Source organism: Sceloporus occidentalis, unplaced genomic scaffold (assembly GCF_023333645.1).
Source record: "Sceloporus occidentalis isolate IW3139 unplaced genomic scaffold, rSceOcc1.0.p SCAF_36, whole genome shotgun sequence".
Classification (NCBI taxonomy): Eukaryota; Metazoa; Chordata; class Lepidosauria; order Squamata; family Phrynosomatidae; genus Sceloporus; species Sceloporus occidentalis.
The window spans coordinates 6,675,473-6,963,830 of NW_028317016.1; the positions used below are offsets into that span (position 1 = coordinate 6,675,473).

Consider the following 288,358-nt stretch of genomic DNA (forward strand, 5'->3'; position numbering starts at 1 on the left):
AGGCATCTCAAACAGATTTACCAAACAACGCATACATAGTGAATACGTCAAGGATGCTACATTGATGTTCAAAGGCACGCCGGCTTGAGGGCTATCCTGACAGTGGCTCATTAATTGTTAGATATCTATGTAGGGTGAAACTAAGTCCCATTTATGTTATGTATGTTTCCAAAATACCAAGCCTTCAGTAGCCTGCCCAGTTAGAGGTTGATCTCGTTGGCACTTAGAGGGTGAAATACATTATCATAGACCTGCAGCTTAGTCGTGCTTTTGATTTTCAGAGTTCCTTGCATTATCACACGATACATAATTTACAATAATGGTCTCTTCTAAATGATAGGTACAAACATAAAGCATTTCCACAGAGCAGTAAAAGGCACTGATGGCTCCCTTACCCTTAGCCAATATAACCGTTTGTTTTTATACCTGACGGTCAATATCCGCTTACCATCTGCCAAAAAGAATGCATAACAATGACCCCCCCACACACCTTTAGATACTACAAAGCTAGATTACATCAAATTCAATACAAAGGGATTATGATGTCCCCGTGTTATTTTTTATGGTTTACTTTTGTTAACGCTACATAGAAATATGAAATTAAGGCGTGTCAATTAATAGTCAATAGTGTCAATTAATAGTGTCAATGGCTAATATGATTAAAGCCCTCGGTTTATTTGAGGAATAGCTCATATTTTGTAAATTCTTAGTAGGGTATTGCAGACAAAATAAAGGACACATCTGATAATGTTTATAGAATATTTACATTTTTCCAGTTCTTGTTCATACCTTATGTGTCATAGGCTAGAAGGCCAAATCATTTCAAGCCAAAGCTATAATTTCATCCAAACACAATTTCTGATTTATGGAACAGTCAACTTTTTATGTCCTCTAAAGGAAACATTTGCAATAAAGGCTTTTTTGCAGAATACCGGCAAAAAGTGAAGTCTTTTTTGCATACTTATTTTAATACACATAAAACATACATACAATGTTATTTGTTAACTTTAGTTTGCAGGTTACTGCATGTTTGTAACAAATATACACATTATTTATGCAGGCATTGACTTGAACAGCATGACCGGCGCTTACTTGTCAATAGAAATAAATATTTAACATAGCATAATGGACAGTTTATGAACTCAGAACAAAGAATCACTTTCTTCCATGTGTATGATTTCAATATACATTATGCTTTGGCCACTGAGACAATTACTGGTAACCCACTAAACCGCAAGCCACAGAACAGGATGCTTGCATAGGCCATGTCATATTAAGGCACTGGAGCATGTCAGTGGTTTTGCAAGCTGTCAGCAATCCATTTCTGTGTTTGCTCGGTAAAATACATTATACTGTGTGCTCTTTCATGTTAGCGTGGTTTCCACTGCTTAAGGCTCCTGCATGCTGTTTTTAGATGCCTTTAACCCTTAGAGTGAGGGATACACTGTCAAAAACTGGCAAAACAGTGAAATCCAAAAGGGATGCTTTATCAAATGGCAATACAATGCTTCTCTCAAGCATGTTTTCAAAGGGAGCCCATTGCCAGCAATAATTTTAGGTTTGTTGGTGAGACAACTGCCTCAATTTCCCACTTGAGGAATGCACAGTGCTTTATTTAGGAGGCTACACTTTTTAGTAATAATTCATTTGTGACACTCGAAAAAGAGACAGTTAACTATCCATGACATCCCTTTTAAAAACAATGCATATTAAAGTACTCTTTGAGTACTTAAATATGTATTGTTCAAAATTGGGGGGGAAATAATGAGGTACTAAACTGAGTTGGAATCTGCAGCCCTGTATCTGTCCTCTTCTTCTGTGGTCCAAGAACGATTGCCACTCAATGGTGTCTTGAAGCAGCCAATCAGTGATGGGGAAACACTATTGCAATTTCCTGCAGCATTTAATGCAATTAAGAATGTGGCTGAACACATTTCCCACATGGAAACTACCTGGGGGTGGGGAAGGGATAAATGTGAATGGGGGATTCTTCAGAACCCCCTTGGGCATTTGTAAGGGGGACATAAAGGAAATGTAAAGGTACCTTTAATGTTTAATTAACCAAGGGAAGGTAAGAGTGCCCAATATTAAAAGCTCTAGCCAGAGCCCAGCACTGCCGTAAAGCATTTATGGTATCTCTAAACCTTAATTTATCAAATATCCTACATACTCATCAAATCTGAAAATAGATAAAATTATTAAATAAATTATTAAAATTATTTCTAGAAGCTGGTCAATAAAACTTAACCGACATCTGACACTTCAGGAACCTTAATAGGGATTTGGAAAATCAACTGACCAACAATAAGTTGCTCCTTCTTTTTCCTTTAACTGTTGTTGTCACCGATGGTTAATGTACTGGAGATGGTTGGATTTATATGTTGTTTAGAATCACTGATTACAAGAACTGGGAACTTGTCAGGTCCCACTAGAGCCCTTCCTCTCCTTGTAGATGCCTTGTAGATGGAAGAGGACTCCAGTGGCAACCAGTGAAGCTCTGGTGAACTCCATGCCCAAGAGGGTTAAGGTAGTGCTGGAAAATAATGGTGGCCACACAAAATATTGACACTTTGGGCCCAATTTGTACTCACTTTTGTTGCCAAGGTTCAGACATTAATGGCTGTGTGTTGAGTTATTTTGAGGGGACAGAAAATGTACACTGTTATACAGGCTGTACACTACTAGCAGAGTGTCATTTCTTCAGTGTTGTCACATGAAAAGATATTATAAACTATTTACAAAAATGTGAGGGTGTACTCACTTTTGTGAGATACTGTATATATTTGCCAAAGCATACACTCACCATCAGCACCCTCATTAAGGGGATGTAGACACTCAACCTTAGTTGAACTTTTAGTGGGAACTGTAAGACTGATACTTAGTTTTAATCACTGTGAGTCCATGGTCTGTCTTGGCATTGAGTTGGGCCAACTGGCCCACTTTTGCTTATATGGGAAGGACTGCCTGCTTCCAGTAAATCTTCTGCAGGTGGTGCCTGGTCATTTAATATGATAGCATGTGAAACTGATGCCAACATCAGCCTAATGGTGGGATTTAGGTGCAAAGCATAGAAACACTATGGGACTTTTTCACTAAGGCTGGAGTCAACAGAAGAGTTTGCCAGAAAGTTGTGGGTTCAACTTGAATTCACTATGTGTTATAAAGGGCTATCCCTGGCTAAGTTCTCTGTAAGAAAAAGTGAGCTGGCCTTGTATAATGTAATCAATAGTTAAATTGGTCACACGAATTCTAAGGAATATCAGATGTCAATATGCTTTGTACAGTGCCAGTCAAGTTATTATTCACGCTCAAACTCCCTGGGGAAGGCACTTCTTAACATAAAGTGAAGTCAGGGAGATGACGCCACAAACTATCTCATGAGTAAACACACCCTTACAATATCTTGCTAAATGGAACAATGGGAACTTTATACACACAGGTGTGAACAAGTGTAGTCCTGTGTTATTTGTATGCACTGTAAAGCAAGAACATAGTGAGGTCCAGCTGGGGGCTACTTGGTGAGTGGGGTCCTTTTCTATGATCAGTGACAGCAGAAGCTTCTCCTTTTGTCACATGACAGGGTCAACCAGTAAGAAGCTCCTATTGTTACCATTACCAATATGAACATTAGGCTTGGCTGAAGCACCATGTGATGGTCTAGTTCATAACGTACTATGAACAATTCACTCTTCAGCCTTGCAAAACATCAATGTTATGGCAGATCAATGGGTTTAGTAGACATTTCATATGTTGATTAGTAGACATTTCATGTTTTAATCATATTTACTATAATAATAAATAACTTGTTGGCTCTTGAAAGCACAGTTAATGTTTGTTTTCTTCACGTTCTATCACTGTTCCTTCTTTGAAACACTCAAACGTCGTTCTTTGTTTATGTTGTGCTAGCTCTTACTCTTCTCTTCATTTCCACCCTATGTCTTTTTTATTATTATATTTTATTTATATAGCTCCAGTAGATATTACAACTGATAAAGATACAGACAATACAAAAAACAGACAATCTTGTGCATGGAACCAACTAAGCTCCTAAATTATTATCTTCTGAATATAACATTTTTGCTTTTAATGTGTGCTCTATAATGTGACATTGTAATAAGTAACAGTTACCAGTGAGAACATTAATAATTAGGGTGTGAAAAAATTGATTTAATTCAGTCCAGCTGTTAAAGTTACTCCTGGGACGTTAAGAAAATGAATTAAAAAGGCGCACATTTTGACCCCCTTATAACCTGATTTTTGCACCAGTACCATAGAAGGCAGATACAAATATTTAAAGGACTGTGAAATAATTAAATTATCATACATAAGTGTTTCATACTAGCATATATTTATAATGGTAATGAAAATCTATATTAAAAAAATATTTAGTAAGTGTTAAAATTGTATCTGCAGCTTTGCTTAATTAGAACATAGACATAATAGGTTAAAAAAATGAAGACCAAGTAACAATAAAAATAACAGCGTGAAAGTACTGTGTTAATCTTTTAATGCAAGTCATTATCCTATTATGGATTATGTTAACATGTACTAAAATTATATTAAGGCTGTATGTCATTTTTTTTAAATGTTATTTTGCTAATAAAATGAAATGTACTTCCCTTGGGATCTATCACTTAAAATAATCACTATCCTAAACTAGACTTTTTTTGATGTTTCATTGATTAGATAACGACTACACTTTGAAAAAAACTGTTATATGAAAACAGGAAGATTTACAAGGAATAGAATTAAATGCTAAAGTGGATATTAGTTTTTTGCAGCCATTGCTTTCCTCCAGGGACCTGCGATGCCAATCCTTGACCATTATTGTCCCATAATGTGCTACCAATAAAACACTTTCCGTGTTTCCGTAGGGTGATTCATTGCCAGTGTTGCTGACCTCTGGCCCATCTGTGTTCCTGGGCATAGTTGCAGACATGGTTAAGGCCAATTGCCTTAAAAAAAAGAATGAGGGCTTGTTAAGCCAGGCAAATTAGCTTTAGAAACATCAATGTAATTGCTTTGCTATCCAAGTTTTTTGGGCTTGTCCATTGCTTCGTACAATAGATGCGAATGCGCTGGACCGTATTCAATTGAGTTACATAATATACCTGTATTCAAGTACACAATTCACGTTCTGCCAGCTTTGATGAAACTCTTATGTGGGGTGGCGCCAGAAGTATACAAATAAAATACATTGAGCACACCCCTATTAGTAAGGTACCATTTGAGCTAGGTAGGGATAAATAAGCCCTGACGACAACATGCATTTAGCTTATGATGCCACATTTAAGTACTATGTGACATTAGTAAACAATTGATTTTGTTTACTACTAGGAATGTTCTCAGTATACTTTACTTTTTACATGCCAATGTTTATGAGAGGTTTTGCAGGCTGATGTGTTATTGGTTTCACCTCCACTTATTGTTTATTGTAAATTTGAGCTATATATATATATATATATAATTTGCTCTCCAGGCATTTTATATGGGTTGAAATAGAGGGTGAATAATATGCTGTAATTCCACGTATCCAACACTACTACTTTCACAGCATTCAGCTGTTCAGCACTACTGCTAGTTCCACTAAAGCAGGTTGCTATGATTTTTATAGTATTACAATATGCTTTTGTGATTTTCCACATTAAAATTAGATCTTAGAGTCATCTGGCACTAAATGGATTAAATGTATGGAGACTTTCAGCTGCAGAAAATAATTATATATGCTGCAAAGCAACACAATAGATGCTGAGAAATATTGTATCTTGATAAGGCGCCTCCTTCCTATGATGATCCTTTAAATTAAAGCTAGGTTACAACAGGGACAAGTATGTTTAGGTTTCCGTGGATGGGATGGGTGCATACAAAAGTGGGCCACCAATGTTAGTTTGCATTGATAAATCAAGAAGAATAAGAGGAAGCGACAATCCAAATTGCTATAATCTGCAACAAACACAAGCAATTAGAATCAATGTTTGATGTGATCATTTAAATTGAGGTTAATAGGTTAAACTACCCAGGGGAAAAGCAAAACTAAAGCTGGCTTGCACATCACATTTTCTAGCAATTGATAAACTGCTTAAAGCAAACCTACAATTACATATGCAGCGACTTGCAAATGCAATTTCTGCCACTTGTCTGTGTGAGATTTTTTTCACAGCTATATTCCTTTAAGATGATGTAATAGTTATTTCCCTGGTTGGTTTCTTCCCTGCACTGCTGAAACAACAGCATCTCTGAACAGCTCTGGGATCTGTGGATCCACCCAGCGCAAAAGCCAGTGTAGGTTTAGCAACCAAGCAGTAAGGCAACAAGAGCTGCTCATCAGCTGCTGCTGCTCTTGCCCTGCTCTCATGTCCTTTTTTTATCTGCCTTCCTCTTACTATGATAGCCTTTCTGTTTCTCTTAGTAATTGGAGTACCAAATGTTCATGCTGTTCCATGTATCCTGGTTGCTGTGATTGAGAGTTATTTTTAAGGCATTTAAAAAGCCAGCATCCCATCTGTAGCATTTTTTCCCATCTTACTCATAACCAGCCTGTCTTCTTCTAGAGGGCTTTTTGCTGACCATTCCACCTGGAAATTCATCTCAACAGCTGTTTTGCTAAAGCTGCTAAGTTTCTCCAGACTTCATAACAATATTATTTTAAGAAACTATTTAAACATTTTTGTTTCCTTTTCTACAAAACTGGACTTCTGTGGCACACAAAAATGGATTATGCAACTCAGGTACAGTAAGTTTATTTTTAATACTAATTTATTATTATTGCCTTTTATTTATTAAGTGCCAACAAATTAATATTATAGCATTTATTTTACATTTTTGTAGTCACCATGAATGCTTCGCATATTTATCTACTTTTTACAAGTAGCCTGTTTTACTTTACATGTTGAGCTTCCATATAAACTGTACAATTTATACAAAGGATAGTATTTTAGTGTAAACGTATATTGGCTTTTATGTGTTTTTTATGTTAACTGTATTATTTATCTCTTAACTTTTGTATTCCCAACAGATCACAGAATATATGTGAACTGAGTGTGACCTTGTATTTAGGGGCTTCTGTATACACATCTTTTTAAATTGACATTTGTAGCAAATCATTTTTCAGTCGGCATTGACCTGGAAACTAGAAAGACTAATTTGCTTGTGCATAAGCCTAGTTAATGATTACAGAGCCTCTAGTAAGAAGACAATCTTTGAACTTTTTGCTTTTATATTGAAAATTTGGATTTTTTTAAGGAAAATATTTCATGAGCGGTGTGCAGTTGCTTTTATTTGTCTAAAGGTACAATGGCTCTCAGTGGTAACTGCAGAACTTACGCCCCACCCAGGGATCAAGGGACCATTTTGCAATCCTTTCCCGAGGTGGTTGAATTGAATGTTGGCGGACAAGTTTACTTCACGCGCCATGCAACTTTGACCAGTATACCACATTCCCTGCTATGGAAAATGTTTACTGCAAAAAGGGACTCTGTGAATGACCTGGCTAAAGATGCCAAGGGAAGATTCTTTATCGATAGAGATGGTTTTCTTTTCCGTTATGTTCTCGATTATCTCAGGGACAGGCAAGTGGTCTTACCAGATCACTTTCCAGAAAAAGGAAGGTTGAAACGTGAAGCTGAATACTTTATGCTCCCAGACTTGGTGAAACTCCTAGCACCTGATGAAGTTAAGCAGAGCCCAGATGATTACTGCCACAGTGACTTTGAGGATGTCTCCCAAGGCAGCGAAACCAGAATATGCCCTTCTTCATCCTTGATGCCTTTAGATAGAAAATGGGGTTTCATCACTATTGGCTATCGAGGATCTTGCACAATGGGTAGAGAAAGTCAAGCGGATGCCAAGTTCCGAAGAGTTCCAAGAATTCTAGTTTGTGGGAGAATATCCCTAGCCAAAGAGGTCTTTGGGGAAACACTAAATGAAAGCAGGGACCCAGACAGAGCTCCAGAAAAGTACACTTCTCGTTTTTATCTTAAGTTCAAACATCTAGAAAGAGCATTTGACATGCTATCAGAGTGTGGATTCCACATGGTAGCCTGCAATTCTTCAGTGACCGCCTCATTTGTTAATCAATACACTGATGACAAGATATGGTCCAGCTACACTGAATATGTTTTCTACAGTAAGTACCAACAAATCTCAAAGTAGCTTTGGCAGACGGTACAGAGAATGTATTGTATTACCCCCCCCCCCCAAAAGATGATGTTATAAGTGACATAGTAAGAAAAAAGTGCATGGGCTATTTAAAAGTGATGCGAAAAGCGATCTAGATAATATAAACTGCACCTTCAGGTTATGATCTACATATAGCTACAAACTAAAATACGCAATCACTGCTTTTAAAAAGGAATAATATTTTAAAAGGCACAGTTTACGATGTCTGCTTACTATCTTGATAATGATGTCAAAACTGCTTTGGCTAGGTGGCACTAGAGACCAGTATACTACCATCTGGAAATTGTGAAATTGTGAGTCTGGCAATAGATATCCACAGGATGTAATTCTGACACAGTAGCTAAGCATTTAAAGCTAAAAGAAAGGGAATGCTGGGATGGGATTAAAGCAGCTGTGACTCTTTTGATTTGCTCTCGTTTTCCATGTATGGCCCCCTAGAATTGAACACATAGTTGTTGCTTTTCAACTATTCCAAATGGCTGCTAACATGCATCTGTCAAATACATACTCTGCCAGCACTGTGATTTTGCTTTTTTTGTATCGTACAGGGTGGCTGATGGTGTTAATCTTAAAATATAATTTTTTAAACAGGCGATAGTTGGTTTTAATCACCTCCCAAATGTGATTTAATTTGAATGGCTAAAATCTCTGTTCTAGGCAAATTTGATGATTCATGGCAGCTATTTATAAAATCATCGGCATTCAGATACAGGCTTGTAGCTGGAAAGACTTATATAATATAGGAAACTGCACGTTGCCTTGACCGTACAAGCTCCCTCTGGACCTTATTCTAATAGTGAAGCACATAGCATATTAATAGGTAATTCATTCCTATGAGCTTACTCTAGTGAGCTTTCTTCTTCCTTCCTTTTTTAAGATGCACCTATGTGTGAAGAGCTGGATTTAAAATTTAAGATCTCCTGTGAGTCTCTTTTTTTTCACAATGTACGTTTGTTACTACAAGATTAAGTGACATTCCCAAGGTCAGAAGTAGAAAGATTTGATAAAGTTGTATTTCTTTTGAATGGTAGGAGAGGGAGAGCTATACCCGTGTGCGATATAGATATAGCTGAGACTTCTACAAGATTCTGTATGGCTAGCATGGGATGAAGGGAGGTGTTCATACACAGCCATTCAAATGAACGTTTATAGAAAATATATACAGAACAGTTTGTGCTCTGAAGGTTGGCCATGTCAGCATTATAGTTTTGTACTTATGTTTAGGGGAGAGCTTGGAAGGGGAGAGAGGTGCAATTCCCCCCTGGGCTTACTGATTTAAAGCTTTTGGGCAACTACTTGAAGCCTAAGTGTTTTATGGCGGTTCAACATAAAGCCACTAAGATGTCTAGAGGAAGGAGAACTTACATGATGGTTGGATCCCTTTTTCTGCACATTCTATAAGTTTTCTATATATTCTCTTTTCTTAATTGTGTTTTGGACATAACTGGATAGTGCACATGGAGCATGCTCTCCGACAAATATGTTTGGGCTGCTTTAATACTGGGACACTGGGCTGATTATCACCAGCTCTCACTTGCTCTTCAAATAACCACAACCAGGGGAAGTTTTCTAATGGGGCTGAACCTGAAGGGTGTCTACAGCACAAAGCATCATCGGTACCATATCAAGCACAGCCTCACATGGGAGGATGGTGAGAAGGGGAAGTGTATTCACCACTTGTCTTTTTTAATTGATTAGTTCATTATGTAAGAGGGCTTTTTTCATCTGTGCATTTTATAGTGGATAGTCATCATACCTGGGAACTTTTAGGCTTCGGCTACCTAGAGCCCTCTCCTTGTGGGATGCAAGTAAGCAGTGCTTTGGACAGCGGCGGGTAGTCACGCCCATGTGGGTGATCCCGCTGACGCCAGTGTCGGTGGGTGATCCTCCAAGAATATGAACTTACATAACAGATAAGTTTAAAATTTTACATACGTGTTTGGTATATAGCATCCATTGCACACAGTTTTTTTTAAGAGTAACTCTTGGTTGGAGCTTGTATGCAGTTTGAGGTTCATATTTTATGGATGTAAAAGCTGACATTTAATACGACAGGAAAAGTGTTGATGAATTAATATTTTTGTATTCATATAAAAGAAAGTAACATTAAAATGAGTGTATTAGATGGAATACTATTTCAACTAAAAGTGATACTGGACAAATGCACTACAAGACATGTTGCAGCTGCTGCGCAATATAAGCTGATATTGGAGTTCAGGGATTTCTGGATATTTCTTGTTTGTTTTTTTTTAAGCTTGAATCAATGGCTCCCCAATGTGCTTGCCAGTCAGGGTAGGATTTAAAGATGTCCTTACATGAGGACAAGTGGATCAATCAGTTATCCAAGAGCCATTAACTTCAAATGGAATAGCTTTTAAATGTAAAACCTCAGTCACACATTCCTAAAGATATGAAAACTTTTTAGCCATACAATCCATTTGTGCTGGTCTGTCATTTCTCATTAATATCTTCAATGAGCCCATTATATTTGAAAATGTGAATGCAATGGATTTTTGCTTTTTCGTATGGACAGAGATATAGATCAATAGATGTTCCAGCTTATATATGCATCATATAACATAGCACCTACATATATACTCTGGGAATCACAACTGATTCTGGGGTAGGCTTTGGTCTATAGATGTGGGTGATTGATGTTATCTCCCCTGTGTGCCCCCCTTTATTGACATTTAGGAGTGAGCTCTAGCCCTGTGTGTGGGTAGCCTCACCTCCATAACCTTGCTCAGCTATGGTATCTTCCACATCTCTGGGGAATTCTCTGGTATCCACATCTAGTCAGTTTACATACCAAGGTATCTGTATACATTTTATTTATGAAAACATGGTAATTTTACTTTTTGACATGACGTTACATGATTTCCCTATTAAGCCCTCATAGAATTCACTGGGAATACCTCTCATAACAGAATTTGTTTGGAAAATAAAACAGCTAATCATGCAACGTGATCTATATGAAAATTCTATAATCAGCATTAGTCTTAGCTATTGATAGCATGTGCTGCTAATAGTCTTTGGTTTACTGTGTTGTCTCAGAGGATTTAACTCATATTCTGTTACTTGTAATCAATTACGGATGCCTTTTGTCTCTTACATGCAAAATAAGTGCTTTCATTAAGTTTTCAGGAGTGTTGTTCATTTAAGCCCACTGACCTCACTGTGCATTATGAATCGTTAACGTGAGTTCCCCTATAAGAAGTACTCAGCTGGCCATAATGTATTATAATATCTCTCTCTCTCTCTCTCTCTCTCACACACTGTATCATGATTTATTCTACAAAAATAAAGCCAAAATGGAGATGTGTTAAAAACTAAATACACCTTATAATTCAATCACTTGTAGAGCCACCTTTAGCAGCAATAACTTAGAGTAATTGTTTTCTGTATGACTTTATCAGTCTCTCAGATTGTTGTGGAGGAATTTTGAGGAACACTTTACAAAAGTGCTTCAGTTCATTGAGATTTGCAGGCATTTGTTTAGGCATAGCTTTATGAAGGTCCTGCCACATTTCTGGCCCTGAACTTTGACTGGGCCATTGCAACCTTAATTATTTTCTTTTTCAGGCATTCTGTTGTAGATTTGCTGCTGTGCTTGGGATCATTGTCCTGTTGCAAGACCGAATTTCGGCCAAACTTTAGCTGCCGGACGGATACTTTGGTATATGGTTTACTCAATGACTGCAATGTTCCTAGGTCCCGTGGCTGCAAAACAAGCCCAAATCATCACCCCTCCACCTCTGTGCTTCAAAGTTGGTATGAGGTGTTTCTGCTAATATGCTGTATTTGGTTTTCGCCAAACACGGCGCTGTGCATTATGGCCAAACATCTCAACTATCGAAAGGACATTCTTCAAGTTTGGTGGTTTGTTCTGATGCAACTTATACTTATTCAATCTTTCAACATACTTATTCAATCTTTTTCTAATTGTACTGTCATGAACTTTAACATTTAACATGCTAACGGAGGCTTGTAGAGTCTGAGATGGAATTTTTTTGCAATTTCCCTGAGCATTGCATGGTCACACTTTCTGATGATCAATTAATCAAGGGCATATGATTAGCAGCACCTGTCTACTACTTAGCATCTTAGTTCTGATGGAAGCAGTAAGCATGTACTTTGTTTTTCACACACCGCTTCTCCATTTTGGCTTTATTTTTGTTGAATAAATCCTGACACGGTTTAATATTTCATGTGTTGTTGTTCATCTCAGGTTGTATTTACCTAATTTTTACCTGCTATGAAACAGTTGACTGTTATTATGCCCTGATATATACACATACTAATCTCCATATTTTGTGCATATCACATTATCTGATTTAACAAACTTAAATGAACCTGGTGAACTTGAGAGTATGTTCTAGATTGCATGTCATCTGTGAAGGATAAACATTTCATGTGGTGCCAGTTTAGCATGGATGCCTTTTTTAATTGGTTACTTTACAATAGTGTTGCCATATTGTGGCAACAGTTAGCCTCATAATTCCATCATAGCAATGTATATATAGTTTGTCGTGTTTTTCCCTTAGTGAGCTGTGTTCAGTGTGAAGCTGTATGATAAATTGCATGGAGCTTGCCTTTTAAGTCTAACACGGAAATATGACTTATATCATGAAATAAACATTAATGTGTCAGTGACAGTGAAACTGGTTGAGTGCTTCCATTTTATTGAAATTCCAATATACTGTTGCTACCCGAGCAGTATTTCATGAGATGGATAGAACAGTGATGCTTAGTTACTGGTGCATATTACCTCTTGCTTATTATAGCAATGTTTTCAGCGATTACTGGCAGGAATAAAGATAATCTCTATCAGTGCTATCTTTCTTGTTGTGGGTTTAGTAGCAAGTCTTTTGGATTCATTTAGATATGTGGGATCTTTTGAAAATAAAGTAACATGTAGGACCATAATAAAAATTATAATAAGAATGGAACAAATCTGTTGCAAAATTGAATATATGATCCAGACTAATTTCCGGCAGCCCAGGGGTTCTACTTATGTAGTCATAAAAATCTGTAAAAAGAATATTTCATTCTATAGGGTTTTGCTATTCTTTATAATTATTGTTACATTATTTTTACTTCTGTATTACTATTGTCATAATATCACATTAACTGAAGGGGTTAAACCAAATATATTTAAAAAAAAGAAGCTCCAATTCCATTGATGGCTGCTGCATTACTAATCACATTTTAGGCTTTCCATTACAGCTTTCTGTAAAGTTAATGCAGCCCTGGGCAAGCCTCTGGGTGTGGACATTCACATGTTTCCCATGTACCACCATGTTTTTGGTTGCTTTCTTTCTCTCCCTACTGTATTTGTACCACTTTCCCAATCACATAATACCTTCTTTTTCCCTCCCCTCTGAGTCCCCTTTGCATTTTCTTCTTAACTTAGGAACAAGAGTATACTGCTGTGTACCCCTGCAGAATGAATGAGCTCTGAGCAGTTGCCTTTTTGTAACCCCGTTGTATAGGTGGGCTGCTGTGGCCTGTGGAGGAGCACTTTTCAGGGTGCCTTAGGCGGTTACCTATTTCATTGACCATCATTGTTTCACAGAAGCACCACTAGTTTATTTGCTGCTCTTTTCAGCAGAGTCCACCGAACACGCACAGTCATGTGCAATAGTCGAATGTTGGGAAAATATTTTTGACACTATATCTCATTTAGCAAGGAAACAGATAGAAAAGTTACCTACCAGAGCATTCTTACTCCAAGATTGGGAGCTTATCTCGACAAAGCAAAAAACTATAGTAGATCATGTGATTCTAGCAATGTTAGTAGTTATTGCCAGGAATTGGAGGCAGAAAAAAAGATAATCTCTTGGAAACATGTTAAAAATCAGATTCTCAGAAAAAATATGGAATATGGCTATTATAGAGCCAATGGACTCATGTACAAATATTGGGAAATATGGGGAAGATTCACCCTGTAATCATTCATAGTAGAGGAGATAGGGATCAACCCACTTCGGAAGAATATATTTATGAATAATCTTATACTTTATATGTTGTCTGTAATATTGCCTTTGTTATTAGTATTTGTTAAAGTGTATATATAGATATTTTGTAGCTAGACTCAGATTAAGAAGAGTCTTAAAGATTATTATATACAAAATAGAACTATAGTCGTACAGCAATATGCAAAAGATCCCATAATTGTCTTGTAAATTGTCTTTTTATGTTTTTATGTATTATATTTAAAATAATAAAAATAAATGCATTAAAAAAAAAATTAAACCCATATGCTGATGGTAAGGACTTAAAAAGTTTGAGACAAGTCGTTCGTTACATAGATATACTCAACAGATCATGGGCAGACTGGGGGAACTATTGTGTCAACATAAACAGGTTTATATTGCTACATTTAATCATAGGCATTAACTGTACATCAATATCTTCCTTTCATTCCCTAACTATGATTCCTATTTTAAGGTTACATGAATAATGTTGTTTTCCCTACACACAAGATACATTATTTTTTATTGTCTATATAATATTATAAGATCCTGGCATAATTTCTATGAGTGTGGACATATTGAGATCATGGCATATCATTAGATATTTGTAATGAATATTCTTTTTTTGTTAAATACAAAATGTGTATTTTAAACAAAACCCATATAAGTCTTAAAACTTGGTTTGTTAAATGCAGTGTTTTGGTATAGGTTTGTAGGCATATTAACTCTGGTTGAAACAGACCTCTGCATTATCTTATATAGTGGGCAAGCCAGCAAAAGCAAGACACCAGCCAAATGATAGCCTGGCTATAAAACAATATGATATGATACCATATAATTGAAGTCTGGCCCTTCCCTTAGGAGAGACACATTTGAAACTTAACACAAATTCCCCCCAAAAATAGGATTTTGTAATACAAAAACAACAAAGTAATTATGCAATCCATGAGTAGCATCAGACTAGTATTATATAGAGCAACATCTGCACTGCGAGCAAGGGTTTTATTTGATTTTACATTACATATAGAAATCTCTAGTTATAATTCAACTATTTCATATGAAATTGTAATAGACTGACTGATCCTAATGTAACTTTTATATTTCTTAGTTGCTATGGCAGCAAAATGTAGATCATTATGTAGTTAACTATTAATTTGATTGCTAAGAGAGTCAGATTACTAACACAGCCATAAACAAGAAACATTTATATTATTTGAAAATGTTTTGCTTTATAAACACAAATGCAGTTTTTGTCCATGGTGGGGCATTAATAAAATATGAACATGTTTCTGTTTAGGGGAACAACAAAAGGAATAATCTGTACCGTTTGGCAAGGGGTACAGCAAAGCTCAACTTACATCATGAGTGACAAATAAGTCACAAAGAAATCGATCAACCAAAAGGAGAGATAGCAAGAGAGTTTGCAGGAGAGTTGTGTTTCAACGTCTTGACTTACGTTATTGGTCCCCCTTCCCACCAGCCCCATCCTATTGTTGTGACATTTTAACACATACTTTCCTGCAGAATATAGTCAGTAAAGTTGATTTTTTAAGAACCTGATCAGATGTGCTCGGAGTAATTAAGTTGTTAAAAATCACATTTTGGAAAAGAAAGAGGCATGAGTCCAAAATATCTCTGCTAGGAAGCTCACTGCCCCACTATTGTGCAACCTCGGTCACCACAAGAAATGCTCCCATGCCTTATGTTGGGTGCTGTAGTCATATTCTCCTTTTGCTCAGACCTCCTTGCTGCATATGTATGGGTTAATTAATAGTGCCTCAATTGCTGAGCATTGGAAATGGACATCATAACCTGGTATTAGGCTGTGCAGAGAGGCAGGGTGTGTGATATGCAGATTAAGGTTTCCACTTGGGTTTTTGTCCTGCGTTTTTTTCTTGATGAAAAACGCCAGGAAAAACGCCAAGAAAACTGCCACTGCATTCTCCTGCGTGTTGGCATTTTTTCTGGTGTTTTAGCCTTTCTGTGGAAATTGCTTTTTTGACCTTAGGCAGTTTTTCCAGCCTTTACACGTTGGAATTTTCACCCAGCTAAAAGGGATTAGGATAAATGGCAAGTATCTGCCCCCGCCTGATGTCATTTACTTGGTAGAGTTCTACTTAAACACGCCCCGGCGGGCCCTTTTGTCTCTTTTCTGTGGTTTGTAAGGCATGCTTTATTCCGAATGTCTGCTCCTCTAAGAAGATTGGCCCCAAATGATGGTGCAAATTGTTTGCTGTTGCTTTTGGCACGCAGGATCCAGTTGGGTATGTTTGTTTGTAATGGCATGTTTGTTTCAAATGGTGTAAAATTCAATATGAACTTTGTTTGGTGTGAAACTGTTTGTTTCCAGCCTATTTCTCGTAGGACACACAGATACTGGGTCCATCCTCTGCATTGTAACTGTGGAAAAAAACGCCATAAAAAACGCCAAGGCAAAACCCACATGGCTTTTTCATGGCGTTTTTTCTCTCCCATAGACTTCTATTGGAGAAAAACACCAAGATTTCCTTGCAAAAAACGCCAGTGTCAACATGCTGCGATTTTGAAAAACTGCCACAGAGCCCAAAAAAGCATAAAAACGCCAAAGAGGACTGAAAAAACGCCAAACAGAAAAACGCCGAGTGGATATGGCATTGTGCGATTTCCTATTGAAGAACAGCTAACATCTGGCCGCAGCGTTTTTTTCTATAAAAAAACGCCGTGTGGCTGAATTGGCGTTTTTAGCAAAAAAAAAACAAGTGGAAACCTAGCCTAAGAAGTACAGTGTCCTGAAATGACCTGCCAAATATTGATGCTTCACCCTGTGAGCTTATGCCATTGAGCCCCTGATCCTGATTCATTTCTGGGCAATTAACAAGGTCAGTAAGAGCCCTGAGTTAAAAAAAAAATACAGGCAGTTAAGGAATCCTTACTAGCTAAACCAGGAGTTCAGTCACCAGTTAGTCCAGTCTGTGTAAAACACCTTTAGAGTGTGTAGTAGGCATGTGACCTAGCTTATGATGTATTTTCTTAATTCTGCCTGTATATAATTCCACCTATTTCCTTGTCATGTTATTCTTTTTAGACTGATTGGGATTGGTCTTTAGCTTCCATGCCAACCATAGGGTTTCTAAATCACATGATATAGATATCATGTAGTATAAATGTTTGACATTTTGAAAAATGCTGGATCTTAAGAATGCAGAAAATATACTGAATACACTGATAAGGCATTGTTAATTACCTTCCTTTAACATGTTTTATTTAATAATTTTTAGAAGTATGGAACCATTTAACCGAAGGTTGTTCATATAGAACCTTGGCACACCCACCTTTTTAATTATACGCAAAGCCAAATCAATCTTACTTTAATTTGCAACAAGGATACTTTGCAGTCTTCACATCTTTTCATGCAGCCTTAATTTTTTCCTTCAGAAGGAAGTGTTATATTAGTGTATTAAGCCAGTGTTTGAATGTTCTTGGTGCCAAGATAATAAATGGGGCTACTAAATACTTTTTAAGGGAAAATAAAAACATATTTTTATGTTCTTCAACATATTTTTTTGTTCTTCTTTAAGTTTTTCTGTAGCCTGAATTTTTAAATCTTTCCAGCTGACAGCTTGTTTTTTATTAGGTATCTAGTGGGATATTACATCTTATGTGCTATTATAATTATTTAATTAGTAACTGCCAACTGTGTTTATATAAGCAGTAATTCATCAAGCTGTTGCATGTATGTTAATGAATTATAACCAATGGAGGTTCTAAAAACCAATCGACTATCTTCATCATTGTACATCCTTAGCTGAATTGGCATTGAAACCCCCCTCCCCACAAATGTTAATTAAAATCACCCTCTTTATTGGTCATCGGTACCTGTTTAGACCTCAAAAGCTGTATATTTTTGGGTGTTGGATGTGTATTACTCATGCCTGTTGCTTTATTGGCAAATTATGATTTTGGTATAATACACAAGCTTTGATGAATGTTGATAAATTTACATATTTGCATTAAGAATATTTTTTATGGACTACACAAAAGTAATAGAGATATTTTGAAAGCTACTTAGAGTTAAACAATGTCTCCAAATCTGAATAATATGATAAAGTGCAGGATTAAATAGGTATGTTGCAATAAATCTAATTGTATTGATGCCAAACAGGCTTCTATCTTATGCTATTTGTTACAAATTAAGAAACAAAAACACATCATGTCAATACATCATGGGCCATATTAGCATTCTGCTCTTATGATTTCCCATGGGTGTCAGTGGGTTTCGCTCTACCACTTAATCAGTCAGGCATTTGTTCTTATAGTAGTTAAAGTCATTGTTACATTCAACAATACTTTCTGTACATCACAGAAGCAGAAAATTATTCATAAAGCATTCAGCAGATTCTTAGGATCTAGTAAACTGCAATCTCTGAGTTTAGATCCCAATGTTGTTGAATGGATTAGGCAGTGGCTGAGTGACAGACAACATTGTAGTCAATGGAGTATATTCAGAGCAAGGTCTTGTTAGCAGTGTGGTACCTCAGGGATCTGTACTTGGACAGTACATTCTTTTCTTAGTATTTCTATTAGTGATATTGCAGAAGGTAAGGTATGTCTTTTTGCTGATGACACAAAGATGCAATAGAGCAGCGGGAAATGCTAGCACAATGCTTGGTTGTATATGGAGAGGTATTTGCAGTAGAAAGAGGGAAGCACTCAAGCCGTTGTACAGAGCACTGGTGAGAACTCACTTGGAGTATTGTGTACAGTACTGGAGACCGTATCTCCAGAAGGATATAGATATGCTGGAGATAATTCAGAGAAGGGCTACTAAAACGGTTCACGGATGGCAGGATAAACCTTACCAGGAAAAGTTAAACGATCTTGACATATATAGCTTGGAAGAAATATGAGACAGTGGGATGTGATAGAAACATTTTAACTACGTAATGGGAATCAACACGGTAAATGAGTATATTTAAAAGAAGAAAAACTACCACAGCAAAAGGACTTAAAAAGGTCTTAAATTAGACGGTCAAAGCATTAAAAGTAATATCAGGGATATCACTTTTATGATGGGTAATGGACACATGGACTGTCTTTCCAGTGGTAGGGATTAATACAGTGAATGAGTTCAAGTATGCATGGGATAGGCATACGTCTATCCTAGATATAAGATAAGGCCAGGGACTTAGGAAGGTATTTAGAAATTGGGCCCACTGGATAGTCTGAATGGTTCCTATCAGGGGCGTGCCCAGAGTATTTGGCACCTGGGGCAGATCTTGTATGTGGCACCCCACCCAAACACTTTAAAACTGCATAGCTTCTATCGTTATATACTGGCGCAGACATTGAAGGTGGTACAGCATTACTGTTATCATTATATACTGAGGCAGACATTGATGGTGGTACAGCATAACACCTACCACTATATACTGAGGCAGACATTGACGGTGGTACAGCATAACACCTACCACTATATACTGAGGCAGACATTGACGGTGGTACAGCATAAAACCTACCACTATATACTGAGGCAGACATTGACAGTGGTACAGCATAACACCTACCACTATATACTGAGGCAGACATTGACGGTGGTACAGCATAACACCTATCACCATATACTGAGGCAGATATTGACGGTTGTACAGCATAACACCTATCACTATATACTGAGGCAGACATTGACAGTGGTACAGCATAACACCTATCACTATATACTGAGGCAGACAATGATGGTGGTACAGCAAAACACCTATAACTATATACTGAGGCAGACATTGACGGGGTACAGCATTACACCTAACACTATATACTGAGGCAGACAATGACGGGGTACAGCATAACACCTAACACTATATACTGAGGCAGACATTGACAATAGTGCAGCATGACACCTAACACTATATACTGAGGCAGACAATGACGGTGGTGCAGCATAACACCTAACACTATATACTGAGGCAGAGATTGACGGTGGTACAGTGTAATCCCTATCACTATACATTGAGCCAGACATTGACAATAGTGCAGCATAACGCCTATCACTATCTACTAAACCAAACATTGATGTGGTGTAGGCCTACCACTTCATTGTCTGGTTTAGGGATGCACCGAAACGAAAATTCTGGACTGAAACCGAAAATGCAGCATTTAACTGTCCGAAACCGTATATGACCCCCCACCATAAAAAAAAGTCACACTTTTATTTAAAGTAAGTAACACACCAAAATAGGACAAAAAAAATCAATGACAATATTAAGATATATATATATATATGATTGTTAACAGCAATCACGCTCCTATCATGCCCAGGCATACCCAGATTCCAGCATGTACTGGCTCACTTGGCATGATATGAGTGTGATTGCTAACAGCAATCACACTCCTATCATGTCCAGGTTCTAGCATGTACTGGTTGCCTGGGCATGATAGGAGTGTGATTGCTGTTAGCAATCATATATATATATTAATATTGTTATTATTATTGTTCACATGTGAACTTAGCACTGGAGGCATAGAATCAGACATACAAATCCCGTATTTGCAGGTATACAATAATAATGTATGGAAACATAGCAAGAGATACAACTACAGGCATAGATGATAGGTTGCACAACCCAAAGCCAGCCCTGGCATCCACACTGCCCACATAGAACCTGACCAGCACCCAGATTACACACATAGGACTTACCATCTATGTTCCCAAACAGCCCAGCATGAGTCAACTTTGTCCCCAAACAGCCCGGCCTCTGCCATCTCTGTCCCATAAACACCCTGCCTGTGTCATCTTGGTCCCCAAGGCTCAAACATCCTGCTTGTGCCATCTTTGCCTTTCCACAAATCGATTATACATCTAATTCACACTTTCATTCCAATAATTCACACAATCATTTATTCTCTCACTCAAATTCACACAAATTTACTCACTATCTACGCCCTCCACCTCCCTTCTCACTATCTACCCCCTCCACCTCCCTTCTCACTATCTACCCCTTCTCACTATCTACCGCCTCCACCTCCCTTCTCACTATCTACCCCTTTCTCACTATATACCCCTTTCTCACTATCTACGCCTCTCCCTTCTCACTATCTACTCCCTCTCCCTCCCTTCTCACTATCTACCCCCTCTCCCTCCTCATTATCTACCCCCTCTCCCTTGTTTCGCACTATCTACCCTCTCCCCCTTTGTAGTTAAAGGTTTTGGACTTACCAACAAGAAGTCCTGGGGTGGGAGCGCAACGCCTCCATCTTCCTGCTCTGCCGCTGCTTCACTGCTGAGCACTGGAATATGACGTCATATTCCGGCGCTCAGCATGACATGCCGGCGCCGCAATGGAGTTAGAGGCCTCACGAAGGAGACTGAGGGGCGCCGAGCGGTTCCTAGGGGCCCCTCTCCTCCGCGTAAAAAAAAAAAAAGTGAGGAGGCTACCAGGGATCCGGGCAATCCGGGACATGTGGTCACCCGAGCCCATGGCAACCCCCTGATGAGCAGCACCCGGGGCGGACCCGCCCCCCCCCCCCCCCCCCAGGTACACTACTGGTTCCTAAATACCTATACATTATGTTTGCAGTGGTTTGAAGCTGAATATATGCAAATAATGCACTGATTTGAAAGTACATTTTTTGCTAACTACATCTAGTAGGCTAGAAAGCCTGTGGGTGCCACTACATTGCTGGATCCAGCTGTGAGTGGGGAATACATTGGGACCATGTTTAAGTACTCCAAATATCTGTAATAGTGTCCAGGAGTACTTGCACATACGGAGAGATCCAGTAACTAGGGAGTTTATTAGAGCACAGCTAACCAACTATCCCCTTACAAGGCTTTCCAGACACACACATACTGTTCAGTCATACACTTGATTTATGGGGGTCCAAATTCCCTTTAGGCTTATACATTCATTTAATATAAACACTGAATAAGTAATTCATACATTTGAAAAAATATAATTTATAATCAAGTAAGCTACAGAAATGTGGAAGAAATAAATGAATTTAATGAGAAAGGAATAAGAGGCGTAAGTAATCCTTCAGAGGTCACTAGGATTGCATTATTTGAAGTTGAATTGTGATTATAAATTATTTATATGTTAAATACATTTTAAAATACATTTTAAAATGTACATGGTTTAGTATAAGAGGTATGACTGGCAGTGCAGAGGTAATATTCTGACAAAGGTCTTCTTCCGCAGCCACCCAATCCTTCAAAGTGTGATCTCCAGATTCTGTAAGGCTACTAGGACTTTGTTGAGTTCACAGTCTTATAGAGTGGGTAATTCGAATACTTGGTTTATACCAGGCATGCAAATGAAAGGGCATGGAAATGTGCTACCGCATATGTTGATACAACTGTGCACACTTACATCTCCACAACTAAACAATAATGCAAATAGCATTGCAATTATGAGTTGTTGACTACATTCAGCAGCATCTGCCCAAGAGAAGGCATGCCAACGAGTAGATGCCACTTACAGGCACACAAACAGATGATAACCCAAACGGCAAATTTGACTACTCAGAAATTTAGAAGTAGTATGTATATACATATATATATATATATATACATATATATATATATATATATATATACACACACACACACACTCACACATACATAAGCTGTTCTCATGCATAATTTTTTCCTTTTTAATGAAATTCAATCTCTTTGCTGCAGATATAACATTTGTTACTATGGAAAATTGCTATATTTACTGAAATACAATAAGTAATTTAGCAGGCATCATTTTTATGTGCGACCAATTTCACACAGCCACCTTTAAATCATTCTTTAATTTAAAGATATTGATTTTGAAATATCTTGGGAATGAATTGATCAGCATAAATGTAATGCACCATAAAAAATCCATACATATATCTATACACACATATGCATAGAAAGTACTCTCACCAACACATTCTTTTTATTTATTAACTTCAATTAAACCAAAATATGCGTACAATGGAGTAGCAACTCTACCTTTAAATGGGCAGGTAGAGGATTAGACAAACATTTGAACTATACGTAAATCACACTACGAGATGATTCTGGGGGCTAGTTTCCTTCAGTAATGAAACCAAGGACACAATTAAAGGTCTTGTTAAAAAATGCAAAACTCTGTTTTCTAATTATATTACACACACATATATGTAAAGCAAAAAATGAATATATATATATATATATATAATACCAACATTTAGTGCCTGGTAAGTTTAAAGGGATCTGTCACTTCAGTTCTAACTAAACTTATACAATCATGTTATAGAATAAATTAAGCAATATATGTATGTATTAAAACCCACATAATAAGTATACCATTGGGAAAGATTTGTAAACTACCTGTTTTTAAAATCTGTATGATTATTCCTGCCAGTTGTATTAGTTTTTACCTGTAGTTCCTGATTGCTGTTGATTTGCCCAGGCAGCCTTTGTATAGAGGTGAAGATAAGGACAAGAATTTCAAGGCAGATAATTGATTTGATAATGCTGGCTGTGCTACTGGCTGCGCTACTGGCTGCAAGCGATCTCTGCTTCCATGTGGCTAAATTTTAAATATGTCGAAAATAGTTAGACTAATTGAAACTTTATAGATTGTTTTATCTAATACATTTTCTTATGCTAATCTTATGTGATGGGGCAGCAACCCTTAAATGGTGGAATGGTGATGCTAACAGGTTATTATGACTTTAATTGTCAGGCTGCCAGTAGCCAAAATGATATAACACGCACTAAGTAGAACATATGGGAGGTCTGCTGTACATTTATAGACAGAGACTGATAAATGGGAATGTTAGTCTCACTGAGATGAGGCACAGCATGGTTTGTCTTTACAGGCTTACAAAGGATCACTCTCCTAAATATTTAGTTTGTGCTAAAAACCTCCAGCTGTGGGAAATCAAATGATTGAAAGGTGCGCATAGCCGTTTCCACATACAAATTAGTACTGAGAACAGTGCAGTCAAGTACACGTTCAGTTGTTTATTCATAGGACAGATTTGCTAAGCTTCTATTATTCTCCATTCTTGCCGTAATAATACTAATAAGTAGTAACATGGTTATTTGAAAATCTGCAGTGATGCCACCGTGACGTGAAAAAATGATTAGTAATAATGTGTTTTGAAGATAAAAAACAGTGTAAAAAGTGTATTGAAGGTGCGGTTATAAAAAAAAAACATAACGCTTCCCATTGTACTAAAGAGTGATATAATTTACATATTTGAAGCTATTTCTCAATAAACAATACTTTAATTCATAGCAACATTTTCTTTTGTTCTGTAACACCAACACGAAACATTAAACCTTCTTCTACCTTAGCCAGAGGCCATTTTGTGGTACACCGCATTCGAAAATTACACCTAACACCTCTGCCCTTGCAGCACCTTCGAACAATTTAATATCCTGATTGTTTACTTCCCAAGACATCTACAAGGTTTGTCGATTATAGTGTACGTCCCATGGAAGTCTTATAATATTGCTAGAACATTAATCATGTAATTTGTCAAATGATGGCAAGGGGTGGAGGTGGTTAAGAAAGCTCACAACATTGACAAAACCACATTACATGGAGAGAATTGGGATCAGCATCCAGCTCAGAGAGTACATAGAATTATTCTACCTAAATAAAATGTTTAGAAAGAAAGAAAATAAAAACACACTTTCAATGTGGGAATACCTATTAATTTATTTTACACAACGCATGAGGGTAATACTAGAAGTCTAGAACTGCTACACGTATATTAGCTCATAGCTTTATGGGTATAGTTTATAGATGTTAACCATTAAATGATTGATTATGAAACAGGCAGAGTATATTTGCAAGTACATTCTCTGCATTTGATATGACAGAGCTTTAGAACAAGAATATTGACGTCATTTCAGACAGTATTTCCATATTGTTTTAGTCTCAGTACAACAAACACAGTGCTGGAGCGTAGCTGCAAACATATGCCGTGTAAGAATATGGAAACAAAGAAAATTGGAAGAAGATACACTAAATACATTTAATTTGGGTAAAATTCTGGAGATACTTTTTAACTGCAGTGGTTTCTACAGTTTAGCCAATGGACAATGATCCTGCGAGACTTCTGTTACAGAACTAATGGCATTCATAAATGGCACCAAACCTAAAACGCAGTTATTTCTACTAATCATTAATGTTGACTTTCTTTAAAAGGAAGTAAGTAGTACGGGATAAAAGACAGCAAAGTATTACACTTTGGTAGTAAATACCTTGCACTGCTAATATTTAAGTGAATACCGGCAAGTAAGGAGAAGGAGAAACAAATGTACTAGCACTTTACTTTCTGAAGTCAGAAATTAAACAAAAAAGTTTACAAAACACAATGTGGACTTTTAACAGGTACCATTTTAATATCTAAACAGAATCCATGTTTCATTCACTTAACCACAACACCTTGGTGGTCATTTACATTTATAAACAAAGTTGAGGCAAAACGGCCTGGGCAGAGAACATACTAAAAAGAAGAGTTACACATAAGCCCTTAGTATAAATGGCTGTTGTTTATTTGGATGCTATTGTCTCATCTGGCAAATACACCAAACATCAAGTACCCAATTAATTTTTTTAAAGGGATGTGAAGGGATTTACCATGTTCTAAACCGTTCTTACCTCCCTTATTTACATAGACCAGTGCCTCATTAAATGTGTGTTCTTAATAATAAATGTTCTTTTTCCCCAAGATGAACTATCATAGACTAGAGCAGAATATATCATCTGATTTTTTTTCATAAATTAGTGCCTTCCGTTGCATAAATAACACCTGCTTAATATGATGTAATTCTCTAGTTGTTGTTTTGTGAAAATCTAAATATAATTTTTCCCAGACACCTTTTTTTTAGTAGACAATCTGAGTGCACAATCTGCAGCTCATATTTGCTTTTTATTTTCATGAGATTTTCATGAGATTTTTAAGTTGTATGCAAGTTTTGCAGTTTCCTACTAAGACATTCAAATGATATCTACATAATTATTTCTAGTTTTACCAATTTTAACTTTCTTTATTTTAATAATATGTATTGCAGTTTTAGCTGTCTGTAGCCCAGGAGTCTGTTTGAGATAAGTGAAGGAGAAAAGGTTTTATGGAAATGTATCAGACAAAACAAATGACAAGTGTTTTAATCACTAGAATAATACACTCTCGCTCCCATTGGAATGAGACAAATGACTCTACACTCACATTTTTAATACTCAACTACTATAGTATCCCTCAATGATAAAATACATAATACTCAACTACTGTAGTATCCGTCATATCCCATCTAAGTCAAATGTTTGCTCTGGCCCCAAATCATGCCCATTCTCCACCTGCCACGTTCTCAAGTCTGAATCTAGAAATAGGGGTTCCCTGAAATGAATAAGGATAGAAAAACTGAACAACCATGGATTATGCAACACGGCAAGTTGTAAAATAAATGTTAAAATCTTTTCCAGGATTTTGGTAAGAACTAAGTAACTGGTTTTAAAAACTGCTTGAAAATAAACATATACATACCCCACTTGTACAATTAAACTAATCAAAATAAATGAGGAATAAGCATCATCAGGTTTTATGGATACATTTTCCAGAGAACGTCGGTGCTGAACTATAGTGAACATAGCAAGGTCTCTGTTTGCTCTAAAAAGACCTGAAAGAGAACCTACATCAAACAAGAAAAACCTGCTAAAAATCAATATTAAAAATCATTAGACATAAATAAATATATTTTTATAAAGCAGGAGATAACACCTTTAACATGAAAGCTACCCAAAGTCAATTCTACGTATTCTACTCCTAGATATAAAACATATGCATAAATAAATAGCAAATGGATAAATCTCCAGTATTACCTTAACCCCTTCAATCCCAGGGGTTTTTGGTACCTCAAAGCCCAGAGTAATTTTGCCATTTTTGGGGTATGTTGGTTTAGCGTTGATTCTCTTTTCTTGTGAATAATGTACCCATGTAAACTATATATTGTTTTTTCAAGGAGAGATAGAGCTTTCGTTTGATACCATAGTTGGATGATTAGCTGAAAATTTAGAATGAGAAATTTAGTAAAAACTAGCGAAGATTTGAAAAATAAACAAATTTTTTTTTACATTTTCCCTCTGAATCCTCACAAAATTAGGTAAAGTGATGGAAAATCCCTTCCAAATGTATTCATTCGGGTGTCCTGATTTCAGAAATACCTAATTTATATAGATTTTCCAGACTTTCCCAGCACCAGGGAGCATACTATAAAGTGTACAATTTTGTATAATTTTTATGCCTATGGCTTAACGGGTTTGGGGGTTGTGAATGGGGGCAGAAGGGTTATACTGGCTAGATGTAATGCTAGGGCAATGGGAAGTAAGGGTTTTTAATAATTTTTTTATTATCTTTTTTTATATATTTTTTATATAAATTTTCATTTTTTTTTATTTTTTATATATTATTTTTACACAGAAATGGTTAGAGGTCCTCCTAGGGACCTCCTGAGATCACAGCTCACATTATAATTTAATATTATTTTTTAAATGAATTAACTTTTTTTTTTCTGCTTTTCTCTTTCAGGACGGGAGGGGGAGTGAGAGACATGGTTTCTCACTCCCCTTCCCGCGATCCCCCTGCACCGATCACACTGTGATCTCTATGCAGGTCCTCACAGACCTGCATAGAGATCGCAGCGTTGCAACCCAGAAGGGAATGCCCGATCGCGCGTTTGCAACTGCGCGATCGCGCACTTTCAACTGTAACAGCTTACCGGCTTTCATGCCGGAAGCTGTTACGGCGATCGGGCAGCAGAAAGCCGGCAATGCCGGCTTCTGCTGCCAGGGGGGATTCCAGGCTGTCAAACGACAGCCTGGTCTCCCGTGCAGCGGCAGGGATGTGTCCCTGACGCTGCACGAAGGGCTGGACGTACCGGGACGTCCATAGGGGTTTCTTTGTGGGCGTTTTTTGGACGTCCCGGTGCGTCTATAGGGGAATGAAGGGGTTAAGGTAGTAAATGCACAACATGTTCACTCCAAAACAAGACGTTAATTTGTACAACACATATAGTTTTTTGTATATAGGTTGTGAGATCAAACCTACAGGGTTCAAATAATGAGACTCTCATCTTGTAGAGGATAAATGGTAAATAGATATGTCATTATTACATGAACTTTACTTGATGACAAATTCTTTATAAAAATTGGATATCCCTTATCAGAATCCATCTTTCTGCAGGGAAGATCAGATACTTATGACTAAAGAGGGGCAGGAAAGATGTGTATTACCTGTCCTGTAGTCAGAAGATTATTTTCCCCCTTGCTTTCAGCTCCTCCCTGCTGTCCTCACCATAGTTAAGGTTTTTCTTGCTGTCCCATGGAACAGCAAGTTGTTTAGACTTCCCATCTGTGCTGTGGGGCAGCCTGAACAACAGACCGGAAGAGCAATGAGATTGCTCCCTTTCCAATTATCAAACTAATTTTAATATAAGAGAAAGTTAACCCGAGTAAATACAAAATGCAGTTCATAAATGAGGATTCATCTATAGAAGGAAAAACACTATCCAACCCTACTTGGCCCTATGTGAAAAAAGTAATTGCCCTCTTAGTAACCAAATCAACCAATTAACCATTTTATTGATAATTGGGTTCCATTTCACTAGACACACCCAGGCATCGTTACTGTTGAATCTAAACATCAATTAAATAGAACCTGTCTTGTGAGGCAGGCTAAAAAGGTCCAATAAAGCAGCACATGATGCTACATCTAAATAAATTCAATGACAGGTTAGAAAGTCATTGACATCTATCAGTCTGGAAAGGTTTACAAAGCCATTTCTAAGGCTTTAGAGAAAACCTGGAGCAATAATGAATTTTTTCAGGAGTGGCCTCCAACTTATCTAGGAGGTCACAAATTAACCCAGACTAACATGCCAATAACTTCAGGCCTCATTTTCCTTAGTTAAGGTCAGTGTTCACAATTTTACTATAAGAAAGAGACCGTGCAAAAATGGCATTGATGTGCAAAGCGAAAATCACTGCTGACCAAAAAGAATGCAAAGGCTTGTCTCCCATTTGCCAAAAAGCAAAACTTTTAGGATAATGTTCTGTGGACTGATGAGTCGAAAGTGGAATGTTTTGGAAGACATGGTCAGATGACATCAGCTAACACAGCATTAAACATTAGAAACAAAATACCAATGGTAGAACATGGTGGTAGTGTGATGTTATGGAGGCTGATTTGCTGCTTCAGGACCTGGGTGATATGCTGTAATTGATGGAACCATAAATTCTGCTTTCTGACAGACAATCCTGAAGGAGAATGTCCGGCCATGAGTGACCTACAGCTCAAGCCCAGTTGGGTTATACAGCAGGACAATGATTTTAAGTACACAAGCAAGTCGCCTCTGAATGACTTAAAAGAAACAAAATTAATGTTTTGGAGAAACCTAATCAAAGTGGCATAGCCCTAGAAGGCCAGTTTATGCTCAAAAACCCTCCAACGTGGCTGAAATAAAATGATTATGCCAATAAGGGTGGGTCAAATTTTCCCCGCAGAGATATAAAAGACTCATTACCAATTGATTGCAGTTGTTGCCGCCAAGGGTGGCACAACCAGTTGCTAGGTTTAAGGAGGCAAATTAGTTGGATGATCTGAAACAATTAAATGCGACAAATAAGCAAAAAAAAGAAATCGAGAAGAAGGCAAACCTGTTTTAACTGCACTGTTAATACTGTATATATCTTCATTCTTGTTTTAAGGTTTTACTTAGTAAAAAGCCTATCTTCTTTTTTGGTTTTATCAAGTGCTACAAATGGAAATGTCTCAAGAAATGAGACCCCCCCATTCATGTATTTTTTTTCTAAATATATACAGTATATAATTTTCAAAAGTGCTCAGAAAGAAAATTATTAAAACAACCTGTAATTCTAAATAGTATAAGCATTTAATTTCATATAATTTGGGCCATCACATGAAAGATGGCAAATTTAGTCATCCAAACATACATTTGGGAGTTTGGATTATCTATATTCAGCTTAGTATCTAGAATGAATATGTTTTTGTGTTTTTCTTTCCTCATTATTTATCTTAACATAAAAAATAAGGTAGACAGCAGTAATAGAAAGTGTTAAGGTGAGCATACAGTGAACTTTTTAGTGCAGACTGATTTTTTATGTCGGAACAAATTCCTGTGCTAATTTTTTATATTCTTCCCTTAATTAACTACGCATTATCATTCTTAAATTAAGTCAATATCTCTTATTTTATTGCTTCAGACATTTTTTTCCACAAAGAAAGTTGATAATTAAATTTTGCAGTTCTTATTAATAAGCTACGGTTTTGGAAATATATAATCTTCTGCATAAACTCATTCTCACTTGTTACGAGGGTGGGTATTGACATAGTCTTAGAGAATGTACCGGGAACTGAAAAGGACATGTTTAGTTTTAGCAACAATATACACAGAATAAAAATGAGCAGCATAATTCCTAAGCAGCAGGATTTATGACATTATAGGAGGCTTGTCATGTCCATGTACAGACACCTTGCCCTGCTCCCATGAGTACATATTTTCAACCCTGCCTACACATGCTACACATATATACTAGCATACACTCATACACATTATAGACTCCTCTCACTCTCCTCTCTCTCTCACTCTTTTTCTCACTCCTGTATCCTCTTTCTGAGACCTTCCATCCTCCTCCCTCCCCTCAACCCTTTAACCTCAACGGAACCTTCAACACATTACAAGACCCCACTGGGTTCCTTTTTGTAAGGAAATTTGGAGCGACCCGGGGCAGCTCACTCTTGTACACAACTGTACAATGAATGCGTGATTCAAATTGAATTTGTCTGAGAAAAAAAACACATTATCCTTGTTTTAACGTCCTTTTCCAACCACACCAAGAGGTTATTGAATCTCTTAAAAGTGTTGGTGGTAAATTCCTGCCCCCTGTAACAGTGACTCCAGTCTACTGAAAGCAATGTTGGCTGCAAGCCAAACATTATATTCCGTATGTTGTAATTTTAAATGCATGATATTCTCTGGCACATCAGAAATAAGCCTTTTTTTTGTAACTATTTCATTATAATTTCTATTTTAGTTAACTTCTACTTTATGTCACAAATATAATCTTAACATTTTAGATAACCAGAAAGTTGTGGCACCCAGTGGTTTGACAGAACAGTGAAACTTGATGACGACATCTTTGCCTTTTCATACCACAGATGGGATTCTGTGACATTGTCACATGAAAGACTATTTTATAAAATAATGACCCAGTTTTCCAAGCAAATAAAAGTGTTTTTTCCTTCTTTTCCTTGTATTTCACTTAAAGATAGGATGCTTGCTTAGCACTTTGCCAGAGGTGTAGAATTTCTAGATATGTATGCATTACAGTCAATTGCTCCTGGGAAGAAGGAAGCACTTGGTAATGATTCTGTTGGCTTTGAATGTAAAGCCTAATTGCTGCTAGAGTGTGTGGAAAAACAGTTTCTTAGCTGAGTTATGCATTTTGAGGCAGTAATTCATCTTTAATATTTATACTTATTGTACCATACATATTTTTTATATTTTCGTATGAATCGTTAATTTCAAAAGTAGCCTAAATGACCAGGTCTTTTTCTCACCAACACCTGTAAAATGTATGTGGAGATCACACTGCTCATTATATGGTGTGGAAAGAGGATACTTATGCTAAATGTGCAAAATACAACCTAAATTGTGAGTACAATGCAGTAGGGCTGAAACAACGAATCGATAAAATCGATAATAATCGATAACGGAAATCGTTGTCGACGATTTCCGTTATCGATTAATCGAGTGATCGATTCGTTGTTGGAGCACTCGGCTCCTTTTACTTACCTCCGCGAGCGTTCCCCGCTTCCGCTACACGCTCTGCACTCTCCGCCTTCTTTTAGTTGCGTGTGGCTCCGTTCGCACAGAGCGGTTCGCGGGGGTGGGGGTGGGGTTTCAGGGGATGCAGGGCAGAGTGGGGGGGCAGGCCAGGGTAGGAGACTGAGTGCAGGGCAGAGTGGGGGTGGGGATGCAGGGCAGGGGGTAAGTGTGGGGGCAGGGCAGGAGACTGGGTGCAGGGCAGAGTGTGAGTGTGGGTGCAGGGCAGAGTGGGTGCAGGGTGTGAGTGTGGGGGCAGGGCTGGGTGCAGGGCAGAGTTGGAGACTGGGTGCAGGGGCACAGTGCAAAGTGCTGGGTGCAAAGTGCCAGGGCTGGGTGCAAAGTTCTGGGTGCAAAGTGCCAGGGCTGGGTGCAAAGTGCTGGGTGCAAAGTGCCAGGGCTGGGGCAAAGTGCTGGGTGCAAAGTGCCAGGTGCAAAGTGCTGGGTGCAAAGTGCCAGGGCTGGGTGAAAAGTTCTGGGTGCAAAGTGCTGGGTGCAAAGTGCCAGGGCTGGGGCAAAGTGCTGAGTGCTGGGTGCAAAGTGCCGGGTGCAAAGTGCCAGGGGTGGGGCAAAGTGCTGGGTGCAAAGTGCTGGGTGCAAAGTGCCAGGGCTGGGGCAAAGTTTCTTGAACAGTAATAGTCCACCTCTTTTCAGAATGTTTGGGGTTATTTTGTTTCATAAATATTGTGTTTGGGTTCTTGTACTTTGAAAATATTGTTTTTTTATTACATCATAACAAAATAAGAATGTTAATGTAAATTTTAAGTTGTTTTTTAACATCCAGTTCATTAAATTATTTTAAATAAACAAAAAATTTGCATATTGTTTTTTTTTATCCGATTAATCGATTAATCGAAAAAATAATCGGCCAACTAATCGATTATTAAAATAATCGTTAGTTGCAGCCCTACAATGCAGTATTAGTCATTAAAATAATCTAAAATATAATATTATAGTGTACATCTATAGATATAGAAGATCAAAAAGTTTCTCTTTCTCTATAATGCCCTATAAATATACTACATATTAAAGTAAAATGTACAGATTACTAGGGCCACACAAAATAAAATCGATATTTTTAATTTACAGCCCCAAAAATGTTTTACTAGCATGACACAATTTAAATAAAAAAAACACTTTAGATATGTATTTACTTAAAATAAGTGAAAAGATCTGCCAAAGGAATAAGACAAATTCCACTTTTATTTAATGTATATTTTTCTATATCTGTATGTTTCTCAGTTGATCCATACCTGCAATGCAGGGTTTGTATATGATATTCAGTTTATCTGTTTTCACGTGGTTTAGTTGATCTCTGTGCCTATGTGTTTCTTATTAGGTCAGCAGCAGCGTCATCTGTTTTAATACAAAAGTTTGTCTTGAATTTGTACCATGCAGTTAAATTTGGTTTTTTTTTCATAATCAATACCGATAATTTATCAAAATACATACGGCCATTCACCAAAGCTAGCTATTTGAAACCATTGTATTATCAAATAGTATAAGATTTATGTAAATATATATTTTTTGTGGAGAAGCTAGTTGACCTTTTCAGCCTGGTAAGTAAGTTATATGGAAGCCAATATGCCTAAGGGCATGAAACCTGTATTATGCTTCCAACAGCAAGTGGCAACCACGTAGTGCATGGCACACAGGTATTTTTGCAAAAATAATTTTCCTAGTAACCTATTCTAAAAAGAGTCGACACTAAATATGCAAATGAAAATATTTTTCTATCATAAAATGGTGCTCCCTGTGTCCCCTTTAATATAATCCAACTGAATCACTTATAGTTTTATATAATGCTAACTTAGAACACTAATTAAAAGTTATCCACACAAACAGTTCCAGACGCCTGATTAAATTATAGACATGCAACTGCACACTACACTTTTATAGTATATGGTTTCCCTCTAAAGGTGTGTTGAAGGGGCTGCCTGGTGCGCTTGATGGCCAGCACTGGCCTGCACACGGATAAACAGCCATATCTCCTCTCTTGTCTGCCTGTCTGCGCTGATCTCCTTCAAGGCCATATCTCCCCCTTCCCTTAATAGCTTGAGCTCAATCTTAGGGCTGAAAGAGGGTAAGAGGAAGAAATAAAGAAAGAGAAAAGAAGAAAGAAAATAGCAGGCTTATACACTAGTTACCTAATACAGGGTGGTGTTCGGTGCTTATTAGTGAGCCTTACCCAGAGGCTTTTAGAGTGAAAGAAGGAGAGAGATGATCAACTGTTTATTCCACCAAGACATTGCAGAGTATCTGCAACTGATGTGCTAATGCATCAGAGGTGGAAATCTCTCCACTTCAAGCATAACACCTTTTACAGGTTCCCAGAGATATATTTATATAGGAACAATACTACTTTAAAAATAAAAAAAATTGCATGACTAGTTATTGTACTATATAAATCATTAATTATAATATTTCTTTCTCGTTGGTACAAGTATTAAATGTCACAGATGCAAAAAAGGAAAGTTCAAATCTAATCAGTAAAGATATGTAATACATTGTAAAAGTGAAAATCATGAAAGTGATACAGTGGAAAATCAAGCAGAAAACCTCATGAATTATTGAATTTATGATATATTGTATATGTGTATATATATATATATATATATACTGTACAACATTGATGCCCCGCAGCAAGTTAAAGATTGATTTTATTAAAACATATCAACTGTGAGCACATCAAAATAATCTTGTAACAGCAAAGATATCTTATCTGTAAAAATAATTAGGCATGAATAATGTTTATGTAAAACCTCACTAAATGATTCATATAAGATGGTTATTCAGTAGCAATGTGAATAATACATAAAATATGCATACCTTTTCACAACTCAAACATGAAAACCCTGGTTATGCTGCACCAATAGCCTCTTAAAAGCACAAAAGCAAAAAAAAAAACCTTTCAGTTCGATTTTTAGATTGATTTCTAAACAAAAAATTGTTCATGTGGGATGAAATGGCAGATTAGGTGGGATTTTTATAATGGCTTCAATAGCCTATTCATTTTAAATATTATTTATTTGTGTAGAATGTTTGAGAAATAATGAACATGCAAAAAGAAAGGATTCAAATTGTGGATATTAATATGTGAAACATTAAATACACAAAGCCAGACCTTAGCAGCAATTAAGCAAATTATTTTTTTTAATTTTCAAGACTCGATAAATACCTCAGCAAAGTAAGCATGGGTTAGGACTGGGACAGATCCACCAGAAAAGGTTCCTTGACTCTTAGACACAGTTTTCTAAAGAAATTAGAGGGACAAACAAAATGTTGGAGGGGTTTATTTTAAAAGGCGCAAAACATTTGGCCATGTTGCCAAGTTAAAATTTAGACATTCATTTTATATAATTATTTTATATGTTGGTCATCTCTCATTCTCCACCCCCCTCCCTCTGGCCAACCACAGTGGCTATCCCCATCCCTTTCCACTTTCCAGAATGGCCATCTCTCCTCTCACACCTGCCACAACAGTCATCTCTCCTGTCTACCTCAGTTGGAATCTCTGCCACCTTGGTTCCCTTTGGATCTCCTGCCAGGCCATCTCTCCTTCCTCCATCAATAGCCGTCTTAGTAACTGAAGTAACTGAAGTATAATTGAACGTGTACACATGGATAAATCATCAGGAAAATTATTTTAAAAATCTAGAATATTCAGTATATTATCAAGCACCAAGTTATATTTATAAACTGTGCAAGCATAGGTAAATATACTTTTATATATGACAAGTGTAGATATTTAATAATTTATCTAGTAAATATATTAAATGTGTATGTTATAGGAAAACCTCTGGAAATGTAATTCACTACTATAACTTTCACTTAATATAAAGAAGAGCAGATTTTGACTAAATTGCCTCTAGCTTGTAATTGTTTTAGACATATTTTATTAAAAGTAAGAGGGCTCCTAATTAAAGTTGAATTCTGTCAAATAAAAAACATATTTATTTGATTTTTTGTTTATTTTTGTTTACTGGATTTATCTCCTTTCTTACCCTACTCAGAAAAAAATGGGTTTACTTACTAAACAGTGAATTTAGACAGGAGTGTGTGCATTAGCGTTTTGCATGAGACGTTTTGCTCCCTTAATTTACTATTCATTATTAAAATCTAATTGAAGTTGAATTATGTCAAATAAAAAACATATTTATTTAATTTTTTATTTTTTTTCTTTACTGGATTTATCTCCTTTCTTACCCTACCCATAAAAAATAGGTTTACTTACTAAACAGTGAAATTAGACAAGAGTGTGTGCATCAGACGTTTTGCTCCCTTACTTTACTACTCATTATTAAAGGCCAACACTAGTAAGTTTCCCAGCAAGAAACACCGATTAGTGTATAATTATACGGGGCCAACTAAGGTCTATTTGCAAAAAAAAACCTCACAGGGGTTAGACTATTATGGTGCCTCCTTTAGTGAATAGATCCTAAAGGCTGGTTGAAAAGGGACGGCTGTTATGCAAATCCAGAGAACAGGTTAGTGGCGTAACTACAGGGGTGGCAGAGGTTGCAACTCTAGGGGGCCTGTCACGTGACCCTACGAGTAAACCAAGACTGCTTGCACAGCATTTGCAAAGGCACTCACAAGTTGTTTGGGGCAAAGGTGGCACTCACAAGCTGTTTGGGGCAAAGGTTGCATTCACAAGCTGTTTAGGGCAAAGGTGGCATTGTGAGACATGTTGCTTGGTGAAACTGTGGTGGTGGGACAACTTTTGCATTAGGTTCCTGTGGTTTCTAGTTACGCCCCTGGAGCAGGTGTAGAGTGCTGCTCCTAGTTGTATACACATTAATTAGTTACTCATATGGATAGAGTCTTGGAGTTGATACAGGAGTTCAGATGTCTCTTCTACATTTCATCTGAAGAATAGAGCCCCGAGGTCCTCAAAAGCTTATGTAACTTTGCATCTCTTTCTACCTTGGACCAAAAAAGAATGCATCCATTTTCTATTGGGGTAATACTGCTATATAAAGAAGTAAAATATTATGGAGTTTCTATGTGCTATTAATCAGACTTACTATCAAACTGGGCAAATACGGGATCTTGCAGTCCATGTGGTTATTTAGGGAAACGTCCCAAAGATATAACAATTGCCGGCTCACCGTCATGATGTGGTATTTATTGTAGATAAAGTAATTTATGTAAATCTACTGCAGGTATCCTGTGGGTTATAAATAATGAGTTTTGTGCATCCTAGCATAGGAATTATACTGTAATATTCAATGCCATGAATTGGGATTTTATAAAACATTGGGAACGTAAGCATTTGCATATATAAAATCAATGGGCAGGATGTTGACTATGCCTTATTTAACAATCTTTGGTTGTAATTTTTGCCTAGACAAAAACTCCAGTTTATCTATTACAGAACTTCTGAAAAGGTTGTTGTAAACATGTTAATTGTAATGACAGTTGTATGTGGCTTGAACCTCCCTTAACAATGTGCAATATCCTGATGTCTGTTCTGTGCCTATCCATATAACAGCTTGTTACCAGGCATTGGGGCAACATTGTTTTAGCTTTAGCTTTGGGAGCTGTATTAAAGTCCTCCCAGTGCCTGCTTGCTTTCATCCGTTCATTCTTCCTAACTGCCTAATGGGTAGAACTCATAGGCAACATCCTGAGAAGGTTCCCAGATATGACAAAATGCCTCTAGTATCATCCAAAATGCTAATGTAGTTCATAAGTCAATAAAGATGGAACTGAATTGCAAAGTCATGCATACTATGATACTGCATTATCACAAATATCAAAGACTGGTACTAACAGCTCTATTCTAAATGTAGATTGACTAAACAAGAACAGCATCGTTAATGTCACCTAGAAGGAAACTCTCCTAGAGAGATTGAGCTGTTTTGTAACCTTATCCTGGATACTTACTCCCAGTAAGGGATTTTGAAAAGCAAAGTGCTGAGAATGAAGTCTTGAAATGGATCGGCAAGTCATTCTTTGCAACATTATCATTTTATAGTCGCTGGAGCGGGATTAAAATAAGCATAATGTTCTAGGAAGTGCCATAAATACAACCATTATCCCATGCGAGTAAAACTATTAGGAAAATAAACAAACTGACAGACTAGTTTAACGAAAACAATTTATTTTAGCTTTCTTTAATCAATTAAAAATGTTCACCTGGAGTGTCCAATTGTAACAAACTCATGCTCATCATTGCATGGTATTGGTGTTTGTACAGATTTAAAGTGGGAAGCTAGATACAGGTCAAAATGTATGTTCCAGGAGCTCCAAGACTTGTTAGGCCTTTTCAGGACAAGGTTTGTTGTTTGTTCAGTTAACACAGCCATAAGCCAAATGTAAAATGTACAAAGTGGCTGAAGTCTCCTTACTTTTTTACCTGTCTGTTCCATTTCCATGCTCGTCATAGGCAAATGGACTATTTGCAGAATGTATATATTAACATGCTGTTGGTACTTTGTAGGCAAAGTCTATAGATATTAGTGAAACCTTGTATGTTGCCCATCACTTCCATAGAATAAGATGTAGGCCCGGGCTGCAAGATCTCAAAAGTCCCTTTAGAATTAAACTCATAAAAGGACTGGTGGAGACAACACCAGGGATATACAAAGTGCTTCTGTCTTTTATACTGTATCTAAATTCTAGTTTTATGTATATGATCTACTGTATGATCTACTGTATGATCTACTGTAAGGCAGTGGTGTATTTAAAGGGGTGTCTGACTTTTCCCTAGCCTAGTGCAACTTCTCCATGTACCCACTCCTTTCTACATCAAGCTAAACATCTTGTTTTGTGGGTGCTACAACATGGTTTGGTGACTACAGTGCTACAGTGGCTGTGCTGGCAAGGCACAGACTTCTTTATTATTTCAATTATCACCCTTTGCCTCTATATCTACTTTATACATGGATCCCTTGAAAGCAATTGCCCGCTTTACAGGACAGCCTTTAGACAAAACTCAGGCAGAGGTGCAAGAGCGAGATTACCACTCATGGACAGCTGTTTCATCCTTATTGGGACTCGTCAGCATGAGGTTGTAATACTCGCTTAATACTTGGGGCTTGGGGTAACCAAGAAATACCATTACATAAGCCTCAAGTATTGCGTTATTTCCTAGCCGCCTGATCTACTGTAAATTGTGATTAGTGGGCACAATGCCCAAAACACACGTCTTGTATAAATATCTGAAGATTTAGGTTGCCCTTTCTGAATGAGTAGATTAAACATGTATGAAATATTCACCTCCGAGCTTTAAACTGCAGTACACAGTTTACTTGCAGAACTAGTGACTCATTGTATATTTTTCATTCTTAGATCTCTGTGGGGTTTTTAAAGAGGATACAGAAACATACATAAAATATAAAAAATTTGGGAATGATGTGCCTTTGTTTGGGGGCAAACATGCAAAGTAATGCTTAAAAAAGGACATTTCCACACACGCCTGAAAAGTACATTACTGTCCCTTTAATTATGCGTCTAATTGTTACAGAACTGTATTTTTCACATTCCTCAATATGTAATTTGTAATGCCATTTTTCTAGCATAATAGTCTAGACTATATATATATATATATATATGCTCACAACAGCAGATGTTCGGTCCTCCTTGTGCCTACATAAGATTACATTAATATTAAAATAATATTGATGAAAATAAATATTTTGCAGTTATGATTTAAAAAAAGAATCTGTAAAGAAAAATGTTACGCTTAAAGGAAGACTAGAACAAGAAAGTATGATCTGAGGTTGATCAGGGTGAAATGTACCTTACTTTACATTGACCTCTTTGATATATGAAGTGACTCAATTTTTTTAAGACTTCACAGCAGAACTGACAACATTTAGGGCATGTCTTTTCAAAATTAATGCTATGGCTCCCTTTTTCAGAGATTAGTGACCAAATGGTTGCATGATAAGTGTCCAAATGCACCTAGTGAAATACCCTGGATTGTTTTTTCTCCAAAACATATATACTTTTGTTGGTTATTTTGAACTGTCTGGCTGCTAAAGAGTCCCAAATAAGACATAGCCCTCAAAATACAATTTCAAAATTTCAAGTTTGGAAAAGGGCATGTTGTGCCCCACACCTTCCAAAACCCATGAAGAACAAATGCACATGGGGTATTTCAGTAATGCAAAGATGCAGCTGAATAATCTGGAGATGCAGCTGAATACATTTTGATACATTTCTCTGCAGTTGCACCTAATTTGCCCAAACCATCCTAAGAAACATAATAAGGTTGGTGAAAAAAAACAAAAGAAGAGAATGGGCATGTTCCAATTTTTGCCCTGTAAAACCATAAAGAAATTAAAAAAAAATCAAAATCAGGACACTTACATTAATATATTTTGTCAGGGTCATAGGAAGGATAAGGCGAAAGAAGCACTCGCCTCCGGCGCAGCTGCGAGGGGGCGCACAGCCTCCTGATCAGCGGCTGCAGCCTGCAGGACTGGTTGAGGAGATCACAATCCCTCTCTAACCAGCCCAACATTAGGGAGCCAGTGCCCTGTGACTTTAGACCATGGCTTCCGTGCTCCCTGATCACTACGCACTGGCAAATGATGCCAAGCACCAGGATATGCATCAGTAGCCGGCAAAGTGATTAGGGCACACTAAAGCAGAGGTCTGAAATGACAGAGCTCGCGCTCCCACAACAGGATGCAGGAGGGAAGATTATAAAAGTAAGAGATGGGGAGCATTGGTGTAAGGGCAGTGTTTCTATATATGTGTGTGTGTGTATGTGCAGATGTGTGTAAAGGCAGGGGTGTGTGAGGGCAGTTTATGTGTATATGCGTGTTAATGGACAGGTGTGTGTGACGGCAGCGTATATGTTCGGGTGTGTGTAAGGGCAGTGTATGTGTAGATGTGTGTTAATCGGCAGGGTTGTGTAAAGACATTGTATTGGCAGTCGTGTAAAAAGGCAGTGTATGTGTGTTTATGGGCAGGTGTGTGTAAGGGTAGTGTATGTGTATATGTGTGTTTATGGGCAGGTATGTGTAAAGGCAGCGTGTATGCATAGGTGTGTGTATGGGCAGTGTATGTGTGTGTTTTAGGGCAGTCATGTGTAAGGGCAGTGTATGTGTATATGTGTGTTTATGGGCAGGTTTGTGTAAAGGCAGTGTGTATGCACAGGCTTGTGTAAAGGCAGTATTTGTGTGTTTATGGGCAGGTATGTGTAAAGGCAGCATGTATTGGCAGTTGTGTGAAAAGGCAGTGTATATGTGTGTTTATGGGCAGGTATGTGTAAAGGCAGCATGTATCGGCAGGCGTGTGTAAGGGCAGTGTATGTGTCTATGTGTGTTTATGGGCGTGTGTGTGTTTAAAGGCAGTGTGTAAGGGCAGGTAATTAAAAAAAAAATTCCGTTCTTGCCTCGGGGGGAAAAAGGAGCTAGCTACGGCTCTGTATTTTGTGGTATTTCGGTCAACTGAACTAGTTTGGGGACAGTTACCAAAGGAAAATAGTACATTTTTTTGTTAAATATTGTATTATTCATACTAAATGTTAAGACTATACATCTACAAAAGAAAGCTCAATCTGTCCTTAAAAAATTAATTAATGAAAAAAAAAATAATATATATATATAATTGGTATGGGTGCATGTAAAATTAAAAAGTAGAATCATGGTTAAAGAAGCAAATTTCAAATGCTACACAATCATACTGAGTTCTGATGGGCAAGGATCGCCACATAATAAAAGATAACTGAAATTATGTATATTCTAATGAGACTGAAGACAGTACACAATATAAAATCTAGTGACCCATAGAATCCTTGCAGTATCTGTCATATTGGGTAGAGCTTAGCTATGCATGGGCAAAGCTAAAATCAAGTCTTTTTCAGACTGATCGCTGCTAAATACATGGTGCTCTAAAGGCTAGGCATATGCCTATTGTGACTGGTAGGACACCTCTGATTGCATATGTATTCCATTCCGCATTGGTGCAACAGTGTTATCACAGTTTGCGAGTTGTTGATTGTGCTGGGCACTGCTTGATGTAAGGGCTAATCTGAGTGCATGTGCTGCATGTAAACCTTCACAGTTCATAAACAAATGTAATTGCATATGTATTTCTACATAGTTCTGCAAAATAACAAATATCTCAAAATTGTATCATCTGCAATATGTTAAAGGGCTATGTGTTCCATGTATACACAGAAACAAAGGTTGGAATACAGCACTCAGTTGTGAGATGGTGCACGAGCCAGGGTACCACCAAGTCCTTCAATAAATCCAAAACTAAAGAAGCAGAGGCTCAGCACTCAAATGGTAAGGTGAGTTTATTTTATTTTGAAATAAACTTAACTTACCATTTGAGTGCTGAGCCTCTGCTTCTTTAGTTTAGGATGTGTCCCATGTAGTCTCACCAACAAAGATCAGTTTTTGTGCATGCATGCAGGGATCCTTGTTGGACTCCCGGAATCCTTGTTGAGTTAACACTGGAGCTGGCTGGTAGTATGTGGGTGCAGGCAGCAGAAGATGTGTTTGGCCAAACATATGTCTTGCATTCAAGGTAGCTGGGGGCAAGGGAAAGTATCAAATGCATATGGAGAAAGTCTGCAAAATGCATTTGCAACAGGCGCCACACAAAAATTTAAAAGGACCACTCAGCTATCATGAATTCAAGGGCATATTATGGTAGCAGTGTCCCTTTAATTTGCATTGAACTTAAATATTTAGCAACGGTTTTCCAAAATCATGCTATGAATGCACAGCAACAGTATTTTGTAAGTAGATTCCTAATTGTTCATAAATACTTAAGGAGAGCAGCAACAAACACCCCTAAGGATAACTATTAGTTCTACCCCCAGAAGCATCATATCCAGCAAACAGTGTTTGCACAGAACAATGTATGTATCAAGAATATTTTCACCCCAAGGATTGTAGTATGTGCTTATGCGTGAAAAAAAATCTCAATTGCTAATCAAGTTTCCTTACATCAATTTCCCTGTAGTTTAACAGAGCTAAAGAACAGAATATACTTTTTTTTAAATTACATTTGCAATCTGGGAATTTTGATGTCTTTTTCCCATACTCATGAATGGATTACATCCATGGATTAAAAGCAGCTCCTATTATAATATAAAGTTTGTTTTAAAGGATGCTCTCTGATGCACTCAGCTCTTACTGTATGAAATCATTATTTACCAAATATGTATGAATATATGTATGAAGGGCCCACTCCCTGCTTGCCTTTTCCATTCGTTTATTGCATTGTTTGCTTACCTTTAAGTCCTTAAATAATGACTCCCAAATCTCTCTCCTGTTGTCACTGATGTAAAAAGTGCTCCCTATGCTATATATATTTGCCATAGGATTTTAATGGATTATTTTTACATTTATCAACATTAAACTGCAGCTGCCACACTCTTTACCATTCTTCTAATTTCTTAACTATTGCCATTCAACTATTTTTACATCAAAACCCAAATGCTGCAATTTATCTATCAGTCTTCTATGAAGGACAATCGCAAATATCTTACTGAAATCTAAATATGCTATATCTTGTAGTCTACAAGATCACCTTGCAGTACACCCATGCTTTTTTGAACCCTACAAAGCCATCAACATTAAGATATTTAACAATCATTTCCTTTAGCATTTTCCATTAAATTCCCAACTTTCACCAATTTGCACTACAATTGCTCTTTCCCATTTTATTAAAAAAAATGTTTTATTGAGTTTTTTTTTTATTGAGTATAAAAAGGAAAGAGCCCATGTACTCAGTCTTTAGCATTAAAACAGTTTGAATGGTCACTGTTACTTTCATGCTTCAAGGGCGAGGATCATGGGAACTGCAGTTAACCACAGCCAAATAATTTGTTACAACATGTTTGCATATTACAAACAATTCTAACTTCAGCTCCTAATTTATCTGTCAAAAATAAGAATAGTCAGTGCTACTAGAAGGCCTGTTATTTTTAACAACTTTTTATGCTGTATTGAAAACAGTATTAGAGAGCTCAAACATTTTGTCATCTATCATGCACTTAGCGAGAAGAGTCATTTGCGATGCTGTGAGTACAGTGTGTGCAGTAAGACATCAATTATCTTGAAATGACTGCACACTTTTCCTAAATGGCTCTGCTTTAAATAAAGCAGAATCATTTTTTACAGCTTTAAAACTCTTATCACTCAATGCAGGCACATGCGATACACACTGTTACCTCATGCCAGTGGCATTATTAAAAAGGTTCCATTTTAAATCATCTAAACATTCATGAGAAAGGAACAATGTGGAATGTTCTCTTCTTGACATGTTTGTACCAGGGGCACATGGCCAAGATGTCTAAAAATGCAAACTTTTATATAGAATATAAAATTTGTCTAGTATAAGCATTTCCAGGAATACCCCCTTATAGTTCCCTACCTCTTCCCTGATAAAGGATTGCAAGGTTTGGATAAATGTGTTCAGGGGGTAAGCCTGGGTGCAAATTGATCCAGATGGGGCTAGTTGAAGAACACAACAGTCCCCACCTACCTAGAAAAGGGCTGATCTGTAGGCCCAATGAATACCTCAGATACCTGGGACCTCCAAGGAGAAAGAAGTAGGCAAAATGGATGCCCTTTATAGCATTATTATTGTTTATAATTCAATTGAAATTGTTACAATTTATAGTATTACATACGTGCAGGAATTATATTATATACGTAGTGACCTCCACAAATATTGGCACCCTTGGTAAATATGAGCAAAGAAGGCAGTGTCTTTTTTGTTTATCCTTTTGATATTTTCTTCAAACAGTACACAACATACTCTGCTCTGATGGATTACAAACAATGATGATGGATTGCAAACACAACACAGGTTTAGCCACAAAAAAAGATAAAAATATATATATATGGCACAATTATTAGCACTACTATGAATTCATATGAGAAAAATATAGTTGAAGTATATTGATATTTTACATTTTTTAATACACCTTGTCACTAGCGACATGACATTGTTCCACCATGACTACCTGTTTAACAGGGTTATAAATATTAGCTAACACATAGGCCAAATTCCCTTAGTCATTCATCACAATGGGCAAGACCAAGGACTATAGATGTGATGTGCGGCAAAAGGTTGTTGAGCTTCACATAATGGGAAGAGGCTATAAGAAAATAGCAAAGGCATTAAAATGCATATTTCCACCACCAGTGCAATAATTAAGTTCCAGTCAACTAGAAAAGTTCTGAATCACCCTGGAAGAGGACGTGTGCCTATATTGTTTCAACACACTGTGAAAAGGATGGTTCGAGTGGCCAAAAAATCTCCAAGGATCACAGCTGGAGAATTGCATAAATTAGTTGCGTCTTGGGGTCAGAAAGTCTCCAAACCTATTGTTATGATACATTGCATCTGTTGATATTTCATAAACATCTGACTGCCTCTGCCAGGAATCAGCCAAAATCTAAATTGAAATCAACACAAAAATCGTCTACCATGGCCATCCCAGTCCCCTGACTTGAAACCCACAGAAAACCTGTGGGGTGAACTGGGCCATGTATACTCCAACCTCATCAGGCGTCATAGGAGAAAATTCAGAGTTGTAATCTTGGTAAATGGGTTCCAATAATTGTGCCACACATATATTTATTTATTTTGTTTCTTTTATATCAACCTGTGTTGTGTTTGCAATTGTTTGATATCCATGAAAGCAGAGAATATTGTTAAAGAAAAAAAATCAAAAGGTGCCAATACTTGTAGAGGGCATTATATCTTCTAAAAATTAGCATACACAATTTTTTTCCTGTTTCTGAATTCCAACCATTCTGACTGTAATACCCTTCATTTTTTTGAGGTCCAGCCGGTGACCCATGGGTAATATGTAGCCTCTGAAAGCTTTATCCTGTTTTGAATAACGTTTGCATTATTTTACACAAGTAAAGTAATAGCATTAACTGCACCAGGACCGGACTGGCAATGACATGATGGCCCTGGTAATTTAAGGCTGGCCTTTACTCACTTAGCCATAAGCAATTACCGACCACACCAATCCCCCCCTAACACACTGGGGTTATTATGTATATACCTATGCGTATGTGTGTATATAATCTGCCATTGAAAAGAACATGACAAATCCTCTTTTTCACATTTTGTTGTTAATGAAAGCAATTTTTCTTCGAAGTGCTGTGATAGCCACTAACCTGTTTTAAGTGATTTGATAAAGTGCTGCTTTTAGCTGAACATAGTTCTCTTGTGCAGCCTCTTCCAACAAGTATGCTGTGAAAGCTTTCGAATCGACTGAGTCGGCGTGAACCTCCTGGGATTGACTATTATGTGCTTCACATCATTCTGTCTTTTACTGCTAATCACCTGGCTAGAAAATACAAAATTTTAAGGTTCAAAAGTTCTTTCCTTAAATAACTATGAATTAAGCTCATTTCCCCAGCTGCAGTCTTTTAGTTTAATTTGTATAAGGCGAGACGATCTGTTGAAATTGCTTAAAAAAACAAAAGAAAACAAAAAACTATTCCTTTTTCGTGACATGGTGGACAAAGCCATGTAGTCTTATAGAGAAATAATACATATGCAGCTCCTTAAAAAAAAAGTATGTTCTACATGCATTAGGTTGATTAAATCTTAAATGTGGATGTTTATGGAAAATCAAAAATAAAAGCAGAAAATACAAGTGAATAACGCATTCCTGTATAAAAGCACTAAAATGAAGTTGTTGTTATTTTCCTTTGTTGCATATACATATATACAGTGATTCTTTAATTCACCTTCTTTAGGAATAGGGGATCAGCAATAAAGGAACCACTGAAATTCTAAAAGATATTTTTATTTTTTAGGTGGGGATTTGTGTGCTGGCTAGATATTTGCTGTCATAAAAAATACTTAAGCAGCATGCTACAAATACCAGTTACATATACACTAAAAGCACTGTGTACTTTTCTGTGTTACAGTCTCACTAAAAGCATTGTGTACAGTTAAAGCTTCATACTACACTTTAAAAGCATTTGTGCCAATAAGAGCTTTATACTACACAACTAAAAGCATTTGTTTACAAAGTTCTGTATAGCACACTAAAACCAGTGTGCACTATACTTTACAAGTACCGTGCAGCGTTATATACTACACACAAATTGCTTTAAAATTAGAGTAATTTATATCTTTGCTGATATCACATTGGATTTAGGCAGTTTTGTATTGATCTTACCTAAAGACATCCTGATGACCAGAAGTTAATATGTGTTCCTGTGTTGATCCCAAATACCTTACATCAGCTGTTCTTAATACTTTTCTTGGAGCTTTTCCTGTCAATGCCGTCTTATAATTTCCTTTCCAGGTAATTTCATTAATGGTATTGCTTATATTGCCAGATGAATTGATTTTTGAAGAATAAAATAGAAAATATCTGACAGAGGTCACTCAAGATAAGTGAAGATTGCATTATCTAACCCTGTTAATGACACTGGATGTCAGAACTGCATACCCATATGAAACATAAGTTATTAGATGGGCAGATGTGATCTTGATTGGCATTAAGTATTAATGGATTTAATTTCCAGTGTAGAAATTGGCAAACTATTTACAGAGTGCAGCTATAAAACAGAAACATTTAACAGAAGTCATCTCAGGTGTGTCAGCTGCAATATTTCCAGTAGATGCATGCAATTGAATGCTTTTCAGCTGACATTAGTTGAGAACATTGCACTAAAATTAAACATTAAGAACATATTATCCAACCGCATGCATCCACTTTCAGGAAACTAATAATGTGTTCTGCTTCTTAGAGGAAGCAAAATGGTAGGTGGCTTTTAAATTTTATGTTTTAAAATTGTTTTAAGGATAAATCAAAACAAAAGTACACATTAAGAATAACATTGAGCAAATCTGTTTACCTAATTTATGAGTAACAAATGAAATGTTGGGAAAAGCATCTGTTGTGCATAAGCTATTCTAAAAATATATAAGCTATAGTAACTTATCATCCTGCTTTCTCTCCCTGGAGTTCACTGCTAAATGAGGCCTAGATGAAAAGAAATGCACCTATGCTTCTAGACTCTAGAGGGTTCAAAATCACAGTACAAATGGAAAGAGTTTAAAATACAGGACATTGGTCTCTAAGGACCAGGGCTGCTGGGCCATACTGGATTTGTGGTGCAGGAATGGTAAGACTCTGTCTGACACCTGAGTCTCCAACTCTCGGTGGCTCTCTTACTCTTGGTGGCTCTCTTTTAGAAGCCATAGGCCTTCTCTTTGGCACCATCTGCGGGAGACATTTGAGCTCTGTTATGATCACATACCACAATCGTACCCTTTATGCAAAGATTGAGCAGTTCACGCTTTTGAAGTGCTCTTAAAACAAACTGGGTCAGAATACCAGAATTCAACATAAACAGGAAGAAGCTGGGTCAGGATACCAAAAATCATATACGTGAGAATATGTCTGGAACAATGCACAGATGCAATACCACCGTAAGCAGGAAATTAAGACAAGTGTTAAAATAAGCTAGCTGAGTGATTAATGGATTCATGGAGGAGTCAAAAGCTGCATGGTTCTGATATTTGCAGCGTGATGACATACACACAAGCATGCAATGTTATGCGTGGGCTGGCAAAGGAATAAAAGCTATTGTGGTTCTTCGAGGAAAACCCTATATCTGGCTTCTCATAGTGGTAGGCTTAGAAAGCTAGGAAGGAGAGAAGGATTGTGAAGGACGGCTGTAATCACCAGGGTAAATTCTAACACTACCTAGTCCATTGGAAGAAGCTGGTAGATGAGTATCTGGCAGATGAGTCTCTGGCAGGTAAATCTTAAAGATAAGGATAAGCACCACAGTCCACATGCAAGCTGGTGTCATACATGGAAGGATGCATAGTAGGGCTGCAACTAACGATTATTTTCATAATCGATTAGTTGGCCGATTATTTTTTCGATTAATCGATTAATCGGATAAAAAAATGAATGTACATTTTTCATTTATTTAAAATAATTTAATAAACAAATGATGTTAAATACAAACGCAGAATAAAAAAAAAAAACTGATAAAATGCATTTCTTGTCTTTATTTCCCAACCAGCCCCCCCAATTTATGCACGTTTGAGCACAGGCTTGCCATGCTTACCACTCCACGCTGCCTCCCACATATACCACACTGCCTCCCACATATACCACACTGCCTCCCACATATACCACTCCACGCTGCCTCTCACATATTCCACTCCACTCTACCCCCACATATGCCACTGTGCCTGATACGCCTTATACCCCCTGATACACCACTCCATCCTCCCCAGACATGCCACACTGCCTCCCAGACATGCCACGCTGCCCTCCCCACATATGCCTTATATATCGTATATGCCTTATACCCCCAGATATGTCTCTCCATCCTCCCCAGATATGCCTTATACCCCCAGATATCTCATAGTCCCCTCAGAGTCACAGACCTGTTCGCATCACACTGACACCATACTTTTATAAATAAGTACTGGGTTAATCTTCACTGCCCCCAGGATTTAGATTCCCTTTAGTCTGCCCCCCTTTACCTCTAACTGCGCCTTAAGTTAACTTTATTAAATTAACCCTCAGTCCTCATCATTAAATTAACACTAAACACCCCATTAACCATAACTACCCCTAAATTAACTCTAAATACCCCATCAAACACAACTACCCTAAATTAACCCTAAACACCCCATTAACCACAACTGCCTCAAATTAACCCCAAACACCCCATTAACCACAGCTGCCCCTAAATTAACCCTAAACACCCCATTAACCATAGCTGCCCCTAAACACCCCATTAACCATAGCTGCCCCTAAACACCCCATTAACCATAACTTCCCCTAAATTAACCCTAAACACCCCATTAACCATAACTGCCCCTAAATTAAACCCCACCTCCCCTAACTTTCAGCAGCCCAAATATTAATTTTATACTTACAGTTAAATGAGTGTCACAGCCATGTGGTTCTGGCCTTCTGGGAGAAGGAAGGGGCGGGGCCAGTTGTCACAGTGATTACAGGGAGGGGCTGGTAAGTAGGAGCTGCTGCTGTGAGTCACTGAAACAGTTTATATAATGAGGGGTATTTTTCGGAGCGTTTGCTCTGAAAAAACCCTCATTTTATAATCGATAAAAATCGATTCAACTAATCGATAATGAAATTCGTTGGCAACGATTTTCATTATCGATTATTATCGATTTTATCAATTAGTTGTTGCAGCCCTAATGCATAGCACAGCAATGAGACACTCAATTGTCATCAGTTAAAAAGGGATAAGGTTGTTGCTGCTGCATATGGCTATTAAGACACAACAAATCCCTAGAGCAATACCTGCAATTATGCACAATACAGTGTATGGGGCAACCCTGAATAAGTATCCTCCTAACAACGGAGATTGTTTTGAAATGCTTCATTGATGAAATCTCTCTCTGAAGAGTAGTGAGATGTCTCTAGGGCCCACCATATGCCTGTACTGACTTCCCGTTCAGAGAATGAGCACTACAATAAACTATTATCTGCTTAGAAGCGGCACTATTCCACATCCAAGTACAATGGGAAATCTTTACGAGTTTCATTTAAATCTTGGACCGCAATCTCTTTTGCTGCCTGGAAATGCTTGTGAAATACATTCTGTGTATTAGAATAGCCTTTTGATTAGAAAAATAATCATTTTTCTAGAACTGCAAAATATATTGTTTTTGTTTCCGTTGTATATCGTCAACAAATCTTCTGCTTAAAAATGTTCTATTCCAATAAGCCATTCATTCCCATCAATAAAGGGATTGTGTGCATATGGATAGATTTGTTTTTTCATAATGCCACCATAATATATACGATTTCTATGCCATGTCATGAAGGCAGTCGATATTTCTGGATTCTGCCATCTCCCAAAGCACTCTTTTAATTGGGGAGGCTGAATAGAACATTTCAAAGTTTCAACATTTATATTTATGATGCAAGTTAATTACAGATTTATGTGAATATTCTTGCCAAGTGACAGCTCCATCTGCGGTGGTGGATTTTAAGCTTTTTGTCAACAGATGACAATAAGCATTCACAGTGAGAAGAAAAACAGAAATGATCATTATCCGAAATCTGAATTTGCTAAGAGAGGTGTGGGAGCATCTTGTAATACAAATCCCCCTCTGTTTACACAGCATCTCATTCCTAGACAAATGAATGGTGAATGCACTGAAATGTGGATTTTTTAAAATACTTTTTACATAACAAATCTGCTGTACAAATGTAGTTGTTTTTTTGTGAATTTGTTGTCACTCTACAAGATGCTACATGTAACAGTTAAGCATATTAGCTAAACCCATATAATGGTGTCTCATATATAGTGTATACACATACACATTAGAGGTTGCTAAGCGGAAGGTGATCATGAGGACCCGTTACCAGAGGGATTGAAAGCAGTTGTTTTTTGTTCACATTGGCTTCCCCAGCCTTACTTAAAATAATAGCAGTGTTACTTGTTAACAGTTTTTATGCACAGGCCTAATATCACAGATGCTGGCACTGAATCCCAATCTCCTTGCAGTAGACCAGAGGTATATTATACCTTTAACTGCTATAGCTCAATAAAAAAAACATAGAATAAATATTGACAGTGACACTGTGGATAATCCTCTGGTTTTTCTCTGCCTGCCCTGCTGTAAGACCTGAAACCTTTCATGGTCCTTCGCCTTATCTTGTGTTCATAGGATATGCCTATTTAGTGCATACTTAAATCACTTAGCTATAAAAACCTCTACGACTTCTGCTGGGTGACTATTTTATTTATCCGCCAGTAAGAAAAAGTCTTAATGAAATCTTAACCTAGTGTCTTTTTGGCTTTTCTCTCTATTTTTATAATTCTATTTTGTATATTGTTTAACCACTTTATATATTTGATTTTTTTGTTTTATCCCATTTTATACCTCTTTAATCTTTCCTCTAATAAATAAAAAATATAACAGATGGGATCTCCAGTGACGTATCCTGGCCTTGACTGATTAGGCCTAGGGTGGCAGATCCTGGGGGGCAGCAGTCTCCCTGGTATGAAACCACGGTGGGGGGGCAGATTGCTCTCTTGGGCGATCAAACCCCCTGGTGTCCATCTGCGCAATGGGCCGGTTCCAAGGGAACTATGCTGGCGTAGCACAGCTTCCACAGACTTTATTAAAAAGCACTGTGCATCTTTAAGACACAGCGTGCCAGGATATGATGTAAAATCCTGGCGCTACATTTCTTTAACTATTAGCTTTTTTATGCATTATAATTACATTGGTATTTTTTTCACCATTATGGCAATAGCCAAACATGTGTTCTATAAACAGTCATAGTCATCTTGAGGTATGCAAATTCATTAGTGATTTACTTTTTTTACCTATATCAATATATATATATATATATATATATATATATATGTTGTTCTGTTTATGTGCGTTATAGCACTGAATGGACTGTAAGAATCCCGTGGCTTTCTATTGCATTGGTCAAACACAGAAAGGATGTTCATCAATAATTTAAAAAGTGAAATCCAGAATTGTTATTATTTATTTAGAACGTGTCAGTATACGGTGCAGGCACAAAATAGCAAGCAGAGTACCATGTCAGGTCAGGCCAATGTGTATAGGAAGTAATAATTTAAAAAAAAAATCTGTAAGAAGGAGCCATGCAAACACTGTCCATAAATAAAGAAGGACTGAGTATCTAACATCCGTTTTAGTAGATCATTGTCATAATAACAATCCAAGCAAAGAAGCTTTGTATGTGCCATGAGTTAGTGTAATAGCATCTGAGGAGCTAAACAACTTTGCCATTGATAATAAGTTTATAAAATTTTTGATAAACACAGGTTTTTTTTTAAAACAAGTGTATTTCGATATCATTTACAAGTGTAGCCGCATATGCCATTCAAAAGTATAACAAAGAACTAATCAGAATTATTTTAATACTAAAAACTGTTTATGTTGCCAAATAGTGTTGTACCAGCTTCAACAACTGGTGCATTAACCCCTTCGTGACAAAGGCTGATTTTACTTTTTGTACCCTTCGTGACAATGGCCGTTTTAACATTTCTGCGCTGCTCGTGTTTAGCTGTAATTTTCTTCTTTCCCAATTACTGAACCCACACACATTAGATATTGTTTTTTTCAGGACAAGAAGGGCTTTCTTTAGATGACATTGTTTTGATTGTATCGTATTATTTACTATTAAAAAAAGTATAAAATATGGTGAAAAATTTAGAAAAAAATGACTGTTTCTAACTTTTAGTTGAAAAATCTTTTACTCATCTATAAAAGGTAATAAAAAAACCTGCTAAATAGATTCTACTATTTGTCCTGAGTTTAGAAATACCCAATGTTTTTATGTTTTTTTGCTTTTTTCTGCACGTTATGGAGCAATAAGTACAGGTACCGTTTTGCTATTTCAAAGCCATTTTTTCCAAATCTGGTAATTCTTCCCCCCATGTGCCATTTCGGGTATCTTTGAAGCCGGCCAATGCAATTTACCCCATCAAGTCATATATTTTTGAAAACTAGACAGCCCAGGGTATTCCAAATGCTGGTATTTTAACCCTTTCCAAGCACTTATTCTACCATCAGCCTTTGTCAAACTTTATGGTAGTAATTTTTTTGCATTTGTTTTTTCACACACATTTTACTTTAGGTATAAATAAACAGGTTCTGGTATATGTCACTATCAAAAAACACCCCAATATGTGTTTAGCAACATCTCCTGAGTACAGCGATACCTCACATGAATGATTTTGCCTGGCTGTTTGGGGGCAAAAGGGCCACATTTGGGGCATGCACATTTTTCAATGTTGCACTTTGGCATTTGGGGATCCACTGCCCATGCCCTATTTGGTACATCTTTGAGCCAGGCCATTTCAGTGTGCCCAATAAAGCTATATATTTTTGAAAACTAGACACCCCAGGGTATTTCAAATGCTAGTATTTTAACTCTTTCCATGCACCATATCTACCACCAGTCTTTGTCAAACTTTGTGATAGTCATTTTTTTCCATTTGTTTTGTCACACACATTTTACTTCAGGTATGAATTAAAAAGTTCTCGTATATGTCACTATCACAAAACACCCCAATATGTGTTCAGCAACATCTCCTGAGCGCAGTGATACCCCACATGAATGATTTTGCCTGGCTGTTCGGGGGCAAAAGAGCCACATTTGGGGCATGCACATTTTTCAATGTTGAACTTTGGCATTTGGGGATCCACTGCCCGTGCCCTATTTGGTACATCTTTGAGCCGGGCCATTTCAGTATGCCCAACAAAACCATATATTTTTGAAAACTAGACACCCCAGGGTATTTTAAATGCTGGTATTTTAACTCTTTGCATGCACACATTTTACCACCAGCATTTTTTTAAAGTTTGCAGTAGTATTTTTGTGTGTGTATTTTTCCCCCACACACCTACTTTATGTATGAATTTACAGCTCCTGGTATATGCCGCTGTCACACGACACCCCAATATGTGTTCAGCAACATCTCCTGAGTACAGTGATACCCCACATGCATGGGTTTGTCATTTTTGGGGGGAACTAAAAGGCCACATTTGGTACGTGTGCATTTTTCTAATTGGAAATTAGATGTGTGGCCATCCTTCCCCCCGTGTTAATTGGGACCTTGTTGAACCCGGCCAATTCAATTTACCCCATCAAATCATACATTTTTTAAAAGTAGACACCCCATGGGCATTTAATATGCCAGTATTTTAACTCTTTCCATGCGAGAATTGTTTTAAGCTAATATGCTAATTTTAGGACTTGCTCACAAAAATATATGTTTTATATATATATATTTTTTTTTGCCTTTTTTTTTTATTTTTTTAACATTTTTTTTCAACTTGAAGGTTCCCCTGATAGTGACATCAGTGGGAAATTATTTTTACATTTTACTGTTTTTTTACTATTTTTTTTCTAATTATTATTAATTTTATTTTATTTTTAATTTATTTTTTCTAATCACACTGTGATTAGAAAGCTGAGCTCCATTGACTTGCATGGTTGAATGCAGTACCTATATTCAACCTGCAAGTGGAGCCAGAGTTCTCTAGAGGGTCTGGAGACCGTCTAGCGAACTTTTTAGACTTTATTGTTTCTTTATTGAATTTTCCCGGACCGCCGCCATCTTGCAGATGGCGAAGATCACCGGCAGCTGCGGCTGTGACCGCTCTCCGGAGCGGTCACAGCCCATCCAAAGGTAAGTGTTTGGTGTCACCATTTAAGTTTAGGAGGCGATCGTTGATCGCCTCCTAAACGCTTTTAAAACGGGCGTCCGCCGCCATACAAAGTATGGCGGATGTTGACGCCCCGGGGAGGGGCCAGAGATGGCCCCTTTGTGCCGATAATGGCGTTGCTGAATGCCTCGAGGTCGAGGCATTACAGCAACGCCGTTTCGGTGCAGAAAGCGAAAATAGATCGCTTTCTGCACCCGTTTAATGACGTGCCGGTCCTGGCACGTCATTTGTCGTTATCGACATGAATTTCCGTGACGTGCCCGGACCGGCAATTGTCATCAAGGGGTTAAAATAAGCTTTTACATTATTTATTTGTACTGTCAAGGTAAATTCATAGTGTGTCAGGTCAGCCAAAAAATATTGAAAAAAAATGATACTGGCCATTCTAAGGGACTGTGAAAAGTAGAGATGTTGGGGGTATAGTGATGATCAGGGGCATCTCTACACTAACACATACATTTATATAGCCACTCCAACACCAAAAACATACATACATTCATATACACATACCCACCAACACTTTACACACCATACATATACAATTACACATACATACACAGCCACTCTAACATCATATACTTCCATATACATACAGACACCATTCTAACATATTGTATGCATACATACTCACACAGTCCCTCCAACACCGTTCACTTATACATACATACACATAGCCACTCTAACATCATCCATGTGCACATATAAACTTACATTCACACAATCTAAAACCATACACTGGCATGTAGAAACAGCCACTCCAATAATATACAAGTGTATATATATATATATATATATATATATATATATATATATACATACATACACACATTCACTCTCTTTGATATTCCATGCAGCTCACACACCATCCTTCAGCCACCCTCTTACATTTTAAACTCTAATTTTTTTAGGAGAGCTACAACTTTATTTGCACTGTTTATTTACCTACTGTGAAAGTGATTTTCCCATTTGTATTAACTCTGTTTCAGTCGTTTATTCAAATAAATTTGAAAACTGTTAATTTCATATTTGTATGGATGTTGTTTTGTTTTTTAACCATGTTAAATTTTCATATGTATCATATTTATGTATAATGTTTTTTTTTTAAATATATACTTTAAAATGCAGGGCTTGTGCCTATTCTAAAAAAAATATATTGAGTCCATAGCCTGACAAGTATGGTATGCCCAAAACTGGCACCATGAAATATGGGGCTTGTATTCAACTATTTCCAGGGCTGGTTTTAATTCCAAGTCCGTCCATCCCCTCTACTACTTAATAGAAATAGATTGTAAATTGGCAAGAATTTTCCTTCTTTACCAGTTTGTTTTTAACGTGTGGTTATATTATGATCATTTTAAATAATTAATTAAATATATTCAGTGTCCCCTATTTTAACAGAATCTGCTGATGATGTAATCTGTATATGTAATCTAGTCGTTTCTACACTTAACTACAGGAAATATCTGTTCCAGCAATAAAGTAAACATTAACAGAACTACACATCCAAAATATTTATAAATTACCTGTATCTCATTCTTAAGAGCTCCTGGCTGCTTAACTTTCTACTGGATGTTTCTACTGACTCCTCTTGTTTAAGTATATAATGCAAATTCTAAAGTGAATGATACCCAACATGATTAAACTATTAATGAATAAAGGAGATAATTGCAAGCATTTAAAAGACCAGACTGGATTATCAATGAAACAGACTCATGCAATTAGCCTACAAATGGTACTATAAACACGGATGAAGAATCTTTAATGCCTTCAAAGCAAAAATAAACATTGTGAAGTAATGTCCATTATATAGTGATTCTGCAGATTAAACATAGAGTTCAACTGAACCATTACAAAAGAAGGATATCTTAATTAAGCGCAAATATACTCTATTAGTCCAAAGTAATATGAACTGTCACTGGGTAGGTTAATACATTTTTTTTAAATTAGTATTTGGCTTCAATTTAACATTTAAGCAAGTACTGACCCAAGGAACTATATAATGTATCTGAAAAGGTCACGTCAATGTTATTTATGCTCCTACACGCGCTCTGCAATACAATTATATCAGGTTTGCCTTTGATAGGGCTATTATTTACTGTAGTTATTTAGCAAAGGTTAAGCTTAAGTAGTAGAGGGAAAAAATATTTTTGGCGCAACTTGTGCTTGAATTAAGGGCACTTACGTTAAGGCTTGCTGTGCTAATGCACTTGTTTGCTTAAATCTTGTATGACTCCTACAGGAATCTTTGTTGAGTAATTTAATTTCTAGGCAACAATCCACACACACACACACACAAAAATTATAAACAAACTTAGGCAATTCATTTTGGCATGTGGCCAAGTGCTGTCATCTGAGTGCTTCTGGTGGAAATGAAAGCTTCTCACAGCTTGGCTCCAACTTCTTTCCACACTGCCCGTACCAAGTCAATTTGTCTTGCTTTGACTAAAAAATCAGATTGCAGAATCGCCAGGGAGGTCATTGTATTTCTTGCCTTTTAAGATGATCGGAACTGTACAAACAGCAGAAAATAAATCTAGCTTTGGAACAAGTTTTGTAGCCAGAGCTGAGGTAACTTATAACATATTCTCCTATAGTCTGAGTAAAACCGTGTTAACTCTTTCAGTACCAGCATGGTGCATAACATAACGCCTGTCCCTATGTAAATCACAAATATTTTTTTCAGATGCCCTGATCCTATGTATGACATATGTAGAAATGCCCTTCAGCGAAAAGATAGTCTATGATGGAACAAGGGAAATATTTAACATGGTTGTTTACTATATAAATCAATATTTAAAATAAAGAGTATCAACCAAGTACCACATACATATTTTAGAGGCATCTAATGGTATTTGCAGTTCTATTTGCATATTTTTTGACATATATGGGCTCCTCAACCCTCCAGATATAACAATGGATCTATACTAACTGATATACTGCTTCTTCCTGGACAAGTCTCCATTCGCAACACTTTATGGTTTATTTACTTAACATAGAATTATATAATTCACTAGATCTTATGACAAAAAAAGTTGCATCCTTAATGATCTGTCCCAGGCAATTCGGGAGATGTGGCCACCCTACTGTTATGGGATCTTTAATGACCATGTCAGATGATCACAGGCATTGTAATCAGGAATTAAGAGCTAAAGAGCCCAGTTTCCTATACACTTTGTGGTGAGCTGTAGACTGTAGTAAGGTCCAAAGTGAGAGGATGGATAAAAAGTTGCTCCCTCTGAAGAAGAAAAAAAAAATAGTAAAACAATTAAAACAATTACAGTGGAATTTTAAAATAAATAAAATAGAAGTGATATTGCCATGACATCATGAGGAGCATTATGTCTCTTCAAAATATAAAGGCCCATGTATGTGGGGTATTACTGTTTTTTGTATATTTTTTGCAGTAGCACTTACCTTTTGAAAACCTATGTAAAATTGCAAGAACAAGGTTTTTATTTGATTATTTAGTATATTACTAATACTAAAGGATTGTATAAAAAAGCCTCAATGTATAATATCTCCTGTGCCTCTAGACAGTTGTTTTTATGAGAAACTGTATGCAAAGGGCCTAAACCCATTTTCTAAAGTTGGCTTAGTCTTGCCAACAACACGCAAAGCTTAATGGTGGTCTCATTGGTGATCCCTGCTGGGATGGGGTAACACATCTATGCATGTCTATCCATGTCAAGAAGCTTCCTGACTATACTGAAACATTACTCATGTTGATATGCCTTTTGCATTGATGGATTACTAAGGAAGATGGAAGATAGTGAAAGACATTTGCAATCTGAACACGTATCCACCATTAATAATCTTAATAAGGCTAAGGCCAGGGGTTCTTGTGGGGTAAGCCTCCCCTGGGAAGGTTTGGGCAGACTCCAGGGGAAATGTGAGTAGCTTCTAAACTCTAAATTGTTTTATGCAAAGTCATCCTGCCTAAGCCTAAAGGGGTTCTTCCCAAGTGTTATAGCAGGGCCAGATGTGGACCTCCTTGCTCACTTGTTCCTTGAGGAAAACCAACTGCGTCGCAATGACCCACAAAGGCCAAAACATACATCTGTAAGTTAATTTTTGCAGAGGAAATTTACCTTGCATTTCTTTTATGGACTGCAGCTGTGGGCTGAATTAGATTTACCATATTTTTCGCTCCATAAGACGCAGTTTTTTTCCTCCCAAAGTAGGATGAAAAATCAGCCGCGTCTTATGGAGCGAAGATGCAGGCAGGGAGGGGGGGGAGGGGGGGGGGCAACGATATACCGTATTTATCGGCGTATAACACGCACTTTTTTAACTAAAATCCGGAGCTTAAACCCTACCTGCGTGTTATACGCCGATAAATCCGGGGTCGCAACTGAGGCAGGCGGCGGCGGCGGCGGCCGCCAGCAGAGGAGTCCTGGATTTCTGCCAGTCAGGGGGGCCCAAGGGGTGCCGAGCGGTTGCTAAAGACAACCGCTCGGCAACTCTCGGGCCCCCCTGCCTGACAGATATACAGGAATCCTTTGCTGGCGGCGGCCGCCGCCACTGCCGCCTGCCTCAGCGCTTCAACTCCTGTGTTGGAAGCGTTTGTCTCGGGTGCCGGCGCTTTACGCTGGGCGCCGGCATATGACGTCAGACGCCGGCGCTCAGCAGTGAAGCGCCGGCACCCGAGACAAACGCCTCACGCTTCCAACACAGGAGTTTAAGGTAAGTGACCGGGGCGGGGGGGGGAGATCCTGAGAAGGGGGGGTTAGGGAGTTAGAGGGGAGATCCTGAGAAGGGGGGGTTAGGGAGTTAGAGGGGAGATACTGAGAAGGGGGGTTAGGGAGGGAGGTCTTACTGTGTGTGTCTTACTGTGTGTGTGTGTGTGTCTTACTGTATGTGTGTGTGTGTGTGTCTCACTGTGTCTGTGTGTGTCTTACTGTGTCTGTGTGTGTCTTACTGTGTGTGTCTTACTGTGTTCATAGCTTATTCAGTTATTGTAATAAATATTTTAGCCCATTTTTTAGCTCAAAATATTTTTTCCTTTTTTTTCTCCTCTAAAATCTAGGTGCGTCTTATCAGCAGGTGCGTCTTATAGAGCGAAAAATACGGTATATGCCAGTGAAGATTTTTCATTTAGAATGGCAAAACTGAGCTAAAATTAAAGGCCCTCCTGTCTGTTCTTGGTTAGGCTAGTCTTATATAATTGTGTGCACAAATGTTTTATTAACTAGTCTTCAGTATAACACCCCCAAAAATATGAACTGTAATAATTTTAGCACATATTGATTTTTTGTTGCATGATTTTGAAAACCTTTATTATAGATTTTAAAGTTTGACACTGTCGCCTATAATCTCAGAGGTTATGCTGAAATATGTAGGAAACATGGGTTAATTTTCCTCCATCTTGGGTAAGATTTGGCTTTTTTAACATGTCAAGTTGCCAGGGTAATGCAGAGGCTCCTTGCCCAGCTCGGCTAAGAAACACATGTGTCAGTTTGTCAGTTGGGAGGAAGCATGTGGGAGGAAATTATTGAAAGTGCAATTGTTTCCATGGTAACAGAAGGAGTTTGTGTTTTTTTATGGCATGTTTTTACAGTGTATGCGATATGCTAAATAATAACAATAATGACAGAGTAATAGTAAAAAAAAACAAAAAAAACTGTCAATAAAAAATATAAAAAATAAAGAAAAAATATAAACAGGTATTTTATTTTTTTTATTTTTAGAATTTTTACTTTAGGTTGCTACATTGAAGAAAGAAGAGTCCTTTTCATTAAAAGAGTAATTTTCATCTTGTAAACTTGTCATAGTCTTGGCACCATAGCTTATACAGTAGTCATTGTTAGGGAGTTCTCTGGCAGGAGTTTGTCAAGATAACAAATTACTCCGGGTAGTGAATGCACATTCTTATTCCTTGGTGAATTTTCAATGCCGACAGCTAATACATTGCATAAATGATGCAATTTTTGTGTGTCAAAAGACTTCTAAAAGAGCACATTTTTCCATTTACACGAACATTTGTCATCATTCTAGAAAATGGCAAATACTCATGTGCAATGGATATGATTGACAGATTTGTTTTTCGGAGTGGAGTGAAGAATATGAACACCCTTCTCCTTTCAATTCTTTTTAATGTATACGTTTATTATCTTAATGGTTTTCCTCAGGAATAATTGGTATTTGATTTCTTTGCTCCATTTTAATTTGCATAGTTTTTTAATTTCAGACTCTCAGTTGAGGCCCTCAAGGAAGATCTATACTGTGTTTCATAGTACTTTGGGGTTTATTCACTAAATGAAGAGTTGTAAGAGTGTTTTGCAGGAAAATTGTGCTTTCAACTCCTTAACCTCACAATGCTTTATACTGTAGAGGGCTAACCCCAGTGAGCTTATTCCGCTGGAAGAACTTGGTCAGAGCTATATAATAAATAGTTAAATCAGTGAGCTTTTGATGAGTTTTCCATTAAATTATGCATTATGCTGGGTCAGTTTAGCCCTTATTGCTGGAGAAGCACTTGCCCGTTATAATGAAAAGTGACATAAGAAGTTGAAAACAAAACTTCTCTAGTGAGTTTATTCACTAAAATGAGAGTTGACAAGAGAGTTTGGACCTACCACCACTTTTTGTTAATAAAACATTGTATGGAATTTGCATTAAGGTTTTGCCATGTCTCCCAGTTGGAGCTCAGATGTTGTGAAATGAACTGTAAACCAGAAATAAGTAAAACATTTTGCTTACTACAATACAAACATACTATACTGTAACCTATTCTAAAATGGGAACATTGCATTGTAGGTACCTATGCACGTACATACAGCCCACTCACAGTATGGCATGTGTGTGCGTTATACAAAGAAAACAGAATATCATCCAGCCTGAGACACCCAGTAAATATATTTCTTAAAATAATATTTCTGGGGAGAAATTTTGGTGACAAGTAAAGTCCCAGGCGCTGATTCACATTAAATCCCTTATTGTATGGGTTGCAATTATCGGAGCAGACTCTAGAAGCTATGATAACTGCCCTGACCGGAAAAAAGATCCAATTCAGTGTGGCAACTATAGGTCAATCTCACTTTTTAACAATAATATAAAACTGTTTTCCAAAACATGTGTTTTCTGTATTTGATTGGATAGGACCAGGCTGGCTTAATTTCTGAATGAGAGGACAATGACACCACCCCCAAAATTCTTAATATGATATACTTTGCCTGCAGCATCTGAATAGCGTCACAGCTCCTCTGCTCCCTGTTCTAGATGCTTAAAAGTTTCAACGGGGTGAATTGGAGCTTTTTGTTTGAAACTGTGCACTAAATTGGGCTACAACCTAATATATATACTTTTAATAAGGCCCCATATGTAAACCCAACAACCCTAATTTAGGTTAAAGGGACCATTTCTACTTCACTTACCATGTAAAATGAGAGGAAACAGGACTGCCCACGCTCTCCATTATTATCTGATCCCACTCTGGGACCTCTTTCAAACATGATCAGGGTTGAAATAATGTTTGGAGGTGATGGTTGAATGTTACCACCACAAATCTCCTGTATACGCAAAACTCCTGAACTCTGATATTTATAAATGTAACCATGTTCCTCTACTGATCCAGATTACAAAGTATCTTTCTATCTGGAGTAAAAACACTGAGTTTCCATAATCTTAAAAGGCACTTGTAGGTTACTAGATCATGGATTTAACTGCTTCTTACTAAATGGGGACTTTCGGTCACCCACTCTCACTTACATACATGGTTAATGCCATTGGATTGCTAGACTTGTTTTGCGAAACCAGCATTTTTTATGAAATGGAAATTATGCAAATTCAATAATACATTTTATCCAAATGTCCAAATGTTAATTTCTGATCCAATTTTTTTACATTTTCAGCAGCTACTGATTTTCTTTACTTCTTACCTCACCTTCTTTCATTAATAGATAAGATGAGCTCTACTTCCACGGCAGGAAAAGGGACCTTTACAACAACAGCCATGGGGAAAAATGGTGGGTATTGTACATCATTGTTCTGTAGACAGGAAAAATCATGTTAATTACTTACACAATGGAGTCCCCTTTGTTCTGGCTCACTTCTCACAGTGAATGGGTGCTGGAGGTGTCAAGGTACAATTTGAGATATTATTTTCATACGGTGGGAGTGCTTACAGAGCTTTTAGTCAGCTATTACCAAGGTTAACCAGTAGATGATCACAACCAGATCCCCTACTTTCTGGGAGTTGATATGTAGTGTGTAGTTTATCCATGGGGACCTGGACTAGAGAGTTACCAGCCAGAGCTACCAGGTGGCTTTGCCTTGGTATCCTTGGACACAATTCATGACCTTTTAATATTACTATTCTTTGTTAGTTTATGTTAATTGTATATATTACCCTCTTTAATTATACTAGAGGGTGAATGGTCCAGTGGAGGTGGTGAAACAAACAGACCTTTGCGATAAGCCCCAACAAGTCTAAGCGCTAATTGCCAGTGGTGATAGCTATAAAGAGGGATATGTAGGGGTGTAGATGGTGATGGTAGATAGTGTAGATGGTGTAGATGGTGATAGAGGGATGTAGTGGACCGATAGGGTGGTAGGTGATGATTCTGAGGAAGAAGCAGGGGCATAGCAGTAATGCACATTTGGAGGTGCTGATAGACGTAATGTGTTTACAAGGAGGAAGAGACAGCAAAAGGAAAGCAGAAATAGATATGAAAAGGAGGGTGAGGGACTGAGGGGATGTTGAGGGTTATTTAAGGGAAACCTGCAGCTTGTTAATGTTCCTTTACACATAAAACAAAGTTATGCGCAATGGCATTGTATGTTTTGCTTGCTGATGCAGCAAACAATAATAAAGCACAGAGGAGGAAATACCTTTGAAAGCTTTTGTGTAGCGTTTATTGGGATTAAGTGGAACATTGTAATGATCCAGGAAGGTGATATATGGCTTAAGTGATCATTTCAAAGGATCGTTTAATTGTTTTGTTTGTCAAAATAAGCAAAGAAGAAAAATACAGAAATCATTTCCATTGTGTAATATGAGAGTTTAAAATTCAGGGTACAGGTAATTACATTGCAACCTAAGGTCATATTTATAAAAAAACACTCCAGTACTTATAGTGGATTATTTAAAAGCAATATTGTGTGGGTTTGCATAGCATTTTTTTTTACATTTAGAACTTTGACCTACAAATGTTGTTTATAAATATGTTTGTTCATGATAATTATTATCCAACTTGTAAACTGCTGATAAACAAAGCCCTCAAATGTAGTTTGTAAGCAATCAGGATTTTGTTTAAAAAATGTATTAATGAAAAAAAAATAGGTTTCATTTATTATCTTTTGGGGTTATGGCTTTTAGTTTGCCCCATGCCTTTGCTCACACCTTTGTGAAATCTAGAAACAGATTCTGAAATCTGGTTTTTTTTTTATTTTAAATTCAGTTCATGACGTGTGATGAAATTACACGCAGCACAGCATTCTTTATGTGAAATGGCTGATGTGCTGCGTTGCATGGGTAGTTAAGTAATCCATTTACGTATTAATTTCTGAAAAAGCAAACACAACATTAACTATAACAATTTTAACAAGTGTATAATTATGCCTCATGCATTTCATAATAACAGAGATCAGATAGATGGGATATGCAGATTTCAATACACGAGTTTCTACTATGTTAGAAGGACATTTTAATGATATTATCTAGTAAATATGTTCCACAATCTACTAACATCTAATACCCAAATGGAGTACTTTTTAAACAATGTACCTAAAGGCCGTAATTAAATTTTCTACTTAAATGGTTGTGATAACAAAACTGTGGAACAGTGATACACTCGCTATTGTGACCTACTAGAAAAGAGACACCAGGGGGAAAAAAGAGGGATAGAAACTTTTTGATTCCAGAGGGTGATATATAGCTATATACTGTACTAGTATGTGTAAAGCACTGCAAAGGATATATATACAAATTAATCTAGTGCTTAAAAGCATTAGTCCTCAGTGTTGATTTTCAAAATTCACACCAGGACAGTGATAGTGTTCCTTTAACTCACAAAATGAAGAAAATGTGCACCCTAAAAAAATGACAATAAAAATATGAAGACATTATTCAATCGGTCGATATTTTTAAGGTTTTCAACTGAGCCAGCTGAAAACTATAGACCTTTTGCATTTCCTTTAAGTATGACTAACCTCACAGCCCATAAGACATGAGTTACATCATACATAACACATATCCATTCCAACTAGAGCCAGGCATTGCTGTGCACATTCTTTAAAAAAAAAGCATAACTGAAATAAGTAAATATTAATCTTTCATAATCTAAGAAGCTCACCCCAGGCAGTGATTTACAAAGTTGTTGTTGGCTAAGACATTCTATTTATTCTAATACAAATACTTACAATATGTCAGTTCCTATGGCGATTCACTTCCACTACGTCAATGAAATTCACCAAACCAAAAGTACGTAAACCCTGGAGAACTGGAGTGTCCCTGTACATATACCAGTAACTCCTATTCTAAACTTTAGGGAAAATGAGATAGAAAGTGTTTGGGAGTAGCGGTCATATGAACAGAGAAGATAATTAAGTTGTCAATGGTCAGTGATTACAAAATAATAAGATATTCTCCTTTTGCCTCCTAATACTCCCTTAATAAAAAAGTGCTCTATTCATGTGTCAAGTCTTAATTATATAAAAAAATACTTTTAGGGCTGCAGCTATATTTATGAGTCTGTTTTTCAAGAAAGATGGGTTATTAAACTCATCTTTATTTTATGGGATTTTAAACCTTTTCTTAAGATAGATGCAAAAATACACTAGAAACTGATTTTCATATAAGGATTTAAATCCCATTGGCTGCATATCATTTTCACAAGTGTAATCACAAAGTTCTGCACAAAAATAACCTGCCAATAAATCAGCTTTAGTAAATCAACCATATTAAATCTAATTTAATGGTTAAATGTTGCATTAAGTTATCATGGACAAGCAATAGGAAATTAAATCTGAAGTGTATGTGGAGCTGAAACACACGAGCCAGGGACAAAATGTCTTCAATGTCAGAAGAATGTTTTAGCATATACACTGTGAATGTGGGCAATGAAAATTGGATGTCCATTTCACATCAAAATTTGAGCTAAAATGTTTAAAGTTGTTCATCCATTTTTGTTGAATGTTTTATGTTTGCATTTAAGGTTTCATGTTTTGTATATTGTCACATATTTTTATTTTCTACGTATTATGGACAAGAAAGGGAAAAGTTAAAAAAATTCTTTGACTCCATCTCTTATTAAATATATTTTTATATTTGATTACACTTCTACTTTAATTGACATTACACTTTTGAATATAATATATATATATATAAATAGTTCTCATTGTAGTCATAAGTACTACACACTGTTAAGGATGGTAAGTATGACTTTACGAGAACCAAGCATATTCCAACTAGTCTTGGTTTCTTCTGTAGAAACATTTATTTGGCAGTTACGGTTAAACTTCGATCCAACAAACTGCTCATTAATTTGCTCTACATTTTGAATAAACTTGTTTTTTAAATATCATCACATGTTTTAGACCCATATTTCTTTAGAACACAAACTACAGAAAGTAGCATTTTTTATACATAAACAATCCCCCAAGTCTCTGATTTTTGTTCATCAGATTTTTTTATATATATAAAATTTTATATATAAAATGCATATATACTTATTAAGTGTCTAAATGATCACGTTATCCAAAAATGCAGCCATTTCATCCTTTTACAAATTATCAGATTTTTTAGATTTTGTTTGTGGTGGAATAATGGGTGTTATGCCTCAAATCCTGTCACTTTTGTCTTCTTTGGGGTCAATATGGAAATTTGATGCCCAGGTTAGTATACAGATGTGAGGGTTCTGTAAAAGACTGTTGCATTGTACAAACTGTCTAAAAAGTAACCTTCTTGTGACCTTCAATCCTAATGTAGAATCCTGATGTAGTTGCTAGACTTGTGCATTCAGATTCATACAAATAGATAATTTACAGAATTTTAATAAATTCTGTGATTTCTATGAAGCCCCCAAAACAAGGCCAGATCACCTCATGAGGAAATTCATGGGTCCACATTCACTGACATTCACCCATTTACTCTCTCACTCTCCCTAAATGTTACCATACCTTCTCTACGGACCACTTCCGCTTCTGCCAAACATTTCTGCATCTTCTTCATATCTCCTTCCGTTTTCTCCATTCTATCTTCAAGCTGCTATTTTCTTTCTTTGCCCGCATCTCCGCAGACATAACCTGACGAGAACCTCTGCCAAAATGGAGGCGCTTGCAGTGACGTCCTCCACTCGGGGAAGAGGACGTCACAAAATTGCCAACTGAGGGCAATATAGTGGCGCTTGTGGTGATGTCCTCTCCTCCAGAGTGGAGAGACATTATAAACACCGCCATATACAGTATATATTGCCCTCAGTTGGCACTTTTGGTGGCCTCCTATATACATTGGTCCTATAGTGTGGTAAAGCGCTCTACAGTTGACAATTACTTTTCCGTATTGGATCTTTCAACTCATACTGTAAAAGGCATCTTTGACTAAGGTCTTAAGTATGTTTGCTTGGTTTACTAATGTAATGTTAAGAGAAAAATCTTGTTGTCTTTCTTCTCACTGTAATATGCCTTAAGCATCAGGAAGTCAATTTTTTCTAAACAAGCAAATTAGATCAATAGGTTTTGTGTCCACAGTATTGGAAAACTGACAGTTGTAAACTAATTAGGGAAATCCTGAAAGCTGTCTGGACATGCTAGATTTTTATATCCAGTAAACGGGCCGGCAGCACAACAGTGCTCATGTCTTTAAAAGATATTCTGTAAAATCTCATCTTTTTGTACTTTGTGACTAATTAGCGTGAACCCTATGAAAAGTTTGCTTGAAAAGTATTTTCTATATTAAATTCCACTTATTTTTATACAAACATTTCTATTCAAATAATTGTATTCCTCTCAAGTTTGCATGGTAAATGGGCTTACTGTTGCTTTAAAAGACATGCAAATAATTTCCTGTGAGAAAATTTAAATCTAAAATGGAACTGATCTGCTATGCTCCCCCAAAGAATAGATTCTGAATGATGTTGACCCTGATGGCCATACATTAGCTGATGAGCACTGTTTACTCATATCAATACCAACTGATCAAAAGTTGTAATATCAAAGTTGCATTAGAGGTCAGTGAGTTGGCCCAAGTCTTCTTCCCTGGTCCTATTTCTAAAGTTGTCTTGCGCGGCAATAAGGTAAATGTCTATTTTCCAAGCTTTATACAATATTTTTTTTCAGTACAAACAAGACTATGTCATCACAATAATCATAATAAAACCGCAGCACAGCACATTTCTTTTCCCACTTGAGTTGCTATAAGGATCTCATGTAAATTCCTTATCCTAACATCTTTGTCCATTTTTACAACTGTTCAAGCCTGTCTACAGATAACACAAATAGCATTTCTCTAGGAAATCTTCAATGGATTATAAAATAAATGTGCATATTGTCTCAGTGTGTGTCTGGTGTGTCCAGATAAATACAGTTTCATTATGAATTTGAACCACAAAATATAAAAAAGATAAATAAGCTAAACGTAGCTCCACTGTGATCACATATCATCTTAATGCACTATTTGTGGATTACAATATTTTTTACATCATCTTGAGGTTTAAACTATCAGATAAGAATGAAATGTAATTTATCAGTTTTAGTTTCCACTGTATTTGCCACACACTGAATATATTATGTAGCATTTTCTGTAGTTTGGCTTTAGGTATCAATGTTTTGAGACATTGAAAGAGGAAGGCAAAGATTCAGTTCAATTAGCTTTTTATTGAAATGTCCTTTTATTTCATTGGAGACACGGTGACATGTTTTGATCTGATTAGACTCGCATTTGGTTTTGACTTGGAATCAGCAATGTGCCTACTAAATGTGGATTTGCGTGATTAGGCATAGAAGCGCTGAGGTTGGTGCCTGGGAAGCGCGATGTCTAGGTACTTGCCTTATTTGCCAAGTTTAAAAACGTGTTTGATGCATGAGAATTTGTGGAAATGATTGTTCCCTGATTAACTCTGTGTGGGTGCTCTTATCTGCATAATGATAGAGTTTGCCACTGTAATGTAGTTCTTTGCAGTGTTATATGGCTTACCTACTCTACAGACCCAGGGAAGGATCCCTCTGAACATCATGAAGGTAATAGTGTCTTATATCTCAAACATAAAAAAGGGTTTGGGCTGCAACAGGTTTTTAGAACTAAGGTTCAAGATAAGGAGGGTGAAGGCCAATTGGTTAATAAAAAAGGGTTAAAAGAGATGATGGAGAAATAAGCGACAAAGAAAATAAATAAGGAGGATATGAAATGGAAAGTCCTGGAGGAAAGGAAAATAGGACTATGGGAAGGGAAACAGATGTGAGGTGAAAAGGTGAACAAAAAAGAAAGTGTAAAACAAGTTTTAGCGATAGCTGATGCAGAAGAAAGAGGATATTTGCCCTTCAGCATATCTCCCTATCATTATGAAAATGATAGGGAGATATGCTGAAGGGCAAATATCCTCTTTCTTCTGCATCATGCTAAGAAGAGAAAGACTGATACAGCGTTAAACAATATAATTGACAGGAGTCAGAGTAATGACAGACGTGCATTCAAAAATGATAGCTTTCAGTTAGCCATTAGGTGTTCTGTTTTCAACAGAAAAAAACAGTTATAGACATGTATCTGGGATTGGCTTCATGTACCATGATATTGTTTTTTTTTTATTTTTTTGCATAACTAACAATTCTCAGACTTTCTTTGTTCTCACACGAAACACCACTTAGATTACATCAAATATCCAGGCCTTTTGTTGCATTAGTTAACCCCCCTGTGCATTGCACTCACTGTAGCCTATTTTTATTTTTTCATACACTGTGTGCATATATTTGTCATGTTGTTCTCACTTCATTTGCTAAACTATGCCTGAAGAGGGGACCTAAAGGTCCTGAAAGATTGTGTGCTATAAACTTAGATAATAAAGCTATCATTTTTACTTCATTCTTGTGATTTGTTACAAAAGTATCCTGACTCCTGAAATAGGATAAAAGGTAAACAAGAAATAGAAGGTGTTATGTGATGGGGGAGAGGATGCTGAAATAATTTAGAGAATCAGTGGATTTGCAATGAATTGAATACGGTTGTAAAAGCGGTTTAAATTAAAATTAACAATATACATTTTTACAATAAGATTAAGACATACTGGTACAAAGGGGAAGGCCCTGCTTTTGTCAGCTAACCCAAACCAAAATATGATGAATAGAAGACTATATAAAGAAATCATAGTGGCCTTGATTCAATGGACTTGACTAAATCTAGTCATAGTAAAAAATGTACTGTAGAATGGTCATTCGGTATACACTATGATTGTAGCAATTCTGTGCCCCTGACTAAGAGCAAATGAAGAACCGCACATGAGCAGTAAGCAACTGTAACACCTAATCAAAACACAATGTGCACCCGTGAGAGTGGCCAATCCACTAATTAGATGCAAAAACATTTCCATAGAAGCAATGTAAACTGCAAAACCTTTGTTGAACTACGACACATGTCTAAGTGGAGGATATCTATAGAGAGAAAGAGACAGAGCGAATTCACACCGGATGTGTTTGACAGTGGGTATAAGAGGAGAGTAGAACACTGTAAATTACATATAATACATTTTTGCACATACACTATATGGACAAACGTATTGGGACATCTGGTATGCTGCAGATGACATACCAAGGCACCTTGGGCAATGCTTCCATCTTGTGATGGAACTTGTAAGTGAGGTTTGAGCACAATGTGTAAGTAGTGCAGGAGTAGCAGTGTAGTTGATATCATATATGGTACAGAACATGTGTCAGCATTGAAAGGGTTAAACATCCTTTCAATATCCTTAATATTTTTAGCAATTAAGTAAAAAATGTAGTGCAGACATCTTGTTAATAGCACTATTCTATAGGTCGGTCTAATCACTACTATTTGTTACATAAGTTTCAGACCCATCACATTATTATGTGTCCACTGTTCCTTGATAAAAGAAAAAATGCATGATGGATTACCTCCTGTGTGTATATTACAAGTGGAAATCTGAAAGAGAGCAATTACCTGCTGGGATTGCAGTGTGATTTTGAGTACATCTAAATGGATAGATACTCATATGAGATCTTTTGTTTGAGTTAAATATGATCACCTTTTTTGACAAAGCAAAGCTAAAGGGTTTCTCTATTAAATAACAAAATTGCTACTGGGTTAGCAGATCAAGATTCAAAAATGACCATTACCACAGTGGCTAAAATAACTATGGACTGAGAAATTCTCTAAGAAGCTGAACCTATGAAGTTTGCAACACTATGTTCTGGACTTGGAACAGGGCCCAATCTAAAGGGCCTGTCTTATGACAGCTTATTAGGAGGATACCACCCAAAACACCACCTCCATCAAATGGTTCTTCATGTATTAAGAAGGATCCAAAGTTCTAATATGCTTGTAAACTGTGCCGTAGTAAGCTTGTCCACTTATGCTGGCTTGACCACCACAAAGTATACCAGCATTCAACAAACTTTCAGTATAAAATTCCCAGAGAGAGAACATAGAATTCCATGAAATTATAATAACTGCCTAAAGACCCACACCTTACTCAAGAGATAGAATTGCATTCAAGATCAGAAACAAAAATATGACCAAAATGAAATTCTCTAAAGGGCAACACATTTTTATATAGAACACAGTAAAAAACAGGAATGGCTCTCGTGACAGCAGCCTTGATACAGCCAGTAGCAGACTATCACGAACAAATAAATGCACACTTTGCTTTTTGTTGTTTAAAATTTAAAACCTTGATATGAAAATGACAACATCCACATATTCACCATTTGCTTATCTCTGCCAAGAGTTTCTGGCACTGGAAATGAAGAAACTGAAACATCTTGAAGTACCAATGCACACATATATAATTGGCTCATTAATCTGTAATGTATTTGTGCTTGATAGATATTTTATTAACCTTTTCTCACTACAACTGAAAGGGACAGTTTAATATCCCTGAACCCTGTCAAAGGAGAATGCATATTAAAGTTCTCTTTGAGTTTTTGTAGCTGCACATTTATTAATTTGTAACTAATGTAAGAATCTTTCCTCCCTTTTTATCCCAAACAAAATGCCAATTTCTCAGGAATGGTATATATCAGAGATACTATAGCTAATAACAACTAGAAAGTTACCTGTTAGGGGCTTGGCAACAACAAAGGGGTCTTTACCCTCTACGCTGCCATAATAACCCAAAGAAGAATAACCAAAAATATATATATTGTATATACTTTCCCAGTTGTGACAGCCTCATCCTAACTTTTAATTGCTGCAGACATTCCTGAATTTACATACACAAAATGCTGAGACAAGCCCAGCCAAGAGCAAGTAGCCTTTAAGTGGCCTACTTTCCAGAAAACCTGACAGAAGAGTCACACATTTTATTTCACCTGTGTCATTACACTAAGTAGCCTCTTCTGAGCCTTGTCAGTGATTGGTATCTCTCTAAGGACATAGATCATGCAGTCCACATTATCACTGGCCTTTGCACTTGGGGAGAACCTCAACAGATTCATAGACAAAAGGGTAAGAATAAATCAGTTGCACCTCACTGGTAAGGCACAGAAAAGTGCTTAAATGTACATTTGTGGTTGTCAGTTATATGAACCGGAGGTAATTTGACAAACGTTTCATTTCTAGACTGCTCTTGTGGATGGTGATCTTTCCTTTGCAATATCTCAAGTGAGCTAATATTTGAGACTCACTAAAACAGGAATCCACCTGGCCACTAAAGCTCCCATTTGAGCTAGTCTTGCATGTTTTACCTTGGGAATATTTTATTATCTTATTTTTTATTTAGTAATTACACCTAAGTGATAAGGTTTGGGTGTTAACAGCCATAACCAAAATATAAAAGCCCACAAAAGATGGTGCACTCACCGGGCTTTTTTTTATAAAGATGGAAAATCCGGTCAATGGTCAATTAAAAATGTTGATATATATATATATTAGCACTTATATTCATTAGCTTTATGTTTATAGAGCAACAGCAGATGCGGTTGTGCTATTACAATAGGGGGACAGCGAAAATTAACAAAAACATTAAAATTCATAATGTACAACTTGACGATAAGATTAACACACGTTAAGAGATACTGGTTCAGAGGAAGAGGATGCTGCTGCTCTTGCAGGATTACAAGATATTTTACTAAATTGGTGATAAAATGGTATGCCTGTTTTAAATAACCAACTGAGCTAGTTTAAGATCAAAAAGTAATGATCAAAGGCACCATTCAGTTTCATTCACTTACCGGGAGTTTTAATAGACACAGTGGAGCATAATAAATACAGATACAGGTTTATTTTATCTTTGTTTGTTTTATTTAAATACAAAAATAAACTCTTAAAATATTAAGCTTCATTGCAGGAGTCTCCATTTCTCCTATTCTTTTGATGTGCACAAATACAATTCGCAAAGGTATTACTCTAGGGCCTCATATGATTATCCTCAAACTAAAATGTTGAAATACATTATTTTCCAATGGATTTTGTATTCATATTATTTACAGTATCATTTACCACTTTCTGTATTTCCATGGGTGGCTTTAGAGTAGGGTTGAACAAGTTGCTCATGAGCTGCTGAGTAGCTCTTAAGCTGCTAGCAAACTCTATGCTTCCATACAAAATCATTTGAAACAATAAGTAATACAATACAGTGGGCTTTGTTTACATGCTAACATTCGCAAAACAACTTGCATATTCAATAAAATGGAAGTTGTTTGCGACTGTCTGTGGCTTAAAATCCTGGCTCTTTCAGGCAAGTTCAATGACAAATCACATGACCTCTCCTGAAACTCACAAAATGATGCCCCATCCCCATGCAATTAATTAATTAAATGACAAACAAACAAGGGTCTCAAAGGGGCAGGGGCGAAGATTGTCCTCTGCATCCCCTACTCTGTGGGCTGTGGGGTTGCAAGTAAATAAACCCTGAGCAGAGGATGGGGTCAATGGCTCCCCCACACTTGGAGTCCATGCCCCCCATTGGGTCATTTTAATTATAGTTATACCTCTTAGTAAAACAGCATGCAAGCAAGCACATACACTACTGTTTGTATTATTGTGATTCAACTTTATGATGAATCTCTGTCACAGTAGGAAGTACTGTGCTCTCCACCTACCAGTAGGAGCCCGTTAACTCTTTAAAAAGCAATCCCTGCCACTTAGACACAGCTATGACACGCTGTCTGTACTAAAGAACATTTGGAGTGAATGAGTTACTCATGCATATCTCCTGGATTGTTGTGTGCCAAATACTACAAAAGCGAGCTTCATCAATTACTACACAAATCTATTCTTGAGTACAGTTGTCAAAGGCAAATGAGTACATAAATCTTAGAAATTTATGCGTGTCAATCTTAATATGCTGGGATGATTGCCCAATGGTGATCTATTGCATTAGGATAATTGGAGAACAGGGCTATAAGCATTTACGGCAGTGTTCTGTGTCAAATATTTTCCTGTTCAGTCAGAACACATGGGGTTTACTTTTGTTCTTGGATGTTAAATTAGCCCTTTACCAGATGGACGCTTTTTCACTTACTGGAATTATTCTTAAATTATTAATTCAAACTCTCCAAAGTTTTTCTTTTCTTGCATCCACAGCTTTATTGGCATTGTAATTAGTATTTTCAAAGGTGCGTAGCTGCACTGATACTAATTAAGCCCTGGTATCACATTCCTAATTAGAAGACAGTAAGGGTAACGACGCAATAGATAAATTCCTAATCAAATACAGGATTGTGAAAGCATCACATTCATGACTATGCATTTTTAAAGAAATATTAAATCGATGAAATAAAAAATATTTTTTTCTTCAGTGCCCAGTACTGCTATTTTCAACCGTGTAGTAAGATTGCTATATACTTCTCCTGAAATCCCTGTAAGTGTATGTATTTATAAACTTTACTTTAATATAATTAGTTTCATGCACTCCCTATGAACATGGAACAATTTATTTTCTATTACTGTTCAAAGGCTGTTCAGACTTATGTATTATCCTCTTTGTAGTGCTGTCACAGTTTTAATATTAATATTAATAATTTGCAGGGAACCAATCAAGGCTTATGTTGTGCTTAACATACAAACAATGTTTGAAATCAACTAAACCAAGGACAGCAACTGTGGTCATTCTTAGCCAATGCAAACATTAACACGTGTTAATAGTCTGTGTTCCTAATGTGGATGACTGGGAACATCTCAGACTAGGTTGAAGAGGTATAGGTAGCAGGGACTTGCTTGCTAGTCATGCCCATGTGATCTGGGTATCCTGCACTCACCTGCGAGAGGACACCAGGTTTGAGTATGACATCTTTGAAGCCATATATGCGCCTTTTCCTCCAGACTGACCTTAGATGAACCTGATCGAATCCTATCAAATGCTGGGTTTCTGCCACAATCTCTGCCCTTTGTTTCGTATAAAGGATTATTTCCCCTCTATGTCATTTGATGTTTTTGTGGTTTTGACCCGTCTTTACTGTTGACATTGATTTGGTTCTACACTCCTGATTTATGGCTTGTTGACCTAGCTTGATTCTGATTTCTGCTCCACAGTTTTGGTTTCTGGCTATTGACCCCTTCCAATTTCCTCTATGGTCCAATCACTGTTCCTGGCATCTTATCCTACTATCCGTTACAGGATGCTTGTCTTCAGATATACTTGGTGCCTGCAGGACACAACAGTAGAGTGTCCAAGTATGCATTACCTGGCCTATTCCTTGAGTTTACACATCAAATAGGCAAACAGCTTATCTCATACATCCATACATTTCCTGGGTGAAAGAGATATCACAGGAATGAGTTTTTCTTTTACCTAAACGTTTTGTTTTGCAAAAAACATGTGCAAAGCACCACAAAGAAATAATCCACAAAACAAAGGATTTTTTTGTTTCTCGTAATTATTTTAATTGGTTTAATTTAGTGTGTCAAAATGTCAAAAACACCCATTTGGAAGACTGATGTACAGTGACTGTGCATGTACAGTGAACTGCAATTCCTTAAGAAATGAATAAATTGAGATTGATTTCCAAGCATTTGCCTGGAGGACGAGAGTCCCAAGTTTTTACATAGTTTGACACTAAATCCTTATACAACTCTTCAGAACTCTGACGTCTTTGTGTTAGCACAGAAAGTTTCATTTTATGCTCCAGTTGCAGGAAGGTAATCAATATTTAAACAGATAACAATTGCTCATTTCTTGTATAGCGAGAGAGTAATAAAACAACCCAGGATGATGCATGCAGTTTCACTCTGAACGCTGTAACAATTTCATTGACTAATATTCATCTTGGTGATGGACTTTTCTCAAGCATTGCACATTATGTTGAATATATTGTAGGGCAGAAAACAGGCCTCCTGGAAGCTTTAACTGATGAGAGAAACATAAATGGAGAACAAATTACTTAATTAGCAAAGCTGTCACCCAAATCTATATTTAAGGCAGAAATCTGAAAAAAAAGTATTTTTTCATGTTAGTTACAACCTTGCAAGGCAATAAGATTTATTTTATTTGCTTAAACTAAAGTCATGCTTCAATGGTTGCCCACTGTACTTATCAAATTGTCCTTTCACATTTTAGCATCTTAGCCTGTTTTAGTGCAAGAGATTGAGTTAAGAATAAAATAGAATATTATATTGGGACTCAAATACCTACTATGATTGCAAGCTAACTAGAGCAGACTATGATTGCAAGCTAACTAGAGCGGTTGTTAAGACAAAAGCTCATAGTGGGTCAGGGACTTGGATATAATATAACAACATTTTACATAACAGAGAGGGTGGTAGATAAGCCTCACAGCAGAAATGGAAGATTTTGATAAAATCAGTGAGTTTAATTACGCATGGGATAGGCATTAGTCTAATGTGAAATTTAAAACAAGACAAAAGGGCAGGAGATAATTCGCACATCATGAACTTGTTGTTAGTAAAACAACATAGGGATACACACTATATTATTATTATGATTATTATCCTTTATTTATATAGCAGGTAAACAATTTATGCAGCGCTTTTGGTCATGAATCATCCCATTCCAGACCCATGGAGATTAATATGGAGCCCCCCCCTGCAGCTAAAACAGCCTCCACTCTTATGGGAAGGCTTCCCACAACATTTTGCAGTATGTTTCTGGAATTTGTGCCCATTCAGCCAAAAGAGCATTTGTGTAGTTGTGAGGTTTGTCAAGTGATATCGAACAAGATGGCCTTGCTCACAATTGCATTTACATTTCGTCCCAAATGTGTTCAATCGGGTTAAAGTCAGGCCTCCACATCAAACTCATTAAGCCATGTCTTTGTGGATCTTGCTTTGTGCACACGGGCATAGTCATACAGGAACACGAAAGGGCCTTTCCCAAACTGGTGCTACAAAGTCTTTGTATGCTGTAGCATTAACATTACCCTTCAGTTGAATGAAGTTGAATGAAGGGGCATACCCCAAACCCTGGAAAACTATCTGCTAGATAGCATTCTCCTGTTGTCTACCAAACCCAGATTCGTCCATCAGACTTCAAGATGAAGTGTGAGTCATCACTCCCGAGAGCAGGTTTCCACTGCTCCATAGTCCAGTAGTGGTGTGTCTAACATCTAATGCTTGGCATTGTGCATAGTTGTCTTAGGCTTGTGTGCAGCTGCTCAGGCATGGAACCCCATTTCAGTGTTGTGCTGATGTTGCTTCCAGATACAGTTTGGAACTCTCTAATGAGCTCTCTAATAGTCTGCTACAGAAGACAGGCAATTTTTATGTGTTACGCACTCCACTCAGCAGCCCCGCTTTGTGTGTGCGTATGGTCTACCATTTTGTGGCGGAGCTGTTGTTACTCCTAGATGAAATCTAGCTTTATGAATGAAAAGTTATATTTTATTATCTCATTTATATCTGGGTTTTGCTCAGAAATCCTTTTTTAATCTTTGGTATCTAGTTAAACAGGTTATCCTCATATTCAATACTCTGTTTATTATCTAGCACGTCTTCCTTTTTACAAACTGACTATTGACAAAGGTGGAATCCTATGACATTGCCACTTTTGAAGTTAACAAGTTGTTTACTGCCAGTGTTTGTCTATGGAGATGGCATCCCTACGTGCTTGTTTTTATACACCTGTTGGCAATAGGTGTGGCTGAAACACATAATCTCAATAATTAGGAGGGGTATCCACATACTTTTAGTCATATAGTGCATCGAGGACACCCAGTTATCTCGCCATCATGCCAAGCAGAACAATACCAAATAAACAATTTAATGGATGCAGTGTTCAGGTTGCCAAATATATTGCTCCCATTGTGCATCAAGCTACCCTGTGCAGTTCTGTGCTTTATTACCAGCATAATCATAGGATTACATAGAAGGCAAGCCCTGTGATCAAATCATAGTGACTGTACTGGAAACTATGTCTCGCAAGTCATTTTAGTGGAGTAGATTTGCTTTAAATTTAGGTAAGCTTTAAAACAACAATTGCATAATGTGTTGCATAATTTATATAGCCTCACTTTTATTCTGAAAAGAAACACTTTAGGTTTTAGAATGGTGTTTTGTTCTTACATCTAAAAAAGAAAATCATAGGCATCCTGGATACTGTGAATAAACATGCTGCAGAAAATAAGACCAAGACAATGGGGGACATCAAATAAAATTTAGCTCTCTATGATAGTTCCTGCTGCTCTACTGTGTGGTCATGTAGCATGTGCTATGTGGCCCCGCTGGGTGCTTCAGTTACTGGGGCGCCTGGTTGCAGATGGGATGATGGGAGACCCAAAAGTAGGCTGGGGTACACTAAAGGAAGCAGTAGGCAGTCCCAGAGACCCAGGGCATAAGTATATTTCAGCCTCAGAGTCCCCCATTCAGGGTTGCAGGACTGGCTTGTGCGAGAGTTCCAGGAGGTCTAAAGAGACCCTCAGCTGTAGTATTTTTTCTAATAGTAAGTTGTTTTCTTTCTGATAAAGAGAACAATTACACATTAATATGGATTATGTATGGGACACTGGAATGTCTAAAATGAATTGCTTTAAAATGAACTGGGATCCATTTAAAACATGTTTTACTCATCTTAAGCACTGTGATCACTAAACAAGTACGTATCAGGCACTGTAGCAGGATTGATTATTCTGTTGAAACACTAACTGTACCTATCACATGGATCTATGTGTGAGTACTTTAAATATTTCTTCAGAGCTGCAAACCTGTATCAACCAATTGTCACCTGTCAAGTGGTAATGAAATAGTTGGCAAGAACTGTAGGTAATGACACATAAACAACAGACATGTAACACGTAACTTGATATTTTGAAGTATAGTAATTTCTCAAGAGGCTTTTTTGTAGCACTGACATGCTACTTGTGCTGACAAAACCATGAAAGGCTTTCTCCTCATTTGGTCAGAGATGTCACCTTGAACCTGATACTATAATGTTAAGGTAACAGTAGTTGCAAATGATACATACATGGAGGAAAAAATAGTTCTCATAGAAAATTGTTTTTTAAGGTTTTGACAAGAGAAGACATATAACGCCAGCACAGCAGGGACAGATGCATGAACAAATTTGAATACCAGGATTTTTGCTTTAAGACCTGATACTATATTGTAAAGGTAACAGTAGTTGCAAGTGATACAGAGATGATGGAGGAAAAAGGAAACATTTATATGAAATCACATACGGTAGGTATTTTTCAGTAGAAAATACTTCTCATTGAAAATGATATTTTAAGGTTTTGACAACAGAAGACATATAATGACAACACAGCAGGGACAAACGCATGAACAACTTTAAATAGCATGATTTTTGCTTTAAGGCCTTGCAACTCTTGACACTTCCTATTCATTACTCTTCCCAAAGTGTTGAATACTAGCGTGAGTTCTCTAATGTAAAAATAATATGATACAGTGGGGGATGTATAACTAATGACAGGAAGTCTTACACCAAGCTTTAACCATTTTTGCCTCTGCATTTCAAAAGATATATATAATAGAAAGAAGAATAAATTTGAGATTTTTCTCTGCAGCCACAATGACACTTTTTTCATTATAATACATTTCAGATGTATGTATACACACATACAAATTGCTGCAAAACACTTGCATTCATTAGAAAACCTACAGATAAAATACATATTTATGAGACTTTATATAACAGACCCAAATTACCCCTTCAATGTGTATCTTAGAACTAAAACGGAGGTACTTTTAACCTTCTTGCTAACATTTTGGGATCTTAAATAATAATCTGGTAGTTGCTATACGTTTACAACATTCTAAACAGATGTACATTTTTATCTGCGCTCAGTACTATTGCTAATGGGTACAAAAATTAAATTGCCATTAATTAATTTACCTTGGGCACTGCCTCCGTGGCCGGCATCTCACTGGGGAGCAGTGAGATATGACATTATATCCCAGTGCTCAGTCTTAAAGGCATGCAGTGCCTTTTGAGATGGTATTTTCTTGATGACTGCATCTTTTTATGGATTTTCCATAATTGTGTTTTAAAGAGGAATGGGTAGTTCACAAACAGCATGTTCTCTGCCAGCTGTATTTTGGTCTACTTTATTACTGTGACACTTGGTTTGATTTGCCCCTAAGTTTGAATGTTACCCCCCCTCCATTGATTTGTGAAGAACAGAGAGCTCATATAAGCAAACCTAGTTTTAAACAAATTCATCGTATCATGGACAGCTTGATGGGAGAATAAGGAAACAACTTTCTAGAGCTGACATTTGCAGAAAATGTGTTTGTCAGATAAAGGGAATGCATTTTAAGACTATCCATACTACTTATTGCGTTTACACAATAGGTGAATAAAATGAATTTAACTTATGACTGTAACACCAGTACTTTTCCTGAACTTGTGTTATGCTCCTGTCAATGCAAATAATGAAATATACGTACAGAAGTATGTACTATGTATGTTATAACAACATTTAATATACTAAAATACCCATAACTTGTGCTTTTTCATAGTGTAAACAATATTTAACTTTGTTATATAAATCAAATTCTGTGGCAGACACAGGGGAAAAACTGAATGCCCTGATATCCCTTCTAATGTCCAGAAATGGACAGACTGGCTCACAAGTCAAACCGATCTCTGCCAACTCACCAGTTACTAACAGGGGTCCTTTTGTCTACCCTGTGTAATAAAGAACACACAGCAAGGTCTCCACCCGCCATTCTGTTGACCAAATCCTGATAAGTTTCCAAGGCTCCTTTGCCAGATCTAACTTTATGCCCCTTAGAAGAGACTGTATTTACCAGTTTTCAAGAAAAGGGGCAGAGAATATACAAAGTCTATCTGATCTGGCGATCAAGGTTACCCCAGCAGCTGAGTAATAAAGTGGGATTTTCTTCCCCTCTAAACCAAGTCCGGTTTGCTGGTGGTGTTGTTAATATAGCCTCATGGGGATGCTTGTGTGAATTGAAGAATAACAAGACACTAGTAAAGCTTGTTTCAAACTAAACAAGGTTGCTTTTTGACATCTGTTCCTTGAGTCTGTTTTGGCTTGATTTGCAGTTTCGAAGACTAAGATTATTTTGCATATCTATGACTATTACTTACAATCTTGAAAACTGGGCACATAATGACAGCTCTGAATACTAGCCGAGTGTTAACAGCCTGACGAAGGGTCATTGATAAAATACATCATTCATTTTACATTAATTTTTATGTCTTTTCCTTGCCAATCGGTGACAGCTTGTTCCTGAGACCTACATTTGTTTAATATTCTTCACAGACTGATGCTTTTTTTTCTGCTGGTTTTTAACTAGGAGAAATATGGCTTGCACGTGGTCTAAAAAAAGGATAACCTTTTTTTTCTGTAAAAAATGATGATTGCCAGTTTTCCCCATGGTGCAGATGTGAGAGAGGGAAGGCTTATTTTCCAATCTGCCTTCTAACTCCTATTTATATCTGTCATTTCACACTGCCAACCATTAGGCCATCACCTTGCCAGTTGGAAATGGGCCTACTTACAAGAGATCTATTTTCTGTCAGTCATGGATCAGGACAATCCACAGCAATGTCAGTAAACTCCGTTATATGATTTGCTTTTTTACTTTAGAAAGAAAGAAGCCTTCACACTGTGGCCTGCAAGTGTAAATCAAATTCAGATACGATGATGCATCACACAAAGGCTTTAAGAGTGAAGGGTAAAAGATTTAAGCCTCAAAGTCATATTTTTATATTCCCAGTGCCTGTAAGTGCATAATAATGCACAATAATAATGCATAATATTATCGTTATTATTATTATTATTATTTTATATATATATTGTCAACAAGTTATATTTACATATATCGAGGGTTTATGACACGACTAGAATTGACAGACTAAGACAAACCAATACATTAGGGAGAGAAGGCTCTGCTAGCAAGCTTACAATCTCCCCCTAACTCTCTCTATACTGTGTGTGTGTATATATATATATATATATATATATATATATATATATATATATATATATATATATATATATATACAGTTTCTCACAAAAGTGAGTACATCCCTCACATTTTTGTAAATATTTTATTATATCTTTTCATGTGACAACATTGAAGAAATGACACTCTGCTACAATGTAAGGTAGTGAGTGTACAGCCTGTATAACAGTGTAAATTTGCTGTCCCCTCAAAATAACTCAACACACAGCCATTAATGTCTATACCTTGGCAACAAAAGTCAGTACACCCCTAAGTGGAAATGTCCAAACTGGGTCCAAAGTGTCATTATTTTGTGTGGCCACCATTATTTCCAGCACTGCCTTAACCCTCCTGGGCATGGAGTTCACCAGAGCTTCACAGGTTGCCACCGGAGTCCTCTTCCATTCCTTCATGACGACATCACGGAGCTGGTGGATGTTAGAGACCTTGCGCTCCCCCACCTTCCATTTGAAAATGCTCCACAGTTGCTCAAACATGCTTGGCCAGTCCATCACCCTCTGCCCTACCCTCAGCTTCTTTAGCTGTTTGGGGTCGTTATCATGTTGGAATACTTCCCTACGGCCCAGTCTCCGATGGGAGGGGATCATGCTCTGCTTCAGTATGTCACAGTACGTGTTGGCATTCATGGTTCCTTCAAAGAACTGTAACTCCCCAGTGCTGACAGCACTCATGCAGGCCCAGACCATGACACTCCCAAGCTCATGAATAAATTGAGGCATTTCAGCGACACCGTTTAAGCTTAGGAGGTGATGTTGATTTTTAAATCTTTTAAATCAGACATCCTTTCCCATACAATACATGGCGGATATTCACATCTGGGGGAGGGGCCACATATTGTGTACACTGTTTGGGTGAAGAAAGCTATCATAGATCACTTTCTACACCCATTTAAAGTCATCACATACCTGGCACGTCAAGGGGTTAAAACCTTCTTTAAAGTTTCATAGTTTTCACATTTATGAGCACATGGGAAGAGAGTAAGTTATCATCACTGTACAGGTACCAAACATCCCTTCTCAGACATTTTTTTAATACACCCTTGTCATGTTTACTATGCTTAGGAAGAGCACACTTGCACCTTTAGCTAACCCTAGACAGGCTTTTAGTGGGCAGTATTAAAAGGGGTGTTCATGGTCAAATGCTACTCCCCTGTCCAGGGAAAGAATAAACAGACGTGGAGACCAAGCGAAGCAAGAGACTCCAGGCCAAGCCCAGAGGGTTTCCGGCTGTGTCCCTATGTGACCCCAGTGCCTGTTCCCATTGTGTAGTTTTATGGTGCACCAAACCAGATATCTGTCACTTTTATTTGGATGCCTTTCTTGCACAATTATGTCAGGATCTGCTACTTGTAAGATTTTAGATATCTAGATGGACAAGAACATTATTTAGTTAACCTTCCTGTACAAAAAAAAAAACAGTTTAACTCATTCCTGTCCCATGGTCTGCTCATTTCCTGCAGAAATAAATGATGTATGGGATTTTTGTGAGATTATATTTGAAGATACAACTTTCATCTGAAAGAACTGTGATGTTCACATTTCAAAAGGAAGCACTGCCTTTGTTGTTGTTGTTCATGTTTTGGCTAATTAGCATGTATACAGAAATGAAACTCTAATGAACCATCCCACAATCAAAGCTGATCTCGGCAAAGTGGACAGGAATAGCTAATGACCCATTAGTGCAGCCTAAAAGCCTTTAAGTATTAAAATGGAACACAAATGAATATAAATTGTTTGCTAAAGTGTTGTTAATATTGCAATAACAGAGAACCATCATTTTTATCTTATGTCATGTGTTGACAGAATAAATTGATAATCAAAAAAAGATGCTCTATCAATAATGCTTTGAAAGTAAACCAGTTGAAAAGCTGTAGAAATATGACAGACTTTTACTCCAATACATATCTCACAAAAGTGAGTACACCCCTCACATTTTTGTAAATATTTTATTATATCTTTTCAAGAGTGTACAGCCTGTATAACAGTGTAAATTTGCTGTCCCCTCAAAATAACTCAACACGCAGCCATTAATGTCTAAACCTTGGCAACAAAAGTGAGTATACGCCTAAGTGGAAATGTCCAAATTTGGCTAAATTAGCCATTCTCCCTCCCTGGTGTCATGTGACTCATTGGTGCCATGAGGTCTCAGGTGTGCATGGGGAGAAGGTGTGTTAAATTTGGTGTTATCTCTCTCACACCCTCTCATAATAATGGTCACTAGAAGTTCAACATGGTACCTCATGGCAAAGAACTCTGTGAGGATCTGAAAAAAAAGAATTGTTGCTCTACATGTAGATGACCTAGGCTATAAGAAGATTGCCAAAACCCTGAAACTGAGCTGCAGCATGGTGGGAAAGACCATACAGCGGTTTCACAGGACAGGTTTCACTCAGAACAGGCTTTTCCATGGTCGACCAAAGAAGTTGAGTGCACATACTCAGCGTCATATCCAGAGGTTGTCTTTGGGAAATAGACGTATGAGGGCTGCCTGCATTGCTGCAGAGGTTGAAGGGGTGAGGGGTCAGCCTGTCAGTGCTCAGACCATACGCTGCACACTGCATCAAATTGGTCTGCATGGCTGTCGTCCCAGAAGGAAGCCTTTTCTAAAGATGATGCACAAGAAAGCCCCCAAACAGTTTGCTGAAGACAAGCAGACTAATGACATGGATTACTGGAACCATATCCTGTGGTCCGATGAGACCAAGATAAACTTATTTGGTTCAGATGGTGTCAAGCGTGTGTGGCAGCAACCGGTGAGGAGTACAAAGACACGAGACAAGTTTATCTTGCCTACATTCAAGCATGGTGGTGGGAGTGTCTTTGTGCACTCACTACTTTACATTGTAGCAAAGTGTAATTTCTTCAGTGTTGTCACATGAAAAGATATAATAAAATATTTACAAAAATGTGAGGGGCAAACTCACTTTTGTGGGATTCTGTATTTTGTTATCATTGGTTTGGCCTCTATGTATTCCCTATTTATGACACTCTGTAAGGAAATATTCCTAAAATGTCACCTATGTTATGATGTGAGTGGTCTAAATGAGGTTTTGGTGAATGTGTGTTGTACAGGCCTGGACCATGGTGTTTTAAAAAAAATGTGGTTTAGGCTGCTATATTATTGAACCCTTTCCTGGACATAAACCTTAGGTTGAAACTTGCCAACATTTCTCTGGCTCTATCCCAGTTGTTTCACCAGCCTCATCAAAGATCAGCTAGAAAGTTTTAATGCATTCCATCAATGTCACTGGCCTCAAGTGACATCTTTGGTTATTTCAAATGATGGGCCATCAAAAATAATTACAAAAATAAATGTTTGGAGGATAAATTGCTTTTTTATTTGTGGCATGCAAGTGCATGTATCTTAAGTCACCTTAACTCAACGTTTAAACAAATAAACCCCACTGAGAGTTTGGAAAAAAAAGAAACAAGAAAACAATAAAGAGCAGCTAACGCAAAGTGCTTACAAAGCATGTCTAGCAAAATAATTACAATCATTATGAACCCAAACCTTAGTACAGACTATTGTTTTTCTATAATATATTCACTTTACTTTCAAGCAGTACCTCGAGGCAGCTCAAAGTCATTTCATGCTTATGTTCCTGGAGATGTAGAATGGAGCTGACCTCCAAGGTCTATAGAGTTTTAAGGGGAAAAAATCACATCAAAGCTGACCATCTAAAAAGTAAAAATGTAGTAAAATTAAAATGTTAGCAAACACTCAATGAAGCCAATTTATTAAAAAAATATGTGTATAATCTGTCCATACTCAATACAGGAATAGGGAGTATGCTTATACTCATTGATTATCTAATATTTGGAAGTTGAACAAACATTATTTTATAGTAATATTTTTCACAATTGGATTAGACCCTTTTCAGCTTTTGTTACCTGGGTAATTAATATTGGTTACCTTAAAGGTTACGGGAACATTGAATCTAATGATAATGATAGGAAAAGGTTAAAGATGATTTAAATTCAGCTTGGTTTATTACAAGAATCACATGAACAAAGCATTTCTTAGGTAATTGAGGATATTTTGTATAAGGACAATAAAACAAACAGTATACAAATATGAATCACCATACATACAAATGTACATTACATTTACGTGGTTACATTTAAATATGTATTTCCAATGGTTTTTTTTAAAGTAATTGATAAGTCTGAGCCATTCAAGGCGGTGTGGCTAGGACTAAAGCGCATGAAGCTGAGCAGTAAAAACATGAATTAACATTAGATGTATGTTCTTGTATTTTTTTTTTAATACTAAGCACAAATCACCACAAAAATATATGTACATATCAGTGTAAAAAATCAAAGACATCACGAGCAGGCAAAAACAGTTTGTGATTCCCTTTCCCTGATAGCACTTTCATAATTTAGGAGGTCTGTTACAGTAAAGCGCAAGATTAGTTAAGAAAACTTATCAAGCAAACAGATAAAAAAGCATTTCCAATAATCTCAAATTTGTGTTGCACTGCATATACCTTGTACCCATACTGGTAGAAATTTAAAACCATCACTGCTTACCAATCTAAATGTATTTGCAAAAACCACTGTTTTTTGTTAAAGTAATATTGTTTGCTGCGTTTTGAGTTGGTATGGAAAATGTTTCTTTATGTTACTCTAACACACTGACACCCACATCTGGACGGGCTAAGCTACACCAGGACAGGCTCTGCCACACCAACAACTAGACACACACACACCAGGTCAGGCTCTGCCACACCAACGACTAGACACACACACCAGGTCAGGCTCTGCCACACCGACACCCAAACACACACACCAGGACAGGCTCTGCCACACAAACGACTAGACACACACACACACCAGGTCAGGCTCTGCCACACCGACACCCAAACACATACATCAGGACAGGCCCTACCACACTGACACCCAGACACACACCAAGACAGGCTTTGCCACACCAACACCCAAACACATACATCAGGACAGGCTCTGCCACACTGACACCCAAACACATACACCAGGACAGGCTCTACCATACTGACACCCAGATACACACCAGGACAGGCTCCGCCACACCAACACCCAAACACATACATCAGGACAGGCTCTGCCACACTGACACCCAAACACACACCAGGACAGGCTCTGCCACACCGACACCCAGACACACACGCCAGGACATGCTCTGCCACACCGACACCCAAACACACACACACCAGGACAGGCTCTGACACACTGACACCCAAACACACACACCAGGACATGCTCTACCACACTGACACCTAGACACACACACCAGGACAGGCTCTGCCACACCGAAACCCAGACACAAACACCAGGACATGCTCTGCCACAACCACTTCCAAACACACACACCAGGACAGGCTCTGCCACACCAACACCCAGACACATACACCAGGACAGGCTTTGCCATACTGACACCCACATCCGGACAGGCTAAGCTACAACAATAAAGAAAAAGTATTTTCCACACTGTCCCCTTTAGTATTGATTTACATGATTTACATGATGCCCCCAGCCAGCACCCCCTTTGTAATGCCCCCCCCTCATATCAGCCCTGGCACCCAGTTTGCATCTACAGGACCTGCTCAAGCATAGGACTTGCCATATTTGCCCCCAAACATCCTGCCTGTGGCATCCTAGGCTCAAACAGCCTCCCTGTACAATGCTATCACACACTTATTTATTCATTTACAAACTTTCATTCAATCATTCATATACACATTTGAAGATATTCATTCACTCATCCACAGATTCACTCATTTATTCAATTATACTTCATTAATAAAGAATGAAAAAGCCCTGGTGGTCCTGCGGCCAGCCCTGCCCTGGCTGGGCCTATTTTCAGGTAGGGGCCTGGAGCTGCAGCTCCTTTCGCCACAACATTAATGCGGCCCTTTCGGTCAGCTACAGCGCCAGCTCGGTTCCATTCCGACAAAGTCCCGCTTCATCTCTCTAGCACTAGTTCTGTCTAGCGCTGAGAGGGTTAGTCGCCGAAATCATGAGAAGGAAGCAATGATCTTGAGTACCCAGTCGCAGTACAGGACCTCCCGTCACACCATCTATCTGCTGCTGTATAACCTCCTTGCCTAGCAGTTACCAAGTACATTGAAATGTGTAAGAGAGTGCTATCATTAGATAAACATTCTTTAGCACTAGGGGATATAACAGTTTCAATATTCATTAAAATAGTGGTGGTGCTTTCAAAATCTTGTTCTTTTTAAAATGCAAGGAGTCGTTATAACCTAATTGCTCACGCAATTTGAAGTATCTTCATCTCCTTGCCATTACCAAACTATTAGCAGTATAACACAAAAATGTTAAATTGTAGCTGACAGATTACAACACTTTTTTATTAGAATAAGCTGAAATTTTAATGACTGTGAATGATGTATATGTGTTAAATACTTTTACATTCTTAGAGAGCTCTAAATTCACACATTTCTTCAGTTGGTTGCTGCTAGTCATGCAATTCAGTTTAAAAATTTGCTAAGCAACATACATTATGTTTAAATAACAGAATATGACACCTATACAATACTTTGTATTTTCCATGCAGATGATTATTATTAGTATTTATTGTTTTATATAGCGCCATTAAATTCTGTAGCGCTGTACAATGAGTAGACAGGACATAACAAGTAGTATGTAACATAACAAATTGACCAACAGAGACAACAGGTGAGGAGGGCCCGGCTCAAACGAGCTTGCAGTCTACCTTATATAAAATATTATTTTATATAAACAGAAGACTGGGTTCTCCTGCTGTACTCAGACTACTTCAGTATTGTATTTCCTTAGGGGGCAGTTTGAACATTATTACTGCTAATGTCCAAAAACAAATGAGGGGCCAAGGTTGTCTGCCGTAGGTAGAGCACATTGAATGGTGTTTAAATTAATTCTCCATCTTAAATTTATAACGTCTATCAAAAAGCCTGCTGATTTTCTTGTTGTGAACCTTTTATTATTGTTATCCAGCATGATTTGATAATAAAGGATGAGTAAAATAATTTGTAAAATGTTAATTCCCACCTAGCTGTCCTGTTTCAAGTTAGTTAAGAGAAGTTAAACATATACATTATACAGACTTCATTTAAGAAATGTCTGTAATTTTGCAGTTTATATGGGACAAAAATGGGAACAGCATCAAATAAATAAAATATATTACTCTATTAACCCTTGAGTGACAAGGTGCTAGATAACACCAAACAATATATAAGTCAAGCAAATTATTCTGCCTTTATCTGCCCCTCTGTTAGGCTTAAGCGGTAAGGAAATATATGAAAATACAGAGCTTGCAGACAGGCATAGATACATTAGTTACACAGCCATGTTCATTGTTACAATTCAGTATTATCATATCATTGTGTTTTTTTAGTTATTATCTTATACTGAATTAAACAAAACATTTGTAGACTGTATTAATGCTGCACATGAGTTAATTGTGAACCCTCGTGGTAGCTCAGTGGTGTGACCCCTGTCTCCAACTTTTAACATATGCATAGAATTATTGTGGTGCAGATAAGGACACTGGCTATCCGGGATGGCCAGCAGCATAGACTTAAGCCTAGTTGTCAGAAATGTGTGACTATTGGCAGTTTTGCATTTGGTTTCATGTTTATGCCTCCTGCACCCTGCAAGGCTGAATATAATGCTTTCTACAGCTGTTTAGGAGTAGCTCTACCGACCTATAAGAAACACAATAGGTGTTACCTGCTAAAATATAGCAGATCAATCATATAAGATACATAATACATAAATGGTTGTGTATTAACATAAGGAATAATTACCCAATACTTTCTTTTTAAACCAATGGCTAACCACAAGGTTGAATAACTTCAGTATAAGTTTGAATTGCCAGAGGGATCACAGCATATTTTCTGGAACTCAAAATTGGTAAAAATAGATGCACAGATAATTGCTGGAGGCACAGATGTAATGCCAGGTTCACTCCAAAACTATATATATACACACATACTGCTGTTTGTGATGTTTGTCTTGGGTGACTGGCCTGCTTTTATCACAGCTGCATCCCTTGACACCCTTGTAGTTAAGTCACTGAGTCACTGCTCAGTTAGCATTCTTTATTTCAGAACAACCCAATCATCCTTTCTGCAGCAGATTGACACCTGGACTCACGATTCTGGGTTATTATCTTCATTTATAAGGTTACCTTCAGTAGGTATTCATGTGAGACATTATCAAAGCTCTTGGCATATTGTACTAGAATGTTAACGGATTTCCTTCAGTCTAGAATTCTTGCTTTCTCGTATCATTACAGATGACGCCAGATGCAGAGTCCATGGTTCATGTAATTTCATAATAACAACATACATCACTGTGGTATAATGAAGAAAACACCTGTTTAATACAGAGCTGATAATTTTCTCACTAAGGACACTGGAGATTGTGTGGATTATAGCTTTAGAATAATAAACATAACTTGCTATAATGATTTCATTATTCTAATGCAAAAGTGGAGGCAGAATTGTCAAAAAAACAAACGGAAGAAAACATTACATGTACAATTCTCTCTGTTTAATATTCACTGGGAGGGCGGTTTTTTTAGAGATATTTATTTTATACTTGGGGAGTGTCACCTACCTGACCGATCTGCTGCTGCCACGGAGGAGAGACCCCTCTCTGTCAGCCAGCAGCCGCCCTGAGGAGAGCGAGACCCCTTTCAGTCAGCCAGCAGCCGTAGTAGCCACTACGGAGGAGAGGGTGACCCCCTTTTGTCAGCCAGCTACCACTCTAGAGAGGAAGACTTTCATTCACCTCCATGTGCCCTCTGGTGGTAAATCCGGAAACTACCGGAGCCTATACTTATAGGTTACTGTCATGCCACACACAAGATGGCCGCCGTAATCCACCAAACGAGGGGAAGTCAGACTATTTCATATTTGGGCGCCAAAACCTCTAACTGGTGCCTAGTCACTTCCCACCCTTTATAAACCCTCACTTGACATTAGACTTTGCCCTCTGTGCTTATGTTTCAGTGCTACTCCTCAGTGTGCGTTCTGGTCTTCAGTGTTTGACATTGGCTTGACCCTGTTTACTCTGAACTGGGCTCGTTTATCATTGTTGCCTGACCTCTAGCACCCTGCCCTTGGCTTGACTTTGATCTTGAACCCGTTTGCTCCTTGTGTCCTACCTGCATCAGTGTCTCCAACCTTGCTGTGCGTGACAGTGAGTTTACCAAATTGTTGTATTACCTCCATTAGTTCTGGCAGTGAGGTTTTAGGATGTTAAATATTCAAGAGGATCGTCAAGTCGTTGCATTTTAAATTATTTATTTCCTACTTGGAGACCGGATATTCTACTATTCTCCCTAATCTCAGAGGTTCTATTGTATTGCTAACATATAAAGCAGGAGTGATAGAGGACACCCCTGCCTAGTGCCATTGTGAATTCTGAAATTATCCCGTGTCCAAAAGTTCTTGCTCATGGGGCTGTATATAATAAGCATAATCATAATTGCTTTTAGTGTGCAGCCCTCTAGGCCTTGAGTGAATGTTCCATAAAACAAACATTTTAATTATATATAAAACCAGAAATATTTTCATTTTTTTACATATTAAAAACATTTATTTGAATTTTCATTTATATTAATGCTGTGTCACATTATAGGTCTCCACCATCATCTGATTTTAATGATCTCCATTAAGTTTTGAGGAAACAATTCTATATTGGTCAGGTGAGTGCTGACATGAGGGAAGGGGTGTAATTTTGCTCTAGGCTGCTCACATTTCAGTTTTTGGCCATCAATCATCAGTGTGTCGACAGTAATAAAGACAGTATTAGCAGACCAATAAGAACCTTTCTTTGGTCCGTTTATGTGCTTTCTATGCATTCTTTTTCTTTGAATGTATTTTAGACAGGACTAAAAATGCACTTTCAGTCTGTTGCAGATGTCTGATTTATAAGAAATATCAGGATATACAGTAAGTAATCTCAAGTAATTGCCTACAATTTGGTAATGGTCAGCAGATCCTCTTAAATAAGCACAGATTTGAACACTTAATAAGCCTTGTACTGTATACTGTTCAATGCCAGCTGTCATGACCAAATTACCTCATTGGGTTAATGAGTACATGTTTTTCTATAGCCCTATTGTATAGATCATTCAGAGTATTCTGTCTTTCAACAAGCCAAGCTATGTATGCCTCTTACAAACGAATGCTTAAATTGCATATGTGTCAGGGACAAAAATAGTTAAACCACCATTTTATATGAAGTACCCATGATTTCATGTAGCTTTTTAACTAAATCTGTATTTTTCCTTAGCTGCTAATGTGAAAGTCACCTAGTGATGGATACTAATGCTTGGCCTATGCTTGAATGATTTACTTAGGGATCAGTGCAGATGGCAAATGATTGTTTAGTAGTCTGTTGGGATTTCTCTGCTTATAGAACATTGCCTCTAACAATGTGGGATATTTCTTTTTTTTAACTTTAATGATTGCAATACGATGTTTATTGTTATAAGACTGATAATACCACATAGGCTAAACAGTCCATGCTGGAAATTGACAAAGCTTGGGAAAACTGCAGTATTTTCTTTTAATGTTGTTAATAGCCTTGTTGCATACTGCTGACATAACTGCACTTTTCTAGATTTCGGTTTAACTGATGTTTGGCTCTTGGACCAATATTATGTCTGGGTTTCTGTAATTAAAATTGTAAAATAATTGATTTATATATAAAAAGAACTTAACAAATGGATGAATTCAAAGTTTAGGTCAGTTTTGCCTAAGTAAAATATTTTTGTTTAGTTACACTTTTTAAAATGAAAATAATTCCGTGTATGTATGTGTATGTGTAAAATTATAGCAATGTGGCAGATAAGAAACACTAATTATGCAACTCATTGTTTAGTTGTTTCGCATTATATAGTATGTTAAACTTTTATTTTAGCTTATTTGCTATTGGGTATACATATCAGGCTTGGTACAACCTACAGGTCTTTGGCACACCATGGTCCATTCACCTTGTCATAGTTAGCAGATACAGCTGGTACATTCCGTTTCTTTCAGATGAGCCTTAATGTCTAAAAGAAACGATAACTTGGCACATATTTGTCTTTACTAATTACAGCTATAGCTTTGAAACATACTATTTCTTGAATAATGAACCAGATCCTTATTTTGTTAACTGTTATTTTGCCATTAAGGATACCACAAGGAATCTAAAAGGAAAGAGTGTTCAAAAAAGTTAATGTACTTTGAACTGGAGTATAATTTACACATACAAAATCATCATTGTGATTACATAGCAACCTATAAATGGATTAACTCAATTATCAGTTTGTTAGTACAAATATCAAACATCTGTTTAATGGTTGATCTGAATCATTTTATCTGTATTACAAAATCCCCAGAGTTCAATCAAGATTTTCTCTGTCATAGTGTAACTTGTAGAGGAAAGTAACCCCTTTTCCACTTGCTGGCTTCTCAGCAGAGTATAATGTCACTCAGGCCACCAGACTTTACTGAGGTGGCATGGCACTGTGGTCTAACACTGGCAAAACAGCTTGTTTATTCACTGATATGTAAGTTGTAAGTTGTTTACAAGTGCCTTGTAAGTTGCATGTGAAGGAATGCAAGTTGAATGGAAAACCTCCTGAGAACACCATTAACTACAACCCTCTGTTTCTGACAACCTCTTTACAACCATGTATTTAAGAACCCCTTACCTTGAATTTCATTAATTTCCCAACTGACATAAGACTTACTGATCTGTAGCTAGCCAAGTCTTCTCTACTACCTGTGTTGTGGTTCTACAACAGCCAACTTCTAGACAATCTTCTAGAACTACTCTTGTCAATAGTGACATGATAGCCTTCTAATGGTTTTGTCAGGACACTCCAAATTTCTTTTAATAACTTTTAATGCATCCCATTTGGCCTCATGGATTTGTCTGTTTTTGCTTTTGAGAGATCAATTAGAACTTCATATGTAAACACACATCTTTTTCATGTTTCTTCATATTTCTCTTTTTTAGCTGAAGTCCCTTCCCTTCACCTTTATCTGTGTAAAAAAAAGTATTTCTTTGGCAGTCAGCTAGATCTTTATCCTCATTTATAGATACTGGTATATATCTTAAAGGGAATAATTGTAGCAGTGTGAAAGTGTGACTCACATTTCTTTAGATCTTGCTCCACCTTGTGCTAGAAACCACCATAAATGGCATGTGGCACTAAGCAGCCTTATCATTTGCTTGTATGGCAGTAAAGTTAAGAGGTAAAGCTAAGATTCCTCATGGAGCAATAAAATAAGTCTGCCTCCCATGGCTAAGTGAATAGGGATTAATGTACAGAAATATACACTATGGCTGGGATGGGGCCTTGCGGGAATGTTTGCCACCAGGTGAGGGGGCGGGTCAAAGGTCTTTAAAACTTTGGGAGGCACACAGACCATATCTCATTCTTCTTTGCGTCCCTCGATAACTGCCTTGTGGGATAGAGGTGTAGTGTCATTAAAAATGGCTAAATAAATAGTCCACCAGGCAAGGGGAATAAAGTCCATCTTGTGATAGGGCCATAACTTGCTGCTATGGTAGTGAAGTTAACAGACAAAGCTAGGATTTGTTAATGAGTAATAACAGATATGTGCTTCCCTACAAATCTTTAAAGCTGAGTTGTTACTATCACAATAATGTTACCAATTACATCTGAACATTAGTGTTCCGTGAGTTCACCCCACTAATGTCATAAGGGATTTCACACAGCACTGATAAATCAAATGCCAGAATATATATGTGATTTATAACACTACAGTTGACAAGTAAAGGGGAAGTAGTTGAATTGAGTAGAAAATATGTTCCTCGAGGCATTCTTTGTATTATACAAGGAAGGATTTCCTTTTAAATGGTGTTTAAAAACAATTATTGAAGACAAGTAGGATCAAGAGACTTTTCTGAATTATACATTCATTTTAAAATTATTTGGTATTGAAATGTTAAGAAAGACTGTAGTAGTAAAAATAAAATCAGAAATACTAATTCGAAATGTGAAGAAAATTCAAAAACAGTAGGCTCTGTCACTCATAATTTTCAGTCATAATTTTTAGGACAAAAGTTTGGAAACAAAAGCCTCTGACACTGAAGATTAATGCTTCAGTTAAGACAAATAAGCACTAAATTAGACACAAATATTCACTTTGTTTAATAAAGATGTAGATATATGGACAGAAATTGTCTTAAATGGAGCAGAGCATACACCTAAGCTGCTCCTTAGAATGCCTCATACCAAAAAAATCCCATTATTAAAGGTGGTATTAATCATATAACCAGGATGATCTATGTAAACATTTTGTAATTGTAGCATTACATAGTCTAATGGAGTGCATTGCCAAATGGTGTAGTTGTCAACAGTTAAATTACAATTCACTTTGAAAAACCTTGTTTTTAGTTTCTTCATAGGGGATACAAATTTAGTACATTAAATAATTCTTGAAGTCAGTTTCACAAGAAGGCAAATGTAATAATGGTAGTTTAAGAGCAAAATGTACAGCTAACTTTAAGACAGATATGACTATAATAAATAATACCCACCAAGTTAGCTAAGTGTCTAGTTTTTTTTTTTTACTTGATACTTTTTTAATAGAAACATGACTGATAGTAGTACAACAGTAAATACAAGGTGCCATGTAGGTCGGGTAGCTCTTGTCTTGAAATTCTAACTCTGAGAACACTGTGAGGAAGCAGAATTCTTCTAACAGATTTGATCTAAAATTGCAAGCTCGCGAGCAGGGCCCTCTTTACCTTAGCCTTAGTCTGTTAGTTCTAGTTTTGTCATAGCCTTTGAATGTATGTACTGTAAGAAGCGTTGCATAAATTGTTAGTTCGATATAAATAAAAGATAATATATAAAACATGATATATGTTTACAATTACATGTGGATATGACAAAAACCACACATCTTGGTCTTTAATCCATCTTTTTCTTAAATATATATATATTTATATTTTACAATCCATGATCAAACTAGTTTACGTAATTCTACCGTAAATACTAATTTAAAGAACGTTATTCTTCGGGTCATGTAAAGTAATGTTACTTGACCGTGTGATAAAAGCAAGGCTGCTAGAACAATGTAGCCAGAGAAAGCTGCAGGTAAGAGTGAGGAAAGATAAGAAATTGATCATGTATATATATGTACAGTATGTATAACTGTATGTACGTTAGAGTGAGTGTATGTACAAGTGTTTGTATATGACCATAAATGTATATATGTTAACATGACGGTGTAAGTGTGTGTAAGCGTGAATGTGTGTTAGTCTGTAGGTATGTGCAAATGTGCACCAGTATGTGTGTTACAGAAGCCGGACAAGAGGCAGATGGGCCCACTTGGCTTTACCAGTTCCCTGGGCCATAGGGTGCCAGCCCTCCAACATAGTTGGAGAAAATACATTAAATGAGGAAATAATTTAGCAAAATACAACTTTGTGGTTAGTGTCTTATCTTTATCTGGTTTGTTACTTATCTTCAGCATTTCATCTTCAAATATATTCATGGAAGGTTTAATTGGAGACATGTACTGATACTTTATAAGTTGTATAATTGAGAACATTACTTTTAATTACTGCTTTTTAAATATATATATTTCTATTTATGATATTATGCTAGTCTGGGGTTAATAAAGAAAGCTATGTTCCCTGCTAACCAAGGAGAAATTTGATACTGTATCAGAACTTTTGTTAGGTAATCATTAAAGGGAACATACTTCAAACAGTCCCACATGTAAGCACATTTGCTATTACAGATTCTCTACAGAGAAAACACTAAAGCTAAATATGTTATCTAATTATTAGTATATTTCTGCCTTGTGGCTATGCCTGCATGGTGCGATTCTGTATCCAGGGTATATACTGTACATTTATACTTTTGTTAACACTTTTCCACCTGAAACGACTTCATATAACTTAAGGTTTTATGATTTACCTATTTTAGTATTATCATTATTATCTAGTTCCCCAAGGATCCCTTATATTAGAAATTTGGTAGCACTATATATGAAATTTGAAGATAATTATTTTTTAAGAATACAATTCCAACAATAATAGTTAAGTAAGCAGTAAAAAAAGCAACATACATTAGGACATTCAAACATTTTAAATTTAGCTGGTCAAATGTGTAGTTTAACTAGGTGGCACTATCATATGGGCACAACTGTTAACTCCTTAGGTTTGACTCATAGTCTCCAGACGAAGCTCCGAATTCTTAAATCTCCTGGTCAGTTCTCTTTGGAGTTGGAAAGTGGTGTCAGCAATGTTCCCTCACCACAATGTTCCCTTTTTCCAACTTTCTGCTAATTCCTATTCAAGGGGCAAGCACGGCTCCATGCACAGCTGGCTGTGCCCCTTCACAAAGCCATTCTTTTAGAAGAGGGAGAGCTCTGGGTAGTCTATCCTCGGAAGTTACCAGGTATGCATATGGGAATGCGTCCTATGTGGTAACACCCAAACTATTTAATTTAAAACAAAAAATAATAAGTGTTCTTCATTTTTAAAAACATCTGTGAAACACCTATTATATCAGGTAAACCAACTACTACTATATTACTATATTAGCATTTTAATCCTTAAACTCCAACTCCCAATATTAAGTGTAAAACAAAATATATTACCTTTTCAAGTAGTGATCTACATATTTTTCTCTCCGCAGTTTTAACTTTTGTACAAGCAATGAACCAAAAGAAAACCATTAGATTCTCACTTATTGCCTCTGTGTGCTGCAGGAGAAGTAAAACCAATAAATTCTGCAGACTATTAAGAGACGGCATACACCTAAAGCATAACCTGAACATTTGAAGATCAATATAGATATAAAATTTCATAAGACTATAACTTTTTGAAAATAGTTCCTTTTGTGTACTTTTCCGTCTTCTTAAAAGTAACATTTAACTGTTTACTAAAACTCCTATAAACAACAAAACATGTTGGGAAGAATATCTGTGCAGTGATAAATTAAGGTCTTTTGGTCCATCAGCCAACTTAATTTCCAAGGCAACTGTAATGCCTTGATCAAAATAGCAGCATTTTACAAAGGCATATGTCAAGAACGCTAGGGAAGAGTTGGAGTGTAAGCAAAATTAAAAAAAAACCTCTCCATTCCTTTGCTGTAATTGGGGGCAGCTATAAAAATAATGATAAATACTCTTTTGAAGGCTCCACCAAAAGAATAATGACTGTGTATTAATAAAAGAAAAGTAGTTATTATAGATGAAGTCTGCAGTGTAAAGTCTCTGTAATCAAACTCAGAGAATTTATTTTAAGCTATTAACTACATTTTTTATGATTTGCATTAAAAAATAAATGTTATCTACATGATTTAAAACTACTTTGGGAAAACTAATTTATGTAATATCAGCTGTAGTTGTCAGTTCAGCAGTGGCCTTTATGTTTAAAAGTAGCGCTTATTTTCCTACCAAAGGACATATTATGTACACACTATTAAAAAAAGGCAAATGGCAACAAAGCAGCAGTTTTCAGATGACATGTTGCTCGTATTGAACTGAGCACTTAATAGAGAGTATACAGTAGAAACAACTTGTATGAAGTGGATTAACATACAGAAAAATCTCTAGAAATCAAATGAGCTAGATCCGTATGTAACACCCTACAAAAGAAACCTCTCAGCAGTCACAAAACCTGTACGGCATGTGTTGCTGACAAGGTTCTGAGAAGTGTGATGTGTACATGAGTGATTGATCCAGGAGCTGCTTTTGCCCTGACATTCCCAGGCACATTTCTATGTACCTGCTGTATTGTCATTTAGGTCAGAGTTGGGGCTAGCATAATATCAGACTTAAGGTATGCTTGTTTGGGCCCGCTTTACAAAGTCAAGCTCATTATTTTTTTCCTTAGAAATAATTATTTTATACCCTCTCCTCCAGCCCCCAGGCTTTCAGTTGGCAGAGCAGCTGTTCAGCAACCCCACCTGTTTAGAGAAGGAGGTCTATAATTCATCTTGACACACAGCAGAGACTGTACAGAGCTGGCTTTACTAGCTAGGGTTGATTGATTTTTCAGATTCAGATCAGTGCAGCCCCTGCGCTACGTACGTCAGGATGAAAGACAGACACTTCTGCCTAGAGGCGGGATGACTGAAGCACCCTCGATCTCCGGGCCAGGCCCCCCACCCAATTTACTCTAACCTAATAACGACAGACACATGACACTTGGGTTGAATTTTATTTATTAACCAAGTCAATGCCATGCACCCTTAGGCCCAACACCTTGTTGCGTTAACAGGGCAAAGACTACCAAATGAACACATAAATATAATAAATAACATCCATAAATATAAATAATTAACAAAGACCATAAAGCCTACCAGGCAAACTACCACCACATAGGGACGGACATATCAAGATGCCCAAACCCAAACCTGAGGCTCCCAGCACCACATACCGTGAACCTCCCATCTAATGCTCTCCCCCAGAGCATTCACACCCCCTAGATGCCTGGTAAGCTACCCACCCGGCTGTGACAGCATAAGTACCCCAACATAATACAAATACTCCAATAAACAGGGAGGGAAGGCGGGACAAACAACACAAGGTAAGGTGACTACAAAATGTCCCTAAAACTCGTGTCACAACCCCTTAAGTAAATTTTAAGTTTTTTATTCTGCTGTTTGTTTTTAACACCCAATTTGTTCTTTAAATTATTTTAAATGAAAAATGTGCATATTGTTTTTTATCCGACTAAACGAAAAAATAATCGGCAAACTAATTGATTATGATAATAATCGTTAGTTGCAGCCCTATGGATATCCTCCAATTAGTGGCAGGTCACCACTGAAGCCTCTTCCCCCACACTGTGTTGTGGCTGCACCCAATATGATGTAATTTCATATCTGGCGCGATGTCCAAGCCCTCACGCAGCCCTGTTTGTTTCTGGCTGCGGGCACCAGAGCTTGGAGGAGGAAGTAGGCCAGGGAGCAGATCTTCTGCATTTTAGTGGATGTGAGGAGAAACTCATGGGGTGAAGTCCCCCGGATGATGGGCTCTGTATGAGGAGTTCTGCTATGCTGGTTTACATCTGCTGACATGGTGTTATTAATAAAACATTAATATAACATTATTTAGCTGTTTATACAAATACCTTATTTAATTAATTTATGGAACACATAGACCTTATTCAAATACAGTTTTGATTAACATTATTTTTTGTGTCAGGACAAATAGATTGTCATGAGGTACAAGTAGTCTAGCTTAATTGCATTTGTTAGCCAAGGTGGGAAAAATATGCCTCCTGTATGCAATCACCTTATCTGACGAGGAAGCCCTATATATTCCTAGACCTCACTTCGAAACAAGCTTGCTTGGAAATGTAGCTGCTGTGGCCTCTCCCCCAGTGACCTCCTTACAAGTGGCTATGTAAGAGTTACACTGGAGTTAAACGGGAGGGAAACGACATACCAAGTACCACTGTAGAAAGCGGCTACAACACCATCGAAACCAGATCAACTCATCCCCATCCAAGCAGTCCTCTCCTATTGTCTCACTTCCCCCTCAACCACTAGATTGTAAGCTCGGAAGAGCAGGGCCCTCTTCTCCTTTTGTACCAGTTTGTTATTGTGTGTGTTTTTGTATGTGAAAGTGTTCTACTGACTGTAACAGCGCTGCGGAATCTGCCGGCGCTTTATAAATAAATGTAATGTAATGTAGATTGGGATACCATTTTAGTCCCTTGATCAGGTAGATTTAAAAAAAAAAAATCCACACCCCTCTATTAATGCTTATTTACTTATAGAATTTACAATAGATTGTATCACTTGTATAGTAATTTGTGCCACATTCTGGCCCATTAAACATCTGAGCCTTTCTTTATGGAATTATATAATTTGAACTTTTTAAACAAAGTTAATGTTTCTCTTATTTCTGCTGGGCAACTGGCCAGCTTTATGTGCGAAGCTGAAATCATGCAAGTATGATGTGCATTTCGGCCTAAAAGAGAGTCAAATGTGACATTATGTGTGTGAAATCAAGACCTTGGTAGATGACCAAGGGTGCATAAACCCTATTACCACCGTTCAGGGCATATGAATTTGCATATACTACAAGAATCATTAATGTTTGAATTGCAAAACTAAATAACTTTACCATTTGGTTGAATATATGTTAATTTTATCAACAAACTACATGAATAGATACAGTTAGACATGAAATGTGTACACACATACTGTATTAGGTAATTTTTTTGCCAGTGGCAGATTTGGGTGTATGTACTGTATTGGCTCGAATATAGGCCGCACCCGATTATAGGCTGCACCCTAAAAGTTTGGTGCTATTTTAAAGAAAAAAATATTTTGAAAGAAAAAATACACATTAGTGGAATGATAAAACAGTATTTCACCCAATACACAGGATGCACCCACAGACTCCCTGATGTCTCGCAGACAACCTCCACTGCCGGCACTTGCGCCGGGGCTTCTATGGTGGAGTGTCAGGAACCAATTTTTCGCTGCCTGAACCATGGGTTTTTTATACCTGTGGTGTTTACATCTGCAACCACTAGTGGCCACTCTCCACCCTCTGGAGCACTCAGAACTCAGGTGTGCCTTGTTACCTGGATTGCCCTGCCTTTATGAACCTGCCCTGCTCTTCAGTGAGGGCCTTTGTATTGAAGTCTATGGACCTTCCTGCTGTGGCTCTGCACCTGTACTGTTCCTGGTTCCCTGCTTTGTGTCCTTCCAAGTGGACTCCCTGCTTTGTGTCCTTCCAAGTGGACTCCCTGCTTTGTGTCCTTCCAAGCGGGCTGTGTGCCTTTCGTACCCTTCCAAGCGGGCTGTGTGCCTTTCGTACCCTTCCAAGCGGGCTGTGTGCCTTTCGTACCCTTCCAAGCGGGCTGTGTGCCTTTCGTGCCCTTCCAAGCGGGCTGTGTGCCTGTCGTGCCCTTCCAAGCGGGCTCTCTGTCTGTCGTGCCCTTCCAAGCGGGCTCTCTGTCTGTCGTGCCCTTCCAAGCGGGCTGTGTGCCTGTCGTGCCCTTCCAAGCGGGCTCTCTGTCTGTCACGCCCTTCCAAGCGGGCTCCCTGCCAAAAGACTTATTACCTGTATTTTATTTTGCCATACGTCCGGTTACTTGCTTAGACTAGATTACCCTTATTTGCTGGTCCTGTTATATACATGAAATACACTGCATTGCCTGGATTTCTGTTTGTGGTGTCTTTGTTTGCATAATCATGCACCGTGGGTTACATACTGAACCCCAAGTATCCCCTGCGCATGGGCTCCTACCCGACCTGATCACCCGGGTCCTGACATGGAGCACGGGATGGTTATGTCACGCCGGTGCTCCAGCATAGAAGCCTTGGCGGAAGTGCCAGCAGCAGAGGTTGTCTACGTGCATCGTGCAGACGTCCCCCAGCTGCCAAAGAGGAGGATCCAGGTCCCCTGCAGCGCTGCGGGGAATCTGGTTCCTTACCCTGCTGCTTGCCATCAGCAGGGCTAAATGAAAAAGAATACGGTATTTTAAATCTTGTTAGCATCAGCTGCCACCCTTTGATCAGTATAGGATTTCTGAAAATAATATCCAATAAAATGAATGTTAAAATTAAATGCTGGAGTCCAGCAGTGAAAGCAATGAACTTCATCGGTTAGACTATGTGAGCCTGGGGACCATGTCTTTTTCCCATAGATCAGGTCATCAAGTGCTAGTTGTGTTACCTTGGAGATGGTCACCATCTCCTAGAGAGAGGACACAGCTTGGTTGCATTTGATATTGCAAATGTCTCTCCTTGTTCATCAGTGGATACACAGAAAGCTGCAGTTCACCTGCTGTACCACATCTGTAAGGAGAGATCAAAAAGACAATTTAAATGGTGAATGTAAAAAGAAAAAGAGCAGACAGAAAGTGATACTCTTTGATTATCTGAAAGGCATATAAACAAAGTAGTTATTGACTATATTATGCATTTCGATTTAGACCTATTTGATAATGTCACTTGGGAACCTTGATGTCAGATTCTGATTATATTAATGCCTTAACTATTTCTGTGCCAGTGGGATTATGCAATATATTAACTACATCTGAATGAAACTCTGCTAATAAACAAATCACAGAAATTTCAAAGTGCATATAATATACACATTTGTTTGATGACTTTCTAATTTCCAAGCATAAATACACAGGGATATCCTGAACATCAGCAGGTTTTTGGGCCATTAAGAAATTAATAATTTACCAAATGATAATTCTTTTACGTAAACTATTTATATGTTAAGTCATCAAAAAAAAGCTTTTGTCAAAATTATGTGAATAAATTAAGTAAAATATTTTTCATAAGGACAATAATGAACCTTACAAAAGGGTTTTTGGTGTCGCTAACTTAAGTTATTAAAGTATCTGTAGAAAAGCCTTCCAAAAAACACCGATTTCATTCTGACATTTTTTTCATGGATTAATGTCGCACGGTGGTCGGTGGTCGAATCGCTAATATTTTTCCCCAGGGCCAGTCCAAAATTCTTAAAGGGCCAGTTCAAGTCAGAAGCAGAAACAAGCCTGGCTCACGTAATGTGATGTTTGTGTAAGTGTGATAATATATGTGTGCAAGTGCATATGTTAGTTACTGGTGGGGGCACGGGGCTGATTGAAACATAAAAGGGTTGTGATTGTGGGACAGTGTGCCCTGTTCAAGGACATACATTGACATAACATTGTACATGAGAGAATATGTTCTGAAAGTTCGAGTTTGGGGAATGCAATATAAGATGTGATATATGACATGATATCATATAAACTGGCATTAAGAATTGTTAAGCCAGGCTATACTTCACTTCAGTGTGTTTACCTCCAATGCATTCCCTGCTTCTGAACACAGAGTCAACAGTAGGCAGAAGAAATGCAGAGCAGGTTATCTCTTTGTATCTCCCAGCAGCTGTACAATCTGCGACAACTATTGCTATGCCTCTAGGCCAGGCTATATGTGTATATTTTTCCATGCCTGATGTGATAATTCCTAACATTTTATCACAACAATATATCCACTTGGGAAAACGCAGGGGTTTAGTAAATGTACCCCCAGCGCCTTGAAAACTAGGACAGACTTGTAAAATGAAGACAACAAGAAAAGAATATGTAAAGGATCAAGGTTGTCCATGCCTCCAACTGCATAGATGACCCATCCACTTTTCCTTCCCTCGCTCTTAGTCACAGTTCCTCAATGTATATTATGCATTTATCATTATAAGTATTTTTATTAGTTTTATTATTATTTAATATAATAATACATATCATTGTTATTCATATTATTGAATATTTATTTTACAAGTGCATTATCAGGAATTAAAATGTTTCTAGCTGTGTTATTTTAGACAAAATACTTATGGATTTGTATGTTTCTATTTTCCATCAACATGGTTAATATGCATTAGAATGACTAAGTAATATTAAATCCTGATTCCGACAGAGGTAGGAAGTTTATGTTGCATGTTACATATAAGCAACTTATCCGTGGCTTATTGTAGGATACAAGACTTACCTGGTGTGCCCAATTTCCGCACAAACAATGTGGTTTGACAACCTAGGAATATTTAGCATCGCTGTCATTATCCAGCCTCAAGGCAAGCAGAGTGATAACAGTATATCGAAATCTCCAGAGAGGAAATCCAAGAAGCAATATATCATTGTTCAAGGAACTTCTCATCCATTATAAATTAACTGCTTGTGGACAGTGGCTTTGAAGCATATGAAGAAAAGCCAATTCTAGAATTAACTGAATAAAGTAATTCATAACATGAGGAATTCTTAAGGTCAGGTATTCAGAACATGAGGAATTTAAGTTTCAGGCTGCCGTAATGATTGGATTCTATGTAGTAAAATGGTCTTCTTCTTAAAGGAAGTGGCAGGGTTATCAGTAAGGTTACCTTCATCATCACCAGAGGGCTTTAACAATTTATTTTGGGAGAATGTTGCTTTCAAACATTTGGTCCTGTTCATATGTAGTAGTAATCAGCCAGAGCTGACAACAAAAATAATTATTACTTGTTAAGAGTATCATAAGATGAAGACGTGCAGTAAATAGGTTACGCCTTTAGCTTTAATAAATACAAAAATGGACCATATTAGTTTTACCCAAAATAGACTGATCATTTAATTAGTTAAATCTGTAATTTTCATTGTTGAGAACTCATTTCTAAAAGGGACATTTTATGATTAAGTGCAGATATATATATATATATTAACACTTTTGCGGTGCTTGTGTACCAACACAAGTTATATAGTGTTTTTTTTCAGGACCATTTTTTCCAAAATCTGGTCATTCTGCACCCCTGTGCTATTTAGGACATCTTTGAAGCCATATTTTTTTGGAAAACTAAACACCCCAGGGTATTTCAAATAGTGGTATTATAACTCTGTCCAGGCACTAATTCTACTTACCCTCATTTGTCAAACTTAATGGTAGTAATTTATTTTGTGTTTTTTCCCAACACAAACTGCACTTCACATATGAATGTATAGCTTCTGGTATATGTCACTGCCAAGCTACACTCCAATATGTGTTCAGCAACATTTCCCGAGTATAGTGATACCCCTGTGCATAGGTTTGTCGGGTTGTTTGGAAGGTAAAACACCACATTTGGTGTGCATTTTGTTGACTTGGAACTATGACATCATGTCCTATTTGGGACATCTTTGAAGCTGGCTAATTCAGTTTACCCAATCAAACATATATATTTTTAAATCTGGATACTCAAGTGTATTTCAAATGGTGGTATTTTATCACTTTACATGCAGTAATTCTACCACTAACCTTTGTCAAAGTTTGTGAAAGTAATTTTTGTGTGTTCATTTTCACACACATTGTACTTTAAGTTTGAATTTACAGCCACTCCAATTTACCTCATCAAACCAATATTTTTTTTTTTAGAAGTAGACACCCCTTGGGTATTTGAAGTGGTAGTCTTTTAACTTGTTCAATGTCAGGATTTATGGGAAGATAAAGCTCTTATTTTAACACATTGTGATTAGAAATCTGGGCTCAATTGACTTGGAAGCCATCAACTTGCGAGAGGCAAAATCTCACAGTGGCACATGTGATCGCTCTCCGGAGCGGTCACAGTGCGTCCATTGGATTTCGGTGTCGCCAAATGCCTCGCTATTGGGGCATTTCAGTGTATGGCAGACTTTGAGGCCTGGGTGTGAGGCTGTGTGGCTGGTACAATGGTGGAGTCCGGTATGCAGATACGTAACCCCAGGAATCAGCAAATAGGGCAGGTGAGAGTAAGCCAAAGTCAGGAACGAAACCGTGGTCATGGAAATAGCGAGCCGCGAGGTCAAAATCCAAAGCCAAAGTCAGGAAACCAAAAATATCAGGAACGCCATTTAGTATCCAAGGGTCGGGATATAGAGAGCAGCAGAGTCGAGGGCAAGCCATGGTCGGTACACAGAAATCGCAAGGAGAAAGCATAAATGCACTGGAGCTCAATAGGAGGAACAATCACTGAGCACTGAGCTGGTTGCAGCTTCGCGCCGGAAGCTGTTACAGGAGATCGGGCAGCAGAAAGCTGGCTTCTGCTGCCAGTGGGGAGTCCAGGCTGTCAAACGACACGGTATGTGTCCCTGACGCTGCACGAAGGGCTAGCCGTACCGGTACGTCCATAGGGGTTTCTTAGTGGGCGTTTTTTGGACGTCCCGGTACATCTATAGGGGATTAAAGGGGTTAATGCCCATGGTTTTGCAATGATGGGTCCAACAAGCTCATCTAGGTATGGTGATCATTGGTTATGTAGTGTATATTTAAAACCTCTTTTATATTTAAAACATAGCATAATTGGATCCATTCAGAAGTACTGCTAGAAAGATAAGCAAAATCTCTGAATAGGTTAAAAGAAAACCCTGGAAGCAAAGGGTCATGCGTTTCATAATTCGCTGGAAAGAAGGCAGGAAGAGCATGTTCTTATATGTAGAGAGACATTTCCATATTTAAAACATTAACTACTACTGTTTGGTAAACAAGGTTTTAACTTGCTTTTGCTTGATAACGCATCCATATATATATGTATATTTTATATTAATCCATAAATCAGTTATGGTTCATTCATCTCTATTACTAGTGTGTAATACCCTGGGGTTTTTGAAGACGTTTTGTTCAAGAAAAACAATAAATCATTTTAGTCACAAGAAACAGCAGATTACCTTTTTCCATGTCATCTGGCTCATGTTATGACACAAATTCCCTTTTGTATAGTTTATACTAATAGTTATCAGCTTATCACAACAAAGAGGTCAGGACCTTTATGACTATCTGATTGTTTTTTGTATGTAAAACATGTAAATAGGACACATGACTAAAAATGCTTCTATATTATTGGGGTAAGCCTACCATCACTGGTGCATTTTGGAGCCTCCTGTACATGTAAATTATTTCCCTGGCCTTGTCTATTCTAACCCTAATCCTGGAATCCACATAAAGTATGTTATTCTTCAGTCTTTCCTAGTTGTCTCTGCAGACTTTTTCTTTCTCAGTTTAACCTTCTTATACCAGAGCATTCCCCTTCTTCCACCAAAACTTCACATGTAAAGCTTTACCATCCTTCTGAGAGTAGGCAAAATATTTTTTCAGGATCTCTCCCACACACTTACCTTTCTTCTTAGAGTAGCCTTCTACCAAGCTGCCATTTGGTCAGCCTTGTTGCCTGCATCAAAATGGTGCCTGGGAGTGGTGCACACTATGTGTACCCTTGCACTTTTCTAAATAATAAATATTTACCAGTTTCCCGTAGGTTAAAACATACACAGGATTGAGAATTGTGTACATTAATTTGAAATGCCTTGTAGCAAAATGTTGCCACTCCAGGGTACTTCCATTTGGTCAAAATACTCAGCTACAATTTGGATTTTGGAAAGTATTTAGCACAATGTCCGTTAAACTATGCTTCTTTGAAAGTATTGCAAAAGGTATTTCATTGATTTAACAAAGATGTAAAAATGGATTTGTGTGTGTTTAAATAAGGTATTCCTGAATTATAAGGATTAGGTGAATACACTATTTGAAGGCTTTTAAATAAATTAATTAACGAAACATGTTAGTGATGGTGTGATGTAGTATTTACTAATATATATATATATATATATATATATATATATATATATATATATAGTATAGTAAATATACTGAACTAATTCATTCCTCACTTTCAGAATTGGGGGAAAATTCTTAGGACCTGGATGTATAAGTGTCTCTCCCAGTATTCAAGGATAACTAGTATAGTGTTCTCACACCACCAACTAACAAGATCCTACTGGGAACTTCCTGAAAGCTGGAATGTATAATAATGCCATAATTCCATTGATCCAGTGCCAAAGCTAGTCATAGATGAATTTATAATTAGTAAAGTGAAATTGATATTGGAAAAACTTCTTTTATTTCCTATGAAAAATTAAAGTAGCTTTTAGTCTAGACTAACAGCCAAGTCAGTACAAATGTGTCTACGGTCAATTGTAATGAATAAGAATAGAGTTACATACTGCAAGTGGACATAATGTAACATTGGGCTGCAATTCAAGGAATAAAACCATTCAAATGTTGGCTATGGTGTCCACCTAGTGAGAGAGAAGGGAGCAGTATGTTAAGGGAGAAACAAGGTACAGTATGTTAAGGGAGAAATAAGCTACAACAAATCTATTTTTGTCCTTATTTCCATTTCATTTCTATGCTTGACTTGAGTGCACTGAATACCCAATAAAATATAAACCACATAGACACCAATGACTGGGAGAAAGACTGATTCCCAGGCATTTGCCAGGTGTTTGCACCTGACATTGATTCACCAACTGAACGTGACTTTTCAGGTGTGCAAATGCCTGGTAGTCAGTCTCTCTCCTATTCATTGGAAAATAAATTATAATGTGTTTTTCTTGGGTAAACAATCTATACAAAGGTGTATATAACATCTAGTAATCAAACTGAATAATGCTACACAGTTATGCTATTCTGTGTAATAGTGTAAACTATTCTGTTCCAGATCTTTCATGTTTTCCTCTTGCTTTGCTCATGTTATGAACCTGTTTAATCTAGCTCTCCATTTGTATTGATTATTTCCCCCTTTATAAATTAAGAACTAATTTTTTTCTGTAACGCCATCTAAACATCCACCACTTAAAAGAAGCTTACCGTTAAATAATTAATGCCTGTCTGACTCCAGACAACATTGTAGCCTTCAAGATTAATTTACTTCAGTTGTGTTTTGCTATTCCATTCCATCATATGATTTCAAGTTTCTCAATGCACCACCTCTCTATAACTGTAGTAGAATCAACAATGTTTGTCTTCAATGCTGGCAGCGTAGTGTTCATTATACAGTTTTTATATTTTGCTCTTTATATAAAATAAATTTGAAATGCCAAAACTAAGTGTTGCTAGTGTCCGGTGAACTGTTACATATATATATATATATATATATATATATATATATATAACAGTTCACCGGACACTAGCAACACTTACTTTAACTCTTTTAATCAAATCATAATACAAACGATGTTTGCATTACATGGACAATAAACATCTAATTTTTTAAAGAAACAAACAAAAAATACCACTAGCATATTAAGAATTTCCCATTACCTTCACTAACATGTGAATAGTAAAGCCACTTCCAGGTGGAGCGTACCACCCCTCTGCATGATCGTGTGGGCAGGGCCGGCCCTATAATGGGGCAGACTGGGGCAATTGCCCCAGGCGGCACTTTAGAAGGGGCGGCACTTTGCCGCCCCAAGCGCTTTTTTTTTTTTTTTTTTTGAAGCGGAGGAGAGAGAGAGGGGCACCGAGTGGTTTTCGCTTACCCGCTCGGCGCCCCTCTCTCTCTCTCCTCTGCGGCGAGTCTCCCTGTTCGGTCCCGGTGCCGGCTTGTAATGCAGAGCGCCGGAAGTGACGTCAATTTCCGGCGCTCAGCATTACAAGCCGGCACCGTGGCAGAGCAGGGAGACTCGCCGCAGGACTGTTTAAAGGTAAGTACCGGGGGGGGATCGTAGATTATGGCGTCGGCGAAGTTTAAAATGCCGCCCCCCCCCCGGCGTCGGCGGGGGGGGGCGGCGTTTTAAACTTCGCCCCAGGCGGCGTTAAGTCTTCGGCCGGCCCTGCGTGTGGGTATGACTTTTTACCAACAACATATAATCTATATACTTAAAACTGAGTGACAAGTAGACTTGTGCATTCGTCTTCAGGCGAATGCGAAAACGAACACGAAGAGTGCGTTTTCGTGTTCGTTCCGAAGACACGCCGAAGAGAAGACAGCGGCGGTAAAACGTAGGCGAAGACGAAGACACACACCATGAAGATCTTCGTGATCGCCTTCGTCTACCATTCCCCCCCCCTTCTAACTTACCTTGTCTTCGCGGCATTGTGGCAGTTCACGGAAGTGGAAATCCGCAGGTTCGCCGTCACGGGTTATAGGGCAGTGCGAATGAGCCTATTGGTCGCCTACAGGGACCTCCTCTGGCATCAACCAATTGCAGATGCCACTGGTCTCCCTCCCTGTTCAATTAGTTAAATGTCCGTACGAACAGGGAGGGAGACCAGTTGGTCTTTATTGGTCGCTCGTTCGGACATTTAACTAACTGAACGGGGAAGAAGACCAGTGGGATGAATTTTTATAATCCACCATTGCTGTAGGGGTACATAATCAAGCTGGGTGAAGTAAAAACATTAGTGTGTACGTCTGACAACTCCTGCTATGGTCGATGTGAAAAACAAGGCCAACAACATGGCCTTTAACTGTTTAAGGACCATGTTAAAATGCAACACCCTACAAAGATAAGCTGGTTTTATCGGCTACATGCAGTTCATAGCTTCAGAATATAATTGAATTCAATGGTGTATTGGTGCATTTCATTACAGTACCCCTTATTTGTGCTACCTAAATGTACTCATAAGGTGGGAGAGTACTGTGCTCTTCTTTAAATGTTACAAGCTACTACTGTACACTACATTCATAGCGCTACTTAATGAGGGATGACAGGAGTGACACATATCCATGTAAATACACACTCACGTTTAAACACTTCCACCATCCATTAACGCTAAAGCAAGTGGAATCCATCCACAATAGACTAAACTGAATCATGAATACTACAGGTATTAATAAATATTAAATCGACAAAGTGGCTCGCGATATGTAAAACAAAATATCATATAGTCAAAGAAATGGATTTATACATTTCAGATAATAGCTTTACACTGACCACAACTAAAAAAAAAGGAACAAAAAAACATACAACATTAAATAATAAGCATTCGCATGAACTTATCCTACCACTGAGTAATATACTGTAAGCAAATCTTAATTATTTTATAAAAAGAAAGAGGGGAAAAAAATATTTAAAGGAAATGTGTTAATTCAGGCCTCTGAGCCAAATGATGTCTATCGTTTTAGTCCAGTTTATCGCTCTCTGTAGCAATAAACTACTGCATTCCTCTCTTGTCCTAAGTGCGGATATATAATCGATGGCCAAAAATTTAAGTGTTGACTTCTGCTGACCCACTTTTAAGAAATGCTTAGCTACCAGTTTATCTGATCGGGAATCCCGGATAGCCATATGAATGGCAGACCATAATCCCAGAATGCAATGCGAGCTCAGTCTAACCCATGTAGGATAGACTACATGGGCACATTATTTTATACATCACACACATAGTTTATGTAATAAAACAATCTTTTACCTATATGTAGGTTTGTGAAGCATTTTGCAGGCTGCAAATGGCAGTTCTCACCTGTTAACTCTCAGAGTTATTAAGCATAACTCTCAATAACTGCGTTGTATTCGCAGGATGAAAACTTGGGTATTTTAATAACGTATTGTGAACCCTTGGTTTATAAATAATTATAGAATAATATTATCACCATCAAAAGGAGGTAAGTGTCTTAGTCATACATGAAACAATTTATGTATGCTGGGGCCATACTGTCATTGCACATAATATCTTATTTCTATCTTGTACTCACATGCTAAGAAGTTCTAATACATAGTCCATCAGGGCACCCTCATATACTGATCTCACTGCCTCAATACCCCATAAATGCAGTATCATTTTGTACAGGCTGGAAACATCAGCTGTTGCTAGGAGCAGCTCTTTTGATGGCAGCTCCAATGCATGTATCTTCATTCTTCAGTGAGGAGTCTATTCTAACATTTGCACAGAAGGTTGAAGAAAAAGGGTGAAGCCACAAGCCTGGAGGTACCAAAAAGCACCCATTTTCAGAAACTATTGGTCGTCCAGGTGGAGATTAAGCATTTTTGTATACTTTAGGAATAGTGTATAATACTGGTATTCTGGGATGTTGACTGGCCCTCACAGAGCCCTGACCTCCACCCCATTAAACACCTATGGGATGAGCTGGAATGGAAATTGCGAGCCAGGTCTTCTCGTCCAACATCAGTGGCTGACCTCATAAATGCTCTACTGGATGAATGAGCAAATATTCCCACAGAAACACTCCAAAATATTGTGGAAAGCCTTCCCAGAAGAGTAGAAGCTGTTATGACTGCAAAGGGGGGACCAACTACATATTAATGTCTATGTATTTCTAATGAAATGTCAAAAAAGTTCCTGTGGGTGTAATGGTCAAGTGTCCCAATACTTTTGTCCATATGGTATATATATTTATAAAAAACGTTCTGCATTCAGCTATTATTCTATATTTATATCAGATTTAAAACTTAAGCATTAAATAGTCCAGATATGTTTAGTGTCAAAGGTCAGTTCCAGACCTTCCATTTCAAATAGCCTGTAGAATATTTTGTAATGAACATGAACCTTGTACATGAATAATAAATAGCATCAGGAAACTGAATAAAACTAATAGTGAATCCCACATGAAATGAAAATATAGACACCAAAGTTTAAGATCATTTGTTTTCAAGCAGATGGTAAAAGCCATTGAGATTCCCATTTCAAGCTATAAACAGACTAGACTATCACAATTGAATTTTAGCATTGATTTGGAATATACATAATGTTTTTTTGATAATGGGATGCGGATGTGAGCCTCTTGGCACCTGATCTATACTTCCATTATGTACGCGTGCATTCCAGGAAATAATTTTTCTAGTGGCCTGTAATTTGTTGGTTACACATTTAGAATCCTATTCTGTTAGAAACAAAAAAAACCCAGAAGATAAAAGCAAGCAGAAACTGGCAATGTTCAGCCCAGGGGCAAGTCTAGCTTAGTGGCCTAATACCATAGAGGTCATGGTGTAATTTCTGCCTATTGTTGTTACTGTGCTAGGAACCCAGTGGCCATATGTGAAATTGCAAGTAAAACTCATAAAAAGGCTTAAGGCAATGGCCCAAAATCTTCATGTAAAACAGTACATAGGGAAGTAGTCCCACTACCCTCAGCATCCGTCCCTGGCAAAGATAATGCCTGTAACGCAAAGCGGGTGGTAAGCAGAAGCCACAAGGATTAAGGGCAATGAAATCCAAAGATCGAGCCAATAGTAAAGAACCAGATAGTAGCACAAGACAAAGGGACAATATAGATGCCTGGGCTCCTAAAGGAGATTAGGGTTATTATATGGCCGTTACAATATCTGCCATAACTTCAGAAGAAACTGCCTAGCCCCTTCTATGTGATTGTGACCCAAATTGTATATGCGAGTGTTATTGTATTGTACAGATTACATGCACAAAGATGATTAAATGTACGGATAGCAAGCCTGTAATACAGATGAATGCTTTGCATATGTGAACTGCTAGTGAGGGCATCTACTTCAAAACAGACACAGTGGTGTAGAGCAGAGATAGTGGTTCTGTTCAGCATCGGATATTGCGAGTGGTTCTGTTCAGCACTGGACATCTATGGGAAACTCAACATATATGTTGTTCCTGGAGTTTGCGACCATTGGCTGGATATGCCCAGCCTCACGCTGTGTAAGCGTAAAAGCGTAGTGTCCGCAGCCCCACTTACTTCATCAGACATAAAGTGCCAGAGCTACCCCATCATTGCCAATCTTGCCCTGTTTTTATCCCACATTATATCATATCCTTTGTCTGTTGCTTTGACATTTTATTTCACATTGACAAGGTATTTTCTGTTTACAAAGTTTAAAGAAACAATACCAACAATAATTAACTTTACTCTTATGGCAATAAGGTTAAATGGGCTTAGAATTCTCAATTAAAAAAACATTTAAAAGAAAGTGAAATAAATGATTTGTTTTTAAATCTAATAAAAGTAATAATAAAAGAAACTTCTGCTGTCTTCATGACCCACTGACATTGTTTTTGACTGTGTGGTATAATTTATTTATTTTGCCCTAATAGCCCTTTTGTATGGTGTGTAAGTTTCTACCATGTGGTATAAAAAGAAAATGTTGATATTTGCTGTAGAAGAAAATTGGATTTTTTAACATAATGAATTAACTGTGAATGATGAATCATTTCATTTTATTGTTTGACTGCAGAAGAAAAGACTTTAAAAATCACTATAGTGCAGCATTAAACTCTGTTAATCTGTGAAAGTGCTTTCCGGTACACTGGAAGCTAATTGCTTCTATACAATGTGACAGGCTATCAAATGATCCAAGCCTGCGTGCAGTGAAATTACTCACCTGCTGGCCAAACAGTTCATTTTTTAACTTCTAAAAAATGTATGGTTCCATAAGTTAGTTACATTATTTAGGCATAATTTGAAAATATGTGATCGGCTTAAGCAGTTTCCAACAAAAGAAATAATCAATTTTCTTATGAAGAAAATGTTTTGTTCAGTTTCATTTGTTAGATGCATGCACAAATATATTATATATATATATATATATATACGATGTCAAAAAATAGAGTATTGCAGAGTATGCGGTGATACCTTTTTTATTGGACTAACATAATATTAAAAAGACAAGCTTTCGAGAGTTATCCTCCCTTCATCAGGTCTGAAGCTTCAGACCTGATGAAGGGAGGATAACTCTCGAAAGCTTGTCTTTTTAATATTATTCAGACCTGATGAAGGGAGGATAACTCTCGAAAGCTTGTCTTTTTAATATTATGTTAGTCCAATAAAAAAGGTATCACCGCATACTCTGCAATACTCTATTTTTTAACATCGTGTCTACTGGACTAATACGGCTTCACCCTTTTACATATATATATATATATATATATATATAATATATATATATGCCAACTGGTGCCCCAAATTCCAATAATCTGTAATCAGATTTATGAACCTTTACATAATTTAGCTGTAGACGTGATATTGACACTGGCAGTGGCAGTTAATATTGTTTTATATTTAAACACAGAATGTGCCATTGTATATAGTGTAATTGTGTAGCTTTTCCTTAGAACTACTTTTTGTCACACAAATGTCCCATTACAGAATAAAATGTTGTTGTTGTGTTGTTCCTGGTTTAAGGTTCATTTGTAATTCCCTGATCTGGTGTCCTGAGCTTCCTATTTCTCAGTGTGCTAACTTAGATTTCTACTGAGCTCTTTTGAGTTTGTTTTCCATTATGGACACTTCCAAGACCCAATGGTCCCATAAAGCTTAGGCTCAAAGGGGCTGAGGTGAAGACCTGTCTGGAAATAAAACATTACAGAAACCATTTTCCTAATAATTTGGAGACCTGATTCCCAATCAGATGATCTTTTTACTGAGCATTTATCAACAATGTTATCCATGCTATGAAAATTGCACAGTAATACAGATATAATATAACTACTACTATAGTTATATTATACAACTACTTTTGGTCTTGCTAGCAGGTGGATTTATTTAAAGGTGGATTTATAATTTACAGCAAGAAAAAAACACTGCATTCTCCAAAGAAATATTACAACAATTACATGTCCCTCCCGCTCGCAGAACTCCTTTTATTGAGTTATCTGTCTTGTTAACAAATACCTGGTTTAGAAGTGATGCAGCTTTCTCCTTGAGTTTAATAAAAAGCCATCTGAATTCTAGAGAAAGCAGATGTGTATTGTATGAAAATAAGTTTTACAGATGCGGCTCTAGCTTCCTTGTGTGATGTATCTGCAAATAATCCATGTTTTACATTTGAAAATAAGACAGGACAGATGGTGAAATTTGTGTAAACATGATGTTCTATTTTCTAATGATTTTTTATTGGTTTCTTAATATTTTATTAAAGCTCAAAACCACAAAGTGGGGAACATTTTGCTTTGAACTGATTTACAAGAAAGAATGCCGTTTCATTGCACAAATTATTCCATAAGAAATCCCTGCTGAGCCCCTGTCAGAAAAGACAGTTGCTGGGATCTCCAGCATCCAAACATAGAGGTTTATTCACTTAACTAAAGTTGTAGAGACCAGCAGCCTACAATGCATCGCCACTACCTGCTTCCAACCATATAACATGTAAGCATATGGTTGCAGGCCCAGGGATGTGGCAGCAAAACCTTCAGCAGATCTCTAGGATGATCAGGCCCCCTGTTGTCCTGTTGCTCAATTCTGTTGCTTCAGAGGAAATCTCTTATATCCCCAACTGGCCCATTTATACTGAGCTAGACCGCTTCACAGACCGCTTTAAAAGACGCTGTGTACTTTTAAGTCACCAAAAGCGGCATATGACATTATGTCCCTGCAGTCCCGCAGTGAGGACAGCAGCCATGGAGGAGACAGCTGGAAGCGTTCCCCTGGTTGAGGTCTATAGCATGACATGAGATAAACACGACGCTAAGTGTTACTAACAGGAATCAGGGCTGGATTTCCATCTCAACTAAAAACAGGTGAACTATGAGCAGTAGTGGTGGGAGCTGACATAAAGTCCCATTCCCTTATTCTCCCTACTGTGCCTTCTGTGGATTTCTGTCAATATTTACAACATAAAACAGAATACATATTGGGGTTTATATATGTTTCTGGTGTTCCAGCAGAAACACTCCTTTAGCTACTATGGTAATAAGATTGTTTTTTAAATTTTGCACCTGGGTCCCTTTTACGCATAACCTCCACCTAGTATTGTGACCATATGTATAGGTGGTAATTCAGTATAAGCAGATGCTTTGGGCTTGTTGATATACAGATGATCCTTAAGAATCTCAGGGTAGATGCCTTTACAATGGTATGCAGATTTATTATAATGTTTCGTAGATGTTTTATAATTTAGAAATTGTACAATAAAAGAGTTGGGTTTCTTTATAGATATGTTATTTTAGAAATATGTCATAATATAGGATTACAGGCTAATATTAACAGTTACATTCAGGGCATGTTCTATGCAGTAGATGCTGCAAGGCTAACATCTTGTTCATTGTGAATTTATTTTTTTAGATCTAACGATTACAAATATCTTTGCTAATTGTTCTAGAGCTTAAGCAGATAGAAGCTGATACAGCGTATATAAGTACAAAAATCTGTATTTCAGTTTAGCTACCACTTAGTTTAAATATCTGATTCTGTTACACTTGAATAATGTTATCGGTCATTTTAATTTAATTGTAGTAGTATTTAAATGCCTAATAAACTACACAAATTTAAAATGTTAATGTGATAATATCTATTACATATCTTTTGTGCTCATGCATGAGTTATCAGTATTCTGCATTTACTGAGCAAATTCATCAGATATGCTTTTTAAATTAACGTCATTTTAATTTAACCGACCTGCTATAGGTATCAGGTAGATAATGTATCGTAAGCTAAACTACATAGCATTTATATTCTGTAAGAGACCTAATGAAATGTAAGGATCTAAGTGACAATATAGAAACATTAAATTGGTTCTGTATGTGAATTAATAAATATATGGGATAATATCTGCTCATAAATGTAACTGGTACTGCCTGGTGGCAGAGGATGACCCTTTAAAGAAAGAGATGCACAAAGGCCTGTCTTCATTATTCCCTCTAAGCTGTGCATGTGTGTGCACACACGTTTTGCAACGCACACATAAAGAAATTTTATGTGCGCACAAAAGGTTACAAACATATTTCTGCTCTCACTTCCTCGCCTTGAAATTTGTTTTTCCTCTGCTCGTCTGCCAGTCAGTGCTGCACCATAGATGATGGTATGGAGATGGTGAGAAGTTATGGTTGGGCGCATGAAGATGAAGAGGGGTGGTTGTGATGCAATATGGGGTGATGATGGTAGGGGATGGGAATTATGGTGGTTGGGGAATGATTGTGGTGAGGGAGGGAAATTATTATGGGGGGGTGTTGATGATCAGGGGATCACTCTAACACCTTACACGTACATAATACACACACAGCCATTCTTACACTATACACATAACCATATATACTTACACACCTGCATTACACCTTACAGATACATTCACACAGTCTTATAACATATAATTACACATGCATGCATACATACACACACAGCCGCTCTAACACCATACACTTACAAATACATACATACACCCACTCTAATGCCTCTAACACATAAATATATGCACAAGTTGATGGATATTTGGATAATCTTCCTTATTTTATTTAAAGGAAACACCAACTGAACAAAGTAGTTCAAGCTTTTAAGTATATAGCATTTTAACTAAATAAGAAAGTAAGATTTTATTTATATGTCTATTATATTAAATATGACAATATAGTTTTATTAGCCATGAGAGAGAGTCTGTGCCAAAATGATCCTGAAACAATTTCAGGTTGACATTATGTATTTGTTTTTTGCTGGTAAAAATATACTTTTTCCTATGACGTGTAACTGTTGTAAAAATATAGTTTTGAATAAGATTAGCTTTACCTGAACAGTACACTTTGACCCTCTACTTTTTGTTAAGGCAACTTTGGTCTCATTAAATCCAGTTTGATGATTTTGCTCTGTCCTCAGTGATAGTATAATATATGGTTACTTATTATATCACACACTTAAGGCTTTGCAAAAGCCATTAGTGAGTTTACTACATATGAAAAGTAAAAGCTCGTCCTGAACGCGTGGATGCTTTCCTCATATCCTTATATCTGCCCCTGTTACTAGATTATAATAAATAACCTGGTTTATGTTTTTAGCTTGCAAAATATAAACCCAGTTTTCCCTATGAGAAACAACAAATAAGATTATAAAGACCAAGTTTACCTTAAAGATGCAACCAGTGAATTATCTGTAATATCAAAAGGTGTTATCCTATTATTTTTACTCTTGTGACAGCTACTTTCATTTAAACCACAAAAGAGCAACTTACTATGAATTGAGTTGTGCTTTTTTATTAAATGACTTTTGTATTGTTGCCAAAAGCAAAGGGAAAGTAGATATTAAATGATGAAAAAATGGTAAAGAATCTCACAATTACAAAAAAATGCACATTTAGCATAATAATCAGAAAAAACCTTTTAAATAATTGAAGTTTTGTTAACTAATACTCCTGGTGCCTGCTCTATGAGCAATGGCTAATGAAGTCAGTGGAGCACAGCTTTCAGACACAGTAATACGGTTATTCTAATGATAATATCCATGGGTGATGGGAGGAAGGAGATGAATACAAATGGAAAGCAAACGCTTAGGGTCTCATTTCAAGTGTGATGGTTCGCATATTCTGCCTCTATTAGAATGAGAAATACCATTGGAAATCACAGAAATATTCTTATGACAACTTGTGTACACTGTAATTTTTATATTTTTAAATTGTAGATTTTATATAGTATGATCTATAATATGATGTAATTGTCCATGTCCAAGGGCACACATATTTATTCAGTAATGCATTGAGCTGGTTATCAGTTAAGTTATCAATGATGAGTTTAACATAAAATGATTCCAATGAAATATATTTCAGGTTTGACTTCTCTATAAATTGTGAACATTTTCCTCCATTAAGCTTAAGAGAAACATACTCCTGATTTTAGTTGTGGTGAATTCAAGTGAAATATCCCAATTTAAGATCAACCCAGTTAACATTAGCAAAACAACAGATACTGAGTAGTGCTAACAGGCAAGATAAGGATTGCAATAAACGGGAGCTTTAGTTTTAATATAACCAAACCTTACGTGCTAGTAAATAAACAACACTGAGAATTTATCTTGTTATAGGTAAGTTCTGATTGTTTCTCAGTATTTATTACCTATGGGAATACCATATGTATGAAAAAATGCTAATGTAGGTAAGGAAGTAGGTAAGAAAATGCTATAGGCCAATTAAATATGAGTTTAAGCTGTGAGTATTAAATCCAGAGTGGTGCAGCTTCCTCCTATGATGCTACACACTCACAATAAGTCCAATATAATCACAGATTCATATGGAAATCAGGAAGGTAGTTAAATTTAGGTATAATAAAGATTTGGTGTTATATAAGTCTACTTGAAAGAGACGTGTGTTTGTTCTAGAGGAGAGTATACTGTAGTAGAGATTTAGCTCATTTGGTTACTTTATAACCAAAATGAGTTTTTATATGGATATTTTTACATTTAAGCAGATTATTATTATTGTTATTTTATTAGTGACAAAAAAAAGGCCCGTGGCCACTCAATTTGTGATTATGATTGGTGCAAAAAAAAAACAATGGTAGGGATGTAATAACCTTTTTTGGTCATTGTTACACTATCCTTGTTATACTACCACATTTTCCATAAAAAAAACCTTACTTTTGTAGCAACTCTTGAGTAGTCCATCATTCATCTTCAGATTGTCCTAGCAACAATTTTAACCTCTAACACCTGATAACAGTAATGGGATGTAATAATCCAAAACTGTCCGATCACATTTTTTTGCCTCATATAGGGTAAAGCCCAGCATGCATTTCACTGCTGGAGATTTAAATTCATATCACTTTTTAAGAGAGCAACAAGAAAAATGGTTTCCTCTTGCACAACACCCTAATGCATTCATTATATTTGTTATTTAATTTTTCAATCAGTATTTTTTTAAAGCTAAGGTGTCTTGCAAAACTTAAACTTTTCTTTTTTTCTGTATGATGGCTTGATAAAAACTTGCAATCTTTTTTCTGTTCAACAAATGTAAAAGTTAAAGGCAATTTACACTTTCTTTTTTTATTGTTTTTCTGTGCTTCTAGACTATAGAATTCTCCCTAATGGATTCATCATGCAGGCATGATGTTTCCTTTATAATGATGATGATGCAGAGGGAGTTCAGTATTTCACGCTGCTTGGGCTCTTAAAATGGTTGAAGTTACTTAAGAGAAATTTCCTTCCACCTGGAGACTTAATCATAAAGCTTTTTCTTGGTAGGCTGTCACACCTTTACGATGTGTCAAAAGTAACAAAAATGTTTACACTTTTTTTCTTTCTAATGCCATTTGCAGTTTGAGTTGTGTGTTGACAGTTAATACGTCTAATGTTCTATGTTACATATTTTTTACTGATCTGATGCTGGTGGCCCTTCTCAGAGGGAGTATATTGCATACTTGATTTCTGAAATTTGTTGTTTTGTTATGTCATCTATGATTAATGAAAATGATATAGAAAAAAACCCTTTTTGTTGTGGAAGTAATTATAACTCTGAAAGTGTTGCTAAAATTCAGTTTAATAACACATTACTTAAAAAAAAATTGCATATGTGTTAATAAACATTTCAAAATATGTAGATCTTGGCCCTCTACTCTTGTCCAAAAACAAGCTCAACCTTCTTTAGTTTGCGAGACACTACTGGAACTTCAAATAAAATAGAGTCAGATGAAATCAAAATAAAGCTTTTTGGTACACACAGAGAGGAAGCCATTTGAATAGGTCATGGTTGGATTTCCCAGCAGGACAATGATCCAAAACACAAAAACAGTTTACTGACCACAAAATTAAGGCCATCCCAGTCCCCTGATTTGAACCCTTTAGAAAATCTGTGGAGTAAATTGAAGAAGAGAATCCTCAAAATTTGAATGAGCTGGAGAGATTCTGTATGGAGGAATGGTCTCTTATCCTTTGCCATGTATTCTTTAACCTCATCAAGCATCGTAGGAGAAGATTCAGAGCTGTTATCTTGGCAAAGGGAGGTAGCACAAATCATTGAGAAAAAGGGTGCCAATAATTGTGCCACACATATATGTCTCAATTTTCTAGAATAAACTTGTGTTGTGTTTGTAATTGGTTGCTATTCAGTGTATTTTTTTTTAAGAAAACATCTTAAAAAAATCATTATTTGCTCATATTTACCAAGGATGCCAATTTTAGGATATATATATATAAATATTGTGAAAACCTTGTTAGCTGAGGGAAGGATCTTAAGCACAATCCTTAAACAAGGGCAACAAGGTTTAAACTTGTGAACAAATCAAATACCCCAAAACAAAAGCATAAAAGAAAAGCCTAGCTCTTGCTTTGCTGGCCAAGACTGACTCGTCTAACTACTAGACTTGGGCACCAGGGGGCTCTTCTTGTTCGTCTTCGTGCTCGTCTTCGGGGGGGAAAAAACCTTCGTATTCCGCGAATATTCGCCCGTTCCTGTCTTCTCTTCGGGCGAATATTCGCGGACATTCTTCGTGCTCGTTTAATCTTCGTTTCCTTCCCGGTTGCCTTGCAGGGGTTAATACGGGGTTAACAACACATCGGAGCAGCAGCAGCTGCCGTGAAGGAACGTGTGTGCAACTCTATTGGTCGTTTCGGCAGGGGGCTGGTCTGGCATCAACTAGTGAATTGCAGAACGCACTTCATTCGTTGATGGCAGGCCAGCCCCCTGCCGAAACGACCAATAGAGTTGCACACACGTACTGAGGTGTACTGTACACAAAATGACCTAGAGACAAATGCTCCAAGGAACTTGGCCTCCGTTTATCATACACAATCACACATCCATAGATGTTTAATAAAAGAATAGGGATTATTTTACATTTTTAAATTGATTTTGGACCACTTGTAATACATGCCTAACATTTGCTACCTATTTACAATGGCATACTTTGCAACAACCCAACTTTTACTGGACAGGACTGGAAAAAAGCAGGACTGTCCACCAAAATCTTGGGTGTGTTGGCAGGTATGCGGATGGAAAAATGTTGGACAAGAACTAAAAAATAGCTTAGGGTTAATGTACGGTTATGTTTAAGATTAGTAGCAGTGCACTGCTTTGGTTAAAGATGTATTATGTCTAAATAATAATTTAATTTTAATGGGTTTTAAAAAAAAATTAGGGGTTTATTTAAATGTATTTTAAAGTTAGATTTATTATTTAGTACTTTATTATATTTATTTAATGTTTATACTAGTGCTACCTACCGAGCTATAACTACCAACGTGTATTTGCATACCTAGTTTAGCTAAATTAGATGGGACAGGACTGGAAAAAAGCAGGACTGTCCCTGAAAAAGTTGGGTCTGTTGGCAGGTATGTGGATGGAAAAATGTTATAGTATGAAGTGTGAGTTATAGCGTTAATGCTAGTGAGTGTAGAAATGAAGGCCAGGACAAATAACAAGAGGAAAGGTCCTTGTGATTTTTGCATTGTACGTGTTATGTCACTGTGTTATTTGTGTTATTGTGTGTGTTATGTTTGGTTGGTTGTGTATCAGAAGGAAAATAATGAAATGGAAATGGAAAAGGAAATGGGAAAGGCGAATGAGTGGGCAATTGGCGACCCACTCACCTGTTTCACCCCAGAGCAAAGCATCCAAACACTGTCAGTCCTAGACGTTTGGCAGCGGACTTCCAGAGCTCAGACACAAGGCCCTAGCGTAAGCTGGCCACTCCGGCGGAGGTAGCAGGCGTTGCCACACCGCAAACAGACGCAGCCAGGGGGGAGAAACTGCCCTTACCATTAGGGACATTTGAGGCATGACACTAGCCAGGAAGCGAACTGGCATCGAAGAGACGCTGGCATCACCACCAGCAGCAGCAGCAGAATTGGGAAAGGCGAATGAGTGGGCAATTGGCGACCCACTCACCTGTTTCACCCCAGGGCAAAGCACCCAAACACTGTCAGTCCTAGACGTTTGGCAGCGGACTTCCAGAGCTCAGACACAAGGCCCTAGCGTAAGCTGGCCACTCCGGCGGAGGTAGTAGGCGTTGCCACACCGCAAACAGACGCAGCCAGAGGGGAGAAACTGCCCTTACCACTAGGGACATTTTGGGCATGACTCTAGCCAGGAAGCGAACTGGCAGAGAAGAGATGCTGGCACCACCACCACCAGCAGCAGCATTGAAAAATGGGAAAGGCGAATGAGTGGGCAATTGGCGACCCACTCACCTGTTTCACCCCAGGGCAAAGCACCCAAACACTGTCAGTCCTAGACGTTTGGCAGCGGACTTCCAGAGCTCAGACACAAGGCCCTAGCGTAAGCTGGCCACTCCGGCGGAGGTAGCAGGCGTTGCCACACCGCAGACAGAGGCAGCCAGGGGGGAGAAACTGCCCTTACCATTAGGGACATTTGAGGCATGACACTAGCCAGGAAGCGAACTGGCATCGAAGAGACGCTGGCACCACCACCAGCAGCAGCAGCAACAGCAGAATTGGGAAAGGCGAATGAGTGGGCAATTGGCGACCCACTCACCTGTTTCACCCCAGGGCAAAGCACCCAAACACTGTCAGTCCTAGACGTTTGGCAGCAGACTTCCAGAGCTCAGACACTAGGCCCTAGCGTAAGCTGGCCACTCCGGCGGAGGTAGCAGGCGTTGCCACACCGCAAACAGACGCAGCCAGGGGGGAGAAACTGCCCTTACCATTAGGGACATTTAAGGCATGACACTAGCCAGGAAGCGAACTGGCAGAGAAGAGACGCTGGCACCACCACCAGCAGCAGCAGCAGCAGCAGAATTGGGTAAGGCGAATGAGTGGGCAATTGGCGACCCGCTCACCTGTTCCACCCCAGAGCAAAGCATCCAAACACTGTCAGTCCTAGACGTTTGGCAGCAGACTTCCAGAGCTCAGACACTAGGCCCTAGCGTAAGCTGGCTACATTGGCGGAGGTAGCAGGCGTTGCCACACCGCAGCAAGTGCAACCAGGGGGGGAGAAACTACCCTCTCCATTAGGGACATTTAAGGCATGACACTAGCCAGGAAGCGAACTGGCAGAGAAGAGACGCTGGCACCACCAGCAGCAGCAGCAGCAGCATTGGAAAAGGCAAATGAGTGGGCAATTGACGACCCGCTCACCTGTTTCACCCCAGGGCAAAGCATCCAAAGACTGTCAGTCCTTGGCGTTTGGGAGCAGACTTCCAGAACTCAGACACTAGGCCCTAGCGTAAATTGGCTACACCGGCGGAGGTAGCAGGCATTGCCACACCGCAGCAAGTGCAACCAGGGGGAGAAACTACCCTCTCCATTAGGGACATTTGAGGCATGATTTCAGCCAGGAAGCGAACTGGCAAAAGATGCTGGCACCACCACCAGCAGCACCGTTGGAAAAGAAAAAAGGTGAATGAGTGGGCAATTGACGACCCGCTCACCTGTTTCACCCCAGGGCAAAGCATGAAAGTCTGTCAGTCCATGGCGTTTGGGAGCGGACTTCCAGAACTCAGACACTAGGCCCTAGCGTAAATTGGCTACACCGGCGGAGGTAGCAGACGTTGCCACACCGCAAACACGTGCAACCAGGGGGAGAAACTACCTTAAACATTACAGATAAAAAAAATTAACTTTCCAAGCTAAGAGCTGGGTAACCCAACTTGGGCAGATTGAATTTAAGGAAGGCAATCTGCTCCATCAGATGAGGTGCCATGCGTGAGCGCTGTGGACTCAGTATGTTTCCAGTCATAGAAAACACGCGCTCACTTTGAACAGTGGTTGGCGGACATGATAGTAGCTGCTGCGCAACCCATGAGAGTGCAGGCCACACACTCTTCTTTTCATCCCAGTAGCTAAGAGGATCAACATTAGGCGCAGAAGGAACTTCACAGAGGTAAAGTTTGACCATTTCAGCAGCACTACTCTCCTTTCTGCTGCTAGCTCTGTCAGATGGTCCAACTATACTCCCAAGTGCCTCTTCCCAAAACGCAGCTGCTCCACTCAGCTGTGTTGTGCTGCTTGTGGCACTGCTGCTGATGCTGCTGCTAGGAGTAGCAGACCACATCATCTCTTCCTCCTCCTGCACCTCTCCCTCCTCGGACAGCATTCCCATTTTACGCTGCCAGTCACGCACCTTGTTGACCAATTGCTCCCGGTAGCTACTGAGAACATTAAATTTCAAAGCTAGCTTTCCCTTAATTCTTGGATCACAAAGGCACGCTAGCATCATTTCGGGACTCTCTTCCATTCGTTTGCGAAGGTGTACTTTTAGCAGATCCTTCAGCTTCCTGACTATGGCTGCTATGTCAGGATGTAGAGTGCCACCTTGAACAGCCTCACGGTTTCCAAGGAACACATCCATCTTGCTGCCTAGATGGGAGAACACTGGGATTACCTGGGCCAGACTGGCAGTGTTTGAGCTTAAATTTTCTGTGGCATCCCTGAATGGTTTAAGGACTGCCACTAGCTGGGCGATCACTGTCCAATCCTCCCTATTCAATGGAGAGGTAATCCCAATATTGTGCTCTGAGGCAAGATTATGGATTGCCCTCTGCTGCTCCAAAATCCTCTTGAGCATGTCTAACGTGGAGTTCCACCGTGTACTGACATCCTGACGTAGGCAGTGTACGGGAAGACCTGACCTCTCTTGCTCTTCCCTCAAAAGTTGGCTAGCCTTAACACTATGGTGAAAGTGCCCAGCGATCTTTCTGCAGCGGGACAGAACTACTGCTGCCACATTAGTTCCTTCTGACATTGCTGCCTTCACTACAAGATGGATGATGTGGGCTGCACAGCGCACACCAACAATATGACCATCTCGCAGCGCTTTCACCATATTGGCACCTCCGTCAGTTACCACAAAACCAACTTCAACATTGGTGCCCGCCTCTGCTCCCACCCAAAGGCTAAACATTTTCCTCATCGCATGCAGAATGTTTTGGGAAGTGTGCTTTTCATCCATCACTTCTGCATGGAGAAGGAAAGATCGGTAGCCTGCTGCAGCAGCTTCCTTAGACACACCGGGCTGCCACCAGTGTGCTGTCAAAGAAAGAAAGGCATGCTGGCCGCTAGGTGCACTCCACAAATCTGTAGTGAAATGAACAGACTGACCAGAAGCCTTGGAAAGCTCCTCTTTCACTGCTGCAACACAGGACCGATACAATGAGGGGACAATGTTCCTGCTGAAAGTGGAACGTGACGGAACTGTATATTGTGGAGCCACAGCCGCCATCAATTGTTTGAAAGGCTCCCCTTCGATCATAGAGAAGGATGCCCCTCCAACAGCAATGAACTGACCAATCAGTCGCGTTACTTTATTGGCCTGCTGTTTGGGCATTGACCTTTTGGATTGGAATGCCACAAATTGTTCCAGGGTGGGCTGGACATGCAGTGCTCCAACCTGCCTTGGTCTCTGGCTGCCAGCACTAGTTGCTGCTGCTGCTGCTGCTGCTATTGGCTCAGAAGAAGAAGCTGTTGGGGTTTTTCCACGGCCACCAGCTATGCTGCCTGCACTAAGTTTTCCCTCTGCATCTTTCCCCAATAGCACAGCGTTGTGTTGAGTGCTGAGGTGATGCTTCATGCTAGCACTGGTAAAATGGCCAGACACTTTCCCTCTGCTTATTAGCTTCCCACAATGTTTGCACTTTCCATAGCGCCCTTCTTCAACATTTTCAAAGTGCTCCCAAATTGGGGCGCGCATAGCCTTGGAGTGTGCCTTGGGTGCTGCTCCTACTGCTCGGGGTGGATGAACAGAGGCAGAACTAGTGGTGGTGGGACTGGTGGTAACAGTACTGGCCATAGTGGGACTGCTAATTGCTTTAGATTTGCTAGGTTTTGCTGCTGCTGCTGGTGGTGGTGATGATCGTAGCGGAGAAGGTGGAGGCTCAGGGGAAAATTGTGCACTAGTCATTTGGACACTGCTCCCTCAGGAATCTGATTCCTGACCACTCATCTCCTCTACTTCCTCTGGCTCATAGTCTAGCTCTTCATTAGCCAGATCGAATGGAATTCCTGCTAGGCTGGAGCTAAGACTGATATCGTCGTGAGACTCGTGACTAGTAGTAGTGCGAGCAGGAAGAATAGACTCTGCACTTGGCCTCTCAGTCTCAGGCTCCTCTGCTACCTCGCTAGGTGGAGTTCCACTATGTGTAGCCCTCTCTCTAACTGTCTTTACAAAAATTTTGTAAGGACTTGGTGGCTTGCTAGAGGTACTAGGAGGACATGGCGTGGCGGTACCAGTGGGAACAGTAGGCGCAGCACTAGTGGCGGTAGAGGTGGGGGTGGTGGTGGTGGTGGTTTTCCCTACAAAGGAATGAGATCGCTTTGGTTTGGGACCCCAAAATAAAAAAAAAGGAAAAACGAATTAAAGACAAAAAATTAGAGGAAGTTCTCTTCAGTGCTACTGCTTAAAAAGTAAAACTATGCACTACTGCACTGTGCTGTGTGCAATCTGCCAAAGTGCTAAAGTTATTTAAATTATTAACTCAAGATTAACTATTTAATAACTAGCAGTATTTTATTTTTAATTTGAATTTACACGGGCCTAAGAGCTTAGCCTACTACTATGCTAGCCTAAAGCTATATTTCCTTACTATAAGTCTACCTCTAGGCAGACGCTCTCAAACCCACTATGCTAAAGTGAGGTTAAATCAGATTCAGTATATGATTTATTAATTAATATTAAGTTATATAATATTAATAGATTAGAAATAATTTACTTATATATTATGTATTATAGATAGAAGAATATAGATTATGAATTAGAATTTAGAATTAGAATTACTTATATTATAGATTATGAATTAGAATTTATATTGTTATATATTATTTATAATATATTATAGATTAAGATTAAAGAAGATTAGAATTATTTTAGTACTACAGCTAGTAGCTTGAAGCTTTGCTTAGTACAGCTCGTCACAGTCAATTTTTCTTGAAAAGAATTAGAAATAAAATAAAATGTCACAGCAAAACAGTTAGCTTCACTGCTGGCTGCACTCACTAGCCCAACAAGTTCACTTCACTGATGGACTGAGGTGAGCAAAACACTAAGGGTACTTTTAATAAAATTGAAATAAAATGTAAAATAAATGAGAAAATCTTTGCAAAACAGTTAACGTCACTGCTTGCTGATCAAAAAAAAACACAGCACTTATGCGGCTGCACTCACTAGCCCAACAAGTTCACTTCACTGATGGACTGAGGTGAGCAAAACAAATGAAATAAAATGAAAGATTAATTAAGAAAAATTGACTTGGTCTCTTGCTGTTGCTAAAACAAAGCACAAACTATAGAGCTGCAGCACCAGTACTAATAAGATTAGCTGAACTATACGCTAGTAGTAATTATTTAATATTATTACTTTTATTTATAGCTAATTTAATTAACTATTAAGACAAGAAAGAATTATAGAATTATTGATATTACTGATTTTAGATTAGACACTAGTAGATGTCTTGAATGTCTACAGTACACTCTACACTAGTATACTATTACTAACTATAACTGACAAGTATATATATAATTTTATAATGAATTCAATTATTAATTATATTAATTAATATTACTGATTTTAAATTAGACACTAGTAGATGAATGTCTACAGTACACTCTACACTAGTATACTATAGAATATATATATATATATATGACTGACAAATATATATAATAATGAACTATTAAATTATAGATTCTATTAAATTATTATTTATAAATTCTATTTAATTTATTTAAGCAGGACAGGCAATAGGCACTAGTGCCAGCCCAGGGCAAGGGCACCCCAGTGCCACTGAGGCACTGGGTGCACTGTCAACTCAACAGCACTTACACTACAGTTGATGACAAATTAAATAAAAAAAATTAAATTAATCAAATTATTATTATTAATTATATTAAGTAGCACTGAAGTGAGGATGAAGTACACTGTGAGAAATGGCAGGCTAAGGCTTACCAGTCTCACACAGAACAGAACAATCTCTCTCTGTAACGCTCGGATGCAGCACAGCAGTGTTGCCAAAGCAGTCACAGCGAAAAATGAATGGATCTCTCAGGCAAGCTCTGGTCTTATAAAGGCGCCTTCAGAATTCAAAAAACAGCAGCACAGGCATTGGACGAGACCCTTAGCGTGACGTCACAAGAGTGAGCTGATTGGACAGACGAGATCAGCTCACTCCTGTTTGAAATTTTGGCGGCTGCGCGGCAAAAACGAAGACGATCACGAAGAATCTTCGATTCTTCGTGGTTGTGAGTCTTCGTCTTCTCCTACGTTTTGCCGGCACTGTATTCTCTTCGGCGTGTCTTCGGAACGAACAAAAAAACGGCCTCTTCGTGCTCGTTTTCATGTTCGCCCGAAGACGAATGCGCAAGTCTACTAACTACTCACATAACTTCCCTGCAGATCCAGCTAAGCCAGGCTCTGGAAACCTCCCTCAAGCAGTAAAAATGGGCCCAGGCAGGTAGTGCCACATTTGGCTCGAAGATCTTCTTCATGGCCTGTCACTGATTGTCAGGCTCAAGGGGGTTTGTGCCTGATATAGAATTCATCAGTGGATTGGATCCTGAAACCCGGCTTCAGCATCCAGTCTGCTACAATATTGGAGTTGGAGCCTTGGCCTACCCTGCTCTCCAAATGCTTCACCTCAGAGACCTATATACAAGATTTGTATATCATATGTGCACAAAATATGCATACAACATCTCCCTGGGGCTTACAGTGTCACTATATATACAGTATCTCACAAAAGTGAGTACACCCCTCCCTTTTTTTTAAATATTTTATTAGATCTTTTCATGTCACTACACTGAAGAAATTACATTGTAGCAGAGTGTCAAGTAGTGAGTGTACAGCCTGTAGCCCCATACGCAACAAACTGCAATGCACTGTGTGTTCTGTCCCCTTTCCATCAGAACCAGCATTAACTGTTTAAGGAATTTAAGCTACATTAGCTGGTCTTTTTGATTTGACCATATAGGCCAGCCTTCTCCTCCCATGTGCATCAATGAGCCTTGGTCACCCATAACCCTGTCACCATTGTTGCTGCAGAATTAAGAAAATTAGCAGCAGTGTATGAACAAAACAAAATCCTTGCTCTATTGAGCATTAACTAAGCAATATGAAATGCTGACTGAGTTGGATCACTTCTCCATGTCCCAACCAAATTATCAGCTTTTTCTGGTCTGACTACAAGACTAAGGTCTAGATCCCCTGTAGCGTAGCGCTGCAGGGGACCTGGATCCTCCTCTCTGGAGCGATGCGTGCAGACATCCCCTGCTACTGCCAGCACATCCTCTGAGGCTTCTATGACGGAGTGCCGGCATCACATGACCTTCTGGTGCTCATTAATAGAAGCCCTGGCGGAAGTCGCGGCAGTGGAGGTTGTCTGCGCGGATCGTGCAGACCTCCACCGGCTGCCCCACTAGACCAAGGAATCTGAAGCACAGGAGACAAGTCTAGGGAAGCACTGGTAAGTTGGGGGAGGGTAAGAGTGGCATATGGGGGGTATAATGGCTTTCTGGAGACAGAGTGGCATATAGGGGGTTAAAAGGAATATCAGGGAGGCAGAGTGGCATATAGGGGATCAAGAGGCATATCAGGGAGGCAGAGTGGCGTATAAGGAGGTATAAGAGATATCTGAGGGGCAGATGTGCATAACTGGGGGCAGGTTGGCAAATAAACGGAAATAAAATAAAAAAATTTATTTTTCTAACTCATAATTTTAAGTAAATATGAGAAAATAGCTTACATATGAATTAATAGGCTTTTTCTTTTTTCCCTAAATTAATATTCAAATTTTGGGGGGTCGTCTTATAATCGGGGTCATCTTTTAATTTAGCAAATACGGTAATTAGCTATTGCAGGTGAGATAAAACACGGTGCTGGAACTCTGGAATCAGAATCCTCACTTGCAGTCTACCAGCAACCTCCAAAATATAGAATGGAGCACTGGCCCACCCTGCACTTCAAGTGCTCAATATATAAAGTAAAATATCTGCATTACAGTAATACATATATAAATGTAACATGCCATAGTATTCAAGTATTTAAAAAGCATTGAGTTTTTTGTGGTATTTCTAGGTAGAAGTATTTTTATTTATTCTAGTTTATCCCTAAGGAATACATCATCTTATAGTAACAATTTACTTATTTTTGTTATTGATGCTGATGTAATTGATGTGGCTATGACAATGGCGATGGTGTTGGCTTTTTTCAAGTGAAATGTAAACTAAATAAAATAAAGAAGCTAATCAATAAATGACATATGTGTGCTTAAAATTCACACATCCAGTTTTACCAGGTTTCACTTACTGGACTTTCCTTAGGCAATAATTAAATAACTTTAAATTTAGCTAATATTGATTTCTTTCTTACTTTATTTAGAACATGGTTAACACTGGATCGTTTCCTGTCCCTGGCTTGAATACTTTGCAGAATTCTAGGCTCCCAAATGTATCCTAATGTGATATAGTATTTAATAAATAGAAATACTACCTTTTTCAAAGGGTGTTTTTTTCCCCTAAAAAACATGTTATTAAAACAAAGAACTCAATAAGTTTGGAATGATTGCAATTGTCATGGACTTAGTTTTGTGGATGTTCTGTTTTTTTTGTTTGTTTTATTTAACATTGTTATTTTAGTGAAACAAATAATACATTGAATAGTCCCATGTACATGGCAGGACCCAACCTGTTGCTGGAGCAGTAGTATGGGCACTATTAGAAAGACAGAATTTGACTGCGGATAAGAACCATTTGTCCCAAACCACTTTTTCCTGATGTAAGGGGCTTAGCTTAAACCCCTATAAGTGCTTGGTTGGGTCCTTTGTGTGAAGATAGCTTTATGTCTATCCCGTGCCTGTTTAAATTCCCTCACTGTATTAGCCTCCACCACTTCTGCTGGGAGACTATTCCATTTATCTATTACCCTCTCAGTAAAATATAACTTCCTTCTTACATTGCTCCTTCTTTCAAAAAATTGGATTTAAAAGTACAGGAGATGAGTTTAAGTACTTAAATGTTTCTATTGCATCTATTGGTCATCAATCCACAGGATATTTACCAGATGACCAGGCCTAGTTTTGGGGGTTACATTTGTTAGTCTTCTGCCTTAATTATATTTTTTACATTTTTGTACCCCGCTTGTTTTCCCTGGTTAGTTTGTTTTGTTGAATAAGATTTATTTTTAAGCCTCTAATATGGACCTTTGGCCAAAATGGAACAAGTTCACCAAATTGCTCATTACAGCAGTATAACCTCTCATTAGCAAATAAGCAAAAACATTAACCTCTTCGTGACTAGATGTATCTATGTCCAAGCATGATTCTCTTTTTTTTCCCCTCAATATTTTTTGAAGAGAGAAATACTCTCCCTCATTTCACTCCAATCCTCACTGCTGTTTACCACAGAGTGATCATTACCTACATTGTTGATCACAGTTCCTGTAATCATCTGCAGGGGAGCTCATCAGAGGTCTCAGGGAGTCTGGATAGACCATCTTGGAACCCTTTTACTTTTAACATTGTTTTCAGTAGCGTCAGCACTGAAGTTTAGCATTCTCTGTTATTCCAACGTAACAGACGCTCACGCTGAGCACCATTACAGCAGAACACTCAGCAGGAAGCCAGCTCCTGCTGATACGGGAGACCTCAAGTTTTCTAATGATAGCCTGATCTCCTGTGTGCCAGCAGGAAACATCCCATAGGGCAAACTATTATGTCCTTGGTCATCTAGATGTCCATGTGTAACAATACATCCTATGGTTGTAAAGCCATTAAGATCCTAGCTTGGGATGCTTACAGAATAACTCCTCCAAGTCCAGCAACACAAAACAGTCTGGCTATTCTACGTTTATTGTTGCTTTTCTCATCAAGGTCATATGATAGTAATGAGGAAATAAAACCCAGCACAATTAAATCTACTGGAATTAACATTTTTAGTATAGAATGCAGTTGTAAGCTGTCAAACTGTACACAACGGTTCATTGTTCAGCATTTTGTTTTTGTTTTGGCTGACACAGAGTGACACTTAGCAGCATATTGTGAGATGCAATATATGCTTCCATTACTATCCATTATGGTAACACTTGACACATACTGGGAACCTCACCATGGAAGCTGATAGAATGTTCCTGTCCAAATAGTTAGCACTTTGCTCCAGATCTTGTTCAGTCTCCGCCTGATAAAAACAAATGAAACCCAGAATATAAAATTATATTTCATTGTATTGTGTCATCTCTAAACACCAATGGTTTCACTTTATTCTTTGTTATAAAATAGATAGAGGTTACATTTAACAATCAAATAATTACATGGATTTTGTATAAGCAACTAGATTCTCATCTCACTATATTTGGCTGCCATAAAGATCCTTAAAAAAACTTACACTCTAAATAATACAGCCTGGGTGCCAACTATATGAATAACAAAGTAAGGACAGTAAAATAAACTCTTGTCCACATGGGCACTTTTTGATTCCTTACCCATAGTGACATACCTTGGATCTTTCTAAAGGATGCTTACTTAGACATGCCTATGTTGTGCTTTGTACAGTGGTGGGATTTTGTCACACTTGGCTTATCATAAGCATACAGATTCAGTTGCGTATCCTGTACTGAAGAGATCTAAAAAGATCCTACGTACAAAGAGCTGTATGTTGGCTCATGCATCTCTAACCCTATGTTGTGCTTAAACAGCAGTGAGCCCATGTAAACATGGGTAAGGAATGAAAAAGTGACATATTTACATATTTTCTGTCATTGTGACATGTCAAAGGTTGCAATAGTGTATTTTATTGTACTATGTGCAGAAGAGGGCTACATGTGTATGCTACAGTGTATATAGTAACTAGCATTATTTATTATTAAAGTGATAACACTATGGTGGCCCACTCTTGCTCAAACAGCTTAATTAATAAAATTAATTATTTATCAGCTGACTATGTGAATAGGAAATGTGATTCTAAGTTTGCACCATTAAAGATGTTAGAAAGAAATCATGCTAAAACCTTGCATTGCTGTGGTTAATGAATTGCATGCAGCAGAATAGTCTTTTTGGCTCCTTTAACTTAAGTGTTTCAGTTGGAAATACTCCTTTAGGTGTTTATCCTCTTTATATTATATAATCAGAAATAGACATTTCAAGTATACTTTTATTACTGGTTTCAGATAAAAAATATATTTTCAAAAATCTTGTGCTGTCATATTCTTTAATAATATAATTAGGGCTGCAACTAACAATAATTTTTCGATTAATCGGATAAAAAAATGCAATTTTTTTTCAATTTTACATAATGAAATAAAAAACGTACAATTTACACTTTCATCTCTTTATTGCAATGGCCTCTCTCTCTCTATATTCACCTTCTTGTTTTACTGACATAATAATAAAAGCTACAAGAACCCAAACACTGTGTTTCTCAAACTAGGTTTTAATGCAAAGTTATTAGTAAATATTAATTTATATGTTAACTATTTTTCATATTTAATAAAAACTATGAGAAGAAAGCCTTGTTTAACTGCCCCCGGTTATGCACATCTGACCCCCAGCTTGCCACTCTGCCCCCATATATGCCTTATACCTCTTATATGCCAGATTCCACTGTGCCCCCTGATATGCCACTGTGCCCCTGATATGCCTTATACTCCTTATATGCCAGTGATATGCAACTGAGCACCCTGATATACCTTTTACCCCCAGATATGTTTTATGCCCCCCCTGATATTCCTAAAATCGATATGCCTTATACCCCCTATATGCCACTGAGCCCCCTGATATACCTTTTACCCCCAGATATGTTTTATGCCCCCATGATATGCCTAATATCGATATGCCTTATACCCCCTGAAATTCATAATACCCCCCATACACAACTATAACTCACCCATACACCACTCTGGCTCCTCCCCCTCCCATACACCACTATGGCTCCTCCCCCTCCCATACACCACTCTGCCTCCTCCCCCCTCCCATACTCCACTCTGCCTCCTCCCCCCTCCCATACTCCACTCTGCCTCCTCCCCCCTCCCATACACCACTTTGCCTCCTCCCCCTCCCATATACCACTTTGCCTCCTCCCCCCTCCCATACTCCACTCTGCCTCCTCCCCCCTCCCATACTCCACTCTGCCTCCTCCCCCTCCCATACTCCACTCTGCCTCCTGTCAGCAACGGAGGTTCACAACACACCAGGGAGCCGGGTAGAGAGGCAGAGTGGCGTATGGGAGGGGGAGGAGCCAGAGTGGTGTGTGGGAGGGTGGCTCCCATACACCCCTCTGACTCCTCCCCCCTCCCATACACCACTCTGCCTCTCTACCCGGCTCCGTTACTGACAGGCACTTTCACTGCAGCTTCATAGAATCCTCAGCGTAAGTGAAGGTGAGTAAAGGAGGCTGTCTGTGCGATGCAGACCCCCACCGACTGACAGAGAGGATGATTCTCTGTCCGGTGGGGGTCTGCACGATGCGCACAGCCAGCCTCCCTTACTGCCCTTCACTTACGCTGAGGCTGCAGTGAAAGTGCCTGTCAGTAACGAGTCTGGAGAGAGGCAGAGTGACGTATGCGAGGGGGGAGGAGTCAGAGGGGTGTATGGGAGGGGGGAGAGAGACGGAAGTGAGAGACCGGCCGACAGTGAGGGGAATCCAGGTCCCCTGCAGCGTTGCGGGGGATCTGGATTCTAGTGTTATAATCCGATTTCTGTTTGAGGTCGGATTATATAAGGAGAGGAGTTTTTCAGAGCATTTGCTCTGAAAAAAACCTCTTTTTATAATCGATAAAAATCGATTCGATTAATTGATAATGAAAATCGTTTTTCATTATCGATTATTATCGATTTTATCGATTAGTTGTTTCAGCCCTAAATATAATATAGTTTTTTCAGACCGCTGCATATTAGCATTTGTATGTTTTTAGCTCTGTTGTCTTACAAACATAATGTCTCCTTGTTATACTGCCTATGGAAAACAATACAGTGTCTCAATTTCATTCAACCAGCAGGAGATACAAACCAGTAAAAGTCTATGGAGGAATGGATTTCAAGTCACCCATAATATATCTTGACTAAAAACCATACCTAGGAATATCCATTTATCTACCCGGAGCGCTTCCTTTTTGGAATGCACATACAGAAAAATGGAAAAGTGGTAGGAGGGGAGGTAGGGTGTTGCTTCACCCAGAGTCTGCAGGTGATAGCCAGAGAGTTCCTAGGTATGCTCATAACAATGGCAGACTAATGCAGATGAAAGACATTTAATGGAACAAAATGAGATAAAACCAGGGTTTTGTAAATGCTACACAAGACAAAGAAATAATTAATTTTGTAAATGCTAACTTACATCACTATATTCAGTACTGTATTTTATGCTCAATGAGGATTTTTTTTTCTGTTCATAGTTAGGTCACATTGCCCTTGGCCTTTAATGGCAAAGATATTCTATATCCTGTAGTTTATACCTGTAGATTAAAAATAAAATAAAGAAAAATGCAAACATGTTAAATTCAATAAAGCCCGTACATGTACGGGCTCAAAATGCATTGTTTTCTATGGGTTTAGGGACTGCCCATTGTCCTTAAGGGGTTACAAATGTGTTCCTACTGAATATTACATCTTAATCAGTGTAATGCAATTATTCTCTTCTGTTCTGCAGCTGGGAACATGAATACTACTTTAATAACAATATACATGCAAAGTAATAACTTGGTAAATATAAATATGGTTCATATACATATATTTACAGTGTACTTTTGTTTATTTCAGGGGGACCATCGAGATGGCCATCTACACATTGTGACTGCTGCTGTAAAAATACAAAAGGGGATAAAGAAGGGGAAAGTGGTACTTCTTGCAATGAACTCTCCACTTCTAGCTGCGACAGCCAATCTGAAGCCAGTTCTCCACAAGAAACAGTCATCTGTGGTCCAGTAACACGCCAACCCAATATACAGACTCTGGACCGACCAGCCAAGAAGGGACCAGTGCAGATTGTCCAACAGTCTGAAATTCGACGGAAAAGTGACCTTTTAAGAACTCTGACCTCTGGTTCACGGGAGTCCAACACAAGCAAAAAAAAAGTGGTGAAAGAGAAGCTTTCTATTGAAGAAGAGCTTGAAAAATGTATCCAAGATTTCATGAAGATAAAAATACCAGACAGGTTCCCAGAGAGAAAATATTCATGGCAATCAGACCTGTTGAGAAAATATCATCTATAGAAATAAAACAAAACACATTATTATATGAATAACAGTTGTATGGTACATGAAACTTATTGTTCATTTGGTAGATGACCATGCCCACTAATGTACTGCCTAACATACCATATCCATCTTAACTTCATTGCTGCTGGGCACAGAACAGTTTTATGCACCAGACCAGCTGCAAAGAAGTTAGCCTCTTTAGGTACAGGGTATTCAATTTTTCTCTTTGTGGAAGCACAATGTATTATGTTCCTTTGTAATTTAAGTTGGTTTCTACAGATACCAATAGCACAAACATACTAGAGACATGGTTAAAAAGTAGCTACTGTTACGTTTTGGGGTTTTTTGCTTTTTTTTCCCATTTATCCAGGTGTCAATGTGTTCAGAAAGCATTTGAAAGGTTGTGTGATTTCAAAAATGCATGTTTCCTTACTGTAGGATGGTAAGCACATGAGACAAAATAGCATAATTATGCTATGACGGTTTACATAAATATATTATGACATAAATTATTGGTCTTATAGTATGCTTATAACTCTGCACTTTCTTTCAAGGACAGCTGCTTTGTGGGTCATATTATCTGTGGCTGCTTGATTATCTATTTTTTTAGAATTATGAGATGTGTGAATGGTGTTCCAACTTAAAAGCCTCTCTGCCCCCTTATTTTGGTCTCTAGCAAAGTCATCTCTATGGACTCCAAGTAGGGAAACATTTTCATTCTTATGGACACTCAGCTTTGGAAAGCATATAGACTGTGACCAAAGTTTGTGATTTACAGGGCTTTTGTGGAGACAAATGATGTGTAAAATGTCATAGATGTACAAGTGCATAATAAAGTCTTACGTGCTCATTCACACAGTAAACATTGTTTTTGTTTTTTATAAACCTGTGTATTTATATAGTGACAACAATTTACCCATAACTCAGGGGCATCCAAGTTTTTTCTGCAGTGGGCCACTTCATCAGAATTGTATACGTGCGCGGGCCGCACTCATTTTTCACTGTGAGAAAATATGGCCTTTAATAAAATATGCAGATTAAAATAAATTAAATGACACAAAACCTTTACTTTTCCTCTCACTGATTTTTGGGCCTAGAAAGTTTTGTGACTACAAATGCAGGATTCTGGATAAGTAAAAATAAAATAGTAATAGTAATAGGGATGCACTAAAATTAAAATTCTGGACCAAAACCGAAAATTCAGGGTTCACTTAGCTGAAACTGAAAATGACCCCCCACACACTTTTAATAAAAGTAAGTTACACACCAAAATTGTACAACAAATTATATATTATGATTGTTAACAGCAATCTCAGACATACCTAGATTCCAGCATGTACTGGTTGGCTGGGCATTGTACCAGTATTTTTTGTCCAATTTTAGTGTGTAACCATGCTTTTATTAAAATTAACACACCACAATTGGACAAAAAAAAATCAACAATATGACTTGGCATGATAGGAGTGTGATTGCTAACAGCAAACACACTCTTTTTATACCCAGGCAACCAGTAAATGCTGGAACCTAGGCATGATGGGACTGTGGTTGCTGTTAGCTGTTAGCAATCACACTCCTATCATCCCAAGTCAGCCAGTACATGCTGGTACAGGGTGGCTGTAAGTGCAGACCCCATACTGCTGGCAGCATCAATACACAAGGGGGCAGCTAGCCAGGTTTCAGCATATACTGGCTGACTTGGCATGATAGGAATGGGATTGTTAACAGCAATCACAGTCCCATCATGCCTAGCTTCCAGCACTTACACATCCATGCTATCACACACACATTCATTCACAGATTCATTCCCTCAATCAGGTATACTCATTCAAACACACTCCCCCACCCCCTTACCTGCACTACAGCTCTCTCAATGCCGATCACAGACTTCAGCAGGGGGCGCGGCCTCCCTCGTTCTCCCCACAGAGGAGGCAGGACTGGAGCAGAGAATAGACCCTCCCACAAGTAAGCAGCAGGGCTCTTGTGCTGCCGATCGCACACGGGCCGCACCTCGAGGTCCCGCGGGCCGCATTTGGCTTCCCGCTTTACTGGTTACCAGACCTGATTCTCGGTTCCAGCTCTCCTGGCTACTCCTGGTTCCTGTTTGCCTGGCTCACTCCGCCATCCGGGGTCCTCCTCATCCATTCGTTACAGATGATTCTGATCACTCTAAGGAGCCCTGGTTGCTTTCTGTGTGTGTTGCTGAATGCCTCGATGTGAAAGCATTTCAGCAACACTGGCTGAGCTTAGGAGGGCAATCGTTAATCATTTCTTAAACTAATTACTGCAGACGGGCACCGCCATATTGAAAATGGCTAATGTGACTGCTCTTGAGAGAGATCAAACAGGGTCCCAAAATCTTTTTTGGTGTTGCTGAATGCCTTGATGTTGAGGCATTGCAGAAAAAACAGCTGATCGCTTTCTAAGCTTGTTTAACCACATGACTTGCCAGGCACATCAATTGTTAGGGGAATGCATTTCCTTGTCATACCTTGCAGGCCAATCGTTGTCAAGGGGTTATTATGCATTCTTCCAAAACAACAATAAATAAAAATTTACCTGACAGAATCTCCAGCTATGCTCCTTTAATTCTCCATGATCCTAAGCTGTCAATCAGTGGCAGTAAAGTATTTCCATTGAATGGATTTGGGTCTAAATCCACTGCACACATCGTTCAGCAGAGCCAGTGCTAGAGATGACTGGAGGTGAGTACATCACATGCAGGGAGGTGCAATCAGCTGACTGTAGATCCTGCAGGGCATTAATAAGTGAGCCAGAAGGAGGAAAATGCATTTGAAAGGACTCTGTAGAAAAAGAGGAGCTGCGGAGATGGAGACATGGCAGCAGTTGTTGGATAAGGTAGGGAGACACAAAGAGAGTTAGTGAATGAAAAAAAAATGGAGTTTTCCCCTGGTTGGGGGCCCCAGAGAATGAAAGAGAGCAAGTGACAATTTTGTTTGCAAATCAAAAAAGCCCTTCTAATTGGACCAAAAACAAAACAAAAAGTTGGAATTGTTTTTTATCTATGCTTGAGTTTTTTGCACTCAAGTTATCAAGTCATTAGTGTGAAGATACTATCATGAAAGAATGAGCTATATCCATACATAAAATATAGACTACTTTAATCCTATCATCATGTATGCCAAGAAAGTCAATAATATATGTAATGCTACATTTAATCCTTCTGCAGATCAGGCTTCCCACATATTCATGATCAATTACATTAAAAGTACATAATATGTACTGTCTTTTAGAATTGAAAATACAATGAAACTGAGGGCTTTTTATTTAGGAATAATAGTTGGAAGCAGATTATTTTAAATTATTTTTTTAATAAGATACTAACCTTAAAACAGCCAAAGATCAATTATGATGGGTCAGTTGGCCACAGAGACAATGACAAGTGTGCCTTAAATGTCAAACATGATTAAAAATGATGTTGATTAATTCATGGTGTCAAGTTGCTGGTTTGTTTATTGTATGATGCCCTATGGGAATTTAAGAAATCTTGAAACTTTTCATTTATTGAAAATTGTAATTGTATTTATTACAATGATTAAACATGTATCTTTCACAGAAAGGCATGGGATTCTTCAGTGAATTAAGTTTTAGCAAAGAATCTAGAAAGGATCAAAGATATGTATAAAGCAATGCTTTAGCCTGCTGATTTTAAGAAATTTTTTGATTGGACCTTGTGGTTATGCACATAAATAGGAGCTATTTTGTCTGAATAGCTGAATAAAAAAAGATATTGTAACACACCCCTTGTACAATAGGAACCATGCCCTGAAACCTTGGGTCCATGACAGGGCTCCCCCAGTCCTTAGTCTGGCAGGCCCAGCAAGATCCTCTCGGGTTCGCCTTGGGCTGTCTGGAAAGAAACACAAAATTCATTAGGTCTCCAGTTCAATCCATCTGTATTCCCATTCTGTTGGCCGGGCCTATATTGGATGGTAAAATTAAAGGGTTGCAGGGCCAAGCTACACTGTTATCTGCTCAATACCATTGCATTGGTTAATGCAGTTTTTAAATTGTTAAAGGCAGAATCACCCTCAAGGGACCACAGGACCTGCCGGGGAACATTTTTCTTAGTGAAGTCAGTCAGGGGTTTAACCAGGGTGCTGTTGTTGGGTATTAACTTCCTGTAGGACCCCGCAGTACCCAGGAAATCAAGGACCTGTGTGGGGTACTGGCCAGTTAGTCATTGCCTCTATCTGTCACATCTGCGCACACCAGATCCACTTACTGTGGAAGTTCCTCTGCCCGGAATGCGTTCAACAAGGGGTTGAGCCCCCTGTTGGAGAAAACAGGCCTTGGAGGAGCCCAGCAACAGAGGCCTGGTGAAAGCAGGTAAGTATAGGTACTGAGTCGTGAATATAAGTTTCGGGATAGGTGAAAAAACTAGGATACGGGAAACCAAGGGTTAAAGCATTCTGGAAGGTCAGAATAGCTGGGTTAGTATACGTAGGAGACAGACGTAAAAGCCAAGGGTTAGCACAAAGGTCAGGTAGTCAGAAAAGCCTAACTGGTACATGTGGAGGACAGGTAGAAGCATAAATTCGCTAGGCAAAGGGATGGTAAGGCAAGCAAAGGCTCAACCAACAAGGTACCAGCAGAGAGCATTTCCAGACCTTTAAACCCGGCGCCAACCAAAGCCCCATCTCCAGGCACCTCCAGTCACCATCAGAACTGGCCCCTACCTAAAAATAGGCCAAGTCAGGACAGGACTGACTGGGCCTATGCAGCCTCTATGGCCGACCTTAACGCAGGGCAAAAGGGGCACCTGCCCCTTAAGCCCGCCGTAACTGCGACCGGGCCCGCCACTCTAGGGGGCCCGGGCAACCCCCACGATCAATTCCACAGGGGTCGGCTACTTACTTGTTACTCACGCACGTCTACCGTCTCTTCTACCGCCAGGAGAACGCAGGAATCCAACGGAGTCACGTTACGTACATCACGTACGTCACATAACCCTGCTGTGCGTCTGCTTCCCCTGTGCAGTAAAACAGGTGTGAGCAACCCAGAATGAAGCAGCGAAGCAGCGGGCCCCTGCGGAAGTCTGCGAGCAGCACATACATCTTCAGTTCAGGTAAGGGATTGGGGGAGGCTGTATGAAGGAGTATGTGAGATTGAGTGAGTGAGTGAGTGAGTGAATCAATGAGTATCTGTGAAGAAGTGAATGAATGAATGTTTGTGAATGAGTATATGTAAATGAGTATCTGACTGAGGGAATTAATGGGTATCAATGTATGAATGAATATCTGAAAGAGTGAATGATTATCTGTGAATTAGTGAATAAATATTTGTGAACGAGTGAATGAACATGTGTGTGATAGCATGGATGTGTAAGGGGGCAAAGATGCCACAGGCAGGCTGCTTTGGTGGCAAAGATGCCACAGGCAGGGTGTTTTGGTGGCAAAGATGCCACAGACAAGCTGTTTTGGGGGCAAAGATGCCACAGGCAGGCTGTTTTGGGGGCAAAGATGCCACAGGCAGGCTGTTTTGGGGGAAAAGATGGCGAGTTCTATTCTTCCAATCTGGGTCCTAGGCAGGTCTGGGTACCAGATCTGATTTGATACTAAAGGGGGATGGCTGGCATAAATACACAATTTGGGGCTGGCTGGGGGCAATACGCAAGGGTGTGGGGGCATTAATTCACAACCGGGCCGGGCCAGTTGAGCTGTAATTGAGAAAAAAAAATCCATACGGAAAAGACAGCCATCTCGCTATTTGCATATTGCAGTCCTGTGAGGCTGGTCATGGGGCTGCATACTTACCCGATGTCACAATGCTCCGCCTAGAGGATTGGCTGAGCGCGATGTGACAGGCTCAGTTGGGCTGATCTGAGGTCTGGCCCAAATGAATGCCGCAATCGTGCAGCGGGATCGCATATGTGGCAGGCTCAGTTGGGTTGGTCTGAGTTTTCTCCCTGCAATGCTGTAACTCACAGCACTGTAGGGAGTTAACTCAGACTTCAGATCAGATCCACGATTGGGGCGCTCAGTTGCGCTCAGTTGGGCCAGCCAAACTGTAATTGGCAAAAAAATAAATCCATAACTAGTTTTGGCCGTCTTTCATTTTGAAAGACGTCCATCTCTCTATTCCCATATTGCAGTCCTGGGAGGCTGGTCATGGGTTATACTCAGGGCCGGCCTTAGGGGTGTGCGACCTGTGCGGCCGCACAGGGCACCATGGCAGCAGGGGCGCCTGCCCGAGACTTAAATTAAAACATCGGGGTTTTTTTAAACTTTATTTAACATCCTTCATGTTAAATAAAGTTAAAAAACAAAACAAAAAAAACGATGCTTTCATTTAAGTCCCGGGCAGGGGCGCCGAGTGGTTGCTCGTGAAGTTTTCAGCAGAGGAGTAGTCCGCACAGGGCGCCAGAACACTTAAGGCCGGCTCTGGTTATACTTACCCGACGTCACATTGCTCAGCCTAGAGGATTGGCTGAGCACCGCAATTCAGTTGGGGTGGTCTGAGGTCTGAGTTTCTTCCCTGCCGTGCTGTGAGTCTGTGACTGGCAGACTCACTCATCGATTTGACCAGCCAAGGCCCAAGGAGTGCCACACTGCCACTAGTTTTTTTTTCTAAGTACTAACTAAATGGTCACAGATTAGTTACTGTTTTGAATCTTTCATTAAAGATATAGCACTTCATAAATTACATGACGTTACGATTCATTGATTATATATTTATGTATTGCTAATTGATTACACTGACAAAAGTATTCTGAACTATAACTAATAGACAACAACAAATGGTATATTAAATTTGTCAGAATTTGGTTTAACAAAAAAATCAATAAAAATGGGCTGCTCAGTCTTAAATGCCCGGGCCTATTTTTTGTCCCAGTCTGGGCCTGCCTGTTACTTAGGCTGAGCACCTCTGTGCCAAACCATGGAGTTGTCCGAAACATTTAGACGCCAGCCTTGAGATGATCCGATTAGTATTCAAAGTTATAGGCAGTGATCATAGCAGTGAATATGGCAAATTATTATAACCGTCACCCTGCACCATGAGCCGTGACTACATGAAGGGGTCCAAACCAAAAAAACAAGAACCCTTTATTACAGCCAGGCAGGGATATTTATCAACATACAATAGCACATTCAGCAGTGCATACAGTTCCCCATTGAGTCATCCTTCCATAACACCCTGCAGTCCTGCTGAAACAGACCTCAGCCTCTTCAAACCAAAAAAAGCCCCTGGGACTTCCCGACACCGATGCCACCTCGTCACCCCATGGTAAACACTACTAACTGCTGCAAAAGTGTCTTAATCTCCTTACCCTAACCAGATGCCCCCAAACCAGGGTGTCAACAGAAAGGTCAAACCCCCAGATATCTATGTAACAAATTTTGCTGCCCTAGCTCCATGTAGTGGTGGGCAATCACCCTGGAAAGAGTTTTCTGATCAGTGTATAGTTCAAATACAACTTAATACACACTTTATAGTGCCATAACATATGCCCTGTAAAAAAACCCACCCAAACAATAGAAACCCTTGCACTGCAATCCTGGGTCTGTGGCAGAAATAATTTGGTTTTTCACTGCCCATAAACATATCTAAGAAATATGATGCATGAATACATTGGAAACACAAATATACAATGTAGGTGGGCCATAGTAAATGAACATACAGGGCATTTAGAAACTCTGCCTGGATATTGTGTTCGTATATTGCTGTGCAAGAGCACCAGAGCTAAAACTGTCACAACGCACATTCAGTCAGCCTTGTTGTATGATTTCTGAAGTGTTGGCTGAGTACCACATCATGTATTAATAATGCTATCATAAAGCTATATTAATTTAATATTCACTCTGATTACGTGATTTTTCAGGTCAATACACATTTTAGTTTAGGGAATACTGAGTAAATTATATAATCCGATCATGATAATTCAGTTGTTGACCCTCCCTTAATTTTACATTAACTGTTATTAATGAATAAAAAAAATAAATAAATGTAATATAAGAGCTAATAAATAATTATGGTATTGGCTTTTGATTTGGAGATTTTCATCCTCTCACATATGTCCTTCAGTATGGTAAAATAATCCTTTTATTCTAAAGTGGTAAATGCATTGTCTTAAATATAGTCAATAGATTAAATGTCAATAATCCCATCAAAAAGACAATACTAATAGTTATGAAAACTGTTTATATATTTATTTTAATATGAAAGTATTAGAAATAGCAATGTTTTGTATATGTATACAAATACGAAATGTATATATATTAGACTTGTTAGGATTCGTACGAATTGCAAATTTACTGAAGCAAAAAGCTCTGAAATTTGAGGGCCCTTCCACTCATAATCTCTCACACGCTCATTCTTGTTCAAGCTCTTTAAATGTTTCCCTACCTTCTCTGCTGACCAATCCTGCTTTTGCATCTTCTTCATCTTCTCCCTTTCATCTTATCTCTTTTATCTTCTCTTTTCTATCCTCATCAACATCTCTGCAGATATAACCTGGGGCAAACTTCCACCAAAATGGCAGTGCTTCCAGTCATGTTTCCTGCATGGGGGGGAGGATGTAACCAAATGGGTCACTTTTTTGACAGAAGTATATGTATATATATATATTTTTTTTTCATTAATACATTGTTATAGGTTTTCTAAATCTATTTATATGTAAAACTTCTTTGTTACATATTTTTTAGATATATATTTTTGTAAATAAACTTAATATATAATATATTTTTATTAATAAATCTACAATAAAATATATTTACACTTACATATATATTATATATTTATATAATTTAAAAAAATATATTTATACTTATATATATTTTATACATCTATTTTTAAAGAAAAATGTATAGGGTACTATTTATATATATTTATAAATTACTAATAAATTATTTATTCATTATAATTTACAATTTATATTATTTAGAATAATTATCCCTGATTTGTATTGGGAGCTTGTAATACATATCTCCGATTCACCATTTCTATATAGGCCTCCTTTTTTGCCTTTCATTCATTAATTTTTTGCCCTTCATTTTTTGCCTTTTATTTTCATTCTCCCCGTTTTTTTTCTCATATATATCTATTATATATGGGAATGATACACACGGACAATATGTTTTTAAATATTTTTATTAACTTTATTTGTCTTTATCCGGAGCGCTTCTCCTTGAAATATCCGAGTCCGAGATGCTATAAGTCCTCCAATGAAAAAGGTCTTTGAGTTCAAGACGTCTTGTTTTGACTCTCCGCCCATTTGAATAAACTTTATTGGACATTTTTAACTGTGCAACCATGAAGGAAACTCCGACGTGATTACACCAAGCGTGGGGCCACGCGAGGACGTAATCACGCCGTATGTAATCACGCCGACACGTAACTATGTGAGGACGCTATCGGGAGCTTTAAAACGAAGCCCAAGGGGTGAGGACGTACAGACTGCAGCCATATTATATAAATCGGCATTTAAATACTTTTTCTCCTGAGGAAGCCAACAGAGTTTGGCGAAACGCGTTGAGATCGAGAGTCTGCAATTTTACCACGCGGACATTCCATACCTATTGGACTTTTCATCTTCATACTGCGCTTTTGCATAACATTAATCGTTATGCCTACTTGTTTGCAAGTTCATCTGCATTTCTAATTAAATATTTGTTCGATCATACTGCACCATTTGTGGTCTTCTGATTTGCATTACAGACCCTATGAAGCAAAGTTCGTTTCTGATGAGCCTCTTTATCCAGTTATTTTTGTGAGTGCAATATATCATTCACCACATTCATTTTTGTGAATTTATTACACTAATGTGTAACACTTTTTTCCCACATGTTCATGAGCCCCTTTTGCTGATATAATAATGAAATTATGTAATAACGTGTTCATTCTTATACTACTGCTATAGGAACATATTTTAACTTTAGAATATATCCTGGCATATTAAAAATCTATTATTTCTTTTTCATTTTAATAATTTTTTCATTCATAGGCTAAATTTGTACAACATTACTATATAGACTTTAAATTACCTCTGCCATTTTCTCTATCTTCAGTTTCCAACACACATCCACATCAGTACAGAATAGGATGGTTGTAGTAATGGAGAAAGCACATGGATGTTTGCACAGTTTTAATTACCATAACCTAGCAGTATAGAGGTAATCTATATTGAAATCTGAAAGGAGAATATTTTTTGAAACTGGAGACACCAGAGCCACTTGAATTAAATCTTATAATTGTGTACCTTATTTTATGTTTTGAAATGATGGTCCAAAGAGAAGATATAAACAGGGTTTTTTAGATTGTGAAGTTAGTGTAGAAAGGGGGGAATAATAATTTCTGTCCATTGATAATGCAGTATTTTTATACACATTTACTAAACACTGCAGCATGCTTTAATGATGTTCCTTCTAATTTTTATAGGGATTAACACAGTGTCAGTTTACTGTGTGCCAGTTTTTGAGTAAACAAATACCAGTATGTGTTTTTTGGGGCTTGACTATTTACAGATCTGCATCCAAGTGTTTTAATTTAAAATGAAGCCACTTCCATCAGGAGTATTGTGATGACTCTGATGTCTTGTGGCAGTTGTGCAGATAAAAAAAACCCTTTTGTAATTCTGACTAAATTTCAAATTATTTTCTGAAATATAAAGGTCAGTCTGCTGAGATTTATTTTGGCTGTCTCTTTCTATGGAATACTATTTGATAATAGAAATAATTTTCAAACAATTATGCTTATCACATTTATTTTCTATAATAATTTATTGTATGTATGTTCTTAAGTACTGAGTTGCATAAAATTGATTAAGGATAAATCAAAATAGTCAATGAACTGGCCATTTACTTTAAAATATTTAATATTTCTGCTTTGTAATTCAGCATCATAGTTATTGTTTTAACCAAATATACTGTTTTGTTATGTGGAATTCACTATCCATAGATGTTGTGTTATCGAATTCGATACATGCATTTAATTATGGACTAGATGATTTGTTTTACAAAGTAAGAACATACATGAATATAATTGGTTGGAATGACATGATTAGTTATAGCTTGCTGATCCAGTGGAAATTAGACTGGCACTTGAAGTAAAAATAGTTTCCCCCCTTTTTTGGAACAATTGAAAATTGATGGACTTCTATCCAAAAAAAGCCAAAATGGAAAAGCCATGTGTGAAAAGCTAAATATACCCTATGATTCAATAGCTTGTAGAACCATCTTTAGCAGCAATAACTTGAAGTAATCGTTTTCTGTATGACTTTATCAGCCTCTCACGCACTGGAGGAATTTTGGCGCACTCTTTTTTACAATGTTGCTTCAGTTCATTTTGGTTTATGGGCATTTGTTTATGCACAACTCTCTTAATGTCCCACCACATCATTTCTATTAGGTTGAGATCTGAACTTTGAGTGGGCCATTGCAACACCTTGATTCTTTTATTTTTCAGCCTTTCTGTTGTAGATTTGCTGGTGTGTATGTTGGGATCATTGTCCTGTTGCATGACACAATTTCAGCCAGATAACCTCACATTTGACTCTAGAATACATTGGTATACAGTGGAGTTCATGGTCAACTCAATGACTGCAAGGTTTCCAGGTCCTGTAGCTGCAAAACAAGCCCAAATCATCACCCCTCCACCAACGTGCTTGACAGTTGGTATAAGGTGTTTGGTTTTCGTCAAATAGGTTGCTGTACATTATGGCCAAACGTCTCTTCTTTAGTCTCTTCTGTCCAAAGGACATTGTTCCAGATGTCTTGTGGTTGTTCGGATGCATCTTTGGAAACCTAAGCCATGCTGCCATGTTCTTTATAAAGAGAAGAGGCTTTCGTCTGGCAACCCTTCCAAACAAACCATACTTGTTCAGTAATTTTCTAATTGTACTGTCATGAACTTCAACCACAACGGTGTAACTCCTATCATTATATAGTGATCCAGACACTGAGGGTGGTACAGTGTATCTCTTATCATTATAGCAAGACAGACATAGACTGTGGTACAGGATCTCCCATCACCATATACTGTGCAAGACGTTGACAGTTATACACCATAACTCCCATAACTGTATATTGAGCCAGACACTGACGATGGTACAATATAACTCCCAATATCACATCAGTATATTAATATCACTTTTTAATTATATGTGCTGAGCCATTGGTAGAAGCTTTCCTAGTTTTTACACCAAGTAGCTGTAGGTGAGATGTGTCCAATAATGATACATTATTAAGGACCAGTTTAAATATATCAGCTAGAAGAAACTATGAAAGGTTCGCCCATCAGAATGCATATTTAAAAATATAATCATAGATTCATGACAGATCAACAAAGTACATTTTTAACAAAGTTAGAATAAAAAAACAAACAGAAATCTATGATAAAAATGTGAAAAATGCACATTAGTATTCATTGACCCACATAGCAGGCATAGCTCACAGGCCGCACACCCAAAAGGCCATCCCTGGCACCCAGATTGCATCCACAGAACATGCTCTGCCACCAAGATTATACTCACGGGATTTACATGGCACTCAGATTGCACTCATGGGACTTGCCCAGCACCAAGGTTGCAAACATATGGCTTGCCAGCACCCAGGTTGCACACATAAGACTTGCCCAGCACTCAGGTTGCATACACAGGACTTGACACAGCACCAAGGTTACATAAACAGAACTTGACGCTGCACCCAGGTTGCACACAAAGGACTTGCCCAGCACCCAGGTTGCACACATAGGACTTGCTGCAGTACACAGATTGCACTCATAGGACTTGCCCTGCACCCAGATTGCACTCATAGGACTTGTCCAGCACCCGGATTGCACTCGTAAGACTTGCCCAGCACCCAAGTTGCATACACAGGACTTGACACAGCATCCAGGTTACATAACCAGAACTTGACGCAGCAACCAGGTTACCCTCATAGGACTTGGCCAGCACACAGATTGCACTCAAAAGTCTTGCCCCAGCACCCAGATTGTGCTGAAAGGACTTGTCCCAGCATCCAGGTTGCACTCAGAGGACTTGCCCTAGTACTGCGATTGCACTCAGAGGACTTGCCCTAGTACCGCGATTGCACTCAGAGGACTTGCCCCAACACCTAGATTGCCCTCAGAGGACTTGCCCCAGCATCTAGGTTGCCCTCAGAGGACTTGCCCCAACACCCAGGTTGCACTCAGAGGAACTGCCACCTTCTTTTCATCTCCTCATTATCTTTATTGTGTTACTACACACCTGAATGCTCCAGACCACCAAACAGCTAAAACATTGGCTTTTATAGAGGTGATCACACTTGCTGATGATCAATTAATGGAGGGTATTTGATTAGCAGCACCTGTCTGCTACTTAGCATCTTAATTCTTATGGTAGCAGTAAGAGTGTACTATGTTTTTAACACATGGCTTCTCCATTTTGGTTTTATTTGTTGTTGAATAAATCATGACAATGTGTAATATGTCATGTGTTGTTGTTTATCTGAGGTTCTATTTATCTAACTTTTAGACCAGATGATTGTTATTATGTCCAGATATGTAAAACCACATAATTTAAAGAGGGTTTACTTTCATTTTTACATGACTGGACATGCTCTCTCACCCCCTCACCCCTTACCTTGCTTGCAGCTATCTTTCTGGCTCCAGACTCAATTTTACCGCTGGGTCACGTAACACTAATGAGTTCATATACATGTTTCAGTATATATCACATATCACAACAATTTATCAAATCAATACATTTTTCTCTTGACATTGATTACTATAAACAAATCTGATTCTATCTACTACTGGGAAATATAAGAGAATTTACAGTTTTGTCCAAAAAGACCATGAACTAATTATAGCAGAACCAACAGCCGTGATCTAAAAGTGCCCAAAGCTATTACAATTATGTCGAAAAAGAGGAGCAATTATCTTAAACTGACAATATTCTACTATTATTGTAGAGCTGTGTTGCACAATGTTTAACATATCTGGTTCATAGATTTTTGCTTGAATGAAGTTATTACAAAGCTAAATAATTCACAATTTAGCATACTGATTATGTACTTTCAATCTATTTATAAACAAACGAGTTAACAGCTTGAATACCTGGCAAGCAACAATATAAAAGCCAAAGAACAAAGAATCTAAAGAGTTAATCTGGCAATCTGGAAATTACGTTTGAGCATGACAATGTTTAATATGGTAATAAACTATAGTACAATGATGTACAATAATTAGCATCATTTTAACAAGCCTTTTTTCTTTATTAGAATAACAGAACACTCTCAATATCTGCTTCTCTCACTTTTAATGGGCTTGGAGTCTTTTGTGGAAAGTGATACCTGATACTGAGAAAAGCCCCTATAGGCAAACTTGGAGGGGCTCCGGCAGCCGCACAGCCTGCAGCCAGGGCTGGAAATTTCCCGGTGGGCCGGTTGGTCTGTCGGCCGGCAGACCAACATTCCAAACGAAGAGCGGAGGCACGGCCATTGGGCAGCGCGGTGCGTGCTTCCTCAATGCACAATGTTTCTATCGTCGACTACAAAGACACACTATATTGCTCACTCGTGTTAACAGGTGTCCACTATTACTACTGTTACATTTTGTTTTATGTACTGAATGGAGATACCTCCTGGATACTGTGTGTTATTTCCTTGTACCCCCCCTTTTTTCTTCTGTTCCCTTTTCCTTGAATTATCAAGAATAAAAAAATAGATTTACCCTAAAATTCTTCTCTTCCATTTAAATCAACCATTTTACAAGAGTTGGTTTCCCCCACATCTGTTTTGGGTCTGCCCAGGTTGAATAGAAAAAAACACAAATTGTTGCTTATGATTTCTTCTACACAGTAGGTGTCACTGCTGGACAATGACCCAATATATGTTAGGCAACATTCCTTCATTACAGTATTACCCCGTATACATATTTTAGTTTTAGAGGGTCATACCTATCCCTTACATATTACCCATATTACCTTATATATTTTTTTTAATACTACTGGCTTAAGGAGTTTAGGGGTAGTGAAATATTTGTGTTTTGGGGATTTTTAAAAAATATTTCACCTGTATTTTTTATTTTTTAAATTTTACTTTTCCCCCCCCTTTCTTTTGCATTCTTCCCATTGCAATATGGCTAGACCCTTTAGGTGATTTCTCTCATATTTTAAGGACATCATTGGGCTCTTGCGCTTTTTTCCATTTTTCAAAAATATTTACAATATATTTATATATAAACAGTATGGGGAAAATAGGGTATGGTGTTAAAGCGTCCCGATGTGGAGGTCTCTGTGCACAAGAGCTAATCAGAGCACAAAGCTATGTATGTTCCACATACATTTATACATATATAGTCACCTCTTCCTTTGATCGCTCCTGTACTGATCACTCTGTGATCATCAAGCAGGGCTTAATTGCAATGTGTGTTCAACCAGCTGGAGGAGTAATCAGAGATTCAGCAGGGTCTGAACCGACCTTCTTGGGTCTCTTCTCTCCTCTCAAGCCCTGGTGGGAGTGAACGCTGATACCTACTGGAAGAAAATACCTTAACATTTAATTGTACCAATGTGAGCTCCAAGCACCTTTACACCCAAGCTGTCGGCAGTAAGCCAAAAAAAAATTAAAACATGGGCATCCTATTACCTTTTTTGTGCATGCACTCTTCATAGAAATGTAAAGGGGTTAACCGTGCATGGTATAGGCACATGGCTATCCTCAGTCTAAGAAAAGATCAATGACTCATTGAAGTTTTTACAACAGGGAAATTAGGTAGATTAGATATTTCATTCTTTTTAGCAATGCGTTTTTTATTATTTAATTAAATGTAAAGGATTTGGTCACGAGGGGAATTTTTAGGAACTGGCCTCTGCTTTTCTTTTGGTCAGACCAACAGGAAACCTAGTAATCCAGTCATCTCCGGCTTGCTTATGTCACAAATTGATCATTAGACTTGTAGATGAGGCCCAAAATCATTTCAGATAAATTGTTTACGTTTTATCTTGGGCTCATTCATTTTCAGACAAAAATTTGTTTTCTTGTTCTTTCAGTTCAGGTGGAATTTGAAGAGATTATTTTCTTCAGAAAACATAATGTGTTGCCCAAAAACAAGTCTCTCTCTCTTCCTGTGTCCCCTGCCCCCTTCCCCAGTCCTGCCTGTTCCCTCTGGTTTTCTCCCTAGATCTCTCTATGCCCCCTGCCCTTATGCCTCCTAGTTTTCTTTGTACCCATTCCCCACAACCGTCTCTGCTCTCTTTGGCTTGTCTGTACCCTTGCCCTCTACTCCTGCCTTGTATTGTACCCAGGGCCACCATCGGGGGGTATGTCTGATATTGGTGTACCGGGCCTGGGCGAGATGAGGGCAGAGTGGCCTAGTATCCCTATTCTTTTAGAAACCCTGGCACAGAGCTACTGCCTGCTAAGTTAACATAGTCATTTTGTTTGTGTGTGTAAGTATAGATAAGTATATCTGTGCGTGTAATTATGTTACTGTATGTGTGTAAGTAAGTAAGAATGTTAGTCTGTGTGTGTGAGTAAGTATGTTATGTTACTCTGTATGTGTATCTTAGTACATATATGTAAGCATGCTACTGTGGGTGTGCACGTATAATACTCTGTGTGTAGGTGTATGTAATGGAAGCCTCCGTGCCATGGGCTAGTGGAGGGGTCTGAGGCCAGCCTCCTTCCTATAAACTAAGGCCCTTTCCTCGGAAGGAGTTCTGTTTTGGGGGAGGTGGGTACAGGGGGTCCATTGGGACTACTTCTAACCCCTGGTAAAAAGTGCCAAGTTTCCCCAAGTACCAGAGAAGGACACAGATTTGGGGCACTTGCATTTTGGGAGGGGGGTTATGTGTGGTATTTTACAGTCCATCGGGTCAGGACTTACAGGACAGAGACCTCCATGGCCAGTATTTGCTAGACTTGGGCACCAGGGGGCTCTTCGTGTTCGTCTTCGTGCTCGTCTTCGGGGGGAAAAAAACCTTCGTATTCCGCGAATATTCGCCCGTTCCTGTCTTCTCTTCGGGTGAATATTCGCGGACATTCTTCGTGCTCGTTTAATCTTCGTTTCCTTCCCGGTTGCCTAGCAGGGGTTAATACGGGGGTTAACAACACATTGGAGCAGCAGCAGCTGCCGTGAAGGAACGTGTGTGCAACTCTATTGGTCGTTTCGGCAGGGGGCTGGTCTGGCATCAACGAGCGAATTGCAGAACGCACTTCATTCGTTGATGGCAGGCCAGCCCCCTGCCGAAACGACCAATAGAGTTGCACACACGTACTGAGGTGTACTGTACACAAAATGACCCAGAGACAAATGCTCCAAGGAACTTGGCCTCCGTTTATCATACACAATCATACATCCATAGATGTTTAATAAAAGAATAGGGATTATTTTACATTTTTAAATTGATTTTGTAATACATGCCTAACATTTGCTACCTATTCACAATGGCATACTTTGCAACAACCAAACTTTTACTGGACCACCAAAATCTTGGGTGTGTTGGCAGGTATGCGGATGGAAAAATGTTGGACAAGAACTAAAAAATAGCTTAGGGTTAATGTACGGTTATGTTTAAGATAAGTAGCAGTGCACTGGTTTGGTTAAAGATGTATTATGTCTAAATAATAATTTAATTTTCATTTTAATGGGTTTTAAAAAAAAATGAGGGGTTTATTTAAATGTATTTTAAAGTTAGATTTATTATTTAGTACTTTATTATATTTATTTAATGTTTATACTAGTGCTACCTACCGAGCTATAACTACCAACGTGTATTTGCATACCTAGATAGCTAAATTAGATGGGACAGGACTGTAAAAAAGCAGGACTGTCCCTGAAAAAGTTGGGTCTGTTGGCAGGTATGTGGATGGAAAAATGTTATAGTATGAAGTGTGAGTTATAGCGTTAATGCTAGTGAATGTAGAAGTGAAGGCCAGGACAAATAACAAGAGGAAAGGTCCTTGTGATTTGTGCATTGTACGTGTATGTGTTGTCCGGCGGAGGTAGCAGGCGTTGCCACACCGCAGACAGAGGCAGCCAGGGGGGGAGAAACTGTCCTTACCATTAGGGACATTTTGAGCATGACTCTAGCCAGGAAGCGAACTGGCACAGAAGAGATGCTGGCACCACCACCACAACCGCCACCACCAGCAGCAGCATTGAAAAATGGGAAAGGCGAATGAGTGGGCAATTGGCGACCCACTCACCTGTTTCACCCCAGGGCAAAGCACCCAAACACTGTCAGTCTTAGACGTTTGGCAGCAGACTTCCAGAGCTCAGACACTAGGCCCTAGCGTAAGCTGGCCACTCCGGCAGAGGTAGCAGGCATTGCCACACCGCAGACAGAGGCAGCCAGGGGGGAGAAACTGCCCTTACCATTAGGGACATTTTGGGCATGACTCTAGCCAGGAAGCGAACTGGCACAGAAGAGATGCTGGCACCACCACCACAACCACCACCACCACCACCAGCAGCAGCATTGAAAAATGGGAAAGGCAAATGAGTGGGCAATTGGCGACCCACTCACCTGTTTCACCCCAGGGCAAAGCACCCAAACACTGTCAGTCTTAGACATGTGGCAGCAGACTTCCAGAGCTCAGACACAAGGCCCTGGCGTAAGCTGGCTACATTGGCGGAGGTAGCAGGCGTTGCCACACCGCAGCAAGTGCAACCAGGGGGGAGAAACTGCCCTTACCATTAGGGACATTTGAGGCATGACACTAGCCAGGAAGCGAACTGGCATTGAAGAGACGCTGGCACCACCAGCAGCAGCAGCAGCAGAATTGGGAAAGGCGAATGAGTGGGCAATTGGCGACCCACTCACCTGTTTCACCCCAGGGCAAAGCACCCAAACACTGTCAGTCTTAGACGTTTGGCACCAGACTTCCAGAGATCAGACACAAGGCCCTAACGTAAGCTGACTACACCGGCGGAGGTAGCAGGCGTTGCCACACCGCAGCAAGTGCAACCAGGGGGGAGAAACTGCCCTTACCATTAGGGACATTTGAGGCATGACACTAGCCAGGAAGCGAACTGGCAGAGAAGAGACGCTGGCACCACCAGCAGCAGCAGCAGAAGCAGCAGCAGCAGAATTGGGAAAGGCGAATGAGTGGGCAATTGACGACCCGCTCACCTGTTCCACCCCAGAGCAAAGCATCCAAACACTGTCAGTCCTTGGCGTTTGGGAGCAGACTTCCAGAGCTCAGACACAAGGCCCTAGCGTAAGCTGGCTACATTGGTGGAGGTAGCAGGCGTTGCCACACCGCAGCAAGTGCAACCAGGGGGGAGAAACTACCCTCTCCATTAGGGACATTTGAGGCATGACACTAGCCAGGAAGCGAACTGGCAGAGAAGAGACGCTGGCACCACCAGCAGCAGCAGCAGCAGCAGCATTGGAAAAAGGGAATGAGGGGGCAATTGACGACCCGCTCACCTGTTTCACCCCAGGGCAAAGCATCCAAACACTGTCAGTCCTTGGCGTTTGGGAGCGGACTTCCAGAACTCAGACACAAGGCCCTAGCGTAAGCTGGCTACATTGGCGGAGGTAGCAGGCATAGCCACACCGCAGCAAGTGCAACCAGGGGGAGAAACTACCCTCTCCATTAGGGACATTTGAGGCATGATTTCAGCCAGGAAGCGAACTGGCAAAAGATACTGGCACCACCACCAGCAGCAGCGTTGGAAACGGAAAAAGGTGAATGAGTGGGCAATTGACGACCCGCTCACCTGTTTCACCCCAGGGCAAAGCATCCGAAGACTGTCAGTCCTTGGCGTTTGGGAGCGGACTTCCAGAGCTCAGACACTAGGCCCTAGCGTAAATTGGCTACACCAGCGGAGGTAGCAGGCATTGCCACACCGCAGCAAGTGCAACCAGGGGGAGAAACTACCCTCTCCATTAGGGACATTTGAGGCATGATTTCAGCCAGGAAGCGAACTGGCAAAAGATGCTGGCACCACCACCAGCAGCAGCGTTGGAAAAGGAAAAAGGTGAATGAGTGGGCAATTGACGACCCGCTCACCTGTTTCACCCCAGGGCAAAGCGTGAAAGTCTGTCAGTCCATGGCGTTTGGGAGCGGACTTCCAGAACTCAGACACTAAGCCCTAGCATAAATTGGCTACACCGGCGGAGGTAGCAGACATTGCCACACCACAAACACGTGCAACCAGGGGGAGAAACTACCTTAAACATTACAGAGAAAAAAAATTAACTTTCCAAGCTAAGAGCTGGGTAACCCAACTTGGGCAGATTGAATTTAAGAAAGACAATTTGCTCCATCAGATGAGGTGCCATGCGTGAACGCTGTGGACTCAGTATGTTTCCAGTCATAGAAAACACGCGCTCACTTTGAACAGTGGTTGGCGGACATGATAGTAGCTGCTACGCAACCCATGAGAGTGCAGGCCACACACTCTTCTTTTCATCCCAGTAGCTAAGAGGATCAACATTAGGCGCAGAAGGAACTTCACAGAGGTAAAGTTTGACCATTTCAGCAGCACTACTCTCCTTTCTGCTGCTAGCTCTGTCAGATGGTCCAACTATACTCCCAAGTGCCTCTTCCCAAAACGCAGCTGCTCCACTCAGCTGTGTTGTGCTGCTTGTGGCACTGCTGCTGATGCTGCTGCTAGGAGTAGCAGACCACATCATCTCTTCCTGCTCCTGCACCTCTCCCTCCTCGGACAGCATTCCCATTTTACACTGCCAGTCACGCACCTTGTTGACCAATTGCTCCCGGTAGCTACTGAGAACATTAAATTTCAAAGCTAGCTTTCCCTTAATTCTTGGATCGCAAAGGCACGCTAGCATCATTTCGGGACTCTCTTCCATTCGTTTGCGAAGGTGTACTTTTAGCAGATCCATTAGCTTCCTGACTATGGCTGCTACGTCAGGATGTAGAGTGCCACCTTGAACAGCCTCACGGTTTCCAAGGAACACATCCATCTTGCTGCCTAGATGGGAGAACACTGGGATTACCTGGGCCAGACTGGCAGTGTTTGAGCTTAAATTTTCTGTGGCATCCCTGAATGGTTAAGGACATCCTCCCTATTCAATGGAGAGGTAATCCCAATATTGTGCTCTGAGGCAAGATTATGGATTGCCCTCTGCTGCTCCAAAATCCTCTCCAGCATGTCTAACGTGGAGTTCCACCGTGTACTGACATCCTGACGTAGGCAGTGTACGGGAAGACCTGACCTCTCTTGCTCTTCCCTCAAAAGTTGGCTAGCCTTAACATCATGGTGAAAGTGCCCAGCGATCTTTCTGCAGCGGGACAGAACTACTGCTGCCACATTAGTTCCTTCTGACATTGCTGCCTTCACTACAAGATGGATGATGTGGGCTGCACAGCGCACACCAACAATATGACCATCTCGCAGCGCTTTCACCATACTGGCACCTCCGTCAGTTACCACAAAACCAACTTCAACATTGGTGCCCGCCTCTGCTCCCACCCAAAGGCTAAACATTTTCCTCATTGCATGCAGAATATTTTGGGAAGTGTGCTTTTCATCCATCACTTCTGCATGGAGAAGGAAAGATCGGTAGCCTGCTGCAGCAGCTTCCTTAGACACACCGGGCTGCCACCAGTGTGCTGTCAAAGAAAGAAAGGCATGCTGGCCGCTAGGTGCACTCCACAAATCTGTAGTGAAATGAACAGACTGACCAGCAGCCTTGGAAAGCTCCTCTTTCACTGCTGCAACACAGGACCGATACAATGAGGGGACAATGTTCCTGCTGAAAGTGGAACGTGACGGAACTGTATATTGTGGAGCCACAGCCGCCATCAATTGTTTGAAAGGCTCCCCTTCGATCATAGAGAAGGATGCCCCTCCAACAGCAATGAACTGACCAATCAGTCGGGTTACTTTATTGGCCTGCTGTTTGGGCATTGACCTTTTGGATTGGAATGCCACAAATTGTTCCAGGGTGGGCTGGACATGCAGTGCTCCAACCTGCCTTGGTCTCTGGCTGCCAGCACTAGCTGCTGCTGCTGCTGCTGCTGCTGCTATTGGCTCAGAAGAAGAAGCTGTTGGGGTTTTTCCACGGCCACCAGCTATGCTGCCTGCACTAACTTTTTTACTTCTGCATCTTTCCCCAATAGCACAGCGTTGTGTTGAGTACTGAGGTGATGCTTCATGCTAGCACTGGTAAAATGGCCAGACACTTTCCCTCTGCTTATTAGCTTCCCACAATGTTTGCACTTTCCATAGCGCCCTTCTTCAACATTTTCAAAGTGCTCCCAAATTGGGGCGCGCATAGCCTTGGAGTGTGCCTTGGGTGCTGCTCCTACTGCTCGGGGTGGATGAACAGAGGCAGAACTAGTGGTGGTGGGACTGGTGGTAACAGTACTGGCCATAGTGGGACTGCTAATTGCTTTAGATTTGCTAGGTTTTGCTGCTGCTGCTGGTGGTGATGGTGATGATCGTAGCGGAGAAGGTGGAGGCTCAGGGGAAAATTGTGCACTAGTCATTTGGACACTGCTCCCTGAGGAATCTGATTCCTGACCACTCATCTCCTCTACTTCCTCTGGCTCATAGTCTAGCTCTTCATTAGCCAGATCGAATGGAATTCCTGCTAGGCTGGAGCTAAGACTGATATCGTCGTGAGACTCGTGACTAGTAGTAGTGCGAGCAGGAAGAATTGACTCTGCACTTGGCCTCTCAGTCTCAGGCTCCTCTGCTACCTTGCTAGGTGGAGTTCCACTATGTGTAGCCCTCTCTCTAACTGTCTTTACAAAAATTTTGTAAGGATTTGGTGGCTTGCTAGAGGTACTAGGAGGACATGGCGTGGCGGTACCAGTGGGAACAGTAGGCGCAGCACTAGTGGTGGTAGAGTCGGTGGGGGTGGTGGTGGTTTTCCCTACAAAGGAATGAGATCGCTTTGGTTTTGGACCCCTCTGAGTCTTGCTGCTAATTTGGCTCTGCTTGGTACCTTGCATGCTGCTTGTGGATGCGGAAGATGCTGCTTGGGGCAAAAGGCACTTCTTTTTAGTCACTGGGCTGGTACTACTTGTGCTACCCTTTAACTTTGAACGTGCTTCTGGTGCTTTAGGCTTTCCGTAAAAAACCATAGAGCTTGTGGGCCTAGCCGCACTACTACTGCCTGCTTTTGGTGCCTTTCCTTTACTTGATGATCCTTCAAGCAATGCTTCCCCAAATGATAAGCGAGAGCTTGGCCTACTTGGCCGACTAGACTGACGCAAAGGCTGCATCTTAGAACTGGTGGTGGTGCTGGTGGTGGTGGTGGTGGTGGTAGATGGAGCTTGTCCCTCCTTAGTCCCAAAAGGAGGATCCATTTTTTTGTGTTGTGTGTGTGTGTGTAGTGTAGTGTAGTGTAGTGTAGTGTTTAAAAAAACTATAAAAAAAAATAAAAAAAAGGAAAAACGAATTAAAGACAAAAAAATTTGAGGAAGTTCTCTTCAGTGCTACTGCTTAAAAGGTAAAACTATGCACTACTGCACTGTGCTGTTGTGTGCAATCTGCCAAAGTGCTAAAGTTATTTAAATTATTAACTCAAGATTAACTATTTAATAACTAGCAGTATTTTATTTTTAATTTGAATTTACACGGGCCTAAGAGCTTAGCCTACTACTATGCTAGCCTAAAGCTATATTTCCTTACTATAAGTCTACCTCTAGGCAGACGCTCTCAAACCCACTAAGCTAAAGTGAGGTTAAATCAGATTCAGTACATGATTTATTAATTAATAAATTATATAATATTAATAGATTAGAAATAATTTACTTATATATTATGTATTATAGATAGAAGAATATAGATTATGAATTAGAATTTAGAATTAGAATTACTTATATTATAGATTATGAATTAGAATTTATATTGTTATATATTATTTATAATATATTATAGATTAAGATTAAAGAAGATTAGAATTATTTTAGTACTACAGCTAGTAGCTTGAAGCTTTGCTTAGTACAGCTCGTCACAGTCAATTTTTCTTGAAAAGAATTAGAAATAAAATAAAATGTCACAGCAAAACAGTTAGCTTCACTGCTTGCTGAACAAAAACACACAGCACTTATGCGGCTGCACTCACTAGCCCAACAAGTTCACTTCACTGATGGACTGAGGTGAGCAAAACACTAAGGGTACTTTTAATAAAATTGAAATAAAATGTAAAATAAATGAGAAAATCTTTGCAAAACAGTTAACGTCACTGCTTGCTGATCAAAAAAAACCACAGCATTTATGCGGCTGCACTCACTAGCCCAACAAGTTCACTTCACTGATGGACTGAGGTGAGCAAAACAAATGAAATAAAATGAAAGATTATTAATTAAGAAAAATTGACTTGGTCTCTTGCTGTTGCTAAAACAAAGCACAAACTATAGAGCTGCAGCACCAGTACTAATAAGATTAGCTGAACTATACGCTAGTAGTAATTAATTAATATTATTACTTTTATTTATAGCTAATTTAATTAACTATTAAGATAAGAAAGAATTATAGAATTATTGATATTACTGATTTTAGATTAGACATGTCTACAGTACACTCTACACTAGTATACTATTACTAACTATAACTGACAAATATATATATATATATATATAATTTTATAATGAATTCAATTATTAATTATATTAATTAATATTACTGATTTTAAATTAGACACTAGTAGATGAATGTCTACAGTACACTCTACACTAGTATACTATAGTATATATATATGACTGACAAATATATATATATAATATTATAATGAACTATTAAATTATAGATTCTATTAAATTATTATTTATAAATTCTATTTAATTTATTTAAGCAGGACAGGCAGTAGGCACTAGTGCCAGCCCAGGGCAAGGGCACCCCAGTGCCACTGAGACACTGGGTGCACTGTCAACTCAACAGCACTTACACTACAGTTGATGACAAATTAAATAAAAAACAAATTAAATTAATCAAATTATTATTATTATATTAAGTAGCACTGAAGTGAGGATGAAGTACACTGTGAGAAATGGCAGGCTAAGGCTTACCAGTCTCACACAGAACAGAACAATCTCTCTGTAACGCTCGGATGCAGCACAGCAGTGTTGCCAAAGCAGTCACAGCGAAAAATGAATGGATCTCTCAGGCAAGCTCTGGTCTTATAAAGGCGCCTTCAGAATTAAAAAAACAGCAGCACAGGCATTGAACGAGACCCTTAGCGTGATGTCACAAGAGTGAGCTGATTGGACAGACGAGATCAGCTCACTCCTGTTTGAAATTTTGGCGGCTGTGCGGCAAAAACGAAGACCTCGATTCTTCGTGGTTGTGAGTCTTCGTCTTCTCCTACGTTTTGCCGGCACTGTATTCTCTTCGGCGTGTCTTCGGAACGAACAAAAAAACGGCCTCTTCGTGCTCGTTTTCATGTTCGCCCGAAGACGAATGCGCAAGTCTAGTATTTGCACCGGGATCTGATATCCACCTCAACATGAGTGCTTTTTGATGCTTGGGATGGGCTGCTATGATCCTTTATTGTCCTTTTTAGGACAATAGTCAGCTGTGTACCTAAGCCACAGCACCAATGCAGCTCCAGCGGGCCAGCATCCAATTCTCTCTAGAACGCTGGCCCTGCCTGGGTTGAACGGATGAATACCCAGTACCCAGTCGGGGTACATGGCGTCCTGTCACAGTTTGTTACTGTATGTGTAAGTATGTTAGTGTTTGTGTATGTAGGTATGTGTGTGTAAGTATGTCAGTATGTTACTGTGTGTGTGTGTGCATATGTTAGCAAGTGTATATGTTAGTTCATGTGTGTGTTAGTATGTGTAAGTATGTTACATTGTTACTACATGTGTAGGTTTGTTAGTGTGTGTAAGTATGTTAGTGTGTGTATGTTACTGTAGAGTCAGCTGTGTGGCAGCTTCTACAAGGACTGTGAGCTGCATTGATACAGGACTAAGCGAGATAAGAGGGTGAGTAGTATGTGTGTGTATATGTGTAAACATGTATATATGTGTGTTTTACTTTTAGAGTGAATATGTATGCAAAGTATATATATATATATATATATATATATATACACACACACACACACACAAGAACACTTCGAATATATTTTTATAGTGTTAGATTCAGTTGATTTGCATTAGTGTATGTGTTAGTTGTATATAAGAGTATGGTGTTAGCATGTCTTTATATGGTGGTGTGTGTTACTGTATGGCATTGGCATTAGTGTGTATATAGGGACAGACTGAGACCATCCAGGGCCCCAGGGAACAAAAAGCCATGGGCCCCCCGTGGTGATGCCCCTCTCACAATGTTTTCTTACCTTTGCTGTGTCTGCCTCCTTTCCTGTAGCCCCTCTTTCTCCACCTTTTCTTCTTCTGTCTTGCCTTTTTTTTCTCCTTAAGGAACGAGTGGCCTTCTGGTCTGGAGGTGGGCGTGGCTTCGCTTTAGTGCTGAGCACCAGGATCTGACATCAAATCCCAGCGCACAGCGTAAGCACCCTGTGCTCTTCATGTTATACAAGGGGGGGGCTCAGCAGACCTCCTGTTGTCCGCTGAGCCCCGCTCCCTCTCTAACCCTTCTCCTGCAGCCCCTCCCCTAGACCCTTGGGGTCCTTCTATCCTTCGCGGTCCTCCCGACTCCCGGTCCTTCTGACCTTCGAGGTCCTTCCGACCCTCGCGGGCTCCATACTCTCCCAGGCCTCGGTCCATGCCCAAGTGCCCGGTGGGTCAGTCAGCCCCTGTGTGTATATCCACATGTAGTACTAAAGTGTGTGTATTGGTTTATGAGGTTAGCATCGACTCAGGTGGCATTAACCCCGGATCTGAAGGCCAAGTGATGGCTGGAGCAATATGTGAGACAATGGAGTGGACATGAGGAAGACTGATGTGCTGTACTAGTGGCTTGAATAGAAAACCAATGCTGCCTCATTCAGCTGCCCTAAAATACAATAAAATCATTGCTGGTTTGCAGAGATTAGACAACTAACAGGGCTCCCAAGTGTAAATGTTAACCATTAAGCCCATCACGTGTTTCCTTGTGACTGACATTGTAGCTTTATCTTTTCCTAGAGGTTCTGCAGATCAGCAAGGATTATATTTTTAGGGCAGCTGTGTGAGGAAACATTATTTTTCTATTAAATCTATTGTTATTTTGGGGAATCTTGTGCTGCTCCCACAGCGGTAGTGCAGACTAAAATTTCAAGCAGCTAGCAGCTTGAAGTGTTCAAAAACTCTGAGATCTGTACTTTTATTTTTTTCCTAATTTTGCATTTCTGTATTATAGAGTTTGAGAAACTTTTGGTTGATATTTTTTAAACATTTTATTCTAAATTTAGTACTAGAGTGATCTTCTGGATTTTTTATGGATAAGTATCTCCGGTATTGCAGTGGTTAACTACAGTATTTTTTGAACCCTTTGTGTAACCCCTGGGCAGTGGCCATTATTATTTTCTGGGAAGGATGCCAACACTAGATCATAAAAGCGTATCAGGTAGAACCACTTGAAAGCTTACCTAGATATTCTGGGAACTTTACCAAAAAGCTTTGAAATGTAACAGATACTAATTAACTGCTGGAAAGGCTCCCAAAAAATGTGAGCTTAAGGGAAGGTAGTACTCAGCTGCAGCAGAAAAATGAAGCAAAGAATTTCTATTTCTATGTTTGTTTCGTTGGGAGATCTCACGAATTTACAAATGAGTTTGTGAAAACTAAGGTGCATACTAATCCAAATGCCCAAGTCTATAGGTCTTTATGTGACTTTGTGCTGTCATACACTATATAAGCAAAACTATTCCAAAACAATGGGCATTAATATGGAGTTGTCCCCCTTTTGAGGCTATAACAGCCTCCACTCTTCTTTTTCACAAAATTTTGGCATGTGTCAAAATTTGTGCCCAGTTAGCCAAACAATCATTTGGAAGTGGGCCCTGGGCTCCTGGAGGGGCGTGATGTTCTGCCTCCTCCCTACAGACTATGGCCTTGGAAGAAGTTATGTTTTTGGGGAGATGGGTACAAGGGGTCTGTGCGGACTGCTTCTTTCTCCTGGTACAGACACGTGACACATGTCCCCAATTACCAGAGACTCTAAAAACTGTAGCGCTTGGACACAGATTTGGGGTACCGGCTTTTTGGGAGGGGGTTTTATGCGTGATGTGTTACTCTCCATCAGGTCAGGACTTACAGGACAGAGACCTCTATGACCAGTGTTTGCACCAAGATCTGATATCCAGCCGGTTTCCGGCAGAAGTCAGGGAACCGCCCGTGTTTACCATCTTCCCTGCAGACTACAATAGTGACCCCCTACTGGGCTGAGGTGGGCAGAGTGCAAATACTGAGCTGTGTGCAAAGGAGGGCCTGATGTGTGTTTTGCTGTTTTTATTGTATGTAATTTACCCCCTTGTACTGTTTACATACCCATGTGTTTCCCATGGGTATGTAAACAATTTATTGATGTTTCTTGAGGGGAAGGTGGTAGCATGGCCAAGTAGCGGAGGAAGCTGACTTTAACATATATACTAGATTTGTGCATTCATATTCAGGCGAACATGAAAACGAACACAAAGGGTGCGTTTTTAGTGTTCAGCCCGAATACCAAACATACGAACATGGTGGCGGCAAAACGTATACAAAGACGAAGACACACAACACAAAGAATCTTAGTGTTCATCTTCGTTTACTAATCCCCCTGGTCCCTTCCCCATCTAGCCTACCTTATCTACACAGCATCGCAGGGGTTAATGGGAGCGTAAATACATAGGTTCGCCATCAGGCGTTAAAGGGCAGTGCGACCGACTCTATGGGTCACCTGCTGGGGCCTCCTCTGGCATCAACCAATTGGCTCACTCCATTGATTGATGCCAGAGAAGGCCCCTGCAGGCGACCCTTTAATTCCGTAGGTTCTCCATCAGGAGTTAAAGACCTTTAACTCTTGGAGCGGAGAGACAGGCCAAGTTCCCCCTCAGGAGTTAAAGGGCCGTGCAAGCAACTCTATTGGTAGCCTGCAGGGGCCTCCTCTGGCATCAACCAATTGGTTGATGCCAGAGGAGGCCCCTGCAGGTGACCAATAGACAGTGGTCCCTGCAGGTGACCAATAGGCCAGTGGAATCCCCCGGCCAAGTTGCGGCACCAGGATTTCAAAAGTCTGTACGAGCGACTGTATTGGTCGCCGGTAGGGGGCTCATCTGCCATCAACCAACCAATAACTTTTCTGATCTATCAATGTTATTTTGCTATAAACAATGCTCCAACAGTGACTAGAAATGTTAAATACTGTAAATCTAGCAGAGAGTCCCTTATTTACCTTCTCTGCATTATTTATGTGTCTTGCACACAAATGTTCAGTTAAATTACTTTCTAGTCTCTCTAGTTTTTAGGAAAATAATTGGGCCAAAAGCATATAAACTTGAGTCTCAAAGTCCCAGTCATGAAGTTATATTGGAATAGATGACATTATTTTCCTGTCAGAAATAACCTTTCCGAGTGGTAATGACACAGGGTTTATTTATGCATGAAAAATGGATTGTTGAAAGCAAATTATTTAGACTTTCAACATATTCTACTAAATCATAACTCATATTTTAAATTAAAATGGAATTGCTCTAAAAAGTGCACTCTGTATGTTCTTTTTGCTGGAACTCTTCACCACAGTCCTTTTATGTACTCTTAATAGAGTAGATTAGACTTTGTGTTATAGAAATGTTCTTTATACAATGGCTGTTATTTATTAAAGTGACCCTGTCCATAAAAGGGTAGGAGCTGACACTAGGAGATTTGGAGTCTGTAACAATAGAATTGTACATATACAAACCTTTTTGGAATGTAATTTTTATAAATAGAGGGCTAGTTTAGCTCTAATGTTTTCAGCCGTGAAGTTGCACTAACCAGTGACCAATACATTATGTTCCCCTTTTGTTGTATGGATGGAACTGTGCTTATAAGCATCTTCAGAGCAATGCAGACATAATCGTGCACACCAGTGGCATCTCCAGCTTTCATATTTAAGGGGGCACATGGGGGGGGACAGGGACCAAAGTGTGTGGGGGGATTTATAAAATGCTACATATACTCTATATATATATATATATGTATATATACACTATCTACCCCTTCTCTCTATCTACCCCTTCTCCCTCCCTTCTCCCTCAAATGAGGTCTGACTATGAGACTAAGATCCTGATCCCTGCAGCACTGCAGGGGACCTGGATCCTCCTATCTGGTAACCTCAGCTACTGCTGGCACTTACACAGGGCGTCTATCACAGAGTGCTGGCGAATGTGCCGGCAGCAGCAGAGGTTGTCTACGCATATACCTTCCCTGGGAGCTAGAGAGGAGAATTCCCTGCAGCGCTGCGGGGAATTCTCTTCTCTGCCAGCCGGTGAACATCCGCTCGATGAATGCAGACAACCCCCCCGCTACTGCTTGTACTTCCGCTGTAGCTTCTATGACGCAGCACTGGCGTCACATGACCTTCCGGTGCTCATAGAAGTTCTGGCGGAACACACACTGCCCCCACCAGGCACCAGGGAGTCAGAAGCACTGGTAAGTCGGAGGGGGGAGGGGGGAGTGTTATATGGGTGCGCTTTAACCTCCTATATGCCACTCTGCCTCCAGAAATGCCTTATACTCCCCTATATGCCACTCTGCCCCATGATATGTCTTTTAACCCCCTATATGCCCGAGAGGAAGAGTGGCATATAGGGGTTAAAAGGCATTTCTGGAGGCAGAGTGACATAAAGAGGTATAAGGCATTTCTGGAGGCAGAGTGGCATATAGGGGGTTAAAGGCATATCAGGGAGGCAGAATGGCATATAGAAGGGTATAAGGCATATTAGGGAAGCAGAGTGGCATATAGGGGGTATACGGCATATCAGGGAGGCAGAGTGGCAAGCCTGGGGGCAGATGTGCATAACTAGGGGGGGGCAGGTTGGCAAATAAAAGAAAATAAAAACATAATATTTTTCTCAATCATACCTTTTATTAAATATAAAAAATACTTTACATTAATATTTATTAGTAACACTTTTCTTATATTCAGGCTTTTTCTTTTTTCCCTAAATTAATATTCAGATTTTGGGGGGTGGTCTTATAATCAAGGAAACACGGTATTAATATTGGCCTCTGCTGCCAATATATATGTATATATACAAATATATATATTAGACCCTGTTGCCAATATATTTAAAATTGAAAAAAATTGGACCCCAGGAAGGCATTTCTTTGGGCCCTGCTTCACGTGCCCTAGCATGCAAGCACTCCCTCCACTATCGCAAAAAAAAAAAATATTTCCCACAATGACTGCAGTCTTCCCTCCTCCTGACCCTACTGTGACATTGAGAGGTCTTCTCCCCTGTACTCATCCCCAGAGTCCCTTTGTCCCTTATTCACTAAGCCATACCTCTCCTTTACTTAATCCCTACAGTTCAGTTATAGATCAAATAAACACATGTCAACAGCAGGTGCATGTATAGATCAACTGAATAAGACATAAAAACTCTGTATTTTCAGGTATACACAAATAATGTATGGAAACATAGCATAGCAGGTATAGATCAACAGAACACACAAACCCAGCATTGCAGTTATAGATCAACTGGAAATCACATGTAAACTCAGCACTGAGGGTATAGATCAAATAAACAATACATGAAAACAGCTTTGCAGATATCCATCAACTGAATAAGACAAACAAGCTCCGTATTTGCTGGTATACATAAATAATGTATGGAAACATAGCATAGCAGATATATATCAACAGAATAACACAAAAACCCAGCTTTGCAGGTATAGATCAATTGGAATTTACACGAAATCTCATTTAAGGTATAGATAAAACACCCTGAATTTCAGGCATATATCACAGGTTGCACACCCCAAAGAAAGCCCTGGCATCCACACTGCCCACATAGAACCTGACCAGCACGCAGATAATACACATAGGATTTGCAATCTTTGTCCCCAAACAGCCCAGCATATGACATCTTTGTCCCATAAACACGCTACCTGTGCCACCTTTTTTTTCCCACAAACACCCTGCCCATGCCATCTTTGCCTTTCCAAAAATCAATCTATACGCTTTTACAGTCACTCACTAATTCACACAATCATTAATTCTCTCTTTCACACAATTTAGTTACACATATTTATTAATTTATTCTCACAAATTCATTAATTCTTTCACTCATTCACACAATTCTTCCACACAATAATTAATTTATTCTCTAACTCATTTACACAATTCATACACAAATTAATTTGTTCATTCTCTCACTCATTCTGACTCTGACTTTATTTCAATATTCTTATTACCCTCTTTTTTCACTATCCAGCCCCTCTCCCGCTTCTCACTATCTCCCCCCTCACCCCCTCCTTCTTACTATCTACCCCTTCTCCCCCTCCTTCTTTCTATCTACCCTCTCCCTCTCCCCCCTTTGTAGTTCACTTACCTTCAGACGTCCTGTGGTGGAAGTGCAAGGCTTCTGTCTTCAGTGTCTTCGTCGCTGTGCGAGCTGCTTCTCTGCTGAGCGCCGGAATATGGCGTCATATTCTGGCGCTCAACATGAAACGCCGGCACCGTGCTGAAGACACTGAAGACAGAAGCCTCGTGGAGGAGAGTGGGGGGTGCCGAGCGGTTGCTGAAAACTTGAGCGACCTCTTGGGTGCCCTCTCTCTCCTCCGCGTCTAGCGCTTCCTCCGGACGGCGTTTCAGTTGGGGGGCACATGGGGGGGCACAGCATGATGTAGAAGGGTGCATGGGCCCCTCTGGCCCCCCCTGCTGACACCACTGCACACCTTTACTTCTATCCTCAAATGGAGAGCAAGGTCTCTAACATCCACCAGTTGCAACCTGTGAAGCTCTGTGAACTACATGCCCAAAAGGGTTAAGGCAGTGCTGAAAAATAATGGTGGCCGCACAAAATATTGACACTTTGGGCCCAATTTTGACATTTCCACTTCGGGGTGTACTCACTTTTGTTGCCAAGGTTTAGACATTAATGGCTGTGTGTTGAGTTATTTTTAAGGGGACAGCAAATTTACGCTGTTATACAGGCTGTACACTCACTACTTTACATTGTAGCAGAGTGTCATTTCTTCAGTGTTGTCACATGAAAATATATAATAAAAGATTTACAAAAATGTAAAGGGTGTACTCACTTTTGTGAGATACTGTAGCTGGTTAGCATATCACTAGAAACCAAAAAGCTCAGAAATAATTTATCTCTCGTTGGGTATGGCTCTTAGTCAGTCTATGATATTTATATTTTATCATAACTAGTCCAGAGTTATGAAGAATTTCATTAAATGAAATGTTTGTGCCTAGCATTAAATTGTTTATAAACAACTCCGGACTAGTGACGTATCCTGGCCTAAGCCGAGTAGGTCTAGATTGGCAGGTCCAGGGTGGCATCAGTTCTCTGTCTACAAAACTGAGGGCCGTCATGCCCCCTGGTGTCCTGCAATGGGCCAGTTACAAGGAAGATCTTTGATCTCAGCACGGCCTCCATAGACTATATTAAAACCTTTAGAAAATGGCATAATGAGATAAGACTTCATATTCCAGTGCTCCATGTATTAAAGGCTGGATTGCCTTTTAATGCAAAGTAGGGTCAACCTAGGGCAGCCCCAAAAGTAAATACATCACTGGTCCTGGCCATGCAATTTTGTTTAAGAATTTCCTAAAATGTACAGCCAATTCTTGTAATTGTGCCTATTTACCAAAGGAAACACAAATGCTGTTTGTGCTGGTTATGTCAGATCTAGTTGGCAAGCTAGGGCCACTGAATGTCTATTAAATTCAACTTCCATTGAATGAACCAGATCGTTTCCACAAATATCTTTGTTCATTCTTCGTTGATCCAAGAAATATATTATTAATCTCAGAATGAGACTCAGCTCACAGTGTGCTCTGTGGGAAATGACTGAAAGCAGATACTGCAAAGTATTAAAACATCCTAGGAATTGTAAATATATTGTTTCAGATTCACTGTGAATATATTGTAGCGTTCTATGTGTTTTTTGGATCACACTGTAAACTTTGTACATTCTTTGACTCTACAAAAACACATAAAACATATTCCTAATATCTGTACTATTCATCGTCTGCCAGAGATATGCTATGATACTCAGCAGGCTATAAAAATACTTATGTACTTCAAGTCATTATTAAATTCACTAAAAACTAGAAATTTTAGCCTACTGACCTATGCCGCCATGTTACATGTTACATATTGTAAATGCCAGACTTTTTTTTTTTTCACAAGGAGTCTTGTTTTAAGGTTGCCTGATTTTCTATTTAAAACTATATTCAGCCAGGACAGCCAGGTCATATGCAAAATACACCTACAGGAAAATATAGCCCAGTGTATGAATTCTAAATATTGCTAAGCAGCACTCGTCCAAAGCATAAAAAGGTTTGATGAAATACACAAGAGACTATATGCCCAAAAGGCAAAGCAGAGTGAAAACCCAGCAGGGGTTGCTAAGTGCTATATGTGCCACACACTGATCTATCATTCAATTGCCAAAATAGGAAGTAGCTAGATGTTGATAAGTACATTTTATTAAAAAAGCTTATTTTGCTGTCGCTCATCTGAAGACCATATCTAACCAAAGAAACAAGGAGTCACTGTTCTTACATTAGCATAATCTATTTACCCTGGACAATAGTCATTTGAGCTCCCTCATTAGCTACCTGGATCTGTAGTGGAAGATTCACCAGTAGAGGCCTGTTCAGTCACAAGCATGGATCTCTCCACTATGCATTCCTGCTTCATGGTCTATGCATAACCTGATATTGTCAAATAATGGCATATGACATCATATCCCAGAACCCAGCAAGTACAAGTAATTGATATTGTAGAACACTGTGATGCTGGCTATACAGACCACCATTACACTGCACCACAAACCATGAATTACACTTTGCAGCAGGTACAACTACATACTTACCAACTTTTGAAATAGCCAAAGAGGGGCACCTTTGAACTTTGTTTTAGTGGGTATGGTTGGGGGTGTGGCTAGGGGGCAATGCGTTCCCAATATTTTTTATGACCGCTTAGTTATTTTTTAATGTTACTGATAAAGGCCTTTAGAAGAAGAATGATCTATTGTGAATTACACAATTTAATTTATAAAGACATTTGCTGTTTCTATACACATTATTGTATTTTGTAGGGCTCTAGAAAATTGATATACAAAAAAGATCCTTTTTATGTAATTTCTGGGTATGCAGTGTATATTCAATCAATCTCCACTTCAAGTACTTTGAGGGGACTTTATAGTGGGTTTGTTTACCAAATTCAGGGATGTCTGTGCAGTACTTATAAGGTTTGTTTAGTCTACTGCATGGCTGCTACCCAGAATGCAACAGCAACTAATCTACCTCATCCCACTCCTGCATAAAACACAATCCGGCAGTCCCTCTACTTCCTGCACACTACATGGCAGCCCCTCATTTATACATTTAAATAGGGTTGGCCTTATTCCAGAACTCTATCAAGTTCAGCTTTGTGTGATGTCTTTAATTGCATTGATCCAAATACTGGGGAAAAAAAATTCAGCACCTGCAAGAAAGAGTAAAAGAAGTCCTTCTTGAATTCAGAATGAAAAACAAAAATCAATTTGGGGCTGCACATACTTTTTTGAGTTACTAATTTAGGAGCACATATGAGAGTGTGTGAAACTGTTATAACTGAAAAGTGGGGGACCAACTATATATTAATGTCTATGTATTTGGAATACAATGTCATAAAACTCCCTGCTGGTGTAACAGTGTATATATACACTGTTTTGATTAGACATACATTTGCTTTGCTAAATTTACATAAATAAATACAGTTCAATGTCCGAGCAGATTCATGCTGGCTTTTACTAATCAGATGCTGTTTGTATAGAAGTCTAGAGGATTGTAAGAATCAAACTGTCCACCTCTGTTATAAAAAATGACACAATAAAAGTATTTTATTGTGGAGACATAAAGCTGTCTTAGTCTGCATAGCGTGGTTGATTGTTTTGGCTATTCCTCAAACTCGAAGTGGTGGTTTATGCATGGCATTTCCTATTTGCAATTATTTAAGTGGTATCACTTAGTAGCACTGCTGTGAAAGTTTAATTCCCTGCAGTGCTACCAAGTGATACCACCACAGTCATTTTATATTGCATTGTATAAGGCAATAGTAGAAAAAACAATATTCAAAATAAATAGCAGGACTGTCATTTAAATGCTTTGTAATGCATGTATGTTCTAGTTTTCATTTTAGACAGCAATGCCATCTATCTATCTATCTGTCTATCTATCATATAAATACTACTATCTATCCTTATTATTTACATTCTGTATGTGAAGTATAAATGTGTGCTGGCATATAGGGGGTTAAAGGGCATTTCTAGCCATAATATGGGGCACTCCAGAAAAGCCTTTAAACCCGCATATAACACCCCCCCGACTTACCACTCCTTCAAACTCCCTGGTGTCCGGTGAAGGCAGTGGGTGAAGGCCGGCATTCATGAAATTAAAGGGGCTGGCATGCATGCACTGCGCCGCCCAATGGCCTTGCCTCAGCTCTTCGTCCCACCACTTTTAAGACGTGGGAGGAAGTGTTGAGGCACAGCCATTGGGCGGCGTGTGCATGCCAACAACTTTAACTTCATTAGGGCCGGCAGCTGAATAAGACGGCTGGCTGTTGCTTTCAATCACGCTTGCAGCCACTTAGTGGCTGTTGTGAGTGTTGGTCTGTCGGCTGGCCGCGCCCACAGACCGGCTGGCCCACCGGGAAATTTCCCGGTATCCCAGTGGGCCAGTCCGGCCCTGGGCGGGCTGTTTGCCAACAAAGATGTCTTACACTGGGCTGTTAGGGGACAAAGTTGGCTCAGGCTGGGCTGTAATATGTGTGTAATCTGGGTGCTGATCAGGTTCTGGCTTTGGGGTGTGCAACCTGTGATCTATGCCTGTAATTTAGGGGGTTATCTATACCTTTAATGCTGAGTTTATATGTGAATTCCAATTGATTTATACCTGCAAAGCTGGGTGTGTGTTATTCTGTTGATCTGTATCTGGTACGCTTTGTTTCCATACATTATTATTGTATACCTACAAATAAAGGTTTTGTATGTATGAGTTAACATTTTCTTTTGATCTATACCTGCAAAGCTTGGTTTTTGTGTTGATTCTGTTGATCTATACCTGCTATGCTATGTTTCCATACATCATTTATGCATACGTGCAAATATATGGTTTGTATATGATCTATACATGCAAGTGCTGTTTATATGTGTTTGATCTATAGTTCACAGGGAGGAAGGAAAGGAGAGGTATGGCTTAGTGAATGAGGGACAAAGGGACTGGGAATGATTTCAGAGGAGAGGACCTCTCAAAGTCATGGTCAGGGTGAGAAGGGGGGAAGACTGCACTGACTCTCACGGTCTTCCCCTAATCTGCAGTCAGGGTGGCAAAATGTTTTTGTTACAGCAAATTAGCTGTTTTTTCCTTGTATTCAATGCATATTATTGTTTCAAGTTATATATTACTGTACTTGTTTGCACTTACATAGTTACATAGTTACATAGGCTGAAAAAAGACATGCATCCATCAAGTTCAACCTTTCCTATATCTGTTAATTTGTTGCTGTTGATCCAAAAGAAGGCAAAAAAAACCCTTGCACAAAAACTATCTTTAATGAAAGCTAGTTGTTTGTTACAAGATTTTTTTCCTCTCTTTTTTTTTGGAAGGAGGGCGCCAGAGGAGTAGTCTGCACAGGGCGACAGAACACTTAAGGCCGGCTCTGTCCTTAGGTTCATTAACGGTCATAATATATTTATTTTTCTATATAAAACCAAAAATACTGTTTTTATTAAATGTTTGTCATCTTTTCTCCTTTCCCGTTGACAAATTATATTTTAATCTTTATTTTTATAATTTTTTTGTAGACTTTAGGAGTATTAGCTCTTACAAAAACTTATATTAATGTTCATTATGTTACATTTTTTCTATTTAAACAGCTCTTTGACCTTTAAGTCTTCATAATGATATCTCCATTAATAACATCATCACTATGGCCAAGTCAACACCTTCAACTCATTGTTGTGTTGTTTAAACCATTCTTGAACCATTTTTGCTTTGTTGCATGACTCATTATCCTGCTGAAAGAGGCCAATGCCATCAGAGAATTCTGTGTCCATGAAATGGTGTACATGGTCTGCAACAATGCTTAGGTAGGTGGTACATGTCAAAGCAACATCTACATGAATGACAGGACCCAAGGTTTCCCAGCAGAACACTGCACAAAGCATCAGGCTGCCCCCACTGTGCATCACTGCCTTCTTTCCATAGTGCATCACGGTGCCATGTGTTCTCCATTTAATCGGCGTAAAGGCACCCGGTGATGCGATGCACTGTATGTTTTGATACCTTTCTGTAAAGAACCAGCATTCATTTTTTTTTAGATACAATAGGACACAGGCCAGGCTTCGCCCCCCATGTGCCTCAATGAGCCTTGGCCACCCATGACCCTGTTGCCGGATCACCACTTTTCTTTCCTTGGACCACTTTTGATAGGTACTGACCACTGCAGACTGGGAAGACCCCACAAGAGCTGCAGTTTTGAAGATTCTCTGACCCAATTGTCTAGCCATCAAAATTTATCCTGCATTTGTCCTGCTTTTAACACATCAACTTTGAGAATGAAATGTTCACTTTCTGCCTAATATATCCCACCCACTGACAGGTGCCATGATAACAAAGGTATCAGTGTTAAACACTTCACTTGTCAGTGGTCATAATGTTGTGTATATATGTAAACAAATATGGGTAATTTATTATATACTAGTTTCAGTACCACTATATGGTGATATAATTTGGTGTACACTATAAAAAATACTGTACATTTAAATAGCAAGCTCTTAAATTAAATTCAAATGCCTTATTATTATACTTTATTTATAAAGCGCCAACAGATTCTGCAGCGCTGTACAAGGTAAAAATGTTTTTTTCCCCCTCAACTCTCTGTTTATTGCACGTTTGGTAAAATAAACACGTTACAGAGGATCAAATACAGAGACACATTACCTGACCAATATGCAAATACAGTACAGAAAGAAACATCATACGAGGAAAATGTAGTTCAGGTAATAGTCGCGCGGAGCGGCTATAGCTACTGAGTTGGGTAAACCAGTAACATTGTGTAAACCGTGACTGTCGGGTTTCACAGTGCTAGCCCACGAAGATCGACCATCAATACAGATAGCTCTGACGGGACAACATTAGGAAGGAACCAGCACCGAAGGTAAGTGTATTAGGGCGAAATGGTCCATACGGTGTAAGAAACATGAGACATTGAGATCTAATGAGTAAGAAACCAGGAACATCATGAGAGTAAAGATACCCCCAGAGGGGTAGAACGAAATAAAACCGGGTAATAGCAGAGGTACCCAGTATGGTGGTGTCATAAGAACTGTATGTAAAACAAAAGAAAACAAAAACAGAATAAAACAGAATTAAACATGTCCGTCCCAGGGTCCAGCGGATAGCACCGCTACAGAGTCGTCTAACAAGAGACACTAACATAGAAGTGAACATGGAGAAGTGTGAGAAAAGATCCATCTCAAGGGCCATACAACCAATAAGCTAGGGGTACCATAAGCCTAAAGGGAAACTGGCAGAGGGCGTTGCTCCAGAGATGTGACATAGGACCTCCAGTGAAACCATTTAAGTTCCACTTTATGACCCGCACCCCTAGCTGACCACACTAAAACTTCCATCTGGTAAATGAATTTGACCTAATTTACCCAGGCCATAAAAGAGGGGGGGTGGCTGATTTCCAGTGGCGGGGGAGGACCGTGTTGGTCGCATTGATCAGGTGAAATGTAGCTAGTGAAGGGGGTGTGTGTGTATGATGGAGCAGAACGGCCTCGGGAGAAGCCTGGAAGTCAGGATTGGCTACGTCTCGGATTGCTGTTGTTACGAAATCCCAGCAGGGTCTAATATCTGGGCAGGACCACCAAATATGCAACAGGGAACCAGGATGAACACCGCACCTCCAACAGGTAGGGGACACCTGAGGAGCGAACCTGTGAATGTCTAGGGGAACTCTGTACCATCTTGAAAGATGTCTCCTGCATCCGGCTAGACACCGAGCCCTTGTGTTGTCACGTTTTCACCCTTCGCTGGCTGGACTTGTTCATACTTTGTGTGGCTCATTCCCGTTTTCAACCACTAGTGGCCGCCCTTGCCACTCAGGACCACTGTTGCTGATTATCATGTCCAGGTGCACCTTGCTACCTAATTATCTCAGCCTTTATAAGCCTGCCTAGCCCTGCAGTCAGGGCCTTTGCATTGTAGTGTTATGACTGCTCTGCTTTGGCCTTGTACCTGAGCTACCTGCCTGTACCTGAGCTACCTGCCTGTACCTGAGCTACCTGCCTGTACCTGAGCTACCTGCCTGTACCTGAGCTACCTGCCTGTACCTGAGCTACCTGCCTGTACCTGAGCTACCTGCCTGTACCTGCCGTCAGCCCTGCCAGTGGGCCTCTGTACCCGTCAGCCCTGCCAGTGGGCCTCTGTACCCGTCAGCCCTGCCAGTGGGCCTCCGTACCCGTCAGCCCTGCCATAGGAAACTAAAAAAAAAGTTCCGAAGTCCGAAAAGTTCAATAGACATAGTCCATGTCACCTTACCCACAGGGTGTGGGAGACGCGGGCGCAGGGGCATGAAACGATACAGCACTCACTGTCAAAGCAGGAGAAGATCATCGACTGGAGAATGTCAGCTAGCCAGGACACAGGGCTCGTCGCAGGATCCAAAGGGAGTGTGAGAAGCCGGGAACGAAGCCTGTCGCTCAGGGGCATACATCTGCCTGTGCCGCTGCGGTCGTTACACGTCGAATCCTCTTTCTGCGGTGCACCGGAGTCGTCCAGGACTTGGCAGGTTCGGTGAGTTGCTTCAGAGCCGTAATAGAAAGTTCCGAGTCCGGGAGACAAATAGCCGGTAAGTCAAGTTGAGTGAGGAAAGACTCCAGATCGCTGTGGTGGCGAAAGGTAAAGACATCCTTGTCTCTCCGGGCGATGAGCACAAACAGGAAGCCCCACTGATAGGGTATTTTTGCTTCAATGGGTTTGAGGGCCCGGCGTTTCTGTAGAGTGATTGGGGAAAGATCCTGGAAGATCCTGATATGTTCCCCCTCGAATTCCATGTCGCCCGAAAGACGACACGATTTCAATACCGCCTCCTTAACTGAGTATTCATGCAGGCAACATACCACATCCCTCGGTGGTGCCGAAGGGGGGCCCCTTTGACGGAGTGCCCGATAGGCCCTGCCGAACTGAATCGGGGGGTCGTCGGGTTGCTGGAGGAGTTTGTTAAACAGGGCTTGTAGCGTCTTGCGAACGTCGGCAGCCAAAACTGATTCGGGTAGGCCTCTGATGCTCAGGTTGTTGCGTCTTCCCCAGTTGTCTAAGTCCTCCAATTGCCTGTGGAGAGCAGTAAAAAGTTCTGAGTGATCGCGGTACATGTCCGACAAGGCATCGACGGTTTCACAGGTCTTAATTTGGTCTTCCTCCAGCGTAGCAACACGGTCGCCTATATTCTGGATGTCTTGTTTGATCGAGGTAAGGTCAGCTCGAACCCCATATAAGGCCTGGTCCAAAGCAGCGTCGACCACCGAGACCAAGTCCGCCTTTGTGGGTAGCTGTTTCAGGGCATCCTGCCAGGTAGGTGCCACTGCCGGAGGGTCTGATAGCGTTGAGTCTTGGTCCAGCGAGGCGTCGTCGGAGCACTCGCTAGCCTGACTCGATTTAGGGAAACTGATATAGATTAAGAGGAAGGCAGCTGTCTATGGTGGGTAAGGGGCAAATGAAAAGGACAGAGAAACAAATGCAACACCAGTTACTTGACATCATATTTATAAGACTATATGACAAAACATAACTCTGTTGCCCTGTTGAAGTCCCAAGGAACAACATTTGTTTCTTCTTTCTTACCATGTTTGAATATTATAAACTCACATGTATTTGGTCCCAGCTCATCACTTAATGTTTGTACTTCTGACTCTTTTTGTGTTTTTGATTCTTTGTGCATCAAGATGTTTTATGGATTTTCCAACATAACAGTGTGCTAAACTGTCTCCTCTCTAATAACCAGGATCTGTCACTTAAGAAATAGAAGAGAAATAATTGAAAGCATTGAACACTTCTGTTCATATTTCTTTTTATGCTTTGTGATTAAAATAAAGATGCTGAAGCACTAGATAAACAATAATAGATAAGAACACTGTGTTGGACCTGGGGGTACACATTGATTTGAAAGAACAGAAATAAATGACTTTGCACTTTCACAGCACAAAAGAATGTTTCATCTCCCACATGTTTAGATTGCAGAATCAATAAAAAACTTTTATTATAATAAACTGCACATGTTTTTTCACTTTTAAATTCTCTTTAACTAAAAAGAAAACATCAAATCCTTCATTGATTTAACCCAAGGTTTTGAGACAACACACATTTTTTAAATCTATGAAGTTCCCAATTAAATCATTGCTGTATTACATATATACTAGTTAGTGGATTATATAAAATGCCTTTACAGTTTTCAGGTACAATAGACTATTCATTTAACCTTTGATTTTAAATCTTCACAACAACACACATTTTCACATCTATATATGCATATAAGTATAATAAAAAGTAAATTAAATATATTTATACTACTAATTTAAAGGTTTTCACAAAATCATTTTAACCATTTGGAAAAATCTTGTAATAAAAATGGCAGTCTTTGCCACAATGGATGAGGGAGGTGGGCGTGAAGGGTTAGGTTTTCTTTTCTCTCTCTACTTAGAATAAATACTAAACAACTTAATTGGCTGGGGCGGCGCCATTCGTTAATAGGCAGGAGAGGTGAGGTAGACTTCCAAATTTATCATATCAAATCCTTGGTATATTGTAGATACATTTGCAGCACATACTCTATATCAAGCAGGGGAATTGTATCACATTTAGATTGGTTGGGTACCAATGCGACACTGTCAGTATAGGTACAAATAGTAAGACCTTGTACAGATGTGCTTTATTCACAGACCTGTGTCGACGCCATAGAACAGACATTAGTTCACAAAAACTCATTATATTATGGGAGAGAAATCTCTGAACATTCAACATCTACTGAGACGGGCCCTTTGAATACCTAAAAGAAGATATAAGCAAGAGATATGAACACTGACCTTTCCCACACACATTCATTCTAAGGCCCCACACACACTGATACTCAACTCACGCACACTATATGCTGATTCACCCAGTCTAACACTCTACCCTTACACATACTGTACAGACTTTAACTTGTACACTTTAACCCCCACACTTATTCTAACCCTGTGTACTGACACACACACTCATTTTAACCAAAAATGGTTAATGGCGGACATTTTCACAGTTGCTGGACTCAGCAAAGGACATTAACAATTTTAATTTATTTAAAACAATACTAAGTAATGCCCCTGGGTTAAACATGTGTTAGAGTAAATCATTCTATCCCTTTTAGGCCCAAAACCATTATAGTATATGGATAAACTGTCAAAATACACATATACAATATACACATATACTGACGTGACAAATGCCTGCCCATAAACATAAATGTTTACACTTGCCCTTACACACAAACTAGCTCACACTTGTCCTTAGATACACTTGCCATAACATACATACTTTAAAAATACAAACACACTCTCTCTCTACACTTCCCATTACCCCTCCACTCTTTCTTTATCACTCTTCTTTCTCCCTATCTCTCTTATTCCTTACATATACTCATTTCTCTTTTCTCATTACCGCCCCATTTTCTCTCTCCTGTCTCTGTCCTCATCTCTTAGCTTTCTCTTTATACTGTTTTCTTCTTTAAGTCCTGTAGTGGGAGCAAAAGATCTGTTACTTCAGAACACTTCTTCAGTGCTCTCTTGTGGTGCGCGGGGGGATCGGGAATCATCAGTGGGGTATTTCTGCACATATGCTGACCTATTACGCTTTAATTAAGAAACATTGCCTTTGTATGTGTTTTCTGTCCCTCTCCAGAGGACTGGGACTGGAGAACAGTATAGCGTAACACAAAAACGTCTACAACACATTTTTCACAAAACATTTTATTTTTATTTTTTGATGATCACAGTGATCATATCACTAGTATTTATACTAAAGATTTTTACATTCAGTGATAATTTTCCCTTAATGTTTTTATTTAAATGCGTTTTTAAAATAATAAATATTATATTAACCAAATTAATTGGGGGTCCATAGGGACTTTATTTTTACATTAAGTTGGGGTTAGGGTTACTTAGTATTTTATTTTGGTGTTAGGAATACCTAGTAGGCAGGCCCGGACTGGCCATCGGGCAAACCCGGTTTGCCCGGTGGGCCGGGCCGGATTGACTTAGGGGCTGATGGAGCTGCAGCTCCAGGCCCCTACCTTAAAATAGGCCCAGTCAGGACCGAACTGACTGGGGCTATGCGGCCTCTACGGCTGCATTAACGCAGGGCATAAGGGGCACCTGCCCCTTAAGCCCGCCGCAACTGCGACCGGGTCCGCCACTCTAAGGGGTCGGGAAGCCCCCACCAGGGCCGGCCTTACGGGTGTGCGGCCGCACAGCGTTTAAATTAAAACATCTGGGTTTTTTTTTTTTTTACTTTATTTAACATCCTCCATGTTAAATAACTTTATTTAACATGGAGGATGTTAAATAAAGTAAAAAAAACCAAAACCCTGATGTTTTAATGTAAGCCCTGTGCGGCCGCAGACCCCTAAGGCCGGCCCTGGTGGGGGATTCCCGGCCCCTTAGAGTGGCGGACCCGGTCGCAGTTGCGGCGGGCTTAAGGGGCAGGTGCCCCTTATGCCCTGCGTTAATGCGGCCGCAGAGGCCGCATAGGCCCAGTCAGCCCGGTCCTGCCGCAGGCCCGGCCGCAGTTGCTGCTTGCTCCGGCAACAAGGTAAGTAGGGTGAGGGAGGGGGGTGCAGTGAGAAGGGGCAGAGGGGGGTTAGATAGTGAGAAATGGGGAGAGGGGATAGATAGTGAGAGGGGGGTACATAGTGAAAAGGGGTACATAGTGAAAAGGGGGAACATAGTGAGAAGGGGCAGATAAGATGGGGAGAGGGGGTAGTGTGAATGCGTATGAGAATGAATGAATGAATAAATGTGTGGATGAATTGTGTGAATGCGTATGACAATTAATGAATTCATGTGTGGATGAATTGCTTGAATGATTTGTGAGACTGCATTAATGAATATGTTAATGATTTGTGTGAATGAGTAAATGCAAAGATGGTACATGAAGGGTGGGCTTTAACAATAAATAAATAAATAAATATGGGCTGCTCGGGCTTAAATGACCAGGCCTATTTTTTGTCCCAGTCCGGGCCTGCTAGTAGGTAATTGTAGGTTTGTGGTTTGGTTTTGTCAGGGTCCACTCTCTGCTGCCTGAACCATGGCTGAATCATACGTCAGGCTAATACATCTGCTACCACTAGTGGCCACCCTCCTCCCTCTGGAGTGATCTGAACATGATTATCAGGTACAGCTGCGCCTCATGGACTGAGTGAAGCCCTGCCTTTATAAGACCTGCCCTGCCCATCAGTCAGGGCCTTGGCATTGTAGTTGTAGGACTGCCTTTGCTCTGAGCCGCTACCTGAACCCGTGCCTGAGCCTGAACCCGTGCCTGAGCCTGAACCCGTGCCTGAGCCTGAACCCGTGCCTGAGCCTGAACCCGTGCCTGAGCCTGAACCCGTGCCTGAGCCTGAACCCGTGCCTGAGCCTGAACCCGTGCCTGAGCCGGTACTCCTGCATGATCCAGTACCCGAGCGTAAGTCTGTACCCGTGCATGAACCTGTACACGTGCCTGGCCCGGTAGTACTCCGTTCCCGTCCGCCCTGCCAGTGGGCCTCCGTTCCCGTCCGCCCTGCCAGTGGGCCTCCGTTCCAGTTCCGCCCTGCCAGTGGGCCTCCGTTCCCGTTCCGCCCTGCCAGTGGGCCTCCGTTCCCGTCCGCCTTGCCAGTGGGCCTCACCTGTACCTGTACCTGTGCCTGAACCTGCCTGTGGGCTTACCTGCCAGTGGGCCCGCACCCGAGCCTGTACCTGTGCCTGAACCTGCCTGTGGGCTTACCTGCCAGTGGGCCCGCACCCGAGCCTGTACCTGTGCCTGAACCTGCCTGTGGGCTTACCTGCCAGTGGGCCCGCACCCGAGCCTGTACTTGTGCCTGAACCTGCCTGTGGGCTTACCTGCCAGTGGGCCTGCACCCGAGCCTGCACCTGCACCCGAGCCTGTGCCTGCACCTGCACCCGAGCCTGTACCTGCCTCAGCTCCCGTCTCTCTGCCTCAGCTCCCGAGCCTGCACCTTCCTCTGCTCCCGTCTCTGTGCCTCAGCTCCCGTCCTTTCCAGTTCTGCTACTCTGTCTGTACCTATCTCTCTGTCACCATGCATAAAGGAGTACAGACAGAGTCCCCCGTATCCCCTGCACATGGACTCCTACCAGACCTGCTCGCCCGGGTCCTGACAGGTTTACAGAGTTGGTAATTTTAGGTTAGGGTTACTTTAGCTAGTAAGTTACATTGGGGAGTTGGGAATCTTAAGGTCTAAATTTAGTTAGTGGGGAATCTTAACTTTTATTATTTTTATTTAAAATTTGATTATAGGATTGGTTGGTAAACAACCAGTAAATTTGTTTGGTTTACTTACTCATGAGGAGGATTTTTATTAAAACAATCGAATTTTATTTATTAAGAATATGTGGTGGGTCAACATTTAGTGTGTTAGGGTTAGTCTTGGTTTAAAAATGTTTCATTAGGAAGTATTTTTATTTAGTAAGTTTTGTATAATAAATTCTGTGCACATTTTGTGGAAGTTGGTAATTTTATTATTTTATTTAATAAGATAATTTGGTGGGTGAATGATTTTGTGGGTGGCAAGTGCTGACCAAAGAAAACCATTGGTATGACAGACTTCACCATTTGTTGATTATTTTCAACTCTGATTTGCATAATTTTATAATCCCAAAAAATTGGAACAGTGTGTGATAAAAATTTCAGACATTAACTGTAAAATGTACATGATCCAATTTAGACCCCATAATGTCAATAAGCATGACAAACCTATGCATGTGGGACATTATTGAACTAGGCGGATGTTGCCTAATGCAAATTGTGAGGGTTTACACACGCATATCCAGAAACATTTAGAAATTGAAATTTTTTGGGAAAAACTTCCACCTCCACTTTATCTTCCAAAGACAATGGTGTTAAAACATCAGTGTAAAACATGCCATAATGCTTCTAGATAAATACCCTGTGTTAAATTGACATATGGGACCACCATATTGCCTCAAATGAGGCATGGGCCCATTAAAGTGATTGTTAAAATGTTTTAATTTGGAAATGTAAATGTGTTTATTTCAATTAAGACCCTATAGCAAAAAAATATTTAGATGACATGGCTCTGTCCAGGAAATGTTGTTAAATTCAATTTAATTTTTTGTACCTCGTATGGCTGTTTTAACATTTCTACGGTGCTCATGTTTAGCTGAAATTTTCTTCTGTCTCATTTACTGAACCCACACAAGTTATATATTGTTTTTTCCAGGACAAGAAGAGCATTCTTTAGATGTCATAATTTTTTTTTTTGCATGTTATAAGGCAATAAGTACAAGTAACGTTTTGCTATTTCAAAACCATCTCTTCCAAATCTGGTAATTCTTCCCCATGTGCTCTTTTGGTTATCTTTAAAGATGGCCAATACAATTTACCCCATCAAGCCATATATTTTTGAAGACTAGACACTTCAGGGTATTTCAAAATGCTAGTATTTTAATTATTTCCATGCACTAATTCTACCAACAGTCTTCATCAAACTTTGTGGTAGTCATTTTTTTGCGTTTTTTCCACATTCATTTTACTTCGTGTATGAATTAACAGGTCCTGGTATATGTCACTTTCACACAACACCACATTATGTATTCAGTAACATCTCCTGAGTACAGTGATACCACCCACGCATGGGTTTGCCTGGATGTTTGGGGGCCAAAAGGGCCACATTTGGGACAAAATGCATTTTTCAAATTGAAAATTAGACATGTGGTCATCCTTCCCCCAGTGAACCCGGCCGATGCAATATACTCCATCAAATCATACATTTTTTAAAAGTAGACAACCCATGGGCATTTAACATGCCAGTATTTTAACCCTTCATGCGAGAATTGTTTTTAAGATAAAGCGTTCATTTTAGGACTTGCTCAGTGGAAAATTATTTTTACATGTTACCATTTTATTACATTTTTATGATCTTTTTTGTTTGTTTTCATTTATTTTACTAATCACATTGTGATTAGAAAGCTGGGGTCCACTGACCCTCTTGGAAACTTTTTCAACTCCTTTATTTTTTGAAAGGACGCGCCATCTTGCAAAATCACTCACAGAGGAGTCACGGCACGTCCTGGGGTAGGACTTCGGTGTCGCTGAATGCCTCGCTATTACACTGTATGGCCATACACTGTATGGCAGCCGTTGACGTCCCCGAAAGGGGCTATACATGGCCCCTGATGACGATCTCAGTGTTGCTGAATGCCTCTTCAGCCATTTTCATGAAGGGGTTAATAGTAAACACAGATTACATGATTAGACATGATTATTATCTTCAGGGCCGGCCTTAGGGGTGTGTGAGCTGTGCGGCCGCACAGGGCGCCATGGCAGCAGGGGCATCATGCGGCTGTCCCATCACCAAGGCCAGGGCCGAGCCAGGGCCAGGGCAGGCGGCAGGGAGAGGAGGAGAGAAAGGGGCGCCAAGTGGTCGCATATGAAAAAGTTTTTAGAAACTGCTCGTCCCCGTTGTCTCCTCTGGTCCTTACCGCTGTCCTGACTATGGTGGTGGGAGCTCGAGGCCTTGGTCGTGGTGTGGCGCTTCATGATGAGCGCTGGAATATGATGTCATGTACCGACGCTCAGTGGTAAAGCTGCATGCACCGTGGCAGGACAGCGAGACTGAGGCCTCGCGCTTCCACCACAGGACTTCACCAGGGTAAGTGAACTGTAAAGGGGGGGTAGATAGTAAGAAGGGGGAGGGGTAGATAGTAAGAAGGGATGTGTCACAAATCTCAATGCTCCTCTTTACCAGAGTACCTCCCATTTCTAGTAGGTACCTGTCCATGTTCACTGCCAGCTGCTCAAACCACCTCTGCTGCGTCACCACTCTGTGTATCCACATCTAAATGCGCATGCGCGCTATTCCAGTCACCTTTATTGCATTCCCAGTGGATGCGACGGCACGTACCAAGGCTTAAAAAGGGGGCGTGGTTTACAGGTGGCAGATTTAAAAGCCAGCATTGAGCCTTTGCTCATTGCTCAGTTGTCTTAATCCTTTAGAGCTGCTGTGCTGTGCTATTGTTACCTGCTGCTGCTGACTCCGGATTGTCTGACCTTCCTGCTGCCTCTCTGATATCCTGACCCTGGCTTTGGACCTTGACTTCGCTGTTTTCTGGTATCCTGCATCCTGGATTCCTCACCAGTACTTTCCTAACAGGGTGGTAAATAGTGAGTAGGGGGAGGAGAGGGGGTAGATAGTGAGTAGGGGGGGGAGTAGATAGTAAGAAGGGTAGTAGAGGGGGTAGACAGTGAGTAGGGGGGAAAGTAGGTAGATAGTGAGAAGGGGGAGGAGATTGTGAGAAAGGGGGATAGTAAGATAGTAAGATAATGAATTAATGTGTGGATAAATTTGTGTGAATGAGTGAGAGAATAAATGAATTGGTGTATGGATGATTTGTGTGAATGTGTAAGATAATAAATAAATTAATGTCTGTATAATTTGTGTGAATGTGGGAGATAATTAATGAATTAATGTGTGGATGAGTTGCGTGAATGAGTGAGAGTATAAATTATTATGTGAATGAGAGAGATTTAATGAATTAATGTGTGGATGAAATGTGTGAATGAATTAGAGAATGAATGAATTAATGTGTAGATGAATGGTGAGAATGAATTGTGAGAATACATTAATGAATATGTGTAAATGATTTGTTTGAATGAGTGAGAGAATGAATAATTGTTTGAAGGAATTGTGTAAGTGATTGAGTGAGTGACTGTATAAGTGTTTTGTGTGTATCATAGATGTATAAATGATTTGGGGAATGGCAAAGATGGCACAAGCAGGGTGTTTGAGCTTTGGGGACAAAGATGACACGGGCGACTACTTTGTCTATAGGTGGCGCCCCAGCCATGCAGCCACGAACCGCCGCCCGCAGTCATTCATTAGAAGTAGACCGGCTTCTATTCCTATACCCCGGTCTGACAGGAAAGGTGCTTGCCAAGATCAGTGAGCAGTTTCCTGTCAGACTGGGTAAAGGAATAGAAGCTCCTCTACCCACGGTCCTGCTGAAGCCACACTACAATGTAAGGGGAGGGGCTTGTGGGGGTGGAGCCAGGGGGCAGCAAAATTATGTTTTCCCTAGGGTGGCAAAAATCCTTGCACCAGCCCTGGGCACAGGGTGGGCTGTTTGAGAACAAATATGTCTTATGCAGGGCTGTTTGGGGACAAATATGTCATTTGTCTTTGGAATCTGGGTGCTGGTCAAGTTCTATGTGGACACCAGGGCTAGCTTTGGGGTGTGTAACCTGTGATCTATGCCTGTAATTTAGTTTTTTTTTTAATCTATACAATTCTTCCAAATGGGGCGCACATCCACATAGGGGAAAAAAGATTTTTGAAAAAAATACAGTGTGACTCTGTATGCAAATAAGGCTTAGCAATACTGCAAGTAAGTAGTGCACTCACATTTCCAAGGACATAAATGCGCTCATCATAAAATATTCTTTAATTCTTTGTGGCTAAAAAATATAAAAAACACAGCAGCAATGGCACAGTATCACTTGGTCATGTGGATAAGGTAAAATATTGCACTTACAACAGACGAAATGTACAAAAGCGTGCACAAGGTAATCAACTTTTAAACCAGGCACAGGAAAGTCCACCGTCCAGCAGCAAGAACTTTCACAATATATCCCTCTCTCTCAACGCGTTTCACCGGACAACCGGCTTCCTCAGGAGATGAATCCGGATTTTCCTTTGCAGCTTGCCCGAAAATCTAACATAGACCACCTTCCTTATAACTCAACAAATCCAGAGTGGTATTTTACCTTATCCACATGACCAAGTGATACTGTGCCATTGCTGCTGTGTTTTTATATTTTTTAGCCACAAAGAATTAAAGAATATTTTATGATGAGCGCATTTATGTCCTTGGAAATGTGAGTGCACTACTTACTTGCAGTATTGCTAAGCCTTATTTGCATACAGAGTCACACCATATTTTTTTCAAAAATCTTTTTTCCCCTATGTGGATGTCCGCCCCATTTGGAAGAATTGTATAGATCATTAAGTGTTGGAGGAACGCTTATTTGGGTGCTGCTGCCTAATTAGGGAAAGTATTATGTATTCATTTACACTAGTGGTGTGTGTTTTCTTTTCTTGTTTTTTTTTTTTTTTTTAATCTATACCTTTAATGCTGAGTTTATATGTGATTTCCAGTTGATCTGTGTGTTATTCTGTTGATCTATATCGCTATATTTCCATACATTATTTAGTATACTTGGGTTTGTATATCTTATTTGGTTGAACTATACCTTCAGTGTTGTTTCCATGTGTTGTTTAATTGATCTATACCTTTTGTACTGAGTTTACATGTGATCCCCATTTGATCTATACCTGCAAAGCTGGGTTTGTGTGTTATTCTGTTGGACAATACCTGCAATGCTATACACGCAAGTGTTGTTTATTTGATCTATACCTGAGGTACAGGGAGGAAGGAAAAGAGAGGTGTGGCATAGCGAATGAGGGGACAAAGGGACTTTGGGGATGATTACGGGGGAGAGGACCTTTCAAAGTCACGGTAGAGTAAGAAGGAGGGAAGACTGCACTGACTCTCACAGTCTTCCCCTAATCTGCAGTCAGTGTGGCAAATATTTTTTTTTTTGGTGTGGGAGCAGGGGGAGTGATTGCATGCTGGGGTGCGTGGTGGGAGTGCAAAGGAAATAATTGCCTAGGGTCCAATTTTTTCAAAATGTTTTTGTTACAAAGATTGCTTTTCCCCTCTATTTAATGTATTTAAGGTACATTATTGTTGCCAGTGTTTCCAGTTATATATTTTTGTACTTGTTTGCACTTGTACATAATATTCTCTAATTAAATCTAGTTGTTTGTTATAAGATGTTTTCCCTTTCTTTCTTGTCAAGGGGGGGGCGCCAGAGAAGTAGTCGGCACAGGGCGCCTGAACACCTAAGGCAGGCCCTGATTATCATCATCACATACAACTCATACTTCTGCTATGGCAGCAGCAGTGAAAACCTTGCCTCGAATATGGGGTTTGTGTCAATTCTATGAAGTTTACACATATCCCACTTGTTTCCTGTACTTGGCCAAAGCACAACACTAAAACATAAAAACAACTATATTTTGGTGTCCATACCTTGCATATTTTGTTAAACTACCTCTAGTGCTGCATTCTCATATGTATTTCTTTATGTAAGGGGACCAAAAGCCCCATAATTTAATGTTTCCTTTTACTTTGCACTGTAATTGTATCTTCGTAACAGCTTGTCATGAATCGAAGTGATTGATATTCCCTTTTAAAATAAGCAGAGAATGTTCAATGCAATATCTGCTGTTATGACAGAACACATAAATAATGTTTGTTAGATAATCTGTATTAAATGGATTTTGTATTTAAAATATCACCTATTGCAGTCCAGTTTCGTAATCAAATGTATGATTAAAGAAGAGTGGAGCTATGCCATTCTGAGAATATCATATTTAATAAATATAAGTTGTTACTGGAGTTTTCTCTGATTTTAATCACCATAGAATTAGGCCGAACACTAATGCTGACAGCCTTTGCCAGTAAAGAAAACAGCTTTGCAGCAGATGCAGGGGCATGGAACAGGGGCGTAACTAGACGCCTCAGGGCCCGGGTTCGAGAATCTGTTAAGGGCCCCCCCACCCCCTCACCCCCCCCCCAAAAAACATGATTTTTACCCAACAATTTTTTTTCAACTAATTCAACAAATTCAATTTACATATTGAATCATATCTGTAAAAAAATCAAAGAAAAAGGGGCGCATGTACAAAGGGCATAATCCAGGGGTGTCCAAGTTTATTCTGCAGTGGGCCACTTCATCAGAATTGTATACGTGCGCGGGCCGCACTCATTTTTCACTGTGACAAAAAATATGGCCTTTAATAAAATATGCAGATTAAAATAAAGTAAAATGACACAAAACCTTTACTCTTCCTCTCACTGATTTCTGGGCCTTGAAAGTTTTGCGACTACAAATTCAGGATTCCCTAGATTTATTCTAGGGATGAACTAAAATGAAAATTCTGGACCAAAACATTCCGGGTTCACTTAGCCAAAACCGAAAATGACCCCCACCTTTAAAAATAATAATAAAAACTCACATGTTTAATAAAAGTAGGTAACACACAATTGGACAAAATTAGCAATATGACTTGGCATGATAGGAGTGTGATTGCTAACAGCAATCACACTCCTATCATACCCAGGCAACCAGTAAATGCTGGTACCTAGGCATGATGGGACTGTGCTCGCTGTGATTGCTGTTAGCAATCACACTCCTATCATGCCAAGTCAGCCAGTACATGCTGGTACAGGGTGGCTGTAAGTGATGTGCAGACCCCATACTGCTGGCAGCATCACTACACAAGGGGGGCAGCTAGCTAGGTTTCAGCATGTACTGGCTGACTTGGCATGATAGGAGTGTGATTGCTAACAGTAGTCACAGTCCCATCATGCCTAGGTTCCAGCACTTACACATCCATCCAGTAAATGCTGGAACCTAGGCATGATGGGACTCTGATTGCTATTAGCAATCACACTCCTATCATGCCAAGTCAGCCAATACAAACTGGTACAGGATGGCTGTAAGTGATGTGCAGACCCCATACTGCTGGCAGCATCAATACACAAGGGGGGCAGCTGGCCAGGTTTCAGCATGTACTGGCTGACTTGGCATGATAGGAGTGTGATTGCTAACAGCAATCACAGTCCCATCATGCCTAGGTTCCAGCACTTACACACCCATGCTATCACACACACACACACTCATTTATTCATATAATCATTAATTCACAGATTCATTCCCTCAATCACACACACTCATTCAAACACCCTCCCCACCCCCTTACCTGCACTGCATCTCCCTTCGATGCCGCTCACAGACTTCAGCAGGGGGCGCGGCCTCCCTCTGCCTTCTCTGCTAAAGCACAGAGGAAGTAGGATGTCACGTGAACTCCGCTTCCTCTGTGCTGTCCAGAAGACCCTCCCACAAGTAAGTAGCAGGGCTTGAGGTGCGGCTCGTGTAAGATCGGTTGCCCTGGCTGCCGATCTTACGCGGGCCGCACCTCGAGGTCTCGCGGGCCGCATTTGGCCCGCGGGCCGCATGTTGGACGCCCCTGCCTTATTTAAAAAAAATAAATAAACTTAAAAAAGATTTCGGGCGGCCCCTTGGCTTGGGCCCCCCTGCCGCCGGGGCCCGGTCGCAGTCGCGACCCCTGCGACCCCGGTAGATCCGCCACTGGCATGGAACTAGTTGGGTAGCATCAGATGATCTCTACTAATTGGTAAGCTGATTAAGTTCTCTATGGCCACATTTACCGTATTTCCCCATGTATAAGAAACACCTTTTTTTTAGAAAAATTTGGGGTCTAAAAATTGGGTGCGTCTTATACAGTGGTGGTAGATTTATTTTTTTTTTTTTACTGGAAAGGGGACCAGAAAATGGACCTGCTGCTTACCTGTTTTGCTCAGCAGTGTCTCTTGGAACCCAGTGGAGTCACGTGAATGCACATCCCATCACATGACTCCGCTCAGTTCCTGTTCGAGCAATGCAGAGGGAAACAGGGGCCCCCACAGAAGTCTGCGAGCGGCACCAGAAGACCTGCAGTTCAGGTAAGGTGGGGGAGTAAATGAATGAATGTGTGTGTGTGTGTTAGCATGGATCCGTGTGTAGGGGCACAGGGAGGGGGCACAGAGAGGCTGAAAGTGATGTGCATGTACTGGCTGCCTGAGCATGATAGGAGTGCGATTGCTAACAATTGCTAGCAGCTTACATCAATCACACTCATATCATGCCCAGGCAGCCAGTACAATAACTTTATGTAATATATTTTTTAAAATTTCGGCCCCCAAAATTAAGGTGCGTCTTATACAAGGGAGCATATTATGCTTGGGGAAATACGGTACATCATGGAAACTGCCCAGGGCTGGCTGGACAATAATCCTTTAATGTCAGTCATACCACTGGAGTGCTTTGTTTCTGTCAGTCCCTCTCTGGGGTTTATGCATCAAGGGAAAAGTTGTGACTTCAGTTTCCTGCATCATGAATGGCTGACACTGGTAAGTTTCTCCAAAAATAAAGTCATCGCTGCCCATGTATAATTCATAATTCAATGGATGATGGAATATTGAAGATACCTTAGCTATGCATTATACAGAACCAACCAAGCTATTTATGCTGTAGATGTTGACTGAAGTCGGAAGTTGAAGTCACAATTTCTCCTGCCGATTCCCGCGTTAGTATGGCTGCTTTATGTGAGAGAGCAGCAACATCTTCCTGGACTTAGAGATAACAAAAGCTGCAATGTCAGGACTGACAAAGCAATGAAGGTGGCTAAGAAACCCCACAGCATAAGACATGTGACCAGCAGCTCAAGAAAGTCTTCATAAGAGACATTGATGACTTTATTGTGAATTGTAGGGGTCAAAGCTGAGGATAGGAAGTTATGGTGAGAAAGAGAAATAAGTGGGTTGTGTAAGTACATTTCTCCAAAATAATTAGACTTGTGTGTCATGCTAACTTGTGTAGTACGTACATAGACTTGCTACCTGGTAGAGATAGTATGGCCAATTTCAGCATGAGAAGGGTTAATTCGATTGTATAGGCATGTGGTGCGGAAAGGTCTTATAACATGAATTTGTCTTTTGAAGCTGGGACTCCAACCAGGGCCCTCTGCAAGGTGTGAAATGTTACAGAGGAGGTGCCTCTAAGTATAGCTCCAATGTAAACTGGCTGAGTAACACACCAGATGCCTGTATCCCCTCATAGATAGTGGATTCTTTTGATATACTAAGTGACCACTAGCAGTCAGGAAACCATTTCTTCCAGGGTCATATCCAACACATACATCAATAATCATCCATAGATTCATAACCCTACCTCCTTTTGTGCATATCTAGAACGGGATAAGCGTTACAAAGAATACAAGTATGGCTAGTGCAACTTAAGCAGTGTGGAAGAAATTGTGAAGTCTGTGGTATTCAGTCATAAGTAGCAAGTGTGACATATCTATGGACATAATTTACAAGAAATGAATAGATGCAAGAATTATCGCTGTGGCGAGCACAGGAGGGAGAATAATTTTGATTGATATGGTTCCACAACACAAGGGGAGGTCCCTTATGGTTCCTATAGGTAGACCTTCCCTCCGCTTATACCACCTCTGGGCCGGCTTGGAAACTCGAGATGAACTGAAAAAAGTATAAATAAATGGTTACTGGGGCCAAGATCTAATTTTGAGTAAGTTGCCATCTTTCCTTGCCAGAGCCCTACGAACAGAAAAAACATTACTTTACCCTTCAAGTGAGTAGTAATGTTTTCTTAGTTAATTTCTCCTTTTTATTTTATCTGGTTGGTGTAAATAATCTGTTTATCATCTGTTTTTATATGTACTGTGACTATTTTTTTGGTTTATAATAAATATTACCTGATTAGACCAATTTATTGGTAATTTGAAATCACATAGGTATTGTGTTAAAGCATATTGTGTGGGTTTTTAGTCTAATTCGCTTGGGGGTCCAAGGCAGGGTTATCATATTGCCTATATCATTATAGTTAATTGTGGGTGGTATTAAGGGTGATTATTTGTTTTATCACTATTTCCAGTCTAGGGCAGACAGATAGTGAATTTTAACCCTTTTACCACCAGAACCAAGTCATGCGCACGCTTGGAGTAGGGTGCATTCGTGACAACGTGCATGGTTCAAAGTATAGTGCACAACCAATGTGTATAAGTGTGATGTTCTGCCCTATTCTTTCCATGACTGTCCCTGCAGATTGCAGGGTTAGATATGCTAGTAATAATTATGCTTGAAAAATGTTGTCCATGGCAAGGTTTTGGAAGTCAGCGGGCATGCCGCTTCATCATATAGTAATACTAATCCCTTGATACCTTTTATACCTATAGCTTGTATATATATATATATATATATATATATATATATATATATATATATATATCAGTTTCCATTTCTAAAATAAAAATATTAAGGAACAAAAATAAATGCAACATGTTGCTGAATAGTTTTGAGCAGTTGATTTTGACAATAAGAAGATTGCAATACTTTTTTAATTAAAAAATGGGATAAGCATGGAAAGCAATTAAATTAGTTGTATTTTTTAAACTGCCATGATAAATTATAGGGCTTTGGACTGTCAGCACATCTAGTGCTGTGTACAACCATACACTTAATGCCCGAATGATGATGGATTAAAATGTAGAATACATAGTTAATTGGAATTTAAAGCCTGTTCCATTCATAGTACTTTGAGAAATGGAAATGTGAAAATATAGACCTGTCCAAACCCCTTTAAATCAGCATTAAATATCTTTTTTTTATTATGTCAAAACTAGACGTAAGAGAAAAATGATTATAACATTTATTACAGATGTTTTTTGAAGTTCTGAGATGCAGAGTGACATTGAACATAAAACATCTTCATCTTCAGAACTGAAACAGGTCCCAGATTTCACAATGTATGAGCAAAGCCCTTTGTTGGCTCAAAGAGATATCTTCTAATTGGCTCTTCAGTTAAAAATCAGATTTGTTAGTTAGCTTAACTATTTATGAATATAGGATTATGCATAAACCTGTGTGCATTTGTCTGCTCTGTATTTAAGTCCTTTCTCTATTCATCCAGAACCTCATCAGAACAGATAATCAACCACTTCATGAACAGATGTGCCACTTATTCATCTAGTTCTGTGACGATAATGCAGGGAATTTAATCTGGAGTATGTACGGAAGATCATTTGAAAGGCAGATTGATATGAATAATAAAGAACTCTACATTGAAATAAAAAAAGAAAACATGAAAAGACAATCATTATGTGCGCTGTGCAGTTGTATTTAATATAGTCCGAGAAGGTATTTAACCCCTTCGAGACAAAGGCTGATTTTACTTTTTGTACCCTTTGTGACAATGGCCTTTTTAACATTTCTGCGCTGCTTGTGTTTAGCTGTAATTTTCTTCTTTCCCGTTTACTGAACCCACACACATTAGATATTGTTTTTTTCAGGACAAGAAGGGCTTTCTTTAGATGACATTGTTTTGATTGTATCATATTATTTACTATTAAAAAAATTATAAAATATGGTGAAAAATTTAGAAAAAAATGACTGTTTCTAACTTTCAGTTGAAAAATCTTTTACTCATCTATAAAAGGTAATGAAAAAACCTGCTAAATAGATTCTACTATTTGTCCTGAGTTTAGAAATACCCAATGTTTTTATGTTTTTTTGCTTTTTTCTACCCATTATGGGGCAATAAGTACAGGTAGCGTTTTGCTATTTCAAAGCCATTTTTTCCAAATCTGGTAATTCTTCCCCCCATGTGCCATTTCGGGTATCTTTGAACCCGGCCAATGCAATTTACCCCATCAAGTCATATATTTTTGAAAACTAGACAGCCCAGGGTATTCCAAATGCTAGTATTTTAACTCTTTCCATGCACCATATCTACCACCAGTCTTTGTCAAACTTTATGGTAGTCATTTTTTTGCATTTGTTTTGTCATACACATTTTACTTCAGGTATGAATTAAAATGTTCTAGTTTATGTCACTATCACAAAACACCCCAATATGTGTTCAGCAACATCTCCTGAGCGCAGCGATACCCCACATGAATGATTTTGCCTGGCTGTTTGGGGGCAAAAGGGCCACATTTGGGGCATGCGCATTTTTCAATGTTGAACTTTGGCATTTGGGGATCCACTGCCCATGCCCTATTTGGTACATCTTTGAGCCGGGCCATTTCAGTGTGCCCAATAAACCCATATATTTTTGAAAACTAGACACCCCAGGGTATTTCAAATGCTAGTATTTTAACTCTTTCCATGCACCATATCTACCACCAGTCTTTGTCAAACTTTGTGGTAGTCATTTTTTTGCATTTGGTTTTCCACACACATTTTAATTCAGGTATGAATTAAAATGTTCTCGTATATGTCACTATCACAAAACACCCCAATATGTGTTCAGCAACATCTCCTGAGTACAGCGATACCTCACATGAATGATTTTGCCTGGCTGTTTTGGGGCAAAAGGGCCACATTTGGGGCATGCGCTTTTTTCAATGTTGAACTTTGGCATTTGGGATCCACTGCCCATGCCCTATTTGGTACATCTTTGAGCCGGGCCATTTCAGTGTGCCCAACAAAACCATATATTTTTCAAAACTAGACACCACAGGGTATTTCAAATGCTGGTATTTTAACTCTTTGCATGCACATATTTTACCACCAGCATTTTTTCAAAGTTTGCAGTAATATTTTTGTGTGTGTATTTTTCCCACACACACCTACTTTATGTATGAATTTACAGCTCCTGGTATATGCCGCTGTCACACGACACCCCATAATGTGTTCAGCAACATCTCCTGAGTGCAGTGATACCCCACATGCATGGGTGTGTCATTTTTTGGGGGAACTAAAAGGCCACATTTGGTACGTGTGCATTTTTCTAATTGGAAATTAGATGTGTGGCCATCCTTCCCCCCGTGTTAATTGGGACGTTGTTGAACCTGGCCCATTCAATTTACCCCATCAAATCATACATTTTTTAAAAGTAGACACCCCACGGGCATTTAATATGCCAGTATTTTAACTCTTTCCATGCGAGAATTGTTTTAAGCTAATATGCTAATTTTAGGACTTGCTCACAAAAATATATTTTTTATATATATATATATTTTTTTTATTTTTTTTTTTAAAAAATGTAACATTTTTTTTCAACTTGGAGGTTCCCCTGATAGTGACATCAGTGGGAAATGATTTTTACATTTTACTGTTTTTTTACTATTTTTTTCTAATTATTATTAATTTTATTTTATTTTTTAATTTATTTTTACTAATCACACTGTGATTAGAAAGCTGGGCTCCATTGACTTGCATGGTGAATGCAGTACCTGTATTCAACCTGCAAGTGGAGCCAAAGTTCTCTAGATGGTCTGGACTATCTAGCGAACTTTTAAAATTTGTGGTTCCTGTTACAGGACGGCGGCCATCTTCCTTGATGGCGAAGATTGCCGGCAGCTGCGGCTGTGACCGCTCTCCGGAGCGGTCACAGCCCATCAAAAGGTTAGTGTTTGGTGTCGCTGGATGCCTCCTGATCGAGGCATTCCAGCGACACCATTTAAGTTTAGGAGGCGATCGTCGATCGCCTCCTAAACGCTTTTAAAACGGGCGTCCGCCGCCATACAAAGTATGGCGGATGTTGACGCCCCGTGGAGGGGCCAGAGATGGCCCCTTCGTGCCGATCGCGGCGTTGCTGAATGCCTCGAGGTCGAGGCATTCAGCAACGCTTTTTGGGTGCAGAAAGCGATAGTAGATCGCTTTCTGCACCCGTTTAAAGACGTGCCGGTCCTGGCACGTCAATTGTCGTAAAGCACATGCTTTTCCGTGCCGTGCCAGGACCGGCAATTGTCATTAAGGGGTTAATGCTGTACGTTTGGACAGAAGCAGGATTTACTGTTTTCCTACTTCTAATTTTTTTAAATAGCAATTCCAATACATTTTATTTTTCTTTCACGAAAGGAAATAACTGATTATTGTAAAGTACTTGAAAAACACTTGAAATATACTGGATTTTTTGGACATACTGTCTTGGATAAATGCATATATTGTAATGGAAAACTAAAGATCAAAACAGTGATACATTTGCTGATAGTTTAATAATCTAAGCTAATGTGCCTGTTTTAATCTATTTTGTTCTGTTGTACTTCATGCAAATATTGCTATGCAATTACTTTTGATAGATTCTTCTTTGGAACTGAAAACAGTTTTCTATAATGCCCACTGCATACTTCTTACATTGATAGGATTAATGAGGAAGACCACATCTCCAATAATTTCTATCTCAGAACATGAAAAGAGTGACAATGGAGCATACATAGACACTGACTTAATAGGATGGCTAAAATGTCAAGGCTTGGCAAGTTCCTTGGTCAAAAGGGATGAGCTGTCCCTACATAATGCATAGTTCAATCAGGGTGATAATTTCCAGGAACTATCATAAATTTTAATATGCATCAGGGCCAGACTGGGGATAACTAAGTGGCCATGGCACTTTAAAGCTAGCAATCACCAAAGGATGTAAATATGGCTGCTGGACACGTTTTTACTACATACATACTGCAGGACCTGATCTGCTGCTGGAGCAGCAGTATGGGTAGTTATGGGGTGTTACGGACACTCGGTCAACCATCATTTGCCAGGTGTTCCGGATGATAGCACTTCTGTGCTGCTATCCATTATTTAGAGGAACAAACAAGACCCACATCTAGATGCATGGAAAGCTCTCCCATTGATTTCAATGTAATCATCACTTTCCTGCCACTGATCAGTGATGTGATACGTCAGACCATGAAGCAGGTAGGAAGCTGCAGCTTCTCAATAAGTTAAGCACATTTTATTTTTGTAGTTTTTAACAATGTATTGGAAAGAACATACAAGGGAAGGCTAGAACCTTATGACCCGGGAGCACATAAAGCCAAGTTTCATACTCAAGCTAACACACCTAAACATTCACACTTACGTACATAGTTACGCTAATACACACTCATGGTAACACACACATTTACACACTCCTGTTAACACACACTCCCTCTCATATACACTTACACCTGCACAATAATGCTAACATACACACTTACATACATATTCATGCTCACACACGCACATATTCATGCTCACTCACACACACTTACATTCTAACACGTACAAACGCTTGTACATACACGATCACTCTTACATACATACACAGATACATACTGTACATATTAGACAATAAAATAAAAAAATAGATGGTTGTGATATCAAAAACCTTATACTACATACAACAGATGTCCATTGCGACTGGAACACACAACATTGTTATGTTGTTGTTGGATTACGTTTTGAGGTCTGGCTGTTTTGTAGCACTACAGTACAAGACCAACTTGAAATACCACCATACAGAGCAAACTAATATGCAATTGACATTGATATCCAATCTGTCCCACTCATACCGCATATGTCTCTGTCTATTTCAGGTAGTGACTCTTTTGTCAATTTATTGAAAATACTTAAGCAACAACAGAGTTGTTTATACATTCCCTCTGATGTGAAATATAAGATAAAGTAAACAATGCACTACATGTGAGATGACAAAGTCAATAAGGAATAGTATGCTATTAAAGAAAAAATCTGGGCCTAAACTTCATTTTAAAATCTGCTTACTTAAATGAACCAAACTAAATTGACAGTCAGGGTATTGTTAATAGTTTTTTTATATTAATAAAACAATTTTAAATATAAAAAAGGAGCAATTAGGCTGATAAGAGCACCAAATGAGCCCTGGTGTCAGGAACAATAACCGGGAAGGAAAAGTCTATAGGGAAACGGAGCTCAATATGCAGGCAGAGGTGCTTAGTAGACAAGGCCCAGACGGAGTCAGGATAAGCCACAGTATGGTACACGAGCGGACAGCGAGGTACAGAAGGGTCAGGCAGAATCACAATCAGGACATGAGCCGAGGTATGGTACACGAGCAGGCAACGAGGTACAGAAGGGTCAGGCAGAATCGTAGTCAAAGGAGAGCCAGGTAGGTAACCAGAAAAATAACGAGCCGTTTAGTAGATAAGGGTCAGGCAGGAGCGTGGTCAGAGGAAAGCCAGGTAGGTACACGGTAAATCACTAGGAAGACGCACTCAGGATGTAGCAGGTAAGCACAATAACTGAGCACTGAGCAAAGCTCAGTGCTTGGTTTTAAACTTGCCGCTCGAGGGAAGCTCCGCCCCCGAGTGGGAGGCTACAGCGGCGAGTTCCTGCGAATAGTGTTCGGGGAACAATAACGTTAGGACAGGGCACCTAGCAGAAGCCGGCCGGACGGGGAAGCCAGCAGAAGACGCACTGGATCCGATGCCCGTGGGTAGCGGGTGTCCAGGTAAGGTGCCGCGTCGTGTCACCGGACCCTGCCGGGTACCGTGTTGGGTCGCCGGACCCCGACAGTTCCCCCCCTAACGGAAGGCCTCCGGCCTTTACGAGGACCAGGGCGATCGGGATGCCGACGGTGAAAGGAAGAAACCAGACCAGGCGCATGAACCGTATTGGCAGGTTCCCAAGAGTCCTCGTTAGGATCATAGCCTTTCCATACGAATTAAGTATTGCAGATGGTTGCGAAAGAAACGTGAATCCAGGATCTCCTTAACCTCGTATTCAGGGGAATCGTTGACGATGACCGGAGGAGGAGGACTAGCGTGTCTACCGGGAAATGGGTTCATGACCCAAGGTTTAACTAAGGACACATGAAAAACTGGGTGAATGGACAAAGATGACGGTCTTTTGGAGTAGAGTTACTCCATTGTAACTCTACTGCTGAGGAGGAGATAAGTCGCACAATAGTAAATGGACCAATGAACTTGGGACCCAACTTCTGCGTAGGACAAGTCAACTTAAGATGTCTTGTGGAGAGCCAAACCTTGTCTCCAGGTTGATAGGATGGGGCTGCTCTCCGGTGATTAAGTCTATGGTCTGATGAATGCCCCCGTGACCGGCAAGAGGCGAGTCATGATGAACCTGTAGTATTTGTAAACGGGCCTCAGGGGGAACATAGATGTGACCCTGGTGGTAGTATAATCCTTGGCGTCTTTGTAGTGTGGATGTCTCTGAGTTGTTAACCCCTGAGTGTTCACGTACGGAGTTCCAAAGGCTGTGTGTAAGAGAAATGAAATGAGTGGGTGGTAATACTGTATCCTGTTGTGCGGGATCTTTCATGGGTGCTTCAAACATACGAGAAAAAGAATCAGCTTTTATGTTACGTGAACCAGGCCGATAGGTGATGTGTAATTGGAAACGAATAAAAAACAGAGCCCATCTAGCCAGGCGAGGTTGTAACCGCTTAGCTGACCGTAGATATTCAAGGTTTTTATGATCAGTGTAAACAGTCAATCCAGGAGATATCTCCATTCTTCAAGGACCAGTTTTATGGCTAATTGTTCCCGAACGCAATAATTCCTCTCGGCTGGGGACAGAGTACGTGAGAAATAGGCCACGGGATGTAATTGTTCATCTGTGGCCTGTCTTTGGGATAAAACAGCTCCTACGGCAGAGTCAGAGGCGTCAACCTCAAGAATGAAAGGAACTTGAGGGTTAGGCATTTGAAGAATTGGAGCGGAGACAAACTTGGTTTTAAGAAAGTCGAATGCTTGTTGAGCGGCCTTTGACCAGATGAATGGAGTGGTCTTGGAGGTCAAAGCTGTGATAGGTTGTATGTGTTTGGAAAAATCTCTAATGAACTTTCGGTAATAATTAGCGAACCCAATAAATCGTTGCGCTCCTTTCAATCCGTAGGTGGTGGCCAATGGAGGATGGCCTCAACTTTCTTGGGGTCCATTTGGATGCTGGTTGGTGAAAGGATGTAGCCCAAAAAGTCCACGCTTTGCACTTCGAACACACACTTTTCTAATTTAGCATATAGACCATGAGTTCTCAATCTGGTAAGTACTTGACGTACATGCTCTCTGTGAAGTTCCAGGGTGGCAGAGAAGATGAGAATGTCGTCTAGGTATATGATAACGAAGTGGTCCAGGATGTCACGAAAAATATGGTTAACAAAATGCTGAAACGTGGCTGGAGCGTTACAAAGTCCAAAGGGCATCACTCGGTATTCAAAGTGGCCATAGCGACACCTGAACGCAGTTTTCCACTCATCCCCCTCACGAATCCTCACTAGGTTGTAGGCACCCCGTAGGTCGATCTTGGTGAAGATTTTAGCCCTACGAGCATGCTCAAGTAACTCCGGTATGAGTGGTAGAGGATAGCGATTTTTTACAGTGATATTGTTAAGTTCATGGTAATCAACACACGGACGTAAATCTTTCTTGTGTACGAAAAATATGCCAGCACCCGCCGGGGATGTGGAAGGACGGATAAATCCCCTGGCGAGGTTATCCTTCACATAGTCCTTAACCCCTTGATGACAATTACCGGTCTGGGAACGTTGCGGAAAAACAAGTCGTTTACGACAAATGACGTGCCAGGACCGTCATTTGTTAAAATGGGTGAAAAAAATCGATCTGTGTTCGATTTTTTCACCCAAACGACGTTGCTGTAATGCCTCGACCTCACCGGGGCGTCAACATCCGCCATACATTGTATGGCGGCGGACGCCCGTTTTAAAAGCGTTTAGGAGGCGATCAACGATCACCTCCTAAACTTAAATCAGGAGGCATCCAGCGACACCAAACACTTACCTCTGGATGGACTGTGACTTTCACCATCAGCAAGATGGCGGTGGCCCGGGAAAAAAAATAATAAAGATGAAAAATGTCGCTAGCTGGTCTACAGACCCTCTAGAGAACTCTGGCTCCACTTGCAGGTTGAATACAGGTACTGTCCACTGCAGAAAGTGCCTACAATGGGCACGTGAGCATAAGAACTGGACCAAGGAGCAATGGAAGAGGATTGCCTGGCCTGATGAATCATGTTTTCTTTTACATCACGTGGATGGCGGGGTGCATGTGCGTCGATTACCTGTAGAGCAAATGACACCAGGATGCACTATGGAAAGAAGGCAAGCTGGCGGAGGCAGTGTGATTCTTTGGGTAAGGTTCTGCCAGGAACCCTTGGGTCCTGCCATTCATGTGGATGTTACTTTGACATGTACCACATTGTTGCAGACCATGTATACCCTTTCATGGACATGGTATTTCCTGATGGCATTGGCCTCTTTTAGCAGGATAATGCACCCTGCCACAAAGCAAAAATTGTTTAGAAATGGTTCATGGAACACAACAACAAGTTCAACGTGTTGACTTGGCCTCCAAATTCTCCTGATCTCTATCCAATCGATCATCTGTGGGATGTGCTGGAGAAACAAGTCCAATCCATGGATGCTTCACCTGTCAGATACCACAGCACACCTTCAGAGGTCTAGTGGAGTCCATGCCTTGATGGGTCAGGGCTGTTTTGGTGGCAAAGGGGGACCTATACAATATTAGGCAGGTGGTCATCATAATGTTATGGCTGATTAGTATATATGCAGTAAGCAGTATCTTGGTGCCTTGGGTCTGCCAAGGTTATATTATATTAATCTAGAGATACTACTTATCTATTACCATTTATTTATTATTTTATATTTTTTCTAAGTTTATCCAAGTTTGGAGCATAGATGGCTCTTCAGATTTGTTCAGTAGGAATAGATTTTTAACATGGGATCTTATTGTTATTTCATTTTAGCCATTGAAATGTAGATGACCCTAAGACTAATCTTTTTTCATTTTCAACAAGCCCTTTAAGTGTCTGATTTACTGTTACCTAGGCAATGCAATGATTGTTCTACGTTAAGCAATCACTTCCGGATATTCAGTATAATTCAAAGAAACCAGTTGGCACTGTCTATCAGGGGGGTATAATGATCAATCCTTTATGTATAAAGACGCCCACCACAAGGCATTCATGTTTTTCCTTCACAATACATCAAAACAAACTTCAATGTGTGAGATATTTCCATTTAAAGCAATCGTCTATGTGTATTAAATATTTGGTGGTTATTGTCTTGATGGTTTATGGGCTCTTTTCACGTACTATTAATATTTCATTTATTACAGAACAGAAGGCAGTATATTTAAATGATCATATATTAATTTTGTAATATTAATAATTTTTTTGATTCTTGACTATTGCCATTAAGAAATTTGTTGATGAACTTGGAAACTATAACTGTGATTTTCTAGTCTAATGATATTATGGATTTATGATTTTTTTAATTAGGATTCTGATTCTTTGGACTATTGCTATTAATGCTTTTTTTATGATTTTGTATTGTTTCAAAGGACACACATTTCCTATTTTTTAAAGGAGAAGTCGTAGCTTTATACTAATAGTTGGAGGACCAACTATACATGCACATAAATTGCAAAATGATTTTCATTTTTTGTATTTATTCTTTTTCCGTGATCCCAATCCTTTATTTTGTATATGATTTTTCTATTTTTTTCTAAAAAATATATTTTTGCTGATTTATATTTAACATAAATTTTTTGGAGTTGTTCGCCACTGACCTAAAAAAATCATTTTAATATGAAATAAAATTATTATTTTGAAATCAGTTATGTGGTGTGCAGTCCTGCTTTTGCTTATTACCTGTTCTCTGTGTTTTATAAGCTGTATATGCTACAACCTATTAGCAGGCCTACATGCACTCAATTAAGGCTGTCACTGGAGGCTCCATAAAAATAAAACTACCCTGCCCCTAAATTGTCAGCTGAACCAAAAGGCGGAGTGAACGTAATGCACTGTAATGGCTGCTATTGGCTGTTAATGGAATGCTGCAGCTCCTACAACATTTAGTTTAGATTTGATTAAATCATTTTTTGTTAATGAAATTCTGTGAGGTGTTTAAATTCACAATTAAAGTCGGTCATATTTTCAGTCAAATTTCTGAATGCTTGCATTCATTTTCAAGCAACCAAACAAATGACAAATGTCTAGAAGATATCATAAAGCCTCATTCAACTCAAAGATCACAGGCAATATAATCTAGTCCTTATCTTATTTACCAGATGTATTTTCCATCTTTTCCACATAATGAACAATACAGATTATGCTACAGACATTATTTACTGTGTTGTTGATTATTGAAAAAGTATGTCCTCAAATAGTATTCTTAGCCAAATAAATTGTCCATCTCTATTTATTTTCTGGGCTTATAGTGCTTTTGTCTTTTAGATTTACAGTATATTTGGATTTCAAAGTTTAAAGGATTATTTAATATGTTACCACACTTAATGTAATTTGGAAGAGCCTATCGTGTGTCCCTTCATTCTAAATTCCATTGTCACAGATGGTTTGTTGTACATAATATAACATTGTTTATCCCACGAGACATAAGAGCAGCAGGTCCAGTTAATTAAGAATCTGCAGATAAAGTCACTAGCATTTCTGGTTGAAAGGGAAATAAATGTATTGAAATCTACTCATTAAATTGGTTTTAAAAAGAATTTACATCTATTAACACATTTTATGCTAACTCAGTTGACTAAAGGTCATATTACCAATTACTTTTTCATTATAGTCTCAAAGGCTGTATAAAACTTTATGGTTTTTAAAAGACAGAATAAAGTTATCTGAAAAAACATCTTGGCTTTGCCAGTGAATGACCAAGACTAATAGGACTCTCTAATAGAAAACATGCAGATAATAATTAAAACATTTTTTTTTAAATGCACTTTAATAAATTATTTATTTTACATTTTTTTAGTATAGTTTTACACATTTACTTAGTTATAACTGAATGAGGAGAATGTGCCTTTATCTCCGTTGAAACTAAATACCTCTGCCAAAAATGAAACCACCTTCCAAGCAAGTGTAGAGTGTAAATGAATATGACCATGTATGATAATTTGTATGGATGAGCAAAGTAGATAAGCAAACATGATAACATACAGAATCGTATATGTAATAATGAATTTCATTAAAAATCAGCTGTTCCCAGCTACAATAGTCATTTACATCATAAACAATGCAGTTAAGATCCATTTAATGTTATTGTAATGGAAAAAATATGATTTTCTTTCAAAAATAATATATATATATATTTATACTTATATTTACATATATGAGAGGTAGATAATTATTTCATTATCTCTAAATTATGTATGTCCTTAAAATCGGACAGGAACCTTACAATTTGTATTTTAAAATGTTAAAGCAGTAGAAAGCCTGGTAGCATGCGATAAGATTGTTCTTAATGTTCATGATGGGAAGCTGAAATACTGCACATGTACATGGAAAAAGTAATTGTTGTGTGCAGCAACATGATGAATGTCAGCAGGGTTCCCAGAAAAGGCCATATATGTCACATAACGGAGCAAGTCAGCAGTGAGAACAGCTAGATGGCGCAGAAGTATCTTTGTAAACTAAAAACACACAGAGCAATGATATTAGATGGAGCATTTATTGAAGTCTGGCCTTTTTCTACATGAAAAGGGGCATGTTTGCTTTAGATTAGAATATGTTCAAATGGAGAATAAAATAGGAGTTTCTCAAGATGATCTTTAATGATACATAGGTTTAAATATGATGGTAAGCTCATTTAACTGTAAAAGCACTAAAATAGGGCAAGAAACACAGTGCCTAATCTAATTACCTAATTAATCTAATTTAAACATTGCAAGAGCGGATGCATTTTGTTTTCGAACAATAATACTTTAGCCTTAGAATTAGGTTCAGGAGTATTTTAGTCTGTGGTTAGATTGAATGTCAGGTTATTTTGTGATTTGTGTTCAAAAGAATATTGTAGTCACAGTTACCTTTTAAGATTAAATGTAACTACTGATATATGTTGCATGGATTTAGACACTACTATTTTATTAATAATTAATACAAATATTTTCCAATCTGAGTTTATAATCATGGCATCCCATACTCATTCCCCACAGCCATCTCTGCCCTCCTTACCTTGTCTGTGCACCTGCCTTATCCCTTGCCTTGTATCTACCCCGACCTGCTCACTCACCTTCTCAAGTCTCTGTCTGGTCTCCTCTGACCTCTCTGTAAAGGTGCAGAACGATACTGACAGGAGAGATGGGAAGGGGAGTGTGTCAGTGTTTCAAGTGGTTAAGTTAGATTATTTCATATTTTAGGGTAGCTGAGTAATACAACTATTAGTTTTTTTCTATGCAAGGCACTGTTTGTTATTTTTGGAGAATCTTGTGCTGTTCCTACAGCAGTAGTACATACTAATATTTCATTCTAGTAGCTTGAGGTCCACAGAACCCCTCAGATTTTTACTTTCAGAGTTAAAATATTAGCATTTTAAATTCATGGGGTTTTTAAAAAAATCTATGATTTAATGCGGTATATCGAATTAGCCAGGTTCAAAGATGTCCCAAATAGGACACGGGCACAGACTGACCAGATTGTCACGGCTAGGGGACCAGCGAAGCAGGAACTTGGTAGCAATACTGTACTGAAGACGTAGTCGATACACGGAGACGAAGTCAGGGATATGAGATAACAGGCTAGTCGAAATAGCAAGCCGAGTCAGACGCAGGAGACAGACAGGAACGTCAATACAAGCCAAAGGTCAAGCCAAAATCTTAAGCGTTTAATAAAGCACAGATAAAATGCACAAGGCACTATCACAATCGCAATTCCGTACAGCTGAAATTGGCCGCACGGGGGCGCGCGCAAGCCTGCCAGAGCCAGAGACCATGCAGTCAGCGTCGTGGATTCCAGGCGGCAGCTGCTGGCGTCGAGGGACTTCAGAGGGATGGAGGTCCGGGCGGACGGCAGGTAAGTACCTCGTAGTTACACAGATGTCGAAATTCCCCCCAAAAATGCATACCTCCCAAATGTGTCCTTTTACCCCCAAAACAACTCAAGAAACCCATCGTATCGCTGTACTCAATAGGTGTTACTGAAAACATATTGGGGTGTTGTTTGACAGTGACATATACATGGAGCTGTAAATTCATACCTGAAGTACAATGTGTGTGAAAAAATACACAAAAAATACCACTGCAAATTTTGACAAAGGCTTGTGGTAAGATTACTGCATGGAAAGGGTTGAAATACTAGTATTTGAAATAACCTGGGGTGTCTAGTTTTCAAACATATACTCACTAACACACACTCCTTCACACCCCACTTACACACGCACAAGTACACATGCATGCTCACACAAAAGTACACATCCATGCTCACACACACAAAAGAACACATCCATGCTCACACACAGAAGTACACACCCATGCTCACACACACACACACACACACACACAAGTACACACCCATGCTCATGCACACAGACAAGTACACATTCATTATCAAACACACACACACAATTACACATCCATGTTTATATACATATATATATATATATATATATAAACACATGTACATACATCCCACCTCCCGCCTGGCTTACCTCTCACTGCTTCTGCAGCTTGCTATCCGGTTTCAGCGCAGAGTCATGTCATGTGATGTCATGTGACCCACAATAAGCTCCTGTCTCCCCATGCCAGTTACAAGTAGTTTAGAAAGGGCCCTTCTGGCCTGGATCAGTGTGGTCTACGTGAGAAGAGCCCTTTCTAAAAAAAATTGAACTAGAATGAGGAGACAGGAAGAAGGGTCACAGGTACCCCTGTAGTTATGCCACTGATAAGATCATAATAATGGAATTTAAAGAAAGCCCTTCTGTCCTGAAAACCCCCCAATATATAACTTGTATGGGTACAGTAAATGAGAAGAAAATTGCAGCTAAACATGAGCGCCACAGAAAATTTTAAAACAGCCATTATCACGAAGGGTACAAAAATAAAAAACAGCTCAGTCCTTAAGTGGTCAATAAAAGCTATCTTTTAGCATTGAAGAATTTACTCTCAGCTCACCTGTAGTTGGGTTTATTTTCCCAGGGTTTGGCTACTTTTATCTGTGTTTTTTTCTCCTTGGGCTTATTTACTTTGAAGCTTAACCACATTTTCTGGGAACATTGGCAGAATGCTAAGTTTAAGCCTGTCTAACACCAACAGACAGGATATATTGTGGACACTATAAGAGTAAGGGTGCTGCAAAAAAAATAAAAATAGGGCTTGATCACTTCAGAGGAAGATATCAAATATTGCAAGAAAAGACAAGAATAAAAGCGGAAAAGGAGAAGAGGACACAGTGGCGGAGAAGGTAGAGAAACATTAAAGGAGAACATGAGTGAGAATAAGTGAGAGCGACAGAGTGAGTGAGAGTGACAGAGTTTTGTCCGAACCAAAAGGCTAGACATGAAAACAAATAGATGAAAAACAAAACCAAAAATGTATATGGTTAAAGAGATAAAGGTTTGGAATGTTCTCTGTGTATGAACAATCACATACATCCAAATAAGGTAATTGCTAAATGGAAATTGACATAACAGAAAAATGTATAAGGCATAGCAATATAAGGGCCCGGCAATGTAAAACAGTGTTGAGGATCACAAAAATTGTTCAGCTACCTTATTCAAGAAATACTGACTGATTATGTTCATAAAACAGAATATAACCTCCTTTTTTAAATTCAGTGTTGTTACTTGTTTTGAGAGCAAAACAGCTTAAGAATCTCTAAATTCGGGATTTTGAATATTAAGAAGGGAGAATATTTCTGGCACCAGCTAAGTTCCTTACTTGAATTGGCCAGCCAGTATCACAGTATTGGAGGAATTTTGTTTAAGAGGGCAAGCAAGTGAAAATGTCTCTCTAATATGACAGTGTATGATTGCGCAAATATACCTAATGAATCATTTATCACCCAAAGTAAAATTCCAGAGTTTACTAAGAGTTCTGCACCAAGCACATAGTATTTAATATAGGGGAATATATTGTACAGTGAGAGAAATTTGAAATGCATAAGGGCAGAAGCAATGTACACAGAAGACAGAGGAAGGAAGGTATTTAGAGTGAGGAGTAGAGAAGAAGCCAAACAGTCAGCGTAGGAGCCAGGTCCATTCCCATTTACAGTCTGGTATGGCTGGGACCTATTGTTGTTTGTTTAGTAAGCAAGGATCATACAATGTTGCGTTATGGAAATGTAAAATCAACCTTGTCAAAGGCACTATTGGTCGCTCCTATTGCATGTACTTGGTACAAAAATTATTATCTGCATACAGTTAAGATATGTTAAAAAAGTAATAATGTCCCTATCGTAGATTATAAATATCAGGTATCCATTTCCCTGCACTAAAATAATGGAAACCTGGTAATTTCACCCTTCCCTTATGAACTCCGATGGGCACAGACACCTACAGAATGGCATAAACTGGCAGTTTCCTTCCTCTTAGGTCACAAGGTATAGTATTATGTAAATGTCATAAATCATGTGACGCAAATGGCCACTGAAAATCAAACTAATTGTTTACTGTGTTGTTAAACCTTTTAAGAAAAATCTGAAAAGATCAGACTTTTAATATAGGTACATAAAAAAGACAATTTTTATTTAAAGAAACATTCTATAGCGTTTCATAAATGTTTTAGATTTATTAGCCTTTTATTTGCTAATGTTATATATGAATTTTATTACCACAGGATGGTAGCAATTACATAACTGAAGCTCATGTACTTCTAAATATTAAAATACTGTTCTGAAAGAAGGATCCAAGGATGGTATAATTATAGCCTTTTACTGCTATGATCTACTGTGCAATAAAGACCTTGAGTCAGACCAAAACCAGGGCCATTCACGCAAGCAAGAACAGACAGGCAATTGATTATTATTTGAATGTGTGCCCATTGGGTTTTGCTTTCACAAGCTCTTAACTCATCATTCTTTAATCTCTGACAGTGTTTGGAGACAAGGTGCTCTGTTTCCAAATTGATTTTTAGTGATACTAGCAAAATCCTTTTTCCATATTGGTGTTTTGCATCATGCTGCTACTGGATAAAGTATCTGAAACTACTGAGTAGACTACAGTATTTTTAAGTGGTTTGCTAATTATTTTCCAAACTAAAAATAGCTGCAAACGCATGATTTTGCACATCTGGGCAAAAAAGAAATACTTTAACTAAACCCTGCCTGCTTAGTCATAATCTTAGAACATGTGAGGCTACCATAAATGGTAAAAAGCTACTTATGTTTATGATATACACAGATCAGCTATAATATTATCACCACCTGCCTAATATTGTGTGGGTCCCCCGTTTGCTGCTAAAACAGCTCTGACACGTCGAGCCATGGACTCCACTAGACCTCTGAAGTTATGCTGTGATGTCTGACATCAAGTTGTTAGCAGCAGATCACTTAAGTCCTGTAAGTTGTGATGCATTCTGGTGCCATGTGTTCTCCAGGTAAGCAAAGCACAGGCACCTGGCCATCCACATGATGTAAAAGAAAACATGATTCATCAGACCAGGCCACTTTCTTTCATATCTCTGTGCTTTATGCTCATGCGCCCATTGTAGGCACTTTTGGCAGTGGACTGGCGTCAGCATTGGCGCCCCTGACTGGTCTGTGACTATGCAGCCCCATACGCAACAAACTGCTATACACTGTGTGTTCTGACACCTTTCTGTCAGAACCAGCATTAACTTTTTCAGCAATTTGAGCTACAGTAGCTATTCTGCTATTCATGGCCCCACCATGTGCATCAATAAGCCTTAACCCTGTCGCCAGTTCACTGATTTTCCTTCCTTGGACCACTTCTGATAGGTACTGACCTCTACAGACCAAGAACACCCCACAAGAGCTGCAGTTTTGTAGAAACTCTGACCCATTCATCTAGCAATCACAATTTTGCCCATGTCAAAGTCGTTCAGATCCTTATGCTTGCCCATTTTTCCTGCTTCTAACACATCAACTTTGAGGACGAAATGTTCACTTGCTGCCTTATATATCCTACCCACTGACAGGTGCCATGATAATAAGATTACTAGTGTTACCTGTCGGTGATCATAATGGTATGGTTGATCGGAGTATACATTTCTGTATTTCTAAATTCCACATCATAAAGTCAGGCTACTTGGCTACATATGGAAAATCTCTGCCTAGATTAGCATGAAGCATTCACAGGCTACCAACAAGTGTTTATTTTGTATGGTCAACATGTGTGATTCTTGGCAGAAGACTTAAAAATGGTGACTTAATTTTACTAATGAAAAAGTATTGTGCCATTGGTTTATGCATTTATGCTTCCAACTTATTGCTAAATAAGAGGCTATGAAAATAACTATGGATAAACACCTTAGAGCTATTAGCCAGTACAGTTATTAAAATATATAAAATGAATAACTTTGATGCCAAAATGTGTTTCTTCAAATTTTTCATTTAATAGTGGATAGGTAAAATTCCTGTTGCTCTTGATGGCCCTTTTTATGGCTAAAAACAAATGCTGATTTATCATTTAATACAAAAAAAACTTTAAAATTAATAGAAAATAACGTACTAAGAATTTCAATGATTTGCAAAGACTATAACTTTAAATGATACACACATTTGCACATATATTTTAGACTATAAAAAATTTTGTTTAAAATTCACAAAACACATTGTAGAGAACTAAAGTAAACACCCTCCACATGACAAACCATTTTCAACACATAGACTGCATCATAAGAAATAACCCATACAACTTACATATATTTATTCTCAGTCAGTTCCATAGGGATAGCTTCTTATCCAAACATATATTTTAACTTTCTGGTTGTGATTAACACCCCTAGTGATGTACTGACCCCACTTATAATAATGTTTTCCAGGTGCTGCAAACACATCTCATGTTGTGCTTAGATCAATTAATTACACAGATTGCAAACAACCCAGGTGTTCCACATACAATGAAAGGAGGGTACTTTCCCTTTAAGGGACTTCCTTAGTATGATGTATTAGCAAATCTTCAATTAATTTAGTTCTCATCATATGGAAAAGAAATATTGAGATATAGTAAGTAAAAGTTAATATTGTAGTAATTTTACTTAATCACCAGATATTGAAAGAGATGGACTCTTGACTTAGGTAGGAGCAACACAGTGCTCCTATGTTGCACAGTTCTCTGCTATCCAGTAGCTCACATGCATACTTTACATGTTAATCTCCTAATGAAGAAGACTCATATTTATCCCGAACAACCACCAGAGTAACGACATGACACTGAATCAGATGTAAAAATTACTAAAGTTTATTGGGCGAAAGCAATGTGTTTTTATGAACAAAAGACAAAGTGATCATGGACAAGTAAGCAAGGCATAAATCAGTTTGGTTATCATTATCTATAGCCAATGGGTCATCGAAGGTGACGGGTGAACATCCCTTGAAATTTGCCAATATGTTCAAATCTGGACAGGTGATATATTGAGACCAATCAGAAAAGTGCCTACTAGCAGGTGGTCACATAGACATCAAGGGGAACTCACGGGACTATGGGGAACGGTGCTTGGGTGGGGGGCATAATTATAACCAATTATAAGAATACACAGTAACTATGCATGCAAACACATTAATACCCAAACAAAATAGAGAAAATAAAAGAAGGGTATAAGAACAGTGACCATGTATAAACAGGACTGTGTCTTGTTACAATTACATCCCCCGAACTTATGTAAGTAAGAAGCCAAAGAACAACCAGGTTTAATTGAGCACAGACAAGTGCTTGCAAGTTGGAAAAAATGACAACTCTCAAGCAAGAAATGTGATTGTATGCACGCCTTAAACAATAGACAGCTTGTAAGTTATCCAAGGGTCAATTGGCTGGCTGCTTCTGGACTTCTAATGTACTATGATGGAAGGCTTGTATTGTCTGTGTAAGTTTTTTTCCAGAATCAGTGTTTGATCACAAAACAGGAGAAATGTAACAGTAATATTGTATTTATTCTAGAAGAATAAATTACATCCTTAAAACATATGCAAGAACCTGTAACAATGTTATTCTTATGTACAGTTGGAAAATTATATTTTGTTAGAATGCTTAAATATAATTAATGAACAATACATTCTATTATAGATTTGCTGGTCTGCTTGGGATCATTGTCCCAATTTCAGCCAAGCTTTAAAGCAGTTGGACAAAGGGCCTCACATTTGACTCCAGAATACTATGATATACAGGAGTTACTGGTCAAATCGATGAGTACAATGTTCATTAGATGTGTCATGAACTTTATCACTTAACATGCTGAGGTCTGTATCTGTAGAGTCTGAGAAGTAACTCTTTTTTGTTGCAATTTCTCTGAGCATTGCACTACACTATCCTTGGAATGAATTTGCTGGAGTGTCCACTCATTGGAATATTGGCAGCTGTCTTGAATGTTTTCCACTTTTGAATAATATTTCTCGCTGTAGAATAATGGACTTGAAATTGTTTGGAAATGGTCTTATTACCTTTCCCAGACTACAGCAACAATTGTTTCTCTAAGATCATTGCTGATGTCTTTCCTCCTTTGCATTGTGTTAACACATACCTGAATGCTCCAGACCAGCAAATGCTAAAACCTCGGCTTTTATAGAGGTGGTCACACTTGCTGATGATCAATTAAAGAAGAGCATTTGATTAGCAGAACCTGTCTGCTACTCAGCATCTTAATTCCAATGGAAGCAGTAAAGGTGTACTTAGTGTTTTACATATGGCCTCTTCATTTTGGCTTTATTTTTATTAAATAAATCATGGCACTGTGTAATATGTCATGTGTTGATGTTATTCTGAGGTTGCATATGCCTAATTTTTAGACCTGCTAAGGAACAGATGATTATTATTCTGTACTGACATATAAAACTTTAGAATTAAAAGGGGTCTTTTTCACACAACTGTAGGTTTATATTTATAGTCATATTCTTCATGTCTCTCTAAATTTTAGTGTTTTTTGTATAGCCATAAAACAGTTAAGTTAAAAATCATCCTCCATATGACAATTAATACCTGTTTTTTTTTTTTTTTGCTTACAATGAACAAACTGCATAGAAACCCTCATAAACTTCTCTTTTATGTGTCAACTCTATGTTTTGTTAATGTGAACTTATGAAATATTTTTTTTCTGAGCAACTAACCACAGTTTCATAATCATCCGAATTCAATGAACTGATTCATGGTAAATTGATCTTCAAAACATGAACTCTTTATATTGCAAGTCTTTAGTTATTCTGGTGGCAGATTGGAATAGGCACAGCTGCCTTGTCCACAGATGTTCCATTAACATAACATGCAAATTTCATGCCATTCTCTTTTTTGCATTTACAGAGAAACATCACAGTTGCCAGCAAAACACAAAGTCTCAACATTCCCATACTGTGAGGAACTGCTGATTCGGAGTGTAGAGGAAAAATTGGCTGATTTAGTTCAATGCCATTAAAAACCCGTCTTTAACAGGATTTTGGAGTTTGTCACATAGTAAACAATGCCCATATTGCACAACAATCTTTTATTAAAAACAAGTGCATTTTAAATGCTATTGTAGTAGATAATGTATACATATAAAAAAAAAGCACTTTTTTATGACATGACACCGAGGGGGGAAATGGCTAATTGGGCCCAATTTGTATATTTCCACTTAGGGGTTTACTCACTTTCGTTGGTAATGTTTAGACATTAATAGTTGTGTGTTGAGTTATATTCGAGGGGACAGCAAATTTACACTGTTATACAGGCTGTACGCTCACTACTTTACATTGTAGCAGAGTGTCATTTCTTCAGTGTTGTCACATGAAAAGATATAATAAAATATTTCCAAAAATGTGAGGGGTGTACTCACTTTTTGTGAGATACTGCATTTCTGCACTATACATAAATGTTGATTTGGAGTGGGCAAATATTTTTTTATATTACAGTTATTTTCCTTGTTGACTTACTAATGCAATACCATATCCGTGCCAATTAAGGGGAACAATAAAATGAAAATGAATTTGTTAAAAACAGCATTTCTAGTCTTAACCCCTTTGCGACCTTTGCCGGTTCAGGACCGTCATGACATGAAGGTCGCTAAATGACCTTTGACGGTCCTGAACCGTCATAAAATAAAATAAGCTTAGAAAGTGATCAACGATCACTTTCTTCGCTTAAACGGCGTTACTGTAATGCCTCGATGTCGAGGCATTCAGTAACGCCGAGATCGGCATCGGGGGCCATGTCTGGCCCCTCCCCGGGGCGTCAACAGCCGCCATACATTGTATGGCGGCGGACGCCCGTTTTAAAAGCGTTTAGGAGGCGATCGACGATCGCCTCCTAAACTTAAATGGTGTCGCTGGAATGCCTCAATCAGGAGGCATCCAGCGACACCAAACACTTACCTCTGGGTGGGCTGTGACCGCTCCGGAGAGCGGTCACAGCCGCCGCTGCCGGTGATCTTCGCCATCAAGCAAGATGGCGGCGGTCCGGGAAAATAAACAATAAAGATGATAGAGTTAGCTAGACGGTCTCCAGACCCTCTAGAGAACTCTGGCTCCACTTGCAGGTTGAATACAGGTACTGCATTCAACCATGCAAGTCAATGGAGCCCAGCTTTCTAATCACTATGTGATTAGTAAAATATTAAAAAAAAAATAAAAAATGGAAAAAAAATAAAAAAAATGTGCTAACATTTAAAAATAATTATGCAGTGATGTCACTAGATGAACCATCCAGTACATTGCAAAATGTGTAAAAAAAATATAAAAAAGTATTAAAAAGATAAAATAAAATAAAAAAATAAAGTTTATTATTTTGAGCAAGTGCTAAAATTTCTCAAAAATCTCAACAAAGAGTTAAAATAAAAGCACTTCAAATACCCAAGGGGTGTCTAATATATAAAAAAATGGCTGATGGGGTAAATTGGAGTGGCCAAGCTCAAAGATAGGGCATAGGTCCAGACTGACCAAAACGGAGAAAAAAAGCGCACTTCCCAAATGTGGCATTTTAAATCTCAAACAACCCGACAAACCCATGCATGTCGGGTATCACTGCACTCAGGAGATGTTCCTGAACACATATTGGGGGGTTGTTTGACAGTGGCATATACCAGAACCTGTATATCTATAACTAAAGTACAATTTGTGTGGAAAAAAAATAAAAAAAAAATACTATTACAAAGTTTGACAAAGTGTAGTTCTATAATTGGTGCATGGAAAGGGTTAAAATAACAGCATTTGGAATACCCTGGGGTGTCTAGTTTTCAAAAATATATGGTTTGAATGGGTTAAATTGAGTTAACCGGCTTCAAAGATATTCCAAAGAGGAGATGGAGGCAGAATGACCAAATGACCACCTGGATTACGCATGCCCCAAAAGTAGCCTTTTACCAGCCAAACAATCTGACAAACCCATGCATGTGGGGTATCGCTGTACTCAGGAGATGTTCCTGAACACATATTGGGAGGTTGTTTGACAGTGACATATACCAGAACCTGTATATCTATAACTAAAGTACAATTTGTGTGAAAAAAAATAAAAAAAAAATACTATTACAAAGTTTGACAAAGTGTAGTTCTATAATTGGTGCATGGAAAGGGTTAAAATAACAGCATTTGGAATACCCTGGGGTGTCTAGTTTTCAAAAATATATGGTTTGAATGGGTTAAATTGAGTTAACCGGCTTCAAAGATATTCCAAAGAGGAGATGGAGGCAGAATGACCAGATTTGTTAAAAAAGATTTGGAAATCATAAAACGCTGCTTGTACTTATTGCCCTATAACTTACAAAAAACAGCAAAAAAACATAAAAACATTGGGTATCTCTAAACTCAGGACAAGTAGTAGAATCTATTTAGCTAGTTTTTTTACTTGCTTTTTTAGGTGAGTAAAAGATTTTTCAAATAAAAGTCATAAAATGTGTTTTTTTTTCAATTTTTCACCATGTTTTTTTTATTTTTTTTATAGTAAATAAGATGATACGATCAAAATAATGGTATCTGAAGAAAGCCCATCTTGTCCTGAAAAAAACAATATATAACTTATGTGGGTTCACTAAATGGGTGAGGAGAAAATTACAGCTGAACACAAGCACCACAAAAGTGTCAAAACAGCTGCGGTCCCACAGGGTACAAAACGAAAAATGAGCCTGGTCCTTAAGGGGTTAAAGGAATTACTTTTCTCAGCTTTGGTGCCAATGCATATTTACATTACCCGAGCAACCACTAACAAGAAAAAATGATCATTCATCAATCACTCTTTACATCTTACAGAAACAGATGGATATATTTGCTAACAGTCAAGTTATCCCAGCTCTAGAGATATAAGTGGTGTTCAAATTTTACTAACAATTATATACTCTCAGGAGGGCAGCTTACTGTATATGATGCCAGACAAGCAGAAGTTGACCACCCGTCTAGGGTATATCTAACCATACAACCTCCCTGTAAGGAGAAAACACAATATACAAAAAGAGACAGGATGAATTCTAAATTTGTGATTATATACCTACAGTAATTGACAAATTACTTCCAACGTGTTAAAATCAGTTGTTTCTCAACTAGGAAGATGTTAGGCATTCTATGTGTTGCATGACATAGATTGCAGCCATGGCTTCTCTGATAACAAAATGTCTCTTGTTATCTTGTTAACAGAATTGTTGTCTTGTTTTTCTGCATTTAGGTCCTTCGGTACCTCTTTTCTAGAGTACATCCAAAATGGCTTACTAATTGTATCTATTCACTAAAGATTGAATTGTAGATTCCCAAATCCTAACCTGAGCTTAGTTCAATGCAAAGCATAGCATCTTAAACATGCATGAACAGTTGATTTAACTAGGCAAATTGTTCAAGTTGATCAAGTAAAAAATGTGCTCTAACTGGACTGCTCAATGTTTCTTTATGTTTTTAGCTTGCAGCAATTTTAAATTATATCACATTTATTAATAGAGTGTCAACAGATTCCACAGCTCTGGGACAGTAGACAATAACATTGAAATTGACTATAAGACCACGTTGCTTTAACCAAAACATTGTTAAAGGTGATGTTGTCTCAATTAGAAACTTCAGAAAATCTCCTACCTGCTCACCCTAATGAGACTATTTATCAAAGTCTAAGTTATTGCTAACTGACAATCAAGGATTTGACTCAGTTTGATGTCTTACTTTAATTCCATAGAAAGGCAGCTGTTACCCTCACTAAAACACACACATGCACAAAGCCATACACTGACACACACCTACAAAAATATAATACCCTGACAGACACACTAACAGCAACACCCATGCTAATATCATACACACATACACACACACACACTCTGACACATATGCTGACACCCAATCAAGATAACACCCACCCACACATACTCATGCTAATGCCTAACACAAACACTCATGCTTACACCATGCACTAATGCACACACTCACACCAACATCAAAAACAGTTACACATTGTGACAGAACCCTCTATCACTGGGGCCACTGGAGAGGCCTGACTGCCAGCCTCCTCCCTATTGACTATGGGCCCTGGGTTTGTAAAGACTTCTGTGGCTACCCCCAGCAGTATATCATGTCATCACTGGGAACACTGGAGAGGCCTGACTGCCAGCCTCCTCCCTATTGACTATGGGCCCTGGGTTTGTAAAGGCTTCTGTGGCTACCCCCGGCAGTATATCATGTCATCACTGGTTGAGGGGATTATCTCTGTCAGACAGCCAGGATCTGCAACCAGGGAGTGACCGCCATGGTTTTAATTTAACATCAGACCCCTCCACCTCATGGTGCATTATTATGTTGTATACATCAGTCCCCGTCCCCCCCTATTGTATTGTTAATCCCGTTACTGCCCTTGTTGTCTCTGGAAGGCAGATTAAGGGGGTGGTTTGTATCTTTATTATGTTAATGTGTGTTTTGCGGGATATATCCAGCCCTGTGTGTCTAAAATAAATCAGTCTTCGGTTGGTTTTACCCTACACTGAGTCTTGGCTAGTGACTGGGGAACCGGGGAAAGTGTGGTGTCCCAGGCTAAGGGAGCACAAGTAAGCAGAGGTAGTCGGTCAGAATAGCCAGCTCCGTGACACACACTATTACACACTAACACTGTACACTAACACATGAACACTCTTACACCATGCAGTTACATATACTCTTGCTAACACCATAGAGCAGGGGGGTCCAACCTGCGGCCCTCCAGCTGCTGCAAGACTACATCTCCCATAATGCTCTTTAAGCTAAGGGGCTGGCTGAGGAGTATGGGAAATGTAGTCCTGCAGCAGCTGGAGGGCCGCACGTTGGACACCCCTGCCATAGAGTAACACACACATGCTAACATCACTAACATACACTCTACTGTCATACAGTAAGACACACTAACTTTAACACCATACACTTACACATACATACTGTACATACACCACTGTCAGATCCAGAACCTGATTGCGGGAGTGGCACTCACACTACCAAGACCACTCACACATGCCCACCCAGACACTAACATACACAATCCAACATACAAACATACCCAACCACACCCTCATGTAACTCACCCAGTATGAAGCCTCACTTTATCTTTAATACAGCTCCCATACAGTGTGAGCTGCCATGTTGCTACTGTGTAACTTTGAATTATGGGACCCGCTGAACCCTACCGACTCTGTACTATATTTCAGGAATGTTCTGGTTTTTAGGGAAGGCAATTGCCCTGTTGCCCCCTGGATCTGCTTATGACATACACACAGACTCTCTCCCCATCATCATTTAAATTGCACCAAAATATAAGTATTTCAATACGAAGGCGCCGCTGACATATTTGACCTTGACATAATAATTTGAAAAAATACTTGTACACCATTATGTAGGTAATTTATGTGTCAGAATGGGAGAAGATGTAAGATGTGGTGTATGCAGACACATCTGCATGAAGCTTACAGGCTTTATGATAATAGGGAATTTTGCCATTCTTGATATAAAGAAAATATTTTTATGTATGCGATGCAGGTGATATACGAAAATACCAACAGTGTATATTGTTCATTTAAGCAGAAAATGTAGGTCATGTTTTATAAGCCATGTGGAATAGTGCTATAAAAGCAGATCTGGATGTGTGTGTATTACAAGCCATAATAAATTGCAGTTAATTATACTGTATAGCTATCCATACACTGTCTTAATCAGCTTATGGTGAAATATTAAAAAGAGATAAGGGCAGAATTTTATATCTTTAACTAAGGACACATTTGAAATATTTGCATATTAGTGAGTAAAAACTTTAGGGAAAACAAAAAGTGAATGATGACAAGATTAAATCTAATATAAATCAGGATGGTGCCATCATCAAGACTTGCATCCACAGTTTCTTGGACATATTTCATTGCAAATAATGTATAAGTTAAGAATGTAGCTAAATAAATAATGGATGCTGCTTATAAACTGAGGGAAATGAAAGGGCAACCGTAGTGGGGGGAGAATGCATCCAGGGGAGTTTTCTTGAGGAAGTTGTGTGCATATATATATTTATAAATCCCCTTGTAATTAAATGTATTTTATCATGAGCACATGCTTTCTTCCACAAACCGTGTCGTATTGTTTCTTTATTTGCATGTAGGTGTCAGACAGCAACAGAGCAGGAGAAAATTAATGTTGAAATGCAATTACATTGAACATCTCACCAACCAGCCCCATCAAAGACAAGTGACTATTTTGAGATTAAAACAATGCATTTAGGGATAGAGTCATCAAGCACCTGGAAATGAAAACTCAGTATTGTCTAAATAGTACACAAAAATCTGTTCAGGGTTTAAAATATAACAAAATATATAGTGATTGCTATATTGTCCTTTATGATAATATATAACTACAAAAGTGTGATTCTCCATGTAGCAAAGGCTGCACAGTGCATGTATTAGATTAATTATTAAGCTTTTTAAAAGCATACACCTAACTGTGATTCTTGACCCAAAATACCCTAAACAATTAATATGCAATCTGTATCATGTTGCCTTAAAAGACAGGTGGAGGAGCGCAAGGTCTCTGACACCCACCAGCTCCGTGATGTCGTCATGGAGGAGTGGAAGAGGACTCCAGTGGCAACCTGTGAAGCTTTGGTGAACTCCATGCTCAAGAGGGTTAGGGCAGTGCTGGAAAATAATGGTAACCACACAAAATATTGACACTTTGGGCCAAATTTGGACATTTCCACTTAGGGGTGTACTCACTTTTTTTGTCAAGGTTTAGACATTAATGGCTGCATGTTGAGTTATTTTGAGGGGACAGCAAATTTACACTGTTATACAGCTTGTACCCTCACTACTTTATATTGTAGCAGAGTATCATTTCTTCAGTGTTGTCACATGAAAAGATATAATAAAATATTTACAAAAATGTGAGGGGTGTACTCAGTTTTGAGAGATACTGTACATAGTCGTAGCAGGTCTAAAAATTAGGTATATCCAACCTCAGATAAACACATGACATATTATACTGTATCATCATTTATTCAACAAAAATGCAGCCAAAATGGAGAAGCCTTGTGTGAAAAACTTAGTATACCTTTACTGCTAAGCAGCAGACATGTGCTGTTAATCAAATGCTCTTGATTCATTGATCATCAGCAGGTGCGACCACCTCTATGAGGTGTGTATTAAAATAATGCCAAGCAGGAAAGAAGCTTAGAGAAGCAATTGATAACCCAATCAAGGCAAGGGTTATAAGACTATTTATGAACAACAAGTCTATCGTTCTACAATGTGAAAGATTATTCAAAAGTAGAAAACATTCAAGACAATTGATATTTTCCCAGGAGTGCATGTCCCAGCAAATTAACTCCAATGTCAGTTACATCTCATACTCTAATGGGCTCAGTTAGCATGTTAAAGTACAATTTGAAAAACTAAACAAGTATGGTTTGTTTGGAAGGATTGCCAGGAGAGAGCATCTTCTTCTTTGACAGTAAGACCATCGCAGTAGGGCTTAGGTTGGCAAAGTTTCATCTGTACAAACCACAAGACTTCTGGAATAATGTCTTTTGGACAGATGAGACCATAGTCGAGATGTTTGGCCATAATGCACAGTGCCACATTTGGCAAAAAACAAACACGGCATATTAGCACAAACACCTCATACCAACTGTCAAGCACATTGGTGGAGGGATGATGATTTGAGCTTGGTTTATAGGCAAAGGACCTGTGAAACTTACAGTTATTAAGTCGGCCATGAACTCCTCTACATACCAAAGTATTCTAGAGTCAAATGTGAGGTCATTTGCTAAAGCTTGGTGAAAAAGCATGCATGTGTGTTGAGCCCCCTGCTTGTTCCATCGGTGGGAGCCGCCGCCAAGTTCGTACTGCTGCTAGATGTGCGTTCCCGCAGAGATCAAGGGATCGATGTCATGAGTCTAACTCATGAATATTCTTTTTTCCTCCTCCACCTAATTAGTTGGGTAGGAGGATCCATTTTGTGGAGGGATAGTTAAACCATCAGTAAGAGTGGGTCAAAAGTCTTCTATAATGATGTAAGAAACTGATAAAGGCAAAGAGAAACTGATTAGTTCAACTTATTGCTGCTAAATTTTGTTCTACAAGCTATTGAATCATAAGATATCCTTAGATTTTCATACAAGGCTTCTCCATTTTGGCTTCATTTTTGCTAAATAAATCATGACATGGTTGAGGTTATATGATTGTTATTATGTCCTGATATGTAAAACCATAGAAAAAAAATTCCTTCGACTGTATATATATATATATATATATATTTTTTATTCTACAGTATATATTAGATTAGGTGCTGGCTAAATCCTCCGTAGTTTAGTAGGGATTAATACAGAAATCCGTAGGATTGCGCCAGGATTTAAAGGTCTGTAAGAGTGACTCTATTGGTCAATGGCAGGGGGCTCATCTGGCATCAACCAATGAAGAGCAGCTGTCCTTTATTGGTTGACGCCAGATGAGCCCCCATTCTAGTGACCAATAGTCGCTCATATGGACCTTTAAATCCTGTTGCCAAAGCCATTGGTCTCCCCAGGACAAGTTACTCCGAGGTGTACCTTGCCCGACCCTTTGTCAGGGGAACTAAAATCCTCGTTTCTCACAAGCCAAGTTGCTCAGAGAGAACGGGAGAGAGAGGGGAAGCCTATTTTTTAAGTAGTCTGTCACTCATGGGCAACAAAATAGTTATTTGTCGGCTCATAAATCGACTACAGGCCCTAATCCAGCTAAACCTTCACTGTTCTCACTTCCTACTCTACTTCCTATTTACTTTGTAAGTACATAGGAGAGAATGCCTGATGCTGGAATTCCGATTGTTCATGAAAATCTTTAAATGATTCTGCCTAAACTGTGCTGCATTCAGTGAACACATTTGAACCAACTTTTTGGCCAAAGCCAGCCTAAAATCTCATGTGGGTGTAATGTTTTTTTTGTTTACTTCTCTTCCCAAGAATTACATACACTCTATGTAGTTCAGCAGCTCTGCATATTTGGAGACATTTTCCAGGGTATGCTTATTCTCAAGGATTTCTCATTCAAATCCTTGGAGAATATCTTTCAGTTTATAGAATCGGTAGTACTTCCTGTATTCAATACTTTAGCTACTACGCTTAATCTCTTACCAATCAGGTTATAAAAAAACTTTACTTTTTGATTCTCACCTTTGTCTGCAAGTACAATATCCACACACAGTGTAAGTGTAAATTTCTCTTTTCTGCTTCTCCAAGTTTAGGACAAGTTAGCAGCATTTAGTATCTCTGGTGGTTTCAGTCTACTTTCTATAATATTAGTGTAACCCTTTTTTATGCTGATGACAGGAAACCTAAGACTCCTGTCTCCTGTGGATGGAAGGTCTTCATCTTCTTTGAACAGTGCCTACCTTGCAAATGTACAGTATAAAAGTGTATTAAAAAAACATGTAATATTTGTAGATATGTGTATATGTTGATCACGGGAGTGACGTATTTAATTGTGGATAAACAGAACACAAGCACTTTGACAGGAAACTCATGAGATATACTACTGTGTCATTGCCTTAGGAGGTGAGGATAACTTGTGCTAGGTAGGTCCACAGTTTGTAACCTGCACTTTTAGATTGATCACATACCCAAGTGATCTATATAAAATGATGCATATGCGCGCTTTGTAGCGTATAGTGCTGCATTGTGGTGTGATGTTGCATATATATTTTAGAGCATATATTCATTTTTGGTGTGCAGTCTCCTTTTCTGTATTTGATTGTTTCATATTGGGCACAGGTAGGGACATTTACACCAATTTTATAAACAAGGTAGTTGGCTTATATATTACTCATAAATTACTGGTGTACCACTTACTCTACATTATATTTTCTGTACTTCCACATTAACCATCTAACAAGAAGAAAGAAGGATATTATAGAGCAGTCAGTCCCTGATGGTTCATGGTGGAGCATTGAGATTGGTGTCAGCACGGAACTATCTCCTGCTACCATGCAACCTCAGAGGGCAAATGGGGATCTCTGTGTTTGACATAATAACTAAATACTGTTTGGGTTCTTGACCATGTGCGAGAGAGATGTGTACAAGTATAGCCAGATGTCTCAGTAATCAATGATGGACCACCAGAAACAAGGTTTCTCCAGTCTCCAGTGATAAATGAAACTGTGTAGCCCTTATGAGAATTCTTCTTGATTGGTCACAGATCAAGGATGGTGGTTTAGGATTTTTTATGAAAATGAATCAGGTTCCTATATCTTACAGCTGCATATGTCCCATTTCACTGCATAAAAGGGTTTTATTAAACAAAAATGTCATAAAGCCTTTTTTCAGATTTTATAGCCTTGTCAAAAGAGAACATGAAGTATCTTCTCCAGCACCACCTCTCATCTTCCTGTGTGCTGATGGATGATACAGATACCAGATTATGTCATATGTCAATGCTTCTTGTTGCAGCACAGTAGAGTTACCATCCATCCTTATTTTTGTTTGATAGAGCCTAGTTTAGAGATCTATGCCCCCCAAAGCTCCTTAAAAATCCTGTTAACCCTCATACCACTGTGGATGGGAAAGGGGTATAAGAGATGATTACATGTCTCCCATAAGGGATTTATATATTTGAACTCCTCATTCCACTGACCAGGGGATGGGAAGTCAGGGTCAGCATATGTTAAGAGACGGGCCCAGAATGATGTATTACCATCACCCACTGCACACCGGTACATGTTTTTAAATATATATATATTTTTTTTTTTGTGGAACCTTTTTTATAGAGAGGTGATTTTGTAAATCACATAACCCTCTGGGAATACAAGGTGATCTTTGCAACTCACAAGTAACTTCCGGGGTCATTAATCCATTAGTTGCTTGCTATTTTCAACTTCCATCTGCTCAACGCTCCTGAATTTGAGTGTATGTCAGTTCAGAGTGATTTTTTGTAAGGTAGTTGGCATTTGTAAATATTCGAGTATGGCTGTCTCAAAAATAATAGTGGGAATTTTGAACATATACAATACTCCCTATAAATATCCTACTAGCATATATAATATTTTGCCTCAAAAACCTGGGGCAAAAATCTTACACTGAAGGATGTTTTTTTTACCTGCATGTGTAATTTTCGGTGAAAAGAGTGCATATAACAATCCCCAGAGTTTACGTAGCCTCACAAGTTAGTATTAGAAATGGAGATACATGGGGAACAGCACAGTGTTGCTTTTTAACTGTTCTAGTTGCAGGAAAAAATATGATTTTCTTGGTTTAATGTATTCTGCCCATAGCAATGGGAAGAACCCTCTCACTGAACTGAAGAGGCCCTCAAGGACAAAAGCAGTATGATTGTAGTTGTCCAAGAAATTTGATCAAATTTTTTTCTTAGAGATAATCCACTTACAAGGTAGTGTGGAGAATTTAAATTACTAGCCACAGATTGAAATTTGAAAATCTGTTTCCAACCTTAATTTGTATAGATTATGTGACGTTCTGGAGCATATTTCTGAAATTATTTGATCTTCCCTTAACACAATATACTGTACATCTGTGACAAAGTCTCTAACGAATTGTCAAAGCAAAAGCCTATTACAAAATGTAAGTATATTTGCTAAATTCCACAAACTAGCATAACTGGGAACTCTCCGGGTTTGACCCCGAGATTGCAAGAGGAAGCACCGCTTCTCCGGTTCTCTGGGTCAAGACCCGAATACTCCATGCCCCCACTCCCCCGACGTCGGCGGGAACTCCCACTGACATCATGGGACCGCCCACTGACTCATGCAAATGAAGTTTAATTTAAATAGAGGACACTGTTAATGACAGGGTAGAGAATTAAGAATTTACAAGAGAGTGGACATGAATTGTGTTAAAGAGAGGAAAGAGCAGCGTTAAAAGGAAAATATTCCAGACCAAATTTGAGTTCTGTGCTGCCTCGAGTATATTGAAAACATTATAATAATGATGATGGGTCACATGAGTTTTATAACTGACATGGATTAAGTATGTTTTCTTTGTCTTCTACTACAACTTCTATAAACTAATCCTTGAGAAAGAATTATATGCTTATATATGTTTGATGCTTCTAGTTAAACATTTGAACCCAGAACTTATCCTTCCATTCATCTTATTGGTATTTTGCAAAATGTATATAGGCTTACATGGTGTGCTGAATTGCATAATGTAAGATGCTAGGAAAGTCACAGATCTATTTTAACCTGCTCAGGCTCCCTTTAAATGTTTATGTAGCTATTGGCAGCACACAGAAGTGCATTAGGCAGATGTCACAGGTGCAAAACTTTTAGGCAACCACCGGGGTCACGTAATACACAGAGAGCTGCAGGGCTGCCTGTGAGTTAAGAGGGAGGGAATGATGAGGAGTGAGAACTGTATGAGCTGCATGGATGATAGGAGAAGGACAGAATGTATGTATCTATGTTTAGGTTTATGGTGTTAGGGTGAGAGAGTTTTTTCTGTACTGCAAGTCTATGGTGTAAGAGTGTGTGCATGTATGGTGTACGTGTGTATGTGTGCTACTGTGTGACATTAGAGTGTGCACGTGTTAGTGTATAGTGTTAGCATGTGTTAGTATATAGTGTTAGTATGTGTGTGTGTATGTGTTACTGTACAGTATAATGTTAGCATGGGTGTGTGTCTGGGTTGGTATTTGGTGTTAGCATGTGTATGGGCGTTAGTGTGTGGTTACCACATGGTGTCAGAACATGCATATGTTAGTGTAAGGTTTTAGAATGAGTGTGTGTGTTATTTGGTGTCAGCATGTGTGTGCAATTAGTGTATGGTCTTAGCATCTTAAGAGTATGTGTGTCAGTGTCAGTGGCGTCGCTACAGGTTATTCCTTGCCCCCCCTGTTGCCCCCCCGCCGAATTTGTAACCACCCAGGACAGTCCCAGTCAGGTGCTAACGACGGCACCTTGCCGTCACTAGCACTACCTTACCTTGATGGAGGTCTGTGGACCTCCATCACCACCTACCCCGGCGATCTGCCCCTCAAACTGAAGGGCATCACCGGGGCCACCCGATCCGCCCGGTGCTGTCTCGTGCAATGACGCGATGACGTCACCGCGCAACTTTATTAACAACTGACAATTGTCAGTTAAAGAGGTATGGGGGCATGCTGCTTAGATGCCTGTATCTCAGGCATCTAAGCAGCTACATACCCCCAACATATACCGTTGGAAAGGTAATCGCCTAACCTTATAGATTATAGTATATAGATTGTAAAAAAAGAATAACAAATATTAAGTTAAAAAAATAAAAATGTAAAAAAAATGATTTGGGGGTCTCTAAAGGCAGATAAAAAAAGATCAAAATTGCCTAGAGACCCCAAATTAAATTATTTAAACATAAAGTAGTTTAACTTTAAAAAAAAAAGTTTAAGTATTCTAGCTAAATGATCACTGCGGTAGCCAATGTTACCACAGTGATCATTTAGCTATAAAAAGTTACATTCCCTTTTTAAAAATGGCCGATACTAATTTTAAATCCTATGATGCCTTTGATCATGGGGTTAAATTTAGCCAACGGTAGAGGGAGGCAATTTTTGAAATCCTGATGAACTGCAAATATTATTAAAATCAGCCATTTAGCCCGTGTGGTACTTGAGTAACCATCTCATCCCTGGAGCGCCTTGCATTTTTGCTTTAAAAGTGATTTTTTTTTTCTCCCTTTACCATCATTTCTTTGGGATTGTAACGGGAAAGAATGGTGTGTGCTTCTGCGAGTGAATGGAGATATGAAAGGCGTGTGAATGGGCAGTAATTAGGGTTAAAGCCTTGACGTGGCATTACTGCTCACGTAGGAAGTTAAATTATGGCACAAAAAGTACACATTTGCAAAAACGACATCCCTTGGCGCATCAAATGAGGGGCTGCATGTGTTTCTAGTACAAACCTGGAGTGCGCAAGACAAAAATGAACATGTCGCTATGGTTAGAAAAAACATATTTTCTAGCCAAAGCGACATATTCCATCATTATTTGTGCACTCAACTTTTGTCCTAGAAATACATGTAGCCCCTCATTTGAAGCTCCAAGGGGTGTAGTTTCTTAAAATGGATGAATTGTCTGAATGAGGGAGAGCATGAGTTAATATGTGGATGAATTGTCTGAATGAGGGCGAGCATGAGTTAATATGTGGATGATTTGTCTGAATGAGGGAGAACATGAGTTAATGTGTTTGTGTGTATCATAGATGTATAATTGTGTAAGGGCAAAGATGGCACTAGCAGGGTGTTTGAGCCTTGGGGACCAATATGGCACAGGCAGGGTGTATATGGGACAAAGATGGCAAATCTTATGTGTGTTATCTGGGTGCTGACCAGGTTCTATGTTGGCAGTGTGGTTGGGGTGTGCAACCTGTGATCTATCCCTGTAATTTAGGGTTTTAAATATACCTTTAATGCCGTGTTTTTATGAGAATTCCAATTGATCTGTACCTGCAAAGCTGGGTTTGTGTGTTCTTCTGTAGATCCATATCTGCTATGCTATGTTTCCATACATTATTTATGTATACCTGCAAATACAGGGTTTGTATGTCTTGTTCAGTTGATTAATACCTGCAATGCTGTTTCCATGTATTTATTTGATCTATACCTGCAATGCTACATTTCATGTATTATTATTGTATACCTGCAAATACAGGATTTGTATGTCTGATTCACTTTATTTGATATATACCTTCAGTGCTGAGATCACAAGTGAATTTCAATTGATCTATACATGCAAAGCTGGGTTTGTGTGTTAATGTGTTGATCTATACCTGCTATCAGCAGCAGGGTCTAATATTTATATATATATTTATATATATATCGGCAGCAGGGACTAATATTAATATATATATCGGCAACTGGGGCTAATATTAATATATATGGGCAGCAGGGGCTAATATATATATATATATCAGCAGCAGGATCTAATATTTATATATATATCAGCAGCAGGATCTAATATTAGGCCCTGAAATCATTTAGTGCAAAAGTTAAGGTATTGTGTTGTTTAAAGGATTTCAAGGATTAGTCTTACTAAATTGTGGCTTCAGGCTTCCCATGTTGAATGTACAAGTATTGTATTGGCCAATAACAAAAGTATCATTCCATAGCACATTACTTTTGGCAATATATATATATATATATATATATATATATATATATATACATGTGTGTTTTTTCAGTGGTATGATTTAATGGTGGAAATTATTAATGCCCCCCCCAGTTTGACTGTGGTATCTTGTGTGCCCCCCCATATATTGTTTCTAGAGTCGCCAGTGGTCAGTGTAGTGGTCTGAAGGACAGGAGGGAGGAAGATGGTGTATGTATGTAAATGTATTGTGATAGATTGAATGGGAGTTTGCTTGTTAGTATGTGTGTTTGTCTTTTGTGAGCAACCCAGGTTCCACTAACCCTAGACTTAACCCAGGCAAACAGACTCACAGTGAAAGTCCCAAATATATACAGCCAACACTTCTTGTTTCATATATTCTAATTGCATCACAGCTTGTAGGAGTCCTCCCAGGAATCACCAACGAACATGAATCTGTGCCTAAGGTACTGCCCAATTAACCCTTCATTATATCACTCAGGGAATCATGGGTTTATAAAATGCATATACAATCATTAATATTATAAAATACAGTCAAAACATACATCTCAATATATACAATTGGCGTGACTAATGTACCTCATGATTATCAAAATATCACTTATACTATATATATAAAAATGTATATATATATATATACCGTATTGGCTCGGATATAGGCCGCCCCCGTATATAGGCCGCACCCTAAAAGTTTGGTGCTTTTTTAAAGAAAAAGTTTTTTTCTTTAAAAAAGCACCAAAAAAACATGCTGCCACTCTGTCCCGTCCCCCCGAGATATGCTGCCACTGTCCTCCCCCCCCGAGATATGCTGCCACTGTCCTCCCCCCCGAGATATGCTGCCACTGTCCTCCCCCCCCTCTGAGATATGCTGCCACTGTCCTCCTCCCCCGAGATATGCTGCCACTGTCCCCCCCCCCGAGATATGCTGCCACTGTCCTCCTTCTCCCCCTGCGAGATATGCTGCCACTCTGCCCCCCGACTTACCAGAGCAGACTCCCGGGTGTCTTGCGGGGCCGGCGGGGGACATCCACGCAATACGCGTATACAACTTCCGGTGCCGGAACAACTCCGGAGTCTGCTCTGGTAAGTCTTGGGGGCAGAGGTAAAACGCATCGTGCGGACGGTCACCGGCTGCGGCGATGCAGGTAAACAACCTCCACTGCCGGGACATCTGCACAATGTGCTTTAACAATCTCCCTTGCCGGGACTCCCCCCGTGGGAATTCCCGGCAAGGGAGATTGTTAAAGCACATTGTGCAGACGTGCCGGCAGCGGAGGCTGTTTACCCGCATCGCCGCAGCCGGTGACCGTCCGCACGATGCGCTTAGACAACCTCCCGTGCCGGCACCCCCTCCCCCCGTGGAAAGTGTTGGCAGGGGAGGCTGTCTGAGCGTATCGGAGAGTAGGATGCAGGTCCCCTGCACCGCTGCGGGGGATCTGTATCCTAACCCCGCTGCCTGCCTGGCGCCCGGGACTGCATGTCCCGGGGGTCGGGCGCTAGACTCCGAATATAGGCCGCACCCCCACTTTAAAGACTTAAAGTGGGGGAAAAAAGTGCGGCCTATATTCGAGCCAATACGGTATATATATATATATATATATATATATATATATATATATATATATATATGTATATATATATATATATATATGTACAAAATGTAAATATTAGAAATATACTTTACATAAAATGTATATTTAGAGACAATATATCAAAGTATGAAAATATAAAGATATAAAAAGTATTTGAAACCATGAAAGTGCATTGTTAGACTACATTACAACACCGCTATAAAACAAATCCTTAAAGTGCCACAATCATTTGTGCAATAAATTATTAAAAAGGAAACATTTTTCAAATTCAGCATTTAATCTTTTTGGAGACAAGGTCTGCAATTTAAAAATCCACTCCATCTCCAGTTTGCCAAGTTATTTAACTCTATCACCTCCTCTCCAAAATAGCTTTCCATCTGCAATAGCGCAAAAGGTGAGGTGTTAAGGGTTATTGGCATGCTGGAAAGATTATTAGCTATTAGAGCAATGTTCTTGTATTCTTGTTTTTAATTTGCAGGTTGTTCTACCAACGTACTGCAGCCCGCAAGTGCATTGCCGTAAATAAATTACATTTGCAGTATCACATCTTTAATTTTATATTCACTACCTATACTATTACATATAAATGTCTCTATCCTTTTGTTTTTCTTTTTTGTAGACCTACAAGCTATACAATTATTACAGTAAGGTATGTTTTATTGCTATTGCTAAATGCCTTTTTAAATTGGGAGCTCCCCTAAAAACTATTTTAGTTTTTTTAGGTCACCTTGTAAAATGTGCCAGCGCTTGTTAATTATTTTCTTTAAAAGCCTATTCTTATTATTAAAATCTAAAACTATTGGAAGGGAGAATTCCTTATTTGGTATTTTTTCTTTATATGTTAAGAGAGTCTTTCTATCTAACAATAGGGTGTCATCAATTGCTTTAGTCACATCTTGTTCAGAATAGTTCTTTTCAAATAATCTATCCTTCAAAATTTGAAGTTGATCATCATGAATACATTCCTCATTGCAGTTCCTCATCAATCTAATGGCCTGGCTTTTGGGAACCCCATTCAGCAAGGGGGGGGAGTGTCTGCTTTCTTCGTCAATTAAACTATTGACATCCAATAGTGTTAATAAAATCTTATCTTATATATAATATATTATAGTATATACTTAATTAACTTTTTTCTTGCTATAATCAATACAATTCCCCAGTGATTATTATTAAAAAAAGATAGATATTCTTTTAATGTATCTTTCTCTACCGTCTATATAAAAAAAATGGTCAATATATCTATGGCAGGTGACAAGGTTTGCCCTCCAGCCATGACCAAATGAAACCTCGGCCATGAAGATATTAGCATAGCTTGGGACAAACCTTGTCCCCATAGCTGTTCCTCGTTTTTGACTATAAAAACTGTGAAAAAACAAATAACGTATTGTTAAGAATCAATTCAATACCATTGATAAAAAAAAAAATTAGTATTCCTAATCGCTCTACACCCCATCTCATGTTGTATGATAGCGTATGTAGAGAGATATTAGAAAAATATTATCCCATTTGATATTGTCAATGGTATTAAGAACACTAATAGTATCCTTAAGATACAACAGAATCTGTAATTTTAATATAAGACAATGGGAGTAAACACAAATGAAGCTTTCATTTAATTTACTGAGGTTAAAACGTTAAAACGTAATTGTCCCCCTAACCCTAATTACTGGTTGTGCCACCCTTGGCAGAATTGTTTTAATTCAGCCACATTGGAGGTTTTTTTTAGCATGAGCTACCTTTTTAAGGTGATGCCATAGCATCTCAATCAGATTTTAATTTTCTTGAGTCATTCAGAGGTATACATGCTTGTGTTCTTTGGATCATTGCCCTGCTGCATAGCCCAGCTGTGCTTGATCTTTAGAAATGATGGTTTGACATTCTCCTTCAGGATTTTCCTGGTAGAGAGCAGAATTCATGGTTTCAGCCCCAGACAATCATACCTGTACCACGTGTTTGACTGTGGGTATGATATTCTTATCATGGAATGCTGTGTTGGCTTTACATCAGATATAACGGGGCTCATATCTTCCAAAAAGTTCCAGTTTTGAGTCATCAGTCCACAAAATATTATCTCAAAAGTCTTTAGGGTCACCAAGATGTTTTTTGGCAAATTTGAGAAGAACCTTTGTGTTCTTTTTGGTCAGCAGTAGTTTTCCCCTTGGAAGCTATGTTTGCACAGTTTCTTTTTCTATTGTGGAATTGTGAACATTGACCTCAACAGTTCTTTAGTTCTTTACATGTTCTTTACATGTTAGTTCTTTACATGTTAGTCTTGGTTCTTTTGTGACCTGGAGTTAACACTTGTGTCAGACAGCACTCAAAATGCAGATGTCAAAACTGGACTCCATACAATCCAAATTCAATAAAACAGAAAAAAAGTGATGAAGCTCAGCACCTGGGTGTATCTCCCAATTAAAAATTAAATTAATCTATTTTTAAAGTGATGGCCACCAATATGTAATACATCTCTTTATCATTACATTCTGCATGTAAATTCAAATCATTCAAATAACAAAAAAAATTACAAATTCCTGTAATTGAAACTACAGAGTATGTTCTTCAAAGCATATATATAGTTATAACAATACCCATCTCACAATAGTGTCCTTTTTAGCATTCCCTATTGCTTACAGGAATTTACTATGTTATTTATTGTAACATACATAGTGATAATTGTAAAGATTGGTATATGTCTCGGAATATGGTACTCATAGCAATGAATTAACTAGCATAGTCAAAAAGTATTGGTATACTTTTCAATGTGCCTATCCCACTATTCAAGAATTTGCCAGTTATGGCAGAAGGAGAAACTAATGAGCGAGTACTTTGGAAGCACACAAAGACAGGGCAATTTCCCTTATATGAATGGTATAGCCTGTTGTATGATTAAAGGTAGAACATTTAAACATCCAATTAAGTGGTGAAAACAGCTCTACAGAAGGTCTTAAAATGGAATGTGTCTATGATCTGAGATTGACTTTTGTGGCCAATTCCATTTAAAGAATTTTAAAATACTTGAGATGATTTTGTTTTTCTCAGTGATTTATTTTTCTCAAGAGATTAAAATTTTGATGGAATCCTACAAACGAGTTAATGATACATTTATGATCAGTATTTGATTATGCCCGCAATATGAAATATCTTGAAGAAGTTTAATGAAAGTTAATCATCCTTGAATATTAAATGCTCAGGTAATAATACATCATAAAAATTCAATGGAATAAACTAGATAATGTGTGTGCTCAAGTGACTATGGTATTGGCAATGGCTGAAGACAGACTCAAACCCAGCTCCAGGCTTGGCACCGCTCCTGAAGGGAGGAGTAGTATGGCCATGGCCAAGCTAACGGCAGATGTCTTAAAATAATCACAAAGGCTCTCAAGGGCTAAGAGGCTATAGAGACATCTGAGAAATTGAATCTCTGAGTTTGAAAGCTTGCATATGCTATGACTTTTTATCTTTGAGGTCTTTGCTTATGTGACTCTTTGAAGATGTCCAATAAAGTGGATGATGGCATTATTAAGCGTATGAATGACTATATAGTTAATTGTGCATCCCAAAAATGTTAGCTAAGGTATAGTGCAAAAAAAGGACTTCATCTAAGAAGTAGTTTGTATACAATACAATAATTATCTTTGGTTATTTATTATGGATAAAATATGTAGTTGATATGAAACAGTAATAAAAAGGCTCTAAATTTCTTCATTTGTATATTTGAAAATTTATTGGGGCTTGTACAAGTGCTCAGACAGTGCACTCTGCTGGAATAACATGGTAGAACAAAGTCAATTCGTATCATGAAACTAACGTCTGCAAAAGTATTCAATTTTATTCTGGTGGTATCTAGAAAAGTACATTTTTACACAAATATTTTTTGGTTCTGTTGCCATAAAGCTAGGTTCATTCTGCCACTTTATCAAGCTGCATGTTGATGAATTTTTCTTGGCTAGTAATTAATCTGAGTATTTACACATAGTATGCAATTTTACACTTTGTTTAATGTAACCAAGCAAATTAAGTAATTTTTGCAGATTCCAAGGTTGAATGCACTGATAGCAAAAAAGGTAATTTGAGGTTATAACAGCTTATTTTTGGCTTAGATGAGAAAAGGAAGATCTAAATGTATTTTTAGGCAACAGGGAGTTGTTTTATCCATTTGAGCCAATATTTTTACGAATTGGGGTTTATTCACAAAAGAACGAGCTTGTAAAAAGGTTGCATTTATGCATCACTGACTTCACTATGCATTGTGAAGAGTTAATATCAATGGTGTTACCCTACAATAACAACTGTATAATGCATTGGTAAATCAGTGAGATTTCTTGAAAGTTATATCACTCATTGAATCATGAAGTATGCAGAAACCCCTCAACCCTTTTTGCAGAATAAACTCACTGGACCTTCATAATGAATGAATCGAATGAGTCAGAGGTGCATTCACCAGCAACTTTACTGAGATGTACACTTGATTGTCTTTTTTTCAACCTTTGTAGACATTGTTTAGGCATTAGCATTATCCAAGTTTTACTTACATTTATGCAACTGATGTGTGGGGAGCTATGAATACATGTTATATTTTTGGTTAGCCAGCTCATAGAAACATAGAATTTGACAGAAGATAAGAACCATCCAGCTGATCTAGTCTGTCCATTTTTACTGCTCTAAACTTTAATCAATCCATGGTCCTTTCTTGGATTTAAGACAACCAAATGCCTATCCCATGCATATTACTGTGTTAGACTACCACTTCTGCTGAGAGGCTGTTCCAATTTTCTACTACCCACTCAATAAAGTAAAACTTCCTTACATTACCCTCTAGTTTTTTATTATGACCTCTTGTTTGTAACCTTTATCGTCCTTTGAAATAAACTTAATTCCTGTACTTTGTTAAATCCCTTTAAGTATTGTAATGTTTTCATCAATTCCCCTTTGCCTTCCCTCTTGTAAACTTAAGGCATGGTGTCAATAATTATTTGAAATTATTTTGTATTTATTACAAAAAAGAACTCACTGCCCTTTTAAGTATGAGACAAAGAGATAATTCACTTGTGCGGATCATGTTCTTTGAGTCAATCAAGCCTTCATATAAGGTTACTTTGTCATTTATGTTTGTTTCTTCATTCTTTTCATTGTTTCACTTTTTTTTTCTGCTGGAAAATTGATTATGTTTCAAATGGCAGGATTATGTTCAGTAACCCAGAGATAATTGAGGTCAGCAGGTAACAGCTTATTACTGCAGACAGTTTGGTGGCAGCACTGATTGCTAAATTAATATAATTAAGTAAAACTATTTACTGTACAAATATTATGTTTTCATATTTTGCATTCGTCTTTAATAAAACTTTAGCAATATTTGAGTTAAATAACAGAAAAAGCAGAAAAGCTGGTGACCTATTTTAGAAACTGAAGAGAATTGATATGCATTTCAGGGTAGGCAACAGCAGTATAAAATTGGAAATGATGCAATCCTCACCACTTGCACAAATGTATGTTTGCTATTTTGTAATATGGAACATATAAAAATGACTACGCAGCCACATACATTTTAAGTAAAGATTAATGTAATCTGTGAGAGTAACAAAACAAATAGTATACTTTAGCCTGTCGGTGTCCTTATAAACATAATTATGCATTCACAATAATGTGCCAGGATTGCCCTTAGGTACATGGAGTGTTTTTAATAGCTTCAAACTCTAAAGACATTCTTTACCCCTCCCCTGACGACAGGAGCCAGCATTGATGGATTCATGCCAACATATCTGATATAATGGTGCTTGCCATTAGCTCAAGTACACCGTTGCTGTTTGAATGCCTAATCACATGTTGTGGCTCAGGGAAAGAATAGAGACCCAGGACTGTTGAGAAGCGGCAGGAATCTCTGATCGCTTCCTCTGCTGGCTGATCATAGGCGTTAGAGTATAAAGGATACCCCTCTTCCAAAAAATACCTCTATCATTTGCATCCACAAGATATGAGAGAGATCCCCATTAAAAAAATAAATAAACCTTTACCAACTCAAACCTCTGAAGCCATAAGTATTAAAACACATTATAAGATAGTATATTGCATTTTAGATAGAGATGGATGAGGTCGATGGATGAGGTACTCTAGAACATAAAAGATGTATTTGAGGAATTAGCTTAATTAATGGAAGTTGCTGGACATAATTTGAGTTATGGTTCAGCAGTGGTACCTACTGTAGAAAAAAAAATACATATTGTTTATTTTTCTATAGGTTTTGTTTTACGTACTAGCACTTAAACTTAAGTTTTATGTGTTAATATGATTTCTAATAAGGCCCTACTTGTCAATGCCTAGTCTGTACAGGGAAATCAGGTATGAAAAGTGGGAATCACGGTTTAATAAAACTATGTTAAAAATAGCAAAACATTCCAGACAGATCTGAGGAAAACTGTCCCTGAGAAACTGTCCCTGAGACATATTCCTCTATACTTTAAAAAATTATATTTTCAGCATGCTAGTCCACTCTTGTGCGGTTCTCAAAGGTTACCCAAAATTGACTGGTTATGTACAAAATAACTCATAGGCACAAGTATGTGTCAGGTTCCATCAAAACTAGAACGGAATTCCATTTCACAAAATATACAAAAAATGTAAACTAAACATGGAATTTGTATGTATACTTCTTGCAAAACCAACTCAAACTAAAAATAAAACTAAGGACTAGATTGTTTATTTAAATTATGTGTTTTAATATTTTAAGAACATAATTTCAAATAAAGCCCCAGCCTTCATTCTACTATATGGTCTGTGTTTTACTTAGATGTGGTTATCAAATGCCACATAACGCTATATTTTACAAGTTTATTGAGTGATTAACTGTATTTTGGATCATCTTTTCTAATTTTCCTTTTAGGTTTTAAACTTAATGAAAGCTATTACACTAATCACAGCCTATTGAATACTGCATGTAAAACCAATTTTCTTGCTTCCTGGTAATATATTGATTCTCATAAGCAAGTGGTGATAATAAAATCAAACCAGCAAGAAAACAGGCTTTGAAGGTACAACCATTAACAAAGCAGTGGGATAAATTCACAGAACCATTGACATAGATTATAGTAGCAAAATGGGCTATTTAGTTAATGGGTAATTAAGTGCTTAGTTTTATGTTGAGCAGAAAATCATAAATATACTTTCCAATAGAAGCGAGAAAAAAAGATGTTTGTACCTCTCATTGGTTAGTGCTCCCCAAAAAACATTTTCTCCTGAAGATCATAGTGCTTTCTTCATTACCTGCTTCTCTTCTCTCCTTCTCTCTTCTTTGTGTTTCTTACAGAAGTGCTATTTGAAAAGGCTGAGGCAAAAAAGGAAAGGATGATATTATTATAAAAGTGTGCTGCCAACACAAAAAATATAAAAAATTATATTAAAGCAGGATCTATCCCAGTTTTACACTTCCAAAGCCTACTTACCTAAGACCACTAACATATTTTAATGCATACAAAAATGCATTAGAAAATTTTAGTTTTCTGGGTTTTTTTTAAATATAAAATGTGCATAGATATGACATATATTCTCCTATAAGTTTAGCTATTTTGTCAAGAAACATAATTTTTCTAACCTCCCATTGGATGCCTTGACATGTCTGGTGAGCTTCTGTGCTTTTTACAATAATCAGTACTAAAGCATCGTGATTATTTAATGTTTGAATAGAAGCATAATTATTATATGTCACATGTGTGCTCTAATAACCGGTTCCTCATTATTGAATGACAGCTAAACCATGAGTGGTTGAGAAAATTGATCTTAATTTAATGTAGCCTTAAGATGCTTGTTATTATAACTGTTTGTACAAGCAAGATATCAGTAACGCTTAATGTTTCATAAAAAGACAATCAATCAAGACACTGCCTTGTGTTTTAACCACAGCGCTTCAATTTGCACCTGTCTATTCAGAGTTGTTAGAGGAACATCCCCTGTGTTTTATGTGCCAAAGTCCTTTAGTGAAGATTTATATACTCTCTTCATTAATTATACAATTTTCAACCTACACTATCCTGCAAAATATAATGTGCTATATTTTTCTTTTTCTGAGAAATAATTCTTCTTCCTTGGTATTCTCCCTTCATTGAGCTTTTTATGCTTTCTTAAACCTAAAATTATGTTTATCTATGTCTTGGTCTCAACATTCAGTTACATCTTCTGTCCATATTTATTATTCATGTCATTACAACTCATGTTTTTACCTTATTCCATTGCTATAATTTATATACTACATGTCAATAGAGATCAAAGAAGCTTACCTAGATCTCACTCCCTCCCTTTATTTTGCATTTCGAATCCCTTTTTTTTTTGACGCTGAAAGTATTTCCCCTTTCCTCCTTTTTTTGGTACTTTGCACATATGTGTAAAGCTGTACAATGTATATATATATATATATATATATATATACATTGTACAGCTTTATATATATATATATATATATATATATATATGTTTGTGTGTGTGTTTTTAGGTATGCAACACTTGTTATAAACACTAATGTAATCACCAGACTATCATTTATTTATTATTATTATTAGCAAAGACTAGTGGGTTTATGATTACAGCTGTATATTTTATTTAGATGTTTTTATGTGGTATCATAGGTATATTACAAAGATGCAATGGGGGAAAAGAGACAAATAAATGCACAAACATGTAATTGTTGCCAGATATAAATTTCTAAAGACAAATTTACCCCTAAATATAGATAGTGTGCCATATAACAAAGATGCAAACACAGATTTTTGTTGGAATAGAAACACAAGTATGATGGAATGCTTGTTTACCTCATTTATTGATTCTGTACTTTGCCTTTAAATTTATATGCAAAGTACTTACTTTAACAGTAGGATAACAAGTACATTATCCCTACCTGAGCGTGGTACTTATACTAATATAATAGAAACCCATCTTTTCAAGACAAAGTGGGCAATTAGTATTAGAGGTTTCAAAATTATCCATGCAAATCTGTAAACATTATGATTACTGTGCAAAAAGGGCAGGGGGTTAATGCTTATAAGCTCTTTATTCAATCCTGGCACACAAAGATAGGGTACTTTCATGAAAATTATCTATTTTTGTTCAGACTAAACAGAAACAGCATAGTCTGCAGTCATCTCCCTCTGATGCCTTTTTTTTTTCACATTGCAAATATAAAATTCCATCTGGTACAGTTAGGTCATTGTAAAAAGTGACCTATACATTAATATACATAACAGGACTCTAAAGTCCTACAAGTAATCATTTCATTGTGTAGCCCACATGTGCATCAGTATCTTGCTTTTTGTGTATTGGGGCAGTTTTCCACCACCTTACTGTTGCGAAAATTAGTGGTTAGCCCAATAATTCTAATAATAATGTTAATGTATTTCTTTAATAATGAGAGCTTTTGAGATTTTATACCTTTTTTAGCTGACCCGATCAAAGTTGGACCAACTTCAACTATAGTCTCTTTTTTTGGAAGAGCAGTTTTCCTGACCATTTGACATATTGGCCACCATTCTCTTAGCTAAATATATACATTAGTGAAAGATAGAGTGCTGCGCAAAAAATATTGAACTTATGAAGTGGCAATTGTGTAAATAAATTCCACCAAATACAAACACAGTGTATATCCCACAATAAAAAACATTTATAAAATACTTATATTTGCATTGATTGTGTAAACAAGAAGTCCATCCGTTTTGTAGCAATATTATTATTAGAATGTAGAAAATAAAAAACAGACAAAAATCATAGTGCTTTCCGTCTTTAAACAAGTGTGTACCAAATGCCCACCCACCGGATAGTATCACACTAACATAGGTTTGAGCAAATCAGCTTGCTCGGACATGTTTGGGCACACAACAGATAGGGGGATTCTGGCTTTTCAGTTACCAGCAGTGTTTCTCAAGAGGATCTCTCCTCCATTTCTGTGCCTTGATCGGTTATCGATCCGTACAACATTACTAGTTCTACATGCATTTAGTTATAGAGTTACACAAGTAGAAGAAAAGCTAAAACCAGGCTCATGTATAATACACTCTGTGGGTCCCTTAAGAGAACCATATGCTAGTGATATGTACTCTATGTTTTATATTTATGACTGGGCAAAGATCACTGTCTATGCAGGGCACAATGGAAGGTGCCTTATAGTGGTGTAAAAGTCCAGTACCTGTTGTGACACAAATCGGGATAAGTGGTTTTCTTGAGGACCATTGTTTGGGCATTTGGTTGTCACAATTAGCAAGCCAATATAAATCGATATTTGTGATGTACTGATGTGTGCTAGCACTTAAGAAACAAATGAAAACTCCATCCAGGTTTGCTTTGTATCATCAAGAGGTAGTTTTATTATTTCAAACATTTAACTTTTACTCATCCTTTCAAGACCGTATACATTTTTTTTCTTTCAACTAAAGTTTGTTTTATATTCTTTTCATTTTCACTTTCAATATGCCAATCTGCAGACTCCAGCCTAGATCTAAGGACATAAATAAAGTTAATTGAATTCTCTAAATGCTTCTGACTTATAAACTAGATCACTTAGTTCAAATCACTTTAGAAATTCATAAACACTGATTCCCACTGCAACTTGCATTTCAAACTGAAATACATCAAAACTGTATAGGGCATGTGCTTGATCTTATTAGAAACTGAACGCTTTGAACTGAAAAAGGAGAGATGCAGGTATATGTGCAATTGTACAATGCCTTGGAGGGTCTTCATTTCATTTTATTTGGCATAGAGGTCAAGGAAAACATAGTCCAGATCTGAAGTAACAGGAAGAGGTATTTCATTTGCTTTACATGTGATAGCTTTCTTTATACAAGCAGTAAACCATAAACAGTCAATAGCTACTAGGAGATAGTTGTGACACAGCTGAGGGCCAGATGCACTGGATATTTCAGGTGTTCCAGTGTGGAGCAGGGTGATGTGTGTTTCCTCCAGCATGGATCTCTTTACTCCTGCTCCCTACATGGAGTCTCTGCTCCTTAACCGACTTGCAGACCACCAGTAGAAAACGTCTATACTTGGGCATGGGACCCAATATATTTAAAGGTTCACAGGTATGTTAAATTTAGCAAATTCTGCAACTTCCTTGTTAATCAAAATGGGAAATGGGTGCCCCCATTTCTCCCACTCATGCATGTGGCGGGATGAGAGAGTAATAATATAATATCCTTGGGGATATAGATCCAGTCTATCCACCAAGTCACAAGGGCGGCAGTCCAGTGTAGAGCAGTGTGATGTGTGCTTCCACTAGCACACATCTCTTTTCTCCTGCTTTATGCATAATGCCAGGGACGTGGAAAGTTTTGGATTATGCTCCTTTTGTCTCTCATTCTCACTGGATGGCCAGGGACTAACCTTCTACCCTTGTGCGTGGGACTAAATATATTTAAAGGTTGAGTGCCACTTGTGTCAGGGTATGCCATTGAAGAAACTCTAAGATAGCTCTAAAATAAAAATGTTCTGCATGGAAAGAAGTATTTAAGCATTAAAAGAACAGAGAAATATACATAATTATGGTGCAAATAGAATTATTTCATGAAAAAGGAGTGGACTAAAGACTGAGCACTTTATCTCATAAAAACTATTCATTTAAACCATAATGTATATACCTCACACATAAACATTAAAGACATACCAGTTAGCTTGTCTGAAGGTATGTGTTCCTGTATGCTAACACTTGAAAGGGTACTTGTTTCTTCACCTGTAAGTAGGTGTGTCACATTTTGCAAACTATAGGCAAGATCATGCAAGATAAATTACAATGCCATTAGATGTAACTTTCAAAATCCAACACTAAATAAATAAATAATTGAGTCTGTGCATAGTGGCAGCGAATTGAATAAAATTACCCCAAATTGTGGAATTATAGAATGAATGGAATGGAACAAAGGATAGAAGGGAAAAAGAGGACACAGGGTTGGGTAATTGGGGACCCTCATAGTTAACAGGGAGTCCAGGAAGATTGTTCTTTTTTATGAATGCATTGCCATGTGAATATTATTCTTTTTTTTTTTTTTTTCTTTATTCTTATAAAAAATACAAATATTACAAAAAGCTCACATTACTGAGCCTAAATGCAATAGCAATATATCAGCCATAAATATTATTATACAAATTTCAAAATTACAAAACTACAACCCACCCCCTCAAGGCAAGGTCTGGAAAAAAAAAACAAAAAAAAGTCTATTTTACCAAAAACTCCAAGTGAGATGGAACTCTTTCTTTTTCTTTCTCGACTCCAAACTTCTATAATGTTCGTATTTTATAATTCGTTCTATCAATTTTAACCACTGAGCAAGAAAAGGGTTTTTTTTATTGAACCAATTCCTAAGAATCAATAATCTCCCCAAGAAAAAAATCTTTCTAAAAATTTTATTAAATCTACCAAACTGTTCCACATCTCCTAAGATCATGACCTTTGGGTCCATTATACCGTTACATCTAAATTTTGTTTTAACAAAGGTAAGTACATCTTCCCAAAAAGTTTTTATCATAGGACATTCCCACCAAAGATGGAGTAAGCCCGCATCAAAATAGCCACATCTAGGACAGTCTGCGTTTTCTCTACAGTTAATTTTCCATAGCTGAAATGGAGAATAATATAGCCGATAAATAATTTTGAGTTGTGTAAATTGGTATTGTTTATTTGTAGTGCAACACCCTGTGTATTTTAATATACGGTTCCAGGAGGCCTCATCAATAGTAACAATGTCCCCTTCCCATTTCCTCTTAATATTACCGCGGAACTCTATTTCCATTTCTCTGATCAAAATTTTATAAATAAAACTAAGTGTCTTTTTCCTTTTAGCATTTTTTTGCAAAAATTCAGACAAATCGTGTGTCCTAACATCGAAAATCTTCTTATTTTTCGTGGAATTATGTGCGTGTATTAATTGATTATACCAAAATTTATGTCTATTATCCAATTCAAATTCAGATTTAAGAAGATTAAAGTCTTTAATCTGTCCCATAACAAACAACTGTTTAACAAAACTAATCCCTTTTTTTTTTCCAAAAATCACTGCCTAATCCCTTGTGGAATTCCTGAAATTTTAAATTGTGCCATATTCGTGTATAGGGTAAACTCCCCTCAATTTTACAAATATATTTAATTTCATCCCAAATCTTCCTATATAGTTTCACCGAAAGTGTGTTTTCCAAATCCCCTTCCAGCTGTACGTCTGTCTCCATCATTTCCGCAGGATTAGACATCCCAGTAGAATTTAAGAGAAATTGTATTAAAGGTCCAGGTCGATTAACTCTCAAATTCTGAGCCTTTGAAGCCAAAAAATAGAATTTAAAATGGGGCAATGCCCAACCACCCTCCCCCTCAGGTGCAGTAAGCTTAGCATATTTCATGCGAACTCTACCTCTACCCCACAGGAGTTTACTCAATGAGGCTTCTAAGCCTCTAAACCATTTATCTGAAATCCATACTGGTGAGGCAGAGAGAACAAACAGCACTTGAGGGAGAACAATCATTTTAACAAGCCCCACCCTATCTGCTAGTGAGAGTGGAAGTTTAGTCCAGATCGCTACTTTTTTTTTAATCTTGGTGGCTAAGGGAATATGATTCTGCTTCATAAACAAATTGATTTTACTCGAGATTTTGTGAATATTATTCTTAATGTAATAATTGCTTTTCATAAAGTTTACTAAGCTTAAAATCCCCAATCAACATTCTTCAGTTGTTGCTCCATTTGGTAGGAGAGAACAGATGATTGAGCAAGAAGGGGAATATTATCAGAACATATAGACTCTGAATTAAGGCGACTGCCGTTGTAGCATATAGTTTGTCTTCAATGTGAAGGTGAACACCTCCAAATCCTATCACATAAGGTTTTTTTTTAACCAAAATAATGACCACTTACTAGGAAACAGGTATATCTCAGTCATCAATGAGATGACTTGGCACTTATGGACATATGCCATCCAAAAACCTAAACAAGTTTTAAGAAATATAACCACAACCCTGGTGTCGACCTAGAACCAATGTGAATATAGAATTTAAACGTCTATGATACTGGCAAGCCATTCTACATAACAATGGCGCCAGTCAATATGTTTTTCAAGGCATTTAGATGTTTTCATAGATCACACTAACTCCAAACCACATCCATATCACGCTATGAATATTTGTAAGCCTTACATTATTGTCATTTAATTGTCAATTTAAATCCCATTGTCCACTATGAAACTAACAAGTGCTATGGGCATTATCTCTTTTCATGGATAAGGCATTGTGGATATTACTTTGTGGTCTTTCAAACTAGAAAGTATCCAGTAAATCAGACTGCATCTGTAGATTGCTGATGCTTCTGTGGCTTCTTTTGACCCCTTGCACTGGAAGCAATGTTAAATTACATACTTCTCTATGCTTTATGAGCTCTAGATAGAGTTGTCAGCCCCTCTGGGATTTGATACCTGTACTGTGTAGTGAAGTCACTGTATTACATTTGTCAGCATTTCTACTCATTGTGTATTTTAAAGGCAGTCAGACAGTAAAGTAATAAAATATTTGAAATTGCAATAACTTTAAAATTACTTAAGGGAATTATTTTTATTTATTTTATATCAGTTTGCTCACCACAGTTACAGGTGTTTGTGTGGGGGAATAGTCTAACATAATAAAAGATAAAAATATTTGTGGCGGCCTGTCAGATGACTTTAATAATTTATATTATTAGTCAATACCCTTGCTGATTCTTTTTTTTATAAGCCACATATTCATCAAGAATCTTCAGAAGGAAAGGTCCAACAGCCAACAGATTCATAAAAATATTGCCAGTCCACATTTAGAAGAAGAAGAATTTAGTGTAGTACTAGGTGAAATATTGGAAGAAGGTTTAAAACAAGGAGTCCTAAACAAAAAAGAATTTGACTACCTTAACAAACAATATCCAAAATTACCGGTGTTTTATTTCCCCCCCAAAATTCATAAAAACCTGAAAGAACCTCCCGGCAGACCGATTATAAGCAGTATAGATTCCTTAACGTGCAACACGTCTGAGTACGTGGATCATTTCCTACAACACTATGTCCCTAAAATCCCAGCCTATCTAAAAGACACGACACATCTACTAAACACACTAAAGGAGATCAGTTGGTCCCCGGGGTGGATATGGGCCACGACGGACGTGTCCTCCCTGTATACGGTAATTAACTATGAGCAAGGGATAGAGGCTAGAGATAGGAATATGAATATGATACAGAGATCGTTCATCCTAAAGTGTATCAATTATATTTTAAAACACAATTATTTTTGGTTCGAAGAAGAGTTCTACCTTCAACTGTGCGGTACAGCAATGGGCACCAGGTTTGCACCAAGCTATGCTAACCTATTCGTAGCCGAGTGGGAAAACAAATTTATATGGAATAACGACCCGTATGGTGAAGACCTGGTGCTATGGAAGAGGTACATAGATGATATCCTGATTATCTGGAAAGGGACCGAAGACAATCTACATGCCTTTGTACAGTATACCAATAATAATAACTTTAATCTAAGATTCACCTCCAACATACAGACAAAACAGATAGCGTTCTTAGATGTGGAACTCTTTTTTGAAAACAATAATATATGCTCAAGAAATTACAATAAACCAACAGACAGGAATGGATATATACATTATACAAGCTGCCACCACCCAAAATGGCTAAACAACATCCCGAAGGGTCAATTAATGAGGATTAAAAGGAACTGCACGAAAGATGAGGACTTTGAGAAAAAAGCGGAAGAACTAAGACAGAAATTTATTGAGAAAAAATATCCGGAAGAAATACTGATTGATAGCTTGAAAGAGGTAGAAAAAATTGATCGACAAAAATTACTAGGAACAAAACTCATAGACCAAGCGGCATCCAAAGAAAAGGACTTCAGTTTTTCTTTCTTTACCCAGTACAACACCCAGGCAAATAAGATCAAACGTATTTTAGATAAACACTGGCATATCCTTAAAAGCGATGAAATCCTAGGTACAATATTAAGCAATAAACCAAAGATCATCTTTAAAAAGACAGGCTCATTGAAAACCATTCTATCCCCCAGCATTTTACCCACACCTGCCATCCAACGCAACCACCATATGTTTATAGGCGATAGGCCAAAAGGTTTTCATAAATGCGGTCACTGTAAAATGTGCACCCACTTACCTAAAAAAATCAACCAATTCATAGGCACAAGAACAATCAAACACTTTATAAATTGCCTATCAAAGAATGTCGTGTACCTACTGGAGTGTGGATGCGGACTTCAATATGTGGGCAGAACCACAAGACCGATGAAAGAGAGAATACTAGAGCATCTAGGGAACATCAGGAACAAGAATATCAAACACAGTGTCCCTAGACACTGTAATTCATGCCCTAGCTTCTCGGTCAACACTCTTAAAAGTTTGGGTATAGACTGGGTCCCCCCTAATTGGAGAGGAGGTACAGAGAAGTACAGTAGAGAATTTATCGAAACATGAAACCGAATGGATTTTTAAGCTAAAAACGTTTAAAAAAGGGGGCCTAAATATGGAATTAGACATTCTCACGTACATGTAAAAGTGACTAAATAAACCATGGCACCCCCAAGAGAAAAAATACATATATGCCTCCTCCTGAGGATACATAATCCACATTTATTTAAGATCTTTATCGCTAGTTTTTATTTAGACATTTAGGCATTTAAGATACATACGACACATCATATTGACATATGGACACAGGACATATAGATAAAGAATAAGTAACATTAAAAAAACACTATTGAAGATTTTATTGAATTGGTTTTATTTTATTTTATTTTATTTGAATACCAGACCACAGTCAAAAAATTTTTATATCAGAAAGCTTCTCCACTGATCTTATATTATACATTTAGGCATCCAGGGTCCACACAGTGTACCCTATCGACACATGGACACAGGACATACAGACAAAAAATAAATAACTATAAACCAATATTCACAAAACATTTAAAAACATTAAAAATACACCATCTAAGACTCCATTAAATTGTTTTTATTTCATTTCATTTTAGTTTATTTTTATTTGATTTCATTTAATCACCATCCATAGGTTAAAAAATCAGAAAATCATAGAAGTAAAGCTTCTTCACCCACCTTTTATTAATTAATTAAATAATCACTTATCCCAAAAGAATTCATTTAAAAATCATTCACTTGAAACTAGTTTAAAATACTCTCAGTACAAGTAATCCAGTGTATAATAAATATAAGTCGGGAATGTCACTCTTTTCATAGGCTATACACTGGCTGTTCGGTCTGTCCTTCCTTCACTACATCAGTGTTCATTATACGGACCCGATCTGAAGCTCACCAGAGACATGATTAGCATGTTGCAATCATTGCAATTGCCTATATAATACCATCATTTTATTTACCGTCACATCATAACGTCGGGTCCTTTTCGTCTTCTCCTCCACTTTCCCCATACCGGGGCACAATAATAGCAGCATGTTATGTCACCTCGAACGGTGATAGGGGGCAACATCTTTACTGTTCTATTTCTCCACTTCCGTTTAAAGGTTTATGCCGTTCGAAATGTCATATACCCTACCTTCACTTCACATATGCCTAGTGGGGCATATATATATATATATATACATTTGATTTACAACTACCGTTTTTATTCTTTCACACCATACGACATTTCGTACACATACAGCATACGGCGTTCTTATCCCTCGATCTCTCCGTCCTTCTATACGTCCGGTGTGGGATGCATTATGGCACCACATGTATAGAAAATACAAAATATTTTTCGATCATAACGACAATACGGTCATTCATTATCTTTTCTCCATATAAGAAACCTTGGAGGAAGGAGGAGGCGATCACTCACTATAGTGATGACGGGCGACGGCAACGGACGAGTCATGACGGATTGACGTCAGACGCACGGACACCGATGAACCAAGATGGCGCCGCACACAAATAAAAGAACCACGAACATACACAGAAGATACTCCTGAAGAAGCCACATTCAGGCGAAACGCGTTGAGAAAGAGCTCATTTTATTCATATGGACTTTTATCAGTTACTTTTTAAAGATATAGTACCTTTGTTTAAGTACTATTTATTTCATTTTATCTATTGATTGGGGCAGGTGCCCTGAATAAATTTCAGTTTTACCTCTATATACACTTTGGTGTATTATTATCCAGCATATACCAATACTTGGCTTAAGAGCAAAAAAAACGGGATTTCGGAAGAAAGAGCGGGGAAACATTGTGGAGAGGCATCCAGATTCTACAGGCGCTACACACCTTTGCTAACTGTAAGTGTGCACTCATTCTGGCGTATTCCAGCATATGACAATATTACACCATTGTGTTTCTGTATTTTCTGTGTTTCCTCCCACATATACCTCATACACGGACCCGGAAATATTGACTGATATAAGGCCTGACCAACATATAAACACTGCGAGTGCATTATCAAATCCATCATAGACCTCCTGTGTTTATTACTACACTATTATTTTCTTTCTTGTTTTATTTTTGCTTCCATTTTTGAACCGGTATACACGAGCGCCCCCTAGTGGATCCCTTCATTGGTTGATGGCAGATGAGACCCCTGCTGGCGACCAATAGAGTCGCTCGTACAGACTTTTATAATCCTGGTGCCGCAACTTGGCCGGGAGAGACCACTGGTTTCACCGCTCCAAGAGTTAACGGTCTGTACGAATGACCAACAGAGTCGCTTGTACGGCCCTTTAACTCTTGATGGGGAACTTGGCCTGTCTCCCCGCTCCAAGAGTTAAAGGTCTTTAACTCCTGATGGCGAACCTACGGATTTCCGCTGCCGTTATCTACGCAGCATCGCAGGGTTTAATTGGTTGATGCCAGAAGAGGCCCCTGCAGGCGACCAATAGAGTCGTTTGCACAGCACTTTAACTCCTGATGGTGAACCTACGGATTTGCGCTCCCGTTAACTCCTGCGATGCTGCGTAGGCAAAGTAGGCTAGATGGGGATGGGACCAGGGGTATTAGTAAACGAAGACGAACAAGAAGATTCTTCGTGTTGTGTGTCTTCGTCTTCGTCTATGTTTTGCCGCCACAATGTTCGTATGTTCGGTATTCGGGCTGTACAACGAAAACGCACCCTTCGTGTTCGTTTTCATGTTTGCCCGAATACGAATGCACAAGTATCATTATCAGGCCAATTTCGAAGAAAATTGAGTATAATTGCCACATCCATAAGGGAATCATAACGGGAAGTAGGCGCTCTGCGTAGACGAATGCCTCTAAGTAATTGGCAAACCAAAGTGTCTTTACCTATGGGACCTTCTTTGGATCCAACATGACTACTGGAAATAGCAGAATGAAAAACATTAATGGATTTATAAGACTTACCAGCCGAAAAAAGATCTGCTAGGAAATTCAACAGATAGTATACAGGGGCCGAATGGCATATCATGGGGCACAGTGGCATATAGGGGGTTTAAGCCATTTATGGGGCAGAGTGACAAGCCTGGGGGCAGATGTGCATAACTGGGGGGCAGGTTGGAAAATAAAAGGAAATAAAAACAATATTTTTCTCAATCATAGCTTTTATTAAAAAAACTAGTTTACATAATTTACATGAATTTACATTTACTGGTAAAACTTTTTTCCTATAGGGTCGTCTTATATTCAGGCTTTTTCTTTTTTTCCTAAATTAATATTCAGATTTTGGGGGGTCATCTTATAATCAAGCAAATATTATTTATTATAACATATAAATGATGTACTTAGCAATTAACAGGATAATACACTGTGAGGTACAATCAGAAGATACCCAAATGATTCTGCTAATCTGCAAGATTATATACACATGGAGAGAAATAAGATCCCCATAGTGTAGTATCAATAAATCAAATAAAAAAAAATTTATTTACTAGAGAATGTCGAGTCAGAAAGAGTGCAAAATGGCTTCCTCCTTTCTAATTAGGAGCATTAGTGAGCCAGCTCAAGTCTAGTTTACGATCAGCTTGTGCTCCTCTTCAGAGTAGAGCTTATTTTACCCATATATGTAAAATCTCACAAAACCAGCCATAACATTATGACCACTGACAGGTGAAGTGATTAACACTGATAATCTTGTTATCATGGTATCAAGTCAATGGGTGGGATATATTAGGCACCCAGTGAACATTTCATCCTCAAAGTTGATGTGTTAGAAGCAGGTAAAATGAGGAAGCATACTGAACTGGGCGACTTTGACAAGGTGTCAGGACCCGGGCAAGCAGGTCGGGTAGGAGCCCAGTTGCAAAGGATACCAGTGGCCCTGTCTGTACCCCTTGATACATCATGACTGGTAGGTAGGCACATGACAGAAATGCAGGACTGGAATTAAAGAATAAAGGGGAACAGTAGCATGCACAGGGGAACTGTAGCGAGGACAGGGGAACTGTAGCGAGCACAGGGGAACTCAGAATGACAGGGCACAAGGCTTGGAAGCCCACTGGCAGGGCCGCCGGCTTGGAAGCCACTGGCAGGGCACACGGCTTGGGAGCCCTCAGGCAGGGCACACGGCTTGGAAGCTCTCAGGCAGGGCACACGGCTTGGAAGCCCTCAGGCAGGGCACACGGCTTCAAAGCCCTCAGGCAGGGCACACAGCTTGGAAGCCCTCAGGCAGGACACACAGCTTGGAAGCCCTCAGTCAGGGCACATGGCTTGGAAACGGCTGGACAGGTAGGTAAGTCTGGGACACCCCGGGGTCTGGTACACAAATCTGGATCATGAACGTAGCTAAGGTCATACACGGGAGATCAGAACGAAGTACAAGGAACTTTAGCTGCAAGCAGACTAACAGGAATCCAAGCCGAACAATGCAAAGGCCCAGACTGAAGGGCAGAGCAGGTATAAAAGGGCAGGGCTAAACTCAGGTAACGCGGCACTACAGCATTTTTGGTATAAATAGATACATCATCAAGAACAATGCCTTGCTTTCTGTCACAATATTTATAAAAATTATATATATATATATATACCCACATTAAATTCATTAAAAGAGAATGATTTGCCTTTTTCATGATGTGCAGTATCATTCCTTCACATTAAAATGTCCATGCTAAGTGACATACAATAGATACACATCATATAATGCTAGCACTTCTGTATACAGCACTGGTGAAAATGGGCGTGGTTAGTCCACCTGCCACCATGCCCAATTACATGTGCATAATATTGCTTAAAGATTATTACAATTATCATTATAATAGTAGAAAAATTTTACATTTCAAAATTGATCTTCTGACAAATGCACAGTTCTTTGTGATTTATTAGTGCAGCTTTGAATGAAAAGATCTTTGATAAAATGCAAAAATGTTAAATGTATTCTAAATGATCTTTAATTGTAAAACTTTAAAGATAGCCTTTAAACTGATGAGTTTTATCCTTTTGAGTGAACACAAATAAAGAAAGGTTAATGGATCTATAATGCTTCTAATTTAAATTAAAACAGAGAAAAGTTGTGACCTTTACATTCTGATCAAAGTTCAAACCATGTTGATTTACACTGTGTATATGTAATAAGTGGCCGTATTTATTTTAAGTCTACTTGTACTGTTTAATTAATATCATTAAGTCTACGTGATTGTGGAAGGCACAGCTTCAACTATATTACACTATTATATTTATATATTTTAAATTAAACAAAAATGGTATCATGTGAAGCCATGTACCTTTATTGTTGAAACTAGACCTGTGTATTCAGATGTACATTGTCCCAATTGCAAACTTACATGAAGTCACAAAAATGAGGCCAGACCTCCCATGAATCAGATGAAAACTAACCAAAAAGATCAGAATTTTCATCTGAAATACATGGGCCCACATTCATTCACATTCACTCACACTTTCACTGGCTGCCTATGGTCTCGGGGCCAAGTCTAGTCAAGTGGCCCATTGCTCCACCGAATCAGCCCACCATCCATGCCCATCTTTTCCTGACTTCCTAACACATGTTGATGTAATGTGATGGGATTGGGAGTACGTCGGTACATAAAAAAAAAGTCATCATACACACACCAGGACAGGCTCTGCCACACCAACAGCCAAACACACACCAGGATAGGCTTTGCTACACCGACACCCAAACACACACACACCAGGACAGGCTCTGCCACATCGACACACACACACACCAGGACAGGCTCTGCCACACCGACACCCAAACACACACACACACACACACCAGGACAGGCTCTGACACCCACCAGACGGGCAAAGTTACAACAATAATTTAAAAAAAGTATTTTCCATACTGCTTTGTCGTTGACCCCCCTTTTAGTGTTTTGTCCCCTTTTGCGTAATGGCCCCAATTGCTACCCTTGTGTATTGATGCTGCCAGCATAGATAAAATGCTGCCCTGCAGCATGGGGGATGTATATCTGACTAGTTTGTTCCTTCCCCCATACTGCAGGGCAGCATTTCATCTGGGCTGGTCAGCAAGATGTAAAGCTATATGTGTCCTGGAAAACATGGCCAATGCAATCACCCTAATGTACCCACACCCTTATGTATTGCCCCCAGCTAGCCCCACATTGCATATTTATCCCACCACCCAGCCCCCCTTTAGTATTGATTTATGTGATGCCCCCAGCCAGCACCCTCTGGTGAATTAATGTCCCCCCCTTAGCACCGAGATTTTGCTCACAGGATCTGCCCAATACCCAGAATGGAAGCATAGGACTTCCCACCTTTGCCCCCAAACAACCTGCCTGTGGTATCCTCAAACAGCCTCCCTGTGCAATGCTTTCCCCCCACTTACACATCCATGCAATCACATACGTATTCATTCATTTATTATTCACAAACATTAATTCATTCATATATTCATTTCCTCATTTACAGATACTAATCATTTACAGATACTCATTCATTCACTCATTGACATATATCATTCATTCCCTCAATCACGCATACTCATTCATATAACCTCCCCCACTCCCTTACCTGAACTCCAGATCACTCTGTGCCACTCGCAGACTTCTGCATCCCTCTGCGTTCTTCTTTTGTACCGCCCGGGAAAGCAGGAACAGAGTAATGTGATGTGACGTAAAGTCACATGACTCCACTAGTTTCCTGCTTGTCCTGGGTGGAACAAGAGATGCTGCTCGCACCGTGAGCAATGCACAGGTAAGTGGCAAGGCCTCTGTGGAAGTGACCCCGCGATCATGGTTAATGCATTAAAGATTGCCATATCGGTCGTGCGGCCACATCGGCCACTCAGCCGGCCGTTTTATTAACATTTAGGGTGGCCTGGGAGGCAATTGCCCCCTGCACCCCGGCCCCTGCTCTCACTCACACTCTTATTCTTGTTCACGCTTTTTCTCGTGCCCTCTAAATGTTTCTCTACCTTCTCTGCTGATCATATCTGCTTCTGCCTACTACCTCTGCATCTTCTTCTTATTTTTCATCTTCTATATTTTATCTTCTCCCTTCGAGATCTATTATAAGACCAAAATCCAGATCCTCCACAGCGCTGCAGGGGACCTGGATCCTCCTCTTTGGTAACCTCTGCTGCTGCCGGCACTTCCTCTGGGGCGTTCTATGACAGAGTGCCGGCGTGACCTTCCAGTGCTCCATCATAGAAGCCCAGGCAGAAGTGCCGGCAGCAGCGGAGGTTGTCTGCTCGATACGCACAGATAACCTCCGCTGCTGCCGGCACTTCCGCTGGGGCTCCTATGACTGAGCACCGGAAGGTCACGCCGATGCTCTGTCATAGAAGCCCCCAGTGGAGCTAACAGGCAGCAGAGGTTGTCTACGGGCATTGCTCAGACATCCACTGGTTGCCCCCACTAGACACCAGGGAGTCTGAAGTAGGTGGAACAAGTCTGGGTAAGCACTGGTAAGTCGGGGGGGGGGGCAGAGTGGCATTTGGGAGGATATAAGGCATTCCTGTAGTGGCATATAGGGGTTAAAAGACATATCATGGAGACAGAGTAGCAAGTGTGGGGCAGATGTGTATAACATGTGAATTAATATTTACTAGTAAAACATTTTTCCTATAGGGTAGTCTTATATTCAGGCTTTCTTTTTTTTCATAAATTAATATTCACATTTTGGGGGGTCGTCTTATAATCGAGCAAATATGGTAATTAGAATCTTACCCGTATCATATTTTTAATCCTGATCAATGTATCATTAATCAGTAATGTGATATAGAAAATTAAACAGTTTGTACATGTACATCTTCTTTTTGTTACCTGAGACAATTTGCATGAAATTAATATAAACAATGTCAAATATAAAACGCTAAATGAAAATTATTTACTTAATTAATTTTTCTTAAAACTTCACACAAGAATGATTTGTTTAATATTAATAATAAAGTATACCAAATGTTTTCAACCTGTTTCTTGATAACAATAACAACAATATACATGCACAATATACAAAATACATATTTATTTATTAAAAGCAGGTAAATTGGAAACACTATATTCCTCTAGAAGAACATGAAATCAATTCAGTAGCTGGCACTTTTTAAAAAATTCTCTATCATAGTTATTTTACAGTGTAATTTAATGGGAAATATATCTACAGACATGCTTACTAACAGAAAATCAGTTTACTAGTATGAACATACAAATATGTATACACATACAGTATACACTATATGCACAAAAGTATTGGGACACTTGACCATTGACCAACAGGGACATTTTTGACATCACATTCTAAATACATAGACATTAATATGTAGTTGGACGCCAGTTTGCAGCCATAACAGCTTCCACTTTTCTGGGAAGGCTTTTGTGAGAGCAAATTTGAAGTCAGGCGCTGATGTTTTCTGTTCCAGGTCATCCCAAGGGTGTTTGATGAGGTTAAGGTCAGGGTCAGTCAAGTTCTTCCACACCAAACTCATGTCTTTATGGACCTTGCTTTGTGCACTGGGGCACAGTTATGCTGGAAAAGAAAAGGTCCTTCCCTAAACTGTTCCCACAAAGTTGGAAGCATAGCATTCTCCAAAAAATCTTAGTATGCTGAAGCATTAAGATGGGGCCCACACATTGAAAAACAGCCCCATGCCATTATTCCTCCTCCACCAAACTTTACAGTTGGCACAATGCAGTCAGGCAGGTAACGTTCTCTTGGCATCTGCCAAACCCAGACTCGCCTGTCAGACTGCCAAAACAGAGAAGCGTGATTCTTCACTCCACAGAACATGTTTCCATTGTTCTAGAGTCCAGTAGCAGTGTGCTCTACACCACTCGATCCGACGCTTGGCATTGTACTTGGTGATGCAGCTGCACAGCCATGGAAATCAATTCCATGAATCTCCCACCGCACAGTTTTTGTGCTGATATTAATGCCAGTGGAAGTTTGAAACTCTTCAGCTATGGAATCAGTACAGCGTTGGCGACTTTTACGCAGCATGCGCCCCAGCACTCGATGAGCCCGCTCTGTGACTTTATGTGGTCTTCCGCTTCATGAGTTGCTGCTGTTCCTAAGCGCTTCCACTTTCCAATAATACCACTTACAGTTGAACATGGAATATCTAGCAGGAATGTAATTTCACAAACTAACTTATTGCAAAAGTGGCAGCCTATCACAGTACTGAATATAGAATTCACTGAGCTCTTCTGAACGACCCATTTTTTCACAAACGTTTGTAAATCCATAATGCAGGGCCAGGTGCTTAATTTTATATACTTGTGGCAATAGGTCTGATTGAAACACCTGAACATTTAAGAGGTGTGTCCATATTGTGTATAATCAAAGAATAATCATGCCCCCAAAACATATTTCCAATACATTTTGCATGGTTTGTGTTCACTGAGTCGATATCTTAAAGAAAACTTTCACCTTCATGGCTAAATTTAGTTAAAAAAACTGATTGTAGCTTTTGATTAATGTTTAATGTCACATATTAATTTGTAATCACAATTAAATGGGCGTATTTAGTGAGATGAGCTTCAAATTTTTAAATTTCGGACAAGTGACAGAACTACCGAATCAAGTAGTTAAACCTCATTCCAGCTCAGGATTAGGTTAAATTAAGATGTAAAAAAGAAAGACAGTTGCCCTATGGCTTCCCTCTGGCAAATTGCAGTGGCCAGTGCTAATGATCAGCTAATCTAGGTAAGGACACCAGGGACACCCAAAAACTGAAAGTTACCTTGTCATTTTTAAAAAATTATTTAAGCAGATTTGTGTTAGCTAGTTGGTTTTTTGTTTTGCAAACTGTGTAATAATTCCCCTTTCATTGCCCACCCTGCCTCAATAGCAATCAGTAATTTAACATAATGTGCAGGAATACTGTTGGAAATTAAATTTAATTATGATGTATTTCTCTGTGGTGTGCACACAAGGCTTAGCTTTAATAGATAGATTGATAAACAGAAAAATAGACATTCCTTATTACAAGTTTACAATTTTTTGTATGTCATGTCATCATGCATTGTGTGAGTACCTTTTCAAACTCAAACTCTTAATAAAACTAGATTTACAGGGATGTTGCTCTTATATTATACATAGATTCTTCTTTACGTGACCAACATACTGTAAATGAGATCATTGTGGCATCTGTGAATCATGTTTGTATGTTGTGTTATACCACAAAATATATATTTCATTACTTTACTATAAATACATTTAACAGCTTTTCTAAAGCATAATACTGGTATAAATATTGTTCCAATAAGATGAACATTGCCTTTCACTTTTATTCACTTTCTCATCCTATATCAATTTATATAAGTTATAAAAATAAGTTGTTGCACTTCATAATTCATATCAAACTGAATAAGTGACCAAAACATCAATCTAAATATTATATTACATTTATTATTATTATTATTTTTATTATTCTATGGTTAAATCTATCTATCTATCTATCTATCTATCTATCTATCTATCTATCTATCTATCTATCACTGTCCCTTGGTAACGTGGAAATAGGATTTAATGTGAATTGAATAGAAAAAAATCTTCCTAACATTTAATATATTTCATTGTCAGTGTTGTGATTTGGGTTCCCATTTCCATCTCTCAGAAAATCTTGTAATTTAGCTTTCTAAACAAATAGGGTTACATTTTCTATGCATGAATACTATATAAATACGTGTGTAATTGACCGTGTTACATTCTTGTATCTCTTACTATATAAATGTAAAAAGCAATACATTAAAAGAAATATCATTGTACAGTCTGTTTGAGAAAATGAATTAATTGTTTACTTTTAGGTGACTTTAAATAAAAGTAAAGAGATGAGCTGGTGGTGATTATAAATAAAAAATATGATCGATAGTAAAAGAGGATTCTCTTTTAAAGACATTTACTAGGCTTGGTTTAAAAAATAGACTGAATTGTTCTGCTCTATAGGGTACATATAATTGTTTAGGTTAGAAAATGTTGCAAAAGTGTATTGATTTGAGCTTTCTTTGAAGAATAGAAACTGTGTTGTGAATAAAAGCCAATTGCCAAGAATTACTTTGAAAAGCGGCTTGCTTCAAAATTATAGAGCTATATGTGACGCAGGCAGTTTTTGTCCCTTAGAATTTCTCCTTTGATCTTTATCGCTTTCTTCTTCAAGAAATAGTTTGCTAAGCATTACATCACCATGAATATTTCTAAGATTGCTTATTTAAGTATATTTTGCATACACAAAAAATGTGTTAGTCGTTTAGATAAACCATTGATTATATGCAGTATCACAATAAGCAAAGACAATTGGGCATAGCTATCATTCTTACCCCAGCAATTTAAACACTTGTCCAAACATTAATAATTTTTTTTACTCTTTTATTTTATTATCTGTCATCATGAGCATTAGGGCTTTAATGCCCTTAAATGCCCTTAAATCACTTTCACAATGTATTAGTGTTTCTTAATGTGAATCGTCATAGCGTAAGATAGCCAGATATTATTAGCTGATATATCAGTCGCTGTGCAATTACAATGTATGAAAAGGAATACGTGTAGGGATAGTGGTTTTCAAGAGCAATTCAGCTAAAAAGATTTAGCTTTTTTTTTTTTTTTTTTTTTTTTAAAACCTTCACTTTGCATTTTTCAGGTTTTTACCAGCCTCAATACACCGTATTAATATCTTGGGACTGCATTTAATGGCATACATCTCTAGTCTGAGTTAAAAAAAAAATCTTGAAAGATTTTGCATTTTCTGAACATCACCAGAACAATCCAGGTAATTGGAATGCATTACGGCAGGGATATACCGGTATTAGAAATAAATCTGAAAGTAAATACATACTTTCATGACTATAACTCTACAGAAGACACAAAAAATGAATAAAATTGTCAATAAAAATGCCAAATAAATGTTCCAAACTATGCTAACTGCATTCCTGATTAGGAAAGTAAGCTCAGACCTTACCTATACCCCAAATTGAGCCCATATCCCTCTGAAATATGGAATTTAATAATATGCTAGAAAATCGAGGGGCTGACATTATTATCTCTATAATTGTGGTTGAAAGAAATGTAGGGTTCTATACACCCACAGATACTGCAGATTGTATGATGCATTAAAATGTGTGTACAACATTTCTATTCCAGTTATTATTTTGTAATGCATAAATAAACCTTTGCTCTAAAAGTGAATTTCTATTCATTTTATCTACTCTTTTTAGTTTGAGATTCAGATACACAGTATTAAGTGATTTAGATTATTCTCTAAATGCCATGTCAGATATTTTAGAATTTCACTGTGTCATCATGGAATGGCATGAGTATAAAGATTGTATTTCATTATTTCATATCCATTTACAATCATAGTAGATATAACTTGACTCATTTCACTATATACTGTATGTACCTATGTGAAATTATTAACTAAAAAATGTAGTGGTCAACATACTAATCACTGAATTTAATTCTGAATATGAAGGTTTTATGGACTAACTTTGAACAAATGTATGCACAGGGAGATGTATTAATGACATTCTTATTCAGAGGAAAAAGACAACATTTACTGAAACAAATTACTTCTGGGACCTGATATATTAATGAACACTTCTGAGTTTTCGCACATTGTGTTTTTTCAGTAACCACCTAATTCTTTTGGGAGGTGAATCTCCCATTTATTTTACATTTTATATACACTGAGACAATAGCCGCCCCTTGGAGCAGGACTGGATTTCTCAAATATTACTGAAAGCACCCCAATATGTTTGATACTCCAATTTTGTGAGAAGACTAAATGTGCTGCAACTTTGCCCTAAGGTGGACTTTCGCCGAAATCGCTGCACTTTCAATGCCCACCTGATTGGTGGATGGGGCAAGAGGACAGCACCAGAAGCGCCATCATTTTGACTGAAGTTTCCAATAGACTGTTAGCAACCAGGAAACAGACTGACACGTAAAAATAAAGTATAAATATACTTTATTAAATTAAAAACAAAATAGTCAAAATCGTGATCCAAAGACAAAAAAACAAGAAACAAGCCAAAGGAGGTAATCAGATAAAGTAATCAGTAATCAGGGAACTAGGATGCAGCCAGGTAATACGCAGAAACCCCGGATTGCACTTGGAAATCAAACAAACACAAGGGAAGGGAGGAAATAGGCTAAGCTGCTTAAAAAGCCTGGAAGTGGTTGGCTGAAACCAACCAGGTGAATAACCGTGGTAACAAAATGTAAAGGCAGCTCATTAGACATAAGCTGAGTGGCCTGATAAATCAGCTAAAAATCAGCTGGGTAACCTTGACACGGACGGAGATAAAAGATGGAAGATGAAAGAGAGAAGAAAAACAAGCTTGTATGAATCTGAAGTCACACGAACATAATACAAGAACATTATCATAGATAAGCATTCAAACAAAGTCTTATTGTAGACTTGTCCAAAAATTCAGACAAAGTTTTAGTTTTTGGTCCATATTCATTTTCAGACAACAAATTTAGTGGCTTTTCAGTTCGGACAAAATTCAGAGGGCCTTTTCAATTCTGAAACAAGAGTGTACACAGAGGCACTCCCTTTCGTGGAAATGCTCCTCGAGGCATGGATAACAAAGCTGATACCGGAGTGAAGTGGAGGAAGAAAGGAGATAGTAGAAAAAACACCGAAGAACAAGTAGAGGCAAGAGAAAAAGCAGATCCTCTGTAGCTTGTTCCTGTACTTTTGCACTAGGTTTACCCTAACCATTAAAATATCCAATTTTGGATAGTATGGCATAGCCTCCAGCAATGCAGATATAATATGGCTCCTTCACTGTTTTATATATATGTATCTATTTATATAAGTAGAATATATATTATGATGCAGGGGCGTACCTAGAGTATTTGGCACCTGGGGCGGATCCTGTATGTGGCACCCCTCCCCCCCACACACTTTAAAACTGCATAGCTTCTACCGTTATATACCGGCGCAGACACTGAAGGTGGTACAGCATAACACTTACTGTTATCATTATATACTGAGGCAGACATTGACGGTGGTACAGCATAACACTTATCACTATATACTGAGGCAGAAATTGACGGTGGTACAGCGTAACACCTATCACTATATACTGAGGCAGACATTGACGGTTGTACAGCATAACACCTACCACTATATACTGAGGCAGACAATGACGATGGTACAACATAACACCTATCACTATATACTGAGGCACACATTGACGGTGGTACAGCGTAATCCCTATCACTATACATTGAGCCAGACATTGACAATAGTGCAGCATAACTCCTATCACTATATACTAAACCAAACATTGATGTGGTGTAGGCCTACCACTTCATTAGTAGTAGGGATGCACCGAAACGAATTCTGGACTGAAACCGAAAATGCAGCATTTACCTGGCCGAAGCCGAATATGACCCCCCCACACCATAAAAAAAAAACACTTTTATTTAAAATAAGTAACACACCAAAATAGGACAAAACAATTAAATAACAATATTAATATATATATATATGATTGTTAACAGCAATCACATTCCTATCATGCCCAGGTATACCCAGATTCCAGGATGTACTCGCAGACTTGGCATGATAGGAGTATGATTGCCCTATCTACCCCTTCTCACTCCCTTTTGTCCTACCTACCCCTTCTCACTCCCTTCTCCCTATCTACTCCCTATCCCCCCGTCTCACTCCCTTCTCCCTATCTACCCCCCTCCTAACTATCTACCATCTCCCCCTTTGAAGTTCACTTACCTTTCAGGAGTCCTGCCGTGGGGGTGCAAGGCCTCTGTCTCCCAGCTCTGCCACTGTATGGAACAGTATAGAGTGATGGGAGTTATGATGTACTAGAGCATAATTATATAATGAAAAATACATTGGAAATGGTACAGCATAACACCCATCACTCTCACACACTTACCAATCCGCACATATACCACTCCACACACATACCAATCCACACACATACCAATCCACACATACACCAATTCAGACATACACCAATCCACACATACCAATCCAAACATATACTAATCCACACATATACTAATCCACACATATACCAATCCACACATATACCAATCCACATATATACCAATCCACACATACTAATCCACACATACCAATCCACACACATACCAATCCACACATATACCAATCCACACACATACCAATCCACACACATACCAATCCACACACATATCAATCCACACATACACCAATCCAGACATATACCAATCCAGACATATACCAATCCACAAATATACTAATCCACACATACCAATCCACACATACCAATCCACACACATACCAATCCACACATACACCAATTCAGACATACACAATCCACACATACCAATCCACACATATACTAATCCACACATATACTAATCCACACATATACTAATCCACACATATACCAATCCACACATATACCAATCCACATATATACCAATCCACACATACTAATCCACACATACCAATCCACACACATACCAATCCACACATACACCAATCCAGACATATACCAATCCAGACATATACCAATCCACACATATACTAATCCACACATACCAATCCACACATACCAATCCACACATACCAATCCACACACATACCAATCCACACATATACCAATCCACACACATACCAATCCACACACATACCAATCAACACATACACCAATCCAGACATATACCAATCCACACATATACTAATCCACACATACCAATCCACACACATACCAATCCACACATATACCAATCCACACATACTAATCCACACATACCAATCCACACATACCAATCCACACATACCAATCCACACATACCAATCCACACATACTAATCCACACATACCAATCCACACATACTAATGCACACATACCAATCCACACATATACCAATCCACTCTCACTCACTGAATGCTTTCCTACATTTCCTCTTTTCTCCTTACAGCTTCTTTTCCTCCTCTTCTTCAGTTCTTCTGTCTTCTTCCGGTTCAGTGGGCGCGGCTTCAGTGTTGTGCGCCGGGATCTGACAACAAATCCCGGCGCACAGCAGCTGTTGCCGCGCGGATCGCAAGGGAGCGATATCGGAGGTATTTAACAGACCTCCGGCTCCCTTGAGTGATTTTAAGACGGGTTCAAGGCTCCCTTGCGAGCCTGCTCCTCCAGTGGCGGACATTACTGTCCGTCTCTGGAGGGGTGCCGGGTGCCGGCAAGTTGGCACCCCTCTGATGAGCGGCACCCGGTGCAGACCGCCCCCCCCCCCAGGTACGCTACTGTTATGATGTATTCTTGGTGTCTGTCCCCCATAATCCATCTGTTCCAGCGAGATAATTTGTCTTTGTATGTTAATTACTTTAGAGATGCGACAAAACAACAAAATACACACTCACTAACAAAAACAGTTTACCTGTCTGGCACCTTGTTGCGTTTAATATCAGCTACCGAACAGTTTTAGTCATGTATGGATGCATTATATGTCCTTCCTAGAGCAGGTCATTAAAGTGTTAAGGCTGGCCTAGGGGAGCAATTACCTCTGTGTTTCCAAGGCCAGCCTGCACCGGAGATTGGTTATTTTTTTGTGTTTATAAATACAGTGTTTTATCTGTCTAGTCAACTACCAATTTCTTAACCCAGCAGGTAATACATATTCATGGATATTCCTCCTTTTTCCCACAAGATCACTGACCCATTTTGGAGATGCCCTCTCATGTTTACCCGCGGTGGGATGGCATCAAAACTGATGCACCCAGGTGACAGTGAAGACAGACCAATGTACATAACCCACACAGTTGTATATGTAAGGATAAATGAACCTAAAAAAAACCATTGTAAATATACAGTAGTTGAAGTTTCTGCAGTAGGCCTGGCCCAGGTTAGTGCCTTTTAATAACCACTTTGTGCAGGGTCTCATATTCTCCCATCACATACTTTGTTTTGAACTTTGTTTTAGAACATAAAATCAAATACTGGCACTCCTCCACAAAAGGATCCACTACACAGTGAAAACAATACTATGCAGGCATGCCTGGCTAGGCATAGACCTCTGTAGTATAAATAGGTCTGTTAGGAGATCTCTCCAATAACCCCACTGAGCAGCAGTGCTCCCGGAAGACTCATTGCTTCGTATAATAATATGCAACTGGTAATGCAGTACAGGAAAATAGCCTCCTCCACCTCTCACTTTAGTCATGGACCCAATTACCCTAGGCTGAAATATGATGTGGCTTATAAAGTAAACTCCTTTATTTCAAAACTGATGCTATAGATTAGCAATATGGGTGATTTCAGTTTCCTATTCCCACAAGCCGCTCTGGAGAAAATTCACAGATGTGTCACTGATTAGTTTATGGGGCTCTTGTGTATTTCTCATGGTTCATTTATTCCTTAAATCTCATACATTTAGATTTGCATATCAGACTTTTTGACAGTATAGATGGCCATGGGAATTTTGTAATCATAAAGGAGTGCTACATTATGATTTCATAATGAAATATTTAGCAGTTATGTTGATGGGAATATAGATTAAAATTAGACCAGCCTTACATTAGTTTTAATAATGTAAGAAATAAGAAAATAAACATCCATTAACATAGTGCAGAATAAAAACTACCATGATTTCTCCCAAACAAATATCTAATACTTCATTACTGTTTCATATTTAAATTACTTGAATCTCGGAAGTTTTCAAAGGACCAGATATTACCTTATCAATTTCATTTTTCAAGTTCTTTGCAACTTTTATGCATATTTTTCATATTCTTCTTCTTCTTCTTCTTATTATTATTATTATTATTATTATGCTATGAACAAAAATCAATAGTATACATTTTCTCACAACAATATGTTTTTTTTCTAAAACTAAAATAGCTGAAATGTTTGACCAATTGGAACAACCCAGATTTACAAAAACATCCTTGGTTTATAGGGGCTAACGTAATGGTAGTTAAAATAACCAAATAAAAATCTAAACAAACATATTAAATTTTATCTTTTTTTGCTTGCCTTACCTCATTGTTTTTCAATTTTATATTGGGCAAAATATTGTTAAAGGTGCAATTGAGCCTGCTCAGCTCAATATACCAACATGTAACTAAATCCAGCATTAAAAACATAATTCCTAGTATAACCAAGGTTTTTCCCAAATAATTAATTAAAAATGTAAAATGAATTTTTTTTCGATATTAACAAGGAACACTTAACATGCAATTCATCATTCACAGGGGGGGGACAACAACAAATGTGCTACGCTTTTTTTGCTAAGCATACAGGATATTAAAAATGTTTTGAGTATGTGGACCAGAAAACTTAAATTATAAATAGCCTTTAGTGTTAGAACGTTTTGGTAACTGGATATAGGTTTATCTTTCCAAAGCATCTGTTAGCAAATCTTTTTCATTGATCATTGTACTTTTACAGCTATAAAATGCTGCAGGAATGCTATAATGTCCTTATCACACACACTTCAAGGATATGCACTTGGAAACAAACAATTACCATTAATCTCCGGACTCCACAAACTTTCTCAGGTGGCTTGCCAAGAGAAACCTTTTGATGGGATTTATAGCTAGTAACATCTAAACTCTTATTTGGGAAGATAATGAACATGCATAAATGAGTACCATTTTGTAGATATACCCCTCTAGAGGATGGAGATTGCCTAAGCCACGCTAACAAATCTGTGCCAAATTACAAAATATAACAGCTGGGATACAAGTATTTGCTTTGTTGTGATAATCAAAAGGTAGAGCTGGAAACTGGTGAAAAACCCTATCCAACTGGCTTAATGATCAGACAACGTAACATGACAATATCGCTTCATGATAAATTAAAATGGAATCTGTGATTACTTGTTCATTTGATAAGTTAAGGTTATTATTCTTACAAATACGTGGGTTTTGCAAACAGAGACATGGATTATTGTTTAAATGCATGAAAAAAGCAGAGATTACATTTCTAATGCAGAAACGTGAAGTATTTATACTTGTTATACCCTAGAGCGCATGTTTTACAATTTTAAATAGTGAGCCAGGAATTTGGCAACCTTTAGAAAAATATTTGGCACAACCGAATTTATGATGAGTTTACTTGTTTGAATTCTATATATTTCTCAAATATAGAATGCAATTGCTAAAAGGGTGTTTAGACTATCACAAAGTATCTTTTTGATTCTATGTCCACCAGGAGAGTGGAATGTTTACTTTGAGCTGTTCTCAAATCCTTTTTGTATGCAATATTTAGGTCTGCACCTGTTTCCTAGTCTGTATAAATTGCTAACCGCAATTTCTTTTTGATAGTTTAATGCTATTTTTTTTTGTCTAAAGCCACATCTGACATATGCTCAGTGTTTGCTCATCTCTATTTGATTGTATTGTAATGTCAGTTTCTATAGTAAATAGCTGAAGGCATGTTGTTATTACAAGTAAGAAAGTAGGGACATGCACTGAATACTGAATTTTTATTTCAACATTTGATAAGGTTATTTGTTAGAAGTAGGGTGGCCACATGTCCCGGATTGCCCAGGCAGCCTCAATCTGGGACAATGCATTGTACCAGAATTGAAGCGCTGTTTTTTTTTTTGATGAGGAGAGAGAGGGGCGCCAAGGGGTCGCTCATGAATACGTTTTTAGCAAGCACTCGGCGCCCCTCACTCTCCTCCAGAGTACTCTAAGAGTATTGAAATAGTAAGAATGAGTGAGAGTATGAATTAATGTGTGGGTGAATTGTCTGAATGAGTGAGAGTACGAATTAATGTGTGGATGAATTTGTGAGAATGTGTAAATTATTTGTGTTAATGAGTGAGAGAATAAATGATTGTGTAAATTAATTATGTGAATGAAAGTGTGAATTAGTGAGTGACTGTAAAAGTATTTGTATGCATCATAGATGTCTAATGGATTTGAATTGATTTGTAGAAAGGCAACGATGGCACAAGCAGGGTGTTTGAGCTTTGGGGACCAAGATGGCACAGACAGGGTGTTTATGGGACAAAGATGGCATAGGATGGGCTGTTTGGGGACTAATGCTGGGCTGTTTAGGGACAAAGATGGCAAGTCCTATGTGTATAATTTGGGTGCTGGTCAGGTTCTACGTGGGCAGTGTGGAAGCCAGGGCTGGCTTTGGGTTGTGCAACCTGTGATTTATGCTTGCAATTTAGGGGGTTTTATCTATACATTTAATGCTGAGTTTGTATGTGAATTCCAATTGATTTATACCTGCAAAGCTGGGTTTGTGTGTTATTCTGTTGACCTATATCTGCTATGCTATGTGTCCATAGATTATTTATGTAAACCTGCAAATACAGGGTTTGTATGTCTTATTAAGTTGATCAATACCTGCAGTGCTGTTTCCATGTGTTTATTTGATCTATACCCACAGTGCTGATGTTACATGTGATTTCCAGTTGATCTATACCTACAATGATGGGTTTGTGTGTTATTCTGTTGATCTATACCTGCAATGGTATGTTTCCATACATTATTATTGTATATCTGCAAATACATGATTTGTATGTCTGTCTGCATCTGTTTAATTGATCTATACCTTCAGTGCTGAGTTCAATGTGAATTCCAATTGATCTATACATGTTATGTCATACATTATTGATGTTTACCTGCAAATACAGGGTTTGTATGTCTTATTAAGTTGATCTATACATGCAAGTGTTGTTTCATGTGTTGTTTATTTGATCTATACCTGAACTACAGGAAGTAAGTAAAAGAGAGGTATTGCTTAGTCAATGGGGGTACACTGAGATGATTACGGGGGAGAGGACCTCTCAATGTCATGGTAGGGTCAGAAGGAGGGAAGACTGCACTGACTCTCACAGTCTTCCCCTAATCGGCAGTCAGCGTGGCAAATATTATTTTTAGTGCAGGAGTGATTGCATGCTAAGGAGCGTGGAGCAGGGCCCAATTAAATGCTTGCGTAGAGTCCAATTTTTTCAATATAAAATGTGTTGGCAGCAGGGTCTAATATTTATGCATATTGTCAGCAGGGTCTAATATTTATATATCTTGTCAGCAGAGCTAATATTAATATATATTGTCAGCAGGGGCTAATATTAACATATATTGGCAGCAGGGTCTAATATTAATATATATTGGCAGCAGGGGCTAATATTATAGAATTAAAACTAACTGCCAGTTCAGCTGTTATTTTTAAATCATATTTCAATCTCTTTACTTCAAAGAGATAGGTACATATTATATAGTTAAAAATGCATGTCTATATACACACATCAGAAATAAAATGTGGTCACCCTAGTTAGAGGTATTCTGTAAGGTTTGAGTACAATAATTGTGAAGTTTAGATATTGTTTTATTCGAAAGTTCTTTCTTACAATAATTCTAGTCATGGTAAAGGTGTCAAACACTGTATAAGGTTTATAAATACATGACTGAGGTAGCGCCAATGCGTCACCCTCTTTTTACCACCCCCCAAAATGAATACACAAACACAAAGTAAATAATATAATGTTTTATTATAAGTCAACTATGGAAAAATAAGGCCACGGTGTAGTCCGCTTTACGCCTTCCACACCGTGACACAGGTATAAATAACTTTATTCATAGAAAATGAACTTTATTTGTAAACATGATATAAACATAATATATAATATTACGATGCACGTGCCGCACCACCCGACTTATTTGTGACACGTGCAAGCCTTAAATATAACAATTGTAAACCAAATCTAAAGGCTACAAATCGTAACCCTAAATTGTAAACAACGACTGTAAACTACCGACCTGGCTGGCACAGGCGTAAAACTGTAAAAAAACGTAGAGACCACCGGCGTCCCCTGCACGGCAGCCATTGTCACGGCTAGGATTCACCAAGACACAAGCCCAAGGAGTGTCCTGCACTTAGGCCGAGGTCCTGTGCACCACGGGTCAAGCCACACCTAAGGTGGTTAACCCTTGCTCTATGCCAGCTTGATAACCAACCGCCAAGGAACAAAAAAGAGGGGTGGGAGGGAGGGAAAGCTTTCCAAGTAAATTGAAAAAGTGACCTAAACGGGGTGGGCTCCCATATATATAGTGACACCCATCCCTAAGCACAGTAGGATGATGCCCACCTATCATTATCAGCTCAGGGCCATCAATCAACATGACATGACTGACAGCCCCCCGAGCATGACTCAGCAGATCTTTCTGCAAAACAGGAAAACGGGAGGGGGAGAGGGCTGCCTGACGTCCCCTCAGTCATGCGCCCCTCTTGCTCCATGCTCTCGCCTGGGGCTTTCTGGAGTGATTGAAATGAATGAAGTTTGGTATACAGATGGATAGCTATATGTATTTTTAACACAAGGCATTAAAGTCTCCCATTTCAAAATCTAGTGAAATAAATTGCCTCTACTCTAAGAACTATGAATTAATTCTAGACATTTCTAAAGCATCCTGTATGAGAAAATTATAGAGAAATTACTAAATTACAAAAATATTCCTGATCTTATTTTCAAAAAATGTGCAATGTCAAAATATATTTCAGATTGGATCTAATTAGCTAGTTTACTGTTTCACACTATGAAGCTAATAATGAGAAATGCATTCTCACCCATCTGTCAATATATATATATATATATATATATAACATATATATTCATATTGTTTAGCACTTTCTATCAGTTCTCATTTGTATTGTAACATTATATGTTTGTATATAGTTGTAAACATTAAAAAGTATTGAAGCCAACACAAACTTTTTTCCCTTTGAGTCCGTGATTTCTTGGAATTGATCGATTACTAATTCAGTCTTCTATTAAAAAAATAAAGATTAGCAAATTAACATACACAAACAAGGTACACATTATAACCACCATGACAATTTGCATAGATTCCAATAAATACATTAACATTTATATCATACTTACTGTACCCTCCAACATCATATTGTCAGCTATAAAGTGTTTATTATGCATGTTAGTGTTAATGACCAACATTACTCACACTTTAATCTGCTTTAATTGCAAATCATTCATTTTTAAAATTGAGAAAAATGATCATGTGCCATATTTCAAAGTTGTTTGTGCAACTAGTTAGCATGCCCTCGTTGGGTTTAGATTACAGCAGCATCTACTTTCCGGGCTTCCAATTCCTCTTCCTACAGTATTCATTCCTTCGCTTTATTCACCGAGGAACAAATGTTATCTACAAACTTGTGTGCTGCATGTAAACACTCTAGGCATGTGGAAAGCCATGTTGATTACAGTGCCAAATAGCCTCTAATTAAATTAAAATGAAATGTGAATGCTTCTCACCAAAATAGGGACATAACTGTCACCTTTTCTCTTTCTCTATAATAGCAATATCTATCTGGTAATGTGACTGTCTATTCATATTTAATTCGTAATGAAAAGTCTTGCATTTGACAGATCTCATTACAATGTGTATAAGTCTTATAGAAATTACCTCAAACATCAATACAACTGCTGAGCAGAAAACCAGAAACACCTAGGATGCACATTTCTTTCTTTTATAGGGAATGCCAGAAATTACTAAATATGTGAGTTCACACTAGAACAGCAAAGTTTATTCACAATAGTGATATTATAACATATTTACATAAAAGACTCTACACAAACAACAGTACAATGCTGAGATAAAACAAATCTATCTGTTTATCTAATTATCTAGTGGCATCAGATCTGAGGGGATCAGCACCTATCCCACTTTACAACGGAAGCTCCACTTGAAAATAAGTCTGATCTTCCTTGTAACTGGTTCATTTAAAGTATGGAGGTCTCTGTGTAGCCTGCACAGAACAATGACATTTCACAGTTAGCAAAAAGGGAAGTAAGATTAAAGGGGATAGCTGTGGGCACGTTCTTGGAAGATAATTCATTAAAGTGAGAGTTTGCACGAGAGTTCTCAACGTATCTGTCTTCATTATTATGGTGACAAAAGGGCAGGGCCTCATTCAAAAACGTCAAAGGAGTCCAAGAGGAGCTGATGTCTTCTTGCCAGCCTTTCTCCTTTAAGAATATTAGTTTGGACACGCAATTTGCTTTTGTTTACCATCTATAATTATGCCATTTAATGTAGCATTGGTCATACTGGCAGTGCTGCCAAGCCATGTACTGTAAAATCGTGGTAGTAAATTGTACTTCCTTAACAAGCATAAGAATTATATAATCTGTCACCCATATAGAACATTCTCTCTGAAAAAAGTAGGTTATACTGTAGATGTGCATTAGATAATAAGACATACTTAAAAGTCTGTTTTATCATTTTATACAAAACATCACAATATAAATGAACTGCCACTTGTAGAATAACCCTGAACTAAACTGAAAGTGTTTTAAACAATCCAAGTAAAAGTGTGTCTTTCGTTTTATTTCTTTTTTAGGCCTTTTCTCCCTGCAGTCACAAAAGATATGCAATTAAAACATTTAGCTCTTTTGGGGGATTTAATGCATTTTGCACCACTCACCTATCTCATCACAATAAGCAGATTTCCATGGAATTCCTTTTTTATTTTGTTTCTGCTTATTTTAATAGCTTATATCTCCTTTTTTGGTCAGTCTTTATGTAATAGTTACTTATTGTCCAGGTGTCTATTTGTCATATCCACAATTGCTGGAATGTCTTTAGCCTTTTGTAACACACTGTAAGACCCAAAGCAGCAGGAGACTAAATACATGATTTACGTTGACTGGTAGTGGGTGTATAATTAGTCAAAGCTTCTTGAAAGCATAATTGAACATTTAGCTTTATACCTGCTTTAGTACACACATGTCCTTAATTCACATCCCTAGAAAAATATTGTGTATTTTCTGTGCTAAATTGCATTGATTTCATATTTCGGTACCATATATTACAGAGCAGTAATTTTTTAAAAACTTTTTCTGTTGTTTCTACCAGTATTCACCTGATCATATGCTCTTAAAACGTCTTGAAGAGAACCCTTGCCTCTGTTCACTAAACTGTGAGTGCTTGCTAATTGGCTAAAAATGTGGGTTTGCAGCAACAAACTTGCATGAATTGGGCAAAAGTCCAAGTCACAAATTCACTACAGCCACATCTCATTAGCACACAATATTTTTTCTCCTCTGCAGGTTGCACACTTTCAGTACCAAGAGGTGGGCTGTGATTTGTACTGTGCAGACTTGTCTCACCCGAATTGAGTTTTGATACATCTCATTTCCCCTATTTTGGAATGGGGGTGTAGTTAGTGATTTTTTTTTAAAGAAAATGATTAACTGAACCCCACATCACAAATGGCAGGGAAGGAGGATGCAGGATGGGATATATGTCCCTTCAGAGTGGCAAATATTCTTTAACCCCCTTACCCTAAGAATGCCCAAATTGGGAGCAGGAAAAAAGGTTGTAAATAAGAGGCAGAGCTTAAGTCCATGCCTTCAACAGGGCAATATATCCAGGTTTATTCTTCACTACCACACATGGTGTCAGAAAATATTGATAGCATTATGAACAATACAAATTACCAACTGTCCCAGACAAAGTCCCACCTTAAGTATTGTCATCATGTGTGTTCATATGGATAGGGATAATGGGTTTTCACATAGTGGAAGGGGCATAGATAGAGACACAAGAAAGTGGGCGTAGGAGAGGCACATAAGTATGCAGAAATGCATTAGTGTCGGTCACAGGATTAAAAGATAAATTAAAAATATAAATTTAACTCAATGCACATTCAAAGTATTGTTACATTACATTTATTTATATAGAGCCAGCAGATTATGTAGCACTGTTACAACAGAGTCAATAAAATAATTTAAAATCACGCACAATAACAAACAAGAAGAGAAGAGGACCTTGCTCTTGTGAGCCTACAATCTAGTCAGTGAGGTGAAAGTGAAACAGTAGCAGAACGCTGCCAGGAATAGAATGAGTTGATTGATTCAGGATAACCTGTAGAGGTTGTTGATCGTTCAGATGGTTTAATTAGGATGCTGGCTGAGTGTTAGGAAGAAAGCTTTAATGCTTCTTGAAAAATATGGGTTTTCAGGGCAGAGTCATAGCAAGGGTAAGGAAAGTGAGGCACTTGCTTCGGGCTCAGTTGGGAGGGGCGCCCGCTGCCCAATAAGCAGCTGCGGTGCCAATGGGGAGATAACGTATCTCCCTCTAACCGGCCCAACATTAAGGGAATGCAAGGTCTGTAACTTCAGATCTCAGCTTCCGTGCTCCTTATCATTTTGCACGGCAATAGCTGTTCAGCACCACGACATGACGTCAGCATCAATCACTGTACGCACTGCCAGGGAGTGGCAAATGGGGAGGTCTGAATCGACAGAGCTCCTGCTCTCATGACAAGAAATAAGAAGGAGAGGAAGAGAAGGAGGAGAAAAGAAAAAGATAGGGAGAAAGGAGGGTTGTTGATAGGGAGGAACAAGGTATCAAGTTGGGCAAAGGGAGGGTAAAAAATAAGGAGAAAGGGGTAGATGATGGGGAGGAAAGCTGTAAGCTGTGATCCAGTATGTGTATGGGCAGGCGTGTAAGGGCCGTACATATGTGTGTATATGACAGCGCACGTGTGTAAATGGGCAGTGTAATGGGAGATGTGTTTCAGGCAGTGTGTACGGGGAATTATGTGTAAGGGCAGTAAAATAACCTCTGTAAAATATAATGATGGGGACAATTTTTCATTCTTGCCTTGGGGCGTAATAAGAGCTAGCTATGGCTATGTTTGAGAGAGCTTTTGAAATTTGTGTATGAGGGAGTAAGGTAGGGAATAATAGAGAAGGGTTACAGCACATGTGAAATCCTGAATATGGGAGCGGAAAAGGTAACAACGGTAGAAAAGAGACGCAGGTCATGACAGGAACAAAGAGGGCAGTTAGGAGTGTATTTGGATAAGAGGGTAGAGAAGAGATGTAGGCAGACACAGAGTTGTTAAGGGCTCTGTAGATCAGGGTCAACAAAAGTTTTGACTTCTATATGTCTGGTACAGAGGACCCTGCAGAATACAAAGAATTTAAATAAATCTGTTTACTTTTTTCAAACATACAGTAAATGTAAAACCTGTTCCTGGTTTTATTGTCATTAATTTTACTACATTAACCCCATAGGTCAATTCTTATTTTCTGTTCTATCTAACAATAATTATAGCCTTTCAACCAATTACCATTTTCCACTAGCTACATTAAGGAGATTTCCAAGACCCAGATTATTTTTGCCATATGAGATTCTGACATATGAATTTATAATTACAAAATAAAAAATAAAAAGGCACTGTTGTATCTTATAGAGCAGATGCTTGTTATAGATGTGAATGATATAAAGTAGAAAACAAGAAAAATAATTATGTTGGAAAAAACAACACAAAACGCCTAGCAAATTGTGTGCCTGGAAAGGTGTCTAGTTTTCAAATATATATGATTTGATGGGGTGAATTGAATTGACCGATTTAAAAGATGTCACAAATAGGACATGGGGGCTGGATGACCACATGGGTGCATGGATGGTATCACTGTACTCAGGAGATGTACATATACCAGGAACTGTAAATTCATACCCGAAGTAAAATGTGTGTGAAAAAAAAACACAAAAGGTTTGACAAATGCTGGTAGCAGTGAATGGAAAGAGTTTAAATGCTAGCATTTGAAATACCCTGAGGTGTCTAGTTTTCAGATATATTTGGTTTGGTGGGGTAAATTGAACAGTCTGGCTTTAAAGATGTCCCAAATAAGACATGATGGCAGAATTACCTGTTCTGAGAAAAAAAAATCATAAAAAGTAATTTCTGTTCATATAGTGATTACATTATCTCAGGGCTTGACAAATTTGTTGTGAATCTAGGCGCCAGGTAAAAAAGTTAGGAGCCAGGATTTTTTTAAACTAACAGTTGGTCAGGAGTGATCGGATCATCATCAGCCCACTTACTAAACTCACAGCGTTTGACCTGGAAGCACCCTGGACTTTCAGGTCAGTGCTGTTTTTTTTTTAATTATTAATTATTATTTTTTTAACTCTTTCGATGCTGATGTTCCATTGGAGCACAGCATTGACTGATATTTAGTCCCCACAAGCTTTTGGGGAAAAATGTTAACCCCTGCAATGCCACAAATGTGTCATACACAAGTGTGGCATTGAAGGGGTTAACGCTGCACTGTCGCTCTCATGGAGCGATCAGGCAGCAGGGGGGTGTTGGGGCTGGTGTCCACACTCATGTGGAGACCAAAGAACCTTCTCCCCTGTCCCTGAAGCTGCCTCTGGCAGCTGGGACTCAATTGCTGGTCTATAGACCAGCCATTGCAGGGAGGGGAGTCTTTGATGACTGCTGTAGGCTTCCATGCCTACAGGAATCATCAAAGGGCTTGTGGGGGCTCGTTTTTGCTGTTGCTGGTCTGCCTGGGCTTCCAGGCAGACCACCAGCAGCAGAGCCCCGTACAAAACGGGAATTAACCCCTAAATGCCGCGATCGCGACATTGAAGGGGTTAACGCTGCACTGTCGCTCTCATGGAGCGATCAGGCAGCAGGGGGGTGCTGGGTCAGGTCCCCACACTTGTGTGGGGGACCAATCAACACACAACCCCCTTCCCTGAAGCTGCCTGTGGCAGCTGATAACACGATTGCTGGTTTTGCAGCAACCGCGGTTTCAGCCTACAGGATCACTCCGTGGGAGTGATCTCAGGCTCGGGGGCGGGCTCTGAGTGGCTGTGCTGTCTGCCCAGACTCCTGGGCAGACAGCAGCAGCAGCGCCCCAGTGTGGTTACTCAGCCTCTTACATCCACATTTTTTTATGGATGTAAGAGGCTGACAAAACCTAGGCGCCAGGACAAAATTCTCTGCCGCCATGGCGACCTGGCGCCTGGGATTTGTCGAGCCCTGCATTATCTGACTGGATTTAGTTGTGCACGGGCAGCAAGATTCTACCATGTTTTTTCCTATTTACTGAAAAACTGTTAATCCATTGTGTGCTGTCAGACAGCAATAAGACTTACTGATGTGATTTTATCATCCAACTACACAGTGATGGCAGCTCTATTAAAGACCCTGAGTATTAATCACTATGTAGAGTAATAGCTGGTATAAGGAAGGGGACTGCCCATTAGGTTAAAGCAGCTGGAAAATATTATCATTAGCTAGCCATGGTTTGAAAAATGCTCTTGATTTGCAGGTTTTGCTATTGAGGTTTAGAAGTATTGTTAGTGTTTGATGTAAGCTGTATATTTCAAGCAGTTTACTATTTATTTACCAACTGATATTCAAACAACAGAGTGAAAGTCAGACAAAAATAACAATTACAAAATATTCAATGCTACGATGAATCATAATATAAAATGTATGTAATACACAATGAGTCCCAATCCTTTTGTGTTACTGACAATGACCATTAACCTAAGTACTTCATAAAACATTTTTCAGAATGTTTCCGTCTTTCTTTCTGTAAAACATTCTTTAAAGCCTGGTCATTTACCTATACAGATATATTTATGGAATGCTTCATATACCGTATTTGCTTGATTATAAGACGACCCTGATTATAAGACGACCCCCCAAAATCTGAATATTAATTTAGGAAAAAAAGAAAAAGCCTGAATATAAGACGACCCTATAGGAAAAAAGTTTTACCAGTAAATGTTAATTCATGTAAACTATTACATTTTTTAATAAAAGCTATGATTGAGAAAAATATTTTTTTGTTTTTATTTCCTTGTATTTTCCAACCTGCCCCCTAGTTACGCACATCTGCCCCCAGGCTTGCCACTCCAATATGGCACTGTGGCCCATGATATGCCTTTTAACCCTCTATATGCCACTGTGCCCCATGATATGCCTTTTAACCCCCTATGTGCCACTCTGCCTCCAGAAATGCCTTATACCCCTATATGCCACTCTGGCATTTAGGGGGTTATGGGGCAGAGTGGCATATAGGGAGGTATAAGGCATTTCAGGAGGCAGAGTGGCGTATAGAGGGTTAAAAGGCATTTCTGGAGGCAGAGTAGCATTAAGGGGGTTAAAAGGCATTTCATAGAGCACTCTGCCTCCAGAAATGCCCTATGCCCCCATTTAACACTCCCCTTTCTGCACCTCTCCTTCTCAGCAAATCCATCAGGCAAGATTCTGTCAATCACTGAAATTATGCATGATAATAATTTGTACTAATTGTTGCTCGAAATAACATACTACTTTCTAGTGCCTGGTAAGGAAATATCACTCCAAGCATAATTTTGTTTTTAATGATAAAAATAAATGAAAATCAAAAGGGATGTTTTTTCCATCTGTTGCTGTCATTCTTTTACTGAAGGGCAGACGAGAAATGTATTAAATCAGTACATTGAAAAATTACAGGATATTTTAAATGGGATTTTTATTATAAATTAGAAATGACAATTAACTTGTTTTACTTTTCCTGCGCTTATTAGCAATTCTGTGCTGTAAATCATAGATTCCCATATCTTAATCCCAACTGAATATATTAGTAATAGTAAAAATGCATCAATAACAAACTGTAACTAAACATTTATGAACATACATATGTATTTTTTCTTACATTCAATATCATTGTTTTATTGTATAAAAGTTATAGTTGTGGGCTAATGTGGGTGCCTCAGGTGCATGGCACCCAGAGTCCCAGTAATCAAGGCACCCAGCAGGGTCACATATTGTATGTAGTGGGCACAGCGAGTATGGGTTGAAGTAAAGACAGGGCTCCCCACAAGGTAAGGGGGGCTGTCTGAGCTGCAGTGGTATGCCTGCCTGGGAACTCTGCTCTCCCTGCCAAGGGAAGGCTCCGGGTAGCCGGAGCTCAGAAGTTCCCAGGTATGGTGATATGTGTGCATCAGTGTATATGTATGTATGTTAGTGTATGGCTTTAGTATTTGTGCATGAGCATATGGTGTTAGGATTTGTGAGTGTATGCTATATGTGAGTGTGCGTGTTACTTAGTAGTGTTAGCGTGTATGTCTGTAAATTCTGTTAAAGTGTGTATATATCAGTGTATGATGTTAGCATGAGAATGTGTGTTAGTATTTGGTGTTAGTGGGTGTTGGTATTAATGTGATTGTGTCTTATTGATGAGTCTAGGATTAGTAGTGAAAAGGAGAGGAGGGAGGAAGGTAGTAATGTATAGAGTTAGTTTACGTGTTAGCATGTCCATGTTTCTTAGTTCTGGGGCGATGTCAAAGAAATACTACACCCAGGCGCCTCTGATTCCAGGCTCACCCCTTGGGTTTTATTAAAATCATTTGGCTAATAGGGATATTTTATAATCATATTAACAATGATGTAAACCTTCCATGCCAGTAGAATCAAAAGTTACTTTTGGAAACTACTATTAGATTTAAGGGAGTCAGTCAGGGAATAGTTCTAGGAATCAATAACAAACAGGTACAAATACCTTACCTGGGATTGTCCCCTGAAAACGAATACATCTGTTCTTGTTACCAGTTCTTGTTCTTCTCTGCCCTATTCTTATCCCTGGTTAGACAACTGACCTCATCTTGTTTAGACCGTGCTCCTATCTTTTGAGTTCCTCTGGCTAGCGACTACTGAGACATTCTGGCTATTGACCTCAGGTTATCTTGACTACCTGGTCCATCCTGCTGTGGTCTTTGGCTGTTCTAATCTCTTACTACTAACATATCCTACCTGCAAGAAGTTCAGCTCCGTATATACCCTACAGACTAGGAAAAACTATATATAGAGAGAGAGACATTCATATAGCTCTAGCTAACTCCAAAAGGAAAGCATTTATAGACAACAAAAAAAGTAAGGAGGTGCACACAAAAAGTCCTTTAAATAAAATATAATATTTATTCCAAAAATAGTTTAACCCCTTCAGTCCCAGGGGTTTTTGGTACCCATGTAAACTATAAATAGAGATAAAGCTGTATTTTGATACCATAGTTAGATGCTTAACTGAAAATTTAGGATGAGAAATTTAGTAAAAACTAGGGAAAATTAGAAAAAAACCCTATTTTTTATATATTTTCCTCTGAATCCTCACAAAATTAGGTAAAGTAATGGAAAATCCCCTCCAAGTTTATCAATTCAGGTGTCCTGATTTCAGAAATACCTAATTTACTTTCAATAGTTTTTTATTAATTTTCAAAGAAACAAATAACACCAATAGTAATACATGGGAGACAGTCACAGCTGTCAGTTATGATCAAACCAAGACAGTCGCAGCTGTCAGTACATTGAAAATTCAAACCATCTTGATAAGCATGTATCTCAGTTACATTGTAACGTTATAAGGTAATAAAAAACGTAAACAAGAAAACTTCCCTGTAAAGGAAGAGGAACAGAACAGTATGCCTGAGTGAATTTTTTTTAAAAAAAAGTGTATATCTGCTCAAGTAATTTATAGTGAATAGTTTTAATAGATGACATGCCATACCAGTGAGGATGACTGTAGTTACAGATAGCATTTGTTAAATTGTAGAGAGCAGGTCTGGAATCCTTAAATATACTAAAGAACCTCAAATATCGATACAATAGGATGAAGAATACCATGGTTTCCATCTGATAGAGAATTTTTTTGTGTTGCCTGAACGTCTAGCTAGAATTTTTTCGTAGGAATATGTAGTATTTAGTTTGGAAATGACTATATCAATAGAGGGAATATAATCTCCACAGTTTTCCATTTGCTTGCAAGAGTGTTTTTTGCAATAATGCAAATGATACAGAATAATTCCCGATATTGTGGGGAAACAGTAGAAAAAGTAAAATCAATTGAGGCGACCAATTTATAGGGAAGTTTAATAACGTAGAAAGAAGGCTTTTACATTCTACCCAATATGATTGTATAAGAGGGCAATTCCATAAGATATGTTATAAGGTTCCCTTCTGGTCATACTTTCTCCAACATTTATTTGAAGAGTTAGGGAAAGCTTTAGCTATCCTATCTGGAGTATAGTACCAACGGGATACTGTCTTAAAGGCGGATTCTGCATGTGAGGAGCATTGAAGAGCTTTATGTGAACATTTAAAAGCTAACCGCCAATCTTGAAGGGCTACATTTATTCCTATATCATTTTCCCATTGTTTTATGGGATAAGTTTTATTACATTTATCAGATTTAGTGTAAAGAGTATATATAGGTTTTAATCCCTTCATATCAGATGAGAGGTATTTGAGAGTGAAGTTATCTACATGCAAAGAGGAGGGGGTCAAAGATTGTAAAAAATGTTTAATACGTAGATATTTGTAAAAATCCTTATTGGATAAATTATATGTGCGTCGAATGGTTTCATATGTCATTAATCCATTAGCATCATATATATGCTTGACATGAGATATACCCCATAAAGACCAGTTAGTTAATTCAAGCCCTGGACTGGAGGCTTGATTTATTGACAACGGTATGTGGTAAAGTGTATGGGAGAGTGGTTGATGGGATATATGTCTCACCTGGTTACCTCAGCCAGGCCTGGTAGCAAACCCAGGTGCTCTCAGGTGAGGCTTCCTAAGCTCGTTACTGGGGAGGAGGCCTTAAAAGAAAGGGCTGTTAGGTTTTCAGAGGGAGGGAGACACTGAATGAAGGAGCAGCTACAGCCAGCGCTGCAGCCCACCAGGTATGAAGCTTTACCCCATACAAAACTGGTTACTTTGCTTTGCGTCAGACCTTAGGCTGCTAGAGAGGTATCCTGCTGTTTAGTTAGAGCCGGACAGGCTTATAGTTTGTTTTGTTTACAAGGTGCTCTGTGATTACAGCATCTAAATAAACACGCTTTTACGTTGGAAACCTGTGTGAAACTGTCATTGCCGCCCCATGCGTGAGCTGTCCCCTACAGGTAGTTCAGAAATACCTAATTTATATAGGATTTCCATACTTTCCCAGCACTTATAGTGAACATACTATAAGGTGTACATTATTCATAGAATTTTTACATTAGGTATGATGGGATTGCAACTCTAATTTTAAACAAATAAAACAAAAATACCCACAAAAGTATATATTCTGTAAAGCAGACAACCCACACTATTGTATAAGGGGTTTTGGGGCACTCTTTACACAGCTATTTGGCCACCAATCACTGTCACTTCTGTGTTGCTTAGAATTTTTGCACAGAGTATGTGTAACGGCAAATTGTTTAGCTGCATCTCCTGATTACGGAGATACCCCCACATCCTTAGTTTTTTTTTCTTTCTAACTTGCCATATGCATCCCTTACATATAGTACCTTATAGGACAGTATTTTTTATACTTATGGCTTAACAGGTTTGGGGGTTGTGAACGGGGCAGGACGATTACACTTTTTAGACTCTGTTGGTCGCTCGTACAGACTTTTAAAACCGCAACGCTGCAACTTACCTGGCACATCCCACTGGTCTCCCTGTTCTATCAGTTAAATGTCCGTACGAACGACCAATAAAGTGCCGCGATGGCGCGATGCCAAGGTAAGTTAGAAGGGGAAGGGACCGGGGAGAGTGGTAGACGAAGATGATCACGAAGATCTTCGTGGTGTGTGTCTTCGTCTTCGCCTACGTTTTACCGCTGCTGTCTTCTCTTCGGCGTGTCTTCGGAACGAACACGAAAACGCACTCTTCGTGTTAGTTTTCATGTTCGCCCGAAGACGAATGCACAAGTCTAGTGGAAATGCAGATAATAATTATACATGAATACATAATATGTTACTGTCACATACAGAATTTATAATATTACAGTTAATTCTGTAATATTATCACCAAAGAATCATGTCAATAGTATATATATTACAAATCATACAGATATATGTTACAGATCCGATAAAAAGATAAATAGTTAAAAAAAAAACACACAGCTGGAGGGTAGACTTAATTCCCAAATATGTAATAATGCTGTTATATGATACCTAGTTGAAAATAGATAAATCTTACTCCTCATTTAGAAAATAAATTTCTCTCCTCTTTAAAAAGACTTCCTTATCCATACCCTCAATATAACTAGCCACAGACATGATGGGCATGAACTTAAGTTGTGCCACCCCATGTTGGTGTGCGTGAAAATTCCTAGCCACTGATGATTTACAATCATTACTACGGTTGGCAATCTTGTGTTCCCAAATATCTATTGTCAACAGATGAGTTGACACCCATATAACATAAACCAAAAAGATATTTTAATAGATCGATAGATAATATAACAGCTTATATTTACTTATATACAAAAAAAGAAGACACTATAAGACTTTTACAATTAACAGATCTGCCGCACCTGAGAAGGAGCTAACCATTGAGTTGCAAAATTATGGGATCTTCATGGAACAGCTCTCCTGTCTGCTTATTTTTCTGTTGTTCTGCTTTTTTGTCTCTTTTAGATTTTTGCCTTAGCTCTTTTTATTACTACATTACTTTAAAAACCAAAGCAAGCTGTGATTAAACACATGTAAATGTAATTATTTGCAAAGTTTTATGTCTTATGGATGAAATGAAATAAGGGTTGAAATGTTTTGTGGTAAGACATAATTTTCTTTTTGGGAGCAATCTTATTTATTAAAATCTATTGGGAATCACTACATAACATTTGTCTAACCACATTCATTTTCATCTCTCTGCACTTATACTGTATTGCTTGCACATGATAAGAATTCACAGCACAAAGGAATAGAATAATTTAGGAGCTGGACATTAATCTACCTCGATGTCACATGCAGTAATATGAAAAAACATCTAATTTTATTATTGTATTGCCATTCAGTTATTATAGAAAAAAGGGTCATATGATTCAATATTTTTATGGAAAACATTGTGTTGCACCATCTATAGAGATATACAAAAGGACAATGAAAAATGTTGGAGGATGCTTGTTTAGATGTGTGGGAAATATAAAAAGTGTAACCTAGTTCATTAGATGAAGGAAGTGAATTCGGTGAGTAACATACAATCACAGGTTTTATGACATTATATTAGGAATTAGGTATTTTTAGAGTAAAGTATTATTTTTTGATGTTTAGGAACTGAAAGAATGATATCAGATAAAGTGTTCACAAGCCTAAAATAGTCCCTACTCTTATATTCTCAAGGCCAGCTGAGATTTTTATGATTAGTACTTACTTTGGTTACAGTTGCCCATCAGATTCTTTGACACTTGACAGCAGCCTGACAGAACTCTACAGGGTGAGTGTAGGGTGGTAGTGTAAGTTTGTGTTAGTGTATGGTGTTAGCATATGTGTGAGTATATGATGCTACCATGTGTATGTTATTGTATGTGTAAGATGTGTAACTAGCATGGGGCTGAATGCGGGATCTGGGTCCCTGCTCGCAAGGCCACTCGGACCCCGCAAACTGTAACAGTACTTTTACAAGAGCCATCCTGGTGACTTGGAGCTCGTTTCTGGGGGAATCTTTTATGAAAGGAGCAAATCTTGGCCGGTGTTAAAAATTCGGCAGGAGAAAATGTCTTTGAAAAATAAGACATGACTGATGAAGACTGTTGGTAATTTGATCTTTCTGGGGAAGAATGGACCCTGCTCCAGTTTCCAATGCATCAACTTCCAATAGAACAGGCAAATCAGGATGTGGTCACTGTAAAATAGGTGCTGATGTGAAACCCAATTTTAATCTTTCAAAGGCTCTTTTTGCTTCAAGTGTCCAGGGCTTTGGGTTGGTTCTTTTCCTGGATGGTCTGGTAGAGGCTAGGAATGAAGTGACAATAATAGTTGGCGAAACCTACAAATTATTGGATACCTATGATTTCGGAGGGTTCACAGTCTTTGATAGCAGCTAATTTGTCAGGATCCATCTCTAATTGATCGGCTGATATAATATAACCCAAGAACTTGACTTTGTCACATTCAAAATCCAATTTTTCACCTTTGGTGTAAAGGAAATGTTCTATTAAAAGTTGTAACACTTGTTTTACATGGTGACAATGTTCTTCCAAATTCGTTGAATAAACGAATGTCATCGAGATAGACTATAAGATGAGATAACATGTCACAAAATACGTCATTCACAAAAACAAGGTATTCATAATGCCCATACCTGGAATTGAAAGCAGTTTTTCATTCGTCTCCTACCCGTATACGAACCAGATTATATGCTCATCTAAGGTCAAATTTTGTGAATATGGTAGCATCTTTGAGTTGGCCAAAAAGTTTTGTTATGAGGGGAAAAGGATCCCTCTTCCTTTGCAATAAAAAATAAGCCAACTCCTGCTGGGGAAGCTGAAGGTCTGATAAATCCTTTATTTAAGCTTTCTTCTATATATATTGCCAATGGTTGATTTTCCAGTTTGGACAATGGGTAGGTGTGCCCCGTAGGAGAGGTAGTACCTGGGAACAATTCTATTATACAGTCATATGCTCGATGTGGAGGTAAGGTTTCTGCTTTTCTTTCTGAGAATATATCCAAAAAATCCCAGTACTGAAAGGGTATGAGGTTATGTGGGCAAGCATATACTTCTACATTTATTTAGCGTACTCCTATGGAGCACCAGCAATGAAAGAGTAAAAACAATTTATTCAGCAGCAATGACCTGGAAGTCAATAGCTGTCAGTTAGACTCTACAGTAGTTTAAACTGCTGCAGAGCCAGTCAGGAGTGGAGTGATGATAATCAAATCATTCCTGATAATTATGACAGCCACTTGATGTCCCCCTCCCATAAGTGACAGCTGTGGGGGTCATCTAAGGTAAAAAAAAACACACACACAAATTATGAATAAAAACATAACATTTTCTTTTTTTAATACATAATTATTTCAACCTGATCAATTATTAGTGACACTTTAGGTCACTGATTATTGATCAGTCTTACTAATCAGTGTCAGTGGCCCAAACGTCTCACTTACAAGTGGTAATTATTTGTTTTTAACTTTACAATCTTATTATACACTCTGAATATTAATAATACTACATATTGTTGTAAATTTGGGGCCATATTTTCTATGAAAAATGAACGCGTCCCGTTCACATATACATTTCTGATGAAGTGGCTTACTTCAGATAAAACTTGGAAAACCCTGACAAATTAACATGCTGTGATTCCTTCCCATTATTTAGACACATAACTAGACACAGACAGGCTAATCACATTGCATGTTAGCGCCTTAGACCCCTGGAAAAACAATGGTCCCTTCCACCAGAAGCACACACCTATGTGAATTAAGTGCATATGCATCCAGGGCCGGCCCGACAATGGAGCCGAGTGGGGCAACCGCTTCAGGCCGCCCCAAGCCCTTTTTTCTTTTTTTTTAAAGCGAAAGAGAGAGAAAGGGGCGCCGAGTGGTTTTCGCTTACCAAGCTGTCAGTACCCGCTGGGCGCCCCTCTCTCCTCTGCGGCGAGTCTCCCTGTTCGGTCTCGGTGCCGGCTTGTAATGCTGAGTGCCGAACAGGGAGACTCGCCGCAGGATTGCTGAAAGCAAGGTAAGTACAAAGGGGGGGGGGTAGATAATGGGGGGGAAGGGTAGATAATGGGGAGGCGGCAGGGACGGAGGGAGAGGAAGGGTAGATAAGGGGGGGGCGGCAATTTAAAGTTCGCCCCAGGCGGCATTTTGCCTTAGGCCGGCCCTGTATGTATCCTTGCAAGTTTTCATAATATACCTAGATGTTTGAGGGAAGTTGAAGTGTGTCCAGTCTGTCCTGGGTTAGTAAAGGTTAACAGGCAAAATAAAATATATGTTTTTATTTAATTATAAGTAACGAAAATGGCATTGTATGTAGAAAATTGGGAATGCAAGCCATCAATAGTAT

General features: G+C 38.7%; 1 protein-coding gene across 1 annotated transcript; it reads left to right on the forward strand.

Annotated features, from left to right (window-relative positions):
• Positions 1-7,293: 7,293 nt before the first annotated feature.
• Positions 7,294-138,696, forward strand: LOC149297898 (BTB/POZ domain-containing protein KCTD16-like). Its single transcript, XM_089488096.1, has 2 exons — positions 7,294-8,125; positions 138,245-138,696. The coding sequence occupies exons 1-2, from the start codon at positions 7,294-7,296 to the stop codon at positions 138,694-138,696; spliced, it is 1,284 nt and encodes a 427-aa protein (XP_089344222.1).
• Positions 138,697-288,358: the final 149,662 nt, after the last annotated feature.

Bases quoted from the DNA above. Each gene is read 5' to 3' on its own strand.
- LOC149297898 (XM_089488096.1), top strand. From the start codon at position 7,294: ATGGCTCTCAGTGGTAACTGCAGAACTTACGCCCCACCCAGGGATCAA. The intron at 8,126-138,244 runs GTAAGTACCAAC...TGTTTATTTCAG, and splicing joins CACTGAATATGTTTTCTACA to GGGGACCATCGAGATGGCCA.